The sequence below is a fragment of the Amphiprion ocellaris genome, chromosome 8 (assembly GCF_022539595.1).
Source record: "Amphiprion ocellaris isolate individual 3 ecotype Okinawa chromosome 8, ASM2253959v1, whole genome shotgun sequence".
Classification (NCBI taxonomy): Eukaryota; Metazoa; Chordata; class Actinopteri; family Pomacentridae; genus Amphiprion; species Amphiprion ocellaris.
The window spans coordinates 31,874,970-32,138,333 of record NC_072773.1 but is presented as its reverse complement, the minus strand read 5'-3'; the positions used below and the strand labels follow the sequence as shown (position 1 = coordinate 32,138,333).

General features: G+C 40.3%; 8 protein-coding genes across 19 annotated transcripts in view; 7 read left to right on the top strand and 1 right to left on the bottom strand.

Moving 5' to 3' along the window:
* Positions 1 to 20,108: 20,108 nt before the first annotated feature.
* Positions 20,109 to 36,590, top strand: LOC111566980 (ATP-dependent 6-phosphofructokinase, muscle type). The gene is made up of 22 exons (XM_035947071.2): positions 20,109 to 20,296; positions 21,332 to 21,405; positions 21,523 to 21,600; positions 23,438 to 23,627; positions 25,291 to 25,456; positions 25,986 to 26,030; positions 26,300 to 26,408; positions 26,501 to 26,596; positions 26,890 to 26,982; positions 28,777 to 28,902; positions 29,015 to 29,079; positions 30,202 to 30,265; positions 30,351 to 30,497; positions 31,050 to 31,120; positions 31,236 to 31,323; positions 31,437 to 31,589; positions 31,670 to 31,834; positions 32,077 to 32,138; positions 33,425 to 33,536; positions 33,628 to 33,727; positions 35,995 to 36,100; positions 36,184 to 36,590. Exons 1-22 carry the CDS (start codon positions 20,206 to 20,208, stop codon positions 36,323 to 36,325), a joined length of 2,343 nt encoding a protein of 780 aa, XP_035802964.2. The 5' UTR covers positions 20,109 to 20,205; the 3' UTR covers positions 36,326 to 36,590.
* Positions 36,591 to 40,013: 3,423 nt separating this feature from the next.
* LOC111566986 (La ribonucleoprotein 4) lies at positions 40,014 to 55,668 on the top strand. 2 transcript variants are annotated; one of them, XM_023267808.3, is made up of 17 exons: positions 40,014 to 40,577; positions 42,608 to 42,725; positions 43,047 to 43,205; positions 45,200 to 45,284; positions 45,390 to 45,526; positions 45,614 to 45,717; positions 45,822 to 45,932; positions 46,034 to 46,087; positions 46,187 to 46,396; positions 48,565 to 48,668; positions 48,865 to 48,906; positions 50,620 to 50,850; positions 51,889 to 51,943; positions 52,050 to 52,208; positions 52,304 to 52,443; positions 52,542 to 52,746; positions 53,067 to 55,668. In XM_023267808.3, the coding sequence occupies exons 1-17, from the start codon at positions 40,461 to 40,463 to the stop codon at positions 53,457 to 53,459; spliced, it is 2,424 nt and encodes an 807-aa protein (XP_023123576.1). In that variant the 5' UTR covers positions 40,014 to 40,460; the 3' UTR covers positions 53,460 to 55,668. The 2 variants fall into 2 exon arrangements, with proteins under 2 accessions (XP_023123576.1, XP_023123577.1); XM_023267809.3 differs by lacking the exon at positions 48,865 to 48,906.
* A 14,384-nt stretch (positions 55,669 to 70,052) lies between these two features.
* asb8 (ankyrin repeat and SOCS box containing 8) lies at positions 70,053 to 75,048 on the top strand. Its single transcript, XM_023267807.3, has 4 exons — positions 70,053 to 70,194; positions 71,571 to 71,747; positions 71,835 to 71,939; positions 73,069 to 75,048. Exons 2-4 carry the CDS (start codon positions 71,619 to 71,621, stop codon positions 73,702 to 73,704), a joined length of 870 nt encoding a protein of 289 aa, XP_023123575.1. The 5' UTR covers positions 70,053 to 70,194; positions 71,571 to 71,618; the 3' UTR covers positions 73,705 to 75,048.
* Positions 75,049 to 78,517: 3,469 nt separating this feature from the next.
* On the top strand, positions 78,518 to 96,055 carry atf7a (activating transcription factor 7a). Of its 3 annotated transcripts, XM_055013095.1 has the most exons (12): positions 78,518 to 78,581; positions 83,399 to 83,470; positions 87,132 to 87,228; positions 87,408 to 87,520; positions 87,869 to 88,033; positions 88,230 to 88,378; positions 88,701 to 88,794; positions 88,899 to 89,018; positions 90,631 to 90,780; positions 91,071 to 91,259; positions 91,601 to 91,706; positions 92,581 to 96,055. In XM_055013095.1, exons 2-12 carry the CDS (start codon positions 83,423 to 83,425, stop codon positions 92,811 to 92,813), a joined length of 1,464 nt encoding a protein of 487 aa, XP_054869070.1. In that variant the 5' UTR covers positions 78,518 to 78,581; positions 83,399 to 83,422; the 3' UTR covers positions 92,814 to 96,055. The 3 variants fall into 3 exon arrangements, with proteins under 3 accessions (XP_054869070.1, XP_054869069.1, XP_023123588.1); XM_055013094.1 differs by lacking the exon at positions 78,518 to 78,581 and having other exon boundaries at positions 83,357 to 83,470; positions 92,587 to 96,055; XM_023267820.3 differs by lacking the exon at positions 78,518 to 78,581 and having other exon boundaries at positions 83,357 to 83,470.
* A 3,696-nt stretch (positions 96,056 to 99,751) lies between these two features.
* dip2ba (disco-interacting protein 2 homolog Ba) lies at positions 99,752 to 157,779 on the top strand. 3 transcript variants are annotated; one of them, XM_023267826.3, is made up of 38 exons: positions 99,753 to 100,018; positions 125,437 to 125,508; positions 127,378 to 127,533; positions 127,674 to 127,799; positions 128,036 to 128,272; positions 128,362 to 128,490; positions 129,270 to 129,389; positions 130,382 to 130,579; positions 131,755 to 131,846; positions 131,929 to 132,039; positions 133,341 to 133,464; positions 133,730 to 133,839; positions 134,253 to 134,355; positions 134,585 to 134,649; positions 134,736 to 134,829; positions 135,084 to 135,203; positions 135,325 to 135,439; positions 136,296 to 136,435; positions 136,584 to 136,720; positions 137,165 to 137,245; positions 137,987 to 138,114; positions 138,363 to 138,477; positions 138,659 to 138,860; positions 138,952 to 139,064; positions 142,397 to 142,477; positions 142,651 to 142,774; positions 142,906 to 143,027; positions 145,783 to 145,894; positions 146,955 to 147,064; positions 148,683 to 148,813; positions 148,893 to 149,061; positions 150,162 to 150,332; positions 151,420 to 151,481; positions 151,599 to 151,656; positions 151,772 to 151,846; positions 152,003 to 152,177; positions 153,568 to 153,691; positions 153,805 to 157,779. In XM_023267826.3, the coding sequence occupies exons 1-38, from the start codon at positions 99,934 to 99,936 to the stop codon at positions 154,055 to 154,057; spliced, it is 4,740 nt and encodes a 1,579-aa protein (XP_023123594.1). In that variant the 5' UTR covers positions 99,753 to 99,933; the 3' UTR covers positions 154,058 to 157,779. The 3 variants fall into 3 exon arrangements, with proteins under 3 accessions (XP_054868885.1, XP_023123594.1, XP_054868884.1); XM_055012909.1 differs by lacking the exon at positions 99,753 to 100,018 and adding an exon at positions 100,106 to 100,172; XM_055012910.1 differs by lacking the exons at positions 142,397 to 142,477; positions 142,651 to 142,774; positions 142,906 to 143,027; ... (9 more) ...; positions 153,568 to 153,691; positions 153,805 to 157,779 and adding an exon at positions 140,207 to 140,257 and having other exon boundaries at positions 99,752 to 100,018.
* A 2,943-nt stretch (positions 157,780 to 160,722) lies between these two features.
* LOC111566998 (transmembrane protease serine 11D) lies at positions 160,723 to 169,073 on the bottom strand. Its single transcript, XM_023267827.3, has 5 exons — positions 168,229 to 169,073; positions 165,774 to 165,957; positions 163,374 to 163,651; positions 161,786 to 161,928; positions 160,723 to 161,700 (listed from the first exon to the last, which is right to left on the bottom strand). Exons 1-5 carry the CDS (start codon positions 168,296 to 168,298, stop codon positions 161,464 to 161,466), a joined length of 912 nt encoding a protein of 303 aa, XP_023123595.2. The 5' UTR covers positions 168,299 to 169,073; the 3' UTR covers positions 160,723 to 161,463.
* Positions 169,074 to 169,203: 130 nt separating this feature from the next.
* On the top strand, positions 169,204 to 219,774 carry scn8aa (sodium channel, voltage gated, type VIII, alpha subunit a). Of its 5 annotated transcripts, none has more exons than XM_023267794.3 (27): positions 169,204 to 169,340; positions 172,826 to 173,159; positions 178,066 to 178,184; positions 180,974 to 181,063; positions 182,832 to 182,960; positions 183,741 to 183,832; positions 186,790 to 187,011; positions 187,290 to 187,353; positions 187,522 to 187,663; positions 191,123 to 191,329; positions 191,423 to 191,704; positions 192,889 to 193,203; positions 194,721 to 194,856; positions 195,095 to 195,333; positions 196,501 to 196,674; positions 197,639 to 197,995; positions 198,093 to 198,566; positions 199,247 to 199,364; positions 200,055 to 200,209; positions 201,363 to 201,536; positions 207,385 to 207,507; positions 212,139 to 212,423; positions 212,817 to 212,870; positions 213,516 to 213,653; positions 213,755 to 213,859; positions 213,957 to 214,227; positions 214,328 to 219,774. In XM_023267794.3, exons 2-27 carry the CDS (start codon positions 172,881 to 172,883, stop codon positions 215,485 to 215,487), a joined length of 5,904 nt encoding a protein of 1,967 aa, XP_023123562.1. In that variant the 5' UTR covers positions 169,204 to 169,340; positions 172,826 to 172,880; the 3' UTR covers positions 215,488 to 219,774. The 5 variants fall into 5 exon arrangements, with proteins under 5 accessions (XP_023123562.1, XP_023123563.1, XP_054869071.1 ...); XM_023267795.3 differs by lacking the exon at positions 169,204 to 169,340 and adding an exon at positions 169,573 to 169,820; XM_055013096.1 differs by lacking the exons at positions 169,204 to 169,340; positions 183,741 to 183,832 and adding exons at positions 169,573 to 169,820; positions 183,443 to 183,534.
* Positions 219,775 to 238,360: 18,586 nt separating this feature from the next.
* fignl2 (fidgetin like 2) overlaps positions 238,361 to 263,364 on the top strand; it is a 51,482-nt gene continuing 26,478 nt past the window's right edge. Inside the window, exons 1-4 of one of the 3 annotated variants that reach the window (XM_023267829.3) lie at positions 238,361 to 238,411; positions 238,624 to 238,680; positions 239,131 to 239,233; positions 241,304 to 241,466. The gene's annotated coding sequence lies outside the window, so the exon portion shown is untranslated. Of the gene's footprint in view, positions 238,412 to 238,478; positions 238,681 to 239,130; positions 239,234 to 241,303; positions 241,467 to 263,364 lie in introns of those variants that run through there. The other 2 variants (XM_055012923.1, XM_055012924.1) reach the window with 2 other exon arrangements.

Genomic DNA, 263,364 nt, shown 5'->3' with positions numbered 1-263,364 from the left:
TGGAAGATTTTTACTCATTTTTTTTATATTTACAAGAGTTTTCTTGCCAAATTTGGGGGATTTTTTTTAGATTAAACTTTTAAATTTTATTTAAAAAGGAATTATTGGAATTATTGGAAGGAATTATTGGAATTTTCTTGCAAAACCTTAGTTTTGCAAATTTTCGGAAATGTGGGGAATTTTTTGCTGAATTTTTGGATTTTTTTCACACAAGGAAACATTATTTTTTGGTGCCCGTAAATGAGGACAACAGGAGGGTTAAACCAGCTGCTGCTTGCAGATGAAGAGAGGGCATTTCATCTATGAAGCTCTATGAAAATCTAGTAATTGCACTCTGAGCTGGATTTATTTTTGCAATTTCCGAGGTCAAACTTCTCATGCAGCTGCCAGCTCTCGCAGCATTAACAATCTCAGTCTCTTATCAAGTTATATTCATAAAGAGTTAAACAGCCTCAGTGTTACTTTTGACTTTCAGTTGACTTTTAATGCTCAGGTGACCAAAGTATTTGTGCTTTGCCAGGTTTTATCTGCACTATGAGTAATAACTATAGCTGCTATTCTCTGGTTATCACTGAGGTTTAGTATTCCTTCATAGACTGCTGGTGTTTATGAGTTTCATCACTGCATGTGCTTTCGATAAGTGTCCCATTATTGACTCCAAAGTCCCAACTTGTCACATGAAATTATCTGATCCTTATAGATCTGATACAGTAAAACTCAGTATCCTCTTTTGGACTCCTCCCAAGACTCACTTTTATCATATAATTTATTCTTAACTGTTGGCATTTGCTGTAAATGTTTATTTTATCTTGAGATATTTTACACTAGATGTTTTTAATCTTATTTACTTGCATTGTTTTTACTTTAGCATAACTGCTTTTGAAATGCGAAACAAAAAAATACTAGAATTTCATCTCTGTGTTTTGTGCAGGAACAAATATTTGTAAGCAAAAAAATTTACCTAGAAAGTAAAGTTATTTATGGACTTTGCAGGTTTCTTCGTAGCTTTATGCAAACGCATCGTACAGCAATCATAAGACCTCGTGTTATTGCATTTTTCTCTCATTTCACACAGTTTGTGTCATTTCAGATAGTGGTGCTGTTTCACTGTTTACTTATTTTCTTATTTGGGACCCAAAACTACGTTCTGTTAAACATTTTTTTAGCTGAATCTAGAGACATTCATATGTTTTCAGGCCTTATTTATTTATTTACTTCACCGTTAAATAAAGTCTAAACATCTCCAGAAATGTAACTCCCACAGCCACGGAATCAGGAGGGAAAAAAGATACGATTGTTTCCAGCGGATCAAAAATGATCGAATGGCTCCATCACAGGCCAAATTTTTCATTTTTGGCCTTTGAAAATGGAAAAAGAGTGCAAAGATTTCAAACAAGAATTCCTGCAAGTGGATGTATCCCTATTTCTGACTATAAATGCAGCCTTTATTTGACATTTTATTAACTTTTGAGGTTTCTAACATCAGCAGAATTTGATGTGTGGTAAGTATGACAAGCCAACGCATTTTTTTAAGCTATTTTGACATGCAATGATTTAAATTGTCATTTAATGTGCAAAATAAAGAAATAATCATTCAATTAAATGGCTCCAGCAGAGGCCATTTTTATTATTTACTGGCCCTTAAAAATGGAAAAAATGCCTCAAAAAGTTCCTTTAAGAGTACATTTATGCATGTATTCATATTTTCTACTAAAAATACAGCCTTTGATTGACATTTCACCAACTTTTGAGGCCTCTAACATCAGTAGAATTTGATGAGTCACAAGCATGGGACGGCAAAGTTGTGGCTTTGAAGCTAATTTGACATGCAAAAATGGGTGCACTCACTCATAGGACTACAAAAACTGATGCACATAGAGATTTATATATTGTCATTATATATGCAAAATTCAATCAGTCAAACTTTGTTTATATAGTACTTGTCATACAATAAAACACAAAGTGCTTGACAACATTTAAAAACATTAAAGTAAAAACAAGAATTATTGGATTAAATGTCTCCAGCAGAGGCCTTTTTGTTAATTTATTGGCCCTTAAAAATGGAAAAGTTCCCCCAGAAAGTTCCTTTAAGTGTATTTTTGTGCATGTATCCATATTTTCTACTAAAAATACAGCCTTTGGTTGACATTACACCAACTTTTGAGGTCTCTAACATAGTTAGCAAAGTTACATATTGCTTCCATATTGTCTCCATTTAACAAAATTGGAGGCTTTTTATATATACTTGAAAGGTTAATGGATTAGGTTTAATGAATTGCATCATTGCAATTAGAAGTGAAACAGGACAAGTTATCGTTCCATTAAATGGCTCCAGCAGAGGCCATTTTTTAATTTACTGGCACTTAAAAATGGAAAAAGTGTCCCAGAAAGTTCCTACTAAAAATGTAGCCTTTGGTTGACATTTCACCAATTTTTTAGGCTTCGAACAACATATGTGGCGAGTATGACAAGCCAAGCCTGCAGCTTTTTACATGCAGTATGGTTGTGTGCACTCATACATAGGACTAATATGTGCAAATGTACATGTTGCTTCCATATTGTCTCCATTTAACACTGGAGACTTTTTATATACTTGAAATTAACACCTAACAGAGAAACTGATGATAACGCAACACACAAGACAATAAGTCTCAAGTTTATTGAATTGCATCATTGCAAGGGCTGCAAGGAGAAAACAAGTGAAGCAGGGTGGGTCATAATTCCTCAAAGCATTTGCTTTTTTATTGTTTGTTTTGCAGAAAGAGCATTTTTCCTTTCAGTGACTGTATTGATTTTAGTGTCGAGTTTGTGGATTCATCTCAGACAGAGTGAACTATTGACACCTACAGATATCATCAGTTAAACTGTGCACAACATGTGAGACCTGCAGTAAAACATCTTCTAACATGTGTCTAATATGATTGACCCCTCTGTGTAAAGATCACGTCCAAAGCTGCAGTCATACTTGCTCTGCCCTGACGCTGCATTTTTTAGGGTCCGAGCACCGACGGTGCGAAGACCCTATTGGAATGCAAGGAATTATTTATTATTATTAGGGTCCGAGCACCGAATGGTGCGAAGACCCTATTGGAATGCAAGGAATTATTTATTATTATTATTATTATTATTCTTTTCCGGACTTTTGAATTGCCTTTTTGGCGGCCTTATCATACCCCAAAACGCATCAAACGTGGCATGCTCATCAGGCCTCGCGAAAAATTTGATATTTTATGGGAGTTGCGCATGTGTGTGGCAAAATGGCTCCATAGCGCCCCCTGGAAAATTGAAAATTTGGTCATTAGGCCAACTTGCACGATGTTTCATGTACAGCTACAAAATTTTGTATGCATATTCAGCACATCAGGAAACCCAAAAAAGTCAATCATGACCACGCCCTAACACCAACAGGAAGTCGGCCATCTTGAATTAGCTGTAAATTTTTCAAAATTAATAACTCATCGGGGATAAGTCCGACAGACGTCAAATTTGGCCAATATATGCAAACACGCGACCTGATGAAAAATTATCAAAATGTTCATTTCATTTCAAAGGGCGTGGCCATGGCGACTCCCAAAAAAATGGATCCTTCGCCATGAAACAGGAAGTGGTGTCTAACTCAGCTGTACATGGTCCAATCTGCCTGAAATTTGACATGTGTGATCAATGTCCAGCCCTGACAATATCCATGTGGTTATATACATTCACAGTCATAGCGCCACCTTGTGGTAGCAGGAAATTAACATTTTTCACACTTTGATGTACTATTCTTAGCACGTTGATCAGATTCACCTCAAATGTGGTGACATAAGCCTGAACACATTGATGATGATTCCCAGGGAAAATGGTGACTCGTCGTCAAGGGGCGTGTCTGTGGCGGCGCGGCGAATTTCGATTTCTCGCCATAAAAATTGAATTATTAATATCTCAGCTGGAAATGATCCAATCCGGACCAAACTTGATGTGATGGACACCAGTCCGGTTCTGAACACATCCACATTCATAAATTTAGAAATACTCATAGCGCCACCGATTGGCAACAGGAAGAAATTGTCATTACATTTGCACGTGCCATTGCCTGATACTTTGTCAAATGATTCTGAAAATTGGTCAGGTGAGTGACCACACATTGACGATGGCACAGTGTGAAGATTTTGACGATTCATAAAACGCTGTTGCCGTGGCAACGTATCGTTGCCGTGGCAACGTATCGTTGCCGGAATAAACAAAGTACTTTTTGACAGGTTAAAAATGCTCAAATGCTCGCCAAAATTACCACACATATCTGGACCGGCAACCCATTTCAGATTTTAGGGAAACTGCACATGTGTGTGGCAAAATGGCTCCATAGCGCCACCTGGAAAATTTCAAACATTTACTACGGCCAGTACGTGTCACCTAGAATTATGAAACTTGGTAGGCATATGTAACTCGTCAAGACACACCAAAATGTAATTGACAGCCATGCCCAAAACCCAACAGGAAGTCGGCCATTTTGAATTATATGTCATACGTTTTGACGATTTTGGGTCATTTTTGTACATTTTCAAAAGCTATAAACTCACATAGGGTAACACCGAGAGAGCTGAAATTCGGCCAGGATGTAGTCCAGGCATGGGTGATCAAAAGTTATCAAAATGCTCACCTTAAGTCTGAGGGCGTGGCCATGGCGGCCTCGTGAATTTTGATGCTTCGCCATGAAACATCAACTGCTGTGTAACTGCCCTAAACATGCTGCAATCTGCCTCAAACTTTACAGGTGTGATCAGAGTCCAGTCCTGATCACATCCATAGGCCGACATAAACTCTCGGTCGCAGCGCCACCTGGTGGTTGGAAGGAAATGCTCTATAACTAGCCTGGACATGGTCCGATCTGCCTGAAATTTTACGTGTGATCAGAGTCTGACCCTGATCACATCCATAGGCCAATATACACTCTCAGTCGCAGCGCCACCTGGTGGATGGACAGGAAAAGCTCTAGAAGTAGCCTGAATATGCTCCAATCTGCCTGAAATTTTGCACGTGTGATCAGAGTCCAGCCCTCATCGCATCCATAGGCCGACATGCACTCTCGGTCGCAGCGCCACCTGGTGGATGTGCGTGGATTCGCCGACCAGCAAGGATGCGAGGACCCGTCCAACGCTGCTTGCAGCTTTAGTTTACTTTTTGATCGCAACAACTTGTCAAGATATGGAAATGATTTTAATTTGATATTCATTTCCACGTGTAGTAATCCTGACACCACAGCATACAAACTAAACAGGAACTATTAAGGAAGAAGTTTCGGTTATCTCCCTGCCTTGTAAATGGAGAAAATTTATTTTTAAAAAATGCATAAAAGTTTTCTTGGTGCATGAACTGAGGCTGCTGACCGACCTTATATTGCACAATGTTCAATGTCTTTAAATATTTTCACAGTAAGGATTCATCTGTCGATCTATCTATACCTGAAACCTGATCCTCTGTATATAGTCTTCTACATGTTTGTTGTTTTTTTTTTTTTTTTTTTTTTTAAGAATAAAGTCATCTGTATATAATGCTATGGGCAATTTTTGCACCGTTTTTTTCTTATTTATTCTTGCACTGCCTTTATACTCTTATACTTTCTCCTTTCCTAAGGAAGAAGTTTCGGTTATTTCCCCAGTTATGTTTGAAATGTAACATTACTTCTTCAGCTCAGTGCATCAGTGATCATATTGGTTTAGTGGTTGGAAGTCAATAAAACATTAGCGTCAGTCAAATTGAATGCGTCAGTGGATGGAAGTGGTGGTTGCCTTGTGCTGCTCTTCACTTCACTGCAGCTCCATGGCTCCATCTGCTGGACGGACAGAAGTGCAGCAGCTGATGGCAGCTTCTTTGACCTCACGCTGCTGTCAGACCCACAGATTAGGGTTTATTTCAGATATATATAATAGAAAATAGTAATTAAAAAATAAGCTGATGTTGTATTTTTGCAGCAGTGAGTTTTACAGGGTTAAGAGCAACCAGTCAAAGGTTATTACTGAGGATTTTAAACAAAAACATTCAGGCAAACAGTTAACATCATAGGGTGCCTGACATGTTTGTTTTTTTTTCCGGGTCGATACAGATTTTTTTTGTAATCAAGGAGCTCAATAACCAAGATTTGGAATCACTACACATTTGCAGAAAAAAATAAAGTTTTTGAACAGCACATAAAGTTAAGTTAAAATTAAAATAATCACGAGTTGCAGCCTTTGCTTATTTATGTTTTACATGCTGAAGTTGTCCTTCAGTGTTTCACTGATCAGATTGTGCTGTGGGCAGGACAAAGATCAGAGGGAGGCAGCTGCAGCAGACCCAAAGTAGTTTCACATTCATTTATCTGATCAGATTTCAGGGGGGCTTTTTTTTTTTTTTTTTTTTTTTTTTAAGAAATGGGACCAATAATTGAAAACATGCTAAATATCAGATGGGATCATTGGTGTCACAGGACATCTGCAGACACAGGTCAAAGATTACAAGGAGTTTATTTAACGAATGAAACTAAAACCAACACAGAAAGGATAACTAAACCAAGGTGAAAACAAAAAGGGGAAACCAGACTAATTGTAGGAGAAAGGTTCTGGTTTCAAAGTCTGTGGTCTGGCAGAGAGCGGAAGAATGAAGAACCGGGCCTTCGTGGATTAAGGTGATTGAGAACAGGTGAATCAACCCCCACATCTGTGAGAGAGATGGATGGATGGATGGATGGATGGATAGATAGGTAGGGAGGTAGATGGACCATAGATAGATGGATGGATAGGTAGATCCTGCAGTGGGGAAATTTTCAGTGTGGCAGTAGCAGATAGGAAAAAAAGTAAAAAGAAAAGCAGCACTCAGTGCACAGATATAAATAGATGCTTTCTCCTTAGAGAAGAAATAGAAATGCTTGTAAAAAAAAAAAAAAAAACCCTGTGAAATTGCACATATTGACTTATTTACATTTTATTGCAGTTACTTCATGGGTGATCTGAACTACTGGGAGCAGGCTTGATTGAACACAGTCTGACTGCTGCAGGAAGGAAGGACCTCCTTCAAACATCGTGGGTGAAGCAGTCTGTCCCTGAAGGAGCTGACGGTGATGGTCCTGTTTCCTGCAGGGGGTGGGAGATGTCCTCCATGATAGACAACAGCTTTGTCATCATCCTCCTGTCTACCACCAGCCCAGGACAGAGCTTGCTTTCTTAACCAGTTTCTTTAGTCTCTTCCTGTCTGCAGCCGTGATGCTGCTGCTCCAGCAGACCAGTCCATACAGGATGGCTGATACCACCACACAACCATAAAAGGTCCTCAGAATTGCTCCCTGCACCCTGAAGGACCTCAGTTTCCTGAGCAGGTGAAGTCTGTTCTGACCTTTCTTACACCGTGCGTTGGTGTTCTATCTCTAGACATGTTTGAATGTCTTTATCAATAAATGCTCAAACATATGTTGAGTGTCAGCTCAGCTCTTTGTTCCATACATGTAAATGTTCCTATGTGATTGGTGTCTTGCAGTCAGAGTGTAAAGAATTGAAGCTGTCAGAGGCTTTCTGTGGTGAAGAGGCTGCAGGACATCAGCTGCTCCAACAGGTGAAGCCTTTGTTCTTTGGCTCCAACCAGAAGCAGCAATAAATCAGCATGAGCTGCAGCTTATCCACCTCATAGAGTGTATAATAAAGAAACCAAGAGGTTTTAGTTGATAGCTGTCGCTAGCAGTGTGTTGTTCAGGTTGTGAGGAGAAGTAAAAAGCTTACAGCACGTGGTATTCCCAGGTAGTCTCCCATCCAAATACTAACCAGGCCCAACCCTGCTTAGCTTTGCAGATCAGATGAGATCAGGTGTATTCAGTCTCAGAAACAAACCTCACATGATTCAGATCTCCACTCACACCTTTTATTTGTCATTTGGTTGCACCAGTAATAATTGATAGCATCATTTAAGCAAAGTTAGAGCAACATCTTGTAGGACAGGTGGTGTAGAGGTAAGTTTTTTGCCTCCCCGGTACCTTAGTACCTTTATTATCTTCACTTCCTTAATACTTTTGCGTACCATCATTTACGAAAACTAACAGCTACACCCAGTAGGAAGGATAGTGCAGTGGTAAGTTATCTGCCTCTCATACAGGATGTCTTTGGTTTGAATTCAGCTCAAGGCTCTTTTTACACTTTGGCTGCATGACAACCTCTTGCAACCATGATTCCAACAAACTCCACCAGGGACCTTGTGTGACAGATAGCTCACACAGAGGGTGTGTGTCTGTCATGTGGTTGGTCACGGTTCGAATCCCTCCTGGGAACCTTGTAGAGTGGGAAGGTTGTGGTCTGTGGTGTGGAGTGGAGTGGAGTGTCACTGGACTGGAGCTGGGAAAAAGGAAAACAAGGAGATTTACCCATAAGCAAGGCACGAAGGCACGAAGGCACGAAGGCACGAAGGCACGAAGGCACGAAGGCACGAAGGCACGAAGGCACGAAGGCACGAAGGCACGAAGGCACGAAGGCACGAAGGCACGAAGGCACGAAGGCACGAAGGCACGAAGGCACGAAGGCACGAAGGCACGAAGGCACGAAGGCACGAAGGCACGAAGGCACGAAGGCACGAAGGCACGAAGGCACGAAGGCACGAAGGCACGAAGGCACGAAGGCACGAAGGCACGAAGGCACGAAGGCACGAAGGCACGAAGGCACGAAGGCACGAAGGCACGAAGGCACGAAGGCACGAAGGCACGAAGGCACGAAGGCACGAAGGCACGAAGGCACGAAGGCACGAAGGCACGAAGGCACGAAGGCACGAAGGCACGAAGGCACGAAGGCACGAAGGCACGAAGGCACGAAGGCACGAAGGCACGAAGGCACGAAGGCACGAAAATTTTTGGCAAATTTTGCCCAAATGTAAAAAAAAAAGCTTGAGCAGGGTGGGGGATCAAACCTGCACTCTCCAGGTTCCAAACCACCACCACTACCTCTGGACTACCAGTCCTACATACCCAAATACAGGCTTTTCTTCTATTCGTCAAGGCGGTGACATCAACACTGAAAGAAAAAAAAACAATCCACAAAATCAAAAAAAGAAGATAATCTACCTACAACTTTTAAAGAACACGCTAAAAAACACAATACTAAAAAGTCACACTCTTCTCCTCATCACTCATTTTTACATTTTAACACAATTTCAAAGCCACACAAATCACATTCTTCATGTCAAATCACTTCTCTTCACTACAAATGGGAGAGAACAGCAAACAAATAAAATACAACTTATGGCTTAAATATCTTCAAAATCTCTTTGCTATTCCTCTACATTCAAATTCCTCAACACCACTCAACAATCACCTGCAGGATCTCTTACTTCTTTCTTAGCTCTGACAAAACATCTTCAAGACTCTGAGAAGACAACTCATTTTCAACACATTTGCTGCTTCGTCTAAGTGTCCACACACATCTCCAGTCATCCACAGGCCTCACCACTGATCAGCTGCACAAACTTACATGTTAAACTTCTCCAAAGATAAAATACAGGCCCTTCTGTCTGATCACAACTTTTACTGGTGGCTCATATTTCAAGTTCATTTCCTTGCAAAGTCTTTATTTTGGATTAAAGTGGGATCTGTGACCAGGCAGATCACTTGTTTATTCTTAGCATTTGGATTTCACTGACATTCCTGTCATGTAGAAAAACAGAAATATCTTTGCATTGATTCAGCTAAACTAACTGCAGACACTGAGAGGCGTAAAGTTCAACAAATGCTGTTTTTATTTACTTCACTGGTGACATCAGTAGATGCTTGCAGTGAAACCACCACTGCAAATATTTATGCATTTAAGTATTACAACTGAAAACTCCCTACAAACGTCCACTTCTAACACCACAAACATTGTCCAGAGGAAATGATATTAGCTGAACATAAAAACATGTAAAACAGCTCTGATGCTTTCATCCTGAGCTCCACTCAAACATTTCACTGTGCAGCAGCTCAGCAGTTTGTTTAAGAAAAGCATTTAGGTTCAATCTGTGAAGCCCAAAACCCACCAGCTTTGAAAAATGACACCATTTACCAGAGTCACACACTGTAAAAACAGAAGGAATTGTTGGATTTTCTATGTGAATGTGTCGCCTCGCTAGTTAACTCACCCGGTTACGTCTCCATCCTGACGCTGCTCTGCTGGACCGGAGCTTCTGGACCAGCCGGGTGGACCTTCCTTCACAGATCTTCCCGGTGGGAGTGATTCTGAGTCGGCCTTGGTTGACTGCAAACTCCTTAAAATGGACACATGAGAGGAAATCGTGGACAAATCGATACAACAGCTTGTTCGGTTTGTCCTGTTCTTAAATGGGTAGAAAACTGCTGAGAGCTCTCAGTTCAATTCAATTTTCAATTCAATTTTATTTATATAGCGCCAATTACAGTCAAATTGTCTCGAGACGCTTTACAGAACCCATATGCCTGACCCCCAGAGCAAGCCAAAAGGCGACAGTGGCAAGGAAAACACCCTTTTAACAGGGAAAAAAACCTCGAGCAGAACCCGGCTCTAATGTGGGGGGAACCATCTGCCTGCTGGCCGGACGGGTTGAGAGGGACAGAAGAGGTAGAGAGGTAGAGATAGAGGGGTAGAGGTAGAGATAGAGGGGTAGAGATAGAGAGGTGGGGGGTGGGACACAAGGACCATAAAACACAGCCACAAATCTGAAGCATCCAGCATCCAGCTCTGGGACCAGGGACACTCGGAGAAAGGACACAGAAAGAAACAGAGTGAATGTAATGCAATAATGGTATATGTAGTAAATACATAGGTAGTTAGAGAAGGGCTCAGTGCATCAAGAGAGGTTCCCCAGCAGTCTAGGCCTATAGCAGCATAACTAGGGGCAGAACTAAGGGACGTCAAGAGGGGAAGTCAGTTGTGCAAATGAAAACACAAGCATACCCCGTCAGGGTCCCCCAGTCAGCCCTAACTATAAGCTTTGTCGAAAAGGAAGGTTTTAAGCCTGGTCTTAAAAATAGAGAGGGTGTCCGCCTCCCGAACCCAAACTGGGAGCTGGTTCCACAGGAGAGGCGCCTGATAACTGAAGGCTCTGCCTCCCATTCTACTTTTAGAGATTCTAGGAACAACAAGTAAGCCTGCAGTCTGAGAGCGAAGAGTTCTGCTAGGATAATATGGTACTATCAGGTCTTTAAGATATGATGGAGATTGGTTGTTAAGAGCTTTATATGTCAGAAGAAGGATTTTGAATTCTATTCTAGATTTAACAGGAAGCCAATGAAGAGAATCCAATATAGGAGAAATATGATCTCTCTTGCTAACTCCCGTCAGTACTCTGGCTGCAGCATTTTGGATCAGCTGTAGATGTTTCAGAGAGCTATTGGGACAACCTGATAATAAGGAATTACAGTAGTCAAGCCTAGAAGTAACAAATGCATGGACTAGTTTTTCTGCATCACTCTGAGACAGGATGTTCCTGATTTTCACAATATTTCTCAGGTGGAAAAAGGAAGTCCTACAGATTTGTTTTATGTGCGAGTTAAAGGACATGTCCTGGTCAAAGATAACACCGAGGTTCCTCACAGTAGTACTGGAGGCCAATGTAATGCCATCCAGAGTAGCTATATGCTTTGAAAGCAATTCTCTAAGATGTTTGGGGCCAAATACAATGACTTCAGTCTTGTCTGAATTTAGTAGTAAGAAATTATAGGTCATCCAGGTCTTTATGTCCTTAAGACAATCTTGCAGTCTAGCTAGCTGATTAGTTTCATTTGGCTTCATAGATAAATACAATTGAGTGTCGTCAGCATAACAATGGAAATTAATACAGTGCTTCCTAATAATGTTGCCTAAGGGAAGCATGTATAATGTGAACAGTATTGGTCCTAAGACAGAACCCTGAGGAACTCCATGATTAACCCTAGTATGCTCAGAAGAGTCATTGTTGACATGCACAAACTGGAACCTGTCTGATAAGTAGGATTTAAACCAGTCCAGTGCTGTCCCTTTAATGCCAATAGAATGTTCTAGTCGCTGTAATAAAAGTTTGTGGTCGATTGTATCGAATGCTGCACTAAGGTCCAATAAAATAAGTATAGAGACCAGTCCATTATCTGACGCTATGAGAAGGTCATTAGTAACTTTCACCAGAGCTGTTTCTGTGCTATGATGCACTCTGAAGCCTGACTGAAACTCTTCAAACAAGCTATTCCTTTGTAAATGTTCACATAATTGATTTGCAACTGTTCTTTCCAGAATTTTGGAGAGAAATGGGAGGTTGGAAACTGGTCTATAGTTGGCTAAAACATCTGGATCTAGAGTGGGCTTTTTAAGTAAAGGTTTGATTACAGCAACCTTAAAAGCCTGTGGTACATAACCTGTTACTAGAGAGAGATTAATCAGATCTAACATTGAGGAATCAGCTCTGACAGAGTGTTGCTCTGACTCCATGTGTGACTGAGGCTGGAGTGAACAGAGCTGCTGCTGCTCAGATGCAGCTTCTTATTAGCACAACAACAGACGCTGCGTTCACTACGTCTGTGGGTGTGGAGCTGATAAAGAGGATCTTCACCACTGACCTGAGCTGCTGCCACACGGTGAGACGTCCAACAGAGTCACTGAGCAGCTGATGATGAAGAAGATGAAGGCTTCAGGAGGAGGTGGAGGAGGAGAAGCTGCAGGGCCACATGAGACACTGAAGAGACAAACCAGAAATGATTCACACACTAGACATGAAGAAAAGAAAACATCAGAGAGTGTAAAATACAAGAATGAGTCCTGAACATCACAGGCGTAACCCGTAGAGCTACATGACCACACATGTTCTGGTCTTGAAAACGTGTATTAATCCAATAGAAAGTCTAGGGGTAGGGTTAGGGTTGGAGAGGAAGGTCCTTACAGTTGTAATGAAAAAAATAGGGTAATTAATATTACACATAAATATTTTTAATGTTAATACTAAGCAGCCGAATATTCTGAGAAATTAATCCGTGGTTTTTCCTTCAGCCGTTGTAGATCTAGATAACCTAAAGGTACAGTGCAACCACAACGGCTGAAGGAAAAACCCCAACTTTATTCTAAGAATTTTTTGGCTAGTGTGACTTAATATTAAATTATGAAAAAATGTATAATTTTATATCCATGTTTTTGGTACATTCCTACTGTCAGGACCTTCCTCTGTAACCCGAACCCTACCCCTAGACTTTCTATTGGATTGATACACCTTTGCTGACAGCCAACATGTGTGATCATATAGCTCTGCGGGTTAAGCCACTGACGCATGTAGTTGGTCCTCAATGCTGAGGCCCTGGTTTGATTCCCGCTCGCAACCCTGTGCTATATTAGTTGTTCTCATTCTTATTTCTACCCCATTGTCTGGCTGTCTCTCACTACGCCTATCCATCAATTAACTGCAAAAGACTACAACACTTATTTACAAATTTCCTGTTTATTTATTAAATACAATTCTTTAATTTCTTACATCTTTTTTCCCCCCATACTTTATAAAAGTTTAATTGTCTTAACTTTTTCCCATTTATTTAATTGCTTCTTTTTTATGTATTTTCTTTCTTTAATCTTCTTCTTCTTTCTAGAATTTAACACCAACCTTCAATTTTGGGTCATTTTTAGACATTTTGAAAAGCTATCAACTCAAACAGGGTAACACCGACAGATATGAAATTCAGCCAGGATGTACTCCAGGCATGGGTGATCAAAAGTTATCAAAATGCTCCACAAAAGTCTGAGGGCGTGGCCATGGCAGGCTCCCAAACTTTGATGCTTCGACATGACACATCAACTGCTGTGTAACTGCCCTAAACATACTCTAATCTGCCTCAAACTTTACATGTATGATCAGAGTCCCGCCCTGATGACATTCACATGCTGAAATACAGCCACAGTCATAACGCCACCTGGTGGATAGAAGGAAAAGCTCTATAACTAGCCTGGACATGATCCGATCTGCCTGAAATGTTATATGTGTCATCAGAGTGCGGACGTGATCACATCCATAGGCCAATATACACTCTCGGTCGCAGCGCCACCTGGTGGACGTGCGTGGATTCGACGACGAGCATGGATGCGAGGACCCGTCCAACGCTGCTTGCAGCTTTAATTTTTTTTGTTATTGTCGCAAATACACCACCGCCGCATGTCTCCACCTTCACAGCAGAGTCTTGTACTGTGTCGGGTACTCGCGAGTACCAAGGTAAACTACAGATAACTATCTTGCTCAGTAGCCACTCTTTGATACGTCGGTTAATACGACGTTAATTAGTTAGTCGCGAGAGCGCTGCCTTGAAAGTGACGTCAGGTCAAGCACCAGGTCAGAGTTAGAGGGGTTGGAAAATAGGGCAGCGACTTACGGAGAAAAGTTATTAGCTTAAGATAGCTCATAATAGATTTTACAAGTTAAACAGACATTCTCTAAATACTGGTGACCAGCTAACGTTGCGTAACATATCGGTAGCTTCAGTTAATTGGGCCCGGTGCTAACTTAGTGTCGCTAACGTGAGTAAACTATTGATAGCATTAAGCTAATATCTAGACACCATGTAGGAATAGCTGCTGACTGCATTTTCAGATGAGCTTGTTCAAATATTTTTTTATTTTATTTTTTTAACATTCGGTCTTTAAAAAGCCATCTTCTACTGGCCATTCAATAAATAGGCTGTACAAGTAAAATCTGCAGTCAAGTGTCATTTGTTTACGTCGCCACGGCTCCCCGGAGAGCCTGCCGCTGCTGCTGAAAAAAACCCTAGAGGAAACATTGTATATGAAGAGTATATTTTAGTATAGTTTATATACAGTCTATGAGTCTATGGACTGAACACACACACACACACACACGCAAAATGGTGAACACCGGTGTTCCAGTTTGACTGGTGATCAGGTTAACTGGCGATAGTTTCCGTATCCAGATGTTTCGTTCGCAGATTCGTCACGATCAGACCTGGATTTATGTGAAATAAAGATACCAGATAAAGAAGACGTCGCCGAAAAACGTCGGCATCACTGCTTAATAAAGTCTGTATCCATGTAAATATCATCTACAGACAGTAAAAAGAAATGTGCGGGCCGAAATAAAAAACACGTATTTTTCAAGTACGGTGAGAGGATTCGAACCCACGTAATGCAGCGAAAAAACTATGAGATCAACATTTTACTCATTGTACTACCAACCAGCTTGACAAGCATTCTGCTTCATCTATATGGATCACTGTCATCCTGTCAGGTGTTTAACACCTGGTGATTGTTCAGGAAACACGCCCATGTCAACTGGGGATAATCACAACTTAACACAGGCTTCCTGGTTAACAACGGGTCAGAAAACTATTTATTGTCTCACCAAGAAAACCCACAACATGAAAGCACGTCCACTGCTGTGTTGTGTGTTAGTTTGTGTGTTCAGTGGAACAGATCCAGAGCAGAACTTCAGGTTTAACTCGGGTTTGTTCTCAGAAACACTCAGACCCTCAGCAGCCTCCCATCAGAACAACACGCAGCAGAACATCAGCTTGATTTGCTAAAATACATCGGAACAAACTGAGACCACGTTGTTTCAACTAGTCACTCAGAAAACAGTAAAAACTCGTTCAGCCATCCACGTCCTAACCGTCATTTCAGAGCACTTTAACCGCTGACAATACTTTTTTTTTTTTTTTAAAGGATGTAAAGGGATCCGACCTGGTCAAAACAAACAATATATTTGTGTGATTTGTGTCTTCCCAAACACCCTGGCTGGTTTAGAAATGGCAGAAGATACTTTTAAAGATGTCACAGAGGAAGACTAGAGTGAATTGTGGTGTTTGACAGTATTTGATTTAATGACATGTTCCTAATCCACCTTAGAGTACATATAGGCTAAATATACAAATATGGCAGCACAATATCTTCAGAGTCCAACAGGAATATCTGTAGCTGTAACGTTCAAATGTGACTGTAGTCTACTTCAATACTTCCAATAGGTGCTTATGGCTCACTGTGTAGAACGAATAAACCATTGTTTGTTTTGACCACATCGAATCCCTTTACTTCGTTTAAAAAAAAATAAATAAATAAATTAAAAAAAAAATATTTTTTTATATATATATATATATATATATATATATATATATATATATATATATATATATATATATATATATATATATATATATATAGCCAACGGTTAAAGTGCTCTGAAATGACGGTTAGGACGTGGATGACTGAACGAGTTTTTACTGTTTTCTGAGTGACTAGTTTAAACAACGTGGTCTCAGTTTGTTCCGATGTATTTTAGCAAATCAAGCTGATGTTGTGCTGCGTGGTGTTAAACACCTGACAGGATGACAGTGATCTATATGGATGAAGCAGAATGTTTGTAGAGCTGATCGGTAGCACAATGAGTAAAACGATGGTCTCGTAACTTCATCGCTGGATTACGTGGTTTCGAATCCTCTCACCGTACTTGAAAAATACGTGTTTTTTATTTCGGCCCGCACATTTCTTTTTACTGTCTGTAGATGATATTTACATGTATATAGACTTTGTTAAGTAGTGATGCCGACGTTTTTCGGTGAGGTCTTCTTTATCTGGTATCTTTATTTCACGTAAATCCAGGTCTGATCGTGACGAATCTGCGGACGAAACATCTGGAGACGGAAACTATCGCCAGTTAACCTGATCACCAGTCAAACTGGAACACCGGCCCAAACATCAGACCGGCCCGCCGGGAATTGTCCCGGTCCTCCCGATTAGCCACTCCGGGCCTGAGTTAAAATAGATAAATAAAAATCAAACAGGGAACCAGCAGATGAACTAAATCAAGGGTAAAACAAGACCAAGACACGTCACAACACATGGACTGATTGGAAGACGAGAAACAGGTGGAACAAATCAAAACGCGGTGGGAAAACACACAAAGGGAGGAAGCACAAGCGCCAGAGACACACAAGGTAAGAAGCTTTAAAGTCAAACGGGGACTAACTGAGAGGATGTACACAGTGGTGGTTTTCTACAAAATAAAACCAGAGACCAACACCGTGACAGTGCAGAAATCACTCATTGGTCCACTCTTACTAGCAGCAACTGTAGCCAAACACTTCTGATAACTGGAGCTCAGCTTCTTTCTGCTTCACCTTCACCATATTAGAGGGGTTTTGAGTATGAACTGATCTTCTCAGGTCTCAGCAGAGCATCTAGGGCTCCCTGCTGTACACTGTAAAAAAAATATTGTTACTTATACGGTGAAATTCCAGCAGCTGTGGTTGCCAGAATGCTGCTGTAATTTTATATGGTGAAACATTTTCTTCATTTCCGGTAAAGAAATGTGTTGATACTGTTGATTTTGTGGTTGAAAATGTGCTTAGTGTAGAAAAAATGTTTTGCTTTACTTCAAAATTTCCATGAAAATACCTATAAAATAAAGTTTGTGTGACCTATTAAAAATATTACAGCCTTTTTCCATTATCAGCACAACATTTAGGGTATTTAACATTTAATATGTGTATTTTTAGCATGTATGTGCAAAAATTCTGGTTATAGCTGTCATAAATATTAAACCATATGTCCATTAATGACAGAAAAGTGCATCAATTTATTGGTCTTTGCATGAAATTAATGCAAAAATCACCATGTTATAAATATTACGGCATGTTTTCGTTACTGGCACAACAGTACATACATTTAACTGTGAAAAACTGCATTCTTTTCGAGAAATAAATGCAAAATTTACAGTATTGAATGTTATACACCTATTTAAAAACTGCAGAAGTAGTAAAATGTACCTTTTCAAGAGAAAAAAACTAGAAAATACAGTTTTCTCCTGATTATTTATGGTGATGCAGTGTTATATAAACTGGATCAAACTGTTTTAGAGTTTACAGATTTTTACTGTTATGGTTTGACAGTTTTTCACCGTAAAACATTTTTTTTACAGTGTACAGCCACAGCTTGCCCCTGATAGCTAACTCTACTTTATAGATAATGTATGTAGATTAGGCACCAGGTTGGCTTTAGGCCCGCAGGTGTAGTGAGAATCCTGATTGGAGCCAATCAAGCGCCCCGGCCCGCCCTCCGATCCAAACATAAAGGATTTAAAAACCTGCTCTGCTCGTCAAACAGCTGTCATTTAATGTGAGCAAACATACCTCTTGCTATAGTTTTAATGTGCGCATTCTGCGACAGCCTTGTTGTATTATTATGGAGGATCCCATCTGACTACCTGAAAACTGAACCAGGCTGAGACACTAGAAGACACTTGATCATTTTGTTCAGGAATATCAGGATTATTGGTGCTGTTTCACCATCTTTTGGGTTTTGAATTAGGTATGATAATGCGGTTTAATTTCCATTTTGGGTTTCTTAAGGGTCCTCTTGGTGGTTCCCTGGTGTGGAATGAGTTACTGTTGAATCTACAGAGTCCCTCTCAGTCTTTAAGAAAAGACTAAAAATGCAGTTCTTCACTGAACACCTTTGCACTGAACAGACTGTAAAAAGGAAGAAAAAAAAATTCCTGTTACCTCCCACACTGCCTGTAGGCACCAAGGTCCTATTATCACACTGGAACTTGTTTTATGGCTCTGATCCAGGTTGTTTTCTCTTACATCTACTCTCAGATGCACGTCGCTTTGGATAAAAGCTTCTGCTAAATGAAACTGTAGAAACTGTATATGGGTCAATATATAATTGAGGGGCTTTTGAAGTCCGTGGGATATATCTTGCATACATTTTCATTAAAAGTAAAAAAAAAAAAAAAAATCTTTTTGTGTTCATTATGATCATGTCTTGACAAATTCCATAGTTATTTATTATGGAAACAGTCACTTATTAATAAAAAATGACTGGATATCACTAAAATGTCAACTAAATAACCGTCCCAATTTAATAACAACCACCTTCTAATTAGCTAAACAATGATAAAATGAGCTTATTCAGAAATTATTTTGATTGTGTTCTTTTTATTAAGTTGAGATAATCATGACAGATATTTCTGTTTTGGCAATATATCAGATTTTATATGGAAAATAACAACAGGTTGCCTGCAATATCTTTATAAAGGACTTTCAACTTCAGTTTTACTCAATTGTATATATAATATTTCGAAGAATCTTTCTGTAAAAATGCCATGTGGTGTTTGGTTGTAGGCAGACATGTTGATTTTAGGCTTGAAAACAGCAAAAATGTCAACTATGTTAAAAAAAAAGTCCCACAATTATACATTGACACATATTTATTTCTAACGTAACATCACCTGCGAGCTCTTCTGCCCCTTTGCCTCACTCAGTTTTTTTCTGTCAAATGTCAAAGGCCTTTTGTTAACAGATAATGTTACCTGGTTTACCAGTGTTTCCCTTTTCCTAATACGTCTGTTTAGCACTCTCCAAAATGCAAATATTATTTCTTTCTAGCCAGTCAGAAATGGATTTTTCTTATACTTAACATCAATGTTGTGTTGCATAACCTAGTTAGCTTATAGTTGGTTGAGGAGAAGTTTTTCTCCAGGATTTTCTGTCATAAGCAGCTCAGTTTTCCATTTTTCCGTCTATAAAACATTCTCCCAGAAACTTTGAGGGTCACTGTGGTGAAATTGAGTTGAGACTTAAAGTTCTTCTGGGTCTTCGGTGTTTTCATGTTGTCTTTGAGGTAGTGGAGTCATGAACTCTGGCCTTTAAAATGGAGAGCCAGAGGTCTGTAGTTCCTTGGATAGTTAGATGTTTTCTTACTCTCTGGATGAGTTGTCCCCACTCTTCATGGAAGGTTCACCACTGTAAGATCATCTCTTACTCCTTAGAAATAACTATATATTCCTTCCCTACTTCTTTATCTCTTCCGAGGGATGCTACTGGGAAGACCTTTCTGAGTATTTTAAGTGACGATTTAATTGATCATGGCTGTCTGGGTGTCCAGTCCTGCTGCAACCAGGTTTTTTGAGATTTAGGGGGTGAATATTCTCTCACAGCACTGCATTAATATAAAATAACTGATCTGAGATGCGTTTACACTTCCTCCTGCTGCATTATGTGTTTCCTTGTGTGTGACTGTCCACTGCAGGTGGTAACTGGGCCTGATTATATTTAGTTTAGGCTCTGTGAGTGGTAGAGTGAGTGGTGGAGGGTGTCAGTGGGAGGGGGCAGGATCAAGAACTGTACTCTATAAAGCCAGCGTCTTCACTCGTGACTCCCCTGAGAAGCAGAGATTGAAGGAAGTGCACTCTGTCCTTTCTGCTTTCCCCTTTGTCGAGGCTACCTGTCTGCCCGGCTCCTCTGGAAACATGTCCCAGAACGTCCACCCCACTGTGGACCCCACCAAGATGGGGATCGGCCGGTCCATCGCCGTGCTGACGTCGGGAGGAGACGCCCAAGGTAAGCAGGAACCACGGCTTTGTTTTGAACTGTTGAAATGAATGAAGATGCAGCATGTTCCCTGCTGAACACTGGATCCCAACCAGCTGTTGAAATGTGTCTCACGGAGGCCAAGAAAGTGTCACGTTAATGTTCTGACTGCAAGACATCTTAAGATCCGCAGCCAGAGAACAGAAAGGGCAAGCAGCATTCATCCCAGCTGTCAGAGTGTCACAGTTGAAGGCCAGCTGTCAGAGGATGATGGATGTTTAGCTCAAAGAAGGATCACATCATGTGTTCACTGCTTTACAGTCAGCGTTTCAGCTTCATATTCTCATAAAAAATCAAAACAAAGTTGCACATTCCTGCACACCAGATGTATTTCTATTATTTTTTATGACTTATAATGACTTGATTACACTTTTTTAATCTACATTTTTACATTTATGCACTAAAATACCAAGTCAGATTCTTTTGATGTGAAAACCTACTTGACAATAAACCTGTTTCTGATTCTTGTTAAAATCCAACCTGTTAGTTCAATCATCAATCATTGTTCCGCCTTGTGCAATCTAAAACTTTACATCCATTAACTGCCTGATGTCTCATTTTTCCGGTGCGATCTTTATCTCTGAACCCTTTGTGTCGAGGCTCGCCTCTCGTGCCCCCTTGTGTGTTCTCTTCTTTTACATCTTTGTGGCTAATTTTAGTGGCGCTGACCTTTTTGTGGTATGGAGGAGAGAAACGCCCCCCATCCACAGCTGCTGTCCGGTGAAACGAGAGCCGCGACATGCCAGCCTGCCACAACACAACTTCTCACAGTGGCCTTTAGTGTACTGGACGTCCAAGGGGGGGCGAGACGGTACACAAGATGTACAGTCCTCCTAAACCCAGCTCCGTCCTTTCCCTCTATGGCTATTTTTGTCTCATCTGTTGCAGGCCAAGTCACCGAAAGGTTAAGATGGCGCTGAAAGGTCTTCGGTTGATATCCGATGAGGAGAATCTGACATTTATTTTGCGTAAATCAAACCAGATCATGCTGTTTGTGTGTCTCAGGTATGAATGCCGCTGTCAGAGCCACAGTCAGAGTTGGGCTCTACACCGGAGCCAAAGTCTACTTTGTTCATGAGGTATCTGCTCTGTGCAGGTTGCTGTACACTGATGCATGATAATATTACAAATCAATCCAAGACAGAGACTCATGAGGCTCATTAAAACACAGTGTGTGTTGTTATGTGCTGCTGCAGGGCTACCAGGGCCTGGTGGATGGAGGAGACAACATCCGTCCCGCTACATGGGAGAGTGTTTCCATGATGCTCCAACTGGTGAGTGATGAATAAATACACAGACACACACAATAAAAACTACACACAAGAGATACGTGTAGTTATTGTGTTGTCTGTTTGTAGAGGAGAGTAAAGCAAATACAGTGGTGGAAAAAAGTTTTCAGACACTCTTAAAATTTTACACAATCTCAAATATTATCATTAAATATTTGTGTTTTGTGTTTCAGGCAGTGTTTATGCAGAGCAGACAGGGGACAAGTACAGGATCTAATTAAAAATCCAAGCCTTTTTAAATACCTCCAGATTAGAAACTTTATTAAAACTAGTCAAAACAATGAACATAGGAAACCTAAACAATCTTCATTAGAAAAAATTATGCTAAAAAACAGCCAGAGAAAAGGTCTCATCTCAGAAATCTACAATCTACTGACATCTTCGTCATCTGAAAACTCGCATCACAAACGCAAGGCCTGGTCAGAAAACTTACAATTGGAGATTTCAGAGGAAGACTGGAGTTTGGCCTGAGCTGAAGCACACACCAAATCTATAAACACACACAATAAGTTAATTCATTACAAATGGTTAATGAGGACTTACATCACTCCAGTTGAATTAAATAAATATGACAAAAACATTCCAGACATCTGCACAAAATGCATAGATGCGAAGGGAACTTTTTTTCACTGTATCTGGCAATGTAGGAAAATAAGCCCATTTTGGGAGGAGGTGAGGAAAACAACAGAAAAAACTATTTCAAAACAAATTCCAACAAATCCAAAATTTTTCCTCCTGGGACTGTATCCAAAAAATTCCAAATATAAAAAAACATGAAAGAGCTTTTATAGACCTCAGCTTGCTTACTGCTAAGAAGTGTATTGCGTTACTTTGGAAATCAATGAGTAGACTAAGTATCAGCCAGTGGGTGAGACAGATGCTGTCAAATCTCCCTGTAGAAAAAATAACTTACATTTTGAAAGACAAGCAGCAGGTCTTTGAAAACATATGGGCACCCTTTGTGAAGTATGTCAAAGATCAAGATTTAGCAGACCCTCAGATTGATGAGTGATTGATGGACCATGCAGCTTCTGCACCTGCATTTTTATTTTTGTGTATATTCTCATAGGAATGCATGTGCACTTATGTACTGATATAAGGGCACTTAAGTGCTGATTTTGTTGTGTTATCTTTGAAATAACAGACTGTAACTGGACTTGCACTAAAGTTTATAGAGGAGAGAAGCAGTTTGTTTATTTGTTTGCTGTTACTTTTTGTTTGTTTTTTGTGTTGTTGTTTTTTTTAAAAAGCAGCAAAACAGTTTGTATTCAAGTTTCTATACAATGTAAAGATGTTTCCATTGCTGTGAAAAACAAAATAAAAATATTGTGGGGAAAAAAAAAAAAATCCAAGCCTAAATGATGACATTTTATATCCAAAAGGACAATTTCACTGCCACATCATCTTGTTCTGTAAAACAACATGCAAAGCCAACATTCAACACCGTGACTCAGGGAAATGGATGTAAACTACAACTTTGACTTGTTGCTGGAGAAATACAACCGAGAGGTGGTAATTCTAGTTGAGCGATGACGTTAAACAGCTGACTCTGCCTTAGAGATGAAATGATACTGCAAAGCTTGTGATTCACATTTCTTTATATCGGCTCTGCTGTCTAAATAAAGTGGCCTGGCAGTGGAAAAAACGTGACACTCGAAGACTCATGTAGGACTGAAAGAGAGCACGAGACGGGGCAGATTTCTAAGACATAGTCTTTAAAGGGCCGACACTATTTACCCACAGCATGATGCAACCTCACTAGATGTGAGTTAGTGAGAAATGAATGATAAATACTAATATAGTCTCCTTCTTCTTGCATCAGGGAGGCACCGTCATCGGCAGTGCCCGCTGTAAGGACTTCAGGAGCAGGGAGGGCCGAATGCAGGCAGCCTGCAACCTGGTGGAGCTCGGCATCACCAACCTGTGTGTGATCGGAGGCGACGGCAGTCTGACCGGAGCCAACGAGTTCAGGACTGAGTGGAGTGGACTGCTGGCCGACCTGGTCCGAGCCGGTAATGATGAAGTGTGATCTAAGTCACAAATCATGGGCCAGAGTCTAAGACTTAACCGTGTTCAAATGTTAAAGATCTTCAAAAAAAATCACCAGGAGAAGTCAGCATTTGGAGGAAGCAGGATTTATTGTCGACAAAAATCCAGGAGTAATTCTTAGGAGTGATTAATACCTTCAAGAAAAACCAGAGGTACTGAGCTATGCATCGTCTTTTATGCTGTGAGAGTTGGTCATTTTTCAACGCCTATAAGGTGTATGATTGGATACCATTCTACTTTTCTAAATCTATTGGTCAGATCATGACATCAGGTTGTCATATTTCACCCCTAGATCTCACTTTACAGAAGACATTAGGTTATCATTACATCATGTTTTACAGAGAACATTCCCAGACATGTTCAAACTTTTGCTTCAGTCTCCTGTACATTTATTTAGTGGTGTGTGATACTGCAAGATTTGGTATCGATCTGATACCACGTAAATACAGGGCCAGTATTGTCGATACCGATACTCCAGACTAACTTCAGCAGTCACACTGGTGTGACAGTCAGTCAGTTCATCGTTCCTACCTGGTTAGAAGTGAAACACCTCACTAATGAACATATCGACTGATGTTCCCTAAACGATTCACAGTACAGACTGGTGCTGCTCAGTGGCTGCGGGGCTCAGACAGGTGTGTGAGCAAAAATTACTTTGAAAAGAGTGAGATAAAGTGTCCTCATTTCAGATTAGTCCGAGATGAAATGAGTGATTTTTAATGCACATTTTTATAATTTAAAGATCGAAGTCAGTCGTTATCATATAGTGAGTAGAAGCTAAAAATCATTATTGTGATTGATGATTATTTAATTTTGTAGCCGTGCTATGGTGCTAGCCTTCGTGATTGTCTCACTGGTTCAGTAACTTCCTCGCTCTCTGCCTCCTCTTTCCTTAGTTCTGGTTAAGGAACGTACAACAGCTAAACAGCTTGTTTTACACATCAGGGTGGAACAGACTGACAGAGCCACAGAAGAAATGAAAGTTACACTTTCCACCACTATAATGTATGATGTAGCTGCTGAGCCTGTTTGATTGTTTGTCTGGAGCCTCTGAGTTTCGTGACAGTAGAACAACCAGACACAAGAGGAGGAATAGCGAAGTGCTGCTGCTCTGTGATAGGAGGAGCTCTGACAGACAGTCAGATCGCCTCTTTGATGAAACCGCAGCAGTTCAGACATACAGGACATAAACTGAAACTAAAATATCGGTCTCATTACACTGGTATCGTTTAATATCAGTACCAATGCTGGTATCGATATTATATTTGGATCGATAGGCCCACCTCTTCACTTATTAGGTTATCATTTTGTGACAGATTTCATGCATCTTCTACCATTCTGCATTGTTATGTTTCTGATGCACCTCTTTTCAGAGTTGTAATGCTTAAGTTTACACATTATGTTTTGAGTTATCCAAAGAAGCTCCTCACTGCATCAGCTAGGGTTAAATAAGTTGTTGCAGCTGAAACATATTCATCCCTGCAGTAATTATCCAATGGAAGACTCTTACCTATTTATATTTGCTTAGTTAAATCCAAGTGGTGACTTTTTTTTTGGACAGGAAGTCCATGTCTCTTAACATTACAGATAAAATGTCTGACTTGTGTTTATTTATTTTTTCTGCAGGTAAGATCACAGACGAGCAAGCCAGGAAATCGTCCCACCTGAACATTGTGGGTATGGTCGGCTCCATTGACAACGACTTCTGCGGCACCGATATGACCATCGGCACTGACTCTGCTCTGCACCGCATCATCGAGGTGGTCGACGCCATCACCACAACCGCACAGAGGTGAGAAACCACCAAGAGATCAGTTTCTAAACCTGCATTTTCTCCCTCCATCAGATGTCATTTGCGCAGAACAGTTCAACTCCTGCTGGTTTAGGAAATAATGCTTTAACAAGAATTCAATTCTTTAGTAGAACCTTAAACCATTTTAATGAGATCCACCTGACCATAGCTACTTAAAGGCCTTTTTTTTTGTATTACTTCTTTGTTTTTATTCATTTTGCTAATCCAAAAGTAATTAAATTAGACCACTCTATAGCAGCAATAGGAGAAAAATGTTAAAATATGGAGCAATATATCACATTTCTGATGCAAAGTAATACAAAGCAGCATTTGTGATGTCTATTGGCACACAAAAATACACAATTTGCTTCATGGTTTTGCAGTTTCATAGTCCTCTGTACATAGAATCCAAATTATTCTGTGATCTAAATGATTGGACTAATATTTTTGAGTGTAAATTTAATTGAAAATGGCAGAAATAAATTGTGATTTCCTGTTGATTTATACAAAATACTGTATGCTTCCACAGCCACCAGAGGACGTTTATACTGGAAGTGATGGGCAGACACTGTGGGTCAGTATCTTTTCTTTTTTTATGTATGTCAGTTGTGTAAAAGAGAATATTAAAAATCTCATATAGTATATTTTGGCACTTTGTTTGCAATCTTTGCTCATATATTATGAAATTGAAAGTGAAATGCATTGACACAGATCATCATTTGATTTCTAGAAAACTCTTAAGAGCCTCATGTCTTCTTAACCGACTAAACATATGAACACACGCCTACCTGCTCTTGAATTCTGTGCAGATTGTTCAGGTTTATCTCATGTTTGTGTCTGCAGGTATCTAGCTCTGGTCACTGCTTTGGCCTGCGGAGCCGACTGGGTTTTCATTCCAGAGATGCCACCAGATGAGGGCTGGGAGAACCACCTGTGCAGGAGGCTGACAGACGTGAGTTTGTGTTTATCCGTAGATACAGATTCCTGCCTGCACTTTCTGTTTGCACACATCAGAATGCTTAATTGTGATTTTGTGTCCTTTAGCAAAGGGCCCGAGGTTCTCGTCTGAACGTGATCATCGTTGCTGAAGGCGCCATATCCAGAGACGGCAAACCGATCACGTCTGACCAGATCAAGAAGGTGAGCTCTTCTCACATGAGTCAGCATGGTAAAATGTAATGGTGAGGGCACCCAGAAAGCTCAACTCGTTGAGTGGGTGACCCATAAACAGGGGCTATAATCCTCGACGTAGCGGCCTGGGTCTGATTCCAGCTCACAGCCCTTTGCGGCGGGTCTTTCATTCTTCTCCCTACTTTCCTGTTTGCCTCTTTACACTAGCTGTCTAATAAAGCCAACAGAAGGCCAAATAAATATCTTTCTGTGAGATGCACAGACAATTTGCCAAACAAACCAGTGGATTTATTTGTCTCCAGCTGGTGACTGACAGACTTGGCTTTGATACTCGCACCACCATTCTTGGACACGTACAGAGAGGAGGAACGCCGTCCGCCTTTGACAGAATCCTGGTGAGAATCTCAATGAAACTCGTTACATTTTTAGAACTGTTTCTGCTCAACCATCTCTGATTTCGCTGGTGTTTTGTTTTTTAGCATAAAGTACAGATATTTGTTAAGATATTTCTGAAATTGTAGCTTGATATATTAAATATTTTTTTAAATAAACTGCACTGTAAAAAATTGGTTTGTTGACCGTAAAATTAAGGCAGCTGTGATTTTCATTTTCAAGATGTTCTTCATTTATGGTAAAGAAATCTATTGATACTGTTGATTTTACGGTTAAAAAATGTGCTTCACTACACATTTTACTGTAAAAATAAAGTTTTAACCTTTAAAGAGATTTTAATTCTCATTGAAAATTTACATGAAAACACCTATAAAATAAATTTTGTGTGACCTATCATCAATATTACAGCATTTTTGCATTATCAGCACAAAAGTTAATGTATTTAACATTAAATATAGGTATTTTTTGAATGACATGCTTGCAAAAAATGCAGTTATAGCTGTCATAAATATTAAAGCATATGCCCATTATTAACACAAAGTATGTCAGTACAAACTGTATTTTTTACATGAAATAAATTCAACAATCGCCATGTTATAAATATGACGGCATGTTTCTGTTATCAGCACAACAGTACATACATTTAACTGTGAGTAGTTCTATTCTTTTTGAGAAATAAATACAAAAACTACAGTATTGAATGTTAGACATATTACAGCATTTTTCCATTAAATAGCTGTGAAAGAGTAGGGAAATATTTTTTAAAAATACAGTTTTATGGTGATTCAGTGTTATATAAACTGTATCAAACAGATTTTCACCATCATGGTTTGACAGTTTTTCGCCTTAAAATTTATGAACATTTTTTATGATGTGTGCTTTTAAATGCCTATTGACTCAATCCCAGTGTGTTTTATGCACATATTGCAATTTGAGGCCTTGTTTAAAAGACAATATCTCAAGAATTATTAAAAACAAAAGCCTTAAAATATCATTGTCATTGCTCATCATGTTATTGATTCAGAATCTGTAACATTGGACAAGTTGATCAAATAGTCTCCGATTTTGAGTGAGTTTAAATATGAAAATAAAATTGAAACCTTCTTGAAAAGTTCCATCTTTGAGCAGAAATTCCCTAACAAATTGATAATGCAGTCAGCAAGTGATATTTTCTGAACCAAATGTAGCGACATGCCACAATAATACAAAATAAAACAGACATGCTTCTTTTTAATATGAAATACTTGGTCACAAAAATGAAAAGAAAGGTATTTTTGCTGAAGTTGTACCAAAGAAATTGATAAATAGGGCTAGATAGCCTAATACAATTAGAACAGAGTGCTTGAGTTTTAAAATGTTTCTCAAAATGTAACTGAGAAAGAAAATAACATCAGACATATGAGGTCACAAGCTGATTTCTGTTTTAGCATTGTTTTAGCATCTATGTTCAAAGATGGGACTTTTCATGATGGCATACTTTTTCATATTACTATTCACCCATAATCAGAGACTATTTGATCTAAAATTGCAATTTCCAAATCAACTGCATGACAATAACACTGAAAATTTTTGGTTTTTATCTTTAATAGTTCCTGAGAAATTCAGTGTGCTAAAAAATGTGCAGAAAGTATTTGATATATCAATGTAAACTTTAACATACAATTTTAAACATCCATAGTTTGTAATAGAGTTTCAGGCAAAACTCAGGCAGAATTCAGAATAACTCTAATATAAAGGACATCATGCAGCTCTACACACACCTGTTGATCTGACCGGTGTGTGTTTTTATGATCCAGGGCAGCAGGATGGGCGTGGAGGCGGTGATGGCGCTGCTGGAGGCGACTCCAGACACTCCTGCCTGTGTGGTCAGTCTGTCGGGGAACCAGGCGGTCAGACTGCCGCTCATGGAGTGTGTGCAAGTGGTACGTCAGAGTGTTTTCACCAGATACTTTCCTAATGTGCTGCTGTGCTCATTTTAAAAGATTTCCATTAACACAGAGAGGGAGTTCTTCATGTACTTTCTTTTCTTTACAGACCAAAGATGTGACTGCTGCCATGGCTCAGGGCAGATTTGAAGATGCCATTAAGCTCAGAGGAAAGTACGTATTTGTTCAGTGTAAGGACACCCCCCCCCCCAAAAAAAAAGACATCACTGTGTAGCACAATGGAGCCTGGAGTCTGCTCCTAAAATAACTACAAACTTTTATTATCTTTAATCCCAATAGAATAATATGTTTGAGCCACTTAAAAGTTTAAAAGTTGAAGTAAAGCCAACATACCGACCTGTTGTTGGAACTAGGGATAGCCCATCGATATTATTGGCCCGATATTGACATTAAAATGTAATATTGGTCAATATCGCTATTGTTTTTTTTTTTATTTATCATGAAAATCGATAAATAATGCCTGGATTTCGCCGGCATTAACTCTTAGAGAGGGGGAAAGTGTGAACTGTTGTTTGAGACAATTTTTTTTAAAAAGGACATTTTTCCATAACTTAAGTTGAAGTGGTTTTCTTATTTTGCACAGACTGTTTACATTTGGAAAGCCTTGTTGAATTTGAGAATGCATCCAATGGGACATCACAATAAAATTAGGTATGGTGTGTTAATTCCATCACAGGAAATATGTGATGTTACCTAAAATTAGTGAAATAGCCCACATAAATCGATATCGACTGATATCGGAATCGGAAATTGAGAGTTAGACAATATTGGCATGTCGGTTATCAGCAAGAAAGCTAATATCAGACATCCCTAGTTGGAACCCTAATTGGCCCAAATACCAAATGATCAATCTGAGTTGGTGTTCTGTAGGTTGAATTTAGGAGAACAAAATCGAAACTATACAAGTGAATACAGAAAATACATGAATGTAAAACTTTTTGAGATGAAATTTTCTTTACCATTCACTAAATTATTCATTATATAAGATGAGAAAAGAAAGTTAGTAATTAATAATTGTTCTTTTTTTAATTCAACTCCTATAATACAACCTTCATATATGAATAAAATGATCAAAAATGGTTTTAAAATGGAATGATTTATTAATTTGTTCCTATTAAACACTGTAGAATACTTATGACTTGACCAATAAATTAAACACAAAACAAAACACAGAAAACCTTGTTGGTGATTAACTGCACCATTGAAATATTTGAACAGAAAACTGTCATTTTAATTTAATAGTGTTGCTCACTCAGCCTGATTTCTGATGTGCAGGAGTTTTGAGAACAACTGGAACACATACAAGCAGCTGGCTCACATCAACCCCCCAGATGTTAAGGTGAGCATCATTCATTTCCTAAATCAGACTCTTGCTGCTGTTTTTCATAACTCACCCCTCAGTTCACCTTCTTCTTTACGGACAGAGCAACATAAACGTGGCCATCATGAACATCGGAGCTCCCTGCGCTGGAATGAACGCTGCTGTTCGTGCAGCGGTCAGGATGGGAATCATCCAGGGTCACAACATGCTGGCTGTTCATGACGGCTTTGACGGTCTGGCTCACGGACAGGTAACCAAACATTTCCAACATTATTTCACATATCGATCTGTAAAGGTTTGAACCAAGGACACAAATATGAAGATATTTATGTTGGCAGCTGAAAAAAATAGAAACTCCTTCTCGTTAGTGCACAGACCAACTCAAAGGTAAACACATGATCGTAATGAACATAAAAACACTTTTTTAACTTTTAATAAAAATATATGCTAGGTATATCCATTGGACTTCAAAAGTCCCTCAATTATGTATTGACCCATATACAAACTAGACACAAAGGCAGTGCAAGCAGGACAAAGCTAGAAAAACGTATTGTCAAATATACAAATTTAACAAATTAAACATACAGGACTGTCTGCACTCTGATCAGGTTTCTTTATATCTCCTGTGAATATTTAGTCTATAATTTTTTTTGAAGTAATTCTACAAGATAACTTCTTGCTATTTACTGTACTGTATATACGGTTGAATTTTTGTATGTGTGTATGTATGTGTTATTTGTCTCTTAATGGATATGTATATTAGCATTTCGTATTGTCAGTTGCTTTGTTTGTCTTTCTTCAGATTGAGCCCATCACTTGGACTTCAGTGAGCGGCTGGACTGGAAAGGGAGGTTCCATGTTGGGTACCAAGAGGTAAACCACACTGCACCTGTTCTATTTTTTAGTGGTGCAGCTCTATTGGAAAGACATGTTTTTGTCTAAAAACTGAAAAGATTTTCACTTTATTCTTCATCTGTGTTTCTGAAAGAACCCTTCCAGCCAAAATGTTGGAGGAAATCAGCCAGAACATCGCAAAACATAACATCCATGCTTTGGTGATCATTGGTGGATTTGAAGTAAGTCCTGTAAACACTATTGTTCTCTCAGGCTCCTTGTCAGAGTTGTATAAGCTTGAAGTTTCTATTCGAAGCTCACAAACGAATGAATCTTAATTTCCTTGCTGCTGCAGGCCTATGTTGGAGGCCTGGAGCTGGTTCAGGCCAGAGAGAAATATGAGGAGATGTGCATTCCTATGGTGGTCATCCCCGCCACCGTCTCCAACAACGTCCCCGGCTCTGACTTCAGCATCGGCGCAGACACTGCCCTCAACACCATCACCTCAGTCAGTGGCTTTACAGCAAATGCACTCGCACATATTTATTTAAAACACACAACTAAACACATTCCTTTTTTTGTCTGCAGACCTGTGACAGAATCAAGCAGTCTGCAGCAGGGACCAAACGCCGCGTCTTCATCGTTGAGACTATGGGCGGATACTGCGGCTACTTGGCCACTATGGCCGGTCTGGCTGCTGGAGCCGACGCCGCCTACATCTTTGAGGACAAATTCAACATTAAAGATCTGGAGGTGAGCTCATGCAAAAACACAGTCAGTTTAAGATTGCAAAACTGTGCACACCAGTGAATCCTGCACGCTTGCAATCACCCTCTTTAACGTTACATTTCAGCCACACAAATTATCAGCAAGCACAAATTAAGCAGACAAAATTTTTGCATAAATGTGGCCTAAAATAAAGTGAGTTTGGTGTGCAGGATTGTTTAGTTTTCTGCAGACTGAGTAGTGATGTGATCTGTGAACTCTGCCAACAGATGAATGTGGAGCATCTTGTGGAGAAGATGAAGACAACAGTGAAGAGGGGTTTGATTCTCAGGTAAGTTTTGTTCAGGTGAAGGAAAGAAGTGAAGTCTTCAAGTGTTCAAATACCAGCAATGTGGGGAAACACTGAACCAGATACCACCCACATATTGTGCTTGAAGTTTACCCACTATTGATTTGACGAAGCCTTAATCATCACTAAAAAGTGTGAGTGCTTTTATTTTACCCTTTGGCTGCAGCAGAAGCATGTAAACCGAAGATTTTAACACATTCTGTACCTACAAGTCCACGGGAATTCACTCTTATAGGTCATTTTAACTGAAAACATTGTGACATGGCTCAGTAATAAAAGCAAAGGTTTGAATAATAAAATTAATGAAGACTTTAATGAATTCTCTTCTTATTCTGAAGTCATGTAGCATAAGTAAATGCTGTTGTGGTTCAAATGAGAGAGCACCATCATCTACAGTCAGCAGCAGCTCTAGTAGCCTCTGCAATTTCAGTTCCTGTGGCACCACATTTCAGAAGAATCCAGTCTCATTTTATCTGCTGACTTCATAGTCCAGGATTCGGAGCCATATGATGCCACTGCAAAGGCTGTTGATCTCAGTAGTCTGACCTTGAGGAAGGAAGTTTACGTTTCCATAGCTTGGTCATGTTTTGCACTATGCTTCGGGCCATTGTTCGTCTTCTTTTGATCTCTTGGGTGCAGTTCCCTTTTGCGTTGATGACCGAACCAAGGAAGTCAAAGCTTGCCACCTCTTCTATCACATCACAGTCCAGAGAAAAGCTTCTATCTGCATCACTGTGGCTGTCGTCAACAACCATGATTTTGGTCTTTTTCGTGTTCAGCAACAGTCCCCTTTCTTTGCTTGCGGTTTTCACTGCTTTCAGCAAGTCCATCAGTTCCTTGCTACCATTACAGACCAGGGTGGTTCCATTCCATTTAGCTGTTTTAATTTGCTCACACTGGGGCACATGAATAGATCAGAGCCATCATCATTATTATTGTTATTATGCTGAAAGTGAGCCTATCCCAGCTGATGTAGAGTGAAGGCAGGGGACACTCTGGACAGGTCACTAGTCTATCACAGGGCTACATATACATACAAACAAGCACACTCATATCACACCTATGTACAATTTAGAATGACTGATTAACCTCAGCATGTTTTTGGATTGTGGGAGGAAGCCGGAGAACCTGGAAAAAACCCATGCATGCACAGGGAGAACATGCAAAGTCCATGCAGAAAGACCCCAGGCCAGAACGTGAACCTTAGCGACGGTACTAACCACTATGCAGCCCAGTAGAATAATCTGTCAACTTTAAATCTTCAAAAGGAATGAAAACTGCAACGCCAATTACACCACCGACTTCATCTTCAACCTATACTCAGAGGAGGGCAAAGGCATCTTCGACTGTCGCAAGAACGTTCTCGGACACATGCAGCAGGTGTGTTCATGTTGGGAGGAATTAAAAGTGACTGATTTTCTCCTCTTTTTTCGACATTATAATCTAATTGTCTGCCTTCTATTGACTGCAGGGCGGCACTCCAACACCCTTCGACAGGAACTTTGGCACAAAGATGGGTGCCAAGTCTGTTATGTGGTTGACTGAGAAACTCAAGCAGTGCTATAGACATGGTATGTGGACCTAAAACCAAAATTTGAATGTATTGGAAGTCCTGTCTATAATTTTGATGTATTAATTCCCACTTGTGCTTCTCAAAAAAAACTGTACTACATATTGCGCTTTTTACTCTTTGCAGATTAGGATTTTACACTCACACCATATGATGAGTTTCTGAATTTTTATACACTGTTGTACAAATCTACCAAGCATTTTAAGTAAATAGTTAAAATTCACTCCACCTAGATAAACTACAACCATAAAATCCTACCTTTACATCATAGCATCAGCAGTAATACTGAACCAGTGGTGTCTAATAATATAACATTCACAGGGGACATTTTTCTTTCTCCTCATATAACCATTGTTTAATCCAGGGGTGTAAAACATGCGGCCCGCTGGCCAAAAGCGGCCCTCCATAGGGTCCAAACCAGCCCGTGGGACGCCTTTGCAAAGTGTAAAAATTACAGAGAAGACATTAACTGCAAATTGTGAATCTGTAAAACTGTAAATTTAAAATAATTTCTAGGCCATGACAAGTTGTTTTCATAATCAAGTAAAATACTAGATTGTTCATTGTTCTTTTGTGTCTCATTTTTGTAATGTTTTGTCTTCTTTTTTGTCTGACTTTTGTCGTTTGGCATGTTTTTGTGGTTTTGTTTCTTGTTTTTGTCGTTTTGTGTTTCTTTTTTGTCTCGCTTGTGTTTTTTGTCTCATTTTTGTAGTTTTATGTTTTGCTTTATTCAATATTTTGTGTTGTTTTGTGTTTTTTTGTCTTGCTTGTGTTTTTAGTCTACTTTTTTGTTGTTTTGTTCCCCCCTTTGTCATTTTTTCTTGTTTCTGTCATTTGTATAATTTTTTGTGGTGTTTTTGTTGTTTAGCCATTTTTTTATTGCTTTGTAACTTTTTGTCAAATATTTTTGTCTCTTTTTTGTTTTGCTTTGTGTCGTTTGTCTCGTTTTTTGTCGTTTTGTGTGTTGTTTTTGTCGTTTCAAGTCTGATTTTTGAAATATTTTGTCTTGTTTTTGTTGGGGGTTTTTGTCTTTTTTTTTGTCAGACTTTTGTCATTTTGATCATAAAGTAAAATGCTATATCATTCAATTCCAGATACCTGTGATTAAACGTTTTGTTCCTTTGTAGAAACACTGTGATCTGGAAGTTGTAATATGTACTTTTTTGCACTATAACAAAGGAAAAATTTGGAGTTGTTGTTATTTATAGATTATTACGCTCTGATTCTACTGGTCTGGCCCGCTTGAGATCAAAGTGGGCTGAATGTAGCCTCTGAACTAAAATGAGTTTGACACCCCTGGTTTAATCAGTCGCATTGAGATGTGGATCAAACTTTCAAGCTACACTATTTTGTTGCTTCTTTTACTTGTCTGTGCAGATTCTCAGTTATCCAAATCAGCTTAATCCTTGGAGCTTCAGTAGCAGGCAATTTGGCTTCTCTTTGTCACTCTGGAAGAAATTTCACCTCTCATATCTCATGAGGAAGGAACTCTCAACATTAAGGCTTACAGGAAAACCACACACACAAACCAATATCTGCTGTTCTACTCCCACCAAACACCGGAACATTAACTAGTGGTTATCAGAATCTCACAACCGGGGTGAGACTGTTCCTAGCAGAGAAAAGAAAAGGAGCACACGCATATTAAAAAATTATCTGAAAGCTGTGGCTATCTCAACCGGACCTTCATGAAGTCAGCAAAGAGATCTGGGAAAAAAACTAGCATGTCAAATAAGAAGAGTCATTTTGATGTAGCTGGTGTGTCTCAGAAACTTAGAAGGATTTTCTCCAAACACAATCCATATCTGCACTTCAGGCCCAGCAGCACTCTGAGACACAAACTGGATCACCCTGAGGATAAAAACTCAAACACAAGTCAATCAGTGTTATATATGCAGTCCAGTGCAGGGAGGAGTGCTACTAGTGAGTTCAAACAATTAGAATAGTTTTTTAAGAAAGTGAAAATTGAAAGTATTTTAGAGAGGAAAATAACTTTTTTTTTTTTTTTTTTAAAGCATTTTCCTATTTTATTTTTTATAATTATGGCCTCCTTTTCCAGCAGGACTTAGTGTCTTTCCCCAGTGTTAAAACTACAACCAAATGGTGTCTTGACTATGGTATTATTGTGCAGACATTTTCCGAGTTTTTTTCCATTTGTCATTCTCATCCCTGAAAGTGTCTGAATAGAGGAATTATGAATCCTCTGCCTCCTTAGTTCACAGTGAGAATTACATGAGCCGCTGACTGTTTGACTTTGGGTCTTTTTAGGTCGTATCTTTGCCAACACGCCGGACTCTGCCTGTGTGTTGGGCATGAAGAAGAGGGCGCTCACCTTCCAGCCTCTTGCTGAACTAAAGGCAGACACTGATTTTGAGTAAGAAGCTCATCTTCCATGTGACATACTGTGATAATATGAGTACAAGTAATACAATGACTGATCTCTCGTCTTTGCTGCAGGCACCGTATCCCCAAAACACAGTGGTGGCTAAAGATCAGGCCCATCATGAAGATCCTGGCCAAGTACGACATCAAACTGGACACATCCGAACACGCCGACATGGAACATGTGCTCAAGAAAAGGAGTCTTCTCACAAAGTAGACTCAGTCTGCTAAGTATGAGTGCAAAGTTGGACAGGGGCAAACTTTACTTTCCACTGTAAGGTTCTTTTTCCTGTCCAGCTACATGTCTACAGCCTTGATGAAAGAGTTGCTGTCTTCCTCTTTCCTGTCCTCAATGTGTGCTTTCTCACAGAATTCAGTGTTTTGTAGCTCTCCCAAGTCTCAAAAGCATAAGAGAAATATATTTTACCAAAGACATCAAGATGTCAAAAAAAAAAAAACAATTAAAGATTTATTCCAACAAATGTTGCACTTTTGGTGATGTGTGGAGCCGAATATTAAGTCGTGAAAAAAACAGAAGCTTCTTAATGTGCATTCTGTATTGTGGAAGCAATGCTGCATTAAAACATATTTAATGAACAGGCAGATGGATACAAAAAAAAAATGAGATGAGCGCTGCCCAATCATTTGGTCGTGAAAATTTCTCTTTGTCTATTAGGGATATTTCTAATGAATATCCAATTTCTATGCAACACAATATTTCTTTCAGTTGTTTTTTAAAGATGTATATGTGCAAATTCCTTGGTGTTGTTGCTGATGGACACAACTGAAGATCTTAGAACTGTGTGACTTGGTCATGTTCATGCAGCTGTAGTTTAAGGACTTAAAGGATATAAATGTTTGAGAAAAGCAGCAAAATAAGATTAGCACGTGTCAAGCTTATCATTCAGCATCTCGTAATATTCCTGCTCATGGAGCCAACTGCAGCTGTGTGAAGGTGAAGAGGGACAAGGATTCATAGCAATCTGGGTTGCACTGAACTCATTTAAAGGTCCTCTCCGGACAACTTTAAAATATTTGAATATATAGTTTTCAATAACAGGTTGTGTCTAATTTTATTATTCCCACAAAACCAAAAACATCCCCTTTCTTTCTGGAGGTCCCTGCACCAGGCCTGGGCCTCTCACTGACGAAGTAACAACACTACTACTATGATTATAAAACAGGCATAGCATTTGGCAGATTTGAAATGGAGAAACTTTAGAACATCGGTGTCACTGATTTATTGTTATAAGCTTCAGAAGTTTTTTTAGTTTTCGAGGAGTTGAGTGCCAGGTGGTGAGGTTCAGGAGCTCCTCTCTGTAGGTTGTTTCATTGTTGTGAATAAACCCCACCACAGTTGTGTCATCTGTAAATTTGACAAAGATGCTGCTGTTGTGGATTGGTGTACAGGGTGTACAGCATGGGACTGAGCATACAGCCCCAGTGCTCACTGTCAGGACTGAGGAGTGATGGGGCCTTAGACGATTGGTGAGAAAGTCTCTGATCCATCTGCAGGTGTGCTTGCCGATACCCAGTTCTGCGCAGTTTGGACATCAGTCTGTTTTGGATGAGTGGATTAAGAACAGAACTAAAGTCCACAAACAACATCCTTGCGTAACTGCCAGATTGTTCAAGATGTTTACACAGTGTGGAGGGCTGTGTTGACGGCATCACCTGTGGACCTGTTGGCTCTGTATGCAGATTGGTGCTGATCAAGGCTGGGAGGCAGTGAGGATTTTATGTGCTTCAGCAGCAGTCTTTCTGAGCACTTCATCACAGCTGAAGTGAGAGCTACAAGTCTGTAATCATTCAGTCAATCGTGTATATATATATATATATATATACACACACACACACACACACACACACATATATATATACATATATATATATATATATATATATATACATATATATATATATCTGTAATGGGTTATTCAAAAAGAACAAACCAATTTTGTTATGCAGTATTTAAATTTAATATTTTAATTTTAACTCTAGCCAAGTCACAAGTATTCTGCTCACAATTAACTTTTATTTGATGTTTAAGGTCATCGAATGACATCGAATAACAACAGCGATCAACTCTGTGGATCATGATATGCTGATATGCATCTGGGAGGAATTCTCTTAGCGCATTGATGTTGCCCTGCTGCAGGTGGTGGCAACATTGAACACGTGTAAGACAGGAAATAAACGCTGATTGTGAGTACAATACTTGTGACTTGGCTGGAATTTTCTATTGCTTTTCCCGATTAAAATATTGCGTAATAAAATTGGTTAATTCTTTTGGAATAACCCTGTATATATACTTTAGTATATAAATGAATGTTTAGTCCCTGAATTACACTTTTGATTTGGCAGAAAACAATGCATTTTTTCCCTGGGGTTTCTCTAAATCTCATTTTGCTCTGGTGAGGATTATTGTTGTTTCTCTGATGCTTAGAGCCCGGGGTAGTTAATTTTTGCTCTTTCAGTTTTGCAGCTTTTACTGACTCAGTTTAGGATATTTATTCAGCTGTACAATAAAAAAAAAACATTAACTTAAGGGGTAAACTAAACTCATTCAAAGTTCTCACATCTAACTCCATCTAATCTGTCACTGACCATGAATATATAAATATTTACTTTAACAAACTATGACTGAATCTGTGTTTGTGCACTGGAGGCTTCAAGTTTGCATATCACATAAGCTCTCATTTGATCTATGATGCATCTTACACTCCAATTCAGAGAACACGGGCATGTTCCGTATAAATAATTCACATGCAGTTATTTATTGCCTTGTGTTCTCCTGTGGTGAAGGAGAAGATTGGCACACAGCACACACTACACAGCTGTATCACAAGGGGTTAGTTGTTTATTTCACTTAAGCCAAGCTGTGAAATCTGTCACTCAGTTACATATGAAACATCTGGAAGTGTAAATTCACAGCTAGTCCTTGTGTCTTACATAAACACTACATGATGCTGCAGTCACTGATTCATGACATTTCATGGCATATTTTGTATTGTTTTGATGAGAACTTTAACAGTGAAGCCATTTTTTCACCCACAAAGCTGATAATCCAATGAGATCCAGCCGTTTGTCAGTGTGATACAACACGACTTATCTTTGAACAACCTTTTGTGGTTAACTGGAGTGTTTTTCAGTGGTTCGTCATCTTTTCCTGATTGCATCTTAAGTAAGTTAAGTATGGGGTAAAACAAACAAACAAAAAAAAGATTACATCACAGCTCTCCCATTGTTTTGTTGTCACACAAAAGCCGCAAACAATTCACTGGTCATGCAAATAATTGGCAATGATAGCAACATATTAACTCTCACCAAGGACACTGTTAGTAAAAAGAAGGGCAGATATTTGGAGAAGAAAATAAGGTTTTTTGACAGCATTCACAACTAGCAAGAATAATGCCACTAATGCTACTACAGGTAAGAGGTTGTTTTTTTTTTAAATGCGTATATATATTAAAACACAGAGAAAGAAGTGTAGAATTATTTTCCTACAGTATAGCAGTACAAATATGGTTTAAATCAAGAAAGTAAATAACTATGGTTTTCTGAGAAAGAAGAACAGGGAAAAAATTTACAAGCCAAAAATGAATATACAAACATTGCACTGCAAAAATGATAATTGCTGCATGATGATACAGTGCAAAAAGCAGAGAATGCTGTTCATAGTGTAAAAAGTACTGTACATATCCATCGGAATACTTCCACATTTATTACATTTATCATTAGACATAGAACAACAAAAACACGCAAACAAAAATGTGCTCTTATATAAGTAATAAAGTTTTAAATAACAACTACGTTACACAAAAAAGGTACAGCAGAAAACTACAGCAGGGATCCGGAAAAGGAAATGATTTCTGCAGAGGTCACCGAGAACTCGCGGTGGCTGCCGGGACGTCGGCGGACTGTGTGCCTGCGCTGAGGAAAGGTGCGTGTCCCCAGTGTCCGCTCCGGTCGCCCGGTTAGGAATGCGCCTCACGAACCCGGTGTGTGCTGTAATATTTGACGAAACGCCAGCGGGGACTGTGGTCTAAGAAGAGTCATGGTTTGGCATCGCTTCCACCATTAGTATCTTAGCGTGCGAGCTCGATTCATTGAGCTAGCTGTCGTTAGCCCGCTCCGTTGATTCATAGCACGCTAGGTCGCTAGCCTCTGTAGCATCCCGCTAGCCGGCTAGCTTGCTAGTAAGCTAGTTTCAGTGTGCTGCTGGTCGATCGAGTCGAACAGGAGAGAACCAGACTGACTACTGAGCCCAGCCGGTATTTCGGATAGAGGGGGGTGGTGGCAGGTGGGGGCCGGGAGAACGCGACGGGGTGGAAGTGAGTCTGGAGCGGCTGATGAGTTCAGACCAGAGCGGAGAGCCGCCGCTGCTGCAGGAGGAGGCTGATCCCGGACCGAAGACCGGTGGGAAGGACGAGACTCCGCTGGGGAGCGAGGGAGGGTCAGGCGGCATGGTGAGTGAGGCCTTCTTTAGCTAGTTAGCTAGCTTGGCTAAAACGGCTGCTGCTCACCCGAGACCTGTTAGCACAGTACGCCCCCCTCTGCATGAGGAGCGATACTTATCAGGCAGCTGCTAAAATTAACCCACTGAAAGTAACCGTTAAACTGCTCACTTTCTGCTTAGCTTTGACGTGCTGAGTTTTTTGCTTTGTCGGTGTGTGACTGTGGTTAATTTTGAGGTGATCTTAAAGTGAAAACAGTCTGTCACAGCACACACGGCAGCACTTGCAGCCACCGCAGGCAGTAATTTCACATACTGGTCGTTAGCCGGAGCTCCTTCAGACAGCTAGCTAACTGTAGCCTAGCCGCTGTAACAAGCAAGCTCATTAAGGAGTTTGCTGAGTAATCATTAGCCTATAAGTTAAGTTTTTACACAGCTGTAGAGGGAGCCTGGTGTTATTTGAAGCAGTGGAGCAGTGGTAGAGTAGTTTTCAGTTTGTAGCTGCTCGGTACTTCGACTGTTGGCCGAATGAGAGACGTTCATTCACTCTAACGTTATCTGTTAGCTAATCGCGCCGCTAGCGAGCCTAGCTAGCGCAGTGACATGCGTTGCAAATACCTGGCCTTTGCTGCGCAGCGCAGTCAGCTGACATTAGTTGGCTCGCTACGGCCTGTTACACAGAAGCATGCATTGTAACCATGTGTCAAGTTGCACGGCGCATAAACGTCCGTGCTCTTTTGAATGGCACAAAGGCCTCTCCGTTATTCACATCCATTCCTGTGTGATTAGTGAAGAGAAGTGTCTTGAGGCGTATTGTCACCGGCAGCTGTTCTTGTCAGGACGAGTGCTTTGACAAAAAAAAGGGCTGGATCTGTTAGCAGGTGGCAAGTGACAATGTCAAACTAGGAAGCTAGTAAATTTTACACTCACTGGCTTTTAGAAGCTGGTGTAAAGCTGCCACTTACTCCACACAGTTAGTTCACATCAGTGACTGTATGCCTTGATATGTACAGTATCCAGTCTATTCTTGGCCACTCATCTTTGCAGGGTCAGGATTTCTCCTGCTAGACCACGGTTAGTTTGATTGTGCAGAGTCATGTCTAAAGCTTGGGGTAACATTTATCAGAAATACAATTGTTGCTGAATGTAACTTGAAGCAGTCTTATTATTAGGCTAGTTTGTGTCGACAACAGCAGAATTTTTGGCTACACCAAGCTTTTACAATGATTCTCCTCCATGAGGTTAACACAGCTCATTGCACTTCTCTGGTTTCTAATTATATACATTAAATCCCAGTGGTATACAGGTGTTTAAATATCAAGAGACTGCACCAAGGAACTAAGGCAGTAGCCAATTAATATAAGGTTAAACAATCAGTGAAATCAGCAGATGTAGTGGTGGTGGGTTGGACCCTAGATGCAATCTGCCCTTCATGGTGCATTTGTTAGAGTTCAAACACTTGTTAAATCTGCAGGGTTTTTTTCCCTTTTTTTGGTGTCTGGTTCTTGTATCTGTGTTGATGCTTTTGTGACATCAGACATGGCCTCACACGTGTACTACAGGTTTAAAATTTAACCTCTGCTTCTGAAAAACATTCAGCATTTGTTCGGGGTCACTCTGCTGCTTCTATCAGACTGTTAAATTACACAGTTACACATATGCTTATTCTCCGTATCGTTTGACTTCCTTATATTTTCTATTTGACGGTGTATGAGAGGAGTCTGGGAACAAGTAAGATGCCAAGCACAGATGAGCTGGCAAATCTTTGATGAACCACCAACAAGATTAAATACGCGATACTCAGCATTATGAAGCTCTCAGCTGTAGATGCAGCACATTCAGACCTATTCAAATATTAATAACCTGTCAAATTGCAGCAGCCTCGTTTAGGTAACTGACATCTTAACACTCGAGATATTGTCAACATTCAACCCTTAATGTGTGTGTTTGAAATATCTCGACTCAGCGACAATACAAACTCCATTCTGCTCTTAATGTTGATATAATATGAACTGGTTTGACCCTGCTGTTTGTGTTTTGAAGGTCACCTCTAAGGGTGCTGGTTTGAACCCAAATGCCAAGGTGTGGCAGGAGATGCCCGTGGCCCCCAGCGAGGCTGTTACCAGCGGCCCTCATTGGCCTCCCTCGGACATCAGCGAGGGTGAGTTACACTTTGAATAGAGTGCTTTTATGACAATTGATAGCACTTTAATGTTTAAAGTATTAAAACTGATAGAAATATTGACCTTTTCTAAGCCAACATGAATTGTAACATTTATAGTAAGTAATGTTTAAACAGCATTTCCTAACAGGTTTCACTTCTTTTTTTTTTTTCCTTTTTACCATTTTTACACAACTTCTGTAAACATCTCAATTTTATTATTGTACACAAAATCTTAGGCGAAACCCTGTGAGACGTGAGGACCTCTGAAACAGACTACTTGCTGTTGTTTCTCAGTCAAATTCTTCACCTTGTTCACAGGTTATTCTGAGCCTTCGTCTGCTGGGTGCAAGCAGTACACTGTGGGATTCCCAGCCCTGGATGACAGCAGCTCCACAGCAACAGCTGAGATAGCAGTAAATGGAATGGACCCTCCAGAGTTGGGCTTTTCCCCCGCTGAGTCCACGACAGGGACCTCAGGTCAGCCACATCCAGTCATCTCCGCGCACCAACTGTTAAAGATTATTCTGTTTTCAACACATTTGATAACAGAAAATGAGTCATGTTTGGATCGGATGTAATGCATCACATGCACTCAGATAACCAACTGTCTGGTCTAATACTGTAAACAGTCTCCACAGCTGAGATACTATACCTTTCTGTGAGTTTTGCCTCAGAAATAGGCTATCCATTACAGGATGTTCACATTTGCCAGTCTGTAGTTCATATCAGCGCATCAGCTTCATGCCATATGGTTAAGCTTAAGTTTGTTGTTGTTGGCAAGTGAGCATGGTGTAGACTGGACCACACCTAACCGATACAGCCATTTTTATTCAGTTTACCACGTTCACACATATTCTCCGTTTGACATGTTGCTTTTTTCTGTCACCTATTCATCAAATATTTTCCACTTAAGCTTCATGATCAATTTTCCTCCAAAGAAATCAAATTGCTCTTTTGTTTAAGTTCATTTTAATTAGAGTTTTGAGCTTTTAGCGTATTGGTGCATTTAGCAGCTACAAAGATAGAAGATACTAAAAGCTCTTCCTAATGATCAACAGACAACAATTACAGTGGTTTTGCCATGATAGCGCCTGTGTGTTTCCTCTTACGCTACTTTGCACAATGTACAAACCACCTTTTAGTTTTATGATAATGTGAAGTACTCTCATATTGTCAAAGCCTCGGGTCCCTGGAAACTTTTAGACTGAACTGAGCTAAAGTCTGCAGCTTCCATTTTCTAAAAGTGTAGCAACGAATGCACCCGACCAGTCACCGGAACCGAGAGCAACTGACACCATGATGCAGCAGTTATGGAGTTATACAGAAGAAAAACACTTCTGAAACTGAATTAAAGCATCAAAAAATATTATCAAAAGCAGGTGTTGGTTTAATCTGTTGGTGTTGAGGCATTTTTAGCATAGACGTCCTTGATTATGTTGACTAATTACAGCATCCCTGGTTAAGGAACACACACACACACACACACACACACACACACACACACTAAACAATTCTTTAAATAACTGTGTAGTAATTGGTCAACATTTACATGATTATACAAGATTTATTGTAGAAACTTAGACCTAGTGGCTCCTTTGGTGGTAAACCTGTGCAGTCTGATACAGTCCAACACAACAGCACTGCTATATATTTATCACAGAAATTATATATAAAGGTAGTGTGATACATTACTATGAGAGGTTTTTAAAAATAATTTCAGTCCTTTGAATTTACATACCCAATCAGCATATTACAGACACCTCTAAATATAATGCAGTTTGGTACAACAACACCACAGAGTGGTGATGATGGATATTGTGACCAATAAATGTAGGTTTGGCCTTGTGAGATTTGTTCTGTCACTCAGTGACATCACATCACATATGGGATACATTATATGTTTCTGCTTTTGCAGCACTGAATTTTGACAGTTGTTAAAAGATTAAGTTATTCGAGGCAGGGGGTTAAACCAAAGCTATCACACTCTGAATCCCAAGCAGTTTATAGATATTTTTATTTACTCTTGTCACATATTCACTCACTGTGGGCTAATTTTTCACTGCATTTATAAAGTCTTGCACCTCTAGGGCGACTGCACAAGTCTGGGTGGAAGTAGCCACAGATTTTTTAAAAATACTAAATCTTGTAACTGCATGCTGTATATTTTTGGCAAGATTTTTAAATGGAGCATGTAAAAAACATTTTTGATTAAATAGCTCTATTTGAAGCTTAGATTTTATTTTTTACTCTGGAAATACCCGCAGGTCACACATTATTAGTTCAAGGACTTTCACAAAGTTGAAAATCCAAAACAATTTTCAGTTTGATACTATGATAAATGGTGGCCTTTCGGAGATTTTTATAATCATAGCCTGGCTTTCAATCTTGCTGGATTTTTTTTTTGTTCAGAGGTTTGTATCAAAGAACGCTGTCTCTTTTCCTACCGCTGACATTTTGTTTTTGATTCTCAGGGGATTCCAAAACTGAAGAACAACCAGTCTCCTCTGAGAATCTACGAGAGTCTCTGAAGAAAGAGCTGGAGTTTTATTTCTCTAGGTAAGAAGCAAAGCACCTTTTACATATACAATTTAGAAAGCGAACTCATTGTTTTCCAAGTAAAGAGAAACCTGATCTAAACTGCTGTGTCATTTTGTGATTCAGGGAAAACCTCTCCAAGGATTTGTACCTGATGTCCCAGATGGACAGCGATCAGTTTGTCCCTATTTGGACTATAGCCAGCATGGAGGGCATCAAGGTCCTCACCACCGATATGGACCTCATCCTGGATGTGTTGAGATGTAAGTGAAGGTCGAGCACAGTGGACGTTGATGTACCTTCCTGTAATGAATTTGCTTTTAAACATTCTAAATGTTGTCTCTCCTCAGCCTCTCCTATGGTACAGGTGGATGAGAAAGGGGAGAAAGTGCGTCCAAATCACAAGCGGTGCATTATCATTTTAAGGGAGGTCCCAGAAACCACACCTGTTGAGGTAAAACGAACAAACCTAACAAAATGAACTACACATCATTGGAAGTATCAAATTGTAGTCGATGTTTACCAAAAGTGAGACCTTTCCCCCTGTGTGATTCACAGGAAGTAGAGTCATTGTTCAAAAATGACAACTGTCCAAAGGTGATAAGTGTCGAGTTTGCACACAACAACAACTGGTACATCACATTCCAATCCGACACGGATGCTCAACAGGTAACGCCGGCCGGACTTCACGTTTCTTCACTGTGTCTGAAGTTTTTAGATGAAATGCAGCACCATGATTACAATGTGACTTTCTGTTATTGCTCCCCTAGGCATACAAGTACTTGAGAGAGGAAGTAAAAACATTTCAGGGAAAACCCATTATGGTGAGTTAAACTAGAACCTGTGTGTCATTCTGGAAAGGCCCTTTTTGTTGAAATTTTTTGACATCATTTCACACATTTTCCTTCGTTTCGTGCCAACAGGCCAGGATAAAGGCCATCAACACGTTTTTCGCGAAGAATGGCTACCGTAGCATGGACAGCAGCCTGTACGCCCAGCAGTCCCAGAGCCAGTCCCAGTACAGCTCTCCGCTCTACATGCAGCACGTCTACCCCCAGCAGCAGTACCCCGTCTACGGCATCGTGCCTCCCACCTGGACACCTTCGCCCACACCGTATTTTGAAACTCCTCTGGTGAGCACTTTTCTGAGAAAGTTATGCTAATGCAAACTGGGGTGCCCAAAGGCAAAGCTTCGACATCAGTTTCCGCTAAAAAAAAGCTCAGAGTTTATTAAAGGCTTGAACTTAAATATTGAGTATGTAGCTATAATCGAATACACTTTAAGTCAAATTGAGTAAAAATTTGTCAGTACTGAAAAATACCTTGTGTTTGAACACAGCCGTGGCTCTGTAAATTGTGAAACAAATTATGTGAACAGCACACAATATCATACTTTGTGTGTGTTCCTCCCACTAGAAGTGCGCCGTAGAGTATTTTAGTGCCACTTCTATAAGAGAAAAATTCCAGGATAATTTATTTCTATGTGGGTCCAGACTCTGATAGGTTGAACTTGGAGAGGACATTGAGCACCATTTTTTCTGTTCTCAGTGTCTTCTCCAGTATCACCATAAACCACATACAAAAACATAAGAAACCTTCAATTGTTTTATTTCCTTCGTGCTCATAGAACTATTGTTGTATCCTGTAACTACTATTTGTCATTGTTTAGTCACACTTTGAGCTGACATCATTGGCTACGCTGGCCGATCCTTCACCACAGTGAAAACAAAAAGCCTAACAAGGCCGATCACTAGGCCATTCTAGTAAATTCTAGACTCCACCTTGTTTTAGAAAAGTCTTAAGTGTTTTTACATGTCATGTTTGGGGTTTTGCATCCCCGGCAATCAGAAAACATTATACACCGATATAGTAGAAGTGTAATTGTAATGATTGTGGATTGTGGTGCGCCATCAGCCAATATATCATATGGTGCTAGTTGTGTTACTGTGAGGCTCATTGTTTTGTAATGATCAACAGCCAATGTTTATTAGCTATTCTACCTATTCTCCATAGCTTTACCAGGTCTACAAATAGGGAAGATACCAAAATTTGTCATTAAATGGGCCTCTGCTAAATTATTAAAGACTTGAGGATCACTCAGCTCCAATATTATCCGTACAGTGTTATTAGAAAGAAATAGGAAAGTAGATTTTTTATTTATTACAGCTGCACACGATTTCTTGTAAATTTTATCTCACCAGCTGTTTTTAATTTGCATCTGGAATGGTTGATGGCTTTGATCGTAGTTCACCTCTAGTTTCCTCCAATATGTTACGTACGCTAGCAGCTTAGAGCCCTCACATAGAGTTAATTAAATTAATCAAACATAGGTTAATGATTAGCAGTAACCATCAGCCAGCTGATTGTTTTATCTTGATTGATACATTCAGTCTGAATGTTCTGAAATTAACAGTGTCAGTTCCTTTAAAGCGGGAGGGATTTAGTGATTCACCGGCAAACTCCATCTTGATTTATTTTCATTCTTTCTCTAACTAAATGTTGGCAGTTGTTAAAGAAGTACTCTACTTTTTAAAGTAAAACTTTTAAGACTGCACAGTAGAGAAAACTGTCAAAGGAAAGCATTTTTTACTTAAAAGTGAAGAATGAGACAAAATACATAAAATAATAATTGTGTCCTTACTTTTGTTTAATTTTTCCTCTGAAAAAAGGAACAAAATTAACATAATAATACAGTTAAATTGGTAAGAGTAGCAGTTAAAGTAGTTAGCTGTTAGAGTCCTCGCGACAGCAATCCCTACACACAAATTTCATAGCTTTAATCATTAGAAACTGGTCATGTACCGCAGGGAAGTACGACAACAGTGTGATTAAAATATGAAGTACCTACTGGTTTTTAATCCTACTCTTAAAATTTGGCTGATATGACCAAGAGACGGGTATCAAAAGCCCAGCAGATATCCAGTTGTCGGTTACCTCATAGGAAGCAATGTTCACTTGCAGTTGGTTTCGTCTGGTCATCATCAGCATTCAACACATAAAAATAATGCAGGAAATTAGCCTTGACAGCCACATCTTGTGTCCCAGCAGCTTCAGAATCCCTTGTTGGTTGTTGCCATGTTATTTGCTGTAATGTCTGAAGAGTGACTTCAAATGAGACTTTGTCAGTGACATGAACACACAACGTTTTGCATAACAAGTTTCTGAGGCAGTCCCACAGTCAGACAGAGCAAGTGAAATTGTACATTTATTTTCCAGTCGTTGGGATAGCTACAGAATAAAGAACTTCAGGAATTGCTACACGAAATCGGATTAGTAAATGTTGCCTTTTTTCTTTGAGCAGGCACCGTTTCCCAACAGTAGCTTTGTGAATGGATTTGGCTCTGCTGGACACTACAAAACCGGCTCCACTTCTCTCAATATCACTCGCCCTTTCAACAGAAACCGGTAAGGAATTATAATTTAATTTTTTTTATGTTCAGTTTTGAACTAAATTTGAGTCTGATTGGAATGTTTTGTGTTATTGTTTGCATGAATTTAAACAGTGAACATCGGATCATCTGCAATAGAATTCTGTGTACAGATAATGTAACCCCCAACAGGGAACTGCTCTTCACTCCCTGTCTTCTTACTGTCCCCACAGTGTCCCCCTCTATTCAAGAAAGAATGTAATAAATGCCTTCAGGTACCACTGTTATACTGCACAATAAGCCTCATCGCTACCCTCATCTCTTCCCATACTGCAGCAGCCCAATGACTAAATCCATAATGCGGCCCGTGCCTTTCTGCCAGTCAGATTTTTATGGCTGTAATCCTTTTCATCAGTGTGATAAATGTCTGTTGCCAGTTAATGAACATCCAGGATTTGTCATGTCATTTGATAAATGTTGGCTGCTATCTGTTTCTGAGCAAGTGCTGTTTCCAGTTATGGCCACTTTAGCTCCCAAAAACATCTTCTTTGCATTTACATTATTACATGTAACAGCTTCTCTCCATCACAACTAACCATCCATTTGATTTGTTCTTTTTTTTGTACTGCTGCTTTCATCAGTGTACTGTATTACCATAAGCCATGTGGTGTTATATGCTGTAACAAAGACGTGCTGACAGGAGTTGAGTCTAGGTCATCCCTGCTGTCTAGCTTTAATCCGTACACTTTAAATCTTCTGTAAAGAGATGACAACTTTTCAAGATTGTTTATCCAGTGCGAAAGAAGCCTCACAAAGGAATAAGTCAGACCTGATGATGAGATCATGATGCGCATAGAGGGAAACCAGGGGGTGGATTATCTGGCTTTGGTTCTCTCCTTTTTGTCTTTGCTTTTTTTTTCTATCTGTCCTCTCATTTCAAAGTCAGGTACTTCACTCCCGTCCCAATGAGCGTTCAGATTATGAGATCTGAGGGTCAAAGACTGATCAATCATCTTGACAAACAATATCTAAAAGTTTTGTATTATTAGCCTGGCCGGCTCTTGCTGGGGTGTTGTCAGCTCTGTTCAGCGAGTTTATGATTGGTTGCTGACATCAAAGCCTGCTCTGCTTCAACCAATCATAAGCAGAAATGTAGTCTGAAAATCACCTGCATGTCTACATTTGCTACAAAGACACAGCATGCTGTCTTAGTCCATCAGCAAACTGTCAAGTTTTGGGTGGTGCCACCAGTGTTTCCTTTGAACTCATTTAGTTATTTCAGCTACCGCTATTTGAAAATATTCACTGCAATTTTGTATACAGGCTAACTGCTACTTGCTAGTGCAATTTTCTGTATGTAATGTCCAAACACAAGCTCCATCTACAGGAGCATGCAGTGGTTCAACATGTTAGAGCCATTTAATTGCTCTTGCTGTAGTGGCAGCTGAACATTTCCAAAGTACAAGGGGTCCTCGGTTTATGACGACATCGACCTACGGCGTTGCGTCGGAATATCGTGATGCACATAACTTTGTTTACATGTTCGTTGAATTTCCGACTTATGGCGAAAATCGACTTGCATAGATCAGTAGAAATGGAACTCTGTAAGTCAAGGACCCCCTGTATTAAAATATTGAAGGCTTTTAGACATTATTGTATATTTTCAACCAGGACAGTTAAGAATCGATGTAATTAAACATAGAACCTACAATCATCAGACTTTAAATATAAAGACAACATGACCACAGATCCATTTCATTGTGTCCAGTATTGTTCCAGTCTCTTTAATATTTTTTCAGTCTAAAATGATTGAAAGCTATGTGAAAAGCTAGTAAGTAGATTTCCATGTAAAACCCATCAGTATGGTCAATAGAACACCTCATGAAATTTATTCCCCAGTTCAATAGGAAGCACTGGTTGCCAGTATGTCCTGACAGCGTTTTAACTGAACACTGACCTTCACCTTCATTTTTCCCTGACTGCAATAGAAACCACGTGAAGCCCCAGGTGAGGACAAGCGAGGTGACCCCTGCATCCATAACACCTGTACCGTTGGAGAGTCTGACCGGACTGCGCAGCCCTCAGCCTCCCGTCGCTGTCGCCGCCACCACTAACCCAATCCAGACAACCACTGACCTGAGCTCGGCATTCTCACATCTCTCCTCCTCGTCCTCCTCCTTGGACCCCAGCGATGACAGTGGCATGGCCGGACGTGGAAGGTAAACCTGTTATACCTGTTTGTTGTAGCTGCTGTCTGTTTTGTTTCTTTTTGTACCGGACTGTAACAGCTTCATGCACCTCATTAATTCAGGATTTTCCATAGAACACCAGAATTCTCTACATGCAACTGCATTTGTAACTGATTTTCCTACAATTGGGCACAACAAAAGACTGAAGGAACGGAAAGATCCCTCTGTACCCCAAGCAGTTTCTACATGTTTTTTGCCCTTGACACATTTTTACTCATTTTAGAAGAATCTAAAAGAAAAGAGAACTCAAAAATCTCCTTTCTGCAGTGTATAAAATTGATAATGCCATGAAATCCTTTACAAAATTTTCAAATATGATTAATCAACATGTAGTTTTCCAAGTACAAACAGGTGTAGCCAGTACTAGTGAAAATAATGGCTTTTCATGCTTTTTACAATTTATTAACTACATACCTTTTTTTAAAGTCTCTTATCTATGTAAACACAACCAGCTCAGTTCAACCGAAAAGTCACAGAATTTTTGTCATGTCACTGTTTGTCACAGCCGAGTCAGTCATGGCTTTTCAGTCGCACCAAGCAACAGAATTTTTGTATTTTTACAGAATCCAGTTTGTGCAAACAGTATATTTTTGTTTCTGTGATAAATTATTCAAGTTTGGAGATTTTAAAATAAATGTCCAGCAGAATTCCAAGTAAAACTGACAGGCGTGTTGAAGTCTGTAAAATTTGTTTCCTCAGCTGAAGTTTTCTTGGCATTAGACTCTTTCCACTGTGAAGAGGAGCCTTCCTGCCACTGCCAGTCTGTTCCAATGCTGACACACAGCAAAAAAAAAAAAAACACATCACGAAGCAGCATTTTCTGTCACTGTCCAGTTCAAATCAATGAGCACTTGTCAAAAAAAATTGGGGGCAGAGGAGAAATTGGGTTTGCCATCTCCTGTGTTCAACCACAGATTTACAGTAACCAGGCTACTAAAGTGCATGTAAACACACTGACACATGGCTGATTTTGAATTCCTGTTGATGAATCATTTATGTGTGTTTCAGACGGAGCGCGACCTACAGAGGAACACGGAGGAGGCGAGAAGACGAACGGATTGCGGTAAAAAGCGATTTCTCATTGTGGTTAAGCTCGTATGTTGTATTTAAAGCTCGAACCAGACATTGACTGTTCTGTTGGTTGGCTCTCTTTCAATTTCCTCTCTCAGAGGCCTGTACCCTTAGCAGAGGTCAAAGTTTCTCCACCCAAGTTTGACTTGGCTGCCACCAATTTCCCCCCACTTCCTGGCTGCGTGGTCAGTACACAGGGAGAGCCAGTGCTAGAAAACCGAATGTCCGACGTCGTACGTGGCTTGTACAGGGACAAGGTAAGAAACTGGGTTCATAAATCTCTTGGCGCTGACAGGACTGTTGAGATGGAGACTTCAGACGTGTAATGTGCATACCCCCTTGCTTTTTATAGACTGAACAAGCCAATAAAGAAGCCACTGTGAGTCCAGGTGCAGGCCAAGCCTCTGTCACAGAGGAAGCTGTGATTGTCTCAAGTCCTGCCTTGGCAACAGCAAAATCTACCACTCAACCACTCGGACCTTTGGCCCCCGGGTATGACTATCCTAAAAAATACTAATTTTAATTCAAAATATTTAGCTTTCGGACTTATATTAGACTTAAGATGTTAACTTGACGTGTTCTCTTGACAGTGTAACTCGTCAGGAGAAGAGAGTGGAGCGGCCAGAACCTCCAGCTCCAAAACCGGCTCCACGCACAGCTGTTCAAACTACCGTCAACCCCTCACCCGCCACACAGCCTGTGCCTAGCTCCAGGCCTCAGCCCTCTGCCGCCTCCACACCAGCGACACCGAGCACGCCGACCCCTACATCAGCCACTGTTCCCGCCCCTGCACAGGTGAGAGTCTGGCTGTTTACCTGCCAACACTTGAATACAGACATCTCCCTGATGATGAGATCTTTTGCGCATAGAGGGAAGTGAGGTAGTGAAATGACTGGCTTTGGTTCTATCCTTCACCTCTGTCACTCTCCACTGTTGTCTCTCTCATTTTTCCCCCTCTCCCTGCTCTTTAACACCACAAGTTCAGAATTTTCACTCCTACCCCGATGAGCGTTCAGATTATGAGATCTGAGGGTTTTAAAATAAATAGTACTGTATGTGATTCATCTTTTAAACAGGTGATTCATTACTTTTCTTTTTCCCATATCCTGGTACAGGAGCCCCGTAAACTCAGCTACGCCGAAGTGTGCCAACGGCCACCCAAGGACCCTCCTCCCGTGGCCCCCGCCCCGGCCTCCTCCGGTACCGCGTCAGGCCAGCCGTTACGCGAGCTGCGCGTGAACAAGGCTGAGGAGGTGGGTTCCAGCAGCAGTCCTGGAGACAAGCAAGAAAAAGGCCCTGACAGGGAGGGGGGATGGGAATGCAAGGAGAGCCGGCCGCCACGTGATCGTGACTCTCAAGGCTACTACCGCAGCAATGGCCCCAGAGGCACCGGGGGCCTCAAGTTCCGGGACCAGAGGCGCCCCCCCCCAGCCCGACGCAACTCCCCACAGGGAGGCTACAGGCACACTGGCAAAGAGCAGAATATCCCACCAGTATCGCCAAAGTAAAAACTTGATAAGAATAGAAAAAAAGATGTATGAATATATACATGGATATATATAATTATATAAAAATGAATAACATAAAAGCAACAACATTATGGTAGCCACCTTTCCCCCCCTGGAACTTGTCCAAAGAAAAGCTTTTAAATGACAGTGAGACTGTGACATCCAGGACTTAAAGGGCAAAATGACAACTGAAGAACTTTGACAAGTGATTGGAAAAGTTTAAACACAGATCTTGTTTGGGCCTCCAGCGTTATGCTTAAAAAGAATCTTAAGTGCGATTTAATCTGGAGGCCGTTCATTTATGCTCTGCTAGGGAGAGGTGGGATGCTGGGCCGCGTAAATGGCCCTCTACCTTTTTTTTTGATTTTAAAGAATAGATGTTGGTCTGCAAGAACAATATGCACTAAGAAGAAAAGAACATGCATATATGTCATGTACATATACAAAGATATCACTAACACGCAACGAGACATCAGTTTTTTTGTTTTTTTTCTTGTGTGCTTAGGTTTGCAAGTATGACTGAAGGGTTGACTGATGTCTGTGTATGCATTGATTGTTAAGCAAAATGATTGAAGTGCTACAGAGTGCTGTTGCACGGATGTAATGAAAATGGATGAATTTTGATTTTTACATCAGAGATTCAGAATCGCTGTCCTGACGGGGACGGCGTGGTCTTCTAATGTATATTAATGAAATGTGTTCTTCTATGGTGGTATTTTGATCCCGGTTCATGATTGGCTTAAACGCTCTCAGTCAGATATCAGAGGCTGTTGATGTACGCCGCAGTCAGACGTGTGGTTTTGTTTGAAGCAGAAATACTCGTTGGGGTGCTCGCTGGCCTGTTAGCCACGGTGAACCTGCTAACCTGGTCCAAAGTTTTTCATGTTAAGTTTTATCTCTGTCTCTCTGAATTGTTTTGGGTCTACCCACTCCAATGGATTCAGAACATTTGTCATGTTGATAATCAGTCAGGTTCTCTGTTTACATGTTTGTTTGGGTAGTTGGGTGATGTTTTCATGAAAGGAAAAAATGAATAGGTTAATGCTAAGATTTGACTGTTCAATGCGCCTGGTGGTTTAGGTGAGGTTTGGCTTTTCTACATCATCACAGGATATCCAGGTTAAGCTTATATCTGTGAATTGTTCTCAACAATGGCATAACTTCAAAAAATAGACCTGAGGAGTGCTGTTAGCTAAAGGCGATAGCTACATGACATCTGGCAGCCAAGTCGTGGGTATAAAGACGATTGGAACATTTTCACGTGCTATGTGCCAGCTGCCTACGATCATAGTGTGCTAGGATAAAGTTTTGATTTTTACTGATGAGGTCTGCTAAAAAATGTAGTCTTGGGGAAACTTTTGGCCCAGTAAAACTGGATTTTGAAGAAGCTGTAGAGGTGTAGTTGCCTATGCTATATTGTAATAACCCTTCACTAGAAATGTGTGTGGGAGAATGTAATTGTTCTAGTTCTGAATTTACAGAGGGAAACTTTTGACAGCAGGTATCCACCAGATTGTTTTGTGCTTTTAGGGTGAGTTTGCTGGGGGGGGGGGTTTTCTTGTTTTTCTTTCTTTCCTTTTTTTAATTTTTGGAGAAGAAAACCCCAACAGGTTGACTTAGAATTTGAAGTTTGACTCACTGTATGTATTGCTTTTTAAAATTTATTTATTTTAATTCTAATGGGCAACGCTTTTCTCCCAATCTTGGTAGGCTGGTTTCCCCAAAGTTGTGTGAAATCGCATTGGCAAAAAAAAATATAATGATAAAAACAAACAAAAAAAATCACACATATGACATTTATATACTGATCGAGATGTCAGCTGAGAGAAACTACTTGATGCATTGACTTTGGGTTTAGTAATGCAGTAAACGAGTATCCAATCACTGGGGCTGTTTTTTTTTTTTGTTTTTTTTCATTAATGAGTATGAGCAGCTAGTGATTTAGTTTAATTAAAGAAATGCACTAACTTGTTTTTAAAAAGAATCTTACTCATGAGTAATGTGAAATCATTTTAGAAGCATATGGTTGATGTTGACAGGCTTGCAAATACCTACAAGAATTGCTTTTCCCCCCTCAATAGGTTTGGGTTAATTTCTGTTAATTTGGCTTGGGGAGGTAAAAGAAATGTAGTAATGGATCAACCAAGTGTTTGAGACACAATCTTAGAACTGTATGAAATGTCACCAAAAATAAATTATTTTGATTTGGCTTTCCAGTGTCACATTTCTTACTGCTGTTTGTTTTGTGCACACACTAGAGTATACATGCGAGGATTCACCACTCTTCTTTTTTTATATAAATGCCTGACTGCTGATGACAAAACTGTCAATTTGAGGATGTTACCTTGGAATCGTGGTGTATGTGTCTGATTTAAAAAAAAAAAAAAGTGATCCGGAAATGATAGCAGTGAATAGATGCACCTATTTTTAGGGTCCGAGCACCGAATGGTGCGAAGACCCTATTGGAATGCAAGGAATTATTTATTAGGGTCCTCGCACCACGAAGTGGTGCGAGGAACCTATTGAAACCCTAGGAATTATTATTATTATTATTATTATTATTATTATACTTTTTTCTACGGACGGGGAAAACGCATTTTTGACGCCCTAAACATACACGAAAACGCATGAAAATCGCCACACACATCAGGACTGGCGAAAAATTTGATATTTTAGGGGAATGGCACGCGTGCGTGCCAAAATGGCTCAATAGCGCCCCCTAGAAAATTACGAAAATTCAGCCCCCGGACAACGTTCGACCTAGACTTCTGAAATTCGGCACACATATGTAACTCATCAAGACGCACAAAAAAGCCTCTTGCATCATTACCCATAATGCAACAGGAAGTCGGCCATTTTGAATTATGAGTCATGTTTTGGACAATTTTGTGTCATTTTTGGACATTTTTTAAAATCTATAAACTCAAACAGCGTAACTCCAAGAGAGCTGAAATTTGGCCAGGATGTACTCCAATCACGGGTGATCAAAAGTTATCAAAACGCTCCGCAAAAGTCTGAAGGCGTGGAAATGGCAAGCCACGGAATGCGGCCATTTTGAAATATGATTCATATTTTGGAAATTTTGTCATTTTTGGACATTTTAAAAAGCTATTAACTCAAACACCGTAACCACGAGAGAGCTCAAATTTGGTCAGGATGGACACCAGTCATGGTTGATCAAAGGTTATCAAAATACTCTGCAACAGTCTGACGGTGTGGCCATGGTGACCAGCAGAATGCGGCCATTTTGGATGTCTCGCCATGAAACAGGAAGTGCTGTCTAACTAGCCTGGACATGCATCAATCTGCCTCAAACTTTACATGTGTGATCAGAGTCCAGCCCTAATCACATCCATAGGTCGATATAGACTCACTGTCATAGCACCACCTGGCGGCCATTTTGAATTTTTCGCCATGAAACAGGAAGTCATGTCTAACTAGCCTGTACATGCTCCAATTTGTCTGAAATTTTACATGTATGATCAGAGTCCGGCCCTAATCACATCTTTGTGGCACTTGGTGGCCATTTTGGATTCCTCGCCATTAAACAGGAAGTGCTGTCTTACTAGCCTGTACATGCTCCAATTTGTCTGAAATTTTACATGTATGATCAGAGTCCAGCCCTAATCACATCTTTGTGCCACTTGGCGGCCATTTTGGATTTCTCGCCATGAAACAGGAAGTGCTGTGTAACCAGCCTGTACATGCTCCAATCTGCCTGAAATTTTACATGTATGATCAGAGTCCGGCCCTAATCACATCTTTGCACCACTTGGCGGCCATTTCGGATTTCTCGCCATGAAACAGGAAGTGCTGTGTAAGTAGCCTGTACATGCTCCAATCTGCCTGAAACTTTACTCTCTCAGTTGCAGCGCCTCCTTGTGGATATGCGTGGGCCAGTCGGGCCGCTCGGATGCGAGGACCCGTCCAACGCTGCTTGCAGCTTTTATTGGTTTAGTGGTTGGAAGTCAATAAAAAATTAGCGTCAGTCAAATTGAATGCGTCAGTGGATGGAAGTGGTGGTTGCCTTGTGCTGCTCTTCACTTCACTGCAGCTCCATGGCTCCATCTGCTGGACGGACAGAAGTGCAGCAGCTGATGGCAGCTTCTTTGACCTCACGCTGCTGTCAGACCCCAGATTAGGGTTTATTTCAGATATATATAATAGAAAATAGTAATTAAAAAATAAGCTGATGTTGTATTTTTGCAGCAGTGAGTTTTACAGGGTTAAGAGCAACCAGTCAAAGGTTATTACTGAGGATTTTAAACAAAAACATTCAGGCAAACAGTTAACATCATAGGGTGCCTGACATGTTTGTTTTTTTTCCGGGTCGATACAGATTTTTTTTGTAATCAAGGAGATCAATAACCAAGATTTGGAATCACTACACATTTGCAGAAAAAATAAAGTTTTTGAACAGCACATAAAGTTAAGTTAAAATTAAAATAATCACGAGTTGCAGCCTTTGCTTATTTATGTTTTACATGCTGAAGTTGTCCTTCAGTGTTTCACTGATCAGATTGTGCTGTGGGCAGGAACAAGATCAGAGGGAGGCAGCTGCAGCAGACCCAAAGTAGTTTCACATTCATTTATCTGATCAGATTTCAGGGGGCTTTTTTTTTTTTTTTTTTTTTTTTTTAAGAAATGGGACCAATAATTGAAAACATGCTAAATATCAGATGGGATCATTGGTGTCACAGGACATCTGCAGACACAGGTCAAAGATTACAAGGAGTTTATTTAACGAATGAAACTAAAACCAACACAGAAAGGATAACTAAACCAAGGTGAAAACAAAAAGGGGAAACCAGACTAATTGTAGGAGAAAGGTTCTGGTTTCAAAGTCTCTGGTCTGGCAGAGAGCGGAAGAATGAAGAACCGGGCCTTTGTGGATTAAGGTGATTGAGAACAGGTGAATCAACCCCCACACCCGTGAGAGAGATGGATGGATGGATGGATGGATGGATGGATAGATAGGTAGGGAGGTAGATGGACCATAGATAGATGGATGGATAGGTAGATTCTGCAGTGGGGAAATTTTCGGTGTGGCAGTAGCAGATAGGAAAAAAATTAAAAAGAAAAGCAGCACTCAGTGCACAGATATAAATAGATGCTTTCTCCTTAGAGAAGAAATAGAAATGCTTGTAAAAAAAAAAAAAACCTGTGAAATTGCACATATTGACTTATTTACATTTTATTGCAGTTACTTCATGGGTGATCTGAACTACTGGGAGCAGGTTTGATTGAACACAGTCTGACTGCTGCAGGAAGGAAGGACCTCCTTCAAACATCGTGGGTGAAGCAGTCTGTCCCTGAAGGAGCTGCCGGTGATGGTCCTGTTTCCTGCAGGGGGTGGGAGATGTCCTCCATGACAGACAACAGCTTTGTCATCATCCTCCTGTCTAACACCAGCCCAGGACAGAGCTTGCTTTCTTAACTGGTTTCTTTAGTCTCTTCCTGTCTGCAGCCGTGATGCTGCTGCTCCAGCAGACCACTCCATACAGGATGGCTGATACCACCACACAACCATAAAAGGTCCTCAGAATTGCTCCCTGCACCCCGAAGGACCTCAGTTTCCTGAGCAGGTGAAGTCTGTTCTGACCTTTCTTACACCGTGCGTTGGTGTTCTATCTCTAGACATGTTTGAATGTCTTTATCAATAAATGGTCAAACACATGCTGAGTGTCAGCTCAGCTCTTTGTTCCACACATGTATATGTTCCTATGTGATTGGTGTCTTGCAGTCAGAGTGTAAAGAATTGAAGCTGTCAGAGGCTTTCTGTGGTGAAGAGGCTGCAGGACATCAGCTGCTCCAACAGGTGACGCCTTAGTTCTTTGGCTCCAACCAGAACCAGCAATAAATCAGCATGAGCTGCAGCTTATCCACCTCATAGAGCGTATAATAAAGAAACCAAGAGGTTTTAGTTGATAGCTGTCTCTAGTGAATGACCGGCAGTGTGTTGTTCAGGTTGTGAGGAGAAGTAAAAAGTTTACAGCAGCTGGTATTCCCAGGTAGTCTCCCATCCAAATACTAACCAGGCCCAACCCTGCTTAGCTTTGCAGATCGGATGAGATTGGGTGTATTCAGTCTCAGAAACAAACCTGCAATGTAAGTTCTGTACCTCACATGATTCAAATCTCCACTCACACCTTTTATTTGTCCTTTGATTGCTCCAGTACTGATTGATGCCATCATTTAAGCCAATTTACAACAACACCTTGTAGGAAATGTGGTGCAGAGGTAAGTTCTGTGCCTCACATGTTGAAGGTCCATGGTTCAAATCCCCACTCACACTTTTTATGTGTCCTTTGGATGCTCCAGTAGTAATTGCTAGCATCATTTAAGCAAAGTTAGAACAGCATCTTGTAGGACAGGTGGTGTAGAGGTAAGTTTTTTGCCTGGCATGTTGAAGGTCCCTGGTTGAAATCCACCTTAGTACCTTTATTATCTTCACCTCCTTAATAGTTTTGTGTACCATCATTTAGGAAAACTAACAGTTATACCTAGTAGGAAGGATAGCGCAGTGGTAAGTTATCTGTCTCTCATCCGCGAGGTTTTTGGTTCGAATCCAGCCCAGGGCTCTTTTGACACTTTATAAGATAAGATAAAGATAAGATAAAGTTCTTTATTTCTCCCCATTCTAGGGGAAATTTACATTGTTACAGCAGCTTTATTTACAATATGTACATACTTTGGCTGTATGACAACCTCTTTCAACCATCATTACAACAAAGTCCATGAAGGACCTTGTGTGAAAGATAGCTCACACATAGGTTGTGTGTCTGTCATGTGGAGGGTGACGGTTCGAATCCCCACTGGGAACCTTGCGGAGGATGATAGCGGAGTGGAAAGGTTGTGGTCTGTGGTGTGGAGTGTCAGTGGATTGGAGTTGAAGGGTGGTTCTAGCAAAATCAAGAAGTTGCCCGAAAAAGGTAAAGAGCGTAAAGAGCGTAGAGCGTAAAGAGCGTAAAGAGCGTAAAGAGCGTAAAGAGCGTGAAATCAATTGAAATGTATGTTTTCTTTATTAATGTTGAGTTACAGCATTGTATTTAACAGTTACATATTATAAACATGAAAAACAACATGACTTCATCTTCCTGTTGGTTTGTGGCTATGATGTATATTATATACACCACCATTCGTAAGTTTGAGGTCACCGCGGGAGTTTCGTGTTTTCCATGGGGGCGCACACTTTTGTTTGTGTGGTGGCGTGGCTGCACAAGGGTTTTCTATTCGTCGGTTAGCCTTTCGGCACCATTGGCTGGCACGGTGTGGCGTTGGAGCGCGGGAGTGATGGTTGCTGGGGGTGTTCCTCTGTGCCCCTGTGGAGATATTCCATTAAAAATCTGTGTTTTTTAATGCAACTTTATGCAAAGAGCGTAAAGAGCGTAAAGAGCGTAAAGAGCCTTTCAAGAAGATTTTTGGCGAATTTTGCCCAAATGTGAAAAAAAAGCTTGAGCAGAGTGGGGGATTGAACCTGCACTCTCCAGGTTCCAAACCACCATCACTACCTCTGGACTACCGGTCCTACATACCCAAATACAGGCTTTTCTTCTATTCGTCAAGGCGGTGACATCAACACTGAAAGAAAAAAAAAACAATCCACAAAATCAAAAAAGAACATGATCTACCTACAACTTTTAAAGAACACGCTAAAAAACACAATACTAAAAAGTCACACTCTTCTCCTCATCACTCATTTTTACATTTTAACACAATTTCAAAGCCACACAAATCACATTCTTCATGTCAAATCACTTCTCTTCACTACAAATGGGAGAGAACAGCAAACAAATAAAATACAACTTATGGCTTAAATATCTTCAAAATCTCTTTGCTATTCCTCTACATTCAAATTCCTCAACACCACTCAACAATCACCTGCAGGATCTCTTACTTCTTTCTTAGCTCTGACAAAACATCTTCAAGACTCTGAGAAGACAACTCATTTTCAACACATTTGCTGCTTCGTCTAAGTGTCCACACACATCTCCAGTCATCCACAGGCCTCACCACTGATCAGCTGCACAAACTTACATGTTAAACTTCTCCAAAGATAAAATACAGGCCCTTCTGTCTGATCACAACTTTTACTGGTGGCTCATATTTCAAGTTCATTTCCTTGCAAAGTCTTTATTTTGGATTAAAGTGGGATCTGTGACCAGGCAGATCACTTGTTTATTCTTAGCATTTGGATTTCACTGACATTCCTGTCATGTAGAAAAATAGAAATATCTTTGCATTGATTCAGCTAAACTAACTGCAGACACTGAGAGGCGTAAAGTTCAACAAATGCTGTTTTTATTTACTTCACTGGTGACATCAGTAGATGCTTGCAGTGAAACCACCACTGCAAATATTTATGCATTAAAGTATCACAACTGAAAACTCCCTACAAACGTCCACTTCTAACACCACAAACATTGTCCAGAGGAAATGATATTAGCTGAACATAAAAACATGTAAAACAGCTCTGATGCTTTCATCCTGAGCTCCACTCAAACATTTCACTGTGCAGCAGCTCAGCAGTTTGTTTAAGAAAAGCATTTAGGTTCAATCTGTGAAGCCCAAAACCCACCAGCTTTGAAAAATGACACCATTTACCAGAGTCACAAACTGTAAAAACAGAAGGAATTGTTGGATTTTCTATGTGAATGTGTCGCCTCTCTAGTTAACTCACCCGGTTACGTCTCCATCCTGACGCTGCTCTGCTGGACCGGAGCTTCTGGACCAGCCGGGTGGACCTTCCTTCACAGATCTTCCCGGTGGGAGTGATTCTGAGTTGGCCTTGGTTGACTGCAAACTCCTTAAAATGGACACATGAGAGGAAATCGTGGACAAATCGATACAACAGCTTGTTCGGTTTGTCCTGTTCTTAAATGGGTAGAAAACTGCTGAGAGCTCTCAGTTCAATTCAATTTTCAATTCAATTTTATTTATATAGCGCCAATTACAGTCAAATTGTCTCGAGACGCTTTACAGAACCCATATGCCTGACCCCCAGAGCAAGCCAAAAGGCGACAGTGGCAAGGAAAACACCCTTTTAACAGGGAAAAAAACCTCGAGCAGAACCCGGCTCTAATGTGGGGGGACCCATCTGCCTGCTGGCCGGGCGGGTTGAGAGAGACAGAAGAGGTAGAAAGGTAGAGATAGAGGGGTAGAGGTAGAGATAGAGGGGTAGAGATAGAGGGGTAGAGATAGAGAGGTGGGGGGGTGGGACACAAGGACCATAAAACACAGCCACACATCTGAAGCATCCAGCATCCAGCTCTGGGACCAGGGACACTCGGAGAAAGGACACAGAAAGAAACAGAGTGAATGTAATGCAATAATGGTATATGTAGTAAATACATAGGTAGTTAGAGAAGGGCTCAGTGCATCAAGAGAGGTTCCCCAGCAGCCTAGGCCTATAGCAGCATAACTAGGGGCAAACTAAAGGGACGTCAAGAGGGGAAGTCAGTTGTGCAAATGAAAACACCAGCTCACCCCGTCAGGGTCACCCAGTCAGCCCTAACTATAAGCTTTGTCAAAAAGGAAGGTTTTAAGCCTGGTCTTAAAAATAGAGAGGGTGTCCGCCTCCCGAACCCAAACTGGGAGCTGGTTCCACAGGAGAGGCGCCTGATAACTGAAGGCTCTGCCTCCCATTCTACTTTTAGAGATTCTAGGAACAACAAGTAAGCCTGCAGTCTGAGAGCGAAGAGTTCTGCTAGGATAATATGGTACTATCAGGTCTTTAAGATATGATGGAGATTGGTTGTTAAGAGCTTTATATGTCAGAAGAAGGATTTTGAATTCTATTCTAGATTTAACAGGAAGCCAATGAAGAGAAACCAATATAGGAGAAATATGATCTCTCTTGCTAACTCCCGTCAGTACTCTGGCTGCAGCATTTTGGATCAGCTGTAGATATTTCAGAGAGCTATTGGGACAACCTGATAATAAGGAATTACAGTAGTCAAGCCTAGAAATAACAAATGCATGGACTAGTTTTTCTGCATCACTCTGAGACAGGATGTTCCTGATTTTCACAATATTTCTCAGGTGGAAAAAGGAAGTCCTACAGATTTGTTTTATGTGCGAGTTAAAGGACATGTCCTGGTCAAAGATAACACTGAGGTTCCTCACAGTAGTACTGGAGGCCAATGTAATGCCATCCAGAGTAACTATATGCTTTGAAAGCAATTCTCTAAGATGTTTGGGGCCAAATACAATGACTTCAGTCTTGTCTGAATTTAGTAGTAAGAAATTATAGGTCATCCAGGTCTTTATGTCCTTAAGACTATCTTGCAGTCTTGCTAGCTGATTAGTTTCATTTGGCTTCATAGATAAATGCAATTGAGTGTCGTCAGCATAACAATGGAAATTAATACAGTGCTTCCTAATAATGTTGCCTAAGGGAAGCATGTATAATGTGAACAGTATTGGTCCTAAGACAGAACCCTGAGGAACTCCATGATTAACCCTAGTATGCTCAGAAGAGTCATTGTTGACATGCACAAACTGGAACCTGTCTGATAAGTAGGATTTAAACCAGTCCAGTGCTGTCCCTTTAATGCCAATAGAATGTTCTAGTCGCTGTAATAAAAGTTTGTGGTCGATTGTATCGAATGCTGCACTAAGGTCCAATAAAATAAGTATAGAGACCAGTCCATTATCTGACGCTATGAGAAGGTCATTAGTAACTTTCACCAGGGCTGTTTCTGTGCTATGATGCACTCTGAAGCCTGACTGAAACTCTTCAAACAAGCTATTCCTTTGTAAATGTTCACATAATTGATTTGCAACTGTTCTTTCCAGAATTTTGGAGAGAAATGGGAGGTTGGAAACTGGTCTATAGTTGGCTAAAACATCTGGATCTAGAGTGGGCTTTTTAAGTAAAGGTTTGATTACAGCAACCTTAAAAGCCTGTGGTACATAACCTGTTACTAGAGAGAGATTAATCAGATCTAACATTGAGGAATCAGCTCTGACAGAGTGTTGCTCTGACTCCATGTGTGACTGAGGCTGGAGTGAACAGAGCTGCTGCTGCTCAGCTGCAGCTTCTTATTAGCACAACAACAGACGCTGCGTTCACTACGTCTGTGGGTGTGGAGCTGATAAAGAGGATCTTCACCACTGACCAGAGCTGCTGCCACACGGTGAGACGTCCAACAGAGTCACTGAGCAGCTGATGATGAAGAAGATGAAGGCTTCAGGAGGAGGTGGAGGAGGAGAAGCTGCAGGGCCACATGAGACACTGAAGAGACAAACCAGAAATGATTCACACACTAGACATGAAGAAAAGAAAACATCAGAGAGTGTAAAATACAAGAATGAGTCCTGAACATCACTGGTGATGAAGCTCGAGGCAGAAAAACTCAAACACAAACTGCCTCAACAAGGTCTTTTGTCATTCTTTATGATTTTATATTAGATTAGATGTCCAAATGTTTTGTCTTTTTAATGTGTAATTGTTGAGTGAAAAGTATTATTGGATGTGATGAGTTAAAATATTATTGTCAATATTAAATGTTTAGATAAACTGTTGTAATTTGTAATTTTAAGAACTTGTAATAGATTTTAATGTGTAATTGTATATTTAAAGTTTTCATAGTAAATTGTGTTTATTTCCTAGTGAAAGTGTTATTGTATGTAAGGTTTTTATTTGTAAATAAACATTTAACAATTTAAATAAGTGTTTTAGTCTTGTTCAGTTATTTGATGGATAGGCGTAGTTAGAGAGAGCCAGACAACGAGATAGAAATAAGAGTCAGGGCAAATCATACAGCACGGGGTTGCGAACGTGAATCGAACCCGGGCCTCAGCGTCGGAGACCTAGTACATACGTCAGTGACTTAACTCGTAGAGCTATATGAACACACATGTGATGTGCCTTAAAACATGTATAAATGCAATAGAATGTCTAGGGGTAGGGTTAGGGTTAGAAAGGCGGGTCCTTACAGTTGTATAACAAAAATAGGGTTAAAAAAAATTAATACAATTTTATTTTTAATGTCCAGACGAAGCAGCCGAATATTAAGAGAAATAAATCCCCGGTTTTCCCACCGGGAAAACCCCAACTTCATTTTAAGAATTTTTTGGTTAGTTTGACTTAATATTAAATTATGAAAATATGTACAATTTAATATCCATTTTTGGTTCATTGCTACTGTCAGGACCTGCCTCTGTAACCCTAACCCTACCCCTAGACTTTCTATTGGATGAATACACGTTTAAAAGCACATAACATGTGTGTCCATATAGCTCAACGGGTTAAACCACTCACGCATGTACTAGGTTCCCAACGCTGAGGCCCGGGTTCGATTCCCGCTCGCAAGCTCGTGCTATATGAGTTGCCCTCATTCTTATTTCTACCCCGTTGTCTGCCTGTCTCTCACTACACCTATCGATCAAATAAGTGAAATTGACTACAACACTTATTTACAAAGTTACATCTTTACTTATTAAATAAACTTCTTACATTAGTTCGACTTTTATATTTTCCTACTTTATAAATGTTTTCTTGTCTCAACTTTTTCCCTTTGATTTAATGCCATTTTGTTATGTCGTTTCTTTCTAGATTCTTCTTCTTCTGACAACATTTTTACCCCAACCAGGGGTGCATTGGCCATCTGGCGTACCGGGCGATGCCCGGTGGGCCGAAGCACATTTTTGGGCCGGCACAGGGGGTGTCATAATTTAACCATCATATATAAATATAAATCCTTTTTGTCGATCGCGACGGCCCATTGGTTGATTTTTTTGAAGGACATTGGACTAATCCAATGAAATCTCTCAGCCCTCCTCGGCCCGCCCCTCCCTGGCCTCTTGACCAAAGTCATCAAAATTTGCCGTTTGAGTTGGCCGGAAGTTGAGAGGAGCAAAGATGGAGAAACGGCCCAAACGAAAGGGGGGCGCTGAAAAATTGCGCGAATAAACGCTTAAAAGCCTGCAAGTCGATGCAGCAAAATGCTGCTGAATAAGTGACATGTTTGCCGTTGCTTCCACTACTTCACCTGCGGCAGCGAGTGCTGCTGCCATGATAGAAAAAGAAGCCGAAGTTCAGGGGGAGTCGGAGGAAAAGGAGTAGGAGGAGAAGGAGGAGGAGGACGGAGGGAGAGACGTGACACAGCAGGGACACATCGACGAGGTCACATTAGCTTTAAAACTATACCTTAACTGATTCCAGCTCTTTTTCTTTTCTTGATCATCTATGCATCTCTCTCTCTATCTTTCTCTCTCTCAATCTCTCTCTTCATACTTTAAGGTTCCATTTTGGTGAAGAGCTCCACTTTAAATTCAAGTTGCTAATTTTGACAGTTTGTAATAAAATTTTAAATAAAGTCCCTGTGAGAAGTGACAGAGTGTATCTTTTTTTTTTTTACATGGTTACTCTCTTCCACGTAGGCTGCTGCATTTCTTTTTTTTTTTTTTTGGAAACAATACAATGTGCACATATATCCTCTGGTATGTCGTATGGCTTGGCATATTGTATAAATAATCATGGTGGGCCACCATGACCAAAAATGCCAGGGCCATATTTTGATCCCAGTCCAGCCCTGGCGCCACCTTGTGGTAGCAAGAAATAGACATTTTTTACATTTTGATGTTCTATTCTTAGCACGTTGACCAGAATCACTTCAAATGTGCTGACATAAGCCTGAACACATTGATGATGATCCCCAGAGGAAATGGTGGCTCGTTGTCACGGGGCGTGTCTGTGGCGGCGCAGCGAATTTCGATTTCTCACCATGAAAATTGAATTATTAATATCTCAGCTGGAAATGATCCAATCTGGACCAAACTTGATATGATGGACACCAGTCAGGTTCTGAACACGTCCACATTCATAAATTTAGAAATACTCATAGCGCCACCTATTGGCAACAGGAAGAAATTGTCATTACATTTGCTCGTGCCATTGCCAGAAACTTTGTCATATCATTCAGAAAATTGGTCAGGTGAGTGGTTACACCTAGACGATGCCACAGTGTGAAGATTTTGACGATTCATAAAACGCTGTTGCCGTAGCAACGTATCGTTTCCAGAATAAACAAAGTACTTTTTGACAGGTTAAAAATGCTCAAATGCTCGCCAAAATTACCACACATATCTGGACCGACAACCCATTTCATATTTTAGGGAAACTGCACATGTGTGTGGCAAAATGGCTCCATAGCGCCACCTGGAAAGTTTCAAACAGTTACTACGGCCAGTACATGTCACCTAGAATTATGAAACTTGGTAGGCATATGTAACTCGTCAAGACACACAAAAATGTAATTGACACCCATGCCCAAAATCCAACAGGAAGTCGGCCATTTTGAATTATATGTCATATGTTTTGACGATTTTGGGTCATTTTTGTACATTTTCAAAAGCTATAAACTCAAACAGGGTAACACCGAGAGAGCTGAAATTCGGCCAGGATGTACTCCAGGCATGGGTGATCAAAAGTTATCAAAATGCTCCGCAAAAGTCTGAGGGCGTGGCCATGGCGGCCTCCTGAATTTTGATGCTTCGCCATGAAAAATCAACTGCTGTGTAACTGCCCTAAACATGCTCCAATCTGCCTCAATCTTTACATGTGTGATCAGAGTCCAGTCCTGATCAAATCCATAGGCCGACATACACTCTCGGTCGCAGCGCCACCTGGTGGATGGACGGAAATTCTCTATAACTAGCCTGGACATGGTCCGATCTGCCTGAAATTTTGTATGTGTGATCAGAGTCCGACCCTGATCACATCCATAGGCCAATATACACTCTCGGTCGCAGCGCCACCTGGTGGATGGACAGGAAAAGCTCTATAAGTAGCCTGAACATGCTCCAATCTGCCTGAAATTTTACACGTGTCATCAGAGTCCGGCCCTCATCGCATTCATAGGCCGACATGCACTCTCAGTCGCAGCGCCACCTGGTGGACGTGCGTGGATTCGCCGACCAGCACGGATGCGAGGACCCGTCCAATGCTGCTTGCAGCTTTAATTTTTCTTTATTTTCCATGCAAAACAGCAACAGAACAACAAAAAAAATTAAGCTTCAAAGTGAGTCTATATTTTGGAACCATGACCATTTATTTATATATTTATATCACACTATATATATGTAAATGTACATGAGAATTTACTGCTTTTCATATAACTGTATGACTGTTGGTGACAAAATTATCAATTTGAGGACAATACCTTGGAAATGTGGTCAGTTGTTTATGCAATGTAATGTCTAGAAATGATAACATTGAAAAACAACTAATTTATATATGTATATATAAAGATAAAGAGACTTTATTGTCATTGTGCAGAAGTACAACGAAATTTGTTTGGAAGAGCACGACAATTAGCCGCAGTGCAAACAGGAATAAAAATAAATATACTATACTAAAAAAAAAAAAATGCACTATATACAAAGTAAAGTGGTCAAGTGTTGCAGAACTGAGAATATAAACTAGTGGAAGTACAGTACTAAGGTAAGGTTGTTATTGCACAGATGGCATGACAGTACTAAGTAGAGTTCTTATTGCACAGATGAATCAGGAGGGGGGAATGTCTGGATGGTGGGGCAATGGGTGGGGGGTGTGATGGCAGCAACAGCTCTGGGGAAGAAGCTGTTTCGCAGTCTGCTTGTTTTTGTTTTTAATGACTGGAATCTTTTCCCTGATGGAAGGGGGACAAACAGTCTGTGTCCTGGATCTCTGGCGATGCTGCTGGCCTCTTTCCTCAGCCGGCTGGCATAGACAGAGTCCAGGCTGGGAAGCTGTGCACCCACAATCCACTGTGCAGTTTTTACCACACGGGCCAAGTCCCTTCTGTTTCCAGAGGTGCAGCTGGAAAACCAGACCATGCTGCAGTAGCACAGAATTCTATTCTATTCTATTTATATAGCACCAATTACAGTCAAATTGTCTCAAGATGCTTTTCAGAACCCATATGCCTGACCCCCAGAGCAAGCCAAAAGGTGACAGTGGCAAGTAAAACACCCTTTTAACAGGGAAAAAAAACCTTGAGAAGAACCCGGCTCTAATGTGGGGGGACCCATCTGCCTGCTGGCCGGGCGGGTTGAGAGGGACAGAAGAGGTAGAGAGGTAGAGAGGTGGGGACACAAGGACCATAAAACACACAATTTGATACATGCATGATAAGACAGGTGGTGCTAGAGTACCTGCCCCTTGCCCTCAGTATCAAGCAGGTGCCCTCCGCGTCTCAACTTCATTTTTAAGATTTAAACATTAAACACACACGACCTAACGTGACGACGATGACCACACAACCAATGTTATTTGGTGAACTGGTACAGCATATGATCAGTATACTACTGCAGTGTTTTGTAATGAATCTTAGTAAAACAGGCTTAAAGGTGGAAAGACTTCGAGGAAACAGACTATTTTCTCCCCCAGAATCATTTCCGACTACTGGAACGTGACTCCAGCCTGCCCGGTGACTCCTTAACATGGACATGAGCACCCGGTATTCACGGTATGCCTGTCGCCATACATGCCTATATTGGGAAAGTACGTACACTTGGCGAGGACGCAGCTTGCAGCCAGAGCTCCTAAACGCCGGTGTTGAAATAAAACATCGAGTTATTTAAAGTTAGGGCAGAAAAAGCGTCCGTTATCCGGCTGACAGCTCCGTTTAAATACCGAGGCTGGAGGCGGAGGGCGTGGCGAGACGTGACGTTCCGTGTTTATGTCGAGCCGAGAAGCAAACAGTCAGCACGGTAACCTGTCAGACCTTCAAACCGTGGACCGTAAACGGTACGTTACCTCTCCAGCATCGGTGATTTAGCGGTGACTGGTACCGAGTGCGTGTTAAAACGCGTCTGCAAGAGTTTAAAATTAATGTCACTCGTTTTTTTTCCGCTCACGACTGTCGGTTGTTGTTTACGATGCTAACGTTAGCCTGCTGCTAGCTAACTGGGTGCTAAAGTGTAGCCGCAGATCGTTGTTTTTTACATTTTTATTCTTCTTTTTGTCAGACTGTCAACACCTTTTCACATCTAAATGATTTGTATTTTATATTTAAAGCTGTCACTTGGTTGTGCTTTATTGAAGCAGACAGTATTTTTGTGTTGTTGTCGTGTGAGCTAACGTTAGCTGTCAGTGTTATTTGCGGTGTTTATTGCTCCCATGGCTGATATTTGGCTTGCAGCTGCTTTTGTTGAACAGCAACAGCAGAATAACGTTAGGCTAACACATTACTGCGCAAGTATAACATCCACAGTACACGTATAGTGTCCTTTCCAACCTCCAAAATTACAATGATCAATTAGAACAGAGGAAGCAGCTTATATCTGAAATTAAAATGGTGGTTCTGCAATGTAAACAAAAACGTTTTCATAAAATTTCGAATATAAGATCCACAAATAAGATACTCTCAAAATCATGGCACTTGGGTTCCTTCATATTATGTGAATTTAAAAATGTAAAGTGTATTAATAGCAAGCTCCTAAGTTAAAGAAGCTACCACTGCACCCCCAATAATCATTATAAGTCACCACAACGAACCAGAGTAATTTTATGTCAAATTCAAGAGTTTTCTCTGTGCAGATTTTGTCACAATTTAACAATACACTTGTAAATAAATGATGATGGGAATAATGGATTTTTTTTTTTTGAAAAAGGACACAAAAATAACAAAAAAAAAGTTGCTTGAAAGAAATATAGATAAATGAGTAACTGGGTGGCGGCATCTCCATATAGTGTAGTGGATAGTCTATTAAAGGAAAAAAACTTTTACTTCTTCCAGAGACGATTTTTGTTTTCTTTGTCAATTCTTGTTTTTTTTTTTTGTTTTTTTTTTTGTGTGTGTGGGGTGTGGGGTGTGGGGGTGTGGGGGGAGGTGAAAGGGGGAGACAAAAACTTACCACCCATTTTTAATTTTCTCCTTTATAAAACCCAACATGAATTACATTTTTGTCCAATTTGCATTTTATTTTGTTTTAATTTCATTTCAACTTGCACTTTTTTAACTTCAAAATATTCTCCATGTTTTTTTGCTTTTTGTTTTTTTTGGTTGACTTTTAATTTCTCCATGAAAGCAGCAAATATATTAATAAAGATGTTTAATCTCCTGAATTACTAAAATACAACTGAAGACCTTTTGTCTTTGTTATCTGTCTCTCCTGTTTCAGCGTGCCGTAGTGTCACCCCTGCTCGGGTGCCATGGTCCTCTGTTACACATGAGCTCTACTATGTGGTACATCATGCAAAGCATTCAGAGTAAATACTCCTTGTCTGAGCGGCTCATCCGCACCATCGCAGCCATCCGCTCGTTCCCTCACGACAACGTAGAGGATCTCATTCGTAAGGTAGGCCTGCTCCAGACAAACTTGAAATAGACAGCGTTTCTCATTGCCTTCAGTAATATTGATATCTTTATCTCCTGTGTGCTGCAGGGAGCTGATGTGAACCGAATGCATGGCACACTCAAACCCCTGCACTGTGCCTGCATGGTCGCTGATGCCGACTGTGTGGAGCTGCTGTTGGAGAAAGGGGCAGAGGTACATTATAGACAACTTCTATACACTGAAACTTATCCCATATCATACGATAAGATGTTAGATGGATTTTCTCACCTTTCTGACAGCAATATATGAAATGAAAGTCCACCGACAGAGTTGAACCTTTCATTTCTCTCAAAGATACGCAGTCTCTGTGGGGCAATGCAAGTGTGAGCAAGACTAGTTTGTAGAACTTTGCAGTGATAAAAGGGAAGCGGAGTGTGTTTGCATTAAATGAATCATCTGTGCTTGAATGTTAAGTTGTGTACTGTGCTAACATGAGTTGAAACCAGCCTAAAAAATAGGGGTAATGCATACATTGATCTTAACAATACTAGTGGTTTTTGGTCGTGATTCAGGATAATAAAATACAGCGTGTGTTATGAAGTTGCTGGTTGAAAATGTGCAGAACAGTCAGAAGTGGTTTAAGTGATCAGTTCACCCAAATTAGACCGAAAATATAATTTTCTAATACATATCTAAGTCCCCAATATCAAATTTTAAATCAAAATGTGTGTTCAGAAATGATGTTCCTGTTTCTTTAGATATTATGAGTTATCATTTGTACTAAATCTTGAATTTCCCTCGGGATTAATAAAGTATGTGTCTGTCTGTCTGTCTATCATTCTGAGCATAGATTTATTTTTTCATTCAAAATTGAGTCTACATCACAGCCGAAATAGTACTTTCTGAATCTACTCTATATTCCTCTTCATCCGACCCTTTTGCATTTGTCCTGCTGCATGTTAACGACTCAGAATGTAACTACAAAGTTGCACTAATCAATTAAAATCAGGACCTAAATGCTGTTAACTTTTTGTTTTTCAGAATCCAGCGAGGAAAGTAAAATGTTCATTACATTTGAATGAACATTCAAAGATATTAACAGAACATACATTTAATAGCTGCCTGAACCTTAAATGTACGTGGTTTTAAATTTCATGATGGACACAAGCCTGACCAGTATATAAAGGCACAATGTCGTCTAATTTGTATAGATTTTTTTCATCATCACTCTTATTTTATTTTGATGTTAAGGTTATGAATTATCTTGAGACAATTTGAATTGTAATTGGCACTAAATACATAAAATTGAATTGAATTGAAAATAAACTCCTTTCCTCATCAGGTGAACGCTTTGGACGGCTATAACCGCACAGCCCTGCACTACGCAGCAGAGAAGGACGAGAGCTGTGTGGAGCTGCTGCTGGAGTACGGGGCTCAGCCGAACGCCCTGGATGGCAACAAGGACACTCCACTTCACTGGGCCGCCTTTAAAGATAACCCAGAGTGTGTGAGGGCCCTGCTGGAGAGTGGAGCCTGTCCCAATGCCCGGGACTACAACAATGACACGCCTTTGAGCTGGGCAGCAATGAAGGGCAACCTGGAGAGCGTCAAAGTGCTTTTAGACTACGGAGCCCAGGTCCATGTGACCAACCTGAAGGGCCAGACCCCTATCTCCCGACTGGTGGCCCTGTTGGCCCGGGGCCTGGGCACTGAACAGGAGGAGGAGTGCTTGGATCTACTGTGTCGGGCAGCGGGGCGGTTTGAGATCCGACGTCCTGACGGCACCCTCCCCAGGGAGCTGAGTAAAGATCCCCAGCTGCTGGCCAGGCTGACCAACATGGTGGCTCAGGCTCCTTCACTTCGCTCTCTGGCCCGCTGCGCTGTACGGCAGAGTCTCGGAGTGCAGTTCCTCCCCACTGCTGTAAAAGAGCTTCCTCTACCAGAGACTATCAAAGACTATCTTCTGTTGAGAGACTGATGATGAAACCACTTAAGCGTTCGTAGACCTCACTGGCTGATTATTAGACAGCTCATCACATTGCATTTATTGGCAGGGAAGTGTCTGTATTGAATTACAGGATATTGTCTGACAGAGGCCCTCATTTCTGAAACCTTTTTGCAGATTGATATAGATGTTGGGGAGGTCAACAAAACTCTTTGTCTTTATTACTACCTAATAGTTGCAAAACAAGTGAATGAGCATAATCCAAGTGCAGATTGATGATTTTGATCCATTTCATCTGTTGGCCAAACCTTCACCAGTACATTAATCTCATATTGTTACATAACCACGAGCGGCTCCTTTTTCTTTTTAGAAAACAATTATAGCATTAGGTGTGTCAGGCTTCATCAGAGGAATTGACAAAGATGCAGCTGTTTTAAATACACTCATGAAGAGCCAGCACCTCTTTAAAATCAAGTTTATTATTTATATTTTATTTGCTAAAACCCACTAAGCTAAAATAGGAAAATCCTAAATGTTGCTCACTTTAGCATTAATGTTAAACATAAGGTTTCTAAACGAGCGTTGATGTCTAGTGATGCAGGCTGTCCTGTAATTCTGTCACTGGCTTCAGTTCCTGAAGTAGCGCTGAGGAAAAATGTATGAAAGTAACATGTTTGATAGTAGGAGTGGCCATGTTTTTCTCAGTGATGTCCCAGTGAACTCACAATGCAGTCGCTTTATTTTAAGGGGAAAACAATAAATACAAAAAACATGCTTTTGAGCAGAACAGAAAAGATTGTGCCAGATGGGAACAGTTTTATTTATGTGAAGCGACAAAAGGTTGCTCAATATTATCATAGGTTTCACATATTTGTTTCACTAAATGTGCCAGGCACGCTAACTTTGCCTCATCTTCTGGTGTCAATATGTCTCCTGTCATATGCGACGAAGAATTTGGCTTTATTTTATTGAAGAGTGAAGTTCCACTTGCCAAGGAGGAATAAATGTTGTTTAGTTTTTTTTAAACAATGGATGTTTCCAGTCTTAACTTGCAAAACTTTGGGGCTTTCAGGGGTGCTAACATGTCCAAAATTTTGCAGGATATCTTTGGAAATGACTTTAAATGTTTAAATGTGGAAATCATAACATGGCATGATAACTAAGTTTTGTCCTTTAAAGAATCACTAAATGAGCTTGCAAAATAGAAGTTTATTAGAGTGTTTGTTCAAAATCTGACCATTTCTGTGCTTGGTTTTGTTTGCCTGTTCTGCAGATGTGTAAAAAAAAAATAACCCCTTAGATCATGTCTTGTGTACACCAGCAAAGGTGCTTTTTTTTCTTTGTCAGCATACAGGAAGTAAATGCCTTTATATTCCAGTCTGCTTTTATTTCTCTGCTGTTTTTCACCAAAATGCTTGATTTGAACATGTTTAACAAATTACAGTTAGGCAAATTTTAAAATACTTGGCGTATTTATAATAATACCTAGAGCCTGATTGAGGATCCATTTGCGTAGGTTCTATTTTTCCAAAGCTAAATGGAGTTGAGCTCTATTAATTTTTCTTATTTACACCACATTTACACTTTCTCCCTAGCATGTCCAAACATCTTCCATTTAAACACCTAATACCTTCACATTTAATACACTGCATCTGAGTCTCCTTGGTATGATTAACAAATATGTCATTGAAAGTAGACGCACAGACGCATCTTCAATATTTCGATGAGAATTTAGACGGCCAGAGACTGTCTGTGACATAATGATAAGATGTGATAAGATGTTGCTTTGTCATTGAGAAAACAGAAATATTAAACCATAAGTAGCAATAGCAATAACAGCTCAGACTGCAGCAAATATTCCTTTAAAATGTTGTACTTTACAGCATTTTACGCTAACATGTACAACATTATTATTGTATTTTAATCAGTTAATTACTTTGTAATAAATAACAGTTCTCTACAGTAGAATATCTGCTCAATACTGTGACTTTCTAATAATATGATGTAGTTACCTGTAGATTACAACATTTTCTTCTTTTAAAATGCATTAACACGACTAGGAATATCAGATATATACCATAAATAACAATGTGTCTGTAGTCTCTATAATCCAGAACTGAGATCTATCAACTCTGTAAAACATTTAAAAATAAATACACAAAAAAGGCAAAAAATAAATTACATTTCTATGGATCATTTTTGCTCTGCTAGGGAGAAAAAAAACAAGCATTTACTCAAAGACTGTAATGTATGACAAATTGTGGTCTATTAAATCTATGTTAGAAAGAAAAGATTTAATGTAAATTTGGCATCTCAGAGCATCAGTGCAAAGTTAGCAATAATAATCTTAGTAATATCAGATTTTACGGTATTTAACTGTATTTTGTTTAAAAAAAAGCAAAACACTACTGTTAGAGTTTGGCTGTATTTTAACATAGATTCATCACAGTGTGGTGTAGAAAGAGGCTGGATCATCATCTAATTGTGACAGATTGCATCCTCTCATTGGTGATTATGACTGAGTACAGTGACCACTTTGTGCCTGCTTGTGTAATTACAGCTTTACTGCACTGATTAGACTGAAGCACAGCCATTGCAATGAAGGGTACAGAGAAAGTGAGAGAAACCAGACTTTGCTTTTTAACCCTCATGTTGTCTTCATTTATGGCACCAAAAGATATTGTTTCCTTGTCTGAAAAAAATTCAAAAATTCAGCAAAAGAATTCCCTAAATTTCTGAAAATTTGCAAAACCTTCAGGAAGAAAATTCCAATAATTCCTTAAAAGTTTCCCTTAAAAGTTTTGTTTAAAAGAAAAAAAAAATCCCCAAAATTTGGCAAGAACATTCTTGTAAATATTTTCAATAAAATTCTTCCAAAAAAATCCTAAAAATATCTAAAGTGATTATATATATATATATATATATATATATATATATATATATATATATATATATATATATATATATATATATATATATATATATACATATATACATATATACATATATACATATATATATATATATATATATATATATATATATATATATATATATATATATATATATATATATATATATATATATATCAGTAAAAACTATATTTGTCCACATTTTCAAATTTTAAAATGGGTCAATTTGACCCGCAGGATGACGCGAAGGTTAAATACTACTGAAGCAGTTTCAGACTCTGGGGGAACGTCTGCTCTGGACCCTGACGAAATGTATGACACAACAGGGAATTTACCCAGCAAGTTTAGATTGATTTTGATTCTGAGAAACAAACAAAAAAAACCACAATAACAACAAGAACAAACCAACTACAAAATGGTGAAGAAGTGGAGAAAATATACAGTCAGGGAAACTGTACATTTTACTGCAAAAGCTAACCTTTCAGTTCTCAGAATATCCATTGGGGGTCTCTCTAGCCTTGTCTCTGAATTCACTGACTTGCAAAGCAGTCTCTGAATGAGAGACAATTTATAAGGTTAAGTAACACTGAATGTGGATGACATCAGCTGGTTTATACTTAATGCAAAATGCACTCACAGACTTCTGAGCAGAGCTGACTTAGCATCAACTGTTATTTTTATGTGTTGATTTTCATTTTTTTGGTCAGAGAAATGGCAAATGGATAATATTCACTCATTTGAATGAAAAAGTGTGTCAAAACTTTTGCCTGCTAGTGTGAAATGTAAGCCTCAAATGAGCTTTTGCACAGAAAGCTCAACACACACAATGTCTAAATCACCATTTTTGTACCCTTCATGGTTTCAGCAGGTTTATACTGCCTTCTCATCAATCAGACAGAAATAAGCGATTGTGACTCTCATGAACAGTTTACCAATGAGTGAAATCCTTACTGCCTTTCTTGCTGTCTTTCTGTTAAAAAAATCTTACATCTGTATTTAATTAATTGCATATAACATGGAAAGTGTAACCTTTTATTTCTTACTGCTGACGTTTTGAAGCCCCTACATGTTTCATGTGATCAGACGCTACAAAAATAGTAATAAACACCTCAGATTTGCTTTTTTTCCCATTCTGTATATTTTTTTGCATTTATGTCACTAATTTGTCAACTTGGTTTATAAGTTTAATGAGGATTTTCTGAACAATATGCAACAATTGTGCAGAGATTTTGACTGTATTAGTAAGAATTCAACATTTAACTCATGCATATCTTTAAATTTGCTGGAAAACATGGTGCCTCTACAATATTCAAATAGGGTTAAACATGTTGATAGAAACAGCCAGGAAATTAACATCAGAACTGATTATTGGCTGTTTTACAAAACCATTTTAGGAATATCATCTTGCATTAAAACTGCCAATTTACTAATAACTGTTAAAATGATTCTTTATAAATGTGAACAGGCTAAAGATGCAAGCTTTGGGTGTTGAAGTGTGCTCATGGCTCCAGAATTTTGCAGGAAATGACAGAAGCTTGTTCGAACAATTTATCATTAACTGGAAAAATGTCTCTTTGCCAATGTGAAATGGCTGAAATAATAAACTGTTTCGCTGCCAACTTAATTTTACTTAAAATATGTGAAAGTTTGCATGTCTTCTGTGTAAATATACTGCAGTTTGTCCATTTACTCATCCAGTGTTGTTTCCCTTAGCACAGCTGTCATTAAAAGTGTTGAAAGGACAAACAAAATATTAAACAAATGTTAAACACAATATATATGAACATATATTAAACGTATTAGAACAGCAGCATACTTAAAATTATGAAATTAAATAGTAAAATTGTGCCGAAATTAAACATCATCTCGTTCTGGCGTCTGGATACATATTTCAAAGTGTGGCTCCTGAACTCTCGCGATAACTCGACGTCGAGGGGCGTGCCAAATTCCAAGAGAGAGGAGAGGAGAGGGGAGTCAGATAGAGAGAGGGGCGCGAGGGTGAGTTTGTAAACACTTTATTAACCTTTAAATTCACCACAGATTTGTCGACTACACTAATCTATAACAAAGTTGCACTCCGCTCGACAGTTTTTGGCGTTAGTTGTTGCCCAAACGACGCATCGTTGTAATTGTCAAAACTGTTGTGGCAGCTCCAACGTTTCATTCGAACCCACTGTCTCGCTTTGCACTCAAGTGTCAGTCCGCTAATCAGCCAACTGCTAGCTTTTTTGTGAGCTTTTTGCGATTTTAAATTGTCTTCGACGCCTTTAAAACACCCCGGTTGACTTTGGGTGCGATTAAATCGGTGTTGGAGCCCGTTTGTTGTCATGGCAGAAAGTGTTACTGGCGCTGTTGTTGCTCACTTTAAACGTGCGTTCGGCCTGTTGTTAACGCTAGCCACGGCAGCTAGCCATTAGTTTTGCGTGGATACAAAAAAGTTGATTTCGTGATTTGAACCAATAAGAATCGGCTCGCTGCTGTTATTGACAGGGTTCAAAGCTATGCGTGCTTTAGTTGCTGCTGACTGACGTGCTTATGGCCAATTGCTGAAAAGAAAAGGCGGTCTTGTTACGGGAAAAGGCTGGGCTAAGTGTGTCCGTACGTAGCAGGAGGTAATGGAGGCTAAAAAAGACAAACCTTTTCAAGCCAGTCAGCGTTGTCTGGAAGAAGGAACTAAAAGTTTGAAGGACTTTGTGGATTCATTTTGACTTCTTTCGCATGTTTGCATTGATTTTGTTTTGTTTTATTTGCGGTACAATGTGCTGTGGAGATTATTTGGGTCTGCAAGAAGTCTCAAAAAAACTCTGTCTCAAGTAATAATGATATCCATAGTATTGCAATTTGAACTGTTGAACGCCCCACGATCCCTATCCCCATGTCAACACCTTCGTTAGGAATGTAGGTCATGTTTTTGGCAGAGTTGTACTTCATTCCATCACATAGAGAAGTATTACACCAGAGAAAACTGCAGTATGTTTGGTCCAGACGTCTTGACCCACTCTCAGAAATGACATACATTTGAATTTCACTGCGACATAAATGTTCTTTACTGGTGAATAAATGCATGCTTTTAGGTTTACGTGAGAGATATCAAGTTAATCTATTCAATTATTGATTTGTTAATTCATTACTGGACCGATGATGCTATAGAGCATTAAGTATAAATTATTAAGCAAAGCATTAAAGGCTATATTGCTCCTGCTTCTGGTGTAAAACCAAACAAAACATTGCCCTGATTTTCTTTTTAAAGTGGCAGTTATAGAACCAACACCTCACAGTCAGTGCTTGTTAGAGCTGCGGACCACAAATCAAATCGGCACAGTGTTTCTGATTTAATTTTAGAAAACTGCCTGGGGTCCATCCTGTATTGTCCTGCATTGTCTGCTAGCTCGGCATGGATTCAGCTTTTAGGCCTTGTTAGTTATGCAGACGCGGATATAGGATTTCATTTGTTCCATTTGCTAAATCTTGTGTTCGCTTTGCTTACATAAATATATATCGGCTGCTGCACGTACCCAGCCGCAACCTAGATGTCCTGTCACAAAAGCTCACAGACTTCACCTGTTACCCTGCAAATATTTATGATACTTACCAACTGCTGACCGGCGTTTTCTTTCTTTTCACTATTTCACAAATTTGCTCTCTCTCTCTCCCTCCTTCAGTTCTTTTTCTTTTTGTGGGGTCTCCCCTACCCTTTGGCAATTTAAGCCTCAGATTCCAGAGTCATGGCTGCAGTGCGAGCTATTAATACAGTTTGTTTAGTCAGTTTCCTAGCAGGCTGCATCAAACACTGGATGGCTGTGGCTGATTATAGCTGGGACTTGTTCCCTTACACCTGCTGAGTTGGAGAAATCCAAGTTAACGGTGGGACTTTGGCAGCAGCTCAATGAGAAAGACAGGAATTAGGGCACTTTGACTGCTTACATGTCACCTTGGATGAAAGAAGGCTAAAATAGGTGCACTTGATATCAAAGCCTGTAATGAATATGAGTGATATGCATCAGGACTGATGTGACTGGCCGACTGATTTATTGTGTCTGATATACAGTTGAGGCCTGTATGAAGCAGACATTTTACAGGGTGCAGTAAAACTTTAAACTGTCAACTCATTCAGTTATTCTCAGTTTACTCTTAGTGAGACTCATCTGACAGTCGAAGTAATAAATTAGCAGCACCATTTCTTCCTCCATACATCTGATTCTAGCAGAGGATTACAGATAGCACTGCTTAAGAAAAGTCCTCAACACATCTGTTTTAATCAGGTTAAGATATTGGTTGGGGCAGCTATGAAACAAGTGGTATTTTCCACCCCTGTCATCTGGAATTTATGGTGGACTTTCCACAAAATCAAATCCCACATTTCATGTTGGTGCCAGCTCAGCCAAGTTAATGTCTAGCATGTCTTTAGTAAGATGTAAACTCTGAAATCTGTTCCCACTCCTCACGCCAGATGTGTCCATTTCCCCACACAGTCCACACCCTTGGTATAATGAGCTAGATGGAGTATCTCGTTTGCAGACACATCTCTGCCCAAATAGACTCAGTGGATTGGAGGCACTTTGTGAGGGCCTTGGCACTGACCTGTTGCCTTTCTCCAGAGCATGGGAGGTCTGCAAAAAATCAGACGGCTTCGCTTTATGGACTTTGATGTCTGCAGACAGGGGCAGCTTCTGCTCACAATACGATGCAGACCCCACTGCTCATAAATACATGGAGCTGAGAGACACAACAGTTACAGGCTCAGCGTCATGGGAGAGCGTCGTATTCCAGCGCAATGCCTCAGTAATCATGTGTTGGCTCAGGGGCAGCTGTCCTCGGCAGAGAGAGAAATGGAGGGAGGAAGGAGGAAAATATACTGACTTCAACATTGGGAAAACTTTCAGACATTTATACCTCGCCAAAATAATGAATAATCTGTCCCACTCAATAATGTTAGACGACATTCTCAACTCATGTAATAGGTACAACAGAGGTTAATGTGGTCAGTAACTCAGTAATATTAGAATACTTAGTTTTACTGCAGCTTGCTTTCCAGTCGATGGATTAGCTGCACGTATTAAGCTTTTAAAGCAACTTTTAAAATTAACATGATGGAACAAGTTTTACAAGCAAGTCAAAACAGCACAAAAGCTTAGAGATGGAGCATAGTGGAAGTAAAAGTGTAGGAGGAAACAAAATCTTGGATGTACATTTTGAAGGGTTCATAATAAATCTTTAAACGTAGTCGGTATTTGGCTCATGACTGTGGTGTCATGAACAGAACCTTACCGAGTATGCTACATATGCAGCGTATACGTAATATTCAGGGGCTTTTGTTCATTGAATTGTGTCTGCTTGTATACATAACAAAGTCCTTGATGCGTGTTGGTAGTTGCTGCTCTGTTAGCAGGACGGCATTGTGTAATAGCTGCCAGACGTCACTTCAGGCCAGCTGAGAGTGCTAAAACATTAATGCCCACCGCTCCCCCTCCCCACCGATCCCCTGATTTAAATTTAATGAGTTATTTTTCTAAACTTCCCAGTTTGTCTTCACATGGAGCGTTTTTCAGCCGCTCAGAGCAGAGCAGGGTGGGGTGCTTTGGTGGAGTCGGGGATGGGGTTGAGTTGCTGATAGAAGCTTTGCACAGCTTTAGTGTTCAGAGCTATCCTTATGTGCCACTATTTTTACAGTATAATAAAATATTTATACTCTGCCAATAACTCACTAATAAAATCTGTCTTTGTGTTATTGGAATCGGTACAAACATATCAGACATGAGCTTCCGCAAAAAAGGAGCGATTATACACTAATAACTTTAAGTCAAAATGATCATTTTAGAATAAAGTCTAACATTTTTGTGGCATATATCTGAGATTATGCTATCTATGCCTATTAAACTGTAGTAACAGTGCTTTTCTGTGCTGTTTGCTTTTAAAATTTAGGCTTTTATTATAATTCACCTTGCTGTCATCCAGCAAAGGTAGATTTTACAATATTTAGTACATATTTTGAAATTCTTGTCACTAAAACAAACTTAACAGTTTAAGGTTGTTTTTTCCTGGGCTTAAACTGCAGTAAAGTGGCACTGTCTTCTACACTTATTTGACTGTTATGTCTGAGTCAAATGACAATGAAACACCTCCGCCCTACTTGTTCATCTCATGTCACTCTCCCCTCGTTTATGTTATTTTATGAAAGCACCAGTACTCATACTGAAAGTATCGTAGCATCATTGGTATTCATGAGAAAAGAAAAAGGGGTTAACAAGTACGAGTGAGGTACAGTAACAGGTAAGCGTGAATGAGCCATTGTGTGGTATTAGTGCTGTGAATTCACCTGTGAGACTGCAGTAAGTGGATGTGGAGATGACTGAAACGGAGGCAGAGTGCAGAGAGAAAAGCTGAATCAGAGAGTGAGTGACACTGAACGAGAGGTACAAGAAGGGGAAAGGTTGCAAGGTGCTGGAGAGGTGAGGAGAAGGAGTGGTAATGAGAGAAGGAGGGATCGGAGTAGATTGAAAATGAGACAGAGGCGAAGGCAGAAGGAGAGGGAGATGTCTTTGTGTGAACGGTAGCTGCCGTCCTCTCTTGTAAGCCGCTCCTCATTGGCCAACCACAAGCCCCCCTGTGTGAAGGAAGTATCACCAGGGAAACTTCTTCTCGCTGCCTCTGTGCGTGTTTTCCTCCTTGCCAGGGTTATTTTTAAATAGCATTCGGCTTCCTGCTCAGACTAAAGACTACAAGCCACAGCATCCCTGTTTTGTTGTTTTCAGGATTTGCCAGTTTGCCAATCTCGAAAAGCCGTGGCAATGTTCTCCTCTTCCCCTCTCCCACAGTTACATTGCAAGCTTTTTGCAAAAATGGGGGACGATCGACCTTTCGTGTGCAACGCTCCTGGCTGTGGACAGGTAAGTCCTCTCTCTGCATGTCCTGGGTTTCAGGTGTGTGTATGTGGTATGGATTGACATTTTTGTCTCTTTCTAAGCGCTCTGTAGAGGTTCACAGTCACTACTAATGATAGAAACTATTGTACTTTTTAAAGAAAGCTCATTAAAAGCAAAATTAAACACATAATACTTGAGAAAACACCTTATTTCAGTGGAACTAAGCTTTTTATATATATATATATATATATATATATATATATATATATATATATATATATATATATATATATATATATATATACTACAGGGCAACTTAACCCTGAAAACACCTCTAGTTTGCCAACTTCACCTCTCACTACCAGCTTAACCTACCTGACTGTGAATTATGCACCTCTTAATGAACATCACACTGATAACATTGTAGCTAGCATGCTGTCTTGTCAGACAATGCCGTCTCCTTCAGCAGTGACTCACTGGAAGCTCCAGTGAGTAATCAGAGCACAGTTATTGTTTCAACCTGTCACTGCTGACTTCTAGTGCCTGCAGACACAGGTTTGAGCCACGGCAGTGACTCAGCTGAGTGCCAGTAGTGCGCTCACATGCCAGTTGCGTGGTTTATTGTCGGGGCTTGGCTTTATATCACAGAAAAAGAAGAAGAAAAAAATTAAAAGAAGTACATTCTAGGACTCATGATTATTCAACACAGGAAATGTCACGTCTGATGTTGTGCTCATTTAGCTGTCTGGTGCTGTGTTTAGCTGGGTGTGATATCCTTGGAGCTAGTTTGTCTCTCCTGGGGTCCGGAGGAAGAAAGCATTAATGCGGTTGTGAAACATTTGGGATTCATCAGACATCTTCCATTCACTGATCAGAAGTCATCTGCTGGATTGCGGTTTGAGCAACAGCCGTGCAGAGCAGTTAAACATACATGTTCGATGAATAAATGATGATCTGTTTGGTTATTTTCTTCTCAGAACATCATGGACACAGAGGCACAACTTCTTTCCTTTGACATGTCTCTGTGATGTAAATACTCTGAATATTTCATTTGTAAATACCATTATTAATTTAGTTGACATTTAAAACAACAGAATCACATGAAAGCTTTTCGAGGCAAAGTGACGTTGGCGACGATGCGGGTCTGCAGCTGTGGAGCTCAAGCCTGTGTTGTTTGAGTGTTAAACTACTGTATAAACAAGTCTGGGTGTGCAATATAGCACCAGATGTTTCAGTGAATTTTACAGGAGATTCACAAATTTTAAAACCACATTACTTCACTCATTGCTTTTTACAGCAGAGGGCAAGAATAAAGTGGAAACACAATTGAACTGAAATGTTATTACTGCATAAAGTTGTCACTGTAAGCTTGTTAGCTACAGATCAGCGTTAAACTGTTTTCGGAGTTGTGTTTTTGGCCATGTGACAAATATTAGACTACTGTCACTTTTTTTTAGCTCTCTTTTGGTGTCTGCCAACTCCTCAGGGAAATATGTGGCTCTGTGGCTGATAATTAAACCTGCAATATGGAGAAAAATCTCACAAACAGTCAATACATGCCTACAGCGCTTGTCCTGGCTGCCAATTAACTTCTTTTTTAACGGTTACATTTTTTATCAAGAGCATCAGAAACCTTTCTTAGACACTTCACAGGTTTTCCCCTGGTTAACTCCACCATAGTCGCTGGAGCTTACTGTGTCTCTGTTGCTACAGTTGCTGCTCTTTTCAGCTCTGGCAAAACAAACACTGCTGGTTGATGCAGAACACATCAGAACCAGTATAAAAGTGTGGGAATGTCACCAGAGACACCAGATTTCAAACTACAAGCTAAAGTATACGACAAAACACGAAGAGATTCACCAGTGGCTAACAGACTCAGTTTGCATTACGTGAACTTTATTGTGACGAGCATTCATTTACATGTAAAAGTCCTTCACTTTAGCTTCAATCCATTATGGTAGTGACTTTTTCTTTTCTGAATAAAGCTACCCACTGCAGCTAGAGTTGGGTTGATTTTTTTCTTATTCCAAAACGGTGAAAAAGTCTTTGTAGTAGTAGTAAAATTACGAGTCATTTCTCTGTAGGTTGTTACTATAAGCGACACCTTTCACAGAACACAGTCATTCATCCAAAGTATTGTCAAAACATTAGTAAGCACAGGTTGTATGGGCTATTAAGGCACAAGCAGCCAAAGAAGAAGTTTACTGAAATAAAAGATTATCTAGAATTTGGCAAATGTCAAAAATTTTATCAGATTTATCACATAGAAGAATAATTAAACAGAACTGCAAACCTGAAAGATATTTGATTTGACACTTTCCAATCCTCTGTGCTATAAATACATTTTGGTTGGCGCCTAAAATATTCAGCCCAACACATTTGCTAAATAGCTGTAGTATACCTACACAAAGTGTCAATTATAAATATCTTGCTGGCCTTTAATAATATCAGCCTGATTATATTTATCTATGTACGTCTGGGTTATGAAACATCCTTCTATGTTACTAGTATATTATGTACAAATGCAGGTTTACTACTGCCCTTAACCGCCAACAGTTGTCTACCAGGAAAGTCTGAATCATGCCCGTAATAGAACCAGCAATGATTGACTCCTGGCTTTGCTTGGGGTTTTCCTTTTACCAAGTTAACAACAACAACAACAACAACAGCAGCAGCCCACCCATTAGATGATGGACAGTTTTTATTGCATGGGGAGGGGTAATCCTAGCTGCTATTATCTCATACAGGGAGATTAGTTGAAGATAGTTTCCTCTTCAAGACCTAGCCGCCATGTTCAGAGGGAAGAGACAGATGAGACGTATAGTTGTATTGGTGATGCTGCCTGGTAAGGCTAAAAATAAGGCCCCTGACACTTGACTGTGTTTCCACTTCACTCTCACGACTGAACTGCAACTTGGCACCCTAAAATAGGCTGCAGTGAATGGTGAATAGGCTGGTGCCAGAGCAGAGATTATTCCTCCTACGTCTCACAGTGAATCACTTCGCCACTTCTCAAAAGAAGTTCCATGTCTCAGAGGATGGCTGTCAGTGCTCTCCGTGACATGTCTGATTTGTCCTACTGCCAGACCTCCTGCTGCTTCCGCTCTGGATACCCGATAGGAAACAGAATATGCACTAATGCAGAGCTCTAGAGAGGCACAGTTTACATTATCCATATGTTTGACACGCCAACTACTTTGGTAACAGTGAGTTCCACTTGCATTTGCAGGATCTGTTTTGATCATTTGATATCCGTTTACGGTGACAGTAGTCTTTACACTTATTCATCAAGTTGTTGACATTTTCAGCTGCTGCTCATTCCTGTTGTTGAAATCATTTCAGTAATCGTAGCCCTCATCCATACTATCCCTTTATTTTTTTCTAGGAATTTTTAGTCACTGTATGACTATTTAAGCCTGTATCCTGTGGCTATAATGGGCCTGTACAGGGCTTTTTAGACATAAAGAATTGTACCCCACAGATTCAGTTTTCTTTGTGGTTTGTTACAATGTTTATAGGCTGCATCTCCAAGAGATTATCTGTCTGTGATTTTTGCAATATGATATATGGGTTAATGTAATATAAACTGTCTCTGCAGGTCACTAGGACACAGTTACTATTACCTGCAGGGTAATTCATATAATGGTCTTATCTTTCCTGTTTTCTTTCTGTTCACTTGCTCCAGAGGTTTACCAATGAGGACCATTTGGCGGTACACAAGCACAAGCATGAGATGACTCTGAAATTTGGACCAGCTCGGACCGACTCTGTTATTATTGCAGGTACTGTTCCTCTATAAGGCCCAGTGCAGGTGTACCATGTTGATAAATGTGTTCCTCCAGCATTCAGACAAAGACTGTTTAGCACACCTTTACATGGGTTTCCATATTCAGTTCTCAGTGTGAACAAAGTGTGATAATGTTCTTTTCGATAGTCATGTATGTTCATTGCCTTTTCTCAGACCAGACACCCACTCCCACTCGTTTCCTAAAGAACTGTGAGGAGGTTGGTCTGTTTAATGAGCTTGCCAGCTCCTTCGAACAAGACGACGATGACAAGAGGGCCAAGAACTCTGTAAGAAAGGACTGGGTTTGTGCACTTTTTATGTGTGCATGACTGCATCTATTGCTATGTACAGAAACTATTGGGGTTTTCTGCAAAGACTCCAATGTCGTGAAAAATTACATTTTGCTTACTTTGTTCTTACCATAAGTGTTGATGTAGTCAAAAATTCTAGCTTGAAATTCCTGCCATAACCATTTTGCATATTAATCAGCATGCTAAGATTATCTAATTTGAATGGTTCTGTATTTTATTGCACTTAAAGTAGTGTTTCGTACGCCCTAAGCTGTGGCTACCCACTTCCTTTTTTATATTCTCTTGTCTATGAGTGGTGTGAACTTATTTTGTCTCACTTCTCAGCTCCCTGCTGCCAACTCTGTAGCTTTGGACATGAGCCTTCAGACACCATCAGACGTGAAGGTGAAAGAGGAGGCGCCTGTAGAGGTTGATTCTTCACCACCAGGCAGCCCTGAATCTATTTCTGGGAATTCAGACAACAACAGGGAGCCTCTAGTTAAAGTAAAGGTAGGACAAAGGGGAATTGCTTTAGTGTATAGAGTACAGGTGTGTAACCTTGAGTGATGTAGAAAAAGCATAGCTCATTATACACTATTATGGTTGCAGTATTACAACAATTTGTTTTAAAATACTACAATATTTTCATAAAATAATGCCTGACACAAAAACTGTGTTTCACTAAATTACATCGCTAATCTCCTAGGACTCACCATCCAGGAATTCAGCCCCCACTCCGACTATCGTGCGTCCAGGTTCCCTCCCACTACACTTGGGCTTTGATGCTCTTCAGCCCACCATGCCGTCACCCACCTCTGTCATCACACAGGCACCACCTTCAAATCGTACTTTGGGGTGAGTATCATTCAGCATCCATGTGCTGACCTCTGCTAACCTTTTTAACCTTGATCTGGCTCTAAAATCTATCTTATGTAGCTTTTAAGCTTTTGAAAACACATTTTTCATTGCATACTGTGTAACAGAATGACAGCATCACGTGTATGTTCTTACGAGTGAACCGTTTACATCACAGATGTCAGGATGTTTTTCCACACTGTAAAACTTAAATGTATTCGTTGTGTGTATGTTTTTGACTTGTGCGTTTGAGAAGTTTTTGTCTGCACTTTTAAGTGTGTATTTTGGAGTATAAATACAATCCCATATGTGTGTTTTCTAGTTCACCAACCAGCCATTACCCCATGATGATGCTTCCCTCTGGTCAGGCAGTGCCAGTTCTCCCTGGACCCGTACAGATGCCGTCTGTCATTAATGTAAGGCGAACCAGCTGTCTAAAAATGTTGTATCTTAACTTTACAGCTGAGAAGTTGGTTAAGTTTTAATCCATATGTATTTGTGTATCATATATGGTCTCCAGCTGGCCCGACCCATGTGCATGGTACCCAACATTCCTGGGATCCCTGGTCCTCCTCTGGGAGGCAGCAGCAGCGGCTCTAACTCCCCCTCTGGCTACAGCATCCACTCAGAGGCCAAGATGGTCAGCACTAGATGAGCTCTCTATTTTTATATCTTTATCTGTTTTATTTCTTTTTTGTCTCCATCTTCGCCCTCCAGCCTTCCTCTGCGCTGGCTCAGTTTGTTCATCATATGACTCTTAACTGCAGTTACTTGTTATTTAACCCTTACAGTCAGTAAATATAATTTGTGCTGAAGTTATGATACTGCAAAGCACACACAGACTTTTGTGCCAAGTTCCCAATTCTAAACCAGGTGGAGCTGTTCAAGTTTGGGTGCTGCTAAAGTTATTATAGCACTTTATTAGATCCTTTTATTTGCACAAACTGCCTTCTCCTTCAGTTATTAGTTTGAGTATCATTGGTGTAAGTAAAGGCTGGGGGTGTTTTGCTAGCATGCACATTTTTTTCTGGGCCAACACATGGTTCTCTTAGTACCAAAAGATCTTTGTCAGAAGACCGCGGTCTACGTAAATGTGCTGTTTCACAGTTTTGTGCCTTCAGGGCCACAGTCATTTTTTCTAAATAATTACTGCTAGCTGGATAATGCACCATCACAAAGTGACAACCACAAATCAGCAACGTCCAGCAGTATCAAATGAAAAATTGTTCCAGGAATATGTAAAGCCTCCAGAGCTCAAACCAATTCTAAAAGGTTGAGTTAGAACAGGATGTCACATGAATGTCTGGCTAGTAGCAAACTGGAAGTATATAACACGATCAGGCCAGCATCGGCAATGATGTCTGTGAGTTAAACATCTTTTGAAATCCTTAGAGAATTCTGCCTTTTCCGTTGTAAATAAATTAACTTATATCACTCAACTCTTTATATACTTAAAATCCCTCTCTTGGCATTGTTTGAATCCCAAAAAAATCACCCCCGTGTGTCAAAGTTACATGTTTTGTTGTTTTTTTTCATGAAAATAAGCCCCTATGATCTGTGAAGTCCCTGCCTCTCTTTCCATGTACCCCTCTGCTACTTACTGCAGTTCAGGCTCACCAGCTCACTGATGACTCTATTCAAACATTGTAAAACTACTCTGTGCTACACAATTACAAATTATAGTATTCAACTATTTCAGCAATTCATGGTCAACCTGGAAACTAACTGTGAGGAAGAACAATTATAGAGAAAGTCTCACCCTTCAAGCTGTCAGGATTGATTATTTAGGTTTGTTACGTATGAAACCTGGAAGTCTGAATCCATGTTTTGGAGACTGTCATTGGTACACTGCAGTTCTAAGGTGGAAATACTCAACCTTGCTTATTTTGCCATGCTTTTAAACCATATGGACATGTTACAAGGTCAAAAATCAATTTTTTTCAAGAGAAGATCTTAAAGTGTGATCAACACATTACTTCCTGCAAAATCAAAGATTACTCCAAGTTGTTCTTACTGAAACTCTAAATATGTTGCTGGGTTAAAATGGAGCTTGTGCATTGAGATCATCAATGTGTTATTGCTATTAAATCTGACCTACTTTCTTTGCATTTTTTCTGTGATTAGCTTTTCTCTACAGGGATGAAGCAGTTTCTTTTGTACTTAGATTGCACTGTTCATACCGTGGGTGTGTGCTGTGTATTGTGGTCCCTGTGTTTGTTATTGATGTTACTTATGTAATTGATCTCCTGCAGCGTCTGAAGGCAGCACTGTCCCAGCAGAGCCCGTCAGGACATAGTATGGGACTCATGGCCATGGGCAGCAGCCCCATGGTACCTCAGAAGGCAGAGCAGAGCCAGCTGCTTGTCCAGCATCCAGATGCTCCATCACCTGCACAACCTCAGGTATTTTATGTTGTGCTTAGTAAATACCTTTGAGGTCCAGTACCAATGTTCTTTTAACTTGGAAAGTTTAAGAAACAACAGAATATAACTGAACGAAACCTTGGCTCTTATGTGGCGTACCGCCTGTTTAAAGTTGCAAAAAACTTGTGTTGTACTTGTGTGGAGATGACTATTATGTGTGCTGGCTAAAATGATGAAACAATGACTCAAACTTCCCTTTTCTTTCTCGTCATCTTCCCCTCACTTGTTTGTCTGTTTCTTTCTAACCATTTCCCCTCTTCTCCCTCCAGGTATCTCCAGCACAACCTACAGGTGGGCGTCGACGGCGTACGGCAGACGATGACCCCGATGAGCGAAGGCAGCGCTTCCTCGAGAGGAATCGGGCGGCGGCATCGCGCTGCAGACAGAAACGCAAACTGTGGGTCTGTTCCCTAGAGAAAAAGGCCGAGGAGCTCAGCTCTCTGAACGTCTCTCTGTCTGTGAGTAGGCTTGGAGTGGGTGGACGGGGATGACATGTAGTGTTAGTGTACAAGTCCACAACAACTGTGCACAGTTGATTGGCTCCTAGTAGCTGTGGAAGTTTGAGAGGTGGATTCCAGATACGAAAATCAGTTTAATAATTTTACGAATGAACCAGGTTGCAACACTTGGAGCCCATTTCAACTTGTGTCACATCTGTAGTTTTTAGTCATTTTTATGCTGTAAGCCTGTTAGTCCACTGCCAGCTATACTGCAAGTTTAAATGGTCTCTTTATTTTAAATCATTTGCGATGTATATGAACTATTAAGTATTGATCAGCCTGGTTTTCCACCCTGTCAGAATGAAGTGTCTCTTTTGCGGAACGAAGTGGCTCATTTGAAGCAGCTGCTGTTGGCCCACAAGGACTGTCCTGTAACCACCCTACAAAAGAAGACTGCCTACTTAGGTGAGCTAAGACAGATATACATCCTTTCTCACCTGATGGTATTTAAAGACCCAGAAAACTTAATTTCGAATTGTATTTTTTACATATGTAGAAATACCTGCAAAGCATAGAAAGCTAAAGTGAAACCAGAACTTTTTGGTTCTGATCAAGTAGTAAAAAGAATTTTGAAAACCCCATTGACATTCGAATTTGTGCTAAGAACTTAACATAAAGCTTTAGAACAGAGCCTTTCTCAACCGTATATCACTATGTAAATATATCTACATGAGGATGATAGTGTTATCTAATCATGTTTATTTTCCTTTAACAAATGTCGTTTCCATTAAGCTTTAGAGTAGACTGTGGGCTCAAGTCACAGTTTGACAGAAGTGTTGAGTCCCTGAGGGGAGGGGTCCGACTAGCTCAGACATGTGTAATAACAGCAGGACAAAGAGGAGTAAACAGGTGTTAGACTTCAGATGTTTGTGGTGGTGAGTTTTACAGATTACACTCAAGTTCCCATGCTGCCTTGGTTGCAGCATTTTAATCGAAATAGTTTTTTTTTTTAGAGTTTTGTTAGAATCACTAAGCTTAAATATCTTTTGGTAACGGCTGTAGAGGATTGAAATTAACCAGACAGGGGGAAAAAAAACAGTACAAGAAGCATTTTTTAGTGTCCGATATCTTTAAAGTGTGTTTTCTCATTCATAACTATTTGAAGCAGGTTTCCTGATTTTTGCACTGGAATAATGTTGCTAAATTTAGCTGCTTTTACTGCTAAGCAACCAAGAAAATGTCCAAAGCTATTCAGCATGGAAATAATTGAGTCCATTCAAGGTTGATGCATTTGCCAGTTTTATTCTAAATCTGTACTTGTGTTTGATTTTCTGTTAAGCTGCAGAAGAGAGCATGAAAGACACCTCGGAGCCGACAGGTTCTCCTGCCCCGGTGATTCAGCACAGCTCTTTGGCGCACAGCCCCTCCACAGGGCAAAACGGTTTGAGCTCAAGGGCAGCAGCTGAAGCCATGGCTATGTCTGTGCTGGCAGGAATGGGGCAGCAGCAGAGGGCTGAGAGTGGAGCCTCTCACATTATCATGGCTGCACAGTCTCAATCGGCTGCCAGATGATGAGCGATGCCACCGTGGCCCAGACTTGGCTCATCACCCAGGAGTAGAAAAGACTCCCACCTCCCAAGTTCCCTAATCTCCAAGCCTGAATTTCACATTTTGCTCTTCCCCACCTCCCTCTAACCCTCCTGTGGAGCCATCATGCTGTGGCCTGGAGCTCAGCAGCAGCCTTCTGGGAATGGACTGAGACTTTTGAGAGAGCTTCCTGTTCACTTTGCCATAGACTACAGGGGCTGGACTCCAATATCCCTTCCCCTGGTTCCCCCCTGTGCTTCCCTGCTCATCTCTCCCTAACCCTCAGTCAGAGTGACTCTTCACTGGACTGTATGACTGCATCGAATATACTGCCGTAATGAACTGCCCATGTGGACGCGTACCACACGTGTGCACAGTTTCAGACCCATAGATGTTACGTAAATATTCTTGATCAAACCAGATAGCAGACAACGCACAGGGCTTTACACTGTTTTCAGCAGGGAATAGTGCCTCGCGCTCCTCGACTTTTCAGCCATCCACACACCCACACATACCATCACAGCATACGTCCCTATACATCCTCGGCTCCAAAGATGCAGTAATTACCTAGAATGTCTGACGCTGATGCTCAGACCTCAGTTATTCACCCAGACCTTTTGGAAATGGTTCCAACTCAAAGCGATCTCAAGACGGACCCATAAACCTTACCTCATGTACACCCCTTTATGATAAAATGTATTAACTGTGTGTGTGATTGTATATTTATGTACATCAGAACATAGCAGTTTGCCTACTCCTGATCTGATGCATTATTAGCTAGATTGTTAGCATGTGACTTTTTCTAATAGGGTGTTATGTTCTTGATACAGTATGTGCAGCTATATTTTTTAGACTAATTGGCACATCCTCACATGTTAATCGCCAGAAACAAAACATGTTGGATTTTGACTTAGAATTAGTTTATTGGAGCAAGATTTTTCGTCTGAGCTGAAGGATATTGAATCCCTCTCATCCTTCATAGATTTCCTAAAACACAGGCAGGTAGTTTAGCGGTTTATTAGTTTTTAAGCGGATGCCTTTTCCATTTTAGATGAAACTATTCTCAAGACTGTGTTCGTCTGTGTGGGCCCTGGACTTACTGTAACTGTTATTTTCACACTTCTCAGGATGGTTGCACATCCTTGCTGCTCGTTGGAAGTGCGATGAACCCCTTAGTCTCTTTGCTCTTTACCAAACCTAAAATAAGCCATAACGACAACAAAAACAGATCTCTGGATCTCCAAAGACCACCTGGTACTTGTTCTGGTGACGGGAAGTAAATAGCCTGACTGTTATTTTATGATTCAGAGGTCACGGTGACAATACATCACTGTGTGTTACTTGCACTTAAACACAGTCTCGCATACAACGTCTGATAATTTTGCCTTAAGATCACATTGGTGCCTCTGATACTCCTGCTTCAACACACGCAGATTTGCTCCTGTGAAAAATAACAGCCTCAGAGAACTGTATTTGTCTTAATTTCATAAAATGTAAAGCAACCAATGGGAAACGAGAGATTTAACGACTCGCTGATGTTTCCCTGAAGTCTGTAAAAACAACACTTCATTCAGTGATAGTGTATTTGCTAAAGTGTAACAGTACATGTCTGTCATCTGGTGGAGAGACAAAGCAAAGACAATTTCAGTGGTAAAAGCTTTAAAGGCATAAAAACACAACTTGTGACTGTTTCTGAAAGGCTCCAGATCTTTAGCAATCCCACCGAGGTATTCTACCCAGATATCAATATATTTTTACACGAACACCGAAACAAGCGGTTTGCTTTTCTTGTTTTTCTTGTATATTTCTGTCCCTCTCCACCCCCATTTTGCCCTCTGTTGTCTGATATGATCATATATTTGCAAGATGTGATATTACAAAAACGAGATCTGTCTGTTAACACGCACCGATCAGCGACGACATTAAAACCACCTGCCTGATATAGTGCGTCTTCCCGGGCCGCCAAAACAGCTCTGACCTGTCTGAGCGTTGACACGGGAGCTCTGGGGGTCTGACACCGTGACGTTGACAGACGATCCTTTGGGTTGTGGGATGGGGCCCCCCGTGGATCAGGTTTTTTCCGGTGGATTTCCCAGATGCTCGGTCAGGTTGGGATATGGGGAGTTTGTAGGGTGGCCCATGGGCTCTTTGTTGTGTTCCTCAAGGTGTTTTTTTTAGCAGTTTTAGTGTTGTTGCAGGACACATTATCCAGGGTGTGGGTGGTACATGTCAAAGTAGCACCCACAAGGATTCATAGCAGAACAGTGCTTTATAACAAGACTTCCCCTGTCAGTGGTTTTAATGTTGCGGCTGCTCGGTGTGAGGACATGTCTTTATGCACTAAAGTTAATTGTTGCTTTGTATTACTATTCATTTTAAGTTTTTACAGTTGTCTTGTCCTGGTCTTTGTCAGAGAATTTTTTTTTTTTTTTTTTTTTTTTTTTAAATGTTTGTTTCCTCTTATCTGTACTGTATACACAAATGGGAAATTGCTCATCAACTTTAAAACTTTTACCTTTGACTGAACCTTTTATCCTACAGTCCCAAAGGCGACCCCAGCATTTTGTTGTACCTGCTGGCACTATATTTGCCTGGCAGTCCCGTATAGACGATTGTTCATATGAAATGACGATTCAAACTATATTTAGCTTTTATGTTTTCCTGTAGTTCATGTCATCTGCACCTTTTTCTTTCATTTGTTTTGTTTTCTTTTGTTGCGTGCTGTTGTCAGCACTATACAACCTTTGTCATAACGCTTCTGATTGTACTGATGAATATAGAGACTAATTTCTGTAACACAAAGATTGTTTTGTTTTTTGGTTTGTTTTCTGAACAGAAACATGTAGACCTTTTTCAAAAAAGAAATTTTATCCCCTTTGTTATATCTTCTAAGATGAATTTGGTCCCGTCTTTTGGCTGTTCTCATCTAACTTATTTTTTTAATTGGTCAAACAACAATATTCATTACAGTCTTTGGCCTATTAGTGTTAGTTAGAATTGTCGTGAAAAGAGCAATTGAATGAAAAATGCAACAATGTGAAAGTTGCACATAGTGTATTAATGGTTTTTCACACTCCCATTGTTGGACTGATGATTTCAAAATTTGTCCCTGTACTGTACATATCTGTACTATATGAATATATTTACTTTTCCATGCATGTCCAAGTGGAATACCATGAACACTTAAAGTGCTGCAGTTTTGATTAAAGAAACTACATCTAAATGAACATTATAGTGTTTGGTCTGTTTTCAGCTTCACTTTCTTCATGACAAAAGATATTTTCTGTTAAATAAGCCAGAGCTTGGTAAAATATGATATGAATGGGCGCCCAGAAAGCTCAACTGGTGGAGTGGGCAACCCATAAACAGGGGCTATCGTCCCTGACGCAGTGGCTTGGGTTCGATTCCAGCTCGTGACCCTTCGCTGCAGGTCTTCTCCCCTTTCTTCTACCAGCTTTCCTGTCTACTTCTCAACAAAAGGCATATATATATATATATATATATATATATATATATATATATATATATATATATATACATATATATATATAAAAGAGAGTATATGTATCATTCTATGCAGCCTGCTTTGTTCACAGTTTTCCCTACCCATTCAGTTGTTACTAATGAATTTTTAGAAAGAACTACAATAATATTTAGATATACTCTGGTTCCTATATTTAGTTATTCATGCACTTTTAACACTTTGATACGCAACATGGGTCAAAAATGACCCAAATCCAATGGAAAATGGGTATCTCCTCAACCACGCTACGCATCAAAGAGTTAAAATGCTATATAAAATTGTTTTGCTTCAGTGGTCAAAGCCGCTCAGGCAGCAATGTTACATTTTTATGTTATTTTGGCGCCTATATTTTACATTCAGCCATTGAAAACTTACGCTTTGTTGTGACTTAATTCCAATTTTATACCCAGTAGTTTTAAATTTTGGATCAAAACAGATAACTAAGTTTGTATCTAAAATTTAAGTCCTGCTATTCTGGCATTCCTTATCTCTTGTTTTATTTTCTCCCTTTGTCTCTGTTTCCACCCTTTATTGATTGCCCTCATTAGACATTTAAATCAAAACATAAAATAAAAATCTATCTACCTATGTCATCTGTTCAGGACACCAGGGTCCCTTCAAGGGCTTTCACTCAGCTTCAGTATCTGGAAAATCCTTGCTCTGGCCCTGCTTTAAAATTGATGTTTTTGGTTCTGAACTCGAGTAATTTTGGAAATGCTAAAAGTGACAGTAGCCTACAATTATGCTGTTATGTTCAGTTTGCTTTGAAGCTTGTTTTCCTTGTAAGACAATGTCTATGTTTCTCATAGGGAAAACATGATCATAACTTTTTGCAAGCCATCCTTAATTGCAGAGGCACTGGGTGGAAGGGTATATTTATTTTTATAATGGTTACAGTCTGAATGCCACATCAGCCTATTGAAGATGGTCATGAGTGCTTAGAGTTCTGGATTTATACTGGAGCAGTTTTCAGCTCTAGTACATGAACTTAGGTACAAATGGAAAACAAGTTCTTCCTCTAAAGTAGGATCAAAATCAGGCGAGGGACCCTACAACCTACCTAGACCTTTCCTGCCTTCAGATACTGTGTACACTTTGCTATTTGACTGGTCGATGTATTGACTAGTAAACAGACCAAAAAATGAAGAGCAACTACTTATATAATTGATTAACAGTTGTCTGCTTATTTAGGTATGTTTCTGACACACACTCTATGTAGATAAACTGAAAGCGGCTGCAAGAATCAGTGTTTATCACACTTTGGAAAGCATTACATTTTAAAACTAGAAAAGCACTCAGACAGTACTAGAGCCGCTGACGTTGCTCAGTTGTTGTATCATTTCTGATGGTTGAAATATCATGGATCCAGACTATAAGCCACATCTCTGCCAAAATCTAATTACTTGGTCCTTGTGTCATTTCTGACCTTCCCTGAAAAGTTCATCCAAATCTGTTAATCCTTTTTTGAGTAATGTTGTTAACAGACTAAATAAATGGAGCAATTCTAAGCCAGTTTCATTATCAGAATCTTCATCAGAATCAGCTTTAATGGCCAAATGTATACAACATACAAGGAATTTGGTTTTGGCTGTTGGTGTCACCCCAGGAATATTTGACCACAGCCCCAGAAACAAGCTAATTGCAAGAATAAGATCATAGTACGGTTTTAATCATCAATTTATTTAATTGCATTAACTTGTGTAAGCTCAGATTTATTTAGATGTACAATTAATTTCCTCTTTCTGTATTATCATTGTTCAAGTGCAGTATTTCTAGTGCAATGCATCTATTTACTCGTACTTTCAGTTCATTTTCTGTTGATCTGTTATTAGTATACAGTTTACATCTTGTACTCGTGTTATCTAATTTTGTTTCTTCTTTTTGATTCTTATTTTTTCTAGACATTTTACACACTGAAGACACTTCACACAAACGCTTTTAGACACTTTGCATTTTGTATTCTTTGTTATTTCTATTTTACTACTAACCTCTGTGTAATTGTGCATATTCCACTAACCTTTGTTCCTTGTTTATTGTATTGTACTCTGTCAAAATAATTTCGTCCAGGATTAATAAAATAGATCTTTTTTTATCTCGTCTTATCTTAATTAGTATTAACACAGAGAACATGGGATACTCAATTACATCAGGCTGGGGCCCCAGATTTAAGGTCCTAAAAGGTAAAAAAAAAAAATTGTATGTGTATTTTGTGGTTTATTAAAACCATTAAAATGTTAAATAAAAGCTGCACCTGAATGGAGAAACTCTTCACTCATAGATTGATTGAGCGTTGTTTGTCTATTTTTTGTTGTTTTGTTTCTCGTTTTTCTCATTTTTTGTCTTGTTTGAGCCAATTGCATAATTTTTTGTCTCGTTTTTGTCGTTTGTCCGTTGTTTTATTGCTCTGTAACTTTTTTGTCCAGTTTTCTTGGTTTTGTTTTGGGTCATGTTTGTATTATTTTGTCTTGTTTTTGTAGTTTTTTTTGTCTTTTTAAAGTAAAATATCATATCGTTCTGTTCCAGTTGCGTATGGCCACAGAGTTTAACTGTGCAGACTGTTATCCGGATAATTAACCCTTGTGTCATCCTGCCTGTGGGTCAAATTGACCCGTTTTAAAGTTTGAAAATGTGGAAAAAAATATATTCTCACAGTGAAAACTTCTACATTTTCAACATTTTTGGGAAATTTTTGAACATTTTTTGGTGGAAAAAAAGAAGTGTTAAAAAAAAGTGTCTTTAAGAACATTCACAAAAAAATCAACCAAAATCCAGCGACATTCACTGGATTTTGGTTGGATTTGGTTGAACTGAATTGAATTTTCAATTCTATTTTATTTATTATTTATTTTTGGTGCGCGTAAATGAGGACAACAGGAGGGTTAATGAGAACTTTTACTGATATATATGGAATCCCTTTAGAAATTTTAATGATTTTTTTTGAAAGATTTTTATTCTTTTTTTGGAAAATATTTACTTTTTAAAATTTAACTTTGAAAAAAATTTCTTGCCAAATTTGGGGATTTAAAAAAAAAAAAACTTTTAAGGGAAACTTTGAAGGAACTTTTGGAAATTTCTTCCTGAAAACTTTGCAAATTTTTATAAATTTGGGTGATTGTTTTTGCTGAATTTTTGGATTTTTTTCAGACAAGGAAACAATATTTTTTCAATTTTCAATTCAATTTTATTTATTATTTATTTTTGGTGCGCGTAAATGAGGACAACAGGAGGGTTAACGTGAAGTTCTTTTTTTTCAGTCTTCTGGGATCCAGTGGCGGTGTGGGGTGTGTTTCTGCCGGTGAGGCGGCAGAGGGAGCACCAGTGTCGGTCTCTCTCTCCGGCCTCCAGGATGCGGTGAATCAACACGCAGGCGAGGTGCGCGCAGTCACGTGACCGCGCGTTGCCGTTGGTGAGTTTCTCCCATTATGGCGGAAGGACCAGCCGTGCGGATGGACCGTCTCTCCCACTCTGATGCCTGTTTTGTGTCTTGAAGGGAGAGGTTTTATTTTTATGTTTTTTACGCTTCCCCGCGACCGCCCGCCGTCCTTTCGACTCGACTAGACTCTCGCGTTCGTCGGCGAAGTCATGGCAGACCGCGGCGTGGATTTGTCCGCCCTGCCAAAAGAGGTTAGAGACCAGTTGGCGGAGTTGGATCTGGAGCTGTCTGAAGGTAAAGGAGGGGAGGGGGCTGACGGGGCTGATGGGGGGATGCTATAGCAGATTTTCTAGCGAGCTCTGTGTGTCTTTCAGCTGTCTGGGCTCGCCGGCTTCGATGAAAAAACCCCCCACCAGTTTCCATCCTCCTCGGCTACTTTTCTCTGAGGGTACATTGAATGAGAGCACACGCCAGGCTGTGCCACCTAGCTTCTTCTGTGCTAATACAGGATGTGTGTGTGTGTGTGTGTGTGTGTGTGTGTGTGTGTGTGTGTGTGTGTGTGTGTGTGTGTGTGTGTGTGTGTGTGTGTGTGCGAGCTAGCTAGCAGTGCATGACAAGCAGCATTGTACAGGAGGAAGAGAAAGGCTCCCATCCATTTCCTCGTGTTGAGCTCAGACGTTGATTTAAAGTCATGTGTGTGTGTGATTCTCGTTTGCTTTGTGTTTGAATGTCGGTGAATGTGGCTGTCTGACAGGCTGGCATCGCCTCAGGCAAGGTCTGGCTAACAGGGCTTGACCCTTTCTCCTGTCATCTTTGTTATACTCCTACACATGGGGCTGATTTAACACAGATGGGCATCATAGAAACCCATGACATGGTGTCTGTTCAGGTTTCAGCAGGAAACACGTTGTATTGCTGTAAATCTGTGAGTCAGTGTGACTGTTGTTGAAATGTAATGAGCAGGCCTGTAGTCATCATCTGCTCTGGTGTCATATGAAGATACTGTCTGATATGAATGAGTGTCAGTAATTAACACAAAGCGGGGTATGACCTCGCTGACATTCGCGGGAGCGGTCGACAAAATGTGTGCACAACCTTCTACACCTGTGTAAACCTGCTATTACTGGAATTATAGGTTCCCCTGCCTATGCTCCTCATCCACCCTCAATCTTGTGGTCAACTAACTGTGTGAGCTCTTTGGCAGGTGTATGTCTGTGTGCTCTCATGGACGGGCTGTTGGCATGTAGTTTACTCATATGTGGAACAATTAATTCATGCAAGGCATAGTCCAATTGAGCCCCTCCCCCAGAGCAGCTGTTAGCCCCTTTACACCACCAATGACACACTGTCACACATCCCTGACAGTTCCCCTCTTCACTGCTTTATAGCACCTAGACTACATACGTGCAGCTGAATCCAGTCATCCTGAGCAGTGCCCACTCACTGTATACTGATCCGTGGTGTTAGCAACATTATTTTAAAGGTGTGAGATGTTATTTTGATAACCAGCAGCTGATATTTCCCCCATTAATTGCTGATACCAGCACTATTGTGGATTTTGTAGTGACATTTTCAATCATTCCTTTAATCACACTTTAAAAACTAACCAAAGATCTTTGACTGTTAAATTATGTGCAGTAAAAGTACAATTAAAAGAGTGTTCCTTTTAGCTATGAGAACGGTAATGATACCTGTTGTGGTTCATATTAGCCAGTACTGAAAATACACTGGATCAATATATAATTGAGGGACTTTTGAAGTCCATGGGATATATCTTGCATATATTTTTATAAAAAGTAATAAAACTAAGGTTTTTTATGTTCATTATGATCATGTCTTTACAAGTTCCAGAATTATTTATTATGGAAACAATCACTTATTAACAAAAAAAATGACTGGATATCACTAAAATGTCAACTAAATAACTGTCTGAATTTAATAACAACAACCTTCTAATTAGCTAAACAATAATAAAGTGAGTTTATTCAAAAATAGTTTTGTGTTCTTTTTATTAACTTGAGATGATCATGACAGATATTTCTTTTATGGCAATATATCAACTTTAATATGGAAAATAACAAATTGTATCTGTGTCTGAGAAATCACTTTCCACTAAGTTCCCCATTACAAAAACAGCTCTCAAAGAAGTGAGTTAATTCCAGATCACATGACCTGCTCCACATGATGTCATTTCCTCCTGAAGAAAAGACTGGCAAGACTCCAAGGCTTTCTGAGTTATTTAATATAAAGTAGTGTGTGAGTCAAGTGTGGATTTATGGCATGTCAACAGGTTTACTACAATATCTTTAGAAATAACTTTCAATTTCAATTTTACTCAATTATATATCTAATATTTAGAAGAATGTTTCTGTGAAAATGCCATGTGGTGTTTGGTTATAGGCGGCCATGTTGATTTTAGGCCTGAAAACAGCAAAAATGTCAACTATGATACCTGTCAACTATGTTACAAAAAGTCCTGCAATAAAATATTGACCCCACTGATATTATTGTAGCTGCAGGTGTTTTAAGAGGTGTCTGAAGTCTAAGGTGTTTTCCGTCTAAGGTTAATGGTTAATCAATGATTGCTGATTAATTTGGTGTCAATAAACTACTGTATAGTGTGTTAAACTGACTTGCTGAAGAATTCAACCAGTTATACTAGTTTGAGTGGTTTTATCCAATCACTTACAAATGATATATACCTACATTACAGTTTTATCGTGTTATATTTTTGGTAATTTATGGAGAGATTGATATGAACATATATAACCTCTGAGGATAATAATACCTACAGTGATCGGGCCGTCCTGTTAATACTGTGGTGACTATCCTTTTTGCATTTTAGGATGTATTTTAAGTGATGTTACAAATGAGTGACCAGCACTGTTTTATGGCAATTATATCACTTTTATATGATTGTTGCTTCAGTGGGATTGTTAGACTTTTAATTTGCTGGATTAGACAAAAAAAAAAGTCTCTTTCTGATTACGTTATTCATTATTGACATATAAATTTGAAATGTATTACACCACAATCTATACTTATATAGATTTTTTTTTATGATTTAAGTACCATTACCACGATTTACAAATACCATGGTGTAGTGTTTTGTCCATTATGCCCCCCATAGTCCTGCTCTGGTCAATGATTAAACCCCTAACTCATCTCTGTGTGTCAAAGTTATATATTTAAATTCAAGGTCATTTCAATGCATATTTTTTTCAATAGAAATGATCAATTTCTGTCCTAGAATTGCTTAGATGTAACTACATTACACACATTAGCACTACTTTGTGCTACAAAACAACATATTCAAACCAGAAACCAAAAGTTCCACCCTGCAAATTGATGGAATTAATTCCATATGTTTGTTAAATCCCGGATTGAGACGTGATGAGATTTCATGTCATGATTCAAGACCTTTACACTGTGTATAATTGTGTTTGTGACAAATAAAGGTCTTGAATCTTGAATCTTGGTATGAACCTCATCACGTCTGAATCCATGATTTTTGGGACTGTCATTGGCTTATTTCGCTCATAATAGGTTTTCTGGTATTTAAAAACCATAAAGACATGATAGAAGGTAATAATCTTAATAAACTTTTCCATTCCCACCAGTTACTAGTACTTCATAATGTATCATAATGTGCTTGAAATTGTCTTGCTAAACTCATGAAACTTTCTTGCGGTGATCTATTCTGGTGCACAACACGTTGCATTTATTTTGGTCAGATACACATTGTACCACAGTGTCGTGTTTTGAATAGTCTTCCTCATTGTTGCATTTAGGTGCCTGTGAAAGTGAGATTTCAGAGTTGGTTGCTGAACAGTAGCATTTTTACTACCAAATTCAAATTATTTATGGTGTTTCTTACTGTGTGTCCTCAACACATGGGTCAATGTGTAATTGTGGGACTTTTTGTAACATAGCTGACAGGTATCATAGTTGACATTTTTGCTGTTTTCAAGCCTAAAATCAACATGACCGCCTATAACGAAACACCACATGCCATTTTTACAGAAAGATTCTTCTAAATATTATATATATAATTGAGTAAAATTGAAATTGAAAGTTATTTCTAAAGATACTGTAGTAAACCTGTTGACATGCCATAAATCCACACTTGACTCACACACTACTTTATATTAAATAACTCAGAAAGCCTTGGAGTCTGGCCAGTCTTTTCTTCAGGAGGAAATGACATCATGTGGAGCAGGTCACGTGATCTGGAATTAACACACTTCCTTCAGATGTGTGTTTGTAATGGGTAACTTAGTGGAAAGTGATTTCTCTCACACAGATACAATTTGTTATTTTCCATATAAAATTTGATATATTGCCAAAGAAGAAATATCTGTCATGATTATCTCAAGTTAATAAAAAGAACACAATCAAAACTATTTTTGAATAAACTCATTTTATTATTGTTTAGCTAATTAGAAGGTTGTTGTTATTAAATTCAGACAGTTATTTAGTTGACATTTTAGTGATATCCAGTAATTTTTTTATTAATAAGTGATTGTTTCCATAATAAATAATTCTGGAATTTGTACAGACATGATCATAATGATCATAAAAACATTATTCTTATTAAAAATGTATTCAAGATATATCCCATGGACTTCAAAAGTCCCTCAATTATGTATTGACCCACATGTTTGACTACGTAGCTTGTAAACGCAGTGCTTTTCAGACTCAATCTCTCAAGCTATGCATGTAGTTGGAAAAAGAGGGAATAAATATAGTCCCAGTCAGCCTTGTTAGCTTAATATCTTAATGTTTGAAGTGTTTTCGTTGCTTGTATGCATAAACCCCTTTATGACTGGATGCATGCCTAATATCACTGCATCGCAGGCCATCTTTCTTAACTCCATAACAAGCCTTCATCTAAACCAAGTGGAAATGCCTGTTCCTGCGTTGCTCGGATAAGAACACAGGGCTGCCAAATGGCCTCTTAAAAAACAACTCAGTTCTGCTCACCCCCTGTGACCATGGGGACACAATGAGGACCATTCAGCTGGTCTGAGCTGCCGTGGCCAGGAGCTCTGCTGCCATTAAGGCCATTCAGCTGAACCCAGTCTTTGTGTGCTTGTTGGTATGAGCTGCCTCCATATGAAGAGAAGGGAGGGGCCGCTGACTGGTCATACTTGAGAAGATGACGTGCAGAGTTTAGATCCTCTGGGAGTGGCTCACCCTGCCATCTCTCAGCCTTCCAGGGGTATAAGGTTGTATCTAGATCTTCCCTGTAACCAGCCCACCCAGCTGATGTCACCCACCATCTGTCAAAGGAGTCCAGTGTTGCTGACACAAGCAAAATTCTGCAAGTTTTTTTATCTGAATTTGCAGCTGGTGGTCCAGGCCAAGGGTCTGCTTTGACCTTATAGTACAACTTGAAATGATTGGCATTTCCTCCTAGTGTTCAGAGTTTTCAAAGTCAGGAGAGAGCACTTTTTTTTTCTGCCTGGAGTGCACGTGCTTGTTCCTATGTGTGTGGAGTCAGTGCGTCTCTGATCCGTTAGTGGAGACTGAGAGTCCAGAGGACAGCCAGTTGCTTCGTTTCTAGGCCAGTCATTCAGATGCAGCAGAAGTAGGCTGCGTTCATTTGTATATTCAGGGAAACTCAGCAGAAGATGACAGCGCCAGTGTGGACCCAGTCTTTATCTCTTGTCTCTGTATCATTTATGAATGGGAAATACAGCAAACGGTTGTTTTTGTCAGACAAAGTGCTTAGTTTGAGACAGATTACAGACACGTGATGCACACTTCCTCAAACTCATTAAGTGCGTGTGGTGTAGAGCTGTTGTTTTTAAGGTGGAGGTCAAGACTGGCACAAAAAGAGGAATAAAGGCCTCCTACACTGATTGTGAAGATGAAATCCTTACACAAATTCGTATGTTTTCACAATTGTTGACTCCTACAGGCGTGTCACTACATGTCTTGTTCACTTTTCTTGCAAATGGCAGTGGGAACTATGCTAAATTGTTCTTGTGGTAATTATCACAGTGTTATCTCTTCAATACACTAATAATATTTACAGTGCGTCACAAGCCTGTTAACATGGTATTTTTTGCATTTATTGTACCGTTAACTGCCACGACAAAGGGGAGATAGGAGGTAATGATATGCACCAAATGTTCTCATTTGAAGCAAACTGGGAATGTTGCAATTACAGACTTACTGGAGTCCGTCTCATGATTCTATTTAAAGAAGTATATGAGGAATGTTAAAAAGTTAAACTCATGCTTATCCCATTGAGTCAGGATGATTTCCCAGTGTTTTTATAGATCGCAATCCTATAATTTTCAAAAGATGTATGTTCCTAGATTTCACTGACAGATTGTCTGTGGCAGATTTTGGTCAAATTTAACCCATTTTTCATTTGGCAACTGTGAACCGTGAGCATTTTGTGACAATGTGATTATAAAGAGGGATGGTAGACAATAAAAAAGATTTATTGCCCAGCCCTGCTTGCAAGACAACTTGGAACAGTTCTACTTTATTTGTCACCACATTTGAATGAGCTGTGAGCTGTGCCTGTAAAGTTTTCCCATCATCCTCTGTTTTGTGTCTCGATATTTTGGTAGAGATTGCAGAAGTTTATGCTATTGTTTGCACGTTTATGTAAAGCAATCAATAGGTCAGAATCCAAAAAGTAGAAATCAGCTTCTTCGTAGCGTCAGAGTTGGTGTTGGGAAAAATATTTGAAATGGTTTCAGTCTCATTTCCTTCAGTATCGATACACCAACAATAACGAGTCTCTGTAGAGCAAGTGTGCATATACCCTGTGAGAATACTAATTACTTCCATTTGATTTATTTGGCATTTTATAACTTGCACTTAAGTGTCATTTGGACTTAAAAATTACATGAGGTCAGTGGGAGCTTAAAATCCTGTGAAAGATAATCATTTTCTTACTTGAAAACACATATAACTACGCTGTTTTATTGTTACTTTGCACTTTCTTGCAATTCTTTTACAGTCTCATAGGCCTTAGAACAAGTGCAATACCTCAAGAAGTATTAATTAATGTAAAAATGTACTTAGATGTCATGTTATAGTTAAAAATCTACAAATGAATGCACTCAGTGTTATAGCATTTTTCCTTCTGGTGTTAGAAAATGGTGTTTTATATTTTTTAAGGTGTTATATTTGAGTTAGAAATGTCAGTATCATGACTAGACTGTTCAGGGCCAGGGCCTGAGGGCCAGCAGATGGGTGGGCCCTTTTGGCAAAAGTCTTTCGTAATGTGATTGTGTGTGTATAGTATGCAAGCGTGTGTGTGTGCGTCTGACTTAATACTGTTTCTGTGAATAGTTAATAATGGCTGTAGTCCCTCTTCCTCCTCCAGGCCTGCGGTAGGCTGAATTATTCACATGCTCTCATTAAATACCAGGACACCCTCGCAGAGTGGTGTGGGTGGGTGTGTTGGTGTGTGTGGTTAGTGAGCGTGACTTCTTTACACTCCCCAGGTACAAGTTGAGGCGTGCCAAAAAAAAAAAAAAGATAACCTGACTTCTTTGAGTTTGTGCCAGGAGCTATATTGACATCCTACTCATCATCTCTGAAGACCTCTGCACATCTCTGGTGTGTGAGACTCACTTTTTACAGGAGGAGATGCTTAACTTGTTGAGCGTGCTCACATTTGATGTCAAGTAGGGCTTGGCAATATCAATCAATCTTTCAGTTAGAGGTTATTTACTTCATGAAGGTTGGTGCAGCTTATAATGCTTCATAGATGACTGATCAGCTGATAATAAGATGGAACAGGTGTAGGTTGTATTGGGAATTAAGCAAGTTTGAGAAAACTAGTTAGAATTGACAAGAATTAACACTTTGCAGAAACAGTTTACACCCATGTCCGTCCAGACTCTTGTGATATATGTAGTGAAGACTTTGAAGGAATTTAATAGGTGGTTCACTCCCCAAGTCAGTGTCTGACAACATGTGAAATATGGGCACAATCCCCTCTTTTATTCTTGAGTTATGGTGTTAATAACAGCAATGAAACGGTTTCTTCAGAATGTTATAATGTCCTGGTGAAGCTGACCTGTGATCTTTTGTTTATAAGGTGCTATTGCATCATTTTTTATTTTGTTCTATTAGACATAGGGCTGCACAGTGGTGTAGTGGTTAGCACTTTCGCCTTGGGTGTAGAAGATCCCCGATTCGCGTCCCGGCATTCCCGGGATCTTTTCCCAGGAGTTTGCATGATCTCCCTGTACATGTGTGGGTTTTCTCCAGGTTCTCCAGCTTCCTCCCACAGTCCAAAAATATGCTGAGGTTAACTGATTATTCTAAATTGATCGTAAGGAGATTGTTTGTCTGTATATGTAGTCCTGGGACAGACTGATGACCTGTCCAGGGTGTCCCCTGCCTTCACCCCAAGTCAGCTGGGATAGACTCCAGCCCCCCCCCCCCCCCCCCCCCCCCCCCCCCCCATATGAATTTTTTTCGTAATTTGTGTATGCACTTTTGAGTTATGGCCAAAAATGTACTTTGTGAGGGCACGATGAGCTTTGACCACCAAAATCTTCTGCAGAATCCGAGTGGAAGTAAGTGCCAGATTTGAAAAATGTCCTCAAAGCAATCAAGAGATGCGCGGCAGAGACATAAAAAGACAAAACATGGAAATGAAATAAAGAAGAATAACATTCAACAACACTGATGCCATATATAATCAAAAGCCAAGCTAGTTTTAAAAGGAAGATTTTAAGCTTACGTTTAAGATTTCAACACTTTAAGCTGTTCTCAGATCGTCAGACAGATTGTTCCAGCTCCTTGAAGCATTAAAGCTAAAAGCGGCGTCACCGAAGTCCTGAACTAAAAGACTCGTGCCAGTGTACCTGAGGGGCCATGCTGGTTCACACATTGTAAACGTGCGAGACATGTATGCTATTGCAAGACTATAAAAGGCTTGAAAAACAAGTAAACTATTGCAGTATCAGTCCACAAACAGCTGATGTGTGGTCACGTTGAATTACTGCCCAGCCCTGGTGTCTGCATTCAGTGCTGTGATAGTCTGAGAGGACATATAGAAGCCATGAAATAGTGGAATAGTTGCACTGCAGTTGTGCAGAGTGTCCTGTCGGAGCTTAGTTAGCAAGCGTCCACTCCTCTGAAGTGTCCTTCAGCAGGACAGGATGTCGTCTGCAGTGCACGAGCAAAGGTTCACAATACACTTAGCATCCACCCATTGACGTGATAGGTGGCCTATTTATGAATCTCACGTTAAATTAAGTGTTTTAGAAATAGGACGTGTTTACAGACGAGACAAGCCTGTGCCCTGTGTTGTTGTAAATCCGTGAGTCACTGCAATTAGGTGTGTCTTCTTCTCCAGGGCACATCCGTCCACCACAAAGTGAGAGAACCTGTTTTAGCCTCTGAGTGTAAAGGTGTGACACAAACTGTGACTCATCATAAGGAAAGAATGAATGGGGATATATGGCAGGAGTGCAACAATATAAGGAAAATGTGCGATAACACTGCTCAGTATTGTAACAACAATATGACTTGTGCAATATAAACAAATCTCAAATGTATTCATTCTGCTGTTCCCATGTTGTTATGCTGTAATGGGTGTACTGCTGACGTAGACCCTAAACATCGAACAGCCTCTGCCCACTGAGTAAAGATAGCAGATACATTACTTTGAACATGCTTTTATTGAACTAGCTGTGCATGAATGCCCAACCAATTTAGCAACCCATTGGTTTAAATAAGACATTTCCCCTGCTCTCTTTAAAGTATTTTCTTCTAAACTCAACAAAATCATCTTTTGTCATTTTCTTTGCTTTTCTCTGCCCACTCCCCCATCATGCTAGCAAACCTTGCAGCCGGCATCAAATTGACACCAAGTAATCTGTGAGTAGCTGGAGGCTAGCTGGGTGCTTGTTTATCGCGGTGGTGATGAAACTGTGGTTCTTTGTTTATAGCACTAATTTACGGTATCAGAGGTTTCTCACAGTCTGCACGACACCCACCGTCATTCACCACTTGACAAACCTGCCATGTCAACTAGACTGAAGGTGACAACCGGAGACGTTGCGCAGTTTTCCCACTCTGTGCTTTTGGGCCCTGCAGTCATTTAGTAACGGGCTCAGATTCTGACACACCAGACAGCGCTGATTGATGCACACTCTGATCTGTACCTCTCTAGCTAAAACATGAGGTCATTAGTTGCAACAGAAAAATCAAGTTCACGTTTTGTTTTTGGTTTTTTTGGGGTTGGTGGTTTCAGTTTGGGGGTTGATGCAGAGCCCCCTTCAATGTATCGCTAGTCTACATCCACTGCCCAGGAGGCCACGTGACTGTGCTAATGCTCAAGAATGCTCTTGTGAATATAAATAGATCTAGCTGGCAAGACAAATTCGCTTTCATGCCTGAGGAGGAGAAAACAAGCATCTCTTTGACACAAAAGCTCTGCCATTATTGCAGCGGAGGCCACCCTCTCAAAGTCCTGAGGAGTCAGTCCTAATTGTGTGTATGTCTGTCTCGCTGAGGCTAATGTTCCTGGCTAGTAGACAGCAGCCAGTGGCAAACACATCCACGACCAACCAAGTGTCTGGTTGACCGTTGCATGTGGGTCACTGGTGCACCCAGGGGTTGTGTGTGAAATACTGCAGCCTGTTTGGAACTGACCCTCTTAGGCCAATCATCCTGCTGTCTGACGCCCTGAGAAAGTTGTAATAAGTGTGCTAATTGCTGAAGCATCGGACCAGTGGTTTTAGATGTTTTTATCAAGTTCCCTACAGTTGATGCGTATCTAACAGTACTGCTGACCACCTGAATGAATGAGCTTCTAGACTGATTTCATACCTTGCAGGCATATGTTAGCTTCACTTCATGCATGTATGCCACAAGAATCAGCATAAACACTTAATGGTCTGTCGATGGAATGATTTTGGCATCTGACCTGCATATATCAGATGTCAAAGCTGTGGAGACATCATTAAGGAATAGCTTTCATTCACATTTTATGTTTGTTGGTCATCTTGAAGGTCAACTGTCTGTGCATATGTGTGTGCAGCATTAGGTATACATTTACACCAAGGTATAATGGTAGTTTTGCATCTTTTATTACTTTGTAACATGTTTTTCAACAGCATTTTGGTCAACAGCTGTCAAACACTCACTGCTCTAAATTGACAGCGAACATTAGCTTTCAGGCTATAATGCAAAGCACATATCTTAGCTCGATGAGCAAATTAGCACGCAGGTCCACAGTAGACTGTATTCACTCATGTCATTTTGAAGATTAGGTAGCTAGTTAGCTTGTTAGCCTCTCAATGATTGCAGTTTGAATGGTTAAAAACTGTCAAGAATGTCAGTGTGGGCATCAGTGTTGTCATGATACCAAAATATGTCAACACCAGTACTGAAGCGATGCCACACAACAACAGAACATATTTTTGAGCGTGTAAATGCAAAGCAGTTCAGGGTGTGAAATGAAACCATAGAGCAACAGGAGAGAATTATTGTACTGTGATGTCAACTAGAGGAACTCTCCAATACGATTAACTCTTTACATGCTCATGTGTCTTCACCTTCACATGTCATACTGTGGCTTATAAAAGGTTAACCCCTTGCAGAGTGAAGCGCAGCAGTACTTTGGTGAACATTTTAATCTGCCATTTCATACTTCCTCCAGTTCAGTCGATCATTGTAACAGATGTTGATCTTTATCTTGTGATACCCTGACTTTCAGCCGCCGAGGAGCTATGGTTAAGTTAATGTTAGCAATATGAAGGCTGAGTTGAATATAAAAATGTTTGTCACATTATATGCTAGCTGGAGAGATATAGCCAAGTTGAAGAGTTAGTTGCTGACGTTAATCAGTGGAAATGCTGGTGTTGGTAAAACACAGCTCATCAGTTAATGTATTGGTACTGGGACGATGGGATTTAGCATTGTTTTTAATGCAAAGATATGTAGTACTGACATACAGTGCAACACTAGTAGACATGGTGTTAAAATGGTGTTGTCCAATTTCATAGTGACCACATGTAAGGCTCTGAGGCTAAAGGGACATATCTGATATGTTTTCAGACACGTTTTCTTCCGAGAAGTGTTAAAGTAATGTTACCAATAAAATATCAGAGTTGGTTCCACATTACTGTTGACTGTATAAAGTGACAAAGGGTTGGTATTGGCTCATGAAACATCCAGAATTCTACCCATAAACCTGGTGTCTGTTGTAAACTGTGCCATTTTTCTCTGCCTCACTAACTCTCAGCTGATCCACAGCTGATCATCACCGCCTTTTAAGAGAGTGTGAGGAACGTGAGTTTTTTTTTTTTTTTTTTCATAGCAGCTGGTCAGTTTCTATATATGAAACGCAGGCCTGCGTCACAGGAAGGGCTGATGGGAAACCAGAGATCAGGGGTAAAGCAGTCCTGCTGTAAATGTACAATGAAAGTTTCCAAAAGGTCAAATGCTCTCTTGGTCATTGGGCCATTTTTTGTTTTTTGTTGTTTTTTTTCTTTTGAATTTGTGCCTTTCGTTTCAATATTTCCCTTCCTAATTCCCTTGTGTAGAGCCTAACAGTTATCAGAAATTCCCAGTGAGTAGAAGTCCTCAGGAAAGTCCTTCAACTAGCTGATGTTTATCTCCCCTCTTGGCCCCTCAGAGCTCATTGTGCTAGAGCTCGGCTTATAGTCTTGGACCCCTTTAATTCAACTCCCCAGAGAAGGAGGTAAAACAAAGGCCTTGAAAACACATAGAATGGTTGTGGCTTCAGCCTCTTAATCCCTTCCAGTCAATAGTGCTGGTCTCTATGCAAGTCCATATATTACGTGTTGATTAACCTGAATGGAAGCCTTAGATTAATATTTTGACACACGGTTGAATCAGCTGCAGCTCTGGCAGCCTTAGTCATTTCTTAGAGATGAGTTAAAATTGGTTGTTTGCCTGTAAGCCTGATCTGTGTTGTTATTGTTGAGTATTAAACGGCATTTTGTGATGTTTGCGTTGAGACTTTGAGGGTTTCTTGAAAGATATGCCACATGTCACTGTGAGTAGTGTCAGCATATCAACGCACAGGATTTTTCACACTCTTCTATCAGTAGGAGGGCCCTGCTCTGAATTATGTTTGTGTGGTGTGTTACATACACCCACACACAATGACAGCACACGGATGACAGTTGTCTGGCTGTTATCAAACTCACTTGGCTGTGATTATGTTGAAACAGTCACTAGACGTAACGCTGTATTCCAGGAATATCTAATAAAACTTCTCTTTGGTCTCATACTGTGTGCACACGTGTTGTTATGAACATCTTGAGACATGTTAGGTAGATGGTGAATTTTTGCCAGATGTGTGGTGTCATCTAGTGAGAACGTCATGTCTGCCTCCTTATAATTATCACCTATATCTGTACTGATGGATATGTTGAAATTTTCATTACAGCATTGAGGACATTTTCCAAAATCATTCATACTAACATGCCAAAACCACAATAAAACCCACCAGGTTATCTTAGATTTGGCCTGCACTTGTAACTTGAGCCAGCTTTAAGCCATTTTGAAATATTGTTTATACTGATAGACTACAAAAATAGCACAGCAATCATTCACCAGAGTTTTAGAGTAGTTTTTACAGCACAAAGTCAGACTGATGTTTTCTAATACATCCACTTCGCAGAGGGCTTTTGAAATAATCTGTTTTTGGTGACTAACCTCTGGGATTGTAGTTTTGAAATGTCATTAAGTGAATCAGAGTCATACCAGTTGCTTTTGCTGCACTTTCACTTTTATCTAATCCCTCAGCAGCCTGTGCGGTAATGAATGGTTTGCTGCTGTCAGCGCCTCTCAGCCACTCCCTTATGACCTTGCACCTTAAGCTTCACATGAGGTGAAAAGATTTGTTTGTGGATTTAAGATTGTGACAGGCATTTATACAACCTGTTTTTCACTACAGTGGCTTTTCTCATTTGCGCTTTCCTTTAATGTTGCACCTTGTTAAGCGTCTCCGCACATTCAGAGTCGTCACTTTTAGAGCCGCAATAGATTTCCCTCCTGATGACATGCTGTTTAATGATTGCGAGTGGTGGGTGGCGTGAGGTCACGACCATGAGCTGTCCAGAGAGCGGAACGTAGGCAATAAGGTCTGTGGTTTGAGTGTCCGCTGTAGACTCAACAGCCAGAATGCAAGTGTTTTTCAAAGACTGCTCATGGCTTGTTATGAGCTCATAATATTGATTTAATGAACCAGCTGCCTGGCTAACATTACTCCATCTACATTAATGCCCTCCTTTAACCCAGGAACAATAAGGCACCTGTCGAAAAGCAACATAGATATAGATGATCTAGAGATAGATGCGTCATGGAGAATACATTGCAGCACTAAGCTTAGTATATGTGACACATTTTTTCACTATATTCTCTTGTGTACTCACCCACTACATCTTTGTGTTAGGACAATAGAACACACAGATGACACTTCAGTTAATGTACAAACCCCAGTGAAAGTCCAGTCCTGCACTTGCGACCCCCATATCTCTCAGCTACAACACTGCTGCAGTGAAACCTGAGACCTCTTATTCACTTTCACTGCTCAATACACTGTGTTACCCGGCAATGCTGAAGCACTAGTCTGTCATGCAGTCTGCTAGCCAGGATGACTGTCTAAATACGCTTCTTCTCGGTTTTTCTCTTCTTCACAGAGTGCTGAATTAAGTCAGAGTCAAGCTACTGACCTGATTACATTCTTTTCATGGTTGAAATAAATTGGCTGGTGGAGAAGGTGACACAAGAACTCACGCAGATCAATTTATACCATGGAGCAGATCTTTTTTTTAGACAAGGTGATACTCATAATATTAATGTTGTATCAGTTTGATTCAAGTGTCTCGCTAAGCCAAAACAGCATGACAGAGAACCAGCACCCACAACACTAGTGCTCTGAGACTGAAGCAGCTTAATGGAATTCAGCCAACCTTCATTTTATTGTTTATAAATGTGCTTTTCCTACTGTGACATGACACAGTGTTCCCTGCAAAATGGCAGAAAGTGAAGCATACTGTAGAAGTTGCTTGCCACACAAGATTCTCTTGATAATTCTCTGCCTAACTTGTTATGTTTGGTGTATAGTCTTATATGTTGATTTTCAAGGCAAAGCATGACATATGAAGTTATGCTTTGTTATGTTTTTTTATGGGTGACTTGGCTTAATGTGAAGACTAGAGGTAGGGAAGCACAGCGAACCTGACTTCCTGGAGTTTCTGCCGTTTCTCTACAAGAAGTGATTGCGTGTGGCCCACTGCCAAGAAATAGTTACAGCTGGAAACTCTGTTTAAAATTACAGCTGGTCTTTTTACATTTCAGGATTGTGTCCTGATTAAACAAATAACATGCAACATAGAATTTTTGTAATGAATTTTTTTGGTCTTTTGCTCTTTTTAGACATTGGGTCACCTTAGATTAAAGTCAGCTGTTTGCTTTCGTCTTTACTTGAAACCAACCTAACCTAACCACTTCCTGGTTCTGGCTACTTCTTGTAAAAACATGATAGTGGTAGACATCTTCTTATCTTTGTCACACATTTTGACTCGTCACATCAGGCTTAATCACTAAAATTAATGATACTTCAGTCCTTTTGTCTCATTGTGCCATTTAGTGAGCCAGCATCCACAGTATCAGTGACATCCTTTGTACATTAAATGCAGCCCGAGTGTAATTCATCTCATTCATTACACTTAGTGACATGCCCGAGTGTCTGCTGTTGAAAGAGTTTATTAATAAAGGATAATAATGGTGCGATAGCCTCTATTCAATAACATTTGCAGGTAATTATTCAGTCGTCCATTAGCTCTAGATGACAGATAATCTCTGCTGTAGAGGATACAGTTCATGACAGCATAGAAAACTAATCTGACCAGAAATCAATCTGGGATTTGGCCTCTTGCTCCAGGTGGTCTCATTCATCTATGCAACTAATGCTACAAACACACTTGTTGGCTAAAAGCCCATTGCAGTTTTAGGCCACTTTGGGTCACTAACACATGGTTTCTCCTGGCAATGAGTCTGTGTTACTTTATTTGATGAACACCTATGCACGTTCCTGTTATCTATCTAAAAATGTCTGTTACAGTTGAGTAAATATAGTTTTTTTTGTAAATTTGCCCAGTTTTTGTAAAAAAAAAAAGTTTTTCTCTGTTTTTTGTTGTAATTTTTTGTTGTTTTTTTGCCGCTGGCTGAAACTTTTGGAGGATGCCAGAAATTCCTCTGTGCAGGAAAAACCCTTTAACACACAACCCACTTCTGCTTATCTGACGTCAGTTTTCTGACTCTGCAATTGACTCTATCAGTGTTTCACCAGTCTTATCTCTTTGATGAAGTAATATGCCCTGAATTTATCTCCACAACGGCTTGTCTTTGCCAAGGTTATACAGCCTGCCCGTCATTGTCTCCGGGGAGGCACAGTGACCTAAATTAGTATGTGAAAGTATATTAACAGCAGCGTAAGTGAGTGGGGAGTGTCAAAAGTCAAAGAAAGATAAACTGAGTCTGTATTCAGTGAACTGGCCTGGCTTATGGAGAACAAAAAAGAAAATGTGCTCTCCTCATCACTGTGGCTTTCTCATACAAAGGTATAAATGAGCTTTTAGTGCTGTAACAATCCCCAGCTCACAACTCCACTGTACTCACACAGCTGGCTAAAGAGTGCTGGATCTGCCAATATAAAATGTACAATGTAATAGAAGTAATGGAGGAAGCAGAGCAGTAGTCCCTCTGCACTCAACGAGAATGTGAATGCTTTAAAAGCTTGGAGGAAACATTAGTTTTATTCCTTTGGCAAAAATATCTTTCAGGATGCCGACCGGTCAGTCTGATTGTGCCTCAGCTGACGAGAAGGATTGTTGCGTCCACTTCATAGTAGAACTTATCATAATTTTTAGCTCACTAAAGCCTGGACAATTGAGTTTAAGTGTTTTTGTTCCTACAGGAAGGTCTGATTTCATGAAACGATTAGGTGCTTGACTCAGGCAGGGTTGAACTGGCCAGCACGTTTGTGTGCGTGGGTGTGTTTGTTCATATGTATACACGTGTTTCTTAGGTATTGTGTTTGGAAGGCTTTACAGATGAGAGAACGTGTGAGCGCCTCACATTCAGGATACGAACACACTGATGTGCATTCATATTCACAGTAAGATAACACTTTCTAGATAGCGGTGGTGATACCCACTGCGTGGTGTATGTACCAATCTATATACACCACAAAAACATTTTTATTATCAGTATGTTTCAGAGTATCTGCTCATGTCAGGTTGTCTTGTCGACCTTCATGACATACTGTACGTTTGAATGGTAATAGGGAATCATCCAGGGCTGTCACTGCTGGCAATATCATCATTTATTGGGGTATTTCTGTGAAAAATTTCACTGCCACTTGAAACTGCCCCAAATCGTATCCCAAACATTCCTTTGAAATGAGTTTTTATGGAGTTTTGAAAGTAAATATTGCATTAGTTTTAGTTTTCTTGATAGAATTAATCATATTTCCCCTATCTGCATGCAGCAAGGCTTTAGTTAGACATCTTTTATCTTATTTTGTTTATACATGTAGTTTAATTAGGCAGTCCTATTAAGGTATTTTGCATTAGAGTGCATTACCTTTGCCTCAGTTTTAACTAATAAACTGGAAAATTAGTCCTTATTTCATCTATCATTCATCACTGGAGTCTTGTGCAGAAGAATCTTATAGAGGATAACAAGGATAAACGATATCTAACCATATTTTGAGCATCTCAACTCAATCCTGATTGAACAGGGCAGTTAGCTGTCAAGGCCTGCTGGTTCCGCAAAAGAAAACCGGATCTAATCTCCAATGGAGATTCTGTCAGGAGACATTACACTCCCCCAGCGCTTTTGTCAGCTGGCCGGCAGATTTCTCCAGCCATCCAGAGATCACTTCATCCTCCCTGCCTGCCTGAAAACCCCCACATGGGCTCACTGGATCCCAGAGGAATTGCAGTCCTGCTTTTGGAGTGGAAAATATTAGTCCTGAAGGAGGGAGGTGTACGTCCAAATGTTTGAGTCACTATCCAGATATGAGCAAAATACCCCGAGTGAGAACTGATTGGTGCTGAGACCTAAAAGTTGTGATTCGACTGCTGATACAATGAGAAAAAATCACATGCAAACTTCTAAATCTAAACAGTCCTAAGTGTGTGGATGCTTATTCAGTTTCTGGCAACTCTTCAGCTTCAATTCCTTTACCGACTTCATATAAAATCAAAACTATTAAAAAAAAGTACCATAAGGCTTATTATATACATTCATGTTTCACAAGTGCTAAATAGAAAAAAATGAGGATGAGATAAAATATCTAGAAAGTATTGTAATTACAAGTAGTAATCAAACTATTATTTGACATAAATGTCTTGATCTTTTAATTGTTTGCTCTATAATCTATGTCTAAATTGTAAAAGAAAATGTCCATTGCAAGTTCATAAAGCCTAAGGTTGACGTGTTTTTTCAGGTAAATCCCGAAACCACTTATCAAGGAGGCTGATACCCAGTATTGAGTCAAGCCAATGGTATTTGTATAGCAAATTTAAAGTAACAGACAATGAGCCAAAGTGCATTCCAGTATAAAGTAAGATTATTAGTCATGATACCAGTCAGGTAGTGCTGTGGGTGACTGGTGACTACAGATAGACAGAGGCAGCTGCATCAGAGCCATAGTAGTGAATTTTGAAAATAAGTTATATTATCGGGAATTGATTACAAAAATCTGACAGGCCAATATTATATTATTGATATTTAATTTGCCATTACTCTGATCAATGAAAAGCACTAAATCATTACTGCTTTATAACCTGGGCAAAGTGATGTTTGACAATTTCTTGAAATTAAATGAAAACCCAGTTCTTCTGATGACGTGTAATTGACTAGTTGTGTCAGCTCTAGTCGACAGTATTAAATGAACAATGAGATGAATCTCATTCTATTAGACTGTTTTTCTCGTCTAACTGCTTCCTTTTTTTGAGCATGTGATATGAAAGTAAGATTCTTAGATCTGCTTTGACTAATGACCAGGTGCCATTAAAAGGCCTTGGTGTCACACTCATTCATTTGCATTTCCTGCCAACTGCTATTTACCCATGTTCTCAGCACAGTCTGTCCATTGTTTTTGTGTTTCTGCTCAGAGTCTCTATAAATAAGATCTTGTGGGTGACGTTAGTTCCTCCTCTCTCAGCCCCTGTGTTTATGTGTATTTACATGTAAATGTGCATACTGGGCCTGTTTGTGTGGGGGCTTTTCTTGGTGGTTATGCTGTGCTTCTTGTCCCTGTCACTTGCTCACCAAGACCCTTTGCAGAATAGCTTTTTGTTTTTGTGTTTGCATCTATTTCTTGTGATGTACGGTAGTAGTAGTGTTGTATGTTAGCATCGCATTCGCCACAGACTGTAAACCACTGATAAACAAAGACACCTTTGTACAGATGGAACCAGTATCACAAGCTAGAGGCCCCGCTATTACTTTGCTGTGCTACAAGCATGTCCAACACTGTAGGGTTGGATGCTAGCCTCTGTTCAGGCGTTTTTGTCATTTGTGCTTTTAACAAGTCCACGCAAATGTCCAGACGGAGAGATATAATCTGTTAGGTTAGATGTAATCTCAGATTACAGATTAGGTTGAGCCTAAATGAAACACTGGATGATTTTCACAGTGTGAAAGGGATGTTTTATACAGCTACCTGTGCCATCTAGATAGTTAATCATGGTCACAATGTTTGTTTATGTACAGGTGTGAGTCTGCAAGAAACTTGTCACGTGTAGGTTTCTGTGTGCATGAAGGGTGAGAAACCCATACAGGCAAGAGGAAGTTGTGGGTGACGATCATGTCGCTTGCTAATCTGCCTGCTGTAATTACAGCGCTCTCTCAGTTGGGGGCTAAATGCATAAGTAGGGAAGGGTCTTAATACATTGTAAGACACTAGATACGTACACACTATACATACTGTACGTAGTGTTAATGCATTCTGTTTGCAGTTTCCTGTTTTCCAATCCTGTTTGTAAAATTACATAAAAACATATATATGCATTTTTTTGGCATTTTGTTGGCTTTATTTGACAGGCAGACAGGAAAGTAGGGAGAAGAATTGGGGGGAAGACCTACAGCAAAGGGCCATGAGCTGGAATTAAACCCAGGCAGCTGCGTTGGGTACTACAGCCCCTGTTTATGGGTCACCCACTCAACCAGTTGAGTGGGCGACCCACAACTGAGCACCTACATAAAACATATTTGATGAGATGACACTGAATCGTTGAAACTAATCCTGTCACAATTATTACATTATCGCTAGATTGCAGTTATTTTAACTGGCTGCACTCATTTCCTCACTTGTGATCATCATTTTCATTCAGCGGTGTCAAGACAGCAGGATGACGCTAACAAAGAATTGTTTTAATCGCTGTTTCTACAGCATTTTTACTGTTTGTTTCTCCCTACTTCTGCTACATCAACCGTTTATCTCAAGGCACTCAACTTTTAATATTCAATTGATTACATGTCAGAGAGCCTCTATTAACATCAACATCAAGGACACATTTTCATTTGAAGCCAAATTAGAGTAGTCTGAGGAGGCAGTCAAAGGTGATGATGCCACTAATCTAAAACTAATAAAGACATAAAATGAAATTTAAAAGACAGTTAAATAGGTTAATTGCAATTATTTGTCAGCTAAAATGCCACGATTATGACAGCTCCAGTTGCAACATCCTGAACAGAGAAGTAAAAAACAAACAAACAACTGACTCAGTGCCTTTTGTTCATTTAACGTGATCATGTGAGTGCTGGAGGACTAATCAGCTGATTCTTAAACCCTTCAGTGCCCCAAACATACACACAACACAAATCTAAACCTTCTGCACTCTACTTCACTCTGCGGATGTTGAACTGGTTGTTTCTGTGTTCTCTCTCACTCTCTTCTGTCTGTCTGTGACCATCAGTTATTAGCTAATCTTTGAGGGCTTTTGCGCAAGTTCAACTTTGGTGTTTTTTCATTTGAGAAAATGTGCTATGACTACAAGACAGATGGAAAACTTTGGCAGGAACAAGTGCCTCGCTAAGCCTCTCAGTTTTTTACAACTCAGCTAATATCAGTAAAGAACGTCGTAGTACAAAAATTGGCAGCAGATTGAGGATAAAAAAGTCGAGGAAACGCTGAATTTGCTTTAGTTTGAAAGAAAAGTCGAACAAAAGGTGCCGTTTGTGGATACTGCTTCCAGTAATATTTCACCCACTGCTAAACGAGGAGGCTTGCATGAAGTTTTATATGTTTCTAGTGAGGATTCATCCCTATTCATTTGTGTGTTACTGGTATATTTCCCCCACACAGTGTACTCCTGTAACCTCAGCCTTCCTTCCAACGGTCTGGCTGTGTGCTGCTCTCATACCACTGTTGATTACTCATCATTTAGTCACCCTTGTTGTGGTATTAGTGTTCCTCTTACGGTTTGTTTGACAAAGCCACATAGTCTATTGTTGATAGTAACCCAAGAAACAAAGTTTTAAGTGTATCAGCTACAGATAGTCAGATGAGTCTCCATTTCAACTGCTTGGAAAATCCCACTGAAACAAATATGAAGACATGAATACTCTGGTGCTATGCTTTGGCATCAGAACAGCTCCTGATTGTGTTTTTCTTGGATTGGCTAAACCTGTATGAAATCTATCTTATCTGGAATTTTCTTGCAAAGACAATTGCAAAGACATTACAAGTATTGATAGTTCTTTTTTTTAAAAAACATTTTTGTTATTTGGGTGTTCTTTAGCAGAGTATAATACACATTTCTGTCTATGAAATGGTCAGAAATAATCAAAAAATACATACATTTCTGTCGAATTAGATAGCACAGACTCATTAGCCTTCACTCTGCACAGTTTGATGATGCTACTGAGGTACATAATTACCCCCAAAGGCCCACTTTCAGCCAGGGAAACCCTCGCTAATGTTCACTTTTCATTGTTTTACTCTGATTGCAGAGATGAATGAAGGGCACTAGACTAGACTTCCACACTAGACATCATTAGAGATACACTACTTGACTGTTTTCACCTTTTCAGCAGCTGGAAAAAGTCTGGATTTATTTGGTGCACACATCATATCCACTGTAGCTTAAAATTACGAAACAACGTGACGATTTGAATTCTATATTTGATGGCTTCAGCGCTGATGCCGTGTATGGACGGATGCACAGCAGACAGATAAAGCATATTGAGCTGCACAAACACAAAAGCCTCTAATGTGCTGGATCATAGCAGAGGATGCCAGTGCAGATTAAAGCCAAAGTGGTCAGTAATGCTGGAATGCACAACTTCAACTGCAAAACCCTTAATGTCAGAATGGGTTTTAACTCGCTGGTATTATTGGTGTAACTGGGAATGCAGTTTGTGTCTTTATCCTCTCTGTGACCCAGCACTGTCAGCTCAGAGAGGATCATTCCTCTGTACGACTTGTCCTGAGGTCAGAGGTCTACAGCAGCAGTTTAAAGGAAGAGTGAGAGGGTCACGCCCATCTTGTCATAAATGAGCTCTGAGAAGTTAACAGCGTTGGGCCTGGATGACAAGGAGAAGGATTACGTCGATTGCTTTATTACAGAGATTCATACTCGGTTTAGCCCAGCTAGGGCTGCAGCTACTGCTTATTTCCATTATCAAATAGTGTTATAATAGTGTTGATTATTTTTACTATTAATGAGTTACTTGTTTGGTCTATGAAATGTCAGAAATTGTGAAAAATGTCCGTCAGTGTTGCCCTAAACCGAGGATGATGTCCTATAGCCCAGAGGTTTTAAGTTTACTGTCATAGTGGAGTAAAGAAATGAGCATATATTCACATTTAAGAAGCTGGAATCAGGAAATTTTGACTATTTTTCTTAAAATCAGTACTCGGTCTGTTAATCAATAATCAAACGTATTCAAAGGCTTTGTCATTTGTAGTGTGAAATATGTTATCAGTGCAATGAAATTCAAGCATTTTTTTTTAGTGCTGTGGTTAACCTGTTTACAGCATACCCTCATTCAAATGCACCTGGCACCCACATCTACTCATACGTATTTACTGAGGTAGACAAATATTGAAAGTACGAGTACAGTGCAAGAAGTATATATGCAGAAAAACATGGCATGTCTTGTATTTATGGTGCAAAAGTTTAATATTTCCTTGTAACAATGCTGATGTTGAAGATTAATGAAACAGAACAGCCAGTTGTTACAGCTCTAACTGTGCCTTGATCATAGCATTTTAAGTACGTTCGGCATATCTAAGGACAAAAACACACAGTCCTGGTTTGACATACTGACACACATCTCACAGAGGAGGCTTAACATGCCACTCTGCTCCCTCAGCATTCATTCCTCTGTGTACTGTAGCACCCTTTAACCTGCACCAGCTGTGTACACACACACGCACACACACGCACGCACACACGCATACACACAGATACATTAGCTTCCTGCACCTCAGGGGACTTTTTGGCCCATGACTGAGTCCTCCTGGCCAGTTGGCCCTCTCTACTAGTGCGGTGTTTTCCAATCAGCACATTCCTCCTTCTCTAGACAGACACACTGAGATGATTTTGGCAGCGCACACACAGGGTGGGGTAATGCTCATATCCTGTCCCCTGACCTCAGATTACACACACACACACACACACACACACACACACACACACACACACACACACACACACACACACACACAGTTACTGTACTGTTTTGCACATGCTCGCACTCAAAACACCACATTCTTGCTCTTAAAACGCACAGCTTTTCCTCTGTTTTGAAGCAGCTGTCACAGTCGGTCTTTCAACCCCAGAGCTCCTCAGTGTCTTTCTGCCCACTGCCAGCCCCAGAGCCAGTGTGGTCGTGCCAGTCCGTGCCTGTTGTTATGCCCAACACCAACACTGACTCTTCTGTCTGTGTTAATGACCGCCACCCCTCCATCTTTCCATCTCCCCCTTCCTCCCTCCCGGCACCACTTGGGCACCAGGACTGGGCTTGGCATCGGCCCGTCTCCAACAACAATGACGCTCCAGTCCACTCCAATCAATTTGCTGCTGATTGCTGTGCTTGCATGTCTCTCTGTGAGTGTTTTCCTCTATCTAAACAAGACTGTAGCATGTCTAAGAGATGGAGAAACAAAGAAAAGGAGACTAGAACATGCATTTGCTGCTGAGTGTTTCATCCTGGCGAGTGTGTGTACCCAAGCATGAACTCAGGGCTGGTTGTTGGCAACCCCATTTGAGCTTTTTACTCAGAGAATGACAAAGCACTCAGCACTCAATCACTCACTCCCTTCCACTCTGAATGTGTCTGACTTTGTTTTGCTGGTTCTGCAAATGTTCCTCCCTCCTCCCCTGTTTCTCATAATTTAAATGTTGTGAAACCTCAAGAGTTTTCTGCATGGGAAGGATCACACAAAAAAAGTCTGCATAACTTAAATTCAACCCGTCCTGGCAATCTGCATGCTCAGTCCTAAGGGAAACTTCCTTTCTGATTCTGTTGTTTATCCAGGCAAATCCCACACTCAAGTGGATAGTGACCGGAGTGTGAGAAAGCTTTAAGACACCACACACAGTATCTTAGTCACACATGGGACTCCCCACCCAGTGCCGGCTTATCCAGCCCACCTCCCTCCAATCTGCCTGTTTTGGTTCTCTCTGTCTCCCTTATTTTCATTCCATTGTTGTTTCATGCACACACTAGACTACGTTCCCTTTTGCTTCCGCTGCTGGCTCTCACCTTGTGTTTATCGCCCGTTTTCACTAACTTCAACCGCTGTTTTTGCTCTTTTTAAATTTGCTCCTCGGCATTTCCTCCTCCTCTCAGTAGGCTGGACGAAGGTCTCCTTGTTGTCACTGGTCAGTGTGGAGGAGGTGTCGAGGGATTGAGGCTAAGCAGCCCTTTGGCGCATTGCACTTGACATAGCATAAAGTGTTATCACTGGACACAGGAGAGGGGGAATATCTGTGAGAGTGTGGGAGAATGCAGCATTGGAATTGTTTGTGTGTACAAGGGGAGTGCGTTTATGTTGGGTAGGGTGTGTCTTTCATACATGTTTGCTGCACAAGCAGACTGTGTGTTTTGGGGTCCGAGTTTAGTGGACTTTGCCATGCTTCTGTCGCTCTCTAGCAAACTCTGGTAGCAGTGGGAGTCCTGCCAGTCCAAGGCCGAATGAGGAAGGGGTGGTGCTGAGCGTACAGTGGGAAAAGGGTGATGGTGGAGGGGGTGCTGGAGGAGATAAATGGTTGAGTCCCATGTGAAACAGGCTCACATGGCTTCCTCTGCTTACTATCCCAACTGTTCCCAGTGGCCTTCAGTTTTGTCATTGTTCTCCGGCTAGCGCAGTTATCTGCTAGTCGCTGGAATCATATTTGGGTTTCTTGGCCAGGAGGAGTTTCTCGTGTACTAATCGTGTTTGTTCACCGGGGCTAATGTAGGGCCAAACAATGGGGTTATCTCTTCGTTTTGTTGTAAATAGACTTAGCCGTCAACATGTGGACTTCAGTAGATTTGGTTTAAAGAGGATTATTATTATGACTCAAGCGCTGCATATGTATTAACTAAAGCAGAAGCTGTGTGTGTGTCAGAGGAGTGTTGTGTGTAATTTATCTGGTTTATTTGTGTGCACGGGGATCTGGTGTTTGTGTGGTAATTATGACTAACATAACGGTGTGGTGTTGCTGTCCTCTCTCTCCTAGGTGACATCACACAGAAGGGCTATGAGAAGAAGAGAGCCAAGCTGCTGGCCTCCTACATCCCCCATTTGCCAAGTAAGACCAGTTCTTCTTCTTCTTCTGCTCTTTGCATTGCCTCACCTCCCTTCTATATCCAACTTCTTCCTTGTCTGCATAATTTTCATCTCCTCTGTCAGCATTATTGTTGTCGCTCACATGGAGATTCAAAAACTTGAAATAATTGCATCAGAAGAACTCATCAAGTCAAGAATTCAGTTTGCTGGAAGTTTTTCAGCTGATCATTATGTCTGAACTGTAAAGAGAATTACACTGAAAAAAACTGTTTTGCTTGTGTGGTTATGTGAAGTTTTTTTTAACTCCATAAAAAGTGGCTTTACTGACTGACTGTTGAGCTTGAGTGCAGTTCTCTTTGTTCAAGTTATCCAAGAGAATTTCTGGCTTTCTGTGGCACTCTAGTGGCCAAAATAGGAATTCCATATATCCACACATACAGCCTCATTAAGCAACTCCTGTAATAACTGCATTACTCTAACAAATCCCCAAAATACCTAAACAACAGTGTCATTTGTTAGTGTTGAATAAAGGAAGTCACAGAGACAGGGAAATACCAGAGTTTCTCTATATTACCATTTGAGTCACCACTGTGCTCACTGGCGAGCTCATCTCTCTGGTTTCTCTCGGTCAGCCGCCTCGCATAAGGGTGTGGTGTTTCCTCAGGAAAAATTGCACTATGTCGAAAAAATCCTTCTTTAAGTGTCACTGTAAGCTAATTTGAGAAGAGCAGTACTAAACTCTTTCCTGCTAGTTTAACTTTGGCCTGTTTTAGCATGCGCTACCGGATTAGTCACGATAAATGATTGCACAGAAATGGAATTGAAAGGGACTAGGTCTCATTTGAGTGATTTCCTCTGAACCCCAAAATGTGCCTGTGGGTTTAAAAGGCCTCTCGTCTTTTAAAAAAATGAAAAAAACTATACCATTTTTCACAGCTAGAAAGAAAACAGAACAATTGGTTTTCAACTTACAGATGGTTATTGAACTAATCATAAGAGAAAATTAATCAAGTCTAAGCTAAAAATTGTAATCTTTAATTGAAATAAATTTATTCTATATGCCATTCTTAAAAACTGTTAAAAAATAAACCATTTGTTTACCCAGATTCTTAAAAAAATAAGCCAAAAATTCTGCACTCCGCAGAAAAACTGAGAAGAGACAAATATGGAGAACAAGTTAAAAATGTTAGTAATAATATGCTTATAGTATGTAGAGTAAAAACATTATACATATTGTTTCCAGATTTTAATTTTCTAAATAAAATAAAGTAATTCTACTTCTGTTTTATTTATTGCACTATAAGCATCTCATACTGCACAAAAGGTATTTTTGAGTTCTCTCTACTTCTAGCCATGGTTGTGCTCTTTCCATAGAGTCGCAGGACTTCATAGGGATTCAGAGGCCTGATACTTGGGAACAAAATCCCATTGTTGTTATTGAGTTCTGCTTTTTATTGTCTTGTGGGCAGCTTGTCTTGAATGTCAAAGCAGGCACTGGGAAGCTGGAAAGCCCCAAAGGTGACCTTGTGCTCCTGCCTCTATCTCCTCAGGTCCCGTTCTCCCACAAAGCCATCATCTCCACAGAGATTCTGTTGCCCAGGCCCTCTGGGAAGAGAAGACAATTGACTAAAAATATATTTGCTTGAATGTAACCTAGTTTCATGTACTCTGTTAACAGTATAAGTTGCATCAGTCAAGTACATGCCCTTATTTCACTTCATATTTGGAGCCTCGGTAGTGAGGCTAAATTTAGAGAGCTTCTCAGAGAATCATATAATATTTATGCCTACATGTTGCTGTAATGGCATTATGTAAAGTAGGAGTGGGCTCGTGTTTATTTTTCATTAATATGTTTGTGTTGACTCTTCCCATGCTTGCCTCTGTTCTGTAGATGTGGATTTGTCTCTGCCAGATGTACAGCTTTCCCCGAGCCACAGTGCTGACCCCAGCCCGAGTCCTGAGGCCCCGGGCCCCTCCACCTCTTCAGCCTCCAAACACCATCGTGCACACCGCAGCGGAGGGGCCAGGGATGACCGCTACAGATCAGGTATGCAGCTTTCTATACATACATAAAACACTGTTAAACAAACCATACAGCGCCTTAAATGAACAAACAAATTAGCAGCATATCAGTTTACTTTTCATTCTATTTTCTGATCTGTCGCACTGTGCTTATTGTTTGTGTAGATATCCACACAGAAGCTGTGCAGGCAGCACTGGCAAAACACAAAGAGGAGAAGATGGCACTGCCCATGCCAACCAAGAGGCGCTCAGCATTTGTCCAGTCTCCGATAGATACCTGCACACCTCCAGGTTAGTTTAATTTCACGCTCTCAGTGGACAGGTGGTTAGTGATGATTACGGGACATGCAAGTTAATATATTATAGCACCAGTGAATGTCCACATAACTGAAATGGCCTGGAGTAAGGTAATAAGTTATTGCCAAATGCAGTTCAAAATCAGAAATATATTGTTTGGGTCTAAATCATGTAAAATGGAAATAAAGATTGTATCAGGACCAGAAGACCAAGTTCTGTCCTGCTTTCAGACACATCTTCTGCATCAGAGGATGAAGGCTCACTGCGTAGAAAGGCAGCTCTCAGTGCAGTCCTCGCCCAGAACCTGCAGAGCCCCGATTACTGGATCAACCGCTCCGTCCAAAGCTCTTCCACGTCCTCATCTGCTTCCTCCACACTCTCCCATGGAGAGCCCAAGACCCAGCCACAGCCCCAACTGCAGCCTGCTGCCTCCGTGTTAGCCGACGTACTGGCGCACACACGCATAGGTAAACCTAACTGCAAGGGAGCTCCTGTGTTTGTCAATATATTCTAGTATTTTTGTCCTTTATGATTGTCATTTTGTCTCCTCCTACAGAAAACAGTGTCCCCCCAGATGTGACATCCTCCACTCCACAGGAGAGAGGATCCAGGGTGGACCTTCCTCCAGCAGTCAGAGGCATGAGCCGAGGACAGAGCCGCTCCAGCATGCTGGATACTGCTGACGGTACACTCACAAAACCCAGGATTTATACATCTGTGTGTTGATGCTATAAATGTATGTGAGTGTGTAAAGTTCTGTTGAAGTGGGAAGAAGAATCTAAATAACCTATTCCTCAAATGTGTGGTACTTGGGATACTATCATCTGGTTCTTTCTTCAGATTGGGAGGCTCAACCCTTCACATGTTCTAATCATGCCAATTGAGTGAAATATTTCATCTGATTCCCAGCGTTGCAGTGACATAGCTGATGGAATGTCTTCAAATCAATAAGCGATCTACCCATGTTCATCCTAAATCACCTTCAACATCATCCTCATCTCACTGTGGTGAATGCTGCTAATGACAGATATTTTGTGTTCTTTCTTTTGGGTCCATTAATCCTGTCCCTGTCTTGCCTTTCATTTAAAAAAAGGAAAAAGAAAAGGTAATATACATCAAACCTGGGGAAGGGGAGGGTTGCTTCAGCAGCCCAATCAGCTTGCTTTCCAGCCTGGTGTCTACCTGTCTTCATGTTTGTCTCGTGTCATAGGTTTAGAAGTAGAAAACTTCCTTTAATTGATTTTCCTAAAAATTGTCCAATCTGTGTCTCTTCAATTACAAATTTCCCTTTCGAATCCTTCCTGCTGCTGACTCTGATCCTGACTGTGCTAGTGCGTAGGCCTGTGTGAGAGCGTGTGATGAAGTAGAGATTTGTGTTAGAATAGAATTGCATGTGTGGGTGTGCGCGTGTTTGGTTTGTTTGCATATGTTTGTAAAAGGTGGCTGTTCTTGGTGTTTGTCCAGGCGTGCCTGTCAACAGCAGGGTGTCCACGAAGATCCAGCAGCTGTTGAACACACTCAAACGGCCCAAAAGGCCACCACTCAGCGAATTCTTCCTGGATGACTCTGAGGAAATTGTAGAAGGTGAGACACATAATGTTTATCTACTCACAAAGCATATTTATAATGCTTGACTTTCACAAATCCCTATAATGTCGCCTGGATATCCTCTTGGTGCATTCAGTTCTTTTAAATACTTGTAATATGTGAATTATGTCGCTGACACTGTTATTGCAGGTTTACATCCGTATTCATAACATATTCCCACCATCTATTGGGTCAATATATAATTGAGGGACCTTTGAAGTCCACGGGATATATCTTGCATACGTTTTTATTAAAAGTATAAATACTAGTGTTTTTTATGTTCATAATGATCATGTCTTTACAAATTCCATAATTATTTATTATGGAGACAATCACTTATTAATAAAAAAATGACTGGATATCACTAAAATGTCAACTAAATAACCATCCCAATTTAATAACAACCACCTTCTAATTAACTGAACAATAATAAAATAAGCTTATTCAAAAATTGTTTTGATTGTGTTCTTTTTATTAAGTTGATATAATCATGACAGAAATGTATTTTTTGGTAATATATCAATTTTTATATGGAAAATAGCAAATTTTGTCTGTATCTGAGAAATCACTTTCCACTAAGTTCCCCATTACAAAAACAGCTCTCAAGGAAGTGTGTTAATTCCAGATCACATGACCTGCTCCACATGATGTCATTTCCTCCTGAAGAAAAGGCTGGCAAGACTCCAAGGCTTTCTGAGTTATTTAATATAAAGTAGTGTGTGAGTTAAATGTGGATTTATGGCATGTCAATAGATTTACTACAATATCTTTACAAATAACTTTCAATTTCAATTTTACTTAACTGTATATATAATATTTAGAAGAATCTTTCTGTAAAAATGCCATGTGGTGTTTGGTTATAGGCGGCCATGTTGATTTTACGCCTAAAAAATAGCAAAAATGTCAACTATGATACCTGTCAACTATGTTACAAAAAGTCCTGCAATTCTATATTGACCCTACTCATCTGTGCCTCTTTTCATGTCCAGTTCCCCAGCCAGACCCCAACACACCGAAGCCTGAGGGACGGCAAATCATCCCGGTGAAGGGGGAGCCCCTCGGAGTGGTCAGTAACTGGCCTCCTGCCCTGCAAGCTGCCCTCGCCCGCTGGGGGGCCACCCAGGCCAAGAGTCCTGCCCTCACTGCTCTGGACATCACTGGCAAACCTCTCTACACACTCACATACGGTGAGCAATACGGAGACTCATAAGAATGTTTGTGTAGATGTTAACCTGCCGGCAGGTTTGAAAGGCATGTTATCTTTACAGAAATCACCAAAATTGCATCATTTATCAGAACCACAATCTTTAAAAACAGAGAGAATCGTGGGATTTTCAACGTACAGATGGTCCTTGAACTAATAATCTTTGACAGATAGATAAACCTAAGCTTCAAATTGCAGTATTTCATCAAAATCCCATTTTTTCTACATGTTTCATTTAATCATTTACCAGAAGTAAGCCATTCCCTTTAAGCAGATACTGTAAAAAGCAAAAAAGCTCCTCAGTGCAACCATGAAGCCATTAGTGACTCAGCTGTTTTTGGCTGAACTAAAGGCTGTACTGGAACAGAGCAGATAGAAGACAAGTATGAGTCACCATTTAAGAAATTATTTTTTTTTTGCAGTATTGGTAACACCTATGGGCAACTGGAAAAAATGTTGCACATGTTGATTTCAGGTCAGTTAAATTTTGGTAAAACAAATCAATTAAATTCAAGCTTTTTTATTTTTTCAGGGTTTATGACACTATGTCCATCAGACGGCACAGAAGACATTTTTAAGTTCTGTATACTTCTAGCCATTTTTATGTCTGTTCCCACAGAGGTACAGGACTTCATACTGCAGTGAAAAATGAGCCCACGGGGAGTAAAGAGAATGAGTGGTGGTCTGGTAGTTGAGGCTTTGAGTTACTGATCAAAAAGTTGCGAGTTCAAGCCCCAGTGTTGCCAAGCTGTCACTCTTGTGCCCTTGAGCAAAGCCCTGAACCCAGACTGCTCCAAGGGTGGCCCTGCACTCTAACCCCAACTGCACTGAGAGCTGCTTTGTGACAAATGAAAATGTGACAGGAGCGGAAAAAAACACACAGAAACTGCTTGAGGTTCAGCAAGTTAAACAAGTAAACTTTTTTAGTTTCTGAAGCCCAGAAATGGGTATTCAGTATTATTATATGAGATGTATTTCTTGTCTATGAGCTGAATCAAATGCATAAATACTTGTTGACCTGAGCAGAGTAACACCTACAGTAAAGTATGGAGCTTCAGTGGGTTGTACAGTTGAACAATCCTGGAACGGTTATACAATAACAATACATTGTACCAGGACATTTGGAAAGAAATTGTTGACTTTTTTTTCCCCCAACAGGCAAACTATGGAGTCGCAGTCTGAAGCTTGCCTATACGCTGCTGAATAAACTGGGCACTAAGACTGACCCTGTCCTACAACCTGGAGATCGGGTAAGAGTTTGTCAGCCAGTCGTGTCTTGGTATGTAAAATGTAAAGGAACCTGACATTAAAATACATTTCTGTGCTTCTCAGGTGGCATTGGTGTATCCAAACAGTGACCCAGGCATGTTCTGGGTGGCTTTTTATGGCTGTCTGTTAGCTGAGGTCATCCCTGTGCCCATTGAGGTGCCGCTGTCACGACAGGTAACGATGCCCGTTTGTGGTAAAATGAAAGATCAGATTGAGTATAATTATGCAAACAAACCTACACATGCTTTTTAGAAGCTTTTTTTATATATAGTTGAGCAACTGTTTTATTAATCATTCCATAAAAAACACTCAGTTCCAAGCATGTCACTGTTTGGGGCTTGCTCTGGGGTTCAGGCATATGGGTTCTGTAAAGCATCTTGAGACAATTTGACTTGTAGTTGGCGCTATATAAATAAAATTGAATTGAATTGAATTATATTTTTCACTGCGTATATGACATTTAGAGCTTAATGGCTTATTGCTCCCATGGCCGTTGAAACAAATTTGTTTACATCAGGGGTGTTAGGCTCATTCTAGTTCAGGGGCCACATTCAACCCAATTTGATCCCAAATGGGCCCTACCAGTAAAATCACAGCATAATAACCTATAAGTACATTTTTTTCCCTTTGTTTCAGTGCAAAAGCACACATTCTGAAAATGTTCACATTTAAGGAAGTAACTTTTTACAAAACATTATGAACTACCTGAAATTTCTTCTGGAAAATAACTTCAGTTTCAACAACATTATACCTCAGTTCATCATTTACACATTACAACTTACAGATCACAGAGTGTCTACAAAGGAACAAAACATTTAGTCACAGATGTCTGGAACTGAATGATACAGTATTTTACTTTATGATCAAAAGGACAAAAGACAAAAAACAAAAAGAAGACAAAATATTACAAAAATGAAACACAAAATGACAAAAAGTGCGACAAAAGTAGACAAACAGCACAAGTGAGACAAAAAAAATCTGAAAACGACAAAAATGATGCACAAATCAATGAATAAAGCGAAACGCAAAATGACAAAAATAAGACAAAAAACACAAGCGAGACAAAAAGGAAACACAAAACAACAAAAACAAGAAACAAAAGGACAAAAACATGAGACAAATGACAAAAGTCAGACAAACACAAGACAAAAACAAGACAAAATCTTACAAAAACGAGACTCAAAATAACAAAAGAACAATATAGTATTTTACTTTATGATCAAAACAACTTGTCATGGTCTAGAAATTATTTTAAATTTATAGTTTTACAAATATACAATTTGCAGTTAATGTCTTCTCTGTAAGTTTTACACTTTACAAAGTCATTTACGGGCTGCATGTTTAACACCCCTGGTTTACATGATGATCGATTTATTGATAGCTATTGATAGAGTGTATGTATGTTTTTTAATTGTCACAGTTTTGTACACAAGCCTCTCCCTGTTGCTCTCCTGACCCTTGTGTCTCTTCATTAGGATGCAGGCAGCCAGCAGCTTGGCTTCCTATTGGGCAGCTGTGGTGTGAGTTTGGCGCTGACCAGTGAGGTGTGTCTCAAAGGGCTGCCCAAGACACCAAATGGAGAGATCATCCAGTTCAAAGGTAGGCAAGATTAAACGGTGCCTGTCTGAGTCTCTTAGGTGGCCGTTAGACGGGCTCATTAAAAGAAATATGGAATACGATGTTTAGAGGTGGATGAGGAGCCTCATAGTCACTCTGCTGGTCTAGTATTGACTGTTCAGCTTTGGCCTTTAAACCTGGAGGTTGTAATGTGAAAACTGTCGATTTAGTACACCTTTTAATTAGTCCAGTCAAACACGCTTCCTTTATTCTTGCTGTCAGCTAAATTGTGCTTTTTGTTCTCCAGGATGGCCAAGGATGAGATGGGTAGTGACAGATACCAAGTACCTGACCAAACCATCCAAAGACTGGCAGCCTCACATCCCCACTGCCAACACAGACACCGCCTACATCGAGGTTCATAGATTAATGCATTTCTGATTTGGTTGTCAGATGAATTTTAATTGATTTTTACTGATAATATATAAATAGCTGTAGCACTTAGCTTTCTCCATTGCTGCCACAAATCTGAGGAATTCTATCTAATGGTCAGTGTAAAACCTCTTCATAGTCCAACTTCAATGGTTTTTATTATGCATGTATTTTAATTTTTTTAACTGTTAGGCTATTCAAAGATTTATTGCTGTTTGTATCCTGTTATTTTGAATTATGAAATATTACAGGTCTTATTTTTATGCCTTTCTTTGTTTTAGGAAAATGTTTGAAATGCCTCTTTTAGCCATGTGCTGTGTATTTCTGTCTGAAATATATTAATGATCATTGTTTTGGTTTTGTTTCTAAATTCTGTGCTCTGTTCTTTCCCACTAAAGTACAAAGCGAGTAAGGAGGGAACAGTGATGGGAGTCGCTGTGTCCAAGATCTCCATGCTGACCCACTGTCAAGCCCTGACGCAAGCCTGTAACTACTGTGAAGGTCAGAGCTCAGCCCTTTATGCAGCATATTCATCACTTACTTCTTCTGCTCTTACTTTTTGTGTCAGAATGAGATGCTGAAGCATTAAAAACTAAATTTACAAATTTAACTGTAATTGCTCTTGAGCTCTGCTACAAGAGAAAAACAATCACAAACATACTGCATCACAAACTTAGAGAGGATTTGCCAAAGATCATAATTTAAACATCTTATGTGTTTTCCGTCTTAGGTGAAACTCTAGTCAATGTGTTGGACTGCAAGAAGGATATGGGCTTGTGGCACGGCGTCTTGACGGTGAGAACAGATGAAACTCTGTGCCCTTCAGGACTTTGCTGTGACGCACAGTGTGACATTGACAATGTGTATTTTTTCCCTTGCAGAGTGTCATGAACAGAATTCACACCATTACCGTGCCATATGCTGTCATGAAAGCCTGTCCCATGTCCTGGGTGCAGAGGGTCCACATTCACAAAGGTGCAGCCAAATGTCCAATCTTACTTTCACATTCCATAGTTGTATAGTTTTCAATTTGTTTGCTCAATTTAAGTTTATCTATATATACTGAATACAGATCAAGTAAAAATGATTGTGGCCTCTAACAAGTTGAATAATATTACAAAATGTCTTAACACAAGGTCACTATAGCAAACTAAAACATATGCTCAAGGGATGAAACAAACGATACGTGACTGTGCTATATATAACATGTTCCTCTTACCCTCTTGTAGCACGTGTGGCCTTGGTGAAGTGCCGTGACCTCCACTGGGCCATGATGGCCCACAAGGACCAGAAGGACACCAACTTGTCCTCTATCCGTATGCTAATAGTGGCTGATGGAGCCAACCCATGTGAGTCACTCATTCCCCTCCACAAACACTATACGGTCATTAAAGAATCTTCAGTTGTGTGTTTCAACTACAGTATTTCTGTAATGTTTTGTTAATGTTTTCATCCATTGTTTGTTGTCAGGGTCCGTGTCGTCGTGTGACGCCTTCCTGAATGTGTTCCAGTCTCATGGTCTGAAGCCTGAGGTCATTTGTCCTTGTGCCACCTCTCCTGAGGCTCTGACTGTGGCCATTCGCAGGTACCACAGTTACATTCTCACATGTCCTGGAAAGAGACACTTTCATATTTCAAAACACGTGTAATTTGCAGGTGATACCCCCTGTAATAACCCTTGAATTCTGTGTTTCTATGGTGACCCAATAGCCAAGTGGTTAATATGTGTACTCAGTACTGTAGGTGCATATGCCCTTCCAGGTCTGATTCCTTGCTGCTGCGCTACTTTATTGTCCACTTTTCCTATCAACTGACAAATAAAGGCTTAAAATGCCCAACACATAATCTTTAAAATTAGCGTTTCTTGCAGTAACGATTACCCAACTAGAAAAGGAAGATTGTCAGGCAGACCAAATGAATGTAACAGAAAGATAAACATATAGACTTATGGTTTTGACACCAGTTGGCATGACTTCTGCTCTTGCTCAACAGTACACAGATAAAAGATTAACCTAAAACATTTTCACTCCTTAGAGGGTAAATCAGTGTTGCAAGCATTATGTTAAATAAGGTGCAGTTTCCCGAAAGCCACCAATCATTTTCTGTCATGCTCAGTTTGAAGACACTCCTTGAAAAAAGTTGAAACCGCTGCACTGACATGCTGAGACTTTATTTTGTGCATCAGCAGACCACAACAGTATGTTACCTTCTCACAGTATCACTTCTGTTTTCACTTTAGGTAAAAGTTTCTCTGTAGGAACAGGAATAAAATTACATTAAATCTAACAAAAACCCAGGCACACTTAATTTATAACACAATAAATCCAACATTTTAAATATAAAATGTACATTAAAGGTGTGTAGTATGGCTCATAAATAATACAGTGTACGATCTAGAATACATAATAACTAGACTTTCATAATTTTTACCTTCTCTGCAGACCTGGAGCACGAGGAGCTCCACTACCAGCCAGGGCCATCCTGTCCATGGGCGGTCTCAGTCATGGGGTGATCAGGGTGAACACAGAAGACAAGAACTCTGCTCTCACTGTGCAGGATGTGGGCCACATCATGCCTGGAGGTTAGCTACCGTAGTTTGTTTTAACTGGCAGTGTCGTACTGCAGCAGCTGCCTCATTTTACCATCCATTCTTTCTTCATCATCCTTATCAGAATTCAGAAACTTAAATGCGCGTGTTGTTAATGTGGTGACCTGTTGGTGTGTTTCAGCGTTGATGTGCATCGTGAAACCAGACGGGCCTCCTCAGCTGTGCAAGACCGATGAGATTGGAGAGATTGTGATCAACTCCCGAGCTGGAGGAACAATGTACTACGGCCTGCCGGGGGTCACCAAAAACACGTTTGAGGTCTGTCAGACACCCATGTTTGGTGTTGCTGGTGTGCTAATCACAGCTTTGCCTCAGTATTTTCTTCTAAAACAGTTGAGCAGAGTCTAACACATAATGTGGTCAAATTATTGGTATGAAACAACACATACAATTAGCACCAATTTGCACATTACATGCCACCTCTGTATGTTGTTGATGTGTGCCTGGATCGGCTCTAGCTTTCCTCAACCTTGCATAACATGAGAGGAATTTACAGATGGGTGGGTGGGAATCCACTAGATGGAGCCACATAATTGCATTGTATTCGCTCATTCATGTAAATGTAATCTCCTAACAATGCTTTTTTTGTTTCTTGTAGATAGCAGTTGTTTTGGCAGATCTTTGGAATCCAGTGTCAGAGTGAATTTTACTCTACTGCATGTATTTGAATCCAATCTCTCTGATCTCTCTGCTTATTTGTAGGTTATACCTGTGAACCAAGCTGGAGCTCCCATTGGAGAAATTCCTTTCAGTCGGACCGGTTTGCTCGGATTTGTGGGACCGGTAAGGGACACAGTCACAGTAACACTAGTTAGAATGCTGCCTGAATGGCTGAGGTACTAGAAGTAAAGTCAGGTTTGCAAAGTGCAGTAAACAGAGAAACCTCAAATCAGTATTTGATGTTTAATTGTCTGAACACCGGACAGTTTTTGGGTGTTTTTTGCTCCTGACGCGTTTTTACTTTTTTCTGTGTTGGCTCATTTTTCACTACAATATAAAGTCCTGCACCTTCACAGAAACAGCACAAGCACGGCTAAACATAAAGAGAACTCCAAAATGGCTTTTGTGCATTATAATAAGTCAAGGCGTCTTTTTGGATTATTTTACAAAAATAAAAGAACCTGGAAGAAAAAAATGCAGCCTCTAAATATTAAAGACATTTTACCATATATAGCTTATGTGCTTTGTGTAAGCACAGCTTGCAGCACAGTTCAGCTGAAAAGTCTGAAATTCCCGATGTGACAGTTGGTTGACCAAGGAGAGTTTATTGTTTTTCACAGAATTTGTTCTTTGCAAATGTTCTATTTTAGGTAATTATTAATGTGACATGCAAGATAAAGTAGTTTTAAATTAACAATATCTACATTTTTAGCATAGATTTGGTAGCTTTTTCTGACAAAACTGAAACTCAAACATGATTAGTTCAAGACTCTAAATCTAACATGTTTCCACTGTACAGTATTTGTCAAACAGAAGTGGTTCTACTTGCATTTGTTTGCTGAATTAAATGTCTTTTCTGTACAGGGGAGTCTGGTGTTTGTTGTGGGGAAGATCGAGGGGCTCCTGATGGTTAGCAGCCGACGCCATAATGCTGACGACCTGGTGGCCACCGCACTGGCAGTGGAGCCTGTCAAAACAGTTTACAGAGGGAGGTGAGATACTGTCTGGTCCCTGTGAGACAGTGTGAAGATTCACTGCTCTGTGTGTTCACAATGTCCCCTCATAAGAGTACAGAGATGCACACTGAGAAGGAAAATTCCAACAATAAATGTACCCATTCCAGTAGAAATATTTTATTGGTAACTACGAAAACTTGTTCCAGTACGTCACCTGTAATTTAAAAAATTCCTTTTGTGTCTGGAGTGTGTTTGTGTTCACTCTCCTGTTGTCATCTATGCAGGATTGCTGTGTTCTCGGTGACAGTGTTTTATGATGAGAGGATAGTGATTGTGGCAGAGCAAAGGCCTGACGCCAGTGAAGAAGACAGCTTCCAGTGGATGAGTCGAGTACTGCAGGTAAATCATACTTCTCCTTTTTATGTCTTTAGTTGTGTTTGAAAGTGCTCCATGGATGTCAGAATCAGGATGGATGACATTAAAATGTCTTCATGGAGGTTCACAAACTTATGTACATACACACAGCCTTTATTTATGAGGGAGTATGATGTACTGTGCTCATTCTGTTTTTCCTCTGCAGGCCATCGACAGCATCCACCAGGTCGGCCTGTACTGCCTCGCACTCGTCCCAGCCAACACCCTCCCAAAGACGCCACTCGGAGGAATCCACATCTGTGAAACCAAGCAGAACTTTCTGGAGGGAAACCTGCATCCCTGCAACATCCTCATGTGCCCTCACACCTGTGTTACAAACATGCCCAAGCCCCGGCAGAAGCAGCCAGGTAGGTCGTCTTAGACAGCGTCTGTTCAGACCTTTATACTATATAAAATCATCTGTCACTGTAAACATGACTGTCATTCTTATCTGCTCAGTGGACGTTGGTCCAGCTTCGATGCTGGTCGGCAACCTGGTGGCAGGAAAACGGATTGCCCAGGCAACCGGCAGAGAGCTGGGTGTGGTGGAAGACCAGGATCTCATTCGCAAGGTACTGCCACACAGACCCAAACATACTTTGACCAAACTTAGCTATTGTCTGACTCTTAATAATGGATATAGCATCTTTCAGCATGATGTCGGGAAAATGGACCATTCTCTATGAGGGGCTATTTAAATTGTTTTATTTTTAAGGCTTTCAATTGTTAATCTTTAACACAATCTATGTCTGTGATGAGACATCATTAACACCTAGACAGTCAGAAAAAATATAGTTTTAGTCTTTATACTGTTGTTATTCTTAGCAGTCTCAACCTCGACCCTCTTAAACTCTTAAATTTTTTGCTCCTGTCACATTTTTACTCACTGTGTGCTCATTTTTTACTGCAATATAAAACTCTGGAACCTCTGTTGAAACAGCACAACCAGAGCTAGACAGAACTCAAAAATGTCTTCAATGCAGTATGACACAATTTCTAAATCTTAAGAAAAGAAAAAAAAGTTTAATTTCCTTGATTAACTATTTCACAGGAAAAAATAGACCTGACCCAAGGGTGGTACCAATACTTGAAAAAATGGTGACTCTACATACTATAGATATTTTACTAGTCACGTTTTAATTTCCTTCCATATTTGCATAAATGTCCTTTCTGCTCTGTGTAAACACATTCTGCAGTTCAGCCAAAATGTTTCTGAATTTTTGTCATGTGGCCTTTTGTCACAGTTGAGAATCTAATGGATTCCTGGTTGTACAGTGAAGCTCAGATTTTTTGGGGCAAATTTTTAAATGAAACATGGGGAATTGTGAATTCAAATATATATATATATAATAATTTCAAGCTTCAGTTTGGTTGGGTTAACAAACATGACAAATACTTATCATTAATTATTTTGACAAATGGCCTTTATTTACCGTTATTTGAAACTATCGTTTACATTTTATGAAGAAAACAACAAGTCACTTTATTGAGACAGTAATTAGAACATTCATTCATTCAGAGAAAATCATAAGTTTCAAGTCAGTACATCATATCAGATACACAGCAGATCAAGTGAAACTAAAAGATAAACTGTGAATGCTCTGAATGTGTTTTTGTTGATGAAGATAACCCTGTATCTGTCAGGGAAAATGGATGCTGATGTTTTCTCCTAAACCTCTTGTTCTGCCTTTACTTTGCTTGGGTTGGGCTTTAGCTCTGTATGTGGCCCACCATGATGGTAAGGCTCTAGTCTGGCCCCCACCCGTCCTTGCTTATGCTGCTTCTGTCAGTCACGTGTGCTTTCGCAGCCGTGAGCGTCTGACGGCCACCAGCGAACAGCTTGGCCCAACAACGTGACTGTCCAGGCCGCCTCCTTAGCCAGCAGGGGTCCACACACTTAAACTAAAACACTGGAATAAATTAGAAATGAAGTTTTGGGTCAATATATAATTGCGGGACTTTTTGTATTATAATTGACAGGTATCATAATTGACATTTTTGCTGTTTTCAGGCCTAAAAGCCACATGGCTGCCTATAACCAAACACCACATGGCATTTTTACAGAAAGATTCTTCTAAATATTATATATAGATTTGAGTAAAATTTCAAATTGAAAGTTATTTCTAAAGATACTGTAGTAAACCTGTTGACATGCCATAAATCCACACTTGACTCACACACTACTTTATATTAAATAACTCAGAAAGCCTTGGAGTCTGGCCAGTCTTTTCTTCAGGAGGAAATGACATCATGTGGAGCAGGTCATGTGATCTGGAATTAACACACTTCCTTGAGAGGTGTTTTTGTAATGGGGAACTTAGTTGAAAGTGATTTCTCAGACACAGATACAATTTGTTATTTTCCATGTAAAATTTGATATATTGCCAAAAAAATATCTGTCATGATTATCTCAACTTGATAAAAAGAACCCAATCAAAACAAGTTTTGAATAAGCTCATTTTATAATTGTTTATCTAATTAGAAGGTGGTTGTTATTAAATCTGGACAGTTATTTAGTTGAGATTTAAGGATATCCAGTCATTTTTTATTAATAAGTGATTGTTTCCATAATAAATAATTCTGGAATTTGTAAAGACATGATCATAATGAATATAAAAACATGAGTTTTTTGTACTTTTAATAAAAATGTATTCAAGATATATCCCATGGACTTCAAAAGTCCCTCAATTATATATTGACCCGTCTACATTTAAAGTGTCGTATTTAATAGACTCTCACATCACATTTTAAGATGGGAGTTGGCCAGCAGCCTGTTAGCTTTGCCAAGGCAAAAGGTCAGCAGTAAATTAAATGACATTCATCTACTCTAAGTGAGTGGAAGTTTCTTGTGCAAGTACAAATCAGTGCATTATAATCAGTCTCCTTGTATCTGTGACTGCAGAACAGCACATGCTTATGAACTGAGATGCATTATAGCTCGTTACAAACACAAAAAGAGTTAATTAGGAGAGTTTTCGTGTGCACCTCTGCTCGCTGTGTTCGCTGTGACGCTCCCACGTGTAGCATGGCTTGATGCGTGGTTCAGGGCAGCTGGTCTGCATGATGCGATTCCTGATTCATTGTTGACCAGAGCACAACGTGTTGTCTGACTGAGAGTGGGTGGCACAAAGGATGGCTCCGACAAGTGATTTTAATCCGCCCGGCAACGTGACACTGCTGAATATGTTTGTATGTCTGAAGACCACGGTGGCGTTAACTTTATTTGTGTATTTTTTATTTTTTTTTAAACGTTCTGCCTAATGTTCACTTGGCTTCTACCTGTAATGGAACTTTGTTTTCACGTCCTGTCCTGTTCTGTCCAGTGTGCTGACTGGTCACTCAGCTTTTTGACACCACAGATCAAGAACCCAGTGATTCATTTAAACTGTTTACTTGTTACCTTGGAAACTACTTATTTAGGAAATGGCACTCTGAGGCAGTAATGTGCAGCAGAAACTTCTTTTTCAAAGCTGTTCAAAATCGCCATGACACATGGCTTGTTAGTTTTTGACAGCGGCTCCAATTCGCCTCCTACCAGGTGCAGATGGTCTCAGCATGACCCTTCACTTGGCCATAAAAACATTCTCTGGACACTCCTGAGCTCATATTGTGTGCTTGTGAGTGTCAAAAGCGTCACAGAATATCTTTGACGCTCTTTAAATGTTTCCTGTTCTCTGTATCGGTCTGTTTGAAATCAACCGATCTGTCACTGACAGAAGTGTCTATTTTTAGCAGTCGGTTGGTTGGCTGATATCTGACTGTTTGCTAGCCAGCTTTGAAGTGTTTATATCTGTCTATTATTTGCATACAGTAATTTTTAATTGTGCAGCAAAACATTAAACTGTGTAATTAATTCCACCTTTGATGTTTAAGTAGTGACACATTCTCTTTTGTGACTTTTCAGCACCAGTTCTTGTCCGAAGCTCTGCAGTTTAGAGCCCAAACCGACCCCGACCATGTTCTGTATGTGCTGCTCAATGCAAAGGTAAATCAAACGCAGACTCACAAAGACACATGGATTAATTAGAATCAAGACACGCTGACACAAATAATGCATAACTCTTTCTTTTACCTTAATAATGGTACCACGTTAATACTGGTAATGGTGGTCCATTTTGTGGTGTGAGTTCAGCTGTACTTCCACTGTTTCTGCTCTAGGGGGTAGCAGTGTGCACAGCCACCTGCGCTCAGCTACACAAGAGAGCAGAGAAAATCACAGCGACCTTAATGGAGAGAGGAGGCCTCAACACAGGAGACAACGTGGTGCTGCTTTATCCCCCAGGTGAGCACACAGATACAAACACCCCATATTATTAGAGGTGGATGTCTTGCTTTTTTCTCACTTTTAAAATTGAGTGTGTTTGTAGTATTTTAGTTTACAAAGCTCCTCCTACCCGTGTCCTCCCTGTGCAGGTATTGACCTGATAGCTGCCTTCTATGGCTGCCTCTATGCGGGTGTCATTCCTGTGACAGTGAGGCCGCCACACCCACAGAACCTGGCTGCTACCCTCCCCACTGTCCGCATGATCATCGATGTGAGTATATTCCACCATGACAGTAATGTTTTCTGTTTGGAAGTGTTTTTATTCTAGCAGTTCCACACCGTAATAGAGTAATTATTGTTGAATTATTGAGCCCTCTGAACCCAAAACAGCTTCCGGGCGTTTTTTTGACTCATTTTTTACTGCCATATAAAATCCTGAACCTCTATGGCAGGGCTATTCAATTAAAAATTGACTCGGGCCGGATTTTCAGACTAAGAACATGAGCTGGGCAGGATGTTTTTAGCAGACAGTGAGCAAAGTTAAACATTTAAAATAAACACAAACGGATCAGATAACAAACACACTGGATGTTTATAAACGTATTGCCACATCCAAAAGGACATAAACACAATAGAAGAGCAGTACTTAAACTAAACCTGTACTGAAATACTGCTTCTTTAAATTTTACATTTCAAACACACAACTTCAACACCTTTTGATAGGTAAATATAAGCACAGGTTAAGGTGCATATGAACATAAAAACTAAGTGCAGATTAGAAACACCATCTTTTGTTTTGGTCACATCTCAAAGTGCATTAAAAAGTAACTTGCTTAACAGTAACTTTTCAGAACTTGAGACATTTTTCTTCTTTTGAAATAACAAAAAACAGAGTTTGTCCCTGTCCATATTTGGTCTCATCTGAGACAGTCACATCTTCAGTGCATATAATCAAAAAAATAAACAGTAGGCACAGTGATAGTTACTGTCCCTTTGAAACGAAATAAAGCTGACATCAAAGTGCATAATAAAGTGCAACTAAGTGAAATAACTGTCAAAACAAAATGTCTTTCTTAAATATTAAACTTCTAATAAGTGACCAGAAAATAGTCACATAAATACATAAAACTACCTTTAGTGTCTGCTACAGCACGCTGCTTTGTTTCACTTACCATGTCTCGAAGACATCTGTGGCGAGAATGTTTGACGTGTCAGACCTGTTTGATAGCAGATGTCACACTTGTCTTTATCGTCCGTTAAAACTTCATCCACGACAGCCAACATGCAGTCCTTCACAGTTTCTGAGTCTGTGAACGGCCTCTTTTTCGTGGTCCTTTCCTGAGCTGTTCAGGTCCGCTTCATTGTAGTACAGCTCCGGTTGTAAGATGCAGTCAAACTCTGAATTATAGCCGCTCTCTCATGACATCCCTCGGGAAAGTTTGTCCGAAACGCGGCATGTTTTTCCAACGTGGTGTCTTCAGACATGATAATCTTTCAGCGCTGCAACGCACTCGTTGCAGAGTAAACACATTGGTTTGGCGTTCGGACTTGGTGGTAAATAAATAAATACTTGTCAGTCCACGCAGGATTAAACCGACGGTTTTCCTCGCCGATTTGTCGTTTCAGGATAGAAAAAGACATGCTGCCATTTTCGCCTGTATAGAACTGCTAATGTTAACTTTTCAAACGCGACTCCTCAACACAATGCATTGTGGGTTAGTTGCTAGGTTATGGTAAGTGTTGCATTCAATGTTTGCAATAATGTTGGAATTTTTGTAAGAACTTGTCAGTATTACTGAAAGATGTTTTTCTGTTTTTCTCGGACCCAAGTCCCAATCACTCGGCAGTTGCTTTAGGGCCACTCAAGGGTTGCTTTCGGGCCGCATGTGGCCTGCGGGCCGCTAATTGAATAGGGTTGCTCTATGGAAACAACACAACCATGGCAAGAAGCTGCAAGAACTCATACATGTCTTTTGTGTACGATGATCCCATTACAATGCCATAAATCATAAAAAAGTTGCTTTTTTTTAACATTATTTAGTATAAAAAAGGAAAATTAACCTGGATATAACATGCACAAATGACCCTAAGTGTTAACAATACTGGGGAAAATGGTACTATACTGTACTATTTAGATTTTTAAATTGTTTCCATACTTTTCTCCCATCTGCTCTGTCTAAACACAGCCTGCAGTTCAACTGAAAAGTACCTACACTTTTGTCACGATTGTTAGCAGCTGACAATGTCTTTAATAGTTGCACAGATTTTTTGGTTCTTTTTAGGACGTGGTTAGAACAACAAACAACAAACATTAAATTTTTGCCAAATTTGTAAATGAGACATGCAGAATAAAATGATTTTAATGAAAAATCTAAATTTTAAACTTAGATTTGGTAATGTTTTCTAACACGATAACTTCTCAAAGATAGCTGGAGAGCTGAAGATCTCATGGTTCTTTATGTTTTTATGATTTCTAGCTCTGATAAATGTAAATTTGCCATTTTTAAACAGAATGTTCCTTTTGGGGTTTAGAGGGTTATGTACAATTTGTGGTGCTCTATTCGGGTGTTTGCATTGATTTAATCTTGGACTTTATAGGATCAGTACACCTAAAGTGTGCATATTTTGGTGTATATTGTAGATTCCATTTAATTTGGCGGTATCCATCTAAGGCACAGTTAGCCCTAAAATTCATTACCAAACATTATCTAGCTTTATTTATGCATCATAAACCTTCAAATAAATAAAAGCCTTTTACTTTTTATTCAGTGCTTTGAACGATCTGTTATAAATAACGAAGAGCCCATCTTGAATGAAGTGAAATACTACGGCTGTTGACCCCTATAACTGATTTCCCTGGAGAAAAGCAAATAAAATCGAACTTTACCTCAAGGATCAATAAAGTATCAATAATTACATGCCTTTTGTTTGAATAACACTCCATATGGAGGATGTTTACCAGATGGTACTGTTAAAGAACAGTGGTTTGTGTCCTCAAATAAACATCTGTTTGTTGTGTGTCACAGGTGAGCAAAGCAGCCTGCATCCTCACCACTCAGCCTCTGATGAGGATCCTCAGGTCCAGGGAGGCTGCTGCCAGCGTCAACGTCAAAACGTGGCCCACCATCATTGACACAGGTGCTGGATTTTGTTGAGATCTGTTTAGAGAGTGAAGGGAAGCAACTGAATCCGTTTCTTTCAAGCATTGCAATGTGTGCTTTATTGTCTTTATGACACATTTCTGGATGCAAACATGTTCAGCTCAAAAATAAGTTCCACTTTTGGCCACAAGGTGTCCTGTTTGCTCTTTGACAAGCTCAAACCTGTTGGGGAAACCTAAGGCATCCAAATCGAAGCTGCTGTCTCATTCCAAATACAGTGAACCCCTCATCTATTGTGGGGATTATATTCCAGACCCCTCCGCGATAGGCGAAAATACGCAAAGTAGTGTTATTTATATATATTTTAAGGCTTTATAAACCCTCCCCACACTCTTATAAGCACTTCCTATGCTCTTAAACACTTTGTACACCCCTAAACCTGCGCAATTTTAACAACATATAAAATTCTATACAGGTTCTCACCAGTGAATATACTACAACTTACATGATGAAGATGATGATGAATTAGCTGTGCAGTACTAATGACCATGAGATGAATGTACTGCACAGTGAGAATGGAAAAGGTCAGATGCTGAACGCTGCTGTACATGGGAGACGGAGGAGACTGATACTATGGTCACTAATGTTTTCATTATTATTTTTTATATTTTTTAATATTGTTTTCAATTTTTTAGCCTAGAAAATACTTATTTTACCACCAAAATAATTAAAATAATAAATATATAAGAATACCTATATACATTGCAATATAAAATATAATTTAAAAATCCCAGATACAGTGAAAACATGAAAAGTGAACCATGATATGGAGAGGGACCACTGTATGTTCAGCAAACATTTAGTCACTTATAAAAAAATAATAGTGCAATTGCTGACTGTTGCACACAAACACAGAAAATTGTAGCTTTTATCGGTGCATTTGCGTCCATCCTCCCATTCAACAAACCTCTGAACAATTATCAGGTTACACTTTATTCCTGACAGCAAACGGCAACACTAACTGTAAGACAGTGAAAGTATGTGATTTATTTTGTCCTGTAATGAAATAACAAAAACCCACTTCACTCCTCTCACAGATGATCTCCCCAGAAAGCGGCCTCCACACATCTATAAACCTCCTACAGCTGAGATGCTGGCCTACCTGGACTTCAGTGTGTCCACCACAGGCATGTTGACTGGAGTCAAGGTACGGCACTGCCACACATCTTGCATGTTGTAAAAGAAGCAGATCAGGTTTGATTCATGTAAAATGTCAAATCTTCTGCTAGAGGAAATTAAAGTACCCTCTTATTCTGACTTCAGTTTATTATTTGTCCTTCACTGTGGAGAACGATGTGCAGAGTTTGGCCCTAGAAGGCAGTTATGTTCATCTGCTGAGTGTAAAAAGTTTCACCATTATTTCAGTTTAACCCTCGGAACCCTATGCACTTTCTGAGTTTTTTTTTTTTTTTTTGCCCTGTTTTGTTCAATTTTCCCTCACTGTGAACTCATTTGTCACTGCAACATAAAGTCCTGCACCTCTGTGGAAACAGGAGAGAAAACTCGGATGTCTTCTGTGCAGCATGACACACATATTAATGACATGAATCATAAAAAAAGAAAAAGTGAAAGTTGAATTCACACAACTGTTGGTCACAGCTGAGTCACTAGTGGCTTTCCGTTGTGACAAGGAGCACTGAATTTTTTGTTGTTTACGGAATCTGTTTACACCGAACAGTTTGTTTATGAATGAGATGTGTACGATGAAGAGATTTTGATCACGATTTTCCAGATGAACCAAAAGTCACACATAATTAGTTCATAGAACGTAAGAAAGTTGCAAATATGTCGAGTCTCCTTATTTATTTATTCATGTACAGTTTCTTACTTTGATAAATGGCGTACATTTGCTGATGTAAAAATAAAGCAACATGTCTTGAATCCTGCCAACAAGAGTTTGGGGTTCAGAGGGTCAAGAAATATGTGACGAGCAGAATTTTGTGACACCTCAATCTTAACTTACACAAACAGGACGTGATTTTAAGCTTCCAGCACACACACACTGGAAATAGACTGTCAGTAAAGTGGAGGACATCTTAAGTTTAACTTCCGAAATGAAAAAGCGTATTTTCATAATCACAGATTTTAAGATTTTTCTTTGCGGTAATAGATTTTTTTGTTAGAGGACTAATAGTGGAATGCATTTCTATATCCTAAACCGTGTTTGGTGAGGACATTCAGGTAAATACTCACAAGTTGTGCTAATGAACTGAAGATTATTGAATCACTTTTAGTCAGAAAAAAGGGCATCATGCTTTAAAGGGCACTCATGAAATACTTGGAGGACAGAAGACTTTTTTACTTTATAAATTTCATGTTGGAATTCAAGGTCAATGAAGTTACCATATATGGTTCCTTGCCCGTTAGTGGTTTAAAAAAAAACAAAAAAAAACATTCCAAGATATGTATATGTCATCACTTAGCACAACTACTCAACTGTAAAATGTGTGAGTTTCGTCACTTATCCATGGTTAGTTATGACATTACGACTGCAAATATGGAAGAGGACCAGAAGTCTTTTTCCAACTTCAGAGAAAAGAGAAAGTTTGATCCGTTCCAGGCCTCTGCTGATTGAACAAATACCACAATAAAGTGTGCTGTAACGTAGAGTGATCTTCTCTGATTGGCTGGGTGAAAACCACATGCTCCTCGACCTCACTGAGAGGCGGGGGAATGCCATATTTAATGTGTGCGGAAGTTACCAAATATGCCAAATATGATCACTTGTCTGATGAAGGGTTAAGAGTTTTTTTCATTTTCTTCAGATGTCTCATGCTGCAGTCAGCACTCTGTGCCGCTCCATTAAGCTGCAGTGTGAACTCTACTCGTCACGTCAAATAGCCATCTGCCTGGACCCTTACTGTGGCCTGGGCTTCGTCCTGTGGTGCCTCTCCAGGTAACTCAAACACACATTGAATATTGTTTTTCATATCGCATGTGGCTCCTGTAAATAGTACGGTTTTGTTTGTTTCCAGTGTTTACTCAGGTCACCAGTCCATCCTTATTCCTCCCCTGGAGCTGGAGAGTTCGCTGGCTCTGTGGCTGAGCACGCTCAGTCAGTACAAGATCAGAGACACCTTCTGCTCGTACTCCGTCATGGAGCTCTGCACCAAAGGCCTGGGAACCCAGACCGAGATGCTGAAGGTCACAATCACACTCACACAACATGCCACATGTGGTTCCCCTTTAAAAATGACTCCTCTGTCAGTCACATCTGATGAATTAGTTTCTCACAAGAATCATTGCTGCTGCGAAGGTGACTAATAAACACCTGTCTAATGGTTTTAAAATGATTGTGTTGTTAAAGGTACAATTACAACAGTGAAGTTAGGCTATAATTATTCAGTAATCTTGTCAGGTTTTCAACAGAATGAAACATTTTGCATTTCTTATGTAATTGACACTCTTTAAAGCACTGGTTCACAAACTTTTTAGCTTATGACACCCAAAAATAACAGTGCCAGAGACTCGTGATCCCCACTGTCACTGGAGGTGGTTGAAGAATAAAAACATGCAGAGATGCACTAATAGGCCTATCCAAACATGAGCACCGCAACACAAAACAACACAACACCCTAACAACCTGATTAATTTATAGTAATTTACTATGGATTGACATGATCTGAGGAGACATAAGAGTGAACCATCTAGACTAGTAGCAGAATACATGAATCAAAGTGAAGCCAGAGTACAAACTGTTGTACTGATGAACTGCTCAGTAGGTAGGAGGAGAAGCCTCACATATGACGTCTGTATATATGTGTGTAATCAGCAGCAGACTGCAAACTTGTTGCGGTTTTTCCTCCACATAATGAGATGGGTGGGCAGTGTGTCCATTCTGGGTTCAACCAGCCACTCAAACCTCATCCTCCACATTTATTCGCAATATGTATTTATTAATTGGTTTATTGATTTCTGGATATCATCAAGACCCCACCACAGTGTATCATGACCCCTTATGAGATCCCAACCCTCACTTTGGGAACCACAAAAGACATAAAATACTACTTAGTTTATAAGAAAAATAAAAACATTCAGAGCATTTTAGATTTATGCTACAAAGAAAGGTCATTTGGCAGATGATTTGAGTACTTAGTAAATGGATTGAATATGTTTATATAAGTTTACATCGGTTTGAAGTCATAAATGTGGTACTTTATGGCCTAATATCTCTGCTTCTTCTGTTTTTACTGAGTCCATGTTTATGTCAAGAGTGACTAGCCTTTAGCTGTACTTGTCTCCAGGCTCGGGGTCTGAATCTGTCGTGTGTTCGGAGCTGTGTGGTGATAGCAGAGGAGCGTCCTCGCCTCTCTCTCACACAGTCCTTCTCCAAACTCTTCAAGGACCTCGGTTTGTCGTCACGCGCCGTCAGCACCGCCTTCGGCTCCAGGGTCAACCTGGCCATCTGCCTGCAAGTGGGTCTCATGAGGAACTGTCTTAATAGTGAACTTTATTACAATTTAAGCAACTTACTTTGTCCTGTTCACAAGAAATGTTTTTTCCATTCTAACCTAAAAGGTTCTATATGGTGAAAATAATTTTTCTTGTGTTTTGTTGTTGTTATAAACTTGGAAGTGTAGAGAAAGAGCTGTTAAGATATGAAGATGTTTACTTCTGCTATTCTTCAAGTCACAGCACAACTAGATAGTCTCCCAGTTGTACCAGCCAGTGAAGATTTTACTGAACTGAACTGATACATTCTAGGGCTGCACAGTGGCTTGGTGGTTAGCACTTTCGTCTTGCAGCTAGAAGATCCCTGGTTCGCGTCCCGGCTTTCCTGGGATCTTTCTGCATGGAGTTTGCATGTTCTCCCTGTGCATGCGTGGGTTTTCTCCAGGTTCTCCGACTTCCTCCCACAGTCCAAAAATATGCTGAGGTTAATTGGTGACTCTAAATTGCCCATAGGTTGTGAATGCGAGAGTGATTGTTTGTATGTGTTGCCCTGTAATAAACTGATGACCTGACCAGGGTGTCCCCTGCCTTTGCCCTGAGTCAGCTGGGATTGACTCCAGCGCTAATGAGGATAAAGCAATGTATAGATGATGGATAGATGGATGGATGATACGTTCCAACCGAGGAAAGAACAGTCAAACTTTGCGTAATCCTCCCTCCACACAGACAGAATAAGCAGCTGGGTGTCCATCAGGTTTATTTCCTTTTTGGAGCTGTTTCTGCTAATTCAGAAATGTAAGGTGAGGTCAACTGTTTTTCACAGACAGCGAGTTTTCTTCCTGAAAGGGCTGAAGCTACAAACACTGAAAAAGCCTGCTTAGAACAGGGCTAAAACCAGAGTAATACAGTCATGAACCATCTGTGCAGAATTTTGAACTGAAAAAATGAAAGACACATCCTAGGAGAGCATGTCAAGCTTTCATTAATTTGCAGAAAAAGTAAGAAAATGGGACCTTTACGTCTTCCTGAATTATTTTTCATATGAGCCAGAAGGTTTTTCAGGTTCAGTCCAGCGTTTCAGTGTGGTTGTTTTTCTCTCTGCGTCACCAGGGCACTGCTGGACCAGATCCCTCCACCGTCTATGTTGACATGAAGTCTCTCCGTCATGACAGGTAAGAGTCATCTAAAGCAGTACAGAGGTCACATGGCCTGATGGGTGAAAACAAACGTGCTGCGTTGGTCAGATGGAACATGCTGATTGACAGGTCGTCTTTTCCTGTGTCCCTCAGGGTGAGGTTAGTGGAACGAGGAGCGCCCCAGAGTCTTCCTCTCATGGAGTCGGGCACTGTAAGTATTGGTTAGTGACTAGTGAAGCTCATTTGTGTGAAGCTCACTGTTACCACAGAACCAGAGAGGAAATAGAAGTGGTTGCATTATCCTCACAGCTAATCTCTCCTCTTAGATCCTACCAGGAGTGAGGGTCATCATAGTCAACCCAGAAACCAGAGGCCCGCTGGGAGACTCACATCTTGGGGAGGTAAGTGGGCAGAGAGGATCATGGGATATCATCTTTTTCATTTTTGTGTTAATTAAGAGTGCACACTTACATATTTGTTTGCTTTTTAGTGTCAGGTTTCCGCTGTTAGTCTCAAAAGAGAGTTTTTGTAGCTCACATTTTTGTGTCTTTGTGCAGATCTGGGTGAACAGCCCTCACAGCGCCAGCGGCTACTACACCATCTATGGAGAGGAGAGCCTGCAGGCGGATCATTTCAACACCAGACTCAGCTTTGGGGAGCCCCACACTCTGTGGGCCAGGACGGGCTACCTGGGCTTCATCAAGAGAACTGAGCTGCTGGATGCAAGCGGAGGTGAGAGGACATTTGATAGAAGCTTTCTGTCTTTTCTGTTTGTAAATTTGATTTTGACAGGACTGTGGAACATGGATTAAATCCTCTGCCACTGTCTATATATAAATTTATTATGGCAACATTGAATATCTCTATAAACTGGTGAGGTGGTCCTCCCTTCTTACCCGGCAGCGTCACCACTGGTTTCATTTTGTTTACAAGTCAGTTCTGAACAAAACACCTCCCTACCTGTCCTCTCTTCTTCACGTCACCCATAATCCATATAGGTCTAGTGAAAACATCAAACTCATCATGCCCAGTACTTCTACTATTTTTGGCCGTAACTCCTTTCGCTTTGCAGCAGCTAACGACTGGAACTCCTTACAAAACACTCTCAAACTTTCTACTTTGCCTCCACTCACCTCCTTCAAGCTTAAACTCCAACAGATTGTGGTTGACTGTTGCTCCTGCTGATCACTTCAGACTTTACTTACACACATACTTATAGATACACACACACTTTCTACACTTCATGCACATTTTTTCACTCGCATATATATGCTCCCATGCTTCCTACTTGTTCACTTTTGTTCTTTGTTCTGTTTATATGTCTATTTGTGTCTATAGTATGTGTATTTGTTCCTGCTAGTGCCTCTTGGCCAGGTCATGTTTGCAAATGAGAACTGGTTCTCAAACATTTTTACCTGGTAAAATAAAGGTCACCAGAGTGTTAAAATTTCTGTGTATCAAAAATAAAATTTGATACACAGAAACAAAATTTGTAACAAATAAATACCAGAGAAACAAAGGAACACTCTTACTTTGTTGGTTGCAAAAATCCAGTAAATTCATAAATAAGTTTTGCTCATTGATTATCATTCTTTCGTTCAACCTGTATTTAAACTCCTAATACACTGAGTTTTGAGTGCTCATTTATAACATAGCAGAAGTAGACGAGACTAGTGAGGGAGGCCACCAAGACACCTATGATTCCTCTGAAGGAGTTACAAGCTTCAGTGGCTGAGATTGTAGAGATTGTTCATACAGCAGCTTTTGCTTGTTCTTCACTAGTCAAAGCTTTATGAAAGAGTCACAAAGAGAAAGACACTGATGAAAAAAGCTCATGAAATCTCGAATTGAATTCACCAGAAGGTATATGGGAGACTGGAGGTCAAATGGAAGAGGGTTGTTTGGTCTGATAAGACAAAAGAACTGAGAACTGAGCTGTTTTCACTTTGAAACAAAAGAGTCTTTTTGGGTAAATTCTTCACCATGATTTCATGCTGAAAAGAAATAAAAGGGCAACATTATATAGACACTGTAGATACCAGAGTATTAATGATATGGCAAAATATCTGAAAGTAGTCTGACGGCTATAAATATTCAAGTTCTTTTGTTCTTTCTGCCACAGATCGCCATGATGCCTTGTTTGTGGTGGGCTCCCTTGATGAAACGTTGGAGCTGAGGGGTTTGCGTTATCACCCCATCGACATCGAGACGTCAGTGTCCCGAGCCCACCGCAGCATCGCAGAGAGGTGAGCTTCCTCACTCTGATTATGTCGTCCAGCAGCACCAGTCATGTGTGTAGCGTAGATCTGTTCATTACGGTGCTAAACAATAACAGAAAACTAAATTCTTCGCTACGCAGTGCTGTGTTTACATGGACCAACCTGCTGGTGGTGGTGGCGGAGCTGAGCGGCTCGGAGCAGGAAGCCTTGGACCTGGTGCCCCTGGTAACCAACGTGGTCCTGGAGGAGCACCACCTCATCGTGGGGGTGGTGGTCATCGTGGACCCCGGGGTGATCCCCATCAACTCCAGAGGAGAGAAGCAGAGGATGCATCTGCGAGACTCCTTCCTGGCAGACCAACTGGACCCCATCTACGTGGCCTACAACATGTGAACGCCCTTCACCGAGCGACGCAGGAAACTGAGCCGGGCTCTGAGAACAGACGTGAGGGAGAAGGACTCGGGGTGTGAACAGTAGCGAGCCCGACGTTGAAGCTCAGACACACGTTCAAAACACCAAACAGTGTGGGAACGCGAGAACAGCCCTGAAACAACGACAACAACATGCTTCCCTCTCAGAAACTGCTCCTTCTTTGCTTCCACCTGTTCGATCGCTGCAGTCCAGAGATCTCTACTGTGGACGAAGATATTTCTCTCCTCTTCATGGTAGACATATCTGTCAGCTGGATGAAATCTGATCTTCATCCTCTCCCACTCCTCCCTCATCGATCCAATTCATGTTTTTTAAGACAATTTTCAATTACATCCTTTTATCGGAGAAAGATAAACCTCCCCTCATTCCATTCCTTTGTTTATATCCTGAACCATAAATCTTTGTGTGCTTGTTGTTTTTTTGTTGTTTTCGTTTTACACCCTCTATTCTTGAAGGCGGGATGGCGCACTGGAACTTCCCCCCTTTGCACTTTACGTCCTCTTTCACCCCTGAGTTCACTTTCTGTCTCGTCTGCCTCAAGGGGACACCCCCCATGTCTGCTGCTTTCACAACAGCAAATCCACATCAGTATTAAGATTTAAAAAAGGAAAAAGTGCCACCAGCATGTGCAGCCCACAGCGGCAGTCCTGACATATTACCTTCCTACCAGATGCACCGTGGCTTCTTTCACTTCTCATCGCATACTGTATTTGCCAGCAGACGTGGCATCGGCATTCACGTGCTCCACAAAATGTCCGAAAAATACACTTGAATCGCCTGTTGGTGTGGGAAAAGAAAGACGTACAAACTCGGATAGCAAATATGAAACAGATTCTTCATTTTCAGCGTGAGTAGGACAGTTAGATAGTTCGTACGGTCGTGATAGTGCTAATAACCTTTTTTTTTTTTTTTTTTTAAAGGCACCAATTTTTCAGAACAAGGTTTGAAGCTACGCCTGGTGTTTGGGTGTGCATTCGGGTTGAAAAGGAAAAACTGTAGCAAGCCAAGCAGTCAATTGGTTGGTTTTTCACTGCCTTTGCTGGATGTTTAACCCCAGTTTGTGCCTCCCGTGTGTTACTTTTACAGAGTCACAGCGCTTCTATGCATCTATTTCTTGAATAAATAAATACCCAGTGTCATATAAAACACTGAAGATTGTTAAATAATATTAACAACTGGCTATCTGTAGGTTTACTCTATTAATGTGCTGCACAGAAAACTTTTTGAACCCAGTTTGGAGTTGAAAATCCTCATACAGTTAGCTGAAAATGACATCTGGCACTCCTTTTCTTGAAAACATACAATATTGAAAAGGAGAATTTATTTTACACCACTAATTTCTGATCATTTTTACATTTAGATTAAATCTACAAATTAAGATAGGATATACAGTGGTGCTCATAGTTTTACATACTCTGGCAGAATTAGTAAAATATGTTTCATTCTTTAATGAAAACATAAATGATCAGAGCAAAAACAATTGTGTGACAATAAATAACTTTGTCTGACCGCTAACCCTGAATGAAAGAAAAGTTTTTCCATGATCAAATGTATTTTCTATATCAAACAAAGGACAATATTTCACAAATTTTGCCAGAGTATGTAAACTTATGAGCACAACTGTACATAGAGTTTCTGGCTGTCATTTTGGGAATCTGGTTAAAATAATAATTGACTAGCAGACAATATTTTTATCCAGTTGGTGATGATTCTCTTCAGAATAGCAGTGTGTGTGTTTAACAACCTTCTACACGTTTCTGTGTTTTTATCTTAGCTATGTGACTCAAACGTAATCCATGACAGCCACAAACTGGTGTCGGCAGAGCAGGCAGATTTAATCCTGACATATCTCTGAAACTCTGAAAACAGCAGCTGACAAAGAAAGTTTTCCTAAAGTCCTACATGTGCTCAGACCTGGTGATTAAAATGTTGTTATACTGTTTAAAGTCCTGCAACAAGTGGACCTTGAATTTCCAGGCTTTACCTGAGTGTCTGAAGTGAGCTGCTAGCTTTCAGTCCCAGTGTAGTTTTCCCACCTGAAACAGAAGAACATCTTTCTCTTAATGCCGCAGTCGATTATGTAAACCATCAGAAGGCAAGTCAGTGCCTTTTACTGTTGTGACATTTATGATTTTGGAGTATCTAAAAAATGAGGAGAGAACTTTGCCTTACTAAACCTGTGGAACTTTCTGTAACAAAAAAAACAGTTGCACCAAATCAGACGCCAGGTTCTAACTAAAAACACGCTCATATCACATGTTTTTAGAGGAAGGGGGGTGTCTTGTTTTTTTTTTCTTTTAAGTTTGTGGTCATGCCTTCCTGATTTGAACATTAGCGCCATTATTTAAACCAATTCTTTCTGAATGTCTGTAACACTGAAAAAAATAAATAAATTAGGAACAATCCGTAAGCAACCTGTGATTTTAAAAAAAATCTTCCTTAAAAAGAAAAAGTACAATAAATGAGGGTAAAGATGTCTGTATACTGTATTTTAGAGGTCAGATACTGTATTACTGGTGTTCATGTGTACATGGAAATCAATTCTGTAGATAAAAACTTGACTGATCTTTCATACTTGACAGCATTTTTCTGCATTGTTAATTTAATCGTATCACATCACAAAAGACACAAAAAGGTTTCCGATTATTTGGGCAGGAACAATGTGCACTTTCCCAATATCATTTTACGTGTGAGAGAGTGTGTGTCGGTGAGTGAGAGTGTGTGTGTGCTCAGTTTAATGGTGATACTTGGCTTTTATGGTGCAACAAGGTTTGTCTTTTGTAAGAAATTTATCCCAAAATATTGAACCATTTTTTTTAAATTTCTTTTTTTTTTTTAATGTCGCCTCCACTGTATTTTTACTCTCTCCATCCATAATTGGAATTTAATATATTTTGTAGGGGTTTCATCAATATTTTTCCTGATGTAATCTTTATTTGGAGCTGCACAACTTCTGCAAAACGGCCGCTTTGACTCCGAAGCGGCTTGACATCGATAAACCACTTTTCACTCACGTGTGCGAGCCAGTAAGTTACTCATGAATAACGAAGAGAAGCCTCAGAGCTCCTGTGTGACAATTGCTTTGTCGCTACTGTTTCACTCCAATGAGTTTTAATAAAGTTTTATAATTTCATGTTGGCCTTCAAGCCTTTTCAATAGACACTGGTGCTATTCAATAAGGGAAGTTGCCAGATTTTTTTTCTTTTCTATCCTCCAATGTCATGAACAAAAAGGTTTCTTCCCGGATGCCCTTTTTGTGTGAAAATCGGTCGTTCTTTTTCCATGCCACCATCTTTAAAGTTTTTGCTCTGTCCATTCTGAAAAAAAGTCTCTCAACAGGCAACTCGACACGGACAATGCAACCTGACATATCCACCGTTTCCACCTGAGAATTTGTGTTGAGAGGAACGGCGCGCGTACATTTCAAACCTCCAGAGTTATTCTAAGCACAAAATGTACATGTGAGGTAAATGAAATTTGGATCTTTTCACACAAAATCGAAAATCTCAAGGGCCCACAATGTATACCTCAACAATTGTCTGTTCACTATGCATCGTCGAGCTGCAGCAAAGACATTCTGAACTAGTCAATGGTGCGATAACTTCTAACGTCTTACTTGACAAAAATACTGTCACACTGTCATTGGATGTGTTTCATGTCAAATAAAAAAATGCTTTGTCAGAGTTTCTTGCAGGTTTTTACTTTATTTTTCTCTGAACGTTTCAGGAATCTGCTACTGCGTTACAGAAAGCACAGATTCTTCCTTCCACCAGGTGTCAGTGTCTCTGCTTCATCTGGAAAATAAAGACATGTAACATCAGAAGGAGCTGTGATGTTGCTACAGTCTAGTTTTTTTTTTTTAATCTACTTTCTGTCTGGAAACCATTTAAATATTTACATCTAATGAAATGGGAAACATATTTCTGTAATAGTACCAACAGGTAACTCATTAACTGGAAAACAATCTAGAAATACCCTAAATTTTTGCATTTTTAGATCTTATTTACTGCGATTCACATGTGAAATCTAATGCAACCCGACAGAATCGCTTGCTACTACTTTATCCCCCCTATTAACATACATTAAAGAGGCAAAATAATAGGAACATGTTTAAAAGTAATGCAGGCCACTCACTATCCAACTCAATTATATTCCATTTTATTTATATAGAGCCAATTCACAACATATAGTCAACTCCAAAATTATTCATACCCCAGCAAATTTTAACTTAAAGTTACTTTTAAATGTAAATAAAAACTTAGAAATTTTTTCCACAATGATGCCTCTTGAACATCATCTTATCTTTTGGGAAACACCTGTGTCATTTCCAATCAAAAAAAAAAAAAAACTTGCTGGTTGAATAAAAGTAACTTTAAGTCAAAATTTGCTAGGGGTATGGATAATTTCAGGCTTGACTAAGTTATCTCAAGGCACTTTACATAGTAAAGTAAAGACCTTTTATTTTATCATTAAGAGAAACTCAACAAACCTCTTTGAATGCAGAAAAACTCACCTTTAACGTGAAGAAACCTCAGGCAGAACCAGGCATAGGGAGGGCAGATCTACCTTGACCTGCTGGGGTGAGGGTGAAAAAGGGAGAGAACAGGTTAGCAAAGAGAAATCAAACAAAGCATAAGAGAACAATAAACACTGAGGAAGTTCTTGAGGCCAGTGACTGCAGATCAGAAACAGCAGCTCCAGAGTTAGAGATAAAACACAAACTACAGCAACGAGAAGACACAAAGCTAATGAATGCAATGGTGACATATAAATACAGTTGGGTCCATATATATTTGGACATTGACACAAGTTTTTTTTTTGAGGGTATCCACATTCAAATTGGATGAAGGCTTCAGGACTTTCAGCTCCTTAACATGTGCCACCCTATTTTAAAAAGGGACCAAAAGCAGTTGGACAGTTGATTCACAGGTTATTTCATGGGCAGGTGTGGACGATTCCTTCATTATGTCATCACCAATTAAACATATAAAAGGCCTGGAGTTGATTTGAGGTGTGGTGCTTGCATTTGGAGGATTTTCCTGTGAAGACAACATGCGGTCAAAGGAGCTCTCCATGCAGGTGAAACAAGCCGTCCTTAAGCTGAGAAAACAGAAAAAACCCATCCGCGAAACTGTTACAATATTAGGAATGGCAAAATCTACAGTTTGGTTCATCCTGAGAAAGAAAAAAAGAAAGCACTGGTGAAAAGACCTGGAAGTCCACGGAAGACAACAGTGGTGGACGATCACAGAACCATTTCCATGGTGAAGAGAAACCCCTTCACAACAGCCAACCAAGTTAAAGACACTCTCCAGGAGGTAGGCGTGTCATCGTCCAAGTCTATCATAAAGAGAATACTGCATGAGAGTAAATCCAGAGGGTTCACTGCATGGTCCAAGCCACTCATAGGCCTCAAGAACAGAAAGGCTGGACTTTCCTAAAAAAATTTAAGAAAAAAGCCAGCACAGTTCTGGAAGAACATTCTTTGGACAGATGAAACCAAGATCAACCTCTACGAGAATGATGGCAAGAAAAAAGTATGGAGAGGGAGTGATACAGCTCATGATCCAAAGCAAAGCTAATATGGGACAAATATAATCTCTGTTGCTGTCAGAACTCTGGCTGCCGCATTTTGGGTCAATTGGATGTTTTTCAGAATTATTGGGACATTCTAATAATAAGTAATTACAATAGTCCAGGAAAGAAGTAAAAAAACGCATGGACTAGTTTTTCAGCATCACTCTGAGACAGAATGCTTCTGATTTTAACCAAACTGTGGGGACCCATTTTATGTTTGAGTTAAAGGGCATGTCCTGGTCTAAAATAACTCAACTCTAGTGCTTTAGGCCGAAGTGACGCCATCCACAGTAACATTTAAGAGATGAAAATTAAAAGCAATCCAGACTTTTGTGTCTTTAAAATGTGTTTAAAGTTTGAGTCACTGATAAATTTGATAGATAAATGAAGCAGTAACATCTGAAAAGCAGTGAATGTTCATATTTATGGAGTGTTGTCCAATAATACTGGCTAAGTGTAGCATGTAACAAGGTCCCAGCACAGAACCTTGTGGCACTCCATAACTAAAAAATGTGTTTAGAAGAATCATTGTTGACATGAATGAACTGGAATCTATCTGACAAACGTGATTTAAACCATAAACATAAACTAGACTGACCAACTTTTTGGCATCAGCACAAACAGAAAATGCAGACGCTTCATAAAAGCAATTAAATTAATGACAGAGTTGCAGTATTGCAGTCCAGTACTACAGTACAGTACATAATGAAGTTGGCGGTGAGAATATATTGCATCACATTGAAAAATCTAGTTTGACTATTTGAATATTTTCACAGAATTGTGATTTCCATTGTCTGTATAATATAAACATCTATTAGTATCCTCTTTAAACTGCTTAATAGAGAGTATGCACTGCTTCACTCTGCAAAGAAGATGCAACTATGGCAAAAAAAATTATGCAAAACTCATTCAGTCAAGATAAGTTAAGTCATTAACTTATTAAATGATCTTGCGCTGAGCACAATTGTGTGTTGTGCATGTTTATGTTATGTACAGATACTGAATCACGTGACCTAAATATGTAGCAGGTGGCGGGAATTGATGGAACTCTGAATCACCTCCACAATTTGATCAATTATTCCTTGTATGATTTCCTCCAGATAAGTCCGCAACGGTGGATTTGTAGTAGGATCGCAATCATGTGACCATCAGCAGGAAGCTGACGATCGGCATATGTTTCGTCTGTCTGTCTGTTAGCAACATTACTCAAAAACAGACCAACGGATTTGGATGAACACTACATATTTAGGTCACGCGATTCGGTATCCATACATAATGTACACATGCATAACACACGTTTGTGCTCAGCGCAAGATCATTTTTTATTAAAGATTTCATCTGTTGGAAATGATACAAAGATTGAGCAGCCTTGTTGAAGTACTGCACTCTGAGTTCTTGTTTGAAAATGAATTTAGCTTAATGTGTCTTTCCTCAACAAAAGCAACAGTTTCTTAAAATACTATGAAATCAGATTTGGAGAAACCCTCGAGATCATGTGACCAGCCTTTTCCTGTTTATTACCGCTAACTTTTAGATCTGGCAGGGTGCAGACACCTGTAAAAGCAGGAAACTCTCTTGTGAAAAAAAATTAAACTATTCCCACTCTGGCAGAAAACCGTGTTCATGTTGGAGAGCATCACGGAGAATAAGATGCTGATTGAGAAATTTGGGTGTTTAAACCCTTTTTAAAAAAGCATTGACACCTCTAACAGGGTAACTGCACTGACTGGTAAGAAACAAAAATGATGGAATAAGGATTTGGAGATTTATTTTAAAACAGTCTGGATGTTTCAGAGCAGCATCAGAGCGGCGCTGAGCAGAGCCGAGAGGAGTTTCGCGTTCGATCTGTGCGCTGTAGACTCTGACGCTGCCTGACTCGCCTTCATCCAACCTGCAAACCTGCTGGTTCGTGCATAAACACCAGGCCTGTGAGGAAGTCCACACTTCTCCCCGAAGCTCGTCACTCCGACCACATAAAACCTCTCGTCCCTGTCGCTGTAGCACTGCAGGGGACCCCCGCTGTCGCCCTGAACGGACACAGACAGCAGCTAAACGTTACTGAGATTAAACCTGCGGCTTGTGGTGACTTTAAACATGACCAGGAATCCCCACCTGACAGGAGTCGGCGTCTCCGCTCTCCAGTCCGGCACACATCATGTTCTCGGTGATGATGCCGTTGTACCAGCTGCTCTGGTTACACGTGCTGCTGTTGATCAGCTCCACCTGAGCTTCCTGCAATCTGTTCATCAGCCTCCCTGCAGCACAAACACCACAACAGCACCACACCTGTAAAGTGCTTTAACAGACTGATAAATGAGACATCCATTCATAGTTTATACAGTGAGAAGCGACTATATGTGAGAGCAGCATTTAAAAACACAAGAGCAAAAGAAAGTCTCTCTATTTAGCATTTCAAAAGCTGGATATAAGTGTTTCATAAATGGTTTATTTTACATTTTATTGTTGTTGTTGTAAGCAGATGTAAGTGTTCACTAATGCACTGTAGCTGGAGCCTGGTGTCTAAACAGGTGCAAGAATGTAAAAAGGATTCAGGTTCCTTCATTTTTTTCCACACGGTTTTCATTTTTATTTAATTTTAAATGCATAAACTTAGTTGACATTCACTATTCTAAAGTAAGAATGCAAAACACATACTATATATGTGACATGCATGAATAAACAAGTCTGCTTAATGAAGACGCTGCATTAGGGTTGTCTTATTGAGTGTTATTTTCTATTTGAAAGGTGCATTAATGACAAATCTAGTTGTTTTTTTCTAAAATCTCTGGCCAAAACTGAACACAAGTAATCAGACCCTCAGTTCAGCCCTTTGGCAGCAGCTGCAGCATCAAATCTGACTTTTTACCAGCTTTGCACAGCTGCATTTCAGTTTTTCAGCTTTTGTTGCTGTTTGTTTTGTTTCTACAAATTTCCAACAACAAAAAACCCCCCATTTAAATCATGTTTTTACTTTATCATTACAAACATACACAACCAGTCAAACGTTTGGACTCACCTTCTCATTCAATGCTTTTTTCTGTATTACTTCCTACATTGTAGATTAATACTGAAGATTAACACTTTTATGTTTACAACATAATTTTTATCCCGCCTAGGAACACAGCGGAGTTATGTTACAACTAGCGTATGTCTGTTTGTCTGTCTGTCAGCAACATTACTCAAAAATGGACTCACAGATTTGGATGAAATTTTCTGGGAAGGTCAGAAATGACACAAAGACTACCTTATTAGAGTTTGCCTTATATTTATCTTTGTTTTCTTTTTTTTTTAAATGATGTATGGCATTGTCATTATTGCAGTGAAAAATGGGCTCACAGTGAGTCCTTGAGCTGTAGAGTTAAATGTTATTGATTCATTAATAATTTATCTTTGGATGTGCCGAGGTGTAAGATCCATTTTAAATTCAATTTAACATCTTATCCCCAGACTGCTTGATAAAAAAAAAGGTAAATGAATAATTTAGAATTATTTAAAGCTTGACAAAAGGCACCTGATCGATGTTTTTTTCCTTTTTTCCTTTAAGAAATGCCTGCTGTCACCACTGAAACTTTCCTTCTTGGCTTTCTAATTATGGTCACCTACAAACAGGCTGCCTTAAAAAGAGATTTTATTTTTCAAAGAATTAACACGATTCTAAAACTTCCTCACTGCGCCTTCTAAATGAGTCCAGGTGACGGACCTTGGTAGTAGGCGCTGCCCCATCCGGTGATGAAGCAGGAGCTGAAGCTGAGGATGGACTCGTGGGTCACGTTCTGGGGCGTGCAGACGGGCTGGACGTGGTCGGTGAAGTTAAAGGGGGAACTGAGCAGCATCAGCATCACATCGTTGTCAACCGTGACGATGTTGTAGTCCTCGTGCATTTTGATTTTGCTGATTCCGCGGATCTGGACGTGATATCCCGGAGCGGACAACACCCGCAGTCCTGCCACCACGCGAAAATGCTTTGTGCTGATCCATCTGGACGCAAAACAGAATTAGTTTGACTCGCTGCTGCTTTTGCTCTGCCGCTGCCGTCACCCAAAAACTCCTGTTCCTGCACAGTCCAAGGCAGGTTTCCTCTTTCCCATCCTAAACAGAGGTTGATTATATCAGCTGCTCAGCATCACACGGAGCTTAAGCAGGAGAAATTCAGGGATGGATTCATGAGTCCCTCAGTTTTTATCTCGAAAACCCTCAAAACTGTAGCAGTGTTGCAACCAATCATGGAGTTAGCATTCCTTAAACTATTATTAGGTGCTGTTCTAGCATTTAATGTAATGTCAATATATTATATTTGCTCTCTGCACTGATGTCAGTCCACTGTGTTCAAATGTGTAGAGCTGGGGTGTAAAAGCACAAGTGCATTCTGGAAATGTTCACATTTATGGAATTATCCTTTTACAAAACATCATGAACAACCTGAAGTTTCTTAAGAAAAGTAAGTTCAATTTCAACAATATTGTGCCTCAGTTCATCATTTACACATTACAACTTCCAGATCACAGAATCTCTACAAAGGAATAAAACATTTAGTCTCAGCTATCTGGAACTGAACAATATAGTATTTTACTTTATGATCAAAACAACAAAAGTCAGACGAAAAAAAACAACAAAAACAAGACAAAATATAAAAAACAAGACTAAATGACAAAAATGAGACAACACAAAACAAAACAAAAAACAGCAAAAAATTAGACAAAAAAAAGTTATGAATCGACAAAAAATGGAAACAAACGAGTCAAAAAATGACAAAAAAGGAATAAAATGACAAAAACAGACAAACACCACAAGCAAGACAAAAAGGAAACACAAAATGACAAAAACAAGAAACGAAACGACACAAACATGAGACAAATGACAAAAGTCAGACCAAAAAAGACAGAAAACAACAAAAACAAGACAGATATTACAAAAATGAGACACAAAAGAACAATGAGCTATGTAGCATTTTACTTTATGATAAAAACAACCTGTCAAGAAATTATTTTAAATTTATAGTTTTACAAATTTACAATTTGCAGTTAATGTCTTCTTTGTAATTTTTACACTTTACAAAGTCGTTCCATGGGCCGGATTGGACCCTCTGACGGGCCGGTTTTGGTCCACAGGCCGCATGTTTGGCACCTCAGCTCTAGTACGTAAAACCCAGTATGTATTTCTTCTTCTTTTAATGATGTATAGCAACGTAATTATTGCAGGAATTATGTGGCAGGAGCGAAAAAACAAAGAATTTCGTTGGGCTTCAGAGAGTTACATGTTATTGAGGCATTAATAAATTATTTTTGGACTAGATCCCCTGCACCGAGGAGAAAGATCCATTTTTAATTCAATTTAACATCTTATCAAGAAACATAACAAAAGAAAATGAAATCAATCATCGATAAACGTCATGATTTTTCTTTTTTTTCCAGTTATGCCTGCCATTACCACTGAAACTTTACTGCTTGACTTTACAGTAACCTACAATCAGGGATTGTATATTTCAAAGAATTTCCTGATGAAATAAAGCATGTCTTATTGTAAAGTTGCTATTTCTCGGTACAAAACGTCTTTTAAAAGTTGGAGCTGCTGCTGTTTAGCCCAGAATGTCTAATCTTTCCATCTCAAATCATTAAATTTTTACAACTTCTGCTTGACCATCTCTGATTTGCCCTAAATTTTCATGGCATAAAATATGGATATTTAGAAAGATACTTGTGAAATTTAAGCTTGATATATTAAATACATCTCAAGATTTTTTATTTTTTTGACCCACTTTCTGCACGTTTTTTGCTATTTGAAGCTACAATGAACCGACAATATCTCAGGAAGACGGATTTTGGTGTGACAGCTTCATTGTTTTCAGTGATAGAAAAAATAACAAATATAGCCGTAAATTTAAATGTGCAAGCAAAAAAGATGCAGAAAAGTACTTGATATATCAAAGGTAAAATTTCATAAATATCATTTAAACATTGAGATTTTATAATAATAGAGTTCAGTGCCAATCAGAGATGTTTTGATGATTAGAGAAGGAACAACCCGTCTGTTAAAGTGGACATTATTAAATCTACCTCCTGTAACTGAACGCAGCTCAGTCAGGTGTGGAAGTTCTACTCACTGGAGTCTGTGGAAGCAGTGCGCCGCAGTGAGAACCCAGAGCTTATTGAGGATGGTGCCTCCACAGTGGTGCCTGAACTGCAGCTGGATGCTCACCTGCCAAGGCCACGCCCCCTCCGGAGCCTCCCGCCCCCCCACGATCCGAGACTCACCTGGAGGACCGACCAGGAACCGCTGGCCGCAACCTGACAACACAAACGGGAAGAGCAAGCGTTTGACCTGCCATGTTGACTATTTAACATCTGAACAAACAGCAAAAATGCTTATTAAAACCCTTCAAAACGTGATCTATAGATTGATAAATAATAAATAGAAACAATATCATCTGATAAAGTTCAGAAAATGGTGTTATTGGTCTGAAGTCTAATCCTGCTGGTAGAAAGAATGAAGTGGGATCGTGTAACGTTGGCTGAACAGTATTGGTTTTGGCAGCAGAGAGCCAAAACAAAAAAGTAAGAAAATCTAATTTGAAATCCATTTGAGTCGACACAAATTAGTAAATTGCATCATAATGTCTTAATTGTTTTTTCCTTCTGCCGGAACATGTTTCACTATTTCAGGAAGGGAAGAAATACAAGAAAAGAAATGTTTAGCGACAGATTGAACTGAGTCACAGACAGCAGGAAACCCAGAAATTACTTGTTTTACATTTGGGTAACAACCGTTAAAATGTTTCTCACTTAAAAGACAGAATATGTGACGGCAGCGAAAGTCCAGAGTCAAAAGTCAGCAGATGGGTTTGAGTCAATAATGTTAGTTACTCTATATTTATCCCAACTGCTTCAGTGGAAGGAAACTGAACTTCACTTTTATTAGTTCTTGAAAATGTTTCACCTTCACCCAAGAGGTTTCTTCAGTTCAAACTGACTGGTGGTGATTTTCAGATATTTATTGTCAACACCAAATCCCACGGGTAATAATTCATTAAAAGATTCACGTGCCTCAAGGTGTCATTGGTGGTAAAACTTTCTAAGGAGAGATCTCAAGACTGCAATATAAGAACCTGATAAGTTTGTCTGTGTAGAGGTGGATGTTCCAGTTTAACAAACAGCGCAGTGAAAAAGTATTTACCCCCCTTCAGATATCTTCTATTTTTGCATATTTGACACACTTAAATGTTCCAGATCATCATTAGTTAGCTAACCTAACTTCACCACTGTTCTATGTTTCTCTATTTGTGGATAATGTCTCTCACTGTGGTTCTCTGGAGTCCAGAACCTTAGCAACTGACTTTATAACCCTTTCCAGACTGATAAATGGATTAATATATAATTGAGGGACTTTTGAAGTCCATGGGATATATCTGGCATACATTTTTATTAAAAGTTAAAAAAAACAACTAATGTTTTTATGTTCATTATGATCATGTCTTTACAAATTCCATAATTATTTATTATGGAAACCATCATTTATTAATAAAAAATGACTGGATATCACTAAAATGTCAACTAAATAACTGTCCCAATTTAATAACAACCACCTTCTAATTAGCTAAACAATAATAAAATGAGTTTATTCAAAAATTGTTTTGATCGTGTTCTTTTTATTAAGTTGAGATAATCATGACAGATATTTCTTTTTTGGAAATATATCAAACTTTATATGGAAAATAACAAATTGGATCTGTGTCCCAGAAATCACTGTCAACTAAGTTCCTCATTACCAAAACATCTCTGAAGGAAGCGTTTTAATTCCAGATCACATGACCTGCTCCACATGATGTCATTTCCTCCTGAAGAAAACACTGGCCAGACTCCAAGGCTTTCTGAGTTATTTAATATAAAGTAGTGTGTGAGTCAAGTGTGGATTTATTGCGTGTCAACAGGTTTACTACAATATCTTTACAAACAATTTCTATTTTACTCAATTGTATGTATAATATTTAGAAGAATCTTTGTGTAAAAATGCCATGTGGTGTTTGGTTATAGGCGGCCATGTTGACTTTAGGCCTGAGAACAGCAAAAATGTCAAATATGTTACAAAAAGTCCCGCAACTATATATTGACCCATAAGTAGCACACAGTTTGTAAAACCACTGGTCTGCCTTCCTGCACTCACTATAATCTTAATGTAGATTAACTTTATCAACTGAGTGGGATGACGACCTTCCTTTGCTTCAAGCAGAGCCTCAAACGTTCTACTATCATTGTTATTTTACTGTGAAATAACGTAAAGAATGGTGCAATTCTGATTTTAAAGCCCGCAGACTGTCCAGATGGTTGCTATGGACACCAGTTACTGAAATGATCAATACACCTATTTGCCTCAACAACTGAACAACTAAATTAGAAAGTTTTTTTCTGTTCTGCTTGATAAGAAATGACATCGATAAGATCAAAAAGGGAAACCTTGAGCTTTAAGACTAGTTGAGTATTTTGTTTGTTTGTTTGTTTGTTTGAGGGGGAAAAAGTTGATAAACAATCAATAAAAAAGTTCCTGACAGTGTTTCTACTCACCTTCCTGTGGTGAAGTCAGTTCAGGCAAACATATGACGCTCATTAAAAGCAGCAGAACCTTTAAATCCATTTAGTTTACTAACTTTTTTTCAACTTTCTGCGTTTTTTGATCGTAAACACAAACGTATACTTCCGCACAGCGACGTCATGTGCGTAAAACGTGCGTCAAAAGTAAAACGAAATTTAAAAAAGTTTTTAAAATATTTTTTAAAAACGATTTTGTACAAATGACATTATTTTAAATATTTTTAGCTACATATTTTTAGAATTTAAATGTATTTTAATGTACCTTCTGATTTCATTTTGGTGTGGTGCGTTTGAAATCGTTGTAACAAATACATCCGGTGAGATAAAACGCTATTTTATTGCAACTGAGATCATCTACTAAATGAGAAAAAAAACGGTCTCTGAATTGATTTGAAAGAATTTTCAGTTCACTTACTTAATTTTCACACAGGTTTTTAGAAAGGAACAGAAAACAGGGACCAGATTACCAGATTAAGAGCTGCGTTTTTGCATTTTAATTTGCTATTAAAGAGCAGATTGTGAGAGGTAATAGTTTAGTTATTGAAACATTTTTGTAAAATATTAACGTGCATGAGATTAGATGATTATAAAAATTGTGTATGCTGTTGAGGGAGTAGAAAAGGTTTATTTTTGGAGGATGCGCATGTTTTGTATTCATATTTTTTGGACTTAACGTGTCTAAAATTATTTTTCCTTCTTCCTCAGACATTTTTTCCTTTAACTGGATGCCTACAGGCTTTAACTTCCTGCACTACAAAACTCAACACACAGGGAGACGGAGTGAGGTGAAAAAACAAAAAAATAAAAAGTGGATGTTTCCTGCGCCCCCAAATCTGATCCAGGCTCCTCTGTGACTGTTTGTTTCGGAGGCTGCAGGCCTAAATGACCTTTAGGATTTGGCGAAAAAACGCTCCTGCCGACACTCCCTTACATTCTGCTGAGAGTCATCAATTATGCAGGGAAACTGCTCGCACTGAGGGGGAAGATAGCAGCAACAATATGGCGACAACCGCAGTTTCTCCCCGATCGTCTCCACATCTGCAGTCCTGCCGCGGCTCCCTGGATTCCCTGTAACGCTTTACAAAGTGAGTATCCTTCATTTACTGTCGTTTGGGGGGCAAAAGGCGTGCATATGTCTGTAGGTGTGCGTGTGTGTGGAGGGGAGGGGGGCAGATTTTCTCTCCGTCGGTATCCTTGCGTAGCCGGAATGTCGCAGAGCTGCACACTGCCCCGCATCTCCTTTTTCCCCCCCTGGTGGATCGCTGATGGAAGAAGCTGTCTGATGAGCATCCATCTGCTGGACCAGAGCAGGAGGAAAGAGATCTTTTTTCAGGCAATTTCGGAGGGAATTTATCGGATTGCGTCGAGCATCTGAGGCTGTGATTTGCGAGAGAAAATGCCTCGTAGGTTAGGCTTCAGGTAGTGCGCCGTCTGCCTGCTCCGGCTCCAGAAAAATCTCCTTTTTTCTAATTTGGAGCTCTATTTTTTTGGCGTTTTCCACCCTTTGGACTACAGGATGATACACTTGAGCCCAAACAAGGCTTCAGAAAAGGGGCTGATGCTATGTAAGTAGCCTGATCTTCTTTCTATCAGCGACCGCCAAGAAATTTCCATTCATCCAGGTCATTTTTTTTTAACGTGACAGCTCCTTAATGCTGTTTATTTGTTGCGTTTCTTCTCATATTGCTCACTGTGTGTTGTTTTTAGCCTCGTTCTCGCGGCTATCTGGTGCTCAGATGGAGCCCTTATTGATTTGGCAGTCGACATGGCTTCACGGGTGTGGTGCAGATCCTTCAAGACAACGCGCAAAAACGCACAGAATAGCTCCAAAAATCCAACCAATCCGTGTTTTTTCTCCATTCCAATGACACATTTCGCTGGTTTATGATGGAACATCGCGGAATCGGTGTGACTTTGACAAATCCACGGTTGCGTTTACCTCAGCGTGACATTTTCAACATGCAAACCACCCACTGCAGCAAGATTGCTTTGGCCAATTTGGTTGTAGCGGGGCCACTTCTCTGCGCAATCTAACCTCCAGCTCCTCTCTGGAGCCGAGCAGGACTTTTCTATGTGGTGAAATATATTTTTAAAAAAGACACGTAATGGCGCCTACAGGCCCTGATTCTTAATTAATCAGCAGCTTTAGTAAACAAGTCTAAACTGCGTCTGCGAAAAATAACCGAGAAGGTGCCAGAATGTGCTGTTTTTTCCCCCCTCTGTGGGAATGATTGCACGGCCAAGGCTGAGATGTAAGCAGAGACACAAACTGAGTGTTGCCATGAGGACCTAGTCTGAGAATTGAAGGATAAACTGGAGGCCTGAAGGCGTCGAGAGCAGAGACAGAAGCAGAGCGCATCGAGGAGGCCCGCTGGAGCGCAAAACGCTTTTTCCAGACAGATCGGTTAGGATTTTCCCCCCCTCCTCCCCATCTCCACCTTCATGTATGCATTCACGTGTGCGCGCATTCGTGCGTGTGTGTGCGGTGCCGAATTGGACAGCAGAGCAGCAGAAGGCTCCGTGGCTGCGAGGTTCCGGGGTCCATTTTAAAACAGACGTGTTTGGCTCACAATGCTGCGTGTTTTTCTGCGTTTTTTACCTCCTCAGAGCAGCAGCAGCAGCGGAGGCTTTGCTCTGCTGATTTGAGCTCTACACGTCGAACATTTTTAATTAGACGCCGTTATGCAAGAAGGGAGCAGAGAAGTGACAGGTCCAGTGATTCAGATGTGGCTGATTGTCCTGTTCAGGCTGCCTCTCCAAAACCAAAAGCTTCGTGCGTAATAATGGATGAGATGTGATGCAAAGGAGGGAGAGATTACTGACATGATCATTATTTCATTCATTTTTTTTTCAGGTGTGGCTCTTCTCATTTCAGCTCCTCCCTCTTTCCTCCATCACTGCCTCACATTAGTACGTTGACCCTGATATGTCCTGCAGCCTGAACAGTTGTCATGGAACCATTAGAGCCGTTTTACTTGGACGTGTGCTGGAGAAAGGCTTTACTGACTCATGCAGCCATTTAGTGTGCTGGGTTTCTGTCAGCTACTCAAAAAATCATAAGGAGCAAAGCCCCAAAATGGGTCAGTTGTCTTCGCTGTCAGAGGGTTTTAATGCAGGCCCTAGAACTTTCTGTCCAATACTGAAAGTAAAAAGACTTAGTCGTGTCTTTTTACTGCCGCTGCTCGACCTTAAGATGAGGCATAGCTGATTTAAATGTCTCTTAGATATGGAAATTGTGTTATTTTTGCATAGTCTAAGGAATCATGGCTAATAAATGCATTTAACAAATACAAAAGTCTAGCTGAAACAAAAAAATAATACTTGCAAAGCATCATAATCTCAGCTCTTGTATGGACTTTTGTTTTGGAATCCTTTGTTCCAATGTAAAGCAGCAAATGTTTAGAAATGATCAAATCAGAATCAGAAAAGCTTTATTGCCAAGTAGATTTTCACACACAAGGAGTTTGACTTGATGTTTTAGTGCATAACATTAAAGATATTTTTTCATTTTCTAAAGATAAAATAACCAAAGTTATTTATGTGTGCACACTGGGTGAAATTTCTGATGAGAAAGCACAACATTTACTTATTTTTGGTGTCTTAAAATCGAATGTTCATCCCCTCAGTATGATCTTAAACTTGCCTTTCCAATTGATGTTAATCAGATGCTGAGGAAGGTTTAAGTAGATAGTTAGATCTGCCGTTGGACTGTTATGTCACTATAAAGGTGCATTTAACAAGTCAGTGTCTCCTTAAATGAGAGAAATAGAGGTTTGGCTTTTTTATTATAAAACTTACTTCCTGTGTGAACCTTTAGATGTTAAAATGTCTTCATTTAACCCTCCTGCTGTCTTCATTTATGAGCACCAAAAAATATTGTTTCCTTGTCTGAAAAAAATCCAAAAAATCTGTGAAATAATTCCTCAAATTTCTGAAAATTTGCAAAACCTTCAGGAAGAAAACTCCAATAATTCCTTAAAAGTTTCCCTTAAAAGTTTTATTTTAAAAAAAAAAAAAAAAATCCCCCAAATTTGGCAAGAAAATTCTTGTAAATATTTTCCAAAAATGAGTACAAATCTTCCAAAAAAATCCTAAAAATATCTAAAGTGATTACATATATATCAGTAAAACTTCTAATATTTTCTTTAAGAAGATTCACCAAAAAAATCAACTAAAATCCAGCAAATTTCGCTGGATTTTGGTTGATTTTTTTTTGTCAATGTTCTTAAGAAACATTTTTAACATTTATTTTTTCCACCAAAAAATGTTCAAAGATTTCCGAAAAATGTTGAAAATGTGGACATCAGAAGTTTCACTGTGAAAATAATTTTTTTTCTCCACATTTTCGCACTTTAAAACGGGACATTTTTGACCCGCATTACGACACGAAGGTTAAAAAACATACCCGTGCAAATAAAATACAATATGTTGCACAAGATGAAACTATCACAGTCAGGATGTCTCCCTGGTTCTAGTATTTTCTTCTCAGCATTACGCCACAAATGAATGATTCAGACAGCCGTTTCTGTCATAAATCGAGCCATCTCCTAATTCTTCTCTCCTCCTGCAGAGCTGCTACCGTGGATGGTACAAACCTAAAGACCAAGTAGCTGCAGGATGAAAACATGGCTGCACCCCTTATTGCACCGCCAGGACCTGATAGCTTCAAGAAGTTTACTGTGGAATCTTTGGCGGTCCTTGAGCTGCGCATCAATGAGGAGAAGAACAAGAAGCCACCCAAGCAGGACAGCAGCTACCGCGACGACGATGACGAGAACAAGCCCAAACCCAACAGCGATCTGGAGGCTGGGAAGAGCCTGCCCTACATCTACGGGGACATCCCTCGAGGAATGGTGGCGGTACCACTGGAGGACCTGGACCCATACTACCTGAACACTCAGAAAGTGAGCTTACGGCGACTCCATCCACACAAACACACAAAGATAGTGTTAACTTTATGCAAAATGTTCACACAAAGCAAAGGATGTTTCTGGTTACTGCTGGGTATTGAACCACAACAGTTTAAGGGATTTATACAGACTAAGATGTGTTGGGAAATGCGTGAAAAGTGCTTTTTGATGAAATAATTCCTTGTTTAAATCCAAATATTGCCAGTTTTAGACTATATTCTGTTAAGTTAGTTCTTGTATGGCAGCTCGTGTAGCAATTTCGAACATTTGGCTTCTTGGAGTTTTGTAGAAAATTGTGCTTAAAGATGTCAAAGTTAGTGTCAGATATATGTTCTGGTGCTATTTGTTGATACCCGGCAGTGTTTTTGGTGTCTGTCGCTCTTTCTCAGGCTTCCAAAATCCACAATTCTGAATATTTCCACCAAAAATACAACATTGCAGTCTCCTCATATCTCCTATGCATGACCTGATTTGTCTTTATATTCTTTTTTTGTTTTGGTTATGAAGTCAGAGGCTTTTTGAGAGTTGGGAATCACTCTGATGACCCGTCAAACTAAACAGAAGACGATGATTTTGTGGTATTTTGAGAAGGACATTTGAAGCTACAGATGATTGTAATTTAAATCTGATCAAACAGGAGACGTGTCGTTCGAGTGGATTATTTGGTGACCTATTTTTGTTGCTCGGCCCAGTAGAAAGATGTTCTGGAAATGTCCGATGAGCCCAAACATACATATTCATGTTTCACGGTCATCAGATGAGTGGTTTCATGATGTCACGATGAGTCGTAGCATCTCAGACGGAGCGGAGACGTCATGCGTTCTGTTATGGCCGACGTCCAGGTGTGCTGTGTTTACAGTTGTTTTAATTTAATGATTAGGTTGCAGAATGTAATTATGTTTTCCTCCTCGACGACCTTTGGTGAGGCTGAGAGTCGAGCTCTCCAGCCGCTGAGTGGCCCGTCGTCGTATCTCCAGTGTGCTGTCAGGGCTTTGGGGAAAAGGTCAGAAGCAGTTACTGTTGAAAGACTGTTGTTCCACATGACAGACTTTCCTAATTGTTCAAAAATTAATCTGAGGCAGGAGAGAAAAAGCAGCAGCAGGCTGGGAGGATGCTGGTTGTCTTGGAGGAGACACGTGTCTCTCTGGGGTTTCTGTCATGTCTGACGCTCAGCGTGAGGACGACCAGGTGACCTTGAGAGTCTCTGAATATCACCATCATGTCTACCTGTCAAACCAAACGACTGGAGGGGGCTGAGTTCATTTCACATGTGTGTGTCATGCGCTTGATGTGTCAATCAGTCTCAGAATATAAAATGACTGAACGTATAGAAGCCATTCCCTGTGGATGCTGAAAAACAGCGGAATTAGGGTTCAGGAAAGTCAAAAAACACAGAAATTTGCAGTCATTTTGGAAAGTCAGAGCTACAAATGTAGCACTGGTGTATTCTGAAGAAGAGTTTTGAATGTTTTTATTACTTAAGTAGGGAAAAATGCAAGAAGAATTGATCATAAAATGGTCGTGCTTTGCTTAATTGAGATGCAAAGATGTTGTGTGGTGAGTTTACTGCTGGTGTGTTTTGAGCAGCGAGGCCAAAATCTTGTGCTATGGTAACGTCGTTTGTTGTCTATTTTTAACAAAGAATTATGTAACGAAATTGGCATTTTTATTCAAAATGGTTTCCTCCAATCACATATTCATTTAAATTCAGCTGTACTTTTAACAAATATGTTGTGTAACTATCTGCCGGTCCACCTCAGAATACAGCAAACCCTACCTGGGAAAACAACAAGCTGCTAATAATGTGTTTAGTCATCCTGGTTAGCTGTTTTAGATATTGTGTGTGAGCTTAGGTGCTCGGTATCTGTCTCTCCATCTGTCCCTGTCTTTTACCTCTCTGTCTTTACACTGTGCACGCTGACTGTTATGTAACGCACCAGTTCAGTGCACAAGGAGGAGACACGATTCAGCCGACACGTGGCAAACATGTCCTGCTATACGTGGGATTGTTGATTTTTTAGCTAAACACAGCTCACTTGTCTGTTTTCCACATGTCACAGATGCAGGCTTCTGTGTGAGTCCTGTCGGCTCCTCGGGCTTCAGGCAAATCTAATTATGGCCCCTCAATCTAGTCTGGCTCTAATGCCAAAGGGAGCCGACGCTGCTTTGGACCTGGCAGCTCCAGCGGGCGTGACGTCAGATCAGGTGGTGACCTTGATGGGAGAACGCCGCTCGGTACGTCTCTGTCACCGAGCGGCCGGTCGTGGATACGCAGGCGGGAGGGAGGTGTGAAGGAAGGCTGTTCGTCTTCTTCACGACAAACCTTAATTCGTGGCTCCTTTAGATTGTGTCACAGCGGAGACGGGGGGGCTGACGATGGGGGATGACGCAGCATCCAGCCCTCCCTCCTCCCTCCGTCGCCTCGATGGTGGCCGGATCTGGGCCGGGCCGGGTCAAACTCTCTGTTCAAAGCCGGTGAAACACAGTTTTTCAAGGAGAGAGGGGGGAGAGGGAGAATAAGGGAGGGGGAGAGATGAAGTGAGGACAGGGATGAAATGGACGACATGTGCACAGATGCATGATGCACAGTTGCTCTCTTTCTTGCTGCAGCCAAGATCTCTGAAATGTTTTAGAGAGGAATCAAAATCCTGAGGTGCTGCAGATGGATAGATAGATGGATAGATGGATAGATAGACTATTGATAGACTATAGAGAGAGATAGACTATTGATGGATTGATAGACGATAAATAGATAGATGATAGACTACAGATAGATAGACTATTGATTGATAGATAGACTATAGATAGATGGATAGATAGATAGATAGATAGATAGATAGATAGACACACTATGGATAGATAGATTATGGATAGATGGACTATAGATAGATGGATAGACCATAGAGAGATAGATAGATAGACTATAGTTAGATAGACAGACATACTATGGATAGATAAATTATGGATAGATGGACTACAGACTATAGATAGATGGATAAATGGGTGGATGTACAAAAGAGCATGTAAATTGTGCTGGTCCAACAAATAGCAATAAGGTACCTAAAAGGTGCCTTTTATTTACAGAAATTTGGCAAAAATTGTTTGTACAGGTGCAAATTGGCGCTATTTCACAATAAATACAAACACAGCATCTGCTCGTGTGTCCTCCTCTGATTGGATGAAAGATGAATATCTACAGTGATGAGACCTCCTGACAGGCCGTGATGGTGCGAGATACCTTGAATATACATGATCCGTAAGGAACACATCAGCACACATCATCTGCTCGTGGACGTATTTGCGGATTTAAAATGGCAGCGTAGTGGCAGAAAGCGTGACGGGAGCAGGTTAGCAGCCAGCAGGGCCCATTGTTCTGTCAATGTGTGAATGCGAGGCTCTCGGGTTAAAGCAGCCATAAAGCGCAGCCCATTTACCACGAGGGGTGAAAGCAGGGTGCTGGCTGAATGGCTGCTGAGGGCCTCACGGCTGCAGATGCTGCTGCTGCTGCTGCAGCTGCAGCTGCTGCTGCTGCTGCCTCTAAATCTCTGCCTTCCGTCCATCCCCCCTCCTCCTCCTCCCATCCTCCGTCTTCCCTCCGCCCTGCTTCTCCTCGGCCTGCTGCTGCTACAGTTGCTTTCTGCCTGCCTGCTTCACTTTGCTCTTCCATCTCCCCCCCTGTTTTCCGTCTTCCCCCTGCTCCGCTCTGCTCTCTCCTCTTCTTCGCTCGGCTCTGGATTATGAAATTTTCAGTAGCTTTGCAGCAGTTTAGTCATGCGTTACAAAAAAAGACTCCCTACATATATAGCAGCAGCAGCCCTGTGTGTGTGTGTGTGTGTGTGTGTGTGTGTGTGTGTGGGTGTGTGTGTGTGTGTGTGTGTGTGTGTGTGTGTGTGTGTGTGTGTGTGTGTGTGTGTGTGTGTGTGTGTGTGTGTGTGTGTGTGTGTGTGTGTATGACAATATTGGTTACTCATTCTTGTGCTCATTGCATGCCGGTTTGTGTGCTCATGATGCTGGATGTGTGTTAGTTTTCTGTGTCAGTCATGCATATGTGCTGTGTTTGATAGAAATGTCATGCTACTGGCAACTGGGACAGTCCCAAGTGTGTCATTATGTCTGTCCATAGTGTGTAATGAATGTTTACAGCCAGTGTGAGATGCTGCTGCTCTGACCTGTAATAGTAAAAAGAGAGTGAGATTATCTCATCAGGTTTAACTGCACTGACTTGATCTGACTTGTCTTTTGATTTAATTAATATTAAGGAACTATCCTCTGCACAGAAACGGGTTTTTTTTGTTGCCAGCATCTCACACGTTCTCCTCGTTTCTATTGGTAGTTTTGCATCCAGTCATGTGACGCCACCATAAGGCCTCTTACTGTGCTTTTTCTCACCCGTCCTTCCTCCTCCTCCTCCTCCTCCTCCTCCTCCTGACTCCGCTGTCGGTGGCTCTGCAGGGCTTAATGTAGTGCCGGAGGCCTTGTTAAAAGCACAAGGGTCCATATCACTTGTGCAAATGCACAGTTCCATTAAAGTTTCATGCAAATCGCCATGTTTTATTTAAACAATTATGAGGTTATCCACAGAAAGTGGCTTTGCAGCTCCTCCTGGTTTTTTGCTCGTTTGGTTTCTCTTGAAAATGCCGCTGTGGGCTGGATGGCGCTGAGAGACCGGGACAAACAAACAAACATTAGAAACCTCCTTTTACTTGTTTTCACTGCTTTGAATGATGCTACTTTATAAGCAAATGCACATAACTTAAATACTGTCTAAACATGTATATGCAGAGATGACTTATTGGTTTTACATCACATTTGGCTTTAATAATCAATACTGTTGTGCTTGTTTTCTTTCTGAATACTCACATATTAATAATCTCTCTCTCTCTGTTTCTTGTCTCCACAGACATTTATAGTGCTAAATAAAGGGAAGACAATCTTCCGTTTTAGTGCCACACCTGCCTTGTACTTCATAAGTCCTTTTAATCTGGCTAGGCGAATAGCTATTAAAATTTTGATACATTCATATCCTTTCAAACGCCGTCTTAACAGCAGCTACAAAAGTGTTTCCTGTTCATTGTGTATTATTCATGATGATATGTTCTGTCTTTCTGCTATTGATGTTTCCTGATGCTTCATGAGAGGATCGGTTCACTCAGAAGACTTCTTTGCAGAGGAGAGCTTACAGGACGCCACGCAGTAGCCATTTTATCACTGAAGGGGAAAGGCTAGCTCAAATGATGAGTCATTCTTAACAGTTAGCCAAGCTAGACCTCCTCAGTAAGCCCTTTATCTGTGCCGTTCATCTCAGCATCTTCATTTAGAGGAGGAGCGTCAAAGTAATCTTAGTTCAGGGGCCACATTCAGCCCAATTTCATCTCAAGTGACCAGTAAAATCAGAGCGTCATAACCTACAACCTACCACAACTCCAAATTTTCCTTCTGTTTTAGTGCAAAAAAGTACATTCTGAAAATGTTCACATTTATGGAACTATCTTTTTGCAAAACATTTTGGACAACCTGAAGTTTCTTAAGAAAAAGAAGTTCAGTTTCAGCAACATTATGCATCAGTTTATCATTTACACATTACAACTTCCAGATCACAGAGTATCTACCAAGGAACAAAACATTCAGTCATCTGGAACTGACTGATATAGTATTTTACTTTATGATCAAAACAACAGAAAAAAGACAAAAAACAACAAAAACAAGACAAAACATAACAAAAACGAGACACAAAATGACAAAAAAGAGACAAACGACATGAAACAAAACAAAAAAGAGGCAAAAAAATTTATAAAATTACAAATCGACAAAAATGGGCACAAACAAGATAAAAAATGACAAAAAAAGGAACGAAACGACCAAAAATAAACAATATAAGCGAGACAAAAAGAAAACACAAAATGACAAAAACAAGAAACAAAATGACCACAACACGAAACAAATGGCAAAAGTCAGACCAAAAAAGACAAAACCCCCCAATAAAAACAAGACAAAATATTACAAAAATGAGACACAAAAAACAGTGAGCAATCTAGTATTTTACTTTATGATCAAAACAACCTATCAAGGTCTAGAAATTATTTTAAATACATAGTTTTGCAAATTTACAATTTACAATTTGCAGTTAATGTCATCTCTGTAATTTTTACACTTTACAAAGTCGTCCTATGGGCCTGGATTGGACCCTCTGGCAGGCCGGTTTTGGCCCGCGGGCCGCATGTTTGACACTCGTGATTCAGAGAGATGTCAAAGATTTCCACAGTGTCGGTCAAATCTGCCGATTGATTGACAATGCGGTGAAAATAGGAGTGAAACTGATCCCCGATTGTTGCAGGAACCGATCTGCCAGACGTCCACTTAGAACAGTCACATGTTTCATCGACAAACCCAAGAGAGGCTCGATTTACAGACACAACTCGATGTAACAACGTCAGACTTATAATCAGCAGCTTAAAAAAGGTGCAGCAGAGAGTTTATGTTTTGTTCTGGCATCCTCGTTCCTCATCAGACCTGGTGCCTACATTACCCAGAATGCACCAACAGGCGGACTTCAGATTTGGGTGTGATGTCAAAAAATAACAAACAAATCTTTACTGCTTGTAATTTATTTTTATCAGGTTTGCTTCCAGGAAACAGCCACGTATTCATATATAACAGTTAGTCATATAAACGGAAGGAAAGCCAACCTGAAATAGTTTAACAGAGTCTTCTGTTCTGTGTAACAAGTTTAGCTTTCGACAAGTGATCTCTCAGGACTTCCCAAAGCTGTTTGTGCTCAAGTCTGTTCGCTACAAGCTTGTATAATTGGCTGCTGCTGGTTCCAGCTCTTCCACTTTAACCCTCCAACACCCCCAGTGGGTTTATAACAGCACATAGTCCAAAATGAAACCATTTTTCTGAGCCAGAAACTGTAAAAACAGAAATAATCATTGGATTCTCAACTTCCCGACGTTTCTTGAACTACTCATCTGTAAGTCGCTGTTCAAATCTAAGCACAAATTCTGATATTTCATCAAAAATCCTGCCAAATTTGCCAAAAATAAAACTCTAAAAAATTGTGATCCTCTCTGACAACCAACAATCATTTGACAAAAATACAAGGACTGTTAGGTTGAACTGCAGGAAGTGTTTACACAGAGTGTGAAAACAAATAAAAATCTAAACGGTAAAATATCTTCACTATGTAGAGGCACTATAAAAAAAAGTTGTAATGTGGTGAATATGCAGCAATTCAGCATTTATTTTTGCTGCATATTTGCCTTCCCCACCTTCCACCATAATAAATGTACATTTTTGCACTGTTTAGGCTTTATTCCTCTCTCTGACTGTTTCCTAATGCTGGTACAGAAATACCGTTTGTCAAAAAGTAAAACTAAACCCTTTTATTTATTTTTTGACCTTATTTCCTCCCTCAAAGCCACAACCCACAGTTATTACTGACCTCCGGCTGCCTTTGAAGCTCATTCTGATGTTTTTCTTATTTCCTTTCCTCTACTGAAAGCTTTAAAACATTCTGTAGTTTTGGTGCCGTTGTATTTCCACTAAATATATATAATATTTAAATATTTCATGGCTCAAATAATGGCCTTTGTGGTGGAAGGCACACATAACCAGCTTCTGTTAAGTGCTTGGAGGAGGTTTTATGACATTAACCCTTTACGTGCTGTTCAGACTGACTGCAGAAATCACATTACTGTAGGTTTTCTAGATTTATGTCCTTTTTTTTGTTGTCTTTCACAGTTTCATTGAGCTTTGATGATGTTTGTGATTTTCTCTACAGTCCATATTTTCCTTAACCTGCTCTTCACTCTTTTCAGCATGATCATTATGTGTACTATTTTGACCAACTGTATATTCATGACCTTTAGTGATCCTCCCGAGTGGTCAAAACAAGTAGAGTAAGTATACTTTTAATATATTCACTCAATATTATAAATGCATGCTGACAGTTTGTGGATCTCTGCTGCCATTACATTTAAGTGAGATTTTGTAAATGTCAGTTATGTATAGCCAGTAAAAGCAGGGATACTTAAATGATATTTACCTAATGTTGTAGTCATACTTTAGTCATTTTATTTAGAAATGTAGCCTTTGTTGGATTCATAAAAAAAATATGGAAAACCAGAAGTAGTTCAGTGAATCTATCACTATTTTTGTCAATTTTTGAAAAAAATCACTTAAAATAGCTGTTTTGCAGAGGTTTCCAAAAACTCAAATTTAAATAAATAAATAAAATTAAATAAAATGAAAAAAGTATAAAAAATATATATTTATTAAAATTATATATAATAATATATTAAAATTATAACTATTTCCCAATAAAAAACACAAGCTAGTATATTCTTTGTATTCATAGTTAAATAAAATAACATAAGTTAGGATAGAACTTACCTTTAAATTTTTAAAAATTCTTATATTAGATATTGCTCAGAAAAAACTAAATAACAACATGAGTAATTGCAATTTCTAGAAGAAAAACAATAAGCTTTAGGCATAATACATTACTGAAATAAGTTAAATATATAAGTTAAATAATAAGTTAAAGGACAAATTTTGGATAGAAAATTAGAATGTAATTCTGGCAATGATACTGAGGTAATAATATAAATATATAATCTCTGAAATTACAAGGTGTTGAAAAGAAACTAAACGCTTAATTCTAGATCACAAACAGATTGTTTGATTTTAAAAAAATCTGTCGTACTTCTCTTGGTACAGTATCGACACATTCTGTGAATTATAAATGTTTTGTGCTTTTATAACCCTGTACAATATCTATTTTTCTACATGTTAGGGAATTCTGCGATGTCGAGAAGCGAACATTTTTCCTACAGCAATTGTCTCTCTCTCATATATCTTGCAGTACTCATCTAAAATAAATCTAGATGTTATCTTATTAGAAAAAAGAGGTGCAACTGAAAACAAAAGTTTTTTTTTATATTGTGCGTCATACAAAATCTAATTTCATCCAGTTGGTCTTTAAAGACTCCGTAAATTTGTTCAGAATAGTGCAAAGTGTTTCTACACAGCCTGTCATGTTATTCATGGTGGTGACTAATGTCATTCAGTCAGTAAATGAATTAGCGGACTGATTGATCGGTCCGACACTTTGGTCCCATTTTAAATCTCCCAGGCGCTGCTGGGTGGACGTTCATGTCAAAGTCATTTTTGTAAATCCCCTGACTTCTCTTTAAGGCCGATTATTTAATCAGAATTAAAATTTTTATCATACTTTTGCTCATAAATAAACACCTTTGATATCAATCATCGGCTGTGCAAATCAGCAAATGTGAACATGCTGAGGCGCTACATGATTATCATGGTTAATGTTAACATTAGCAGCCTGTTAGCATGACTGTAAGAATAAAATGCATTTATACTGATATCGAGACACTGCTGTGCCTGCTGTTAGCCGTTAGCGCTTTGTGTTGTAAAATGATGTACTTACATGTCACTCAAATGGAATGGTGTAATGACTGCTGGCAGTATCTGTAAATGACGTGTTTGCATATTTAAAACAGTTTTTCACGGTTTTATCTGTTTTTTCTTCTTCTAAATTTATCTGGTGCCCTACACTAACTCTGGCATTTCCTGGATGTTTTATCAGCTAATGAGGGCGCAGCTTTGATCCGTGAACTGATTCTGTCAACGCCTTTTGTCTTTCAGGTACACATTCACAGGAATTTATACATTTGAGTCTCTTGTAAAAATCACTGCACGAGGATTCTGTATAGACGGGTTTACATTCCTCAGAGATCCATGGAACTGGCTGGATTTCATGGTCATTTCGATGGCGTAAGTATTGCTCTTAAACTGTCAGTGGATGAAGAAATGAGATCAGATTTTTTTGTCGCAGAGGGTGGGGAAAGAAATCGAGGTTTTTAGCGATTGTCTTTCTGTCTTTCTTACTCTTTTTTTTGCTCTTTCTTTCTGTCTGTCTGATAACCCATCTTCCGTGTTTTCCTCCATTGATCTGAGACTCCTCTGGTCTTTTGGGATTTGAAGATCTCCATCCGACACTCTGCGGCCTCCCCGGCAACACCTCAGTCCCCATTCATCTGATTTATCTTCTAACTCTCCTTCTCATTCACCTTTTTCTCTCTCAAACCGCCCAGAGGCCCCCTGTGGTAGTTCATAGCGCCTCCATATGAGCAAACGCATCACGTAAAAAAGCCGACATTTCACTGTTTCATTGTCACACAGGCCCATCTGTGTGTGCATTTGTATATCTGCATGTGAATAACCGAGCTGTTGTAACTGTGGTTTTGATCCTGCAGGTATATAACAGAGTTTGTAAACCTAGGCAATGTCTCAGCTCTGCGCACGTTCAGGGTGTTGAGGGCATTGAAAACTATTTCTGTAATTCCAGGTAAGACAGGATGGGGCGGTGGGCGGTGGGGCGGGGTCGGTGTTAGGTGTGTGTGTCTTTCTTTCCTTTTACCTTCCACCCTTCTCCTCAGTGGACAGGCTCTGTGAGTGGCGTCGTTTTCCTCCTGGTTCGGTGGTGTCGTGCTCTTGGCGTGTGTGGTTTTTGTCATCGTGTTTGTTCTGTGTGTGATCCTTCCCCTATTTCAGATATATAACAGAGTTTGTGGACCTGGGCAATGTATCTGCGCTGAGAACATTCAGAGTTCTCCGAGCATTGAAAACTATCTCTGTCATTCCAGGTGAGACTCAGTTTAAACACTAAGGCTGATCCTCTCACCCTTTCTTTTCTTACTCACTATTCTTATGATTACGATCTTTATGATTTAAGCAACAACAACAACAACAAAAAAAATTGGAGACAACCATTTTTTGATTTATTTTTCCTCCAAAATTATCAAAAATGGTACTAATACATTTTTGATAGGCTTTGCAGTCTCCTCTAGGGCCCTCCAAAGTGTCTGCACTCTCTTCTGCCCCAGTAGCTCTCTGCATTATGAGGCTTCTTGTTCCCAAGGCAGCTGTGTTTCTCTTAAGAAATAGCTTTAACTCACCATCTTCTGTAGCTTCCAAAATAAGCAAAAAGCCCCTTTTAATTGCAAAGAAAATTTGCCGCTAGAATGATCTCATTTGAAGGCCAAAACCATGTGATTATACTTAATGTTTAGATAAAAAATAAGATCATAGCTTCTCAAATTTTCCATCAAACTTTGAAGTTATTCCACTAAAAAAAAAGGAATGTGTTTTTATTGCACATGTGTAACCAGTGATTGAATTGGGAAAAAAAAGACCTGGTATATGTTATATGATATAAGAAATGGCATAGCTCTTAGAGAGATCCCACAGAATACTCCTATTATTTATGCATGAAGACTGCCAAGCCTAGTTTGTGAACATATCTCTTATGCTGCATGATGCTTTTCGGTCACTTGCTTTTATAATATTAGCCTACCAAGAGCTTGGCTGACAAATGGCATTGAAAGTTTGATTTGCCCTCTTTTTGTTTTTTAGTTTGATTATTGATTTTTCTTTTCTCTGTTTTTTTTTTTCTTCTCCGACCTACTTGAATGATATATATCACACAGAAAAAGCAACAGTGTGTTCACACTATAGAGGTTGGGGATGCAGATGGGATGGTTGAATGACCTACTGACCTTTTTGAGTGACTCCGACCGCACATCTGTTCATCTGCTGGTAGAAAATGTTGAACAGATGTTGCATTCACTCAAAAGATCTGCTGTGGATTGTTATCTTGAAAAAACCACATTATCATTGCGAAATCTGAAAAAGAAAGTCCATGTCCAGTGCAACGATAAACAGATCATATTCAGATTTAAAGCGTATTTAGAGCAAAAGTTTGACTTTTTGGGAAATGTGCTTGCTTGTTCTCTGGCTGAAAGATGATAAAACTGTAAAAAATGCAGTTTGCACAGGTTGTAAAAAGGTGCATAGTTAAATCTCTACAGCATATGTAACCCGTGCTTTTTTTCCCTCCAGTGTTGATAACTGTTGGGTGAGTTTTTGTAAATTAAATTGTCATATAAATTCAGTTATTTTTTAATGTAATTTTCAGCATTATAACTTTATCTTACTGCGCAAAATACATTTTTTGAAATCTTTCTATTTTGAGCCATGATTGCACTGCTTCCACAGAACTTCATTTTGCAGTTAGAAATATTAAAAATGAGTGAGTTAAAATGAGACGAGCTAAAAAGAAGACAAAAAACCCTTGGAAACTGCTTGTGCAACAATTTTACAATAAAACATATTTTTGCACAGACTGCGAAAAATCACAATTAGGAGGGACTTTGTGCCAAACTCTGACCTTACCACAGAGAAACTGTGTTAATTTCAGACAGAGCCAGGCTAACTGTTTCCCTTATTTCCAGTCTCTGTGCTAAGCTACGCTAACTATCTGCTAGCTTCAGCCATGTATTTAGCAGACAGGAGGTATTGATCTTCTCATCCAGAGCTCCAACGCAAAATTAATTAACATATTTCCCAAAATAATGAGCTATTTGTAATAATTCCAGCTATTTGTAATGAAAATGTAGCTTGTATAGCTAGACCAGCTAATGATATTTCATGTAATATGAAGGACATCATTTCTGGGTCTATTTTAATATCGTACCCTTTTCCAAGTGATACTCTCTTAATTTCATTTTCTTAGTTTAACTAAAGGTAAGATAAGATTATTTGAATGCATAAGCCTAAATTTAGAGCGTATATTCTGAGAAGATATTATACGTACAGCTGGGAAGGCCCACTGTACCTGTAGAGGCCGAACAGAAAAGGGAGTTTGGGTCATCCTGCTTCCATGTTTCCTCGTGGACCCATGTGAACACTGCCAGAGGATGCCTGTTGGGAAGGTAAAGCGCTTTTGTCTTTAGTGAAAGTGTGGATGAGACAGACTGCAGGGTCGCGGTATGGGGAGTCAGAGCTTTTCCTAATGACACCTTTATACAAGACAGTTCAAGAAAGTGCCCTCGCTGGCACTGGCATTGAATTGCTTCTGTTCAGCCTTGGAGTTTAAATGACCTGCATGTGGTTTCCAGCCCCCTGCCTGTGCCTCTGTCTTTCTCATGGCCCCTCGTTGTGCTGCTGTGCTCTTTCTTATGGATTTCCTCTCACTTTTCTGCAGCCTTCCCCCTCTTTTATTTATGCGCTTCATCCACCATTGGCAGCACAGTCCAGATTCTCTCCTGTAAAGGAGCCAGTTATTTTGATTTGATTCCTGTCACAATATTTTTTAAGTCTGGATGAATCTCAAACAGAGTGGGAAGGCTCCTAAATATTTCTTGTTTGTTGTTTCTAGAGATGTTTTGTATGTAACCTGTCAGTTTTGTGCAAAATGTATTACTACCCATATCTAAAATTTGCAAATTTTTAAAAGTTCAAATTATTCTCACATAAATTCTCATTTTGCTTGGATGTTAAAGTCTTTGCAATATAAGAAATTAACATTTAGTTGTGTCATTTCTTTGCTAATCCACAAATTTAAAGAAAAAACATTCAATCAAATTCAATATTAAAGCAGTTCATTGTTGCTAAACCCAGATTTGGACCTAAATTACTAGATTTTTCTCAGTGATAGAATAAAAAGTAATAAAAGTAGAGACACCATAGATTGAAACCTGGGCGTCAGCAGCTCCAGCATCACCTGTGCGCTTTGTGTTCGTGTGTGTGCGGCCGCCTCCAGGCCTGAAGACCATTGTGGGTGCCCTGATCCAGTCTGTCAAGAAGCTCTCGGACGTGATGATCCTCACCGTCTTCTGCCTGAGCGTCTTCGCCCTCATCGGTCTCCAGCTCTTCATGGGCAACCTGCGCCACAAGTGTGTCATCTGGCCAATCAACACCACCGAGAGTTACCTGACCAACGGCAGCAAGGGCTTCGACTGGGACGAGTACATCATGAACGACAGTAAGTGGAGACGAGTCGTCGCCAGCCGTGACCTGGCAGCGATGCAGGAGTATGAGTCAGGCCATATGCTGGAAGGAGAAAACAGTATGTCACTTTGGCACCGGCTAGACAAAAGGAAATGGTTTGAAATGATCTGAATTGAAAATGTGTGAGCAAACTGAAGTCAGAAATTTGTGTGAAGGGATTTGCAGAGTGTTGCAAAACAAGTGTAGCTGCGACAGAATACGAAAGAAATCACTGATTATGGCTCTTGTGGGTTTTTTTTTTTTTTTCTGCAGCCAATTTCTACTTCCTGCCCGGCCAGTTGGACGCTCTGCTCTGTGGGAACAGCTCCGACTCTGGGTGAGTTGTCTTCTCCGCCCTCCTCCAAATGCTGCTGCTCCCACCAAGACCTGCTGCAGCTCCTCTACGTGCCTGTAGTCACATTACATTACAAGTAAATAGTGATGAGTCACTTTCGGGCTGGATGCCCTGTTCTCTCTCTCTGTCCTCTGTCTCTCCACCCCTCAGCCGCTGCCCAGAGGGCTACACATGCATGAAAGCTGGGAGGAATCCAAACTACGGCTACACCAGCTTTGACAGCTTCGGCTGGGCCTTCCTGGCTCTCTTCCGACTCATGACACAGGACTTCTGGGAGAACCTTTACATGCTGGTAATGCAGATGTGTCAACAAGTTCATCTTGTTCAGCAGCTCCTACTGCATGTAAATGGAAGACATTTATAGATGTGTTGCCATGGTAATTTGATATGTTGACTGTTCCATCCATAGAAAATCACAGTCAGAATTTTATTTTGCAAAAATGACCTAAAATGAACATTCACTGAGTTTATTTTGCTTCTTAACCCCAAAACCAGTTGGTGGGTGTGAAAGGTGTGTTGTGCTTAAAAAGATTATTAAACTTACGGCATTTATCAGAGCCAGAAACTGTAAAAACAGAAATAATCGTTGAATGAAGTGCAGCAAAAAGTCTGCAGGCAGATAAAAAGCAATCAGGCAAACATGAGTGTCTGAGCCTAGAAGCTTCCAGGTGATCTGTTCGATATGCTTCAGTGTTTGAGCTGCAGTCTGATAAATAAAGGTAGACTGAGAGCAGTAAATCAGTACCAAGGATATATTTAACCCTCTGAGCTCTAAAGCCCAACTTCAGATTTAAAAGGTATGATATCTTTTTAGAAAAATGTCAAAATGACGGCTTTTATCAAAGCCAGATACCATAAAACAAAAAAAAAAGGTGGATTTTCAACTTTTCAGCAGTTCTTGGACTACCTATTATTTGTGATATGTCGTTCCTTAAATCTAATTTCAAATCCTTTTTTTTTTTGGTAAAATTACTTTATTCTGCTTGTCTCATTGAAATAATCACCCAAAAAGTTTTTGCTGTGACCAAATAAAAAGAAATAAAGAAATAAAAATCTGCAATCTTTTGCACAGCCATGGAGGCTTTAGTGACTCAAACAGCCACGTCAAAAATTCAGGGACTTTTCCGTTGAACTGCAGGCTGTTTATACAAAGCAGGTTAAACAGTATGGAAACAAATCCAAAAATTTTGTGAACAGTCTGTTGTATTCAGAGTTTTTTATGTTTTATGGCACTATAACTGTGTTAAAATACACAAAAGACATTATATTGCTATATTTGGGCTCTGGACTGTATTTGTAGAGTTTCTATTCAGACTAACTGAAGACGTCTCTTTGGAGTTTCAGAAGCTGTGACAGACGGTTTTCATTATTTTGTGACATTCTAGAGAGTAACTGACCAATCAACTCATCAAAAATACATTTGATAGGTTGATCAATAATCAGTGGGTGTTTTACAAACTGCTGCAACCACCGGTGTTGCTTTTATTGTTTTGAAATAACAAAAGAAATTTTAAAATCATCAAACCATTCTGTGGTCTTGGAATAAAATCATAATTCGGGATGTCCGATATTGGCTTTTTTGCTAATAGCCAATATGCCGATATTGTCCACCTCTCAATTTCCAATTTCGATATCAACCGATACTGATATATGTGGGCTGTTGAACTAATTTTAGGTAACATCACATATCTCCTGTCGTGGAATTAACACATCATGCCTAATTTTATTGTGATGCCCCATTGGATGCATTCTCAAATGCAACAAGGCTTTCCAAATGTAAACAATGTCTGTGCAAAATAAGAAAACTACTTCAACTTAAGTTATGGAAAAAATGCCATATATATGCCATATTTATTTTTCTTTAATTGTCTCAAACAACAGTTCACACGCTCCCTCTCTCACTCCCTATATGAGTGCGGTAAATGCCAGCGAAATCCGGGCATTATTTTACGGGTTTTCATGATAGGCAAAAAAAACTGATAACGATATTGACCGATATTACATTTTTATGCCAATATCGGGCCAATAATATTGGCCGTTATCTGACATCCCTAATCATTATGTCTGAATCATGTCTTAAACTTTTTAATGATTGTTTAGGGTTAAATTGTAACCTTTAGGGCATCTATATTTTGCCAGAAAACATTGAAAGGCTTATTTTGGTGTTGTGAACATTGTTTGGGCATCAAAGTGTAAAACTGAGATTATAGATTGATCATCTTGACTTTTATTCTGATATAGTTTTTATGCTCACTGTAGCCAAAAAGGACATTAAGTAGCTGATGTCCCTAGAGTCTTCTCTCTTGAACTACAATGTTTTCAAAATGAAAGTGATCAGATGGCAGCAGTTTACCTGATAAAACCTCAGCTCCTCCACTGATTCACTTTTGGAGTGCATGTCATCCTGCACACTGTTTATTTGTTTGCTCTCAGACAGAAAATGATGGATTATTCTCCTTCTAGTCCTAGTAAACCTCCACGTTTCTCTCCTCTCCCCACTTTGACTTCCCTCTTCTGGACACTGTGTCCATCCACTGCCATCCTGCCTGTCTGTCCATCTGTCTGTCTGTCTGCTCCACACTAAGCTTCTCTGAAATGGTGGTGACTCTCCTGCCTTCACATGCAGAGGAAAAGGAAGGAAGCATGAAATATTAACGCCTCAGGATTACAGTATGGCCAATGAGAGAGATGAGACCTGATGAGATCTGATGGGAGCATCCCAGCACATACTTCTATTTTTTGCTCCCATCTTTGAGATTCTGCTCCCAGCTGCACTCTCTCACTGCTATTGTGTTCTGCATATTTAGAATAGTTACTATGCAGCTGTGTTTAGGTTTGGCATTGAATGCTCTGTTGCTGAATGCAGAGTAATGGTGATCCATTTATATCTGCCTGTGTTTCTACTCATGCAGTTTTGCATATCTTTGGAACTTAAAGACATAGTTTTGGGCCATGCTTGTCGTGTTGCAAACGTTGTCAGCAATACATGTCAACTGCATTCATAATTGATGTGTGAGGGAATTTCACGTCTCCATCCGAGGAAGTCCTCGCGTTTTTTGTTCTGCTCCCTGAAGAAAACAGTTTGCTTTAAAAAGGGCGAACCAGAGGAGGCTGATGAACATTTTAACTCCAAAACTGTCTAATTTAACTGCATCAAAAAGAGATTGAGCCGTTTTGTACTAACATTAAGAAAAGAAAGTGACGAATAAGCTTTTTCCAGAATGTTCTCATTTGTTCTGCCGAGCCTCTGCAGCTCAGGCTCCTCACTTCCCGTCTCCACCGGGGATCGCATCCAAATCCATAGTAATTGTTTGGCTATGCGCTGGATGGTGTAGTTAGGATGGAAAATAGGTCAGAATGCAGATCTTGTTGCTCCTCCTGATGAAAAACACAACCTTGGACTCCTGTTGAGAACTTCAATGAGCACAGAGGATGAGTTATTTTTCCTGTAAATCTCAATTCTTCATTGTATTAGATGGTAGTGGAGCTCATTTCAGAATATAAGCACTCCAACCAGAAACAGGTATTTAAATGTACATGTGTTTGTCTGAGAGGTATTTATGCTGAGTTGATTTTTACACCCAGATATGCTCAGACCATCATTCTGTTTTCCTCACTAACAGCTGACTGGTTTTTTTTTCTGATGAGTCACGTTGAGAGACAAAAAGTGACTCTTGATTCAGGGGCTGGGGTCACGTATCGGGTGTCATGACTCTGCTTTTTCCGTCCTCTCTTCCCTCCACCTCTGCAGACCCTGAGGGCGGCAGGCAAGACCTACATGATCTTCTTTGTCCTGGTGATCTTCGTGGGCTCGTTCTACCTGGTCAATCTGATCCTGGCTGTGGTCGCCATGGCCTACGAGGAGCAGAACCAGGCCACCATGGAAGAGGCCCTGCAGAAGGAGGAGGAGTTCAAGGCCATGCTGGAGCAGCTCAAGAAACAGCAGGAAGAGGCCCAGGTCAGTCCTCCGCGAGATGGAGGCCGAAATCATTCCCGATTCTTGATGTATTGTTATCGTTCTGACTTTACTCGTGCGCCTGTTTCTCGGTAGACTGCTGCCATGGCAACCTCTGCAGGCACAGTGTCGGAGGATGCGGTGGAGGACGATGGAGGAGGGCGTCTGTCTTGCAGTTCCTCCGAGATGTCCAAGCTCAGCTCAAAGAGTGCCAAAGAACGACGCAACCGCAAGAAGAAGTGGAGGCAGAAGGAGCAGGAGAAGGAGAAAGGTGACAGCGAGAAGTTTGTCAAGTCGGAGTCCGACGACGGCAGCAAAAGGAGCCGATTCCGTTTCCCTGATAACCGCCTGGGTCGAAAGTCTTCCATTATGAACCAGGTGAGGAGAGAAAATCCAAACTTCTTTGCAGCTACACCTCACTTTAAGTTCCAATAGATTTCTGGTTATGAGATTTCTACCTCTGAAACATCTTGAGCACAATCTGCATCCCAAGAAATAAAAATTTCATTAAACACTTTGAACTGCAAGGCTTAGGAAGGATCCATAGTAACTGAGACACTGTTTCTGAACGTACAAGTTGCTTTTGAGTCTTTTATAGTGAATTTTGAATGCTTGGAGCTCCACAGATGTTGTGGGAAAAAAAGAATCTCAAAACATTAACACATACAAGTGAAAATATTTACATGGTTAGAAATAAAATTGGTGTGAAACTGTATTATAATTATTTGCATCAAACTCTGAAAACACACAGAATTATAGAGCCACAGATTTAGAATAAAGATGCTTTTATCTCTATATAAAGAATACACGGTGTCAGTGGACCATGTGGCTGCAGGAATGCTGTTCTTTTTCTACTTTTTGGGCTGTCAGATGTGGAATGTTTCAGTCATTTCAGAATATGCACAGCGTGATGTTGCAAAAGCTCACATGCAGAGGAGCTTATAGTGGCCAGAGATATAGAGGCACATGTCCAGGTCCTGAATTATTCACAGTGATTACATGAATCTTTCAGAGGGAGCAATGCGGCTGCTTTGTTTAAGCTTCACTTGGGCTCCACTGGCTCGTATATTGTGTTTACAGTGTTGTAACGTATGAAAATCACTCCTGTTTTTCACTCTTTTCACCCATCATCTACACAAGCTGAGAACTGTTGCCAAAAATGTGATTTAAGCTAGCGTGCTTTATGTGCAGTGACGATAATACTCGGATCAATACTAGATGCAGCTCAGACTGATGCTGTCGTGATTTATGTTCAGCTCCGTCCTGTATGTGTGTGTGTGTGTGTGAGACCTTGACAGTGTGAGATATCACTAACCTAATTATGTATTTCCTTCTTGTTTATTAAGTCACGTGGTTTCTGCAGCAGGATGTGGCTCCTTTGGGGAAAACACCCTGGTTGCGTTAAATGTCCCACAGATGTTGCTTTTCATCCTGACCTCCGGAACTGATGACAAACAGCATAAAAATGATGGTGCAATCAGCTGTAATTCAGAAACACCCCGAGCTACATCAAATGTCTCCTCTCCTCTCCTGATTTCTCCTCTACCTCCCTCCCCTTCCAGTCCCTCCTGAGCATCCCCGGCTCGCCTTTCCTGTCCCGCCACAACAGCAAGAGCAGCATCTTCAGCTTCAAGGGCCGCAGCAAGGACGTGGGCTCGGAGAACGAGTTTGCGGATGACGAGCACAGCACGGTGGAGGAGTGCGAGGAGCGCCGAGGCTCCCTGTTCAGCCCCTACCGGCGGAGCAGCTACAGCGGCTTCCACGGCAAGAGGAACAGCACGGTGGACTGCAACGGCGTGGTGTCGCTCATCGGCCCTGGGCCCGGTGGACGCCTTCTGCCTGAGGTGAAAATAGATAAGGCAGCTACTGACGACAGTGTAAGGAAGTCAATGAGTAGACCTATCTAGGCATGGCCCCCCTCTCGTCCGTTTCTTTTCTGGCTCTCTATCTATTCTGTCATCTTTGCAAGTCCGTATGTATCTCTTGGCTAAGCGCTCGCGCCTCCCCTCCCCCTGCCCCTGCAGTGTATGCTGCCCTCCGACAGTAGGCAAAGGATGGAAAAACAAAGAAGTCTCATATACTATAACCAGCCCTGCAAGTGTTGAGTTGAAACTGGGTCTGTCAGTGACTTCCAGGCAATTTTGTTTGAATTGAATGATGACTGCTAATGTTTTGAAGATGTAAATATCAAATTTAGACATGCAGATATGTTTCTATCACTCATCACCACTGACCCATTAGATTTTGGCTCATAGATCAAAGCTTGGTTAAGAGTTAATGCACAATTTTTATGTGTGGAATGGCATCAAGTTCCTATTTAACGCACTCAATTTTTTTGTTAACAAACAGCATATAATGATGCGTTAACATGCTCCAGTGTGTTGATGTGTTCCTCCAGGCATCCAGGTCCTCTGCTAGCCTGTGTGGGTAGATCTGCAGTAGGAGGCGGAGGAAGCAGAGGGGACCAGCACTGTAGAGCCACAGACATTTAAAATCTGCTTCCCTACTTCCCTGATACTGTCCCAGAGCAGACATATAAGTAACACACACCATCCTATTAGGCCTTTGTAAAATACCTGAAGAAACAAAGGAGGGCTGCTGTCCTTGTCTGTCTTTACCTTTCTCTGTTTTCCAAACTCTCCCTGGTCAACATTAGTAAATTAGTCGTGTCTCATTCTAGTTAGCATGGTAGATTGAAACCCTAAATTAGAACAAGCATGACGTAGACGAGTAGAACAATGGCTATGGTGTCTGTAATTTCCTCTCCTTCTCTCTGACTTGGAGCATGCTCATGCATGACATCTGGATGGATCTGAACTACCTGCCTCCATATGATCTCTTTACAATGCTCTTGACTTGATGGTTGCAATATAAGTTGAATGGTTTCAAAGTAGGAAGATTCCGTAGCACCAAATTTTGCAAGTAACATTAAAATGGCCAGATTTGGGAGACATTTTGTAAAGTAACCTAATGATTATATTGCAATGGCAGCAAAGCCTCCATTATTGCAAGACAGGACTGAAAATGCATTCATGCAGAAGCAGTTCTCCTTGCACAATATCTCACAATCCATTTCTTATCTAATTGGGATGAGCTAATTACATTCAAACACAATTAGGTCAAGTAGCCTTAGACCACTGCTCCCACTTTGGCTGAGATCTGCATGCATTTACAGCATACACACATCTTCCTTGAAACCAGCATTGAGATAGAAAAGAATGAAACATGCCCCTTCCCCCTTCCCCCAACCCTTGAAAAAAAAAAAATTCTGATCCTCGACTACTTTTTCCTGCCAATGCTGTTGTGCACTTCCCTCCGCCGGCCACCGGTGGTGATGTGGGATGGTGTTCATGTCCTCTCCATGGGTGCTTGATTCTTCCTCTCCTCCTGACAGCCAACTACTGAGGTTGAGGTGAAGAAGAAGCTGTCGGGCTCCCTGATGGTGTCTGTGGACCAGCTCAATACCTCCTTTGGGCGGAAAGAGCGGGCCAACAGTGTCATGAGCGTCATTACCAACACACTAGTGGAGGGTACTGCCACTTTAACCCAGCTATTTAACCTGCTCTCTCATTATTCTTTAACTAGGGCTGCTCTCATTAGTTGATTAGTTTGACATGAATTTCCTGCTTATCTGCTTTGCATATCCAACAGTACCAGATACATACAATGCATACAATTTTTTCTTATCATATTTTTACCATTGCATGCAGTATGCTCGAGCACGCGACTATGTTGGGTTTTGATGTGTGATTCGCGCTATGTCTTCAGAGCTGGAGGAGTCTCAGCGCAAGTGTCCGCCGTGCTGGTATAAGTTTTCTAACACATTCCTGATCTGGGAGTGCAGCCCCAAGTGGATTAAGATCAAGGAGATAGTGAACCTCATAGTCATGGATCCCTTTGTGGACTTGGCCATCACCATCTGTATCGTCCTCAACACCCTCTTCATGGCCATGGAGCACTACCCCATGACCCCCGACTTTGAGGCTATGCTGTCTGTAGGCAATCTGGTGAGTGGGGACTTTATATTTTTTCATTGCTTACTTTTATCTGATTCTTCTCTCTCCTTCTTCTTCACGGCAGCTCGTAGAAAGGTGCTATTTTTGGGTCCGTAATTGGCAGTTCTTTCATTGCTTTTTTCCAAGCTGGCAGAAAAAAAACAAACCTCCCGCTGCTTCCTTGCTTGTTTCTGCCGATGTCTTCACATACGTGCACACACGTTCCCTGTCGTCTTCCCTCTCTGTCTGTGTTTCTCTTTGCCTCCTCTGGTTGAGTACAGCTGCTGTGTGCTTCAGTGGGACCAGCCTGCCTCTCTGCTGGTTGGCTGACTGCTGGTGGGAGGCCTGCATTAATATTTCATGGAGCCTGATCGATGAGCTGCTCTAAAATGGTGCCTGAATCACGGCTCAGATAACTCAACCTGGCCATTTTCACTATTAACATGTTTTGTTTAGTTTTTTTTTTTAAAGGAAAGTGAGTAAATCTGTGCACTGGCTCCATGATCATTGTTTTCTTTTTCAGTATCACATTTATTGCTTCAGCAGTCTCCCAAAATGAAATGGGCCGCACATGACACCGGCACAAGTCTTGTTATTACACTTGCTCTGTGTGTGTGTGTGTGTGTAGAAAAATTGTGCTCAGGTATTAATTTAAAATTGAACCAGCGCTGAAATGTGTTATTTACCATCCCTGCTGCAGAATAATGTACCGGGAAAGGCCAATGGGTGGAACAGGTAGAAATTTTCTAGGTCACCTTGATGAGTCATCGTCTTGCTCTCAAACTCACACATGCTTACATTGTGCAATTATTCATTATGGGGGCTCTGTGATTGAGGATAGCCCTCTGTAATTTATTAGGACTGTTATGAGACCACAGAAGTGCCATTTCATTCTCAGACTACAGAGCAGCTGGCACACACTCTAACATCAACTAGACGTGCTGTCTCTTTAAATAATTGGATTTATCCTACTGGTGAAAGGCATTAATATGCAGTTACTACAGCTGTCAGTTATGACACAATGGATTTTATTTAACATCCATAATTCACAGCTTAGATAATGGAGCAGAACAAATATAATAAAAGTCATATTTTGCTTCACATTCTCTTGTATCATGTAGAAACCTGTTGATGAGCCATATCCATATATTATAACCTGCTTTCCCTCCTACCTGCCAGGTGTTCACAGGGATCTTTGCAGGAGAGATGCTTTTCAAACTAGTGGCCATGGATCCATATTACTACTTCCAAGAGGCTTGGAACTGTTTCGATGGATTCATTGTGACGCTAAGTTTAGTGGAGCTGGCTCTGGCTGACGTCGAAGGACTGTCTGTGCTGCGTTCATTCCGATTGGTAAATACTCATTTTAGAGCAAAACCAAAGACAAGTTAAGCCTTTCTTAATGCCAGAGTGGGGAAATTTGCAGCAACTAAGATAGTGCAAACATTTAAGGAATATAGTACAAAAATACATTCCACTATCATTCAAAAGTTTGGGGTCACTTAGAAATGTCCTTATTTTTGATACCCAGATAGCTCAACTGGTTGAGCGAGTGACCAGTGAACAGGGGTTTTAGTCCCCGATGCAGTATATAACTTAAAACAAAGAAAAGTCCTTATTTCTGAAAGAAAAGCATTCTCTCCAATAAAGATAACATCAACTGAATCAGAAATACAGTCTAGACATTGTTAATGTGGTAAATGACTATTCCAGCTGTAAATTTTTAATGGAACATCTCCATAGGGGTACAGAGGAACATTTCCAGCAACCATCACTCCTGTGTTCTAATGCTACATTGTGTTAGCTAATGGTGTTGAAAGGCTAATTGATGATTAAAAAACCCTTGTGCAGTTATGTTAGCACATGAATAAAAGTATGGGTTTTCATGGCAAACGTGAAATTGTCTGGGTGACCCCAAACTTTTGAACAGTAGCGCATGTAAGTGCTAGTTACAGAATTAACAGCATTGCACATATCAGTGGTATTACACTGATTCTTTCATGACAGAGATTGTCTATATTGCACATATTGCACATAAATAGAAAAATACAGACATGACATACATTCTAGTATATGTAGAAGAATATGTATTGCACAGGATTTTGTAAAAGTACAAAATGTTGTTAGCATATGAGCATGGGTAGCATATGTAGTTAGCATCTTATCACAGGAAGTGTGCACAATTTGTACCCGAGAGTCATAATACTGTATTTCAGGCATCATACCTAAATGTTTATCGTAGTTTTTCTTCACTAGAGTGCAAGATAGTATGACTAAATCACATCTCTCCTACTCTCTCCACCCACCCTCACTCCAGCTGAGGGTGTTCAAGCTCGCCAAGTCATGGCCGACCCTCAACATGCTGATCAAGATCATCGGTAACTCCGTGGGAGCTCTGGGAAACTTGACTCTGGTGTTGGCCATCATCGTCTTCATCTTTGCCGTGGTGGGCATGCAGCTGTTTGGGAAGAGCTACAAGGACTGTGTTTGCAAGATCGCTACCGACTGCGAGCTGCCCCGCTGGCACATGAACGACTTCTTCCACTCCTTCCTCATCGTCTTCCGGGTGCTGTGCGGCGAGTGGATCGAGACCATGTGGGACTGCATGGAGGTGGCGGGTCAAGGCATGTGCCTCATTGTCTTCATGATGGTCATGGTCATTGGTAACCTGGTGGTGAGTGTCCAAACTGTACACACTGTTTAATAATGTGGTCAGAGATTGGAAAAGTAGCACTTGACCCCAGTTAACCGTTTCTTCCTCTGCTTCAAAGGTGTTGAACTTGTTCCTTGCCTTGCTGCTGAGCTCATTCAGCGCTGACAACTTGGCTGCAACGGACGACGACGGTGAGCCCAACAACCTGCAGATTTCCGTCATGCGCATCAAGAAAGGCATCGCGTGGATAAAATCGAACGTGCGGCTGCTGGTGGCCAGTCTGCTGAGGAAACCGCCGATGGAGGACGAGCAGAAGCCTTTGGACGACATGTACGACAAGAAGCTGAACTGCATCGCCAATCACACCGGGGTGGACATCAACCGCGACCTGGACTACGCCAAGAATGGGAACGGCACCACCAGCGGCATTGGCAGCAGCGTTGGCAAGTATATGATCGATGAGGACCACATGTCGTTCATCCACAACCCGAACCTGACCGTCTGCGTGCCCATCGCTGTGGGAGAGTCTGACTTTGAAAACCTCAACACAGAAGACTTCAGCAGCGAGTCGGACAACGAGAACAGCAAAGAGGTCAGTGAGAAGAGTCCTCATATGGACTATATCATCCACTTATAATAGTTTGTCACCACAATCGGGCAGGAAATTACCCAAAACAAGGATACATACTTGTTTTTCAACCACTTACCTTAGCACTTAGAGTGCCAGCATATGAATAATGACGCTCCTCATGTTGCTTTTGTTGTTTATAAACCTCAGCTACTCTACACTGTGCAGTTCTCCCTCTCAGGACATTCATGGGTGTGGCTGGATACTCTGCACTGTCGAGGCACTAATATAACTCCATTATTCAATAGAGCCATCTAGAGTGGCTCGAGCAGGCAGGCAATGTGGATGAATGGGAGCCTGCTGATGTATTTCTGTTGATGAAATGCATTTAGAAGACTTTCAGAGCAGATGATATGCCATCTGATATTCCATTCCGGTGTTCATGTGGATGATATGTGATGTTCAGGACTGTTATGATGTCCATTTCAATATAGGAAACAAATCTCAGTGATTTATTTTACTTTTTTATCAATTTAAAGATTGAGACAATGCAATTTGGAAATGACATGTTTCCTGTCAGTTTCCTGAAGGCATCATTAGTTTAGTTTTTATCTTAGAAATTCTAGAAACTCTGTGTCTCAGTTTATGTGTATTTATGTTTGTTCGTGTTTATTTGTGTGTATCTCACACGTGCTTCCCTGCAGCTGGACGACACCAGCTCTTCAGAAGGCAGCACCATCGACATCAAGCCAGACGTGGAGGAGGTGGTGGTGGTGGAGACGGTGGAGGAATACATGGAGCCAGAGCCATGTTGGACAGATGGTGAGACCACTGCTTCCACTGCACCCATTACCTCCACTCCACAACACCCAGACTCCCCTGGGCTCCGTGGATATTATAGGGCGGCAGGGTGAAGGACAGTTTCATTACAGAGGATCACTCAGCCATGGAGACAATTCATCAGTCTGTCTGATGCTGACACAAAGACACTGATTTACAGATAAATTATGTGAACGTCTCAAAATAAGGTATTAGAGATCACTTCAATGAAGTAAGATAAGGGTAATTTTCTACCTCAAGTCAGATAAAATTACATAAGCATGTGGGCAGTGTGATTAACCAAGCTAGGGTTAGCTCCAGGTTTTCCGTGGGCTTTACTAGCAGCCTGAAAAGTGTGGAAACTGCTACAGAGCTCCATATCTGGACAAAACAAAGTCAAATACAGGTATTTGGGAAAATACAGTTGCTTGCAAAGTCTTTGTGAAAACATTTGTCAAGAAAAAATATAGGGCTAACCATGCAAAATAGTAAAGCCTCAGCATTGGAGAAACTTGTTTCTTCACTATTTAGATGTAGATCCCAATCTGGATTTGCTAATATTCATTCTAAATATTTAAAACAACAGTCAGATTTCAAACTACTTGCTGAGCTAAAAAAGATACCGTCTTTGGGGAAATCCAAACAAAGCGCTGGATTTTACATTTAATGGTCTGCTCTCCGGTGTGTTCTCAGCTTGTGTGGCCAAGTATAAATGCTGTGACGTTGACATCACCATGGGCTGGGGGAAGAGCTGGTGGTTCCTGAGAAAAACCTGCTACCTGATTGTGGAACACAACTGGTTTGAGACCCTCATCATCTTCATGATTCTCCTCAGTAGTGGCGCCCTGGTAAGGAGGACAGACTGGACAGTTAGTTTGAACTTCTCACTGCCACAAACTCTATTCACATTTCACATACAGTCACATTTTTGCACACTGTTGGCTCATTTTTCACTACAGTATAAAGTCCTGCTATGGAAACAGTATAACCATGACTGAAAGTAGAGAGAAGATGTTTTCTGTGCAGTATAGCAGTTGTAATAACATTTTTAAAAGATAGTAGTCTCATTTATGTATTTATTTTACAAAAACTGAAAAAAATCTGGAATCGGCATGTGCAACATTCTCCCGTGTCCACATTTGCTACCAATATTGTAAAAAAATGATTTATCTACAGACTATAGATGCTTCGTTGTTTACATTTTTAATTTGTCTCTATACTTGTCTCCTATCTGCTCTGTCTAAACACTGCCTGCCTTTGTCATGTGACTGTTGGTCACAGCTGAGTCGCTTGTGGCTGCAAGATTGAACTCAGAACCTGCCGAATCTTTTGCTTTTTATAGAATCTAGTTTGGGGTAATGGTTTTTTTTTTTTAATTCATTTTTAAGATAGACATGTAGAGTAAGTGATTATGATGGAATGTCATGATTTAAAAGCATGCATTTGGTTATTTTTTCCAACAAAATGACACATCACCAATGAGTGAAAGCTGAAAATCAAATGATTAGCTCTATATTCACAGTTTCTAACACTGATAAATGGTGGAATTGGGGCGATTTATTAAGAATAACATCCTTTTCAAACTTGCCCTGTTAAGGATAAAGGTTCTTCACGGGCTTTCCAGTGTTTCTGTGGCAGTGAGGAAGTAAACAGGTGAAGCAGTGGTGCAGTCAGTTGGGTTGAGAGAAAGGCCGGGGGGTGCGTGATTAATGGATCGTACCATTTATCAAACAAGGGATCTATTTCTGAGAGTGGAAGGCGGCTTGTTCCCAAGCATGTTAAAAGCTACCAAAAAGACTGTTGCAGAGCTATATTACTTGTGGAGTTATTTGAATATTTCATGCAGAACAGATTTTTTTTTTCATCCTATAAATCACTGTTAGTAAGCAGCTGTCTACAGGGTCGTAGCGCTGTACACAATTTCATTAGCGGAATCATAAATCAGGATGTGTAATATTTCTGCCGCTGTCATTGCTGTAACTGATGTATGTTTCTCCGCAGGCCTTTGAGGACGTGTACATTGAGCAGAGGAAGACCATCCGGATCATTTTGGAGTACGCCGACAGGGTTTTCACCTACATCTTCATCCTGGAGATGTTGCTGAAGTGGGTCGCCTACGGTTTCGTCAAGTATTTCACCAACGCCTGGTGTTGGCTGGACTTCTTCATTGTGGATGTAAGTCTGCTTCCTGTTTCCTCCATCGTATGCAGATTAGAGTAGTTACTCAACCACACCCTGGTCAGCAACAACACAAGTAAACAGTACAGCTAAAGCTAATTTCTGTTAACAGTTAAGTCATTTTTACGTTACTAGATAGTTAGAAACCACATTATATGCACAATATATACTATAGCAATAGAGCACATGATGTTTTTATGAAGTGTTGTCTGCTGGGTGTGGATAGGTTTGAAAGGTCAGGTTGTTGATTGAATATCTGCTTCATGGCTTGCATTAGGTGAGAGGGGAAAAAAAGCTTCTTTATTTTATTCACTCATGCAGTAAGGACAGTGTTTTACAAGGCTATGACTATAGTCTGTCCACACACACCTCAGTCACCTTTTACAACTCCGTCAAGCGGTAATCTGGATGTTTCACTTGGTTTATCACTCTGAGATGCTTGAATATGTACAATAAATATACATATAGAAATATTCTAATAGTAAGAAATAGTTTTTCTGTTTCCCTGCCAAAAATCAATGTTTTAAGACAAAATTAACAGCCAGAATGGTGTAATTCAAAACTGAACATGCAGCTATTTAGGCGCAGATTTCGACACAAATTTTAGTCGCTGAATCATCATATTCAAGTCACGCTCAGAGCAACAGGATGTGTCAATGATGTGTTTCTGTAAAGCTGTCTTTGCCTGTGTTTCTGACCTGTAAGATGTTTGATATGATATGTGCCTTTGTCCTTTCTCTCTGTGTACTGCTCTGCTCCTCGTGTCAGTCAAGACTGAAAGTCCAGAACAGGGATTCTTTCCTCTATTCTCTGACAGCTACACACATAACCACCTCGTCATCTGACTTTGTTCCTTTTTACACGACACAGCTATTACAGATTCTAATGTGGGGAGGAAACTAGGGGATCATTTCAATTGCAAATTGCCTAAAATATTTGGATTTTGCTTACATGCTACAAACGTGGCTAATCTGCACAGAGTGTCAGAAATGGATAGAATAAGAATTTCCCTGACTTCTGACTTTCTCCTTGAACTAACCACCTCTCCGCAGTGTCCACCACCTCAGCCAATACCTGTGAATGGACTCCCATCAATGGCCAGAGGTTGCCATGTTGAGTCATTATAACTCCTGTTATTCAGATCCCCTGCTGCAAACACACACATATTACATCCCATAGATGATGTACACTAAGCTTTAACAACTCTGCACTCTACATCCATTCATTTAGAGATTTTAGAGATTAACCCTCTGAATGTCAAGGGATGTTTTTTGTTTTTTTCACTCCTTGTGGGTTCATTTTTAAATTAAATATAAAGTCCTGCACCTATATAGAAACAGCACAACCATGACTAGAAGGAGAGAGAACTGAAAAAGGTCTTTGGTGCCAAAGGACTGTTACAATGCCAAAATCATTAACAAAGAAAAAAAAAGAAGCCCATTGTTGTTATCAATAAATGGGTCAATATATAATTGAACGACTTTTGAAGTCCATGGGATATATGTTGCATACATTTTATTAAAAGTAAAAACAACTCTTTTTTATGTTCATTATGATCATGTCTTTACAAATTCTATAATTACTTATTATGGAAGCAATCACTTATTAATAAAAAATGACTGATTATCACTAAAATGTCAACCAAATAACCATCCCAATTTAATAACAACCACCTTCTAATTAGATCAACAATAATAAAATGAGCTTATTCAAAAATACTTTTGATTGTTTTCTTTTAATTAAGATGAGATAATCATGACAGATGTTTCTTTTTTGGCAATATATCAAATTTTGTATGTAAAATAACAAATTGTATCTGTGTCTGAGAAATCACTTTCCACTAAGTTCCCCATTACAAAAACACTTGTCAAGGAAGTGTGTTAAATCCAGATCACATGACCTGCTCCACATGATGTCATTTCCTCCTGAAGAAAAGACTGGCCAGACTCCAAGGCTTTCTGAGTTATTTAATATAAAGTAGTGTCTGAGTCAAGTGTGGATTTATGGCATGTCAACAGGTTTACTACAATATCTTTAGAAATAACTTTCAATTTCAATTTTACTCAATAGTATATATAATATTTAGAAGAATCTTTCTGTAAAAATGCCATGTGGGGTTTGGTTATAGGCAGCCATGTTGATTTTAGGCCTGAAAACAGCAAAAATGTCAACTATGTTACAAAAAGTCCCACAATTTTATATTGACCCAAATAATAAAAAAAAACCAAAAAGAAGTTTTACTACTTCCATTTTTTATTTCTTTCCATACTTGTCTCCTCTCTGCTGTCTAAGCCCTGCCTGCAGTTCAGCTGAAAAGTCCTTGATTTATTGTCACATGACTTGGTTGGTCTTGGTTGTAGCTGAATCACTAATGATTTCACTGTTGCACTGAGAAGCGCATCATTTTTTTGTTTTCTATGCAATCTGTTTATAGCTAGCGATTTTTTTTTTTGCCATTTTTAAATGAGACATGTAGAATATAGTAATTTTGCTAAAAAAAAATGTAAAACCCCACAGTATTAAGCTTAAATTAAGTTGATTTTCTCTACAGAACTGCATGTCACACAGTAGTAGTTCAAGAACTGTCGGAAAGTTGAATATTAGGCAATTTTTTCTGTTTTTACAGTTTTTGGCTCCGATACAGACGCAATATTAGCTTTTTAAAAAAAAAACCAACAACCTGGCATTCACACCAACTGGTGGATTTTGGAGTTCAGAGGGTTAAAATCACACTTGAATACACAACAACTCACTAAATGAACAACCACATGCATTTTTACTGCAGACTTTCACACGCAGCACACATAGAACTGATAATCAGACCACACTTTACTGACTCTGGTTGCTGCCCCTGTAGCCTCCCTCCCTGTAGGTGTGCCGTCCGCAGACACTCGGGGCAGTTGTGAACATGTTACAGAGAATGACGTCCCTCCTCCCTTCTTTCCCCGTCCTCCTTCCATTCCCTCTTGGAAGTGTAACCTCAGGAATGTGGTGATATTGTGCTGAGATGTAATGATGGTGGGTGACAGGCAGTCGGCGGTAAGTTTTGGTCTTCACTAGAGCTCCCCCTCTTAAAAAAAAAAAGCCTTGTGCCTGATGAGTCTGGGCTGTGTTGTGGCCTGACTGTGCCTCTGCTGTCCTGTGTTGTTGGGTGAAACCTCTGCCATGGACTCAGAAAGAGGGGGCACCATCATTAGACCGGCCTGTAACTCTCTCTGGGTGTGGATGTGCCTGATTCTTTGAGTGTGTTCCTCCTCATTTCCCCCGTTATTGTATCTTTCTGTTTTCATTTGATTTGTGTCTTCCTGATTTTCATTATGAGATGTTTTTTGTATTTTATTACATGTTTTGTTATGTCAGGCAGCAGGAAATACAATGTTAGAGTTACATAGCAACAGCAGCAGCAGCATCAGTGGAAAACTCAACTAGATATTTGCAAAGCAGAGAAATATATTTTTAGTATTTTGCTTGCACTGTAGGAATATGAATCCTTATATATCTCAAATGATTGATTGAATTCATTCCAGGATAGTTAGGACAGGTAATTCATAGATAGTGATTCTGAGGCGCGTGAGGCTGCTAGGTGTCATACTCCATTCATCTTTCTTTTTCACTCAGGCTATTATCATTGTTTTGTTGTGTTTTTCCCTTTGTTTTTTGGTTTGTTTTATTTCTGTTTGGTTTGTGCTGTCGTCATCATGGGATCACAGCCCCAGATGTCATTGGCCTTGCCTTGCAGAGCTCTGTGAGAAGGACGTTGAGACACTGAGGCAGCTACCACACAGCTGGCCCAGCTGGGGGGCCAGAGGCCAGGCTCCCCAAAGGGGGGCCCTCCAAGGGGTCGGGCTGAAGGTGACAATTACCCCAAACACTGTAGTGTAGATGAAGGCAAAATCTTTATTTTACTGTCTCCCCATCAGAGTAGCTGCTGACAGGGCAAGGATTTAAAAAGGTTTGTGCCAAAGAGTAAGTGCATGATCTAAATAAAGGCCACATCCAGGACAAACTAGATTTGATGTTTGAACATTTACAGTAAGGAATTCATGCCGACACCTTTCCTGCTGTTCTAGTTTTCTTTTAAATGGTTTAGATGCTTTATCTCCTGTAGTCTGTGCCGATTATGGCATCAGTCAAAATGAAGATTTTGCCTGTTACAAACCTCCCTCCGTGATTTTGGTAAGCTTTGGATGTTGTGTACTTCCTGCGGTGAGTTTGACCGGTTGGTGTCGGTGGCTGGTTGGAGGTGCTTTCACATGTGTTTACTGTTGATATTTTTCCTTATTTGTAAGGAACTGGAACTCCCCCTGTTTCAGTCCTACCAGCATCCAGACCAAGAACATAAAACAAAAGCCTTTCTGAGGATACAATCACGACAACAATGTAGAAAATCTGGGACAAACAAATATATCTCTACTTGTCATAATGTCAAGAATTTGAGCCTAATTCTAAAACAGCTGTCTACATCTGCATTTTGCTTCTTGAAGGATCTGCATTCAGTCAAAGAATCCTCCTTCACAGTGCTTCCCGGTGCTGCCGACTGCCTCTAATGGCTGTTCAGGACACTTGAGGTGACTCCATCAATGCCAAGTCAATCCTGCACTTCTTACCACTCCTCAAAGAACATTAGTGCAGCTTATTGACCACACTTCCCACTGTCCATTTCCTCCTTGGTAAACGATCCAACAGTTTAAATGTTCAGCTACGCGGCCCAGAGCTCTAACCACAATTACCCAAACTGTATCTCAAGCCACTTTGCCTAATTTTCTCATCGATTTATCACTACAATAACAGCTCTGTGCATTTATTATGTTAAGGTGAATGGATGTGTGCACACTTTTGCAAAATGATGAGTTAATCTGAGTGTTTAGTGAGTGTTTTAACAAATGATAAGACACTAGGAAGTGCTTTTTGGCCGCAGAAAGCCCTTGGTGGCTGCTGGCAGACGTGAGGAGGGGCTGCACCAGTTCCTTTGAGGTTGTGTGCTGTTATCGTTTACCGTTGTTAACTGTGCGTAACTCGACTGTACTCTGTGTATTTTTGTCCTTTCAGTGCCATCCAGTGCTAATAACTATATCCGATGTGCCCTTTAACTTTCCATCCCTGTTTCTTGTGTGTGGTTCATGTGACTGTGGCTCTCCTATTTGACTCTAAATGCTGTGTTGACCAATTGATTTGATGTCTGAGAAAGAAAAAAAAATGGCAAAATGACACACTTGTACATGTTTACTTGTATTCTTTCTCTTAGGTTCCGTTAGTTTGTCTGTCTTAAATTATATGGGATTTTATGCCTCAGCCCAAGAGCGACATGGAGAGACAATGTTAGAGGGGCAAGGGTAAGGCTCTCAAGTCTGTTGGGTTTTTATCAGGGTAACCTCTCTCCTTCCCTCCTTCCCCAAATCCTCTTCCTCTGTCCTTCCAGTCCCTTCGCCTGTATCTTTACTAAATCATGTAGCACTCTTTTCTGCCTAATTTACCCTCTGTTTGAGTCTTATGTCTCTCTCTCTCTCTCTCTCTCTATCTCTCTCTATCTCTCTCAACCACAAATTTCTTTGCAGGTACAAAGGACTTTTCACATCTCGTCAACTGCCCCAAAATAACAGACAAACAACCCCTATGGCCTACTGCTACTAAAAATACTACTCACATAAAACCTATACTAAACATTGACCTTCTCTCTCAGTGTATATACATGTATAAATGCAATATTATACATGCATATACATGCATAGATTTATGTGTGTATGTCAAGCAACTCTCCGCCTATATCAGGGCCGTCTCTCTTCCTTAGTGAATATTCTCACTTCTAACAGTTTGGAACCTCTTTTGCTTCTCTGTTTTTGTGTAGGTGTCTATAGTCAGCCTTGTAGCTAATGCGCTGGGCTACTCCGATCTAGGGCCCATTAAATCACTCAGGACACTAAGGGCCTTGAGACCCCTCAGAGCCTTGTCACGTTTTGAAGGGATGAGGGTAAGATCCAAAGCTAAGCAGCTGATCCTTCCGCATGCCCATTCAACAGTTTAAAGCATGCTAGAACTGATCTAAAAATAAACTAAGAGGACAAAAAAAACTCCAAAATATTGGGGGATTGTTTTTGTTTTTTAAAAACCAGGAAATGAAAGCTAAAAAAAAAAAAGTCACCTTTCCATGCGCAATCCTGTACCATGCCTTTGTTAGAGCGAAAGAATAAGTCATGATGCAGCTGGGAGACTGAGTAAAGTAACAGTAAAGTTGTATTGCCAGCAGAATCACCTACATTTCAATTGAATCTGCTTAAAGAAACCAAAAAAAAAAACCAACATGCAAATTGGTTCGATTGATAGTAAAAAATGACCCAAAGAGCAACAGAAATATTTTTTCACAAAGCTGCCTCATCACATAAGTGACAAACTACAAGTTCTGATGACTTCATTTTACTTTGTTTCTTCCTGATTGGCCAAAGTGAATGCGAAATTGGTCAAAGCTAATCAAACCTACATGCCATCTCATAGAGCATTCAAGTCAACAATTAGCTGTTCATTTGGCCTGATTCTCAACCACTGCTTTCAATTGAGAACCCCTTCCCTTTCCCTTTCCTCCTCCACATGCCCCCTTTCCTGCTCCCATAACCTCCCCCCCTCCCTCCCCAGCTCACACCATCCCTCAATGCATCTGGCATCGAAAACAACCAGCAGGAACCAGGGAGCTGCAGGACACCAAACAAAAAACAAAAAACCTCTAACCAGTCACACCAAAACTGTGCATGCAGAGCGGCTGCCAAGCAACCGCTTAGAGGAATCTGTCCTACTTGTAAGAGAAGACTCGCTGCGACAGTAACCTCTGTAACCCGATTGGTCGAGTCTGTGACTGGTGGTAGCAATAGGTTGCACCTGGTTGTTGTCATCCGTAGTCCCTTCTGTCTCTTTCTCTGTCTGACTCTCCTGATCTCATTCTCCTTTACCTCTCGCTATACTTGGACTGGTTGCCTTGTCTAGTTCCTCACCTCAGACTCTCCCCACCTCTTCTTCCTCCTCCTCAGCCCCACATGTGCAGCACTGTGCAGCACCCACCCTTCCTTCCTTCCTTCCTTCCTTCCTTCCTTCCTACCTACCTACCTGTCCTCTTTCCTCCGCACTCTCCCCCTTTTGTCCCTCCACTATTCACTCCACCTCGTACCGGTTCGGCTGGGCCGGACCGCTGGAGGGTCACCACACTCTCTCCTGCTTGTCCAGGATCTTTCTGCATCAGGGACTGAGACAGAAACCACACACTCACAGTGTTGTGGCTTTGGGAGGAAAGTATTTGTTAAACTTCTGCCAGTGTCAGCACTTTTTTGGTTGTAGCATCTGACTAGCAGATCTGCTAGCAGTCCATTCTGGTGGCAGGTTAATTAATGGAAAAAATTTTCCCAACATATCAAACGCAGTGTAATCAGTTTTAATGCCTTCCTTTGGGAATGCAGGCAGAAGCTTAGCAAATATGCTAGGCTGCCATTTCACACAAGGCATTACTGCTGTCATGTCATGGCACCACATACTGTAGCAGCATACAGCAGGCCCCGGCTTCCTGTTGCCTTCCACTCCCACGGGACGTGAAACTGGGAGGCAACAATGGGCCCAGTTAAACTCTGACTTGGAGTTCTGGGTGGGTGGTGCCCCGTAGGTTCACTAGCACCACAGCGTTCGGACAACACTCTCAACCCTAGACAGACAATGTGTCGCCCCTCTTTTTTTTAGTACGTCCCAAAAATGACAGACCAGCAGGAGAAGAGGGCCTGTGTAATCATTCAGAGGGTGGATTAATTGTAAATGAATTAAGTCATCAAATTGGACTCACACTGAAGTCTCATTCATACTAGATATCCAGCGACTAAAATGTGATGCCGTTGCACATGAGCAGACATCAGTGCTTTTAGGCCCTGGATAGGCTTTATGGATGTTGTCATGAACGTGTTAATTTGGGGCTAGACCTGCCAATAAGATGTTGTCATTTTTGGGGTTGGAAATCATGGCACATTTGCTTTAATAAAGTGTATTAATGCCAATACCAGTGCCCCTATGAATGAACTCATTCACTGGGTGTATGTGGTAAGAGAGGCGAGGGTGGCCCAGTAACGCAAAGGGAAACAAACTGAGGAATTTGATCCTGCTGTATCAATTTCTGACTATAATGTCTATGTTCATCAATTAAGTTACCATTTTGTTTGAACTGGAAATGGAAAATTTGAGGTCAAAGCAATAAATAAATGAATAGGGAAGTAGCTGAATGGAGAGATGACACCGTATGAAAGAGATTCTGGAGAGTTAGAATGATGAGAACTTTATTGCATCCTCGCTGGTTGAGTCTTACAGCACGACACATCGCAAAGTCCCAACGCGACTCAACAGCGCCGGGCGAGCAGTGCAGCTTCGATTGGACACATTGCATTGCTTAACATGCAATGATTACAGGCTGTTCTGACTTTATACTTTGCTCTCTCTTTCTCTTAATGCTGCTTTGTAACCTCAGTCTTAGTGTTTCTGAGCAATGCATTGTACAGGAATGGCACCATCTCTGGCCAGTTTCAGTAAATCCCCTTTTTTTCCTGACGAACCTGCTGAAGTTTAACTCGCACTACAAGAATTTGAAATGATAATAATCTGGCAATTTGAGCTTTAACAGCCATTGAAGGCTTTAATCATGAACATTATGGGGTCTTTGGATGTAACCTCTGAACCCCAGTTGCTTTAATCGCCTGTAACACATATTGCAGCTACTTTTTCAAGTGTTGGTGTCAGTCACATTGTGCTGTAGATATTTATCAGACACCCACACAGACCATACAAATATCAGAATGGCTCGTCAGACGCACAAGCAAGCAAAGCTTCAGCCATGATCTCTTTAGCCGCTATCTCTCTATCCACACATTTCTCTATTTATTTATGTATTGATTTGAGCGGTTCTTGAGATTGCACAATGCCATGTAACACGCATGTATTTATAACTGCCGATGCACATTATGCATTTTTGAAAGCCATTTTCCCTCTTTCTGAGAATGCTTTCCACACAGCATGGCCTAATTCTTTTTTCTTTTTTTTCTTTTTTTTAAACCACTGAATTTTTGAAAGCGGTTAAATTGTATCTCAGATCAAGCAAAGAGTCATTCTCTCAGCAAGTACACCGGCGCCACTGTGGGAGACTTCAAACTGTGATTTTTACTCAATTAGGTTCAAAAGCGGTTTTACATTCGACACAATGCTTCAGCAGCGTGTCCTTTGCACCCCACACGTGAGATTTCTGATGCCACGTTCACCACGAGTCAGCCTGTGAAGGTCGTGTACACGCTGAGAGAATCCTGCTCTAGAGCTCCTCCCTGTCTGTTTGTAACGAGGAGGGAATATGGCTCCACAAAACGAGTCTGCCAAAGACATGCATGCTCAGCTGTCTGCCTGAGAGCTGCTGGTCGGCCTGCCTAACACTGGTAGTGAGCGGTTCACTGTGTGCTGACCTTATTACTGGCAATGATAAATATACGGGGAATCAGATACGGATCAATAGACAGGAATAGATTTTGGGGTGGTGGTGGGAATTATTCTTTAGTTTTTATTTCTTTTCTTTTTTTATTGCTATAATGTTATATTGTTTGACTTGGGCTAGTTATGGAAAAGAGTCAGGTATATTAGAAATATTGACTGTCTAAGGTTGGGGTGGTAAGAGCGGACACTTCATAGTGGTATGGCAAACACTTGTTACTACTTTTTACTGAAAAATGTAGAAACCTGTATTTTTGTCTAGATTCTAAGTCCAAATATTATATACAGCATTTCTCACAAATTTGTTCCCATTATTATTGATGGTTTATCGGATATTTTTGGATTTATATATTTGGATATTACTATAAATATTATGTAAATTTGAAGGACATTTCAGGGACATCTGACAATGTTGTGAGTCTTGAAACGGACGAAGCATTAGGAAAAAGTGTGTGTGTGTGTATGTGCTGTGAAAACGTGAGGAAACAAATTATAGTACACTTAATCTGCTACAATAATTACATGAATTTGATTTATGGTTTATTATAGTGAATGTAATGCACATTTAAAACAAAATAACAGTGCTGTTTGAAAGTGGGTGTAATTATCAAAAAATATAATCATGCTTCATATAAAAGGCATTAATTGTACATTTTACATCATAAACGTGCTTCCTGTAGATTTTAACTAGGTGTTTGCCTTTAAGCACGTGTTTTTGTGCGTGTGAGTGAGTGAGTGAGTGAGTGAGTGAGTGAGTGAGTGAGTGAGTCCCTTAAGCAGTCCTAGCTTCATGCCTCGACAGATCAAAGAACATCTCAGTCACATCAGTGCTGCTCTAATTAGACTGGGACTGATGCAGCTCTGTTTCCCATTAAGTGCCCACACTTCAGCGTGCACATCACAGTGGTGTGCAGTGCTTATTTCCAGCTACACAGAGCCATAGTAGGATTAAACTGCTGCTCCTAGCACTCCCCGTAACAAAGGGGCTGAACAGCATCTTTAAGTGTAATGCCATAACAGTATGTAGTGTCTTGTCGGAGGGCTTTAATGAGCTGCGTCCACTTCGTGGTTCTCACACTGTCATATCCTGTCTTCCCTGGTCTGGTCTAGGTCGTAGTCAACGCCTTGGTGGGTGCCATCCCTTCCATTATGAATGTGTTGCTGGTTTGCCTCATCTTTTGGCTGATTTTCAGTATCATGGGGGTCAACCTGTTTGCGGGCAAGTACTACTACTGTTTCAATGAGACGTCAGAGCAATACTTCCCAGTCGACGTGGTCAACAACAAGACTCAGTGTGAGGCACTAATTAGGGAAAACAATACCGAGGTCAGGTGGAAGAACGTCAAGATCAACTTTGACAATGTGGGCGCCGGCTACCTCGCCTTGCTGCAAGTGGTGAGAGTGCCGCTCCCGATCTCCCCTCGTCTGACTCCATTTCTTGTTTCACGCTAACTTGGTTTCCTTTCTCATTTTCCTATGCATTTCTTTTTGTTTATGTTTGCTTTTGTGCTTCACCTGAAGGTCTGTTGCGGCTTCAAACTCCATTTGCTTTTTGCTCTCACAGTGCTGTGATGATGCCTATTGTTCATATTAGTATGTTTCTCCATGCACTTTTCTTCACCCGCTTGTTTCTTTCCATGCACAAGCTGTACCACAGGACATGCATCAGTTTCGGTTTGAGTTTGACTTTTTGAAGCTTGCCATAATTTCAATTTAGAATTTTCTTTGTATTTTCCTGTTAATTATTACTTCCGACAAACAAATCTAATCCTGTCTCTCTGTTGAAAGGCTACGTTCAAAGGCTGGATGGACATTATGTACGCGGCTGTGGATTCCAGAGAGGTATATTCATGGCTGCATTAAAAAATATTGCAATGCTGATGTGCAGTCTCTCGCTATATGTAAACTGTGACCAACTGGTCTTAACAGAATAGTTTTGGGAAATATTCTTAATGTCAGAGTTAGACTAGCATGTTAAATGCAAAAATAATTTAGATTTGCATGACTATTGGACTTTTTTCATTGCTGCATCCATTTGCCATGTAACCTGCGGATACTCTAGTATACTCCAGTGGCACACAACCTCCTTTAAAATAACACATTTTCACGTTTTTGTATATAATCAACAAATATATGTTAATTAGTTACATTTAGATGTGCTAGCAGGCCGATTTTGTTACCTTTGGACAGAGTCAGGTTAGCTGTTTCTGGTCTTTATGCTAAGCTAAGTTAGCCAGCTGCAGGTGGTAGCTACATATTTACTACACAGATATAAGAATGGCATTATATTTTTTTTTTTATCTTGCTCTTGGCAAGACAGTAAATAAGCATATATCCCAAAATAATAAACTGGTCCTTTAGATTGTGTGAACATTACTTTGAAATATGAATTATTGCCCTGTGTATTCTGTTTTGATTCTAATCCAATGATTTCTTGAGGTTTTAATAAAGATTGAATGAATGAAAAACATTGTTCCTCCCTACAAGGTGGAAGACCAGCCCGACTATGAAGTCAACATCTACATGTACATCTACTTTGTGGTCTTCATCATCTTTGGCTCCTTCTTCACCCTCAACCTCTTCATTGGTGTGATCATTGACAACTTCAACCAGCAGAAGAAAAAGATAAGAGCTGTTCTGTCTCCTGATTTCCTATTTCGCTCAATGAGTTTTCTGGTTAATGTGTTAGAATATGATTATAACCAAACCGTTGCTTGTCCCTTTACTTTGGAGGTCAAGATATCTTCATGACAGAAGAGCAGAAAAAGTATTACAATGCCATGAAAAAACTGGGGTCCAAAAAGCCACAAAAGCCTATTCCTCGACCACAGGTATGGTTGCTAGTATTTAGATTAATAAACATGTGATGCTGTTTGGTTGAAATGTCGGTATATCTCATCCCTCTGTGTGTGTTCTCTCACCACATAGAACAAAATCCAGGGTATGGTGTTCGACTTTGTGACGCAGCAGGTCTTTGACATCTCCATCATGATATTAATCTGCCTCAACATGGTCACCATGATGGTAGAAACAGACGACCAGTCAAATGAAACAGAGGTTGTCCTCTATTGGGTCAACTTCATCTTTATCGTAGTCTTCACCACGGAGTTCTTGCTGAAGCTCTTTGCCCTTCGCCACTATTACTTCACCAACGGCTGGAATATCTTCGACGTGGTTGTGGTCATCTTGTCTATCGTTGGTGAGTGACTCGGGGAAGTGGAAGACATGGAGCACTGAGCGAATGACTTGAGAATCTGTTTTATTGTGATTCTAATCTCCTTTCTTTTCCTTTCCCTTAGGTATGTTCCTGGCTGACCTCATTGAGAAGTACTTCGTGTCACCAACCTTGTTCAGGGTGATCAGATTGGCTCGTATTGGCCGCATCCTTCGTCTTATCAAAGGAGCTAAAGGCATCCGAACTTTGCTCTTTGCTCTGATGATGTCACTGCCAGCTCTGTTCAATATCGGCCTCCTGCTCTTCCTGGTCATGTTCATCTTCTCCATCTTTGGCATGTCCAACTTTGGCTACGTAAAACACGGAGCGGGTATTGATGATCTGTACAACTTCGAGACGTTTGGCAACAGCATGATCATCCTCTTCATGATCACCACGTCGGCTGGCTGGGACGGCTTGCTTCTGCCGATCCTCAACTACCCACCAGACTGCGATCCCAATCTCGAGAACCCTGGTACTTCGGTGAAGGGCGACTGCGGTAACCCTTCAGTGGGAATCTTCTTTTTTGTCATGTACATCATCATTTCTTTCCTAATTGTGGTTAACATGTACATTGCCATCATCCTGGAGAACTTCAGCGTGGCCACGGAGGAAAGCGCCGATCCACTCAGCGAGGACGACTTCGAGACCTTCTACGAGATCTGGGAGAAGTTTGATCCCACTGCCTCTCAGTTCATCACGTTTGCCAAGCTGTCTGACTTTGCTGATGCATTGGAGCACCCACTTCGTGTGCCAAAGCCCAACACTATAGAACTAATTGCCATGGACATGCCCATGGTGAGTGGCGATCGCATTCACTGCCTGGACATCCTGTTTGCCTTCACAAAGCGTGTGCTGGGTGACAGTGGTGAGTTGGACATGCTGAGGCAGCAGATGGAGGAGCGCTTTGTCGCAGCCAACCCCTCCAAGGTGTCGTATGAACCCATCACCACCACCCTCCGCCGCAAACAGGAGGATGTCTCTGCCAGAATTATCCAGAACGCCTACCGTGCTCACCTCATCAGGCGTGGCATCATCTTCAAACGCCACACTTTTACTAACAATAAGCTCGAGAACGGCGGGACCAACCAAGAGAAGAAGGAGAGCACACCATCCACTGCCTCTCTCCCATCTTACGACAGCGTGACCAAACCTGACAAGGAGAAGCAGGATGAAAACAAGGAGGAGTGGGCCAGGAAAGAGAAGGACAAAAACCAAAAAGATGAGTGGGAATCCAAGTGTTAGGATTCAGTGACTCTCAAAAATCCAATAAAACACAGCGAGATGAGACTCTGAGCCCAAACCCAACAAATGTAGAAAAAGATCATTTGCAAGTAAGAAAAAAAAAAACCAACAAAAACACACAAAAAAATGTTTACATACTCAAATACTACTGAGGCAATGTGGTTTCCTATGTCGTCAAAGACAGCTGAACCAAACACAATCAGTTTACCGTGGAACTTTTGCTGCATAGAGACCAAGTTCATAGAAATGAGGAATAAATACAAAATGAAAAACAGTGACTCACCGTGTGCCAGCCAATGGCATACGCTTCTTTGGGGACCAACTGCCAAGGCACAGAAATCTCTGCTAGATGATTGGAGAATTGCGAAATCCCTGCCACCACCGAGTGTGGAAACCCCCGCAGCAAAGCGCCACTGCTGCGGGACTGGATCATACAGATCCCAGTAGAACTGTATTAGCAGTCTAAAGGGGGCCTGTACCACTGAGTTTACCATCTTTGTGAAGAAGAAAACAATAATCAACCAAGCAAGTTTAGCGATGAAGGAAACACTAGCGAACGAAGGGGAAACCCAGAAGTGTAGACAAAGATTTTTTTTGTTTGTTTGTGCTGAGTATACTTGCATCTTTACGTTATTTGAGCAGCAAAAAAAGGTAACATTTAGCCCATGTCACTGGTCTTTTCATCTCCTCTTTGTTATACTGACATTGAAAAAGACATTTTCTACATGGGCTTTCACACTGACCGGGTAGGGGTCGTTAGTCATTGTTTTGACTTGGGCTGAAGGAGACTTGCTCAGACCGAGTTCCAGATAAATAATAATTATTGTGCTCGTTCAATGCATAGAAATGACTTGCATGAAGGCATGTTTTGATCAGGAATCATGCATGAGTAATCATAGTCCACGAGACACTAATTCTCAGACCACTGCAGTGGCTTGACTATAAGTTTGAGGCTGTCCACTGAGGAAATTACAAGAACTATAAATGGAAAAAGAGGATTTTGGATAATGATATATAGAATATTGAGGGAATGATATTCGTACGATCCTGCCCTTCACTAGTTTTCCTTTTTGTACCGACAGATCTTTTAATTCAGCCCCTTATTGAAATTTCAGGTGAATGACAGATGTAAGCACTCGGAGGCAAAGTCTCAGTCGGATCAGCCAGCAACACAAAATGGTAAAAGGTTGTTTTTTTTTTGCTGCTCTGAATGTTAATAGCATAGAAAGAGTGTGGAGTGTATGAGTATTAGGAAGCAGAATATCCTCCTGTTGAGGATGCACAGATTTGGAGGGCCATGCTTGTAGTCCTGAACCAAATCTGGGGCTTACATCTCTTTGTTTACTTACATCCATCCTACAGTCACTTTTCTTACCTACCTGTGGTCCCTGTTACAGCAATGAGAGCAGGTGAAGTTTCATGCCAAGGAATCCATGTCTGGCACCAGTAAGGGTCCGTTGTGCTCAAGTGTCAACAGGTATGCCCTCTACTGCTGTAGTTCCTGCAGAGGAGACAGAAATATGGACTTAATTTTCCTTCTTTCTTTTTTTTCCTCTTTTTGGTGTTTTGTTTTGGGCTAGTGGAAGAACTGAAAACCGCGTTTAGGTGAATACATTAGGCAGCACTTTTACTGATTTGTTTGACTGAAGTTCCTCTTTTGTACTTGGACAGGTCCACAGCAGAATTTTCCAGTGAGGGATGTCATAGGCTGTGCTTTTCAGACAATTTTGAGTTGCCAGCTTTAGGAAAAAGCCTTGAAATCCTTCTCTGATGTCCTTGTGATGCAATCATACTCAGAAAAGGCTTTGATCAGTGAGAGTGACACTGACCATCGAACACAGCAGAGTTAGCAGAGGATTATCACAAGGACATGCCTTGTCGTGCCTAGCATGTATGGAAGGTGGATGGCCATGAAGGGCTCGGTGTTTGGACTGGAGAATCAAATGGTTTCTGTCTGGTATTTCAGGGAGGTGGATGGCTGATAAATTACACAGTGTAAATGTGGACCAATAAAATAGGTAGAGAACCTCCCTTCAGAGTTTTCGACTGACTGCCATGAAAATAAGAGAGAAAGAGCAAGAGCAGAAGAAGAAGAAGAAATAGTGCTTTGGTCTGAGTCAGAGTGCTGAAAGTCCCATGTTTGTCAGTGTATCATTGTGCTTTTGTGGGACCTCTTAAAACACTGTGTGGTGTAGGACCCAGGCTCGCACCATCTTTTCACATACCTGCAGGCTTTCAGACGCTATCACCTGCTTCAAAAGTAAATTAGACGGAGGGAGAGGCTCTAACACTTGCGGAGTAAAAAACATCAGCAGGCCTCACAACGACGCAGCTATGTTGTATAATAAGCTTTGTGGGTGTTTTTCATATTTAAAAAAAAAAAATTGAGGCTTTGTCAAGTGGTAGACGAGACACAACTGCCTCCGTAGGTGTCCTGCCATTTCTTTTCTACACAGGAGTGATGGTCCTATTTCTAAGTGGATGACTGGACATAAATCCAGCCTCCATCGTCACACCACTAATGCCATTTGGTGTGTTTAAACACTGCCTGTACCAGAATCCCCTGTACAACAACAACTGAGGTCTGTTTACAATATGAGGTCTCTTGAATCAGTTTGGCTGCTGCACACTGAAACCAAATACATTCCCAATGAGAACCACAGGAGGAGCGAGTAACATCATCCAATATTCCCATGTTCATCTTGGATGTAATGTTTTAGAATGATACATTCACACTTGAAAAGTAACAAAAAAAAAAAAAAAAACAAGCAAAAAAAGACAAAAATAACCCCACAAAAACATATATATGTACAGTGCAGGCTATGATGTAAATGGCACAATCGCTGAAAAAGAACGAACTTTTTGAGAGAAACTATAAATATTGTATTATATTCTTTTATTTTATCGGCATGCTTTGTTGTGTTTTTTGTAAATATGGAATTTTAAAAATGTTACTACTAATAATCAAAAAAATGAATAATAACAATAATATAGAATGGCTTCCAGCTATGCCCTTTGTCACATTTGTTACCTTTTGGATTTTTTGAGACACTTTTCACTTTGTTGACGGAAATTGAATGAAATATAGATATTATATAATACAAAAGAATATATACATGTATACATATATGTCTATATGTATATACGTAAAACAAAAGAACACTGTTTGTCACATTTGATTTATGTGCAACACGTTCAGTGGATGTCTAAAACTGGTTGTTTCCAGCACCCTTCTATGTTGGGGAATAGCTCATGTGCGATGTTACTGGATGTAGCCTGATCACGATGAAAGGAATAATGTTACCAGCACATTTCTCACTTAACTGTCATATCTCTCACCTTCAGAGTATACAGGACACACCCACAGTCACAGACACAAGCACACAAAAGGTGACTCTCCTCACTGCCCACCAACTTTTACCGGTGATCTCTTCCTGAAGGGCGTCAGCTGGTGTGACTGACTGCCTCATGCACCCCCGAATCGGACTCTCTCCCCCCTCCTCATGCCCAACACATCAGTGCCATTACAGCTCAACACACACATACAGTCATGTACTTGCTTCTCATCCTCACGTTTCTTTCGTTAACTGGTTTGTTTCTAGTGTTCCACTCAATGGCATGTGCCTTTTTTCTGCTTTTTCTGCGAATTTGGATGTCAATGCCACACTGAAAAACAAAACAAAAAAAAACAAACAAAAAAAGGAACCAAAAAATGTTAAAAAAAATAAATAAATAAATAAATATGTAAAAAAAATAACATGTTTCCAAATTGTGGAGGGTGAGGGGGTTTGGGGGGGTGAGCACAACATTAATCAGGGATGTCGAGTCAAATACTGCCGGAGGATCATCCAGACACCCCACTTCATCTTAATATTCAACAGTGTGTGATGTTAACAGAAAAACAGCTAACTCAAAAATGTCCTGTTCTTAGTGCTATGTGTGTCACCCACTTGGCTTGTGAAAAAGCAGCTTGCCTTCTATACTTTGGTTTTATTTCTTCTATATTTCTGTTTCCATCTGAAATTTATTTTTGTATCGATATTTGATTATAGGACTCATTCTTTTTTTAGCATGGTTTATTATGGGCGTTTTTTCTTTTTCGCTGAAAAATTAAAAAGTGCTTTTCAAACTGTTGTTATCATTTGACACCGTGATAAAAGAGGATATACAGTACAATATGATGGTGTGTTGCACAACCACTTGGACTCTTGGTAAGAATATATGAAAGATTGTCTTCATTTGAGCACGAACCTTTTTATTACCAATAAAGCAGCCTTCCAGTTACAACTCGTGTTGTTTTCTTTGCTTTTAAATGCGACATTTAGTGCTTTTTTTGACTGAGATTGGAAGCGATTTAGGCCTCCCCTGATGTGCCTCTAGGTTTCTTTCTTCAGGCTGGTTTTCTCATGGTGTCCACTTTAAGTAGTGGTCACCATTTTGTGTGCATGAGTTTACTTTTGTGGTGCGGTATATGGATGCCGGAGGATTACAAAACATCCTGTGAAATGGAGCGGAGTGGTAACAGGGTCGTGAAAGGCAGCCTTTCAAATGTAATGGACTTATTGAATTTGTTAAGAGACTTGTGTCAAGGCTTAACATCCCCCTCGCAGGCAGAAGATGGACTGTAGCCCCATTATTATATAGTCCATCTGTGCTGTGATGCTCCTGTTTGTGGTCCACCATAAAGTCAATAGCCCACAGGTATGATATTACAGTCACCACTCCATCAGCTCATGTGAGATAGCCATGTTGGAGGGTATTGATCAGGGAATAGTTTTTGTATTCGGTGGAATTGTGTGTAGAACATGCATTGAGCTGTACCCAGTGCAGCAACAGAATAGATGGCATATTCTCAGTGGAGTACCTCCCTTCCCTTTTTCCTGTCACATTACCAAATTTTGTCTCCCATCTCTCCCTCTAGTCACGTGGACTCGCTGACTCCCAGCATCCCTCTCCTCCCCCGCACTCCCTCCGTCTCCCTAGATTAAAACACACACACACACACACACAAATCTGTCTCTCTGTTATGTATCATCTACACGTTAGGCAAACGGAGCCAGCTCCTTATTGACTATCGATCCCGTCTCTCTCTCCTCTTCGCTGCACTGCCAGGCTGGCAGCGTGCAAGGGAGGGAGGGGGAGTCAGAAAGGGAGGGAGGCGGGAGGTAAGGAGAAGGGATGGGAGGTGGTGGAGCACTGCAGTGCAGATAAATAAATGCAGCAGTCGAGGCTGAGTCAGCAGCACACTCCCAGTTTGGCCCAGTGCCTCCATGAGTTTGATGTTTCCAATGGGGATAGCGGCTCCCTTGTTAAAAAAGATTATTAATGCTGATTTTGTTTTTTGTTTTTTTTTAAAATGCGGATATTTCGTGTTAAAATCACGCTTCTGGTCGACATGTGTGAGCGGCAAGGCGCCGGCAGCAGCGGGTGTCTCTGCGCTCCGGAGCTGTCCGTGGTGCTGGAGGCTGGAGCGCACAACCCGCGTCCGGCTCAGAGGCTCTCTACGCGGGGCTGCGTCCGAGGAAATCGGCGTTAAACGGAGCAAGAACCGCCATTAAAAAAAAGGAAAAAAGAAAAAGAAAGATGGTGCGCGGAGTTCGACCTAATTCGCGGAGAGCCACACCTACACTCCCCCCCTCTCCATCCCCTCCTCCTCCATCCCTCCCTGGGAAGCATGTTGCCACGGAGCATGTGCTTTCTCTGTGGGTAAACCTGAACGCGGCTAAATATAAACTTGCCACATCGTTTCCTCTTTTTTTGTTGCCACGATTAGCCTTTAAAGCAGAGGTTTTTGGCTTTTTATAGCCGACACGTGATGGTCACACTGAATATTATCACAGGCCTGATCCTTTAATCGCTAATGAAAGCATCAAAGCATTTACTCATCATCCACTGCTCGGCTCCTCTTCCTCTGTCCCACTTTGCTGCCTGCCCTGCTGGTAAATGTCAGACAGAATAGCCAGCAGTTAAAGTGTGGGGTGGGGGGGGGGGGTGGGGGGGGGGGGGGGGTTTCCTACTATCTGATCCCATTTCAACCCTTGACTGAGGTCAGAGGGTTGTGTTTGTGCTCTGCTGGTGTTCCCTCCCTCCTTCTCCCCCTTCCCTCACTTGGTCTCCTTTTTTTTTGTTGTTGTTTTTTTTTTTGCCTCCCCAGAGAGTCAGATTGAGGAGGGAGGATGGAGCCCAAAGATGGAGCTCTCCATCATGGCTATGGCCAGAAGCCAAGAACCCTCCAGCACAGCTGCACCCCCATACAACTCACATTTGTCAATGAGAAATGAGGTGGACACGTGACAACCCCCCCACATCCCTTCCCAAAACAGATATACACTAGAACCTTCAGCCTGCATCAGTTTCAGCCAGTTTCTCTCCACCGACCTAAGATCCAGCAGCCCCTCCTTCTCCGCTGAATCCTAACTACATTACTTACTGTATTCTCTGCCTGCCTCATTGCATAACCTTATCGTGCAACAATGTAAATGTGTGTGAACAAAGTGCTTTGCTATATGCAGTCTGCATTGGAAAAAGAAACAAAACAGATGTCTCAACACCCACACACTGCCTTTCTTTTTAAAGATTCCCCAAACCAGCCTCTGCTGAGGAGGAGCTGCCTGATTTTTTCCCCCAATTTTCCAAACAACAGCACCCACCTGTGGTCAACCTTGTGTATGTAAGAAATGTCCCTTTTTCTTCACGCAGATCCTGCCTCACTTACTCTTTGCATATCATTTACAAAACCTTTCATGCGTCTCTAATGTCAATACAAAAGGCTGCAGCCTTGTAATATTTCATTCTGAAATCTTGATTAATTTGAAAATACATTTGTGTGCAACACGACACCAAAGGCATAAAGGGGAATTTACAATGCATTCAGAAAACACTCCAAATCGATCATTTCAAGTTATGCTTCTCATTCTACGTTTAATCATACAGCAGAGAAAAAAAGCACAATCAAAAAATTAAGTAGGCATTCTTTGTGCATATTCTTATTGAAGTAAAAAAAAAAAAAATCACTAAAGCAGAGGTAACAGTAAGCCTGGATATAACTTTAGCTTTAAAAAAATAATTCTGATATTTCAAAATAAGTTGAAATAAGAAGTTAAACTTAATTACTTTTTTAAATGTAAAAGGTGCAGAATGTACCTTTAATTTGAGAACACCTCAGAATCATAAGCTGACCCATACTGTATGTTGCAGTAGAGGAGTCGTCTTCTTTTATGTGAGGTTGTCCAGGGTTTCTTAGACTTGTTCGGCAATGGAGAATTGGTTGAGCAGGTTTTCATGAAATCTGCAAAGCATAAATACATAACTGCAAGATACCTCCAATCTAAAATAGTGATACAGTGTGTATATCCTTTTCAGTTTGACTGAAAAAAGCTTTCCAGCCAGAAATGTTATTTGAAAATTTCTCATAATTTATACAATCTGCAGTAAAAACAAGAGCTATAACTTCTGCAATTATGCCTTGCAATTCTACAACACATCGGCAAAGACGCAGCTTTGGCATAATGCTGTTTTTCAGCTCACCCTTCTCGTTTGGTGCTGGCCAGCCACTCCACAAAATCTTTAGCCTTCATCTTGTCGAGATAGCGGGTGAAGTCGTGGGTGAAAGTTCCATCTGAATGCCTTTTGAAGTTTCGGATGATCCTTTGTCCCTTTTCCATGCGATATGAGTGCCATCTAGGAGAAGCATAGCTGATGAGTTGATCAGTGCTACACATCTTGTCACATATTTCAAATTTCACAACATTGTTTTTTCCAGTAAAAATGGTAACACTAAATAAATAGAAAGAGAAATTGACAAAGGTATGGAAGCTACTAACATCCCAACCTGCAAGTATCCAAGTCAACAGATTGACACCTAAAAATACCTTGACAATCTGGTTTTAGCAACAACCATGTCTTTAGTGCTTGAACCGAGAACAAGAACCAGCATGCACCACATGAGAAGGTTCATCCTCAGATCACCTAGTCAACAAGAACACAAACACGGTGTAAACCCCACATTTCATAAGCATGAGCAACATTTTATTGTTTAAGTTTCAGTCTGAATAAGCAAACTCACCTTAGGGAAACTTAACACGTCTCCAGTAAAATGTTGCAGTGTAATATTGATCAAGCCAGTGAGAAGCCCCTTTTTACAACCTTGATAGAACAACAGAATACACTGGGAGTGTACTAAACTGCAACTACTGGTTTTCCCTGTCGCTTTATGAGGACAGCAGGTGTCCCACTGTGACATACAGGTCACTTCCCACAGCAGATGACCCCGCTCCTCATTATGGTGGTTTGGATCATAGGTCTCTATTAGAATGGAGTGTTTTCTCAGTACAGGTCAACGGTCAGAGCCCACTCTCACTAACTAAGACAGTAGCAGGTGTGAAGAAATGTTCTGGGGTGTGACGTCAAACAACATGACTTCTAAACTGTATTGCTCACTTGTTTAAATTTCGTTCTGTGATTGCAATGCACAGGAAATATTTAAAGAAGAGCTAAGAACAAAACATGATTTTTTAATGAAGTTTAAGTTAAATTAACTAACTGAATAGCTGCTGTATTGCCGAAATGATGCTGCACAACGATTTGGTTGGGATGTCCTGATCTGAATATAATATCTGAAAATCTCCAGTTTTGCATCTTTATAAATAGAATGAAGATTTCACAAATCATAACCTGTTTTTTTTTAAACAGAGTCTTTAGCCTTTTAAAGACAATGTATTCTAGATCTGACCAGTCTACATAAAGTGTTTTGTTTTTTTTTTTTAATCTGGACCTGTTCTAATGGAATACCCAAAATCTAATCTAGATTTCACCAGTTTATACATTACGGTTTTTGATCAGGACCCGGTATGATGTGTTTCATACCACCTTCTTCTTCTTCTTCTGACCCACCTTCTTCTGACCCACCTTCTTCCTCTTCTTCTGACCCACCTTCTTCATCTTCTTCTGCTGATCCACCTTCTTCTTCTTCTTCTTCTTCTGCTGACCCACCTTCTTCTTCTTCTTCTCACCCACCTTCTTCTTCTTCTCCTTCTCACCCACCTTCTCCTTCTCACCCACCTTCTTCTTCATCATCTCACCCATAGATATGAATGAGTAGATAGGACACGCCCCTTTGAGCCTGGTGCTGGTGAGGCTAAGCTAGTGGGGGCAAAGTTTCAGTGGATTCCGTTGATGTAGACGGCGTGAAAACGGAAACAACAAGTATGCCGGTTCACTGTGCTGCATACAATTACACACTGCGTCGTACGATTGAGACAAGGAAACTTGGAATGGCTTTTCATAGGTAAGAATAGTTTTTGGCTCTTTTTTTCATTATGAAATCTTGTTGAGAGCTTCCAGTCTATGAGAGCTAACTAGTTAGCCACTAGCAAAACACTAAGGCGAGCTAGCAGCTTGACAAGCAAATACCAGACGATTAATAGTAGCTGCAGTATAGTTGTACAAGCAGTAGTAGTAATACTAAAAGTACAAGCAGTAGTAGTATAAAACAGCTGTTAGAGTCGTAGAAGTAGTATCAGCATTTGTAATAGTATTACAAGTTGTAGTAGCAGTTAGTGTACTAAAAACTACTACTAGTAGTAGTCACATTGCTATTACTACCACCAATACTACCAATAGTAGTTATAAAGCCTAACTCATGTATATCCAGATTATCATCTATGTTCTTCTCCAAACCCATTTTATGATTGGGATTACAGGTAGTTCTTTAGGACTGCTCTCAAATAATTGAAATGTTACTAAACAAGGTTATACTTATCAAATTAAATAGCTCTGGTCTCCAGTATATTGGCGAATTCGGTTCTTTGTACTTAATTTATTAGCATGATTTCTTTTTAATATGTTGTGTACAGACTTAATTAGTTCTCTGTCTACTTTTCTTACTCCATGTAGGTTTCCCAGGGACTATGGGATGAGGAGGAATTGGAAGTTTGTCGGCTTAGACCTGGTGTCATTCCATCAGTGTTAAACTTCCCGGCTCATCTTGGAAGAGTACGTGCCAGAAAGACCACGACCAAGCAGCCTTGAGATGTTAGGCAGCGTCTCCCTGAGGCGGGTGTCGACGGTGTTCACGGTCAGGTCTGTGGTAATCCCATCAAAAAACAAAACAGAAAAAAATCTAGATTATAAATCAACATGTAACCAAAGCACTCTGTGTATAACGCCATAGTATAGGATGTAGTTCAGAAAATGTCATAGTATAGTATGCTTTACTCAAGAATAACATAGTATGGCCTGTAGTTCATAGTACAGCATGTTGGCAAGAAAAACAAAACAAAACATAGATTATTATGTGGTTCAAAAAGCGCAAAATGATAGGATGTTGCCTAAAATTGTCATGTATGATATATGGTTCAAAAAAATGTCATAGTGCAGTATATTGTCAAAATAGTATGTAATTCAAGAAAACATCAGAGTATAATATGTCATCTAAAAAATGTCATAGAATAATAATTTCATTGCATAAGAAAAAGTATAGTAACTTTTAAAACTGTTCGAATTCTTATATGTTGCTAAAAAAAACAACAAAAACTAAAACAAAAAAAATGTCACAGTAATATGTCAATTAAAAAAGCCTATAGTATAGCGTGTCGCCCAACAAACATCATAGTATAGCATGTCGCTCTAAAAACGTCACAGTATAGCCTTTAGTCCACAGCTGTCAGTAGGTGAGGAGCAACACAAAAACAGTCCAAACGCTGGTTTCCAGAGGGTTAGACGAGAATTTATTTGAAAGAGTAAGTTTACAGCAACACAACATGAGGGGGTTAAAAACAAATGGGTGTTAGTAAAATAAAAATAAATAAACAGAACTAAAAGTGAACTTCATGTTGACATTGATGGGCATTCCAACCAGGAACAAAGTAAAAGATAATCAATACGAAAAAAAAAACTCTTCCTGTTCACCTCTTAAAACCCAAAAACACACCGCAGTAGCACCCTAAACTAAAACTACCAATGGGTTCCCTGTTTTCCTTTCTGAACGATTTAAAGGTCCCTCTCTATCTCCCCACACATCCACCAACCACTGGAACACATCTCCAAAGTTCTGCCGGGCCAGCTCAGCTTCCCCTCAGAAGAAGTGGCGCCACCTGCCAGATGAAGGAGCCTTTTGAGAGGCAGCTGGCATCGTGATTGGACTGTACTTTGGTCTGTTCCAATCCAGCTTCAGCTCCAGAGACGGCAGGCGGGACGAGTCAACGGAGGCCGGGTGGATGAAAGCATGCAGCTGAGTACAATCCAGAAAACAACAGAGGAGGAGTGCAGGGCCAGAACAAGCAGAGTAGCATCTTATGTCTCTTAGAAAACATCATAGTATAGCCTTTGCTATGAAAAAACGCCATCATATACATCGAATATTGTACAAATAACAAGTCAAAGGAAAGAGACATACATTGTAGAATTGTAGTAACTGTGGGCTGACTGATTTACTGATTATCAGTATTTTATTTTTTACTGATTTATGGTAATAAATACATTTAAAAATGGTGCTACTTTGGCTCTGAACCTTTATCTATCTGTGGTCGCTCTGTCTTCTGGAGTGATTTGATTGGTTATACATCACGAATAAAACTCCTTTAACTTAACATCTGTAAACAAAACAAAAACGTATCAACAAAGTTTTCTGTTAGTGTTTGTGTTCTTCTAAGTTTAACTCAAGATTTTAAATACTTTCATTTACTGCAAATGAATATCTACTCCAAATGTCTCACTAATAATCATTATCAGCCTTAAAAACCCACAAAACACCCCTCTATACTCGACCACACTTAGTACAGTCTGGTTCCCCCTTCTATAAATCTGCTTGGAATCTTCCACTTCCTGTTTGTCAAAGTGACCTTCTACCTGGACAGGTTTTGTTGGAGCTCATGCAACAAACATTTTGGGTAACTACACTTCAATATGGATGGATGACACTGAATTAGAGTCTGTTTTAATGAGACTGAGTTAAGATATGTAGCTCTGTCATTAAATAGTAAATTATTTCCCAGAATTCACAGAGAAAAGTCTGAAATGTTTGCTAGGTTAGCATCCCACATGTTCTTTGGCTCAGCTAAAGCTAACTCTCCAACTTCTGGATCTCTTGAGTTGCTTGTTGTTAAATTATCTTGCTAGAGGTGCTGAAGCTCAGAAAGTCTGAGATGTTTGTTCAGAATAAGCTCATTCTCAAGTCTGATCTGAACTGTCCTCTTTTGTTTGAACTTTCCCTAAACTTAGGAGTTAATGACAGAGCAGCACTTCCAGACTCAGTCTCATTTATGTAGAGATTAAACTTCAGTGTCATTCATTGATGTTAAAGTGCAGTTTTTCAAATGTTTGTTGCACATGCTCCCGACCAAAGCAGTCCAGGTGGAAGACGATGTGAAGAGAACGCTCCAGAGGATGAATATCACACATTTACATTGGAAATTAATGTCCTTTAATTAAACATTGTCATGCAAAAGTTGGATTTCCCTTTAATGATGTTCAAATTTTTGTTGAGTGTTTTGTTGATGTTGGTTTCTAAATGTTTTTTGACACTCGGCCCCAAAGATTAAAACCTTCTACGGCTCACAAGCTGCAACAATTCACACATTATCAACTATCTTTCTGACTAAACTAAGATAAAAAGTGAAAAACTGCCTGATTCCTGCATCACGAATGTAAATCTTTTTGGTTTTTATGACAGTAAACTGAATATATTTGGGCTTGACATTTTATAAACCAAAACAAGAAATGAATTACTGGAGAAAACGACAGATTAATGGACAAAGAAAATGTGTTTTCTAACATATATGGCTGAATTACTACAACATTACAAGATACATACAATTTTAATTCAATTTTATTTATATAATGCCAATTACAGGTCAAATTGTCTCAAGATGCTTTATTTTTATATTTTTTTGTCATATTTAAAATATGACAAAGTAAGAAATTTAAACCTCTTGACCTAATCCAATTTATTATTTGGTTTTTAAGAGACTAATTGACAATTCAAACTTTCTCCACTAAAATTAATAAACATGAGGTCAAATAGAAGGAACAGTTTTAAATACTGCAGTCCCACGATGACAAGAATAAAGTTTCTCAACAAAAACTAAATCTGCTGGTGGATTCCATGAAAGTCCTAATAAATGATAATAAAGTGTGATACTAAAGGTTTGTGGTGCTAAAAATCTCCAAGTAAAGATATCGAGTTTAACATATGGATGGAGGTTGATAAAAGTTGACCTCCCTTCATTTCTCTGGAGTCGACTCCATGGATTTTATGGATGGTGGTTAAAGACCTGCTCTTCTAGTCGCTGTAAAAAGTCACACCATCCTCGTCGACTTCAACACCTCTTCATGACAACTTGTTCTGCCTCTGACCTCGTGGAAACTCAAGAAACTCGGGAAAACCTGTCGAGACTCGAGGAACTCATCGAGACTCGAAGAACTCGTCGGGCGGGGGAAGGTGTGGTGGGCGGTGGGGGAGTAGAGGGGGGAGGCCGCCACCCACCTCCCCGCCTACTCTCCGCCCTGACTCCACCCAGACTCCGCCTTGGCTCCACCCATGTGGTCACTTGGAAACTACGATGACAAAGGGAGGACGAAATCATTTTATTTTCATCTGATCTGTAGCTCAGTGAGTTAAGGATTTGCCTATGGAGCTGCAGGTCGCTGGTTCAAGACCAGACACTTCTTAAATTTTCTCTAAATTCTGACAAAGACAAAGAAAGTTAAAGGCCGGTGGCGGGTCTCGAACCAGCTACCTTCCAGTTGGTAGTCTGTCTTCTTTTCCCCTGAGCTATTCGCTCAGATACTAATTCTTCTTTTTTTTGCGCATTTATCATCTATTTTTTGTCGTTTTCGAGTTTTTTTTTTACTCGAGTCTCGACTCGACCGTTTTTCTCAGGGGGTTGGACTTCAGGAGGGTTGCTGGAGGGTTGAACCCTCAGTTCCAAGACTTTCCAAGCCTCCAGACCTCCCGAGTCCTCAGGATCTGAGCTTTCACACAGTCTGAGGGCTGAAATTTTCTAAGTCCCACAGTAGTTCTCTGTTAGATTGAACTTTCAGACAGTCCAAGGACTGATATCTTCGAAGTTCCTGAGTAGTTCTCTGTTAGTTTGAACCTTCAGACAGTCTGAGGGCTGAAATTTTCTAAGTCTCACAGTAGTTCTCTGTTAGATTGAACTTTCAGACAGTCCAAGGACTGATATCTTCGAAGTTCCTGAGTACTTCTCTGTTCGTTTGAACCTTCAGACAGTCTGAGGACTGAAATCTTAAATGTTTCTCAGTACTTCTCTGTTAGTTTGAACTTTCTGGTTAACAGAAGCCTTAAAACTTGTGACCATGAGTCTTGATTTCACATTTAGACCATCCATCTGAGTTCTTCTCAGACTTTCACCTGTGGGTTTTTTAGAAATCCTGAACAAACTTTGATTCTCTTCACTGAACAGTAAAGTTTGTGGAGATCAGAAGGTAACATTAGTTTGATCAATGCCTTCAACTACTAGTAGACTTTATCTGGAAAGCAGTTTTCTGAAATGAGTTCTTAGTAAATCTGTCCACAATCAAACCAAGAACATAGAAAGAGGAAATGTTTGAAGAAACAACTTGATGTTTTCATTTCAGACTAGAAAACACTTTAAGGCCTTCATCTGTTTTTGCTCTTTTGATCATTTTATTGTTTCTTCTGTTTAATTTGATCTTCTAAAGTTTAACTGGTGCCCTTTCAAAGCTTTTGTCTTTTTAATGTTTGTTGTTTTTTTAAATGTTTTATTGGCTTGTTTGAAAAATTTCCTTTTCTTTCCCAATGTTTAATTTTTTGATTAAATCTTTAAGGTTTTTCTTTTGAAATGTTTACCACCTTTTAATGTTTAATTTTCTTTTTTAATGCTTCATTGTATTTTCTGTTAAATTCCTATTTAAAGTTTTATTGTCTTAAGATTTAATTGTCTAATTAAACATTTAATTTTTTAATTAAATGTTTTGACTTTTAAAGGTTTAATAATCTAATTAAATGTTTTGTATTTTTCTAAATGTGTAATATTCTTGTTTAATTGTATTTTTTAAATGTTTAATTATGTAAAATATTTCATCTCTAATGTTTAATATTTTTGTTTAAAAATTTGTTTAATTTCATAATTACATGCTTTGTATCTTCCATTTAATTATCAAATTAAATATTTTGTCTAATATAATTTAATTGTATTTAATGTTTAATTTTCTTTTTTAAAGTTTTATTATATTAAATATTTTTTTCCTTTGATTTAATTGCTTTTTTACTGTAGTTTATTTCTTTAATCTTCTTTTTCTGTCAAGATTTTAACCCCAACCTTAAAAATAATACAAACCCTTAAATTACAACGAAAACACTTCTGTTGTCACAATCATGAGTTAGTCAATTATTCAGTTTATCAATTCAGCTTTATTTGTTTAGCACCTTTCACATAGATCACAAAACTAAACAAGCAAAGAGAAAAAACTATGCTAAGACTATGATTAAAACTCAAAAACAAACAAAAAAAAAGATTTAACATGGTAATAAAATATGTTGTGTCCAGGGGATGGAGGGAGTTTATTGAAGTCTTCTTGGGCTCACATGGGAAATCATTTAAAATATAAACTTGATATTCAGTCTAAGGAATCTGCAGAGCGACAGAAGAACCAACAATATCTCCTGTTTTCTCCTTTTAATGAGTCGACTCTTCTTGCGCTTTCAGACCAAAGAACTACAGACTCTTCACAACCTGCTCAAACTCTTGGTACAGGACCTCACCACACGGGTCAAGAAGGTTTCCTTCTCATTTCTACTCTGAAGCTCACCTTCTCCTGCTCAAACTGCTGACAAATGTTTCTGCTGCTCCAGAACTTCCTAAAAACTCTCAAAGTCTCTTCTGCTGCAGGTTGCTTTGTAGAACTGTTCCAGAAAACCTCACTAAACCACATGGAGGGGCCTCAAGATAGTCGTCTAAATGAAACCATACAAAAACCAAACTAGTACAACCCAAACGCTAAAGTCTCCTGCAGCCTACCAGAGAACCTCTGAGAACAGAGAATCAGGACAGGAACTCTTACCTTCTGGACAACCAACGTTGGTTCACAAACAAGAATACAGAATGTGTCTGACCAAAAACCTCTGAAGACTCACTACAGCCAAGATAAAGACACAACTCAGCTGCACCAAATCCACTAATCACTGCAAACATTAGCACCATGTGCTAACTGTGGCTAAAGAACCTCATTTACCAAGACAACTATCCAGTACAAAGCCCTAAAACACACCAAGAAACACATTAAAGACGATTTTACTGCTGGAAGCTGCAAGCCAACGCCTAAAGAACAAACTAGCAATGGAGCCAAACTCGGTTCACTGGTGAAGAGAATCAGAGGAAATGTTTGTCTGCAGCTAAATAAAGCAGGAAGACACTGAGCTGCTCAGGTGTTCCTGATAACACCAAGCAGCCACCTGGACAGCCAATAGGAACACAGCCACCTGGACAGCCAATAGGAACACAGCTTACTGGAAGTCCAGAGGGCTGCCTTAGTGAAGGAAATTTAATTTAAAGTTGAAGCAGAAAGTTAACAAAGAAAGTTGAAAACCACCTTCTGATACCTGAAATCTCTGAGTTTTCACACAAAGAACACCTGAACATGTCAAACTGGTTCCATAGTAGAACCATCATTGTAAAAACGTCATAGTATGGTGTGTTGCTCAGAAAACATTACAACCCGGCTGTCAGGGGACAAACATGTAAGAAACATGAGAACAGAGAGAATCCAACCAGTAGGTCACAGTTTATCATCCCCCAGTCATCTCCTGAAGTCCATATGGTGAGAGACATCAGTATCTGGTTGTTAATTTACCAGAGGATGCTTATAATCATGCTGATGTGGTCTGTACTCTACAGTATTTTAGTGACTCAATAAATGCCTAAGTTGTTTTTTTAAAATGCTTTTTAGTTTTTAATAAACATTTAATAGCCTATATGTAATCAATAAATGGCCTTTGCCTATCTTAAGAAAAATTCAGTCAGAACTCTGATATGTTAACAGTACTAAATAAATCAATAAATACATGCATACACACAAAAATAAGTTAATACATTAACTGTGTTAAGATAAGATTTAGATTTTAAAAAAGTTGTTTATGTTTTTGCAGAATCCAGTATTACTCACTGGTTGGTCATTACATTTTATTAGTTTGATTTCACTGTTTAAAATGATGCCACCTCTTTTCAGACAGAACCTGTGATAATAAAACAATACAAAATTTTTAGTTCTGTGTTAATAAAGCACTTAAAGCTTTAAGTATGGCTAAATGCTTTTTTCAAAATTAAATATATCACTCCTTAGGTGGTAGTGGCCCCAAGTTCAGTAAAGTTGGAAAGATATTCACAGATTCGGACTTCCAGCATCAATAACTCATTAGATATAGGTTGTCAAAACATAAACGGTGCCTCTTTCCCATTGTTGCAAGGCAGACAATGTGCTACAAGCCCAGTTTTATCAAAAGTAGCTGTCTTTCAAGCTACAGGAATAACATTGGTGTCTATGGAGTGAACAGGGTCCGTCTGCAATTTGCAAAACCGCTGCAACAGTAAAGAGAGACAAATATTCAATAACTTCACTCTTATACATTGTAGTGTCACTAAAATCACTGCAGCCTTCAACTGGCTCCTGTTGACAAAGTGTTTTAACAGAAATGTAAATGCTGTAATTTGATTCTTTTAATGAACCATGTAACTTGAATGGATGTGATGCTGGTGTGACCACAGTGCACACGTCTGATGTTGCTCACAGTGGTCCAAGGGACGCTCAGGGAGTTTGTGTGTTTGCTCACACTCAGGAAAAATTAGACGGAACACTGACCCCAACCCACTTAATTTAATTCATTATATGCACAAGACAAATGTGAAGCACTCAGCAGGCTGTTTCTTTTACAGCCATCACAGTGGGTCACCATGAAAACAACAGGTGATAATCAACCCTAAATATACCCCCTTTAGCTTCCCGTCCACCACATCTGCTTACAGAGTAAAAATGACATTAGACAGACAATGCTTCCGTCACAACATGTGCAAGAGCCTCAACAAGGGCACGGGGGGCATCAAAACTTCACACCTACAGCATAAAGCCTGCATAAAAACACCCATTACTCAACGCTCATGTTAACTAAAACAGATCTTGGTTAGGGCTGCATAGCTGCACTAAAGGTTAACAGTGTTGTTTTCAAAATGCTGAGTGTAATTAGATGTATAAAATACCTCCAGAGCACCAGCGCTAATGAACAAGAGCCACCTTACCTATGTAAAACTGTTGATGCTCGCAAATCAGCTGCCACAGCCAGGTAATGAAACTTGTCTCAGCCCTCTGCTGTTTCTAATTATAGAAAGGCATCATATACACACTTCATACTGACATCTGAAAAACCGTAAAGGCAGGGCGATGTTCTTCTTGAATAACAGCCGCTGATTTGGTTTCCATTGGCTGGCACACTAACGGGAAGATTTTATGGCAGTGCACAAGAACACACACACTCACACACACTCCTCCTAATGCAATCAGTCATTATTATCTGCCCCCATGTTGTGCACCATAAGTCTACTGGCTGACAGCTGGAGTCACCCTGACTGATGGGCTCCAAATCAGTGTGAAGAGCCCCAACATTGATGAAAGCGTTTCTCTCACCAGCATGGCACCAGCTGATGGCTCCAATCCAGGCCCACTTTTATTACTACTCTGCGGTATACCTGAAATACCACAAGAAGAAAAAAAAAAACCACACTAATACTCATGGAGTTGATCCAAAACGAGCTGCACCGAAGCCAAAGACACACCCGTTTGTTTTTCTTTTGTGCCAACAGTCTTGTTGTTTCTAAACAATAAAACGGATTTTTACTGTGGTTTATAAATGTATTCAGCACTAACAAACTGTAATTATCTGATCTGCTTTCTAAACATGATAAAGCTCAAACAGAAGATAAGATTTTTTTTTGGCTAATTTAAGGCAAAGTTGGCTCAAAGAGACTTAAAGCATCGGTGGTGTTGACCTTTCCCACTGCTTTGTTTTCTAATGATCCATTTTTTTGTCAGATTTCTGTGCTGGTAGTCTTTCATCAGGGCAAAGTCAAGGAGGAACTAATCAGTGTTTTCTGCTTGCGAGGCAGAGCCACACCCTTTCTCACCCCATCTTTTTTCCCCAAACTACACAAGTCCACATCTGGAGTGACATCATTAGGAAAACAGTGCTGCAGACAAAGTGAACCTCTGATCTGATTTATATAACATTACTATTGGCTCACAGGACGACTGGCTACACTGCGAAATAGGATATTTAGCAAAGTGTGTAAGAGAAGAAGTCGTGAATTGAAAATATAGGCCTCACAACTAAAATTTACAAGTGACACATCGGTTAATGGATAGCAGGAGAGCAAACAAACAAACTAACATGAGAAAACGTTTACCAATAACAACGACATCTGACCAAATGCCTGAGCAGCGTCTGTTGTCGTGCCAGCACCTGACATCCAATCACACATGGAGAGCAAGAGCTTGACATTGGCCACAGCAACAAAAGCATTGTCAGTACAGACCCCTGAGGAGATCAGTTTGCTCTCCTCTGGTTCCAGGCCTTTCAGCAGGGTTGAATAGAGGACAAAGGGCCGCTCACAGCAGCAGGAGGCTCTGCAATGTTTCTCTAATGGGGTGTAAAGACAAACAAATCACTGGGATGACACTTGGTCTTGTTATTGTGATGAGCCTGCGATTTACACCTGGATCCCTCGGCCTGATAAGGGATAATTAGTTTGGGATTTAATGATTTATAAAGGTGGCGTGAGTGTGGGGAAGTGAGTAAAGGCTGGTGTGGTGAAGTGTGGTGGTCCTCTGGTGCTTGAGTGTTACTGCTCTGCAGAAAAATAAAGCAATAATGTGAGTTTTCAAAGGATTAAGCTTTTCTCAAATGTTTTTCTTCTAGGAAGTAACAAGGGCATATTTCACTTTTGCCAACTTTAAAATAAATGAAAATGAACCTGCATGATAACTAGGATGAACTATGATTTGTTATGCAACTGATAAATTAATGAAATGTTCCATCTGTAATGCTAATAAAATGCTTCAAAACATCTGTAAAAATACAAAAGTCCTTTTGAAAGTTACGGTAATGTTTTTCTTTTGAATTTTTTTATTCCGCAATTCCTTAATTAGTCATATTTTTTCATACTGAAAATATGTTATTAAATCATTCATTTTCTGTTAATGCATGGTTGTTTTACATCAGACTTTTAGGTAATACAAGCCATTTTTGCACATTTGATATTAATTGCATTACATATAACCAATAGTTTATTGCCTAAATGCAAGTTTTTAATATGTGTTAGTAGAGCACAGTCATAGGTATCTGCACAGGGGCTGAATCGATTTTAAGTCGAAATCTAAATTTAAAACAATGCAATTAGCAACATGCAAATGCTATAGTTTAGGATAAACGTTATGCAACAAGTCTGCCACAGGATTAAAACTTTTGCATCAAAGGCTTTGCGCATTCATGCCATCTTTGTGTGACAGTCACACTTTTAACGGTATCTCATGTGCTGATGCTCCATCATTTTTTAAAAATACATCATGCAGTGAATACTGAACTGAAGCAGGACTGTAAGATTGCATCAAATTATATTATCTATCACATCTAACCATCTTGTATTATCTATCACATCACTGAGCTGTTTTCCACATGTCGCTCAGCCTAATTTGCACTTTAAAGAGTGATGACTAACCTGCAACAGTCTGCAACAACACAGACTGAAAAGCTGCTGGAACAGAAAGTCACCTAAACAACTGGCCTCTTAGCCTGTCAGGGATCTTTTCCTTAACTTCATGACTCACCATACTACCAACATGATGTTATCTGAGGGCTCACAAGGGAAAAAAAATGAACAAATTAGACATACAGATTTAAAAGCGGTTTTGGAGAATGCCAAAAGTCATCGTTTACCCACATTTTAATCTAGAGTCATTCTTGTGTGATGACCACTTTTTTGATGGTATCTCATGCGGCAATGCTTCGTCACGTGTTGAAAATTCATGATAAAAACAGACATTTGAGATAAATTACATTCCAATTACTCTCCAAATCATTACTATGACTTTATTCTACCACTGCTATGGCTTTAAAGTCAAAAAGTCTCTGCCCAAATTACCTGAAAAGGGCTTCTGTACACTTTTATCACACTTTTGATGGTGTCACATGTGAAAAGCTTCCATCACATGTTGAAAATTGCTTACAAAATAGACATTTGTGATAAATTTTACTGCAAATGCACTCATAATGCACCTGAGAAATTAGTCACTAACCATTACCCAAATAGTAACTAACCTGACAGACTCTGCATCAACACTGATTAAAGAGCTCATAGAAGAGAAACTCACCTTGATGTGGCCTTTCTGGGATATTATTTTTTTTATTTAATGGCACACCATTTTAAAATGATGATATATGAGTGTTAATTAGGACATGTTTAGTCATTTAGACATTCAGATTCACAGGTGTTTTTTGTAAAGCAGCAGCAGTCATTGTTTACCACCTATTTAAAACTACCACTACTGTGTGTTTAAAGTCGAGATTTGTCTGCCAGTGTAACCTGAAAAGTGCAGCTGTAACGTGGAGGACCTGAACCCTGGCACACATCGTGGCTTTCACTGCTACGGTAACGAGAAAAAAAGTCGACTAAGAAGTGGGTGTTAAGAGCCACACCGGGAAAAAACGTGCAGAAAAAAAGAAAAAAAAACATTGAACGGGTTAATTTTGAGTCATACCAGACTCCGAGAAGTAGAAAAATGAGAAAAAAAATTCCTCCGCGGAGGCGACAGAGAACAAAAACTTCAATTTCTACTCCTTTATGTTGAGCCCGGAATAAGCTATATACAGAGGAATTTTAATCTCACAAATCGGCGACAAAGACGTCTAAATTACATAAAAGTGTAGTTTTGTGCCGTTGTGCCATCTTTTTTTAGCCGAAATATAGATCCTGTGTGAGTGCAGCGGAAGGATATGTGTCTCTCTCTGGCGGTGACTTCAGTGGCTGCGGACGCTATGAATTGTGCTTAAATGATAATGCCAATAAACAAGTAATATACTTAGTATAGTGTCTGCTTTTCCTGATAGCAGGGACAGAAGGGGAAATGAAAATAAATTGGGGAGAGATTTGAGATTTGTAGCTTGACTGCTTGATTGTGGTTAGGTTCTGGTTTTCTGTAAAGTGCTTAGATACTTTAATTGCAATAAGGGCTATATAAATAAAATTTATTGTGCTTTTGCTACTTGTTTTGTGACTGTGCGTGTGGTACCAGTGACAACCTGTAAAACAAAAGTAGGGACAACATTTTATTTGTTTTTATTCAAAAATATAAATTTTTCCACAGTGCTGGGATTCAGGCGGCTTCTCTTTTTTTGGACAATATTTCTCTTGCTCCTTGTATAGGAGCTAGCTCCTTGTAACACAACAGACACTTCACCTTTTAAAATACCAGAAATAAAAGAAATTAGAACAAGCGGTGTGTGGTGTTGGTACAGTTATATATATTACACTTCACTTGTTATGTGCCTACTTTATTAGGAGAAATCAGGTCAAAGTGTTCCCAGACTGGGGAAAATCTTCTCTTTCTGGCTGGTTCTAAAAAAAGAGAGTTTCAAACTGATTGAATGCAAAGATACAGCAGGTAAATATCCAACAAATGTGAACGGGGAATCCATTGCGTTTCGCTGCCCCTTATATTTTGAATTGCACGTCAAACCTGCGAACCACTTCCTGAACCAGTCACGCGGTACGACCGGCTTGCGAGTATTCGAACGTCATCATGTTTGGCTCCTCCCCTAAATGAAGCGTGCCTCGATACGCGCTTCATGGAAACGCCCTCTCCACTACTTGACACACGCTTCGAAGCCTCGGCATATCTCGTAACATCACTATTTTTCACGTTTACTATAAAAAACACACACACACACACACACACACACACACACACACACACACACACACACACACACACACACACACACACACACACACACACACACACACACACACACACACACACATATCTATAGCTAATGTTGTTAGCTGGTTAGCTACCCCCGGTTGGTAAATTCATCACTTGTTTTTCTGTTAGCTGCTGTGAGGGAACCGACGACTGAACCGGGCCAAGGAGAGACCGAACCTGCAACAGGTAAGACTTTAAACCAGCGGGACATATGGAACAGAAAGTGTTTCCTGAGCTCCTCAGCGGCTCACACTGCAGCAGCAAAGCTGGACAGAGTTTTGCTAGCTTAGCCTGTGGCAGCATATTAAACCCAACTACACTAACATTTTTTTGGTTTTCTCATTTTTAACTGTCACGGTTCATTTTAGTGGCATTTTCAAGTGCAAGCGGCCACAACTGCTGGATATCAGTCAACAGTTTAGACACACCTTCTTATTCAGTGGTTTTTATTGATTTCAATTCCTGTCTATTTTGTAAATGAATACTGGAGAGATCAAAACTGTGAAAGAACACATGGAATTATGTAGTGAACTGAAAAATGTTAAACCAGAATATGTTTTAAATTTTAGATTCTTTCAAGTAGCCCTGTTTTGCTTTGATGACAGCTTTGGACACTCTTGGCATTCTCTCCATCAGCTTCATGAAGTCTCCTGGATGGTTTTCCAATAGCCTTGAAGAACTTCCCAGAGGTGCTGAGCAGCTGATGGAGTTTCTCCTCAGTGGAGACGTTGAGGTGGATGTAAGTGTCTCTCTGATCCACTGTACAGTCTGCATGTATCTGTACAATGGTGTGGATGTGAAGAACTCTCACTTCTGACTCTGTCTTCCTTTTTAAAGCAGTTTAAATCTAGTTTGTCCTTTAAACTTTGTGAGTTTGAAGAACACATCGAAACTATGGCCGCGTTCCAATATTTCCATATATATATGATACCAGAAACAGATTTAGTCTGTCCTGATACACAGCATGTTAAATGTAGTTTACTAAAACCAGGATTTCTACTACATGTGGAGAGATTCTGAAGTGTGCAGCCAGCATGTTTTTCTGTCCATTCTGAGCCACAATCCTCTGCACAGTTACGTCACCAACATTACACGAGTATTAACGACGACAGCCCATTTCACTCCACAGACAGTGAAAGTTGAAATGATTATTAATTGTATCCGTGCTGCATGAAACAGTCAGGGCTTTGTGAGGGCAGCTGGAGTTCAGACTGGAAGTAGAATGAAGAAGGAAGTGATTTGGAACGCAGCATATGTACAGAAGACGTTGCATCCAGAAGTACATCATGTGTGTTCAGTTTACTCTCAGAGTTGTGCACATTCTCAGATAGATGTTAATATGTTGAAGCAAGCTGCAGTTTATTAGTCCGACTTGGAGACTGTTCCAATATGAGGCACTTAACAGTTGAGAGATGTTAAATATGAACTCTCCTCTGAGCTGTTGGATCCATTATTGTAGTGAAGAGTTGGTTTCCAGCACCCAGCCTCCCACTGACTTTCCGATTGGTTGAAGAACTTTGAAACTTCCTCATACAACAGACATTCATCCAGGTGTCTCACCTGTGCTGCAGACAGTATCTATGTAGTGTGGAGACAGAGCTGCCAGTGTGAAACATGAGACTTTAAAGGAGAAGATGAAGACTGCTTGGATTCTCTACCTTTTCATGTTGGCTTCATGGTGAATCCCTGCACAAGTGTTCAGCTGCATCTTTCCTGCTGAGCTGTTTAAAGGATCACTTTAACCTGATGGTGTGAATATGCAGGAAGGATGATAAAATAACCTCATATCAAAGAAAAGCACACAGAAATACTGATTTTATTATTAACTTGCATCAAATACATGTGTAATGACTCCACGTATGTGCTGCCTTTTAGCTAAATGTGGCTAATTTCTATGTTTCCTTTCAGTCAGTTTCCATCCATCCATCCATTATCTATACACCGCTTAATCCTCACTAGGGTCGCGGGGGGGGCTGGAGTCTATCCCAGCTGACTAGGGCGAAGGCAGGGGACACCCTGGACAGGTCGCCAGTCTGTCGCAGGGCCACATACAAAGACAAACAAGCACTCTCACATTCACACCTACGGGCAATTTAGAGTAATCAATTAACCTCAGCATATTTTTGGACTGTGGGAGGAAGCCGGAGTACCCGGAGAAAAGGGGAGAACATGCAAACTCCATGCAGAAAGATCCCGGGAAAGCCGGGACGCGAACCAGGGATCTTCTCGCTGCAAGGCGAAAGTGCTAACCACTACGCCACTGTGCAGCCTCAGTCAGTTTCATTAAGATTAATTAATTTAAAAATGCTTTAAGATGTGAGCTAGTAGGGCTCTGGGAAACATTTCACGATTGACCGAACCAGTTTAACAGTTAATCAAATAATCCAGATAAACACCAAGCAGGTAGACAAGGAACATAATAACTTTCAATAATTGCAGCCCTGTTTTGTTACAAATAACCTACAATTTACAAATGCACTTGTTGATTAATATTTTATGCAAGAACATGTGAACAATTTAGACAATATACATATTGCCCACAACATACAAACCCAAAAGGAATGAGAGACTGACTTGCAATTTTGATGTACAACCGTGGGAGGCTAATTTATAGAAACTTCGGCTGTTTTGATATAGTGGCCACAGTTTAGAAGCCATTCTTAGGTTCCTTAAAAGACTTCATATTGAGAGGGAGCATTTTTTGCAGAGTGTATGGAGAAGATCTTCAAACAGTTGCTGTGACATACCTTTAGCTCAGTTCGGGATGATGTTATCAATTTCATAATTTTGTTGCTACTAAACATTTTAGGCCAAGAACTGGACTTTCTGAGAGCTGTAGCCTGTATCGTAGATGGGTTGCTTTGAAAGTTTTGGGACAGGACCTCCATGGAGATGCCAGGATGCTCAGCGGAGTAACCATCCCTCTCCAGCCTCCAAGAGCATCACTATACTCACTTGAACCATATACACTCGTAAGTAAAGAGTATTAATGTCCCCTTTCCCTTCAATGGTTTACATTCAAAGTTAGGCACTAAACTTTAATTGCACTTTCATGTAATTGACAAGAAGGTTTCATCCTTTTTAATTTGACTTTTCATTGTAATTTTATCACACAGTGGCTTGATTGATAGCCTATCTATTAAGATGGTAAGAAAATAATGCATAGTCTGATGTAGAGTTGCAAAAATAGTTGAAATGACCTGACTGGCCTTGTTAGGCAAGTTTTTTCCGGTTCTTTGAGTGGGTATGTATGTTGGATATTTTCTCAAAAAATATTCTCTTCTTTAAAGACGGGCGAGCTTTGTTGTTTACAAATGACCTGTAAGACTGTAAACTTTCTTATTCAACAATCTTTCAAAAAGAGTATGGGATTACAGTATGTCTTTAGAGGTTATCCTATGAGGGTTACTGCTACTCTTGATTACACACACCATGAAGACTGATCTTTTCCATGTCAATCCACAACAATATAAACTTGCACCATCAAGGGTTATTAGTTTAGCTCCGTATGTGTCAATGCACTCATAATCATTCATGTCTGGTTAACAGCTCTAACAGCTAAACGACACCAGGAGATGGCAGAGTTAAGCTGCAGGATATGAACAATAGCTAAAAACGTCATGGTGAATCCCTGCAAAAGTGTTCAGCTGCATCTTTCCTGCTGAGCTGTTTAAAGGATCACTTTAACCTGATGGTGTGAATATGCAGGAAGGATGATAAAATTACCTCATATCAAAGAAAAGCACACAGAAATACAGATTTTATTATAAACATGCATCAAATACATGTGTAATGACTCCACGTATTTGCTGCCTTTTAGCTAAATGTGGCTAATTTCTATGTTTCCTTTCAGTCAGTTTCATTAAAATTAATTAATTTATCAGTTTAGCTCCATATGTGTCAATGCACTCATAATCATTCCTGTCTGGTTAACAGCTCTAACAGCTAAACAACACCAGGAGATAGTAGAGTTAAGCTGCAGGATATGAACAATAGCTAAAAACAAGTTGCTTCTTTATTTTATTGGTTTATGTGACTCGATACATATTGTGAAGTCTGGCAGTTTATGTTTGCCGGTTCCTGAATGTAACGCACTTCTTGGTCCTGGCCACTAGGTGTCACACCGGACCACAGCATCCAGCAAGGTTTCCTGTGCTCTCAGACTGAGGCGCTGCAATGTCTCTCTGTAAACTCTGCACTGTGACCTCCTGAGTTTCTCAACCTTCTCTACATCAATACTTTATTTTTAAGTCTTACATATCATCAATTTTGACTTGCTGGATCATAGTCAGTTATGTCATTTCAATTTTATATTTCAAGATTACAGAGGGAGTCGCAGACGGATTATACAAAAAATGCTGTTATGTTGTCGGCATTTAATTGACTTCACTCAATTATTCAGTCTTGTCTGTTTTTCAGACAAAGCCAATGCCGCTCCCAGACCCAAAGCACGAGAAACTGAAAATCCTAACGAGTCCTGCTTTGTACAAACCTTGATTCTAAATTGGATTTTTAGATGCCTGACATAATGAAACACAGTCACTGATGGGAAAAGCAAGCATTTGATCAGTTTTGTTGCGATGATGCAGTAATATAGTATTCATAAGGAATGTGTTGGATCCTTGGAGATATATACAGACACACCCGCGTCACAATTCGCACTCACTGTTCTCCGCTGGCATTACTCCTGGGAGGGGGCTATAAATGTTTGAGTCTATATTCGATATATATTTTCACTAAGAGAAGATGTGGAGTTCAGTGCAGGGATCTTATAGCTGAGGGTCATGCTCAGAGGGCCTGCAATGCTGTTCTCTCAGCTGCTGCTTGATAACGTGGTGCTGATTGATACATTAATATTGCATTGATCTGCCCCTACTCTTACACAGAAGCTCTCCTTTGCAAAGCATCACATAAAAGCTAGGTAAGAGGCAGGTATTCAGTGACGCGTCTTAAGTTTCCCTTTGATTTGTTTGTTATTTTGTGCTTTATCCTTCATATTTGCATTTATTTGTTGGATGGTGTCTTTGCTGCATCAGTTTTCTTCAGTTCTAGACAATAATCTCCATCTGAATGAAAGAAAAATAACCGTGCCAAGTGTCAAAGTGGATGTTACATAAAGTGTAAGATTAGTTTACACTGAAGAGAAACTCCCACACTCTGCTTCTATATAGATTGTGCCTCGCTTGGGGTTTGAGGGCAGTGTGTGTGGATCACAGTGGATGCTACACATTAGGCAATTTATCTGCAACAACAAACACCTTCCCTGGCGAAGCATAACAGGTCTTTGAAACACCACTGGAGACAAAACAATAAGACTATCACCTATAAACATCATGACTGAGGGCAGTGGTTTAGCCCGAGATTTTTCCTTCAATTTATTTGGGCTGTTAATGACAGGCTATCAGATTCCTATCTCCCTTTCCTGCTCTCTCCCCTCTTCTGCTCCCTGCTGTAGCCTGGAGGACTGTTTTGGCGAGCATCTGGAGGCAGGCTGTTGAATAGGCTTCATTCTTACAGGGCCTTGTGCTCCAGCGAGCGTTCTCGGGGCATGGATGCTTGGCCACAGTCCGCAGAGGAGGCAGAACTGGTGGTGGGGGCGGGGAGGAGGGAGAAACAAAAGGAAGCCTGCAAAAACACAGCAGCTTACGCTAGCTGTGAATTTTCTCCTGGTGGAATATTTGCTGTATGCACTTAAAATGTTGTTACTTCTGCCTCCTTTTCTCATTTTGTTTCCCTCCATGTCTTTTATTCAACCATAAATGGAAATTAAATAGAAGAATGATAGTCATGTGCCATCCTTGACCAAGTTTGATGAAAAAATATTGTATTTCTGCCTTATATAGGATAAATCTGAAATACTGATCACTTCTTTGCCGTATGAAATCAGGCCTTTTCTTCACAGGGGGAATTGGGGTGGTGTAGCAGTCGACTTTGGTCAGTGTGGTTGTAGAGCAGCTGAGGAAGTCTATTTTCTTTTTTAGAGGATGTTTGTGGACAACTGTGGTCTCAAACCTCAGCCACCAAGTGATTGCCTCATTCCCTTTCATAGCCTTATACTATTTCCTTGGGGTAAAGATAGAAGATTGGTTTAGAGCAGTTTGTTTTTGTTTTTAAGACTCACAGTGAATGTAATATAAAAATAATTTATTGAATTGAAAACATTGACCTGAGCAGGATGAGCAACGAGAGATTTATTTAGAAATAGTCCACTCTGTGTCATTCATCATATCACCAAAATATTCCAGTAATCTTTTCTGTCTGTTGAAAGCAATTTACGTCTTTAAGTAAAATCCTCTTGCAATCTGTGATGACAAAATTTGACTGCTGTAACTTGTCTGGATTTGCTTTAAAGACCTTCGCACTTCCTTCCTTTCCACTTGATTACGTGGTTGTGAATCTGGGACTGCTTTTGCCTTGCTCTTTGCTGGTTCAGATGTTGGATCAATGTGTTTGTGTCTGTGTAGGGAAGCTCCGGCTCGAGCCAGAGCTGATCTGTAAAAGGTAATGGGATTGTAAGTGTCTGGCAGAGAAGAGTGGTAATGAAATGAGCGAGCGGTGCTGTCAGAGCGAGAGACTTTAACTGGCTGCTACCCGCATCAGAGGATCCACACCATCTAGCACGCTGTGAATATTTTTTCCACACGTGCGGGAACGTGTGCATATGATCACATATGTTTATGTCCATGCAGACACAGTGCTTTCAGAGCCTAGCTGCTCTTGCTGACAGCCAGACAGGATCCAGTGAGATAGCGCTGGCTAACTGTCGGTAGCTCTGTGGATTTGTAGCTCTGCCACGGTGATAGACAGAAACTTCAGAGTGACAACATAACTGCAGCCTGTTATAGCTGGGAAGGCGTGACCAGCTCCTGCATTTCCTACTCTACTGATAGTTCTTATCTCTGAAGACACAGAAATAGGGTAATGCTGCTTGTGCAGCTGTTAAAACACCCATTTTCTGTCCATTTACTTGTGCATAGTACTGGGCGATAGAGCTTAGCTAAACTGGAAGAAAGACGTTATGGACTGTCACAGTAAAATTTGTAGACTCCTGTAGGAGGTAGTGACCATTTGGGCTTTCTCAACTAAACAAAAAAAAAAAGCATTTCATGTTGTTGTATCATATTCTTGCCAAATCCTTGCAAATTGTCCCCTGGTGAATCTCCCTCGTTCTGTTCATGCTTTGAAATCATCATATCAGTGCATAAGCCCTATATGTATCTTCATTGTGATTTGGTTTGGACAGCAGAAATGGCAGATTAGTCTTAAATCCGCCCAAGTAGATTATCCACTCATCTCTAAAGCCCATGCATTGAGGGTTCCTCATAATTGCTGCTTGCGGTTTAGAGTGCAGGAGTGCCCAGCTTACCCATGGAGCACAGGGCCGATCTGCTTCCACAATGCCATCCATGTCTGCTTATTAAAAGTGCGGTTGACCCCGGTTTTTGCCCTGTGTGCCTCTTCCCATTGTATTCTATCTGATTGATGTTGACTGGGGTCACCTAAGCCCATGCAGGGGATCACGGCACAGTGCGCAGGGGGCTAAATGTTTACATGCATTCATTTGACTTTACTCAGGGGTCTGCTGGCCCAATCTGGGGTCGTCTCGAGATCTGGCAGACTAGGCCATATGTTATGCTTTTCGACACCACTGGACTGAAGGTCAGACCACCAGGTTATGGAGGCTAGTTAGGAGGAATAAATACTCTTTGTGGATGGATCCCTACCTTGTGTTTTGGCTCGGAGCTTTCTGCTGTGACGCTAGACATGGCTTTTAACGTAAGTGGGTTGAGAAACATGCATGACGCTAATGTTTCTGCTCTGGTGACATTAACCCGACAGACATGACAGTATAATTTGTTCAGTCTTTCAGTCATGCTGGAGCCAAATAACAGTGACGAATTGAGATGAACAAATGGTAAACAGTTGAGTTTTAACAAGAAAGCGCAAAGAGCTCCAGGGATAAGAAGTTAGACAACAGAACAAGAACATTGACACAAATAGATGTGTTTTCAGCAGTGAGGACAGAGGTGAAAAGCCTTTAGATGATCCTACTGGCATCACTGTAGCTTGTATACAATAATGTAAAACTACAGTGTTGAAGAAAGATCATTTCTGAGGGGATACAACCATCCAACAAGAATGTCTGAAGAAGCATATTAGGTGTTGAGGTCTCTTACAGTGAGAGTGTGGTTGCCGATTTTCTTATCCAAAATGCCTTCATCAGAGATTTTCTTGGGAATGGAAAGTTGTTGCATGCAAGATTAATCTAAATAACTGTAGGCTGTGATGTGCTTTTAATTATTACTTTTCTACATGTTGCTGAGCCTGTTACCTGTTATCAGTCTGCTTCTTGCCTCTTTGTGCATAAGGCCTTCACAGTGGCTTAATGCAGCTGATCACATTGCTAAAATGATGTATTTTAGAATGTACTCAGAGATATAAAAGAACAGAAAAACTACTGAAATAAATTAACAATGACTCAGTAGAATCGTTTTTTGGTCTGACTCGTATTATAATGCTGGTGAAGCACTTTAATTCTGCAGTTAAATTGAGGCTGTGGAGTATCTGGGATTGGTGACCTGTCCAGGGTGTATTCTGTCTCTTGATCAATGTCAGCTGGCATAAGCTCCAACCTCTTGTGATCCTCTACAAGATAAAGCAACTGATGTATGATACATGGCATCTTGGGTGTTGATGGCCCTGGGAATGAAAAATAAATAGATTTTTTTTATCTGGCTGCGTACATGGCTAGTCACTCGTATTCTTATTATGTTCTTTCAAAACATTAAGCAACAATAAAGTTAATAAAGCAAATTTATATATACCCATCAGCATCTTAACAGCACAGTCTGCTGCATTAATTAAAGTATACTGCCAGAAATTACTCATCGTCTTCCTCTTTCTGAATTCACCTCGCATAAAAAAAATCTAAATTTAAATTGTGTATAGTTAGCTTGAAGTATGTTTTGCTTATATGTTGATGCAGCATTAGTATTGTTCATTATGACCTGGAAGTGTCTCACACTGGTGGCATAGTTGGTGGGTTTTGTGCTGATTCGGTGTTTATTTTGGGGTCAGGGCAGCAGGGCTTTGGCCAGTGTGCCAGAGAGATCTGGGGTGTTACAGCAGCAGCTATGCCTCAGCGCTGCTATAATTCACCAAATCATTTAACAGCCAGCCATTGATCCACCTGGTAAACATTCATTGCCTTCAAACAGATTTTCCACCCGGTTTAGAGATCTCTCTCATGCTTATGCATTGGAATGCATGCGTGTGTGTGGTGTGTTTGAATTGAATGTTAACAGGCAGATGGGGGTGGGGAAACTGATTGGAGTCGGGGTGAACGAATGTTGGTAGAATGTGGCTGAGACCAAGAGGAGAATAGGGCCGAGAACAGACAGTGTGGTAGTAAGACACAGAAATGAAGAATTGCCTGCTTTTTCTCTCACCCATTAACCAGACAGTGCCATTGTTGCGCTCACTTCCCACTGGTACACTGTTGCTGTGACTGACAGCCTGACAAGCTGCCTCTGTAGGTCTGCCACATGGTGGGCTGATGAATGGGGAATGCAAAACGTCACTGCTTTTTAAAAACAGCTTACCTCAACTCTTTATCTTGCAAAAAGCTTTCACCTGTGCTTCACTTAACACTCACTTTAGTAATTGCTTTTGTTTCCCAACCCTGAGGCTAAACTATAATGTGTTGTTTTTCGTCCATTCAGATGCTTATAAATGCAATTGATCTTATGTTTATTGATTTCTAAGTTGGTGAATGTCAGATTTTATGTTGTGACCTATGTAGTATTAGTCTGTTTTGTGCATTCATGTAGCCGCTTTATCTCTAGTAATGAATACATGTTTACTCTTATTATCATCTATATGTCCATACTTACTGGTAGGTGCAGCACTATATATGACAGGCTACTGGGAACAGCGTGGTCTAATCAGTGTAACTTCAGGCACCCTACTAAGAGCCCCTCGTGAGAAGTGTAGCCCCTTTCCCATCTTGAGATGCGGCGTATACACCCACCGGCTCAGCACAACTGGGATGGTAGTGGGGAACGCAGGGCGAAAGACGAGGCGTGTTGAACAACTTTCACAGGCGGCGGGCGTCTCATGGAATTCCAGAGCCGGAGCAGGAGGCAGAGAGGAGGCTGCTGGGGTAACAATGGCCAGGGACATCTGTCATGCGTGGCTGCACTCCCCTTTGCTTACAATAGGTCCGGGGGACCAGCCAGTGGTGTCTTTCTTTTCTCTCCCCTCCTTTCCGGGGACACTTCTGTCCCTTACAATGGGCCTTTTGTCCCCTCTCCGCTTTTTGCCAACGTTTAACCCTTCGAGCCTGCTCCTTTTTCTGCCTCTTCTTTCTGTCTCCACAAGAAAACAAAACATAGCTGAAACTGCGACTATTCATGCACCACCCTCTGCTTCTGTTTTTCATTATGACTTTTAGCTCTGTCTCTGGCTGTGTGCTTTGCATGAATGTGCCGAAACCCTCTTTATATGCTGTTTGTATTTGTGAGAACAAGTCAGAGATTGACAGATGATGGAAATGATTCCTGCACTCCTTATTGTGTTCCACAGGATAAAACAAAAAGCTCCACAGCCCAGCGCTCTCTTTGCACCTCCACAGATCTAATTTCACAACATGTGAGTTCATTGGTTTTAGCCAAGCATGGCAGTAGCCTCTGGCACTTGAGACACTGTACTGACTTAATATGCTCCTTAACCTCAATGCTGTCCTCTTCCAAGCAGCCCCATTGTGTTTCAGCCAGGTAGCTATGTTTCCAGGAAGTCAGGCCACTAAGAGGTTGTCATCACACACTTACTGCCCGTTGATGCGGCACAAATCACTTCCCCTGTGTGATACCTGATTGATTATCAAACCTATGATGATGTTAGGGCCACAGCTCTGCACTGGCGTCAGTGTAATTATACTTGAAGCTGTCTGTTTCTCAGTGTTTTCAACACTCATCAGCCTGATGTAAATTGCAAATTGATTTTTTCCTCTGCCTCTCATTCTTAAGGACTTAAGGGGTTCAAGCTGGTCTGCAATTGATTGGTCAGATTGCAATTTATTATTGCTGTCAGCAACAAGACTTTTCAAGGGGAAACTTGGCAGTCCATTGGGTAATCTGAACTCATCACTTCTGTTGTGCCAACTTGACAAAGCAAAAAACAACTCTGTATGAAAACTATCATATACACAAAATTCCCTGATGCACAATTTTGCCTTGACATGTTTTGGATGTGAAAAGCCTTGAAAAGTTTTAAAGCAAGATTGATTCCGGAGTGGAGATTCCACAACATCTATCACAGATCTCATTTAAAACCTGTAGTTCATGTGTTCCCTCCCATGCTTAATGGAGTAACTGGCAAGCCAGACTGCTGTGTCCTGTCCTGGCAGCTAATTGCTGCCAGCTGCCATGGGGTTGGGGAACAAAGGGCTATTTGAAAAGGTGATCTGTTGATTGGAGAAGCTGTCCAGCCTCCTTTAATGGGATGTGCATCACATGACATGTGGCATCTGTGGACAGCGCTGCCTCATTCTCGCACACGTCCCCGGTGTCCAGCACACTGTAACAGCACCAGCCCATCTGTGTTTGGTAAGTGGACAGACAAATACTCTCAAAGAGCAAACTACAGGACAGAGGATGCATGAACAGAGTGAAGTTGGGGCAAGCCAATTGATGTGGTTAAAGCCAGAGTCTGGGAGGTGTGTTTTACATTTTGTTCTTTCTCTAACCTTTCCTGGTCGAGGCAGGCAGCCACCATTCCTGGGCCTGGTTCTGCTGGAGGTCTCTTCCTGTTTCAAGGGAGTGATTTCCACTGTTGCAAATATAGTCTAATAGTCTACAATAATAACAAAAAATACATAAAATACTATACATTTTTTAAAAATTGCTCTAAATTGATAAGGACTTTTCCCAAAATTAAAAACAATTAAGGCTTTTGGCTACAATATTTATGTTAGGGTAAATTTTGTCATTTACAATACTGTAGTTTCAAGTTCTAATACTGAATTAATTAGGTTATTCTCCATAATTAATAACACTATGGGGTCTTAGGCTTAATATGTATTATAGTAAAGTATAGTAGTATTTTATCTCCTTTTTATAGGGCTTATTCCCCAAAATATAAATTACTCAGGTGCAATCACACCTTAAACACTACTGTAGGCTCTTAATGGCAAAGTTGAGACTTGTTAGGTTACTTTTTTATTTGCCAGTCATAATCCTTTTTATTGGAAGGCACTTTGGTGCAGCAGATATGCTTAATTAAAATGTTGTTTTGACTTCACGACGTTTTTTTCCTAAAGTACTTTGTTTTTCCAAAGGTGCTACACAAATAAAGTTATTATTATTATTATTAACATTTTAGCAGTCAATATGTCACATAGGGACATTGCATTAATATTTGCAAAATCTAATGAAAACATCTACGTTTGGGGGCCGTCTTATCTGGGTTTTCAATCTTTTCACTACACATACCTTTTTAACTAGCCCTGAGAGGAGGAGGAGGAGGAGGAGGAAGCAGCAAATGTTTCATGTGAGTGGCTGAGTCAGTTTTTGGAGATAACATTCTTGTCTTTACCGTGTCAGCATAAATATTTAAGTAAACCTGTCAGTGGCGCTCCCTCACTCCCAGTCCTCTGTGGGAGGACTGAGAAAACGAGAGAGAAAAGGGGAAAAGACACGGAGTGAAAGATAAAGGCCCCTGCATGATGGTTGTCTGTCAGCAGGGCTGTACTCTGTGGCCATAACCAGGACCACTCGCATGCTGACACGCCTTGTGTGTGTGCCTAACACCTCTCAGTGCTGTCTGGCTGATCGAACAGCCCTCCAGGCGTCCTGTTATGACAGCTCACTCTCTGCCTTGAGAGACCTCATCTGGGGCGTGTTCTGACAGGTCAGCCGCTTGGAATAGCTCTGATGAGAGGCGAGCGCAGACCTCTATCATTTTGCTGCTGCTCCCTGTCACTCTTGCTTTCTTGCTTTGTTTCTGTGTCTCATGCATGTCTACTCTTGGTTTGTCTCTGAGCAAGTGGAATTGCTGGAATTGGAAAAAATGCTTTATGACAGCAACAGTAGAAAATCTGATTCTATACAGTAACATTTGTTACATGTACACAAATACATAGATACAAACTGTAGTTATTATGATTCATATTTTTTACTCCATTTAGACTTCTTTTTAACAGCATTTTTAGACTATAGGATTATGAAAGAATAAAAAAGTATGAAAAGAAAATTCACCGTAATATGTAGGATGGTGTCTGAAGCATTCATCGCAGGTTTGTACCAAAAATATTACATATTCAATTATGTTTTTATATCCTACCTGAGACGGGAGTAAAGCTGTTGAAAATCAGTCACATATGACAACATGTTTTCAATTTCAGAATCAGAATCAGGGAATTTACCTTGTAAGCAGTTGCTCAAGCATGTGAAAAGAATACAGGAAATACAGGGTAACAGTTGGATGCAGAGTCTGGAGACTTGTGGATGACGTCACATGCGGTTGCCAGGTTAGCGTAGCGAGGGATGTAAACAGCGTGCACGATGGAATGTGAAAACTCCTGTGCAGAGTGGACAGTTCAACATGTGGGCTGCAGAAATGTTCCCCTTCTGCAGCGTAACCAGGCAGTAGTGTGCACAGTTCTGTATGTTTATACCCTCTGTCTAAATTAGATTATTGTCAGGACTTGTTGAACTGTTTGGAAATACAGCCAGCCTTTCAGCACATCGTGAATCAATTTGGACTTTCCATTTGTGTCTGTAGTTACATTTATTTTCGTGTCATGATTAGTGCCTGGCTTTGTCAGTTTGTTTGTTTCCTTCTGTTATTTTATTTTATTAATTTGTAGTATACTGTAGTATATTTATTTGTATTATTCATGATTTTTGAGGTGTTATTAGCACTTTTTAAAAATAATTTATTTGCCATTTTTATGGCCTTTACTGGACTGACAGGAGATAAGGCAGATAGAGACACACGGGGCACAGATACCTGGCTGGAATTGAACCAAAGATGTTGTATTTATGTAGCATGTGCTACTGAGACACTCCATAAACATTTTTTAAATATTTATTTGTCAAATTTTGTGAAACTACATGAAACTTTTTTGTCAGAGTTGGGAAGAAGAAACACAAACCTCAAACTCTTCCTTTAAAATATAAAAATAAAACAAGCAACATTTTGTTTAAAGAAGCAGAATATTAAACTTCAAAATAATGGCAAATATTTTTATTTTTCTATTTCAGAATGGCAAATATTTGATAGTTCTTGCTCCTCAAATGTCAGGATTTTACTGTCAGATATGATATACACGAATAAACTGAACATTTTATGGTTTTGCAATGGATCGTAGAAGCCATTTTTCTTACTGTACATATTTACTGATGCTTTATTGACAAAGGGATTTCTCAAGAAAATATTTGGGAGAATAATCAATGTTGAAATTAATCATTAGTCATGGCACCCAAATTCACAAGATTTAAATAGCAACCATTTCATATCACATTTTTGTGTTGTGCTGTCATGATGCTGTAACCGATAAGCTAAGAAAATAATACAGAAAATGGAATGAAGTACATATAAAGTCATACCTCTACAGGACTAGTACTGATTGACATTGTGAGGGTGAGATAAGGAGATCAGAGCAGTAAAAATGTCCTTGACAGAGCTCTGGCCCGACCATAGTTAACAGATCAACCAGCACCATCTGTGACAACCCCAGAAGCAATTATCTCATATCACATACTCGCTGACCATCTATATTAAAACCTGCTCACAACACCTGAGATTAACCCGCACTCGCACCTCTTCTGCCATAATCTTGCCTGTCTGCCAGCCCTTCATTCTTCTCCTGCACGGTTGAGCCAATAACGTGGGCTGGTTCAGGGTCAGCCTTCACCTTGTTCTAGTCATCCTGCTGCTGCCGCTAGTGGCCTGGTCTACAATCATAGCTATGGCTGTCATAAAATGTCCAATAGCTTAAAATGACTATAAGCCATGTTATTACAGACAGAGGCAGAGAGAGAGGACAGGGGGGTTTGGCTGTAAAAGCAGCATCATGAACTTCTCCCTGAAATGGCACGTGAAGGTCAGTGGTCGGCTGCAGTGCTCCAGCTGTGCTTCAACCATCTCAATAACACCTGACAATCGTCTTCGTTGAGCTTTTCCTCTCAATTTCTTACGAATCATCTTGTTTACATGTCATGCACCACTTCATTCCACCTACTTTGCACTTTGATTTACCTTGACTGAATGCATTTTGTCGTAGTCGAGGCAGATGAATGCCCTCCCTGAGCCTGGTTCAGGGGAGATTTTTATGTTCCTTCCCGATGTCCACAAGTGCTTGCTTTAAGAAAATCATAAGGAAGCTTTGGATATGTTGGACTTTAATATTTGTAAGGTTTTTACATTGATATATGAAGTCCTGTGAGATTATATATGTTGTGAACTGGTGCTACATAAATACATTGAATTGAAAAAATAGCGATTTGGCCTCAATTTTCATTGACTATATCACCAGTTATGAAGATGTGTACAGTTTTAACATGTACGTTGTCATAGGTAACTAAGTAGACTATGAGGTCAGTAACCCCAGAGAGACAACACCTGTATCTACAGAGCCCCTGCTCTTTGTCTAATGGCCAATTCATGCTTTCTGTGTCTATGTACATAGACCAATATGGACTTTGAAAGCAGATGCACACACGGCTCTATTCATACCACAATGCACATGCACTGGTCTGCTACATAAACGGTCACTTTGCCCCTCATATTAGACACAGAAAAACACAAGGCTTTCAGGGATGTCTCTGAAAGGTTGCTGTGGTTCTGTACTTTTTACAGAATGTAGCAGCTACAGACAGCTACTGCACAGAACACAGGATATCAGGAGAATGTAGAACATCCCAATGTGTTTTAAAGCCATGAACGTATCAAAGAACCTCCAAAATCAGACAATTCTTTTAATGAGCAATCATAAAAGTGTGGCTGACGGAGAATGTCTTGTGTGTTCTCTCCTCACACAAATCATTTGTATTAATTCTGGATTACACTTTTTGTTTTCCTGGCACATGTGCAGTTGGAGCACACAATTTTATTTTGGAAGTACTGCAGGACATTGTAAAGGAAAATGACAGTCAAGCTGCTCTGCCCAGTTGCCTCCTGGACAGTCATCTAAAATATTGATTCTCATAGTATTCACTCAGCAAACCAAGTGTAAATCTGTCCCTCATTACATGGTAAAAAAAAAAAAAAAAGAAAACTAGCAGAACTGTGTATCTGAGGTCAATCCACTGGCCTAGAAAATAGTTGGTTGGGTGGCCAAGGGCAAAGACCAATACATCTGAGATGTTTTTCTTTGTGAGAGTTTTACCATGAGCACCAGAAGTAAATCAATATGTTATTACTTTCTTTTTGGATCTTTTCAAATATATGTTTCACGTCTTTAGGCATACTGAAAAGTCTTATCTCCAGAGAGGTTTTCACTCCCTTCCAACCACAGCAAAATAAATACAGTCAGATGGAAAGATAAGAATGTGTATTGCCACTCTTTGTCGTCTGTGCCTTCATCTTAGAAAATGAACAGACCTTCAAAGTGCAGAGGGCCACAAAGACAGTGTGCACACTTGTGATGTTGTCAAAGGAAAGGTAGTGAAATGCCGCTGACAAAGAGCAGAGCTGCCATGGCTCGTTGGGAATCAGAGGTGAATAGAGACATGGAATTCAGCCCAGATTCATGCACACGGCTTGATTGTGTGAAATGTTTTTCGCTCACTGCTGGACAATGCTCAAGGCTGTCCTCTTCATGTGCACTGTCCTTGTGTTCAGAGCTGCAGCCTGTGAAGGGTCCATCCATTTAAGCCTGCTGTATAATGCAGGCTCGTATGGAAATAACATACTTCTTCCAGAACATGCGACCCCACATTGTTTCCTTGTGGCTGAGGCTGAATGACGTGAATATGGAGAACCCCTAAAAACTCCCTGTCCCTCCCCTGTGCATGTTCCTTTCTCTTTGTGGGGGCCATTAAGCTATCAAAGATATAGCCTGTGAAGAAATGAAACATTGTCCAGAGAGCAGGAGAATTCCTCTGAGCTGGGGGAGGGAGCCGTGGTGTGTATGGGGGGGATTAGAGAAGGTTTAGAGGTGGAGGAGAGGGGAGACGATGATGATGGACAGACACGGGGGAGCCCCCCCAGTATCAAAGCAGCAGGAATGTAGAGCGGGCTGGTAGGACCTGGAACGCTCTCCTAACCCTCTGATCTGATGTGATGTGTGAAGTGGAGGGGTGAGTCAGAGCTTAGTACTGCACACAGCACCCGAGATACAGAGCAGGGACAGACATACAGCTGGTTACCAGACTTGAGCCAATGTTGCACATGAAGGAGAAAGGCTGTGGTTTTCACAGAGCACAGCCATGTGGACATGTTTTGTCATATGAGCGTTTGTTATGCTTTGATGAATCCCCTCTTTTTTTGTGTTTTTGCTGCAAGAAAAAGCGCAATATTGCTACGAACGTCAATAAATCTTTTAACCTCATGGTGCCTCTTGCAAAAGCCAAATCCCATATCTATTTAGCCAGAAAGAACACCCTTTGCTCAATGATATTTACTATTTAAGCTGGTGTGATGATCTGTGGGCACTATTGTTTGTGTCTCACTGGTGTCTGGTGGTTAATATGTATGGGGGAATCAGAGCTCTGCTGCTTAATTGACTGGGGCAGCTCTCTATCCCTGCATGGGGTCATGGGCTGGCTGGAGACTCTGTGCCTCCACACCATTTTATTTCCCGCTAATAGACAAAGCCCTGCTCTTTGTCCAAGTGTTCAATCACAATGAGAGGGATACACATGGAGTGCATCTCTTTGACCTGACTCATATCCCTGTGAGCACATGAGCAGAGACAGAAAGAGAGGGAGTACAGTGCTGTCTGTGGTCAGCCATTACAGAGATGCCTAAAGCTTTTACAGTACCAGTCCAATTATGGCTATGCATCCGCTTATGCTTAAGCCCATTTGCTTTTACTTAATGCCCAAACTATTCCCCGATGCTTTGTTCTTTACTCTAAACGCAAATCTTTCTAGCCATCTCTTATTCTTTCTCCCCTTTCGTCTCCAGGCTGAGTGTCTCCTCTTTCTCTCCACCTCCCGCTGACCATGTAAGCTGCTTCTCACCACTGGCTGTGGGGTCAGTAACCCGCCGGAAGTTTTGGCTTTGTTTCTCTCTTTTTTTTTTTTTTTTTTACCTTAGCCTGGAACAAAGGGAAAAACATTCAATAGTTATTGATTTGGAGACATACAACTTTTACTGGAGATCCCATTTAATCACAAAAGCTGATTTATTGTAGGCCCTCTGACAATCCCATTAAATTGCTGTCTAGCTAATCAAGTCAATTCTTTCTCCTCGAGGACTAATCTTTTATAGGGACAGCAGAACAAATCCTGGCAGTAACAGGATTGGCGGGGAACTGGAAGGTTCAGGGCTGCCTCACCCTACCGTAAATGACAAAAAAATCTCACAAAATGATGAAAAATATTCACTCTGAGTTTGGAGCTAGTTATCTACGCTGCTTTACCTTTTGGTTTCACTGGTAAAGCAAACAGTGGATTAATAATTCTTTTCAGGGGATTGTGTTCAGAGAAAGACATTTTTGAGTTGATAGTTTATCCAGCGTAACGCTCAATAAATTGATAAGCCATTTTAATTGCCAAGTCAAGCCCACTCACATGTTTTCTGCTTTTTTAAATTTGACTTACAGATGTTTTGATGACTTGCTTTGTATTTATCCTCAGCTGTTAACTTACTTATACATCTTGTGTATGTATGTTTTCTGTGCAGCTTCTCTTTAGGTTTGAATGAAGTGATAGCAGAGACAGTAGCCCCTAAAGCCTCTCATAATGAAATTGTTCTAGTAAACCTTTATGTTTCTTCCCTGCTCTTTGTGTGTGTGTCTGTCTCTACTTTATGAGTCACTCACCCATTGGGCTCCAGCACATCTACTAAATGAGGTGGAAACCCAAAAGAAATGATGATGAAAACCTGGGGACGCATGACCGAATTTTATGACGTGCTGATAAAAATTCACTAGCTCTCCTTTCATTGGATAACGTCAGGAAAGATACAACTGAAGATGTTATTGCTTTTTTTTTCACTTTCCTATCATTTTGAGACATCCAACCCCTCATTGTTGTTCCCATCATTAACATCATCATTTATAAACATTGCGTATTCCACTTTTGCGTGAACTTAACATTACACAAAGACTAGTACTTCTCCAGTTGTGTGTCACAACACATCATTGCGTTGTCAGTTTTTCTGTGAAGGAAAATGTCAGTTATGGCATTTCCATTAGTGCAAAATATTGTTATTTCAAATTGTTTGTGGTAGGGAGCTATAATTGCTTGCTGTTGCAGTACCTTTAGGAATTCAATACTGTCAATAGAATGCAATTCTCTGTCATTTACTATTAGTCAGCTGAGCATGTTCCTTTTGATTGTCATCTGCAGTGAAACACTAAGTGGGCTGCAGGGTATCCACCTGCATTGTGTTTTCAGTGAAGCTGGTTTCACTGTAAAATGACAAATTTCTGTGTAGCCCATCTTTGTGTATAGGAATAAAACGGAGACATTTATTCCAAGCTGCTTATCTCAGACACTCATCGATGCCAGAGTTAGAAGAATGTGGCTCTTTTATATCAATAATGTTATATTCACATTCCTGTTTGAGTCAGTGGATATAGCCGTGTTATGGGGTCAGGTAACACATGTAGTAATAAGGTATCCTGTGTAGATCCAGGCCTGACACAGCCAAGACACACACAGGACAGAGTGCTGTCTCTGCAGGCTGCTCCAGAAGTCCAGCTCAGCACCTCTGGACCTCAGTGGAACGACCATTGATTTGATCTCCTCACTTATTCCTCAATTGACATAGATACACTGTGTCACAGCTCCTTGACAGAATAAATCTTAGTCAGTCTAAACAGGCGTATTGTCAGCAGACATTTTAAGGTTTTTCCTTTGGTGTTTATGTAGATTTTCAGCTCCTAATTCAATAGCAGCACTGCTTAGCTTCAGATGCCGATTGCTTTTCTCTCCTCTCATTTGCATATTAAGAGTGGGTTCCCACTGAAAAGATCAAGGCAATCTATGTGTGGCCAATGCTGGACTGCTGCCAGGAAGACTCTGTCGATTCCATTAAAGGTGGGGCCAGGTGTTTGTCATTACCTTTATTGATAACCACGGGGTCAATACTGTGATTTATTCTGCTGGGATAGGGCTAAGCTTTAGTCACAAGTTTCACCAGAGCCTTGATCAATAGTACACAATGGATAAGTATAACATGACCACACATAAACTGAGAGCATCAGCAAAGATATAAATCTGTCACAAAGTTTTGTGATCTGATGCACGTTGTAACTGTAGAGAAACTATATAAAACTGTTGTGTGTGTTTGATTTCTATTTAAAAGTCCTTGGCTCTTGTGGGTGTCTGTCTTTCACTACTGGCACTCTTTCAGCATTACTTTCAGCTGACTCCCCACAACACCCGTTTATGTCACGTGAGAGATCTGTTGCACAACTTCGAACTGTTAATTGTGGATGAGCTGCCTCAAAGGCTCATATGTCAGTTCCAGCCTAGTTGTTAGAAACTGATACAGAGCCGAAGCCACTTGACTGACTGCATTCATTAAGGGTTTTTACATACCAGAGTAGGTTTGAATTAAGTCTGGGTGATTCTAATGTAAATGTTGTGTTGTGAGTCAGATAAAACTCACTGCATATTATTTTATGTTTTTACACTAGTTAAATATGTGAAACAACATGCAAAGCCTTTTGAACCTATTGTAAAGTATAGCCTGCCAATGTGTTGAAAAATGTTTTCAATTAAAACATAAAGCTTCTCTGTTGCCTATAAAGAGTAGCGTTGAAGTCGGTGCAGCTGTTTGTCTGCAGCGTTGTGTCCAGAGCTGGACATTCCTCTGGTGGTTGTGGTCTGTAGGAGGAGGGCACTGACAGCACCCTCTGAATAGACGCTGAGTCGCCGAACTGGACCAAAATGTAATTACCTCTCGCTCACAATGTCACACTGCAGACCTGAGCCTGACAGCAGCTTCAAAATGGAACACGCTGGGATTGAATTAACCTCCAGCTGGGAACGGTGTTGTTGTGTGTGTTGGTGTGAACTGCTCCCACACAGTTTCCATGAGTGCAATTCTCAGAATTTTCTTGAACTTGCGCTGTCACACTATTATGCAGTACAGAATCAGTTTTCGAAATTGCCTGTGCAAGCAGTGCTATTTTGTGATTTTTGGCCCAACCAGCCGGCCACAGAAATCCACTCAGACCGCTGAATAGTGTAATACAGTCTCACACTGACATACTTGGCTTTCTGGGTGTGAAAACTGGTCACCAACATGCAGAGAATATTCTCCCTCCTTGAGCTTCACAGACTCATTGCTGTGATAAGCCAATAGATCCAATAGCTGTGGCGCTATTAGAGTCAGTCTATTCCAGTGAGCGACAGTAATTTGCTGCTCTCAGTATAAACCTTTGTCACAGACTTTAACATCTAACAGATTATATGCAGTCACTTATTGAGATTGATTAATATTTTCATGATGTGATTTATTTTCTGGGGAGTGTACAGTATGCGCTGGCTGAATGGGCTAATGTAATGTAATGGGGACTTAAATGAGCCATTAATCTGGCAGACCGAAGGGTAAAGGGACAGCACAACAGGGATCCAGGGAGCATGATGTAACCAAGATGTAGGAAGCTGCAGATGATCGCAAATTATTTGTGATTGCATACTTTAGAAGAAATAGCTTTAATTTACATTTCCCCTTCAAATAGTGCATCCATCAAATTTCTTATAACACATTATGTCAGTACTAAGCAGCGTTCTTTTTTCCCCCCTCAACTGTTGAATCAAATGCAGCTTATTCATAACACAAGGCCAGAGGCAAACTGAGGATTTGAGAAGAGATACCAGGTGTTTGAAGATGGGAAATTGAAAATAGAGATAACAATGTTGAGGAGAAGGAAACGAGGTGGTAATACACATTTATCTACAGGAGGCGTTAGGTATTATAAATGACCCTGTGAGACCAGAGAGGGAGGTCTGAGCCAGTGAGCTGTCGGGGGCTTCCTGGCTGTATAATTGAAAATCATTCAGACAGCTGTACAGTTTAACCTTGGAGGACCATGTCTTAGTCACTAATTGATGGGTTTGCATGTACAGCAGTTGAAAAGTGAAGAGTGAACATTGAACAGGTGAGCGCCTTTATGGAAGAACTGTGTTTTATGAAAGCATTATAGTACACCAGAAAAGTGTGTCAATGTCTTTCTGATGTCGCTTGACATTTTCCTTGAATCTTTTCAGTCATACATTTACACAATACACAGCTGACAGGACTGACTCATTGTGATGTTTGTAACATCTATACGTGGGCTGATTTCTAACATCTCTGCAAACCCTCACAATGCTGTAAACCAGCCTCCACCATCATACTGTCTGATATAATAATCCAATTTCCAAAGGGCCTTATGTTTGGGAACAACACATCCTGCAAGGCCAGTGAGTGAACTCCAGAAAGTCATAGATCTCTCTGGCCAGTCGAAGCAGAATCCTGTCTCCTTCCTCCATGCAGCAGGCTGGAGCGGTGTGGTCGTCTCTTTCCTCGTGGAACCAGATGCATTATTGATGGATGGCTGATTGGGAACTCAATTACACAGAGATTACTGGGCTGGCAGACACTGGGACACCACTACCCTGTCAGAACTATTGAATTAGAGCACAGGAGAGGAGGGAAAGTGTCCTTCAGAGACGCCTGTCTTCTCTCCAGACCTCCTGGGGATGCCAAACGGCCACAGCCTAGTTCATTCTCTGACAGATGACCTTCCCAACAACTGTAGCTTTAGTTTCACCGCCAGCTGGCTGGATAGTGCTGCAGTGAGCTGCAGTGATACGCACTAACCTTCATCTGGACATTGTGGTGTGGTTGTACACTTCACGGCTGTGGTTTGCAGCGGGTGCACATGCACACATTTATGTATTCCAGTATAATTTGATGTATAAAATGACAGCTGCTCTTCCTTTAGTCGACGCAATGATGAGAAAGGCTCAGAATGTGAATGTATGTGCATAAATATTGGAATTTCACCAAATCTCATTCATATAACATGGCCCACCTGAATGAGAATCATGCCTTGCAGGGTCGTATGCTATTACAAGTTTAATGTGAAATCGGGATCGAAGAAGATGAGAGAAGGGGGGCTCGGCATCTGAAATGGAAGCATTCATCTTCCTTTTCTGTTGGTCAGCAAATGTGTTCAGAGGAAAGGAAAAAGCAACCTGATCTTGAAAAAAAGAAATCATTTTATACCAGATCACATGGTGGAGCCTATTTCTCCTCTTTGGTCCGGTACAACTGCCTGTCGTAGGCTTCTGCTTATTGTGTTCATCGGTGAAGCAATGAAAGGCCGATTTCATGTGTCTGTGGTTTCACATTTCTGTTTCTAGAGCTTTTTCTTTGAGGAAACTATTTATTTTAGACAGTCATTTACAGATGCAGTTTTCTTCCTGAATCATTTGTGAAGAAAGCACATGTGTGATCATGGACAAGGTTTTTCCATTCCTTAAGTGTCTTCTTCTATTGTTGCTATGTCAGTGTGTCAGTGAAGAGAACGACTCTTGAAAGAGACCATTGTTCAGGTTTGCGTCGTCAATGGAGACGGGTCCATAGCTAGGATTAGTTGGACAACAGGCAGCTTTCACCAGGCTCCTGTTTTATCCAGGTCTTCTCCAACAGGCTGGACACTTTCGAAAAGACACCCTGGTGAGCCGTGCCCCGCTCTGTTGCCCCTGTTTCCCTGAACACTGGGCATGAGTTAGCCCCTGGAGAAAAGGTTTAATAAGGAGTGGAGAATAGCCATTAGCTCCCTACCAACCTCTGTTGATGGAGGAGAAAATAGAGGGACCAATAGACCAACAAGAACTATTGGAGCCTGTGACAATCACATCACGGAGAAACTAATTCCCTTCCCTGAGGTTGAGCCTATCCACCAGTTCTGAGCAAAAACACTCTGCCTCAATCACTGCAAAATTTCAATAGCCAGAGTTTAAAAAAAAAAAAAAAATTATGGTATTATCTGATTTATGCTGTTTAATTCAGCGGATGGTTTTAGAGGTGTGTGCATGTGTATGTGTGTGAGCTCCTGATATGCCTTTGCTCATGTCTCTGCCATTTTCTGTGCACTTAAGGTTAAGCCTGTGTCCTCTCTTTATTACCTCTTTAATACACCCAAACATGCATGTATGTGCACTATGTATGTTCTACGTGCACACACACAAGCTACAACTACCACATTTCCTCCAAGTGCTGTGTGGTGTTACTGGATACACTCACACTCTTCTATTTTGCATGCAGATGGCAAACATTGATTTCCCTCATGCTTGCCCTGCATATATGAATTGTGTTCTGAAAATTCAGTCAATTTCAATCAATTTTCCAGAAGTATTTTCTGTCACAAACAAATCTATCAAGAGCTGCTGGTTTGAGAGGATGGTGATTGAGTCATAATTAAGTGAGATTTTATCCAAACATACCCGTACCACTCTAGTGGCCTGAAAGAGGAAATTTAATCAATATCCTATAAATTATTTTCCGGAAACAAGCAGGAAGTAGAGCTCAGTTAACTTGTGATAACTGACACCTAACTAAAGCAAACTGTGGTAACAGTTTCATTTAAAGTGACTTCACAAAATTGCAAAGAACTTTCACCAAAGCCAGTCTGTGTTATTTCAGTTTTTAGTATCAGTTCACCATTATATGGCTGCAATTTGCAACGTTTTTGTG

What these genes read in the sequence shown, in the direction of transcription:
- LOC111566980 (XM_035947071.2), top strand. Translation starts at nt 20,206, where the DNA reads ATGTCCCAGAACGTCCACCCCACTGTGGACCCCACCAAGATGGGGATC. An exon ending in TCCATGTTGGGTACCAAGAG is followed by an intron (nt 31,121 to 31,235) that starts GTAAACCACACT and finishes TGTTTCTGAAAG; the next exon opens with AACCCTTCCAGCCAAAATGT. An exon ending in TGATCATTGGTGGATTTGAA is followed by an intron (nt 31,324 to 31,436) that starts GTAAGTCCTGTA and finishes TTGCTGCTGCAG; the next exon opens with GCCTATGTTGGAGGCCTGGA.
- scn8aa (XM_023267794.3), top strand. Translation starts at nt 172,881, where the DNA reads ATGGCTGCACCCCTTATTGCACCGCCAGGACCTGATAGCTTCAAGAAG. An exon ending in GAGTGGTCAAAACAAGTAGA is followed by an intron (nt 181,064 to 182,831) that starts GTAAGTATACTT and finishes TTTGTCTTTCAG; the next exon opens with GTACACATTCACAGGAATTT. An exon ending in TACCAACACACTAGTGGAGG is followed by an intron (nt 194,857 to 195,094) that starts GTACTGCCACTT and finishes CTATGTCTTCAG; the next exon opens with AGCTGGAGGAGTCTCAGCGC.
- atf7a (XM_023267820.3), top strand. Translation starts at nt 83,372, where the DNA reads ATGTTCTCCTCTTCCCCTCTCCCACAGTTACATTGCAAGCTTTTTGCA. An exon ending in CCTTCAAATCGTACTTTGGG is followed by an intron (nt 88,379 to 88,700) that starts GTGAGTATCATT and finishes TGTGTTTTCTAG; the next exon opens with TTCACCAACCAGCCATTACC. An exon ending in TCCACTCAGAGGCCAAGATG is followed by an intron (nt 89,019 to 90,630) that starts GTCAGCACTAGA and finishes GATCTCCTGCAG; the next exon opens with CGTCTGAAGGCAGCACTGTC.
- asb8 (XM_023267807.3), top strand. Translation starts at nt 71,619, where the DNA reads ATGAGCTCTACTATGTGGTACATCATGCAAAGCATTCAGAGTAAATAC. An exon ending in TAGAGGATCTCATTCGTAAG is followed by an intron (nt 71,748 to 71,834) that starts GTAGGCCTGCTC and finishes TGTGTGCTGCAG; the next exon opens with GGAGCTGATGTGAACCGAAT. An exon ending in TGTTGGAGAAAGGGGCAGAG is followed by an intron (nt 71,940 to 73,068) that starts GTACATTATAGA and finishes TTTCCTCATCAG; the next exon opens with GTGAACGCTTTGGACGGCTA.
- dip2ba (XM_023267826.3), top strand. Translation starts at nt 99,934, where the DNA reads ATGGCAGACCGCGGCGTGGATTTGTCCGCCCTGCCAAAAGAGGTTAGA. An exon ending in GGATGACCGCTACAGATCAG is followed by an intron (nt 127,534 to 127,673) that starts GTATGCAGCTTT and finishes TTGTTTGTGTAG; the next exon opens with ATATCCACACAGAAGCTGTG. An exon ending in GAGACTCACATCTTGGGGAG is followed by an intron (nt 151,847 to 152,002) that starts GTAAGTGGGCAG and finishes GTCTTTGTGCAG; the next exon opens with ATCTGGGTGAACAGCCCTCA.
- LOC111566998 (XM_023267827.3), bottom strand. Translation starts at nt 168,298, where the DNA reads ATGGATTTAAAGGTTCTGCTGCTTTTAATGAGCGTCATATGTTTGCCT. An exon ending in GGGCAGCGCCTACTACCAAG is followed by an intron (nt 161,929 to 163,373) that starts GTCCGTCACCTG and finishes TTTGTGCTGCAG; the next exon opens with GGAGGCTGATGAACAGATTG. An exon ending in GAGACGCCGACTCCTGTCAG is followed by an intron (nt 161,701 to 161,785) that starts GTGGGGATTCCT and finishes GTGTCCGTTCAG; the next exon opens with GGCGACAGCGGGGGTCCCCT.
- LOC111566986 (XM_023267808.3), top strand. Translation starts at nt 40,461, where the DNA reads ATGAGTTCAGACCAGAGCGGAGAGCCGCCGCTGCTGCAGGAGGAGGCT. An exon ending in TTCAGGGAAAACCCATTATG is followed by an intron (nt 46,088 to 46,186) that starts GTGAGTTAAACT and finishes TCGTGCCAACAG; the next exon opens with GCCAGGATAAAGGCCATCAA. An exon ending in CGCCCTTTCAACAGAAACCG is followed by an intron (nt 48,669 to 48,864) that starts GTAAGGAATTAT and finishes CTGTCCCCACAG; the next exon opens with TGTCCCCCTCTATTCAAGAA.